General features: G+C 26.0%; 23 protein-coding genes and 1 pseudogene across 34 annotated transcripts in view; 17 read left to right on the top strand and 7 right to left on the bottom strand.

Moving 5' to 3' along the window:
• Nucleotides 1–1,348, top strand: part of LOC112601378 — a 41,657-nt gene extending 40,309 nt beyond the window's left edge. Inside the window, exon 4 of the mRNA XM_025348988.1 lies at nt 1,055–1,348. Within this exon, the coding sequence (XP_025204773.1) occupies nt 1,055–1,175 (121 nt within the window). The 3' untranslated portion in view covers nt 1,176–1,348. The remainder of the gene's footprint in view (nt 1–1,054) is intronic.
• A 143-nt stretch (nt 1,349–1,491) lies between these two features.
• On the bottom strand, nt 1,492–13,829 carry LOC112601386 (lysozyme 1-like). 2 transcript variants are annotated; one of them, XM_025349000.1, is made up of 5 exons: nt 13,772–13,829; nt 13,539–13,684; nt 12,077–12,330; nt 5,360–5,495; nt 1,492–1,595 (listed from the first exon to the last, which is right to left on the bottom strand). In XM_025349000.1, the coding sequence occupies exons 2-5, from the start codon at nt 13,633–13,635 to the stop codon at nt 1,582–1,584; spliced, it is 501 nt and encodes a 166-aa protein (XP_025204785.1). In that variant the 5' UTR covers nt 13,636–13,684; nt 13,772–13,829; the 3' UTR covers nt 1,492–1,581. The 2 variants fall into 2 exon arrangements, with proteins under 2 accessions (XP_025204785.1, XP_025204795.1); XM_025349010.1 differs by lacking the exon at nt 13,772–13,829 and having other exon boundaries at nt 13,539–13,729.
• An 8,467-nt stretch (nt 13,830–22,296) lies between these two features.
• On the top strand, nt 22,297–26,319 carry LOC112601402 (lysozyme 1-like). The gene is made up of 4 exons (XM_025349036.1): nt 22,297–22,465; nt 23,751–23,936; nt 25,766–25,839; nt 26,011–26,319. The coding sequence occupies exons 1-4, from the start codon at nt 22,396–22,398 to the stop codon at nt 26,140–26,142; spliced, it is 462 nt and encodes a 153-aa protein (XP_025204821.1). The 5' UTR covers nt 22,297–22,395; the 3' UTR covers nt 26,143–26,319.
• Nucleotides 26,320–28,553: 2,234 nt separating this feature from the next.
• LOC112601396 (lysozyme-like) lies at nt 28,554–35,419 on the top strand. Its single transcript, XM_025349023.1, has 4 exons — nt 28,554–28,703; nt 33,326–33,517; nt 33,626–33,699; nt 35,257–35,419. The coding sequence occupies exons 1-4, from the start codon at nt 28,631–28,633 to the stop codon at nt 35,386–35,388; spliced, it is 471 nt and encodes a 156-aa protein (XP_025204808.1). The 5' UTR covers nt 28,554–28,630; the 3' UTR covers nt 35,389–35,419.
• A 226-nt stretch (nt 35,420–35,645) lies between these two features.
• On the top strand, nt 35,646–37,870 carry LOC112601675 (testicular haploid expressed gene protein-like). The gene is made up of 7 exons (XM_025349412.1): nt 35,646–35,737; nt 35,822–35,951; nt 36,018–36,220; nt 36,296–36,410; nt 36,477–36,587; nt 36,651–36,789; nt 37,713–37,870. The coding sequence occupies exons 1-7, from the start codon at nt 35,646–35,648 to the stop codon at nt 37,868–37,870; spliced, it is 948 nt and encodes a 315-aa protein (XP_025205197.1).
• Nucleotides 37,871–42,752: 4,882 nt separating this feature from the next.
• Nucleotides 42,753–45,654, bottom strand: LOC112598186 (putative uncharacterized protein DDB_G0293878). Its single transcript, XM_025344583.1, has 4 exons — nt 44,798–45,654; nt 43,197–43,330; nt 43,055–43,138; nt 42,753–42,991 (listed from the first exon to the last, which is right to left on the bottom strand). The coding sequence occupies exons 1-4, from the start codon at nt 45,652–45,654 to the stop codon at nt 42,753–42,755; spliced, it is 1,314 nt and encodes a 437-aa protein (XP_025200368.1).
• Nucleotides 45,655–47,293: 1,639 nt separating this feature from the next.
• On the top strand, nt 47,294–49,906 carry LOC112593209 (cuticle protein 3-like). Its single transcript, XM_025337562.1, has 2 exons — nt 47,294–47,400; nt 49,130–49,906. The coding sequence occupies exons 1-2, from the start codon at nt 47,329–47,331 to the stop codon at nt 49,784–49,786; spliced, it is 729 nt and encodes a 242-aa protein (XP_025193347.1). The 5' UTR covers nt 47,294–47,328; the 3' UTR covers nt 49,787–49,906.
• Nucleotides 49,907–50,819: 913 nt separating this feature from the next.
• LOC112597741 lies at nt 50,820–55,413 on the top strand. Of its 2 annotated transcripts, none has more exons than XM_025343934.1 (3): nt 50,820–50,920; nt 51,813–51,940; nt 54,388–55,413. In XM_025343934.1, exons 1-3 carry the CDS (start codon nt 50,900–50,902, stop codon nt 55,304–55,306), a joined length of 1,068 nt encoding a protein of 355 aa, XP_025199719.1. In that variant the 5' UTR covers nt 50,820–50,899; the 3' UTR covers nt 55,307–55,413. The 2 variants fall into 2 exon arrangements, with proteins under 2 accessions (XP_025199719.1, XP_025199713.1); XM_025343928.1 differs by having other exon boundaries at nt 50,877–50,929.
• A 15,676-nt stretch (nt 55,414–71,089) lies between these two features.
• Nucleotides 71,090–76,851, top strand: LOC112594581 (putative mediator of RNA polymerase II transcription subunit 26). The gene is made up of 2 exons (XM_025339443.1): nt 71,090–71,339; nt 74,826–76,851. Exons 1-2 carry the CDS (start codon nt 71,316–71,318, stop codon nt 76,488–76,490), a joined length of 1,689 nt encoding a protein of 562 aa, XP_025195228.1. The 5' UTR covers nt 71,090–71,315; the 3' UTR covers nt 76,491–76,851.
• Nucleotides 76,852–94,256: 17,405 nt separating this feature from the next.
• On the top strand, nt 94,257–95,904 carry LOC112594212 (annotated as a pseudogene).
• Nucleotides 95,905–103,004: 7,100 nt separating this feature from the next.
• Nucleotides 103,005–115,590, top strand: LOC112597965 (platelet-activating factor acetylhydrolase-like). 2 transcript variants are annotated; one of them, XM_025344248.1, is made up of 10 exons: nt 103,005–103,219; nt 106,299–106,402; nt 108,073–108,190; nt 110,748–110,913; nt 111,500–111,632; nt 111,701–111,814; nt 111,916–112,007; nt 114,981–115,126; nt 115,184–115,294; nt 115,374–115,590. In XM_025344248.1, exons 1-10 carry the CDS (start codon nt 103,174–103,176, stop codon nt 115,493–115,495), a joined length of 1,152 nt encoding a protein of 383 aa, XP_025200033.1. In that variant the 5' UTR covers nt 103,005–103,173; the 3' UTR covers nt 115,496–115,590. The 2 variants fall into 2 exon arrangements, with proteins under 2 accessions (XP_025200033.1, XP_025200024.1); XM_025344239.1 differs by having other exon boundaries at nt 103,010–103,219; nt 114,981–115,294.
• Nucleotides 115,591–116,208: 618 nt separating this feature from the next.
• Nucleotides 116,209–132,067, top strand: LOC112598181. The gene is made up of 5 exons (XM_025344571.1): nt 116,209–116,252; nt 117,429–117,493; nt 120,825–120,928; nt 123,897–124,014; nt 131,958–132,067. The coding sequence occupies exons 1-5, from the start codon at nt 116,209–116,211 to the stop codon at nt 132,062–132,064; spliced, it is 438 nt and encodes a 145-aa protein (XP_025200356.1). The 3' UTR covers nt 132,065–132,067.
• LOC112598281 (KICSTOR complex protein C12orf66-like) lies at nt 125,534–130,207 on the bottom strand. The gene is made up of 9 exons (XM_025344682.1): nt 129,997–130,207; nt 129,574–129,719; nt 129,364–129,510; nt 129,023–129,291; nt 127,970–128,108; nt 126,585–126,772; nt 126,316–126,472; nt 126,165–126,254; nt 125,534–125,708 (listed from the first exon to the last, which is right to left on the bottom strand). The coding sequence occupies exons 2-9, from the start codon at nt 129,655–129,657 to the stop codon at nt 125,556–125,558; spliced, it is 1,227 nt and encodes a 408-aa protein (XP_025200467.1). The 5' UTR covers nt 129,658–129,719; nt 129,997–130,207; the 3' UTR covers nt 125,534–125,555.
• Nucleotides 132,068–132,939: 872 nt separating the features above from the next.
• On the top strand, nt 132,940–150,350 carry LOC112598268. 2 transcript variants are annotated; one of them, XM_025344673.1, is made up of 30 exons: nt 132,940–133,044; nt 135,434–135,719; nt 135,777–135,890; nt 136,104–136,187; nt 136,287–136,489; nt 136,580–136,748; nt 136,840–137,018; nt 138,726–138,966; nt 139,026–139,235; nt 139,592–139,777; nt 140,185–140,358; nt 140,428–140,563; nt 140,631–140,825; nt 140,896–141,139; nt 143,748–143,905; nt 143,979–144,088; nt 144,163–144,289; nt 145,303–145,505; nt 145,580–145,737; nt 145,822–145,915; nt 145,982–146,072; nt 146,141–146,273; nt 146,792–146,961; nt 147,028–147,222; nt 148,011–148,228; nt 148,314–148,518; nt 149,464–149,657; nt 149,719–149,853; nt 149,932–150,052; nt 150,118–150,350. In XM_025344673.1, the coding sequence occupies exons 1-30, from the start codon at nt 133,007–133,009 to the stop codon at nt 150,348–150,350; spliced, it is 5,004 nt and encodes a 1,667-aa protein (XP_025200458.1). In that variant the 5' UTR covers nt 132,940–133,006. The 2 variants fall into 2 exon arrangements, with proteins under 2 accessions (XP_025200458.1, XP_025200463.1); XM_025344678.1 differs by lacking the exon at nt 132,940–133,044 and adding an exon at nt 135,289–135,326.
• Nucleotides 141,966–143,287, top strand: LOC112598291 (probable enoyl-CoA hydratase, mitochondrial). The gene has a single exon (XM_025344691.1). The coding sequence runs from the start codon at nt 142,301–142,303 to the stop codon at nt 143,177–143,179; it is 879 nt and encodes a 292-aa protein (XP_025200476.1). The 5' UTR covers nt 141,966–142,300; the 3' UTR covers nt 143,180–143,287.
• A 3,226-nt stretch (nt 150,351–153,576) lies between the features above and the next one.
• LOC112596909 (facilitated trehalose transporter Tret1-2 homolog) lies at nt 153,577–162,831 on the top strand. Of its 2 annotated transcripts, XM_025342765.1 has the most exons (4): nt 153,577–153,816; nt 160,628–160,772; nt 161,212–161,326; nt 161,476–162,831. In XM_025342765.1, the coding sequence occupies exons 2-4, from the start codon at nt 160,671–160,673 to the stop codon at nt 162,699–162,701; spliced, it is 1,443 nt and encodes a 480-aa protein (XP_025198550.1). In that variant the 5' UTR covers nt 153,577–153,816; nt 160,628–160,670; the 3' UTR covers nt 162,702–162,831. The 2 variants fall into 2 exon arrangements, with proteins under 2 accessions (XP_025198550.1, XP_025198560.1); XM_025342775.1 differs by lacking the exon at nt 160,628–160,772.
• Nucleotides 162,832–167,392: 4,561 nt separating this feature from the next.
• Nucleotides 167,393–170,772, bottom strand: LOC112594831 (zinc transporter 9). The gene is made up of 3 exons (XM_025339850.1): nt 170,441–170,772; nt 169,792–169,882; nt 167,393–169,259 (listed from the first exon to the last, which is right to left on the bottom strand). Exon 3 carries the CDS (start codon nt 169,250–169,252, stop codon nt 167,612–167,614), a length of 1,641 nt encoding a protein of 546 aa, XP_025195635.1. The 5' UTR covers nt 169,253–169,259; nt 169,792–169,882; nt 170,441–170,772; the 3' UTR covers nt 167,393–167,611.
• A 126-nt stretch (nt 170,773–170,898) lies between these two features.
• On the top strand, nt 170,899–173,389 carry LOC112594841. The gene is made up of 3 exons (XM_025339856.1): nt 170,899–171,582; nt 172,437–172,630; nt 173,139–173,389. Exons 1-3 carry the CDS (start codon nt 171,280–171,282, stop codon nt 173,254–173,256), a joined length of 615 nt encoding a protein of 204 aa, XP_025195641.1. The 5' UTR covers nt 170,899–171,279; the 3' UTR covers nt 173,257–173,389.
• A 646-nt stretch (nt 173,390–174,035) lies between these two features.
• Nucleotides 174,036–183,141, bottom strand: LOC112595284 (alpha-tocopherol transfer protein-like). The gene is made up of 6 exons (XM_025340426.1): nt 182,826–183,141; nt 178,479–178,632; nt 175,608–175,860; nt 174,866–174,976; nt 174,413–174,515; nt 174,036–174,263 (listed from the first exon to the last, which is right to left on the bottom strand). The coding sequence occupies exons 1-6, from the start codon at nt 182,965–182,967 to the stop codon at nt 174,124–174,126; spliced, it is 903 nt and encodes a 300-aa protein (XP_025196211.1). The 5' UTR covers nt 182,968–183,141; the 3' UTR covers nt 174,036–174,123.
• A 4,186-nt stretch (nt 183,142–187,327) lies between these two features.
• Nucleotides 187,328–193,850, top strand: LOC112604442 (protein halfway). Of its 2 annotated transcripts, none has more exons than XM_025334409.1 (9): nt 187,328–187,417; nt 188,884–189,096; nt 189,544–189,870; nt 189,948–190,123; nt 190,249–190,419; nt 190,549–190,707; nt 191,557–191,664; nt 192,728–192,805; nt 193,440–193,850. In XM_025334409.1, exons 2-9 carry the CDS (start codon nt 188,886–188,888, stop codon nt 193,644–193,646), a joined length of 1,437 nt encoding a protein of 478 aa, XP_025190194.1. In that variant the 5' UTR covers nt 187,328–187,417; nt 188,884–188,885; the 3' UTR covers nt 193,647–193,850. The 2 variants fall into 2 exon arrangements, with proteins under 2 accessions (XP_025190194.1, XP_025190196.1); XM_025334411.1 differs by lacking the exon at nt 187,328–187,417 and adding an exon at nt 187,814–187,823.
• Nucleotides 193,851–194,641: 791 nt separating this feature from the next.
• Nucleotides 194,642–210,376, top strand: LOC112590842. 4 transcript variants are annotated; one of them, XM_025334429.1, is made up of 3 exons: nt 194,642–195,100; nt 203,003–203,255; nt 209,831–210,376. In XM_025334429.1, the coding sequence occupies exons 2-3, from the start codon at nt 203,013–203,015 to the stop codon at nt 210,215–210,217; spliced, it is 630 nt and encodes a 209-aa protein (XP_025190214.1). In that variant the 5' UTR covers nt 194,642–195,100; nt 203,003–203,012; the 3' UTR covers nt 210,218–210,376. The 4 variants fall into 4 exon arrangements, with proteins under 4 accessions (XP_025190214.1, XP_025190206.1, XP_025190228.1 ...); XM_025334421.1 differs by lacking the exon at nt 194,642–195,100 and adding an exon at nt 201,164–201,377; XM_025334443.1 differs by lacking the exon at nt 194,642–195,100 and adding an exon at nt 202,072–202,095.
• Nucleotides 210,377–225,834: 15,458 nt separating this feature from the next.
• On the bottom strand, nt 225,835–233,775 carry LOC112595912 (glucose dehydrogenase [FAD, quinone]-like). Of its 2 annotated transcripts, none has more exons than XM_025341309.1 (3): nt 232,021–233,775; nt 226,327–226,721; nt 225,835–226,151 (listed from the first exon to the last, which is right to left on the bottom strand). In XM_025341309.1, exons 1-2 carry the CDS (start codon nt 233,557–233,559, stop codon nt 226,374–226,376), a joined length of 1,887 nt encoding a protein of 628 aa, XP_025197094.1. In that variant the 5' UTR covers nt 233,560–233,775; the 3' UTR covers nt 225,835–226,151; nt 226,327–226,373. The 2 variants fall into 2 exon arrangements, with proteins under 2 accessions (XP_025197094.1, XP_025197102.1); XM_025341317.1 differs by having other exon boundaries at nt 225,835–226,096.
• A 12,362-nt stretch (nt 233,776–246,137) lies between these two features.
• Nucleotides 246,138–255,722, bottom strand: LOC112597732 (glucose dehydrogenase [FAD, quinone]-like). Its single transcript, XM_025343916.1, has 2 exons — nt 254,003–255,722; nt 246,138–246,994 (listed from the first exon to the last, which is right to left on the bottom strand). Exons 1-2 carry the CDS (start codon nt 255,515–255,517, stop codon nt 246,644–246,646), a joined length of 1,866 nt encoding a protein of 621 aa, XP_025199701.1. The 5' UTR covers nt 255,518–255,722; the 3' UTR covers nt 246,138–246,643.
• An 8,375-nt stretch (nt 255,723–264,097) lies between these two features.
• LOC112594895 overlaps nt 264,098–265,585 on the top strand; it is a 34,970-nt gene continuing 33,482 nt past the window's right edge. For both annotated transcript variants that reach the window (XM_025339925.1, XM_025339910.1), the window contains exon 1: nt 264,098–264,598. The gene's annotated coding sequence lies outside the window, so the exon portion shown is untranslated. The remainder of the gene's footprint in view (nt 264,599–265,585) is intronic.

Below are 265,585 nucleotides of genomic sequence, written 5' to 3'. Positions count from 1 at the left end.
GTTCCCAAAATAACATGCAGTATAATATATTATACCATGCATAATTGAGTGGGGTTTTTTATTTATACGGTGTCTCAGAATCGAGCATTGTTTTGTTTTTCGCACCTAAAATGCCGTGGGTTAATGTCGAAATCCGGTTGCCATCGGCCCCGGATTTGCGATTTATTTTATCCAATTTTTACGAAAATCCGTTATTTCAACTGAACGGCTTTGTTTCAAAAACCTTCGCCCGCTACAATACATGACATGTATAGATAGATCATAATATATAATTATAAATCGCGTGTGGTTTGACGGGTGTAGGTCCGCCCGCACACGACGTGAACCTACGCTTAGTCGGCCGCTGTTCAGATATTATTTCAATTCAACTTTGTAAAACGGTACATTTTTTGATTTTTCAGTTGATTTTATTGACCAATAGATACTATAGATTACCGTTAATTTAAAATATTTCAATTCAGTCGATGAGTGTTGGAAATTTATTTTTACAGTTATCACTAGTCAATGATCATTTCCACTTTAGGATCGGTACAAAAAAAAAAAAAAAAAAAAAAATAATGGAGAAATAAAATTTTGTCTACCACTTTGGTTACCTAACCTTTCCTATAATAAACCAAATTTTAATATAACAAAATACTAAGATTATTAATTAACAAGTCATAAGAATAAAAATTTTATATAATAATTATTTTTTATTATTTTAAGATAGAATGAAGTTGATATTATTTTTAAACGAATATATCCATTATCGGTGTTGTTTTTTCACTTTTATTTCTAACACGTTTCTATGTAATTACAACATTTATGAATAATCTGTGTAAAATAACTGTGACAAATATCAAATATAATAAAATAATACATCTATCTCAGATTATTAAAAATTAAATACCATAAAAAAATAAATTGTAAATAATAGTCGGTTGGTTTGAATTTTATTTTTCATATTCATAACACAATTTTTGGTAGCAATATTTTAAAATTTAAAAAAATATCCTTGTGTAAATCTAGCATAGTTATTATTCTCATATGTGTATTTTATTTTTGCACGGTGCAGCAAACTGGAATCAACAGCGGACCGGATGAGACACGGCAATCAATCGAAAAACGGTCTACAAAGGATACTTGGTAAATTCAAATTCTGGCGGTTTTTACGTTTTAAAAACAACAAACCGTAACGATCGTACACACGGTGATTTATATTATTATGTGGATAGGTATTATAGTTTTGACCACGTAGAGCGCACTGTGTTTACTATACATTAACGGGTGTTAACCGATGACTTATATTACACTATAAATATTTATCATGTACATAGATAATATTAATATAATAATATAATAAAATGATTGATTTTTAATAAATTCCATCATATTTATTCCACATCCGGAAATTAAAATGGTTAACGGTTAGCTCGTGAACAATTATTATCATCATAATGTAATAAATAATATCCGATTTCTTATTATTTTTTCCATAGAAATAATTTATTATACAATACATTTAATTTTAATATAAATAATAACGTGGTAATAGTAATTATTAATGAGTTCGTGTAGTTCGGCCTCTTGATAGGTACAACATCAGTTAAATTTTCCTGAAACAAACAGAACATAAATAAACACGGAGTGTGAATTAAATTATTTATTCAAATATTCATGACGCAGAAAAGCGCGGTATTCAACATAACACGAATATTAAAAATATTTCATTTAACCCATTAAATAATAGAATCCTTCAACACGGTTATATTTAAACTTTATTGCTATTATTATTATTATTATTATTGTCATAATGTAAGGAAAACAAAATTATATTTAATGTGTAACATTGTGTGTAGTGTATTTGTACTTAAGGCTTCCACTTTTGTAAACCTCATTTCTGTGATTTATATTTGTATATGTGTAACGTATATGTAGCATAATAGTATAGCAGATATTGTATCTAAACTATAGATTTAAGGATGTATTAATTATTAATTCACGAATTAAGTCTGATAATATTTGTTTTCTTTGTTAGTCAAACGACCAATTTTATAAAAATACAATAAAAATTAGATATAAAACTATTATAATAAAGCCTATTATATTATTTATAAAACTCATTTTATGTGTATTATAAAAAAATTTTCATTCAAATAAATTTCTTAGTGTTTTATATTTAGTATAAAATATTCTACTTCATTATGTCATATTGTGTTGTATTTTTTTCAAAAATTATATATCTACATAGCTTTTACTTTAACGGTTTACAATTTTATTCAATATCAACAATATTTTAACTACGACTATGCAAAACTTACGAATACCTGAGTCTATGTCAAAGAATGCGTACTCGATGTAATAAAAATATACAGAATTATACAAAAATAGTTAACAAATGTAGTAGTAACTTTTGTTTAATAATATTTTTTCACATGATATATATATATATATCTAAATTTATTAATTTATAAAAATAAAAGTTAACGATTTCTTATTATATACATATTTAGTAGTTATATATATAAATTATTTTTTGTTACATCCTGTCAACAATATAGGTACTATCACAAATTATTTGATAGTATCGTTCCTTACTCGATTTTTAATGGCTTTAACATTTAATTGAACCGCTATTAACAGTAACTAAACAGTTACACTAACTCACTCATAATATTATCACAATGATACACTATATTATTATGCACAGGATCCCATAAGATGAGTTGGTAAGCTATCGCCATTAAAATATAGGTATGTATTTACGTACGATTTAAGCTTTATCTCTACACTTGTCTTTTTTTCAAATAACGTAAATATCATTTGCTACATGTCATACATATATTGTTCATGCCGTGGGCTTAGATTCAAAAGAAGCTGACTAGATTATTTTTGAAGATCTGTTTTTTTTTTTTTTTTTTTTTTACTCATACTTAATATATTATAACATTTATTCACAATTTTATTTTATTTAAACTAATAAATAACCATAAGCAATATTTTTGAGCATGAATATGATTAGCAACCAAAATAATTTTGCCAATAAATTGTAATTTAGACTCATTATTTAAAGAGTTATCGAAAACCTTTTAAAGTTCTAAATCAACTAATCAACTCAGCTTATAAATATATTATTTAATATTTATTTAATTTAAACTTTAAGTCCTTGGTGATACCGTTAAAACCAATAGATTCCAATAAACATAACTAAATAAGTGTTGATCAAAAAGTATCATTTTATATTTATTGTGTTAATCATTTAATAATAAAATTATGGTACAATATTATTAGTTATTTTATACTTTCACTGACAAACTAAAAATTTTGTAAATAAATAAATAATTATACTATCATATTATTTTTATTAAAATATCAGTATAATATTTATCTCGTTTCGTCCTCTTTTTTTATTTTAAACAAATTAAGTTTCGTGGTAAACGTATTATGTACATTCAATTTTTCTTTTTATTAGTCTTTTTATTATTATTAAAAAGCGTAATTACAGTTTATACATTAATGTTTATACTATAAATATTTTTTATAATAGTTTAAAATAACGGGAAATTACAGAGTCTGAAGGTTCTCAGTAGTACCATCCAACAAATTTCCAACTTAAAATAAAAAAATAAATGTATAACCAAAAGGTTTTATCTGTATAAAACTTTTTAGTTTATATTCCTTACATTATCTTCTTTTTTACGTCAATATTTTCTTATAGGATATCTCCAAATTATGCAAGACTTAACCCATAGCAACTTTTCAAATTATTATTTGAATCTGGCAATCAATAAGAAAAAAATCATTAATCACTAAAGAAGATAAATCTTTTATATTATTTGAAGTTTAAATTACTCTTCTGAACAATATAATTTTATATTCCTAGACAGCGTCTTTTGGTTCCAAACCTGCGTTCACTATAATAACGATACCTACATGATATTATTATATATATATATATATATATGTGTGTGTGTGTTTATATATTCCATACATTTACATTTCTATGATATATATAGATAGTAGATATAATATTTAATATAAATTATGAATAGACGTAAATTAATCGGGACGCTGCGAATACATTTCTAACATCGTGCCAAATCTAAATAACGTGATCCTTGGAGCAAGCACGCATACATAATAATGTTATAATATAATGTTATTAAAATAACAATAAATTATTATAAATTTATAACAATGTGTATGTACACCGTTGAAAATTTTATACACGATTGTGACGAAGAAACTGAGGTGTCGTTGAACATACAAACCGCACTTATATGTACATTTACAGCTTACAGTATTACGAGTATATAATACGTGCATAGGTACATACATATATACGATATATACGTGTGTACAAATGCAGCTGCGGATCGAGAGCATCAAGTATTTTTTTTTTTTTTTTAATAAATGTTACTATATCATAATAATATATTAAAATCGCAGACTATTTTGGGCCATGGATCTGCGCTGCAGCAGTACGTGCTGTGCGGCTTTATCGACGTTTAACGCACCCCCTAGTGCTTACCCGATATATAATATTTATGTCAATATAAAATATGTAACTGTGTAAAAGTGTGTTTTTGGACTTATCTTCAATAAAATTTCATGTTGGCAAAACGACCAGAAAAAATAGGTTTGATTATTATGTGCAAGCCCAGATTAAGGGAGGGCAGGAGGGGCCAAGTTCCCGGGGCCCACGTGTGCTAAGGGCCCATAGTTTTCTCGGTTTAAAATTACATTAAGTGATAATTTGTACTTTTTATAGTACCTACATTAGTACCTACAAGAATATTTTTATTTTTTCTTGTTTGAGCTAACAGTCGACGAGGCCCGTCGACCGAGTTTACCAATAGTATGGTAAATGGGGACACAGCGTCATAGCCAGGTTTGTGTTTGTTGGGAATAGGCATACATTTTGACATTACTATATTTAAAAATAGAATTGGGAAAATTTGTTTATGTGACTGTCTCGGTCATGGATATTCATAATTCAGATACCTGCCGACTAAACCTGTTTACATAAACAAAACTTAATGTTATGTGTAAATATATATTTTAATGAAAATATAATATTTTCTTAATATTTTTATCCTCATCAATCGTTATCATATTTAAATAAAAATGTTTAAATTTGTTTTATTGTATAATTTTATAATTTTAAAGAATTGTTTTTATTGACGGGGGCCCACAAGTCACAACCATGTATTGGTCCCTGGGCCCCTGAAGCTCTTGATCCGGGCTTGAATTTATGTGTATCCGTGTCAAGACCTACCCCAGACCGACGACCCACTCGTTCGTGCAGTTACACAACCCTTTCGATAGAAATCTGTGATAGAATAAAATGCACAGAACACTGCGGATCCGGTTGACTCACCTCTGTTATTGACCGGCCGGCACGTTTCGTACCGCCTCCAGAAATTAGTGTTTTCGATAGCAGAACAGTCTTCACGGCCATTGAAATGAATTCTCGCGTAATCATCGCAATCCGTCACGCCGTCTTTGTTGCAGTCCTGTGATCAGAAAATAAAGAAAATTGATAAAAAAAAATAAACAACCACTTAAACCACCCACCAACGTCTATAAACAAAAAAATAATCAATAGTGACCTACCCTCAAGGTATAAAATAATATTATAATATGGTCTCAGATAAATCGAAAAATAGTCTATATTATTTTTCGTTATCTTCTAGCTGTAAGCACTTGTGATCAATACTGCCGTATATACTACCGAACTCAACGTTGTGGTGCATGACGTAAGCCACTCATTTTTACCTAATGTATCATTATCGTTTTGCAATAATTAAGGATCGGCAATTGTTGGAATTACAATAGATAATATATTATACACGATCAAAACATAAAGAATAAACATTAATTATACGAAATGATTTTTCAATATTTCAAGTAAAAATTATGAAAATGTATTAATTATTATTCATCATCATTGTTTTATTATTAGTGTACTACTATATTTAAAATTATTTTATTAAATAAACTAAAAATCAAAATAAAATTCCTGATATATAAAAAACTGCAAATTGCTGTTATTGGTATGTTAATTTATTATTGAACTACAAAAATATAATCGAAACCAAATAATATTAATAAAATTAATATATTTTCAATATTTCTAAAGTAATATACTAAAATACGATTATCATAAAAATACATAAATTTTTATTAAAAGTATTCACAAAAAAAAAAAAAAGAAAAAATATGTATTTTTTTCTAAAACTGGCAAAATATACAAAATATACATAATTATTTTTTTTTCACTGGTCATTGTATAGAATGAATTTATAGCTTAGTCTGCTTTAAATAGAAAACATAAACAAAAGAATATTATGAAACTCTTGCAACTTCCAAGTCCTAGTAATAATGTGTTAATACCGCAATAATAAATTCGTACGCAATGTATCAAGACATAGGTAGTTGCGCCTAAAACAAAATATATATTTTGAAATCAATCCACGCTCTTTATACTTTGAAGTCAGTGTAAACCATAATAGCATATAATTTTTAGTTTTGTATTATGATATGAAATTATGTTTTTGTTCAGTTTAATTCCACTATTATTCAATAATTATCATAATTTAATAGCTAATACATACTTTACATAAACTATGTACATATATTAAAATATTTTAAAACTAAAAATTTCTATAAGTCAATTGATTACTAAATAATTGGTAAAATACTTTTTTGTTTTTTTGAATTTAAATAGTTTATAACTGATATTTGAAGCCAACATTCACAAGTATATAATTTGAGTGATATCAACATACGAAATCAAAGTGTTTTATTTTCGCGAACTATTTATCGACCAATCGGTTGGCATTATACAGAAAAATACTTAATAATATAGGTAACAATGGTAACAAAATGATAATATTAATAAATTATTGTATAATACTTGCAGTTTTCATTTATTTGTGTTATATTTATGATACATAAATTTAAGTGTTGTACGTTTTTATAATTTATTTTAGTTAGGTAGGTAAATTAAAATATATTAAATAATATTTTAAATTTTAATGATCAATGGTAATAATTGCAATCGGTACATGGAAAATGTATGAGTTCATTTTAAACGCAAATGATACATTTCCATGCATTTATCGACCAATATTCCGAATATTATCCCAAAATATTTGACCATCTGAATCGACAGAGAAATCTTCAGTGTCGTGGTATTCGACCCAAATTTTGACCCTTGATACTAATAAACTCCAAGTCACGTTTTTTCTCAATAGGTATAAATGTATAATGAAAAATAATGATACTTATAGAGGTAGATGTACATCGAACATTGAATTCCAGCTATCTAGACGATATTTCTAGATTATTGGTTGTTTCGTACAGTGTATAATATAATTTATGATTATAATAATACTAATAATAATAATATAATCATTATTATTATCATCAAATGCATTTTATAACATGACTGATGTTATAATATTTGCCATGACCAAATATAATAACAGGGTACGTCGGCAAAGATGTTAAAATTGTTATTACGTTTCAGGTAACTCGATAAAAATAGATACCTACTACTTGTAAGTTGTAACTTGTAAGCCATAGGTATTTCCTATAAACTTCGTCCGTGGTCCGCGTGATATCAGTCGAACACTATCCGTGCGCATTGATCTACTTGTTAATAATATGTTAAAATATTGTAATTTAAAATTTATACTATTATAATATAAGCATTATACATAGTATATATACAGTGAAACCTAGAATAAAATTACTTATTTTGCGTCTATCTGTATGATCGATTAATTGTAAAATAAATATTATAAAAATAAATTTAATTTACTATAAAGTATATGAACTCTAAAATTGGTAAATTCGTTTGAATTTTACTCTCTTGTTTTCAAAAATTTGATTTAAAAGTTAAAAAACATAATTTATTTAAAAAAAAAAAAAAAACTAAAATTAAATTAAAATATATGGCTTTAATTCCATTCCACGAAAGTTAAAATCTGTTTTTATAATATTTATCATCTTTTTACATTTATTGTACTGATATTAAATGTTAAACGAGTACCTAGTTTGCACTGTTGTGTTGCACGTATAAAATACAAAAATAATAAACATTGGTAACCAATTCTCACGGTAAAGGATCTACAGTTTTGATTAAAACAATATTTTTCAAGTATACGATACGTTTAAAGACTAACGTTCATTTTTCGAAAAGTATTAAAGATTGTATATTATTTAATTTAAAATCATTACAAAACAATGTATTTAAAAAAATATATATTTCCATTATTTTTATTGTTGTTCTCTTTACATATTTTTACTTTTTAATAATAACATATAATTTTTTATTTTTTATTCCGAAACAGAGTATTTTTCTGAGAATTTCGATGTATTATAATGGAATTTTGAACGGTTTGTTAATTAATAATATATTATGTATGACCATTTTAAGTTTTGACAGCGATCAAACAATTTTCAGGATACTTGCTTGTTAACTTCATATATATTATTATTATTATTATACTATAGGTAAGTTGACGGTTTATCGATGAATTGTGTGACAGTATTTTTTTTACTGTTATTAATCGTGCTCGATTATGTTTTTACATAAAAATGTGTATTAACAAAATTTATTTTGAATTATTCACACGTTCAATGGTTTATTATATAGTGCGATATCACTAATGTCACACTGCACAATAGACTGGCGCGGACAAAAAAGCGTTTCGACTTGAATAATTTATCTTTGTATAAAATGTCATATTATTTTAAAGGACAAAAAAAATTCGTTTTATTTGTAGGCTTATCACACATTTTTGTAATTCTTTATAATGCACTCATCAGTCTGCATTCGACATGTACACTGTACACATAATGTATAATATATTATAACGACCAGTAGATATATATTATAATAAGTACTGCAGTAATATCATATTAATTGTCCAAGCAAGTATTAATATATATATATAATTTATTATTATGATACGATATGTAAAAACAAACTAGTCAGAATCGTCCCCGTTATCGTAATATTAACGATAAGTGTATTATCAACGTATGTATTATTAATATAATAATATCCTCAATATCGTTTATTATTGTACATTATTTCATTGATATTTTAGTACGGAAATGCATAATGCTAAATTGTCGAGTTACATTAAAATAAAATAATATTACCAAGGCGTTTTAAAACACATATTATTCATCAATATTATAATATGCATACTGTTTTCAAGATATATCAAAATAAAAATAAAAATAGAAATTTTAACAATTGCACAATACTTAATTATTTTTATATGATTCAGAATTTCGGACAACAAACATTTTTTCAAAGTTACCGGATAAATTGATGTGTAGGTATGTGTATAACATAGATCATTGTGTAAACACGTTTATTTTGCATTGAACAGGCGATGGTGGCAACCAACAAAACCATTTTAGTCGGATATTCACAAAAAAAAATGTATACCAAATGACTCCCAAATCCCAATAATAATAATAATAATCTTACAGATCAGGTATAATAAATGTTGTATCTAATAATGCACGTGAATAATTTACGCATTTCGTTTAAAACACATTACAGTGATACTAATGTACTATAATGCATTTACACGTACATACATCAATAATAATAATTTAATATTGAGTCTTAATATCGCAATTTAATGACTAATGGTTGGTTGTCTATATTATTATTATATTATGGTTGGCGTGCGGTGTACAGTAAGACCTGCAACACATCAAGGACACCGATCCCCGCTCATCGATCGTCTATTGTATATCTAGACTTAAATGTAGTGTTGTAAAAAAAAAAAAAAATACTTTTAAAATGTATTTACAATTCGATTTGAATATAAAAGCACTTAACATTTTATTTTTTACATAAAATACACCAAATTATATCGGAGTGATATTAATATTATATTATATCGAAACAGAACATCGTCAACTCTAAAATATTTTACGAAGGAACTTTTAAATTCTTTCAACTACTTTAACAACATACATACGTAGGTAGGTAGGCAAGCAATAAGTGTAGGTAGATCTATAATTTACTCTATCGCAAATCGTGTTAGCTATAAACAATGAAAAATATATTTGTGTAACGTATAATAACTTTTTGTCCATTGGTGCCTCGTAGCCTATGATGTATAAAATTATTTACAATGAACCCCAGAATACAATATACTCTATGACCAATAGTTAACATTAAAGTGCGTATTTTTATGCACTAAAAACTATCACAATATAGCATACAATAGGCAGTAAAAATAGTGAAAATAACTAACAGCAATTTTAAACAATAGGTTAAAGTAAAAATAATATAAATAGTAATTTAGATAATTATTAATTTATGTGATTCAAAAATAAATTAAAATACATTTAATAACTTGATTAAGAAACGTATTCAAAACAAATCAATTTTAAATCATTTTTAGTAAAATCGTTGTATAAGATTATGAATAAGGAAGTTCACTTCCTATAAATGATAAAATTGTTATTAGTTCATCAAAAAATGATAGGTCCGTAGTTGACAAAACGTATTATTAAAAATGTTTACTCTATAAAATATTATTTTACATATGTATTATATTTTTAAAACAATGTATAATTTAACTTCATTTTAAAATTTTTTAGAAATATACAATAATCATCAACATGTAATAAAATTGCTGTCTGCAGTAGCGCTATTAAAATCCGAAAACATTTCTGATAAAAATCTAAAATACACGAAAATCTATCCTTAAGTTATAATATATTGCTCTGTATTATCTGTACTGAGCGACTTCTAGAGGGTTAATCAAAAACAATAGAAGCCTGACAAATATTAAAAAAAAAAAAACCTCTTTAATCATTCAATATCAAAACATTGTACTGTTAGTACCTTTATTTAATATCTGCACTAATCAGATATTCGTTATAATAATGAAGTCGTGGCAATAATATTATTATAATATCGCGTCCCCGAGAGACAGTTAAATCACTGATGCCGTGCGTAGTATTATTGTTGTTATTGGAATATTCGCGTTGTATAATATGCGTGACGGCCGGCAACGAGTGTGTTTCGTGTGACGCTTATTATGTGTTTATGAATCTATGTAGGTAAGTACGACGCGAAGCGTGTTTAAACGTTTTCGATCAATTCTAACCTGGCGAAAGGACAGCATAGTATGAATATTTTATTGTATATCCATCATCACAATTCACAACATATACTGCAGCCATAAATAACATAATACCTAATAATAATAATATATAATCCTTATCATGGTAATTAACCTGCCAACGACCGGATGGTGCGCTTCCTAAGGACGTCGCCGGCGGAACTTAAAAACTCGTCCCTCACCCCCCAAAACAACGAAATCGGTGATTTCATTCCCGCGTAACTTGCCTTGTGCTAAATAATTGTTATACATCGGTCAATGATGTAATAACGGCTAAAACGACGATGCTTCCTTCCGGTCCACCACCGCATAAATACCCAAATAATATTATTATTCAGCAATGAAATAGCCAGGATTTCTTTTCTTTTTTTGGAAGGGAGGATGGAGAAGGGGGATTTGCTGATAACTTGTTATATACCTATAAAAAAGCTTTACTAAGGGATTCCTTATAAGTTTGGTATATTATGCAAATTCCAGTGTAAGTATATGACATTTTACTTTTACAGTAGCCTCCATATATATCACAGTTTATTAATAGCATACTGAAGACGTTATCAAAATCTTCCTGAAACTTCGGGAAGGGCCTTCTCATTGATCACGCTATATTAATGTTAAGTGCATGTTATTATAATATAATCCATCGTTGGAAATATAGACATTGTAATATAATATGAACGTCTCATTCCTCACCTCACTCAGTAATAGGATGCATATGATGGGATCTAAAATGTATTTCTTATACCAATAAGTTTGTTATTAAACTAATTTCTCTTTCTTGCCATTAATTTGCATAGACGAATCAAATTTTAAGCCATATATTCTTTACCAATCCCTACCCCCTCCCCAAATCACACTTTCTTTCTTACATACACTAACTCTGCTATCAGCCCATTTCTTTGTAGTTATAGTATATAATCGCCACTCACCCTTCCCCATTTAACCATGTAGTTTTCGACGACTTTTTGCGCGCATTCCACGTTCAAAGCACAGTCCACGAACGCCTGGTCTCGGTCCGGGTCGTCGTCGGGCAACACCAACTGGCCCGCTTCTCTCCAGTAATCGCGGTATAAGTAGTACGGACCGCAGTAACCACGCAAGCACCCGACTGTCATGTTACATAGGGTGGACGCGTAACACAAGCACCGAATGCAGTTTCCGTTTAGGTTGGACACGTACCGACCTGCATAAACAACAACAGCAACAACGACAACGTCAATTACAAAATAATAATTCGTTCAATTAACCTACTACAACTGTGGGTGATGGTAAAATTTTTGATATATATATAGATGTGTAGAAACGTACCTAATATATTAATGTACTAAAACTACAGTGAAACTAGACGAATAATCATCGATCCAACCACCGCGTACTATAATATAGAATTAATATACGCTACTGTGACGTGTGATGATAACTCACCTCCAGCATCTTGAAATCCAATCACGAAAAACGTAGCACCATCGTGTCCTATATGTATATCCTTTAATATACTGTGTCTATATAATATAGCCTGTGTTCGGACTTCGAAATATTACAACATCAGTACAATATTACTATCGCATGCACCGGGGCTCAACGACAGGACGTTGTACACCGTAGTGAAAAAAAAATATCAACTCGTTTTCAAGGATTTTTGAAAAATTAAACGACTTATACCCGTATTGACTGTCGCGATGATTTAACTGAATATGTTTAATTACTATATTATGAAATATGATGTATACGCTCTTTGTATCATTTAGTGACTGCGAGTAATTTCGATTAAACGTTTTAGTATAAATCACATATTATGGTAATCAGATATAAAACTATAAAAACAGTACATTTTAAATTTAAACTTCCTTATCATAAAAAAAACATAGTAGGTTATTTATATAATGAATACATTTAAAATATTATACACTATACTCTAGTAGTGGTTCATTCACATTGTAGTGGAAAACATGAAGTATTAATGTACAACTCTGCATTAATATAAATATTGTAAAATAATAATATTAAACAGTATTTTTTTCGAAAATGAGTATGGTGTCATGTACCTATTCAGCTCTATTATTAAGTATGGCACCATGAAAAAAAGTAAATAAAAAAAGTACCCCCGGTCACAATACCTATCTATACATCTAACGTTAATTACGTAACGGTTTTTAGAGACGTAGGTATCGGAAGAAAGATTCCGTTAGAATGTCTATACCTAGGTTATGAATTTTCTGTGCAAGCGATAAAAACCTAGTCATGAAGTTCAATTTTTATTTATTTATTTATTTTTTTTTTTTTGAATCGAAAACTATAATATTACTGTAAAACTGTATAGTGTATAGTATAACATCATTACATCTAACCCATGGGAAATAATATATTTATTCTACGTTTAGATGAACTTACCGGCTGTCGTGGTCGTGGACGACCACGACGCGATCAGCAGCAGTACAGCTGCGGCGGCGCACGTCAGGAAACGCTGTCCGGACGGGTCACGCATCATTGTCGTACTATTTGTTTACGTGGATTGTGCACTGCCACTGCGTATCAGACTATCAGAAAATAACGATATTACAGTAATAATAATATTATTATTAAAATGATGGTTCACGCGTGTGGTATTGGTAGTATAGCCTTACCGTCGAACCGGTCAACGCCACAACATTCTCTTTTATCAGCGAGCACGATAACGATGTATAAGCATGGTAGTTGAGGCGATAACTGTATAATATATTACAAAAACACATTTTTGTGCTGCAGTTCTCCGCTAACCGGAATACGGATAATAAATACTGCAGTGTTACCTTCGAAGTCTATTACTATAATTCATAATTTTTTGCCGTCTGATGTGATTTTACATTTTATAGACTGCACACAAATATAATACAAGACAATTCACCGAGTATGCTCTCACCTCCCACCCCCCATTTATTTCTTGGTTAAAAAATTATTATTTTTCGATTTTTCAAGAATACCTATACCTAAGTACCACATTTTTAAATACTTAGATTTTTATAGCAATTAAGAAGTGTCTGACATTTTTCAAAGTCAAATCATCCTTACTTTTGTAAATTATTAAGACAATAACTTTTTTGAAAATTTTTATGTTGGTATTAAAATACAAATTCTAACGAGTAGCTTTTTTTTTTTTTAATTAACTTCGTGTACTTGGTATAGGTTCATAATAATATGAAGACTACAATAAATAAATTGAAGATGATAATAACGAATACCTGCTGAAATTAAACTATTGACATTTTCTAATATTAATTGTAAACACTGTTTTAGTATAATAAGCAAGAACTGTTTAAAATTAAACAAGTATTAAATTTAAATATATTACATTTATTTTACATTTTTGCTAAATAATTTTTAAGACTATTATACTATTAGTACATACATTCTATTAACTCATAAATTATACTCGTTTAAAATTTAGTTCAGTTGCATCAATAATATTAAAATACAATTACCCGCCTAATAATTGGTTAAGTAAATAAATTGATTTTTTTTTTTTTTTTTTTTTAAAGAAGGAAAAGTTTGTATCGCTACATGTAGACACTCTTTAAATTGTATAAAATCTATGTATTTGAAAATATGACAATTATATATCATAATATACTTAAAAGTTTAAAAATAAAAAAAATTGAATGCATTTATTATTCATGGAAAAATTGTATTAAATAATCTTGTTGAATCACTCTGTATATATTACACAATTTGTGTAATCAATTCAATAGTGTTCAAACTTCAGGGGTCTATCCGATTGTATAATTTTCAATTGCTTGAATAGATAAACGAGTCCGTGAGGGTAAGTTATAAGTCTTGTTGAGATATTATTCCAAAGTTCGATTGAATAACATAATTTATTAAAATGCACATATTTGATATAATTATCAAGGATTAAGAATTTATATTTTATACGTTACGTGCACGTACATTGAGTTTAGTTAACTGAAAAACATAAGTAATTGGTACGCGTAACTGAACAATAACTTATTGTGATTACATGTCTTACTATATAACTGAAGGTAGATACCATAATAATATATAGATAGGCGTTAGTTTATTTTAAGATTTAATAATGAGCGATTTATTAAGCATTTTAATTATATTGACTCATGATGACAATTTCAAAATAAATTTATTCAAAAAATTTGTACGTAAATGTTATTATCTATCTAAATATGTCAAGAACAAATATGATTAACAAACTATGTATTTATAACCGATAACGGTAACTACCAAAACCGCACAGTTTTTGTATTTTGTGTTTATTTTGGATTTGCAGATTTAGATTTTTTTTCCGTATATTTTTGCATGCTACAATAAATTATTAATACGTTTGCGCGTCACTATTTTATACTACATACCTTTTAAAATATATACTGACCACTCACATGTTTTCGTGTACACGGTACAGATTGAATTTCTATATTATACGACCCCTCTAATCCTACCGAAATTCGAAATCCACCGCAATTCTCAAGGGTATGTCGGACCTTAAAGTTGCTAAAAAATTCTATAAATTATTATACATAATATGCATCAGTTTACGTGGTGCGCCGTAGTCTATACTATTATATTATATAAATAAAATATAGAATAGCCATTCAATTTCGTTCTTTCGTGCCGATCGAGCTGAGTGTCCAACTGAATTGTTTACGAGACGTTCGTTACGGCGTCTATGATAAGATTCGTAAGTTGTGACACACACACGCGCGTATATGTGTGTAAATGTGTATGCAAGTGTGAGCTTAGAGACTGCCATACACGGTTGTGGACATGTTATTCTCAACAAGTCTCGACTCAGATGATGACGTAGTCGTCCGCCGTCTTCGATGTCTCCGGTATAACACTATTATTACTATTATTATGGCGGACGGAAGGTTGTCGGACCTACGTTTGGTGTTACATCGGAATCCGGGTCCGCCTCTGGATATTATGATGATAGTACTCGAGGTTGTTTACCGAGGAACATAATACACACACGTGGATGTATTATTACAGTCGTCGTATTATCTTCTTGTGAAATGATAAAAAAAAATCAAAATACTGCATTCAATAATTAATTATTAATTAACGATGACGACGATACTGCTTAATACAATACGATATATTATTGTATTATACAGTGTTGTTTTTTGATCACGTTGACCTATTATATTGTATGAGACGAAAGGAACATTGAATAACGAAGGACGTAAACATGTAGACACGAGTAAGAAAAATATTTTTTTTTCAAATAATAAAGGTATTGTAATGTACGAGCTAGTCGTACGATTTAATATAGTTATCAGCATAATAATACCTATGGCAGCAACAATTTTCCACGAAATTTTCGTAAAACTCTTCAACAATTTTTCAGTGCCTTATCCCTTACTATTTTGTTTAATAAAACGCGTTTTTCTTTTTAAATACAAATTACTTAGATTTAATTTTACTCATACGTCATAGATATTTGTAAACTTTAAATGGAATATCATTAATATTGAATTATTGACAATGGCGTGTTGTACAAAAAAATTAACACAATTTTGATAACGTTTCACAAAATTGTGAGAAAATATTCATAAAAAAAAATTAACTTATTAAGCTTTTCGTTTCTTTTCTGTTTATTTTTCGTTCTTCAAATTGTAATTTATGTAATGGTTTAAGTGTATGGAGGTAGGTAGTAAGTATCAGATATATAATAATATAAATTAAGTAAACTGTATTTTGCTCAATCTAGTTAAAATGTTAAACTTTTTGTCAATAGTTAGCTAATAAAAATTTGTAGTACTCGTCAGAAAATTTTTGTTCGTGGGCTATTTTACTAGAGTGCGTTTATTTGTAATGTTATTATCTTACGAATATTACCAACATATAATTTTCGAAAATATGGTTTTGAATTTTTTTTTTAACAAAAATAAAATTAAAATGCCTACAATTCTTCAGTGATGGCATTTATTTATTGGGTGATATAGATTTCTTTAGTTTTTTTTTAGCTTATACGGCATTCTTATAATATATAAGAAAAATTATTTGTTATTTATTTCATCACACTTAGTTCATTAAAAAATTCACATGATTTATGACACATTGACACAGTCTGTACAATAATTTGTTTTTTATTTATTTTGTTGGAATTCTTTACTTAATCTATAGATGAAAACCAAATGAAAAATATCGATTACAATATTATTTGAAGAAAATTAAAAATAAGGATTACTATTTCAGGTTAATATAATGTATATAAGTGGTTAAAATAATTGAATTGGCTATCTCGTTCGTATGAAGGATATAATAATTTTCGTGGTTAATATATTTTGTTTGGTATGAATGCCTAGGTCAAAAACCAAATTTTACAGGGAACTAATTTTGTTATACTCGTTAATGCACACCTGTCACTTAGTAAAAAAATTGAGTTTCCTAGAAATGCATTTCCAAACATGGGCGCCCATAGGTAATATTTTAGGGGGGGGGGGGGTCAAAATAAAAAAATTTTCGAATGTAAGATAATAAAGATTTAATGTTATTTTTCACATATAAATGTATACACTATACATGCATGTTATATTGTTATTTGTATATATAGTGTATTAATATAATAATTGCCATACGAATAAATAAATAAATATATAATAATTGTCATATGAATAAATAAATAAATAAATAATAATTTTAATAAGTATATAAAAAAATAGAAATTAAATAATATAATTAAGTATATTATTCGGTATCAGTAAATAAGAACTGTAAATTTCTTTGTTTTATTCCAAACATATTAATGACATCCTGAATGAAAGTATCCTTGTTTGCGTTAGGTTAAAATATTTGTAGTACCTATATTGTGATCTTTATAGATTTACCACAAATTATCTGCGATAAATTATTTTACGTATAGGTTATACAGACTACAGAATACGACCTATCTATGATGTTAATATACAATAACAATGAGTATATTTTTATATTTATTTCATATCTTAAAAGTCAAATAATTTGCCTCGGTAATAAGATAATATTGTGGTAATATTTTTTCCAGGGGGGGGGGGGCAAGTGCCCTGTCTTGCCCCCCCCCCCGGGCGCCCATGTTTCCAAATTAAATTCCCCCCTACCCGTTAGGTTAAAAATTCTACTGAAAATGTCGTATGATCCTACTAATAATTCGAGTATTGTATACTAGCAATTGACCTATCGAAAATTTATCTATAGATATTAAATCCATAGAGGGTACTAAAGCTTACCCGCCATAAACTATAACAATACAATATAAGAACTGTTTACATTTTGTTCAATCTGTTTGGTATAGCCAATATTAAAATTTATCCAAGCTTAATGTGTTTTTGCCTTACGTATATGTATTTAAAGAAAATTCAGAAATAACATATTAAATAAAAATCGAAAAATCGAAAAAAATCACATAAAGCTTGTCATTTATAGTTGAAATGTTTCGAATGTACCTCGCATCGAGTGGTGAATAAATAAAAAAAATAGTGGTTAATCATTGCAAACATTTTATAAGTTAGTGTGTATAAAAAACTGAAAAATGATTCTTACAACGTGAAACAGATAGGTCAACATCTATCCTAGGCCACTTTAAAGACAATTTACTAATATTAATAAAATATTATACATTTCATATCATTTTATTTCATATTATTGAATTTAACCAATTTTTTTCTTTTAAATGCATTGCATATACGAACTATAAATCAATATCGATGTAAATAGTTCATAAAGTAAGTATGAATATTAGGTATGTTTGTGGTAAAATAGTTTGTTTAAGCCCACTTAATTTACCATAGTTTAAATTTTAAACAATAGCTGTGTTCCTGCACATCGTATTGTGTAGTTTAACCGATATTTGTTACCAACATATTAAATATACAAAACACTAAATAGGATATGACTTCGGGGTGAAGTAAAAACACTTTAGGAACATTCGGATTTAGTATAAATGGTTTAAAAATAATAATATAATAAGTAATAACAGAATTTTTGAGTGTTTACAGTTAATATTTTTTAAGCTAAAAATAACTAAAGTAGTGAAAATTATGGTAAAACTACAAAAATAAAAACAACGAAAATTATAAATATATTGTAAAAAAGTCATGATACTCAACTCATAAATATGATATTGTCGATAATTATAATAATTAAAAAAATTATAGAATTAAAAATATATTCAATTACATTTTACAAGGATAAATGTATAGGTACTTGATAATACCTCGTAAATGCTTCAATTTTTTTTTTTTTTTTTTATCATAAACGTCAATGATGTATTAAATTTGTTCAGCATTCTTTCTTTTTATACTAGATTTAATACCACCATTTATAATATATAACATATCATTTAGGACATTTAAGAAATGGTGAAATATAATTTGAATATAATAGTCATATTTAGAAAATGCTTATATAAGTACTTAGTAAAAAATTCTTAAATTTTTGTTGTTATTCTTTTTTGAATTACAACAAAATTAATTTTTTCCAAAAATGAATTTATTTGAACATTTCTGTTTTCACACGGTTTTCACCTAGATTTGATTTTTTAACAGAAACCCACTCAAATCAACTCAATGCAAATTGAAGTAATTTCTATACTCTAAAATACAATGGCAGATACAATATAATTAAATAAAAACATAATTTTAATATTATAAAATCAATAAATTGTTTGTTTCCGTTGAGAATTTAAAAATATGAAAGTCGAATAAATAAAATGATTTGATAATTTAATCATCAAAACTAAGGAATCTTATTGGATTGAAATTTCTAGTTACTATTATTATATTAATATAACTATAAAATGATTATAACATAAGTAATCGTATTATAACATTTATAATGGACATTTTTTTTGTCCTTCGTTAATATATTATTTTCAAATTTGTTTTCTTTGCCCGTTATTTTTCGGTGAAGTCAATGATTTTTTTTTTTTTTTGTTCAACATAGATTATTATTTTAATTTTTTGCTTTTACACTTTAAAAATATTCAACCCTTGGAGCTATAATTTCAGGAAAAGGGTCCTATTACAGTTTAAAATTAATACATCGTGAAATATTTTATTTTTTTTTTTAACTTTTATTTTTAATACATACAATCTAGAAATAAATTTTACAGTAAGTATGTTTGAGGATTTACATTATTGGCATGATTGACATGACGAAGTAATCACCCAGTGGTAACAATTACTGACTAGAGAGTTAGAGTTATTTAATTTCAGGTTGCGGCTCCAATTTCGCTTTAACCTTCTAAGTGGGTTTCCAGGAATGGATTAATCGTAAAATATGTATCAAAAACTTGCACTAACTTACAATTTTTTAATGATGGAGTTTATATAAGCATAGTTAATAATGTTATGAAATATAAAATATACATTATAGTAGGATTTTGTTGAAAAAATAATAGCTATTTAAATAAATAGCGATAAAAAGTCGACCAAAAAACACGACATATAAGATACATTTTTAATTAACTACAGAACACGTGTGTGAATTATTACAGGAAATAGGACTTATTATTGTAATAAAAAAAAGTGAAAATTATTTAGCAATATTTTTGCATTATAGAAAATGTTAATATAAAATCATGATTTTACAAGATAGATCATTTTTATTGATAAAAAAAAAAAAAATAGTTCATTAATAAACTAAAAAATTTTAGATTTCAATTCTATGCATTTCAAAGCTAGTTTTTAGCGTTTTCTATTATTTTGTCTTATTAAAATATATAGAAATGGTATGTACTATTTAGTATTAACTTATATATAGGTGTTATATAAAAAAGTTGTATATTAAATATTTTATATATTTTACGTAATTATTTTGATTTATTAATTATATATTAGTTAAGATGTACTTTCAACAACTTATAAGTTATAATTAACACTTATAATGTAGGTGAATTTATAGTATTTTAAAGATAAAGTTACAAATTAAATATATATGTAGTCACATTTTATTACAGCATGTTATTTAATTTGAAATGGTTGATGAATAAAATTGATTAAAATATCATAAACCTACTTGATAGCAAATTTAGATTATATGTATATTTAACATTGTTGACTATAATTTACTATTAAATTTAAAATGTACAAATTAACAGTTCCAAATAAACACATTTAGAAAATTACATTACAATATAATTAATATAATATGCTTGTCCTTCATTTTATAAATATAATAGGTAATAGAAAACTATAATATTATTTTATATCATATTGACAACAAATTTATTCTTATATAAGTTTTTTATAACTTTTAAGAGTAAAAAATAATGAAAATGCTATTAACATGTTTTTAATAAGATTTAATGTTAAATAATAAAATAATTTTTATCATTATAATCATAAATACTTATCTTCAATTAATACTATTTTAACGTTTAACAATAATTATAAAACTAAATGTAAAACAATTATAATGACTATTATTAATCAAAAATGTATGTTAAACAACTATAAAAATATTATCTAGTTTTTTTTTATTTAATAAGTAAAATGTTTGATATCAAATCAAATTCTGCCAATTTTAATAAAATATATAACAAAATATGAATAAAATTAAACATCAAATATAAAAATATGTACTGAAAATAATATTTCAGTCTGTACTTGTTCAACACAGTAGGGTATTTTATTATTTTCAAAAATAATAATAAAATGTTGTTAGTGTAGTATAAAAATAGCTAGAACACAGAAACATAATACATAGATTAGATCTATACTATTCTGTGGTAATAATATTTTATTTATGAGTTTGGTGTTTAATGATTTTAGTATACGGTTTTTTTTTTTTAAATAGTCGACCTCCGTGTTCATTGAACTAGTGCAATCCAAAACGGCATTTCGTAAAACAATATCGTAATATTATATCATATTATGTTGTTAGATTCCTGGAGTAGGTATGATGGTTTTTTTTAAATATTTAAAAAAAAAATAAAAACACATGACAATATTCATATTATTACGACACATGAAAAATAACATCATTGACATTAGATAGACGGTTGACATTATAATATAAATAGTATAATAACTAATTATATCATTATGATATATAGTAAATGGTCGGAATTTATCGTCTGTACCATAAACCTTATACATATTATCTTTTAGATGGAGGTTATAAAATAATGTTTTAGGCTACAATCATTTAAATACATCCATTGTCTCTAAATTAGCTGTTATTCGTCTGCACACGTCGATCAAGTCGTGTTTAACGATTCAACTGCATCACGTACCCAAGGAAATTCATACTTCATCACAAGATGGCTAGTCACATTATTTTTATTACTACAGTTTTGTGTCTCATAGCACTGTCTATTTCTGTTACTGCCAGTAAGTGCATAATATCATAATGTATATTCAAATATTGTTACCGATATTCATCACAAAAATTTTAATTAGTTTATAATATTAACTTCGTTACAAAAATATTTACGACGTATATAAATAATATCATTTTAAATCATTGTAATAATTATGGTTCTTCTGCATTTAAATTTACGAATATACGTTTAGCTGGGTGTTATCAATGGATAACTTCCCACCCTTATTATTCGCCATCAATTTTTATATTCTCTTCTATTTTATCAAATATAATTATTGTACAAATAAATTATATAGATTTTAGATGTATTTTCTAAAAATAAAAAAAATTATATATGTTTTGGTGCGATACAATAAATTAATACTATAGTTTTATTCTAATCATTTATAATTATTATTCGAATTTCAAGACTTTAGCTGAAGTCTACAAAAATTCATTTGTTTTACGATTTTAACAATGTAAGATATTTTTTTACCCGATATACATAGTAAGGCAGTTAAATATTTATTTTTTTTAATTTTTGTTAATGTAATAAATTAAGTTATAGAAATTTTCGTAATATTTCGAATTTAACAATTAACGCTAATAAGAGTACTTTTTATTTGTTTTCAAATTGTAATATAATTAAAGTTTTAACTTCATCCTAATTAAACATATTCAATATAAATTATAATCTAAATGTAATAGATCAATTATTTAAAATTATAAATTGTCCAATCTAAAAAACATATGTGGGAGTCTGTACTTAAGTGTGGAAAATAGAAAGTTCAAAAAATTATTCTGAATAATTATTATAGAAAAACTAACACCACGTGTTACAAATATTCATATAGGTATAGTTTTTTTCTCAAATTTTCAATATTTTTATTTTTTTGAAAACCAATAGGAATAGTATTGCGGTTGTGCGTGCAACTTTTAAACCTTCTTCTTTTTTTTACTACCAATAAAGTATAAAGAAACACATATCATTGTTAAATCAATAAGTCCTTTGTTTCAATCTAAGTCAAACAGGATTTAATAATTCTATAAAAAAAAATTTGAACAACGCATAAAATGATACCAGATTGGTTCTTTTTCTTATTCATTTATGCAATTTGGAGAACGAGTAGGTACTGGCACAATTATTTATGTCATCAATACTATTGAAAATTCATTTTACGCTATAGTAGATAAAAGTTCAAGATATAAACTCAAATATTGATAAATATATGTTATATGATTTTTATTTTGTATTGTATTAAATTGTTTTTAATACGAACATAATAATAATATTTATCATTAATTATTTTGCAGTTCCTCACATACACAGAGTACCGATAGATAATGAATGTTTAAAATGCATTTGCGAAGGTGTTGGTTTTTGTAATCCCAAAATGGCGTGCCAGGGAAAGGTATGCGGTATGTTCGGTTTAACGCGGGAGTATTGGATAGATGCAGGAAGACCAATTACATCGGGAACTAAAACAGGCGATAAAGATGGTAATATGTCTAATAATATGAGTCCTAAATATCTATAATTATCTATTAATGATCTATTATGTGCACATAGATCACAATATTTGACATCCATGAAATGATAATATTAGATGTATTTTCTCAAATTAACAGAAAACAAAAAAAAAAAAAAATAAAAATAAAATAAAATAATGAATTGTGTAAAATAAACAGAAAATATTTTAATATATTATAGTAGATGATGGTCGTTAATTTCAGTAATTACACGATGACAGAACATAAATAGGTTTTTTGCGCATCAACGTATCTACATATTTACATGGGTGGTTTTAGACAATTTATAAAATTACGACAGATATTGATATATTGTATTAAAAATTGACTTAAAAAATGTGCGGTGTGTATGAATTATGTCCATCAAAAGTACAGAAACTAGGGACATTTATAAGGCATAAGCAAAATATTAGTTGGGTCCAGATTTTTTTTAGGTAGGTACCTACTAAAATATGTAACGAATAATGATAATATGCATGTTATATTTTCATCGCATGGCATTAAGATTTAAGAAAAATAAATTAAACTTAATAATTAAATATAAGCATTTGAATAATTATTTTATTTAAATCAGTACTTAGTATAATGCAATTATATGCATTAATTTATAACGTAACATTTATATTTAGAAGGCTAAAATTTATCTTAAATTCTTAGCTATTAAATATAAATAACAAAACAATCATTATAGATAAATTATCATATGATGAAAATATTAATAAAAATACGACATCACCAGCCCAATAATCATCGATAGTAACATCTAGGTATAAATCACACAATATACAATGCTCGACCAATCATATTCTGTCATGCTTTTTAAACATATATCGAATAATATATTTAGTACATATTCAAATACTTTTAAAATATTTTAGTTGTTTATTAATATATTTTTTTTTTTTTTTTTAATGATTGAAAATTAACGTTTATAGTTTATACATCAGCATATTTAATGAAGTAAAAATAATATTGAAACTAAAAAGAAAACAAATCTATTTAAAATACATAGATCGTTCACTTTTTAACTGTATGATTAACTGTCAAAATATGACAAAGAAACGATTATTATAATGTATTAATATTATTTTATAAAAAGATTAATATTGTTTTTTTACTTATTTATAACTATAAAAATAATTGTATGCAAACTGCATTATCAAGTGTTAAAAACTCTTAATAGTTTAAAGTAAAATGTTATCCTTATAATTATAATAACACGATTACATAATATTCTAGTAATGACTTCCATGGTATTTTAAAATGTTTAGGCATTTAAAATATAGTTTCTAAGTTAACATTTATACTAAATATAAAATATAAAGAATAGTCATTATATATTTGAAAATTACTCGATAACATTTTCGAAAATAGTATGATTCGGCAGTTTATCATTTTTTGCGTGATGTTTAAAAGTACACAGCACTTTGTATTATATTTCAAAAACAACCGTATTAAACGAACAAAAGTAAATTCTGGAAGTGTCACGCACAGGATGTTATAGTATTATGTGTCCAATGTGGTTGAATAATATTTTTGCTAAAATTTGTTAGATAAATTATCTTTTACATTCTTTCATATCCCCTGATGTGAATCTTTTCTGTTGCATATAATATCATTATGTATAAGAAAAAAAATTATGTACTTTTAGTCGAAAATTATTAAGAATATATAATTATAGTTATGTAAACTATGTAATAAAAGTAGCCTAATGTGTTATAATATTTTATACTTGCAACAACGTTATTTTTGTTTAATAATATATAATATATGTATATTTTTTTTTCATTTATTTTCAGCATACGAGAAATGTGCCCAAAACCCTTATTGTGCCAAACAGTCAGTAATAAATTACATGAAAAAATTCTATGAGGTAAACCGTTTGATTAACTATTATAATTAGTTGTTGTATACGTCGTAGGGATAATCAAATTTTCCATATTTTTTGATCAACTGCTTATTTTTTTTATATATATAGATATATAATATATACATTTATATATTTGTTTTTTAATATTTAATTTTACTCCTATTTTAATTACAGGATTGTAACGGAGACGGTATCGTTGATTGTTATGATTACGGAGCCATTCACATGCTTGGAGGCTATAGATGCAAAGGCAGGCTGACCGAAGATTTTAAAGAACGGTTCTTGGCTTGCTATAGTAAAAGTTAAACCTATAAGAATAAACTGGCATCATGATTTTAGACACAATTAGGATTTCCTAACGACAGTTCAGACCTTATCATATGCTCAATGATGATAACCTGAATATTGATGGGATAAAATTTCACTTACGTTTAGTTTGAAATATTCTACATATCTTTAATTTTCTTATGAAATATATTTCTTATTTACTATTAAATAGTTAAATTGTATATTCTTAAGAATAATAAAAAATTAATTTAATTATTATTGGTTTTTATATTTTTAAAACTTTAATATTGTAAAATAAATAATTTATCAATACAAAAACAAATAACGGATACTTGAAGATTCATTTCTTAGGATACTCTGTGACAACTCATTTGGTAACTATGTATAATATTTTAATTCGTGGTTAGCATGCAAAACAGTAACTTAATCTTTAAAAAAAAAAAAAAAAAGTCTCTCACGGTCACTACAGGTTTTTTTTTTATTCAAACAATTCTTATGTATGTAATTGGAAGGAATAATAAAAAGGATATTTTATTATTTTCTATAATAATTAACTATATTATAACTTATGATATTTTATATTTTAGAAAATTTTTATAAATATTATTATTATTTGGCACTGAATATAATATGTACTAGGCTTATATTTACCTTTTGTTCATTATTATTTATTACACAATTCACAATTTTATTCATGAATCTCGCTAGTTAAATAAAAAAATTAACATACTTTATAAACCAATATCGTAATAATGCATAATAAAGACAGAGACTTTAAAAGCTTGAATAAATCCTTGATAACGTTTATTCTAATAACTAATTAGAAAATTATTTGTGTGAGCATATTATCTTTAAAGCCTACGTCACACTTTTTTTATTTTATTTATAACTGAACGAATACAATTAAACACAGGCTACAAAATATTGATAATATTAAAACTCAAACTGATAAAATACATCTTAAAAATTATGAATATTTAGTTTATAGTTTTAGGACCAGGTAATCTCAATTAAGATAAATAAATAACATTACACAAATATAATAATCATAATAGTTTAAAATATTCAAAAATTGTAATTTCATTACTAAATCGATGTTTGAAAAACGTTAATTGCATAAAATTTAATGATTACACTTATTTTTTTTTAAATATCCTTTCAATTAGTAATATTGGGACTATTATTCATATATTTTATAAGATCATACATGTAATAAATCAATGTTAGACGTTTTTAATGATGAGTTATATTTTTTTTGAGTAACTGAACATTTTTAAAAGTCCTATAAACTCTATTTAGTAAACCACGAGCTCAGCTCAGAACCGTTTTTCGAATATGCGATTATTTATCATTGCGTTCACATTAACGACAATATATATATATATATATATATATATATATTTAAACAATACATTGCGCAAACCTTAGTAAAAGGAAAAGACTAGAGGATACGAGTACCATACCCCATCTCTGTATTCTTTTCAGCTTTTATTTCGTTTCATTATCCATCAAGAGTATAATATTTTGTCAGTATGATGAAAAACTATATCAAACATTTTCTATAACAGATATCACAGTGGTCACTGCAACTATACTATTTTTAAAGATGTATGCACATACAATATCACAGTGTTTTTGAACATTATGTTATTGGATATTTTTTTAGAGGATGCTTTTAAGCTGATTACTACTTTTTTCTCAGAATTTTTAATGTAAAATATTACAAACACAAACCATATTAATTTTAATAAATATATAATATTATTTAATTATAAATATTTATCTACATGTATTTAAAAATAAAAATTACTATTAAAATTATTCGATATTTGATCAAAATAACCATATTACGTAAAATTGTAATAATTATCAATTTATCATTATTTTTGTTGGTCATTTATGTTAATTTTCTTAGCGTAATTTTATAAAAAGCTACGTTTATTATAATTTGGTGGCCGAGGCTAGTTATAAATAAGACCAAATTTTAAAATTCATAATATTACGAACATTTTCTCCGTATATTTTATAAGACTAACTCTGAATCAACAATCGAAATACCAGATATAAATGTATACAATTCAATCAAACTTTTAAGATACAAATAAATGGACTTTATAAAAATATAAATCCATGCCAATAACTCATCATATACTTAATATTATATGTGTTACATGTAAAAAAACAAGATATTTAAATATTGACACGTGTAAGCATTATAGTCTTATTGCCTACTATAAAAACGTGATAACATATGCAGTATTAAATGTATAAGGAAGCAGATGAATCAGATAACAATTATTATTAGTAAGGTTTTTATGTTTAAAATAAAAAACTACAGGTGGCCCTAGAAATGATTCCAAGTAACGTACAAGTGGGGATATTTTGAGAACACCTAGGCCAAGCTACTTTAGTATCAACTGGTGAACACTAGCCACGAGGTATCTTCTACCCCGTGTGATCTATACGACACTCATTGTGCAAAAATCCGTCGAAGCAGTTAGATGTCATGGGCGCGCTACTACAATTCCTGTTACCGATAATTTTCTTCACGTTGGTTTTTTCTCAAAACGATTTACAAGGTAACTGTAATATTTTGTTTTCCATACAAATTAATTTTATTTTTATTTTAATATAACCTGAGAACAATTATACCAAAATATTATAAAGATTAGTAACAACATTTTGTTAAGAACCAAAATATTCTTTATGAAATTAATTTTTTATAAATGTAGATACTCGCCTATATTTTAGGTATATACCTATCACACAAATAATATTGTTTAAAATTAATTTAATGTATACCCTATTTCTTTTACATAATTTATTTTATATTTTAGTTTAAAAGATATAAAATGTATTTAGTTTTGTGTGAATTAATTTTGCAATAATTATTATCTTAACTTTAAAAATATAACATTATAAATAAATAATATTGAGTAAAACAAATTTTCCATAAATAGTAAATGATTTATGAAATATCAATTTAAAGTTTAAGATTCACGAGTATGTGTACCTGATGTATGTCTTGTTGTTAAACCATATAATTTACTATTTGGTGAACAAATACGATTCAAACGTAAGCAGCTACAAAATTTTGTACAATTTATATATTTACTAAGACAAATATTTATTTAAAAACACGTAACACGAAAATATAATGATGAATAATAATAATATACTGTTGACCAAAATTAGTAACATTGTATATGCACTAATTTCCAGTTTAACCCACACATATATTTTATAACATTCATTACTAATAGGTAATAAATAACACGAAAATAAGAAAAACAAATATTTTATCATTTTTATAAATGTTCATAACTGTAATAAATACTTTCTTATTTGATTAAATAAATATCTCGAATATTACACACGTGCATACATTTTTTCGATTCATTACTTATCAATAATATAGGTATTTGATTTATGTCTGAGATTATAAACATTTATTATATGTGCATATTACTTGTATGCTATATTGCTATATACTATTCTATTATTATAATTTTGAGTCACCACTATAAAATAAATTGCATAACTTTGGTGTATCATTGAAAATATTTAGTTGTGACGAAGTCATTAATAGTTACAAAAGTTGCGCTATAATAATATAAATACGAAATAAATTATATGATATAGTCTATAACTTTCAAAGTATATTCATTATTTTAATTACATTAAGTTTATATTATTCAATTTAAAAAATGTAAATAATTTATTTGTTTTTTCGTTCTAAATTTATATTTCAAGAATAATAAATGGGTAATTAATAGTATTAAACACTATAAGATATAATTAAAGAATTATATTTCAATATAACCTAACAATTTGACATTAGATTTTCATCATTATTTTAAAGACAATACTTATAATATAAAAATTTTTAAAAATGTTTCCATACAAGTAGGTATGTAACTTAATTTTAAAATACTTTTAAAACAATATTTAAATATATATTTTGTCCCAACTCTCTGGAAGTTATTAAAAGTTATTTAAAAACTACTTGTAAACTATTTCATAATGGTATTTTAAGGTCTAATTTTGTTTTTTATTAACTATTCGTACTTAATTGAATATAATATGTATTACCTATCTCATTAAAAATGTCTTTATACGGGCTTTAATAGTCACTTCGTTACACATACCGATATACACCCATAATACAATACCGTGTAATACAATATATAATACTGGCACCGGCATTCGATTAAATTAATATCTCGTCGTGGGACACTTTCATTTAGAAAACGGTATTTAAACTTGAGTCCCCACATTTTGTAAAAAAAAAAAACAACATAAAATTGCATACATACCGCAGAAATTAATATGTCTTTAACAAAGGTAGGTGTACCTAACTAATTATTTATAATTTTTATATCATGCTGATAGTGTTAATCAAAACGGTATTAAATCCTATATTGACGCGTGTAGCGAATAAAGAAAATATCAGTAAGTAATATTGTTTTACTCCACAAATGTGTGTACCTATACCTACGCTCACACTGATTTTGTATTCAATTTCTGTGCCAATTCTGAGAGCTGTATAATGCGCATAATATAATACAGTTGGCAATAGTAATTTGTCAACTTCGTCCATTTGTTGTATCCTGTTAACATGGTGGGTATTTCCGTCCAGTTAAAAGCATTACCAAAACGCGTAGGTAGGTTTGCCACCCAATACCTTTTTAGTCCAGTTATAATGATTCGATGGCCTCGATTTTCAGGTAATACACTGCAGTTTGCAATACAGTGTCCAGATAACTTAATTTTCAGTAGTTGTGTGTATAATTATTTTTATAAAATTTAAATATCAATGCACAAATTATTTATCTTCAAAGTTACCAATTGTGTTACTAACATAAAAAGCTACAACTTCAATAAACAGCTCAGACTGCACTAAATTGCAATAATAAACTCAATTTAAATGACACTAAAATGAGATAGCTGGTAAATATTTTTGTGTTTTACAGTTTTTGTATTATTTGTTTACGTTCTTAAGACATTGATTGGTATAGATATCACATTCTATTACTTATAGCTATTTAAAAATGATATTATTCATGGTATGCTCATTTTTATTTGAAATTTAATAATAAATAATAACGATAAAAAACTAAAAATAACTTTTTCCTCTTAGATTCAAGCACTCATTACGCTTAACAAAAATAAACATCATAAATAATAATTGCAGAAACCGTGTAATATATTATATTTGAAATATAAATTATGCATTAAATGTTTTTAATGAACATAACTATGGCCAGGTATAAAAACAAACTTTATCGGATTTATGTTTTAACAACAACTCATCATATTCCATTAATATATATAAATTATTTTAAAACTAAAATCATTATAAAACCACATGCAGTTTGTCATACCTACGTAATATTATTATAATTCACATTTACTTACGCAGTAGTATCTAAAAAAAAAAGAAAAAAAGTGTGATAAAAACAAAACAGAAATGTTTTAAGCAAAACTGTAGACTATAAACAAAGTACTATAAAAAAATATAAAAGAATTTATGTTGAAATTGTATCTTGAATTAATAATTTTATCGTATTTGTATAAAGTTTTTAAATTTATTATATCGCGAACACGACTAAGCGTTGTTTTTAAAATTCAAATTGATAAGAAATATTAGGAAATAATAAATAGTAATACATAAATCCACTCACCAATCACCATTACCTTTATTATCGACATAAACAAATAATATAAGTTTCACCTCTTAAAACTTCTTAAAGGATATCAATAACATGTTGAAGGAATAATTTATTCACTTAAATATTAAACATTAATTAAATATGTTAATAAATAGTTCTAAGTTTTTAAAAACCAATTGGTACAAACCTACTAATTTTCTTTATTTTAAAATTCCATGCAAATCAACATATATTTAGAATAATTTTAACACGACTATTAAGAATGCTTATTTCGTGAATTACCTTATCAGATTTAATATTATGTTAATAGATGTTATCATGCAAAGAACTGATTGCCTTTTATAAATTAACGGTATTTAGTTCATTAAAGACATGTAAAGCGTTAGTATAATTGCCTAAATGCCGTTAAAAATTAATTTAAATGATAAAATATATGAAAAAAATAAAGTCAAATGATTACTAGTATAGGTGTAGTCTTTAAGTTTGACAGCAATGGTACATACGTCCACTTGTTTACGATTTTTCCAATGTTTATTGATTTTGTTAAATTATAATAAAATTTATTTAAAAAAATATGTACGTATAATGCTGCAGTTATAAGAAAATTAAAAATATTACCTTTCTAAACTCTATAATGTATCATTTGTATTTAAAGGAATGACTATAGAAATATAATTATTTACAACCGTTATAATTTTGTAATTGTAAAACAAAAATCTTAAAAAAAAATTTTAAAATCTTAAATTCTTTATACGTATATTTTTATTGTAAATATGATCTAAATATAAATAATATAATTTTAAACAGATTAATGATGATTGATAAGTAATATAATACAAATTATGGGATTATTTATGAATTTTAAAAATCATGAAATTATGAAAAAGAAGTTACATTATTTGATAATCTAAATGTATTATTTAATTTTACACAAATACGATTTTATGATAACTTTTAAAATTTTAATGTTATTTATCAGTTTTATTATTTTTTTCTTTACTTTCTTCATTTAAAATTTTTATTTTATACTGAAGTTAAAAATGAAGTTTTTTTTATCAATTATAGATTAACTTATGCACTTCAGAAATTCAATGCAAGCAACTTCCGGACTCAAATTTATAGTATACCATTAATTTAATGACATTATACAACCCGGTTTCATTTTATTTGTATTTTATTGATTGGTCCAAACTTACCCAAAAGGTAGCAGTTTCTTTTCTTCATATGAAAATATTCAAGTAGTTTTCATATTATTACACTTGAAAAAAAAGTGCAATTTAGCCATTATGGGTTTTCAATCCTAATATATTTTAAATTTTGAATTATTATGCTATAACAACCTGATAAAATACAATTCGGTTAGTATAAAAAAAAGAATTCAATAAATTATCCAAATTTTAATATTAACAACTCACAAATGTCAACTTCAGAATTTCTAATATAACTATCGTAATAATATCATCAAGAACTACTTATTGGTTTCGTGTGTACATGACTGAAACATTTGAAAAATGTATTGTCTTTTACAGAAGAATTTCCACCTGGGTGGACAGAAAAATGCATTGGGTGTATGTGTGAAGCGTCTTCTGGGTGCAATCAAACACTCGAATGCATTGAACAAAACGAAGTTAAATACTGCGGTGTATTTTTGTTAAGTGATGTTTATTGGCAAGACGCTGGTACGCCTGTACTTCAAGGAGATGACCCTACACGAATTGGAGGTATTACGTTGTATACTTAATATCTTAAAAATAATATTTTATAATCATTTATATTGTAGTTAAATATAATTTTTATTTCGTTCAAATTTGGAAAACTTTTTGTTTTAGCGTTTGAAAGATGCGTCAGGGACCCGTATTGCGCAGCTAGAGCTGTAAATCAGTACATACAGAGATATGCAAAGGTATTGGATATTAAAAGATAAGAAAAATAAATATTCATAAAATAATAGAGAAGTATAATTTTTTAATATTTTTCGTCTAAATCGATTTAATTACAATACGATTTTTAAAATTTTTAACATACGTGTAGTATCGACAAATAAACCTCAACCCACATGTGATCTAATGCATTTAAAATTTTTAAAACAATTATTCCTAATATACTATATTAGCGTTTTAATCATAGATACTTACATTATTTACTATTGTTTAAACAACACACTATTTAGCAAATGAATTTTTTTGAAGTGTATTTTGAAACGCTCAATTATAAACACATTATCAATTTCTACCTTAATTATGCAAGTAACTAATATGTATTTTTGTATAGTGCTCTTGGGTAAATGTGTAATACTGTTTTTCCTATAAATATAAAATTTGTATAAAATATTTAACAAAAATCATTTTACTGAATGTTGTTTCTTGATTTGTTTAATTAACAAGATATACACGCATTGGAAGTTTGTGTAGATATTTATAAAAGCTATTTTCTAAATTGTCAATTTTATAAAAGTTTAAATCTTCTTTTATAGAAATCTGTTGTTCACAGGTAGGTATCTGTTATTATAACCCTACAATAATAAATCTTAAAATATAATTTCACTAAAAATAACTAACTAATTTTCGTATTAAATATGAAACTATTCAAAAATATAAATTTTATTGATTGTATAATTTGTAGTATAGTTAATAGTTTAAAGTAAGAACGTGCAACATTCAAATTATCTAAATTGTTACTAAAATATTATTTGTATATTGCCACATACTTATTTTGATAGTGGGTGTACTTACAATATCGACAATATTTTATAACAACCAAAATCACACTTTTATCCATTGGTTATGTTTATTGCCTCAGTCCACAAGTTGTGGACAACATAACCATATTAATGTGGTATTTTTCATGTTCTTCTTTACTTATGATTCTAATTTTAATAATTTTATATATTATTATTATTCATAATTAATATAACTGTGTATAGATTAATACAAATATATTTTAAACGTTATTACTTTTAAAACAGTCATAAAAAACACGAGTATATACTATATAATATATATATACATCGAAGCTTTAATTAGAAATTCTTATTAACTAACTTAATTAAAAAATTTTAATTTAACGTAATGCTGTTTGCGTTTTGTCAAAAAAAAATAATAAATATATTTACATGGCTATGTAAGTGCTTAATGTGAACTTATTTGATAAACATCATGATACATTTTTCATTTAAACTACACATACGTTAATTCCCATTATTTTTTGATAACAGCTCTTTGATAATTTACTTTTTAATTTAATGATCTTGTTTCAGTTGTAGAATCTCATAACTTTTAATTCATAAAAATGAAAGTAATATGTTGCTCATTACTACACAGTTTAATGTATAAAAATAAATACAAGTACTTAACATGAGCGGTTTAAACAAGCAATAATAATTATATTCTGTTCACTTATAGAAATTAATGTTTAATAATGCGCCAGTTTGATGTATCTGCCTAATGTTGAATATTTTCAGGATTGCAATAAAGATCGCGTACTGTCGTGTGATGATTATGTTCGATTACATTATTTTGGAGAAGCTAATTGTGAAAGACCAATCACATCACTTCCATACTACAAAGTTTTTAGAAATTGTATTTCATCTTAATTTAAAAGTTGTTTTATTTTATATAGAATATTTTATAAAAAATATATAGAAATAAGAATATAATATATAGTATATTATCGTTATAATTAATATATTTATACAGTTAATTACCAATGTACCTTTGTTTAAATATTTTATTTAATTATCACCTAGAAACAATTTTACAAAATATCAATAAAAATGAATATGGTGTGATTGACTAATAAACCCAAATTGTATAGTTATTAACCATTATTTAAATTTTTTATAAAAGAAACATGACAAACCACTATGACGAAAACGAAATCCTTAGAGCCTTAGGAGTATCTTCCAACAATCTGGTAAATAATGTATTAAAGACAATGATATGGTATTTGTTTAAGTACCTATATATAAGTTACAACTATACAATAGATTTTATTTTTTTATTTTGATAGCTAGAAAAATCTATAAGTTCAGTTCAAAGACATGATAAAAGATCAAAACGTATGGGTTTTAATAATATTTATCGGATAGTTCGTAGAGAAATGTTAAGTAGACCAATGTGTAGAAAATTGCGACCATGGCCAGATCCAAGACTAGAGGTCAATTATGATTATTGATTGATAAATAAAAAATTTAAATATCTTTATAGGTAATGTCATGTGTAGGGACCTTTTGTGATTTCTCCTGCGGCTCTCAAAGCCAAACTTACAGATAGATTGGAATATTTAGCATTGCCAAAAAAAGAAAACGTTTATTGGGAAAGCTATTACTCTTCAACTGTAAAACCAGAAAAATATAAAAACAAAAACAAAATAATAAGTGGCAGGTTAATTGAACTGTCTCAGCCAAAACCATTCATAGATGATATGTAATATACATAAAACATAAATAACTAATAGAAATAAATTTAATATGTATATTTTATATTTTTAATGATCAAAAGAGATAAAAAAATTGTACGAACACATTTTAAAAGCAAAACTGAATGGCTTGCTTATTTGGAAAAACTTAAAATATTTGGTGCAGCCAGACGACCACCGCCAAGTCCGCTAGAACCAGTATTATATGGACTGTTTGATATGGTATTAAACTATAATCTATAATTCATCTTTTAATTTGTTTAGAAAAGAATCAAAAAACCATTAAAATCAATAGTGACGTATTTGGAATTGTTATCCCAACCTGTCAATCGTCCCCAGAACACCAATGAAAAGACAATTGAAGAATTAAACACTGTAACAAATACAGTTGTCTAAAGTGTGCCTATTTATTTTTATTTAGCTATAACATTTTTTTAGATTAAAAGTTCGGCTCTAAAATATAACGCCAGTGATAGAATTAAAAAATTAGCTGTTGCCAAGCAATTAAATGAACAGACTTTAATGGATTTAAATTACGATCCACGAGATAAACTTATTAATGCGAAAAAATACATTGGTAACTTATTTCATTATAATATGAAAATCTCAAAAGTTATATTTATTTAAAAAAAATAATTAATATGGTAAATAGATATTTATATTTAAATATTTTACTTTGTACTAAGTTATACAAGTTTTTTTATACAGTTTTTTATTAACAAAATTATAAATTTGCAAATAATTGAGATCTGTATTTAAAACATTATAAACTAGTGCGTGGTCTTTTGATATTTTAATATTATAAATAATATATTATTCATATTATTATGTATATACAAACCTGTATATAATTATTGCAAATCAAAATCAAATATGTAATAATAAATAATGATTATAGTAGGTAGTTAATTTATTTAAATTATGTCAGCCTTGAATTAGATCATATAAATACTAAGTACTAATAGTTGATAGCATTTTAAATATATCTTCCTTTATACTTATTCCAATTAATAATATTTCCTTGAAAATTTTTTTATTTTCAAATATTGAGATATTTATTTATTCCCTTGTGTCATTTTATTCTCGCATCAGTAATATTTTTACTTAAAAGATAATTTTAGTTGTTTAAGATAAACTTTTTTACACATTAAAGTTCTATATTATTACTGAAAAAACTATCACTAAACGTATATTTTTTGTAATTTAGTTTAATTTATTTAATATACATAATGTGTCTTACATGGTTTTCTACACATACTGCACATGTGTATAATATGTTGTGTAACGTAGTATACAAAACAAATGTTTTTTCTCAGTCTTCAAACACCAATATTGATTAAAATATATATATATATATAATATTAAAACTTATATTTGGTATTGATTTAAAGTTTAAAATTATTATTTTAAAGCTCAACAAAGTCTTTAAAACGAATTTTTAAAGAATTGGCAATACATTTTATGAAAATATATTTATTTTTGTCCTATGTATATTCGCAGCTACAGATAGGATCAAAGAACTGTCAATACCAAAAGTTAGAGAAACGCCAAAAAAAATTGAAGTTAAAACAGATGCATTTTCAGTCAATCCAAATGCTTTAAAAGCTTGGTGTTCACCGAGAATAAAGCGATTGGCTAAACCTATCATAAGAGATTAAAATACCATACAACTATAAAACGACTAATATTTTTCTACAATAACAAATTATACAGACATTCAATCTATTTTATAAATACAATTACTAATATTGTTTTGCAAACAATTTGATTAACGTTTAATAACTTTAAACCTATGTACAGATTGTGGCAGAAATAGCTGATAACTGTAATTAATTAATTATGTGCTCAATAACTTTAATCTTATAATTTATATGTTTTACTTGTTAAGATTATACTTAAACTTAAAATAATAATAATGGTAAAAATAAAGTTATTAAATATCTAGTTATTTAATAACATTTGTTATCTATTTTTATTATATTTTGTATAGTAACTAACAACAGGTGTTAAAAATTTAAGAATAGACTAGTATTACTTTTTACTAATAATCGATACTTTGTAATAAATCATTATGTTTATATACAATTTATTATCAAAACATTTAAAAACAACATTTTAGTCAAATACCATAGCCAATATACAATTTTACAATGAATAACTAATAATAATTAATAACAAATAGTTAATAAACTAATAACTTAGTTCCTATTAAATAGTTTTTAAAAAAGGAGAAAATAAGTAAAATAGTAAAACCTACTAAATACAATTTAAAATTAAAAATAATGTAAAAGATCAGTTTCTAGACATTTAGAGAAAAACGTTCAAACCATTGGCATGATTATATAATAAATTAATAACTATATATACCTACAATTGTATCTATTTGATTTACCAAAACATATAATTGCTGTTAGAAAATATTATAGTAATTAAATGATAAATATTGGCTAGAATAACATTTATTTAATTTAATATTTATGAAGTATAAACAAATAACAATCGCATTCGAAATATTTTTTTTAGTTGATTATCATGCTATTTTTCCATTACCTATTTATATGGTTTTTATTTTTACAATATCAATTTAATTATCAGTTTTGGAATAAAAAATGTATCAGTTCTATATCAGCTCGTCCATAGTTAAAATGGTACATCGTCATGATACAATAGATGAATCGCAAATCATAGACCATGTTTTTGAGTTTTTGAAAAGCAATGAGAAAGAAAAATGTGTTTTTAGCGTTTAGATAAAATGTCTCGTGCATATCTTTTTGATTGTCCACCATCGTCGATTCTAATAATATATCATGTTATGATGATTGTTAAGAGTCAACATATTCCTTAGAGTACTTGTCATATTTAACCGACCGATAAATACGAGTATACTAAAGAAGTTGTCACACTTGACCTAAATCTGGATATTTCTCTGGACCTCTCTGGCATCCAATTCACATAAATCTGATTGTATCCCAAGTGGCATAATATCAGTAATACAATATTGCCCTCAAATACAGATAAGTTTAAGAGACTATATAGCTACTGTATAAACGCTATATATAAATAATTTGTAATATTGTTTAATGTTAACATGATAGTATAAGCCAATACAAAATTATTGTGCCAATTAATAGTTTGAACCATTATAATACCTACAATATAAGTTTTTCAGCTCAAATTATATTTATTTAAATCTACTGTAAAATAAAATCTGAAACCAGCCGATTTCCGTCTGTCTTAATTGAAATTGATGGTCGTATTCTTAGTAAAATTATGCACTCAATTAATAAATAATAATAATATATTATGTATTAAACTAACCTCACCTTTTTAGTAAATTTTAATATACATATTCAATATAATATTTTTTTTACACCAAAAATCATTTTTGAAAGTTACATTTGTTTTAAAAATTTATCATGTGAAGTACAAATATACATTATTTATTTAAAAATGTTTAAGTAGTTTGTTGATTAGACAAAACCAATTGAGCTCTAATAAATTAGAAAACTCAAACGAAATTTGTTTCTAGAGACAATATTTCATTAAAAAAAATGTATAACTGTTATATAGAGTTGGAAAACTTTTAAAATATAATTAAAATTTAAAATGTTCAATATTAATTTACGTTAACATTTCTTTTTTATTGTTCTAATAAGTTTAAGAGTTTAAATATACATTTCAAAATGTATCAGTTCTCAGTAAAGAATTAAATAATTATTCGTTCGGCTAAACTGGTTTTAATTAAATTTATTCTGTGGTTTGGAGGGTCCTTAGATAGTTTAGATTTACAATTTGGTCAGGAAAGTGGTACTTCAATTTGATTATAGGAAGTTTTGAAATAGATTTGTCTTGAATAATATATGTATGAATCTTAGATGCTAATGATTTTGGAAACCACGCATTCGAACGTCGTGCGGTTTTAGCACTTAATGGAGCAAATTTTAAGCATAGTTTAATAATCTAACACTAACCGAAATAAAATATAAGTATTTCAATAGCACCATTTGTCCAAAAAAATTGAATTTAAATTTATTGCGAAAAATGGTAAAACACTGTATCCTAAATGAAGTCAAACTTAATGCAGCCAAAATAATTTTCAATATTATATAAACTTAAATTTTTAAAATAATGATTATAAAAATCTGTTAAAAATATTAACGATTTGATAGTGAAATTGATAAAGAACCGAAATACAAAGATATATACATTTTTAAATGAATTGGCATATATGCATATATAGGTATAAAATAGGTACCATGTCGTTTGTGAATGACGAGTATAAATAACAGATTTAACTAAGTTTAAACCACATAAAAGGCGTAATTTTAATGAGCAACGAAGTGTACGAGAATAACCTCTATGTTGCTTGCTCCCGTGTAAATTCAGAAAATAGTTTATACATCCATGACCCTGATCGTAAAATTGAATAATTAAATTACTTTTAAAAAGAAAAGTCTAATAATACGATACCGCCCCTTCTTGCAAAAAATAATTTTTGAAAGATGCTACTTTTAAATGGTCAAAAAAAAAAAATTACTCGAACAACGCTGAGCGGGACAGCTATATACTATTTGATATGTTAAAAATATCATCTATGCATAAAATCAGTAAACCAAAATTATTATTTATCTACACGCATTAAACTATAATATGTAAACATAAGTAATCAAATCAACCAAATTTAACATAAATACATTTTATACAAACACCAAAGTGCACGGGAACAACTAGCTTATTATAATTAGTTATTTTTAAATTAAATATAATATTACATTTTACAATAATACGAGTATGTTCTTTCAAATTTTAAAAAAAATGACCGACGATTGGAACGAACAATAGATTTATATCGACTACAGTTCTCTGTTTGAAACCACTAATATTAATTAGTATAAATGTGTGTATCTACGTAATATCTATACGACAACTCACGTCATAATAATGAAAAGCAAAAAAATAAAATATGTAAGTAATCCTAATGGTCTTCTGACCAAGATAAGTATAAATAGTATATTTATACTAATAAAAAAAAAAAAAAAATAGTACAATTTGACAAATAACTCAATAGTTATAGACGTTATTTAAATAAATACCATTTAAAATGTATAAGATTCTCAAAAATCTAAATATTCGAAAAATATTTTTTTTATTTAATTAAGAATAAGCCTGACAACCAATAAATTTTAATTAAAATAAAAAAAATATGTAAATACATAAAAATCTTAACCATGGTTGTTATAAATAAGTAATGGAAAATTTTTGCTTTTAACCCTCTAAAGTACCAATAAGATCTTATTTACTATCAGAAAACATCTTTATAGTTGAAAAATGAAAATTAAAGCGTTTTTATTACACCAAAAGGTGATGATAGGCACAAAAAAAAATTTAATAAAAACACACATCATTGTTAAATTAATATATTCATTGATTCGTTAAAAATCTAAAAGAAGGTACATGTCGTTTTTAATAACATTTTATAAATTGATTTATCCATGTGTTTCAATATATCAATGATGATATTAATATTAAGTGTTAAATAATAATTATTTAACACTTATTTTTAAAATATAATTTAATTTAACATAAAACTTAAATTTCAATATTTAAATAAGAAAACGTAGGTATACACAATTATTTTAATATTTACAAAAAAAAAAAAATGTAATTTAATTGAAATTATCAAAAATTAAGCTTGATAATCGACCTTTAGATACAATATATTTAATGTATATCATTGTTAAAATAACCAATTAAGTAACCAAATCGTATTAACTCTAAAAATTAAAATGTTGAAAAACTATGTATGAATTATCGCAATTACCAGATATTACAGAGTTTTTAATTACCTAGCATTATAATTTATTGTAGTATAATGATATCATAATATTAATTTTGCATATCATAAAATACCATACCATGACCAATAATTTATATTGAACCGGGCCATATTCAATTTACCTTCTTATTATAATTAATTTCATATTTTTTTTTTTTTTGTACAAAATATACAATTTGGTATAATGAGCATGAGTGAATTTACAGATTTAAATTATAAAGTCGTGGGTGAATTTTACTAAAAAATGCATATATTATATACAAGTTTAATAATTATAACTACAGAAAACAAAGATCTAATTTTAAAAATATCTGTTTTAATACAATTTTTAATAATATAGTTTAAATAAATAAATAAAAATATTGTGTCTTATGACATCCGATGACAAAACATTTAAGCATTAAAACAACTTTGTTGTATATATACGTACTTACACTTTTATTAGTATTCAAGTTACTTGTTAAAACATAGTATTCTTAATTCATACATATTTTTAAACATTATGGTTCATATTTGGTTTATGCTTTCAAATTATAATGTAAGCCATATTTAAAAACCGTTTATATTGCTTAAGTATAATATTATAGTATGGACAATTATTGGACATATTATATTTATTCTTTTTATTAAAAAATTATGACAGTCTGCCATTAGAGTTTAATTATAGAACTTTTTTCATAACCTTAAGTTTTATGTTAATTGTTTCATTTTTCGAAACTCAACACAGACTCTTCTTCAGTTTTATTCTCATCTCTAATATCAGCTTGAATCAACAACCATTTGCCTAAACATTTAAATGAATCTTGACGATGTCTTTTTGACACGAAGTACAAACCCTCAATTAAAAGTTGTCCCAGTGATACTTTAGTTTCTTCTAATATCAGTTCCATGGCTTCTTTATATGCTGACTCATTACTCATTTGCTTTTCAGTCATGTAGTTACCTAGATAAATCACGACTACAATAAACATTTGTTAATACTATTAATATGAGAGTGTAAATGTACGTGATTTGTTTTGACGAATTATTCGAGTCATGGCATCAGTGTTTAATGACCCCGTGGGCGACGAATCAACTATTTCAGAACCATCTAAAACATAATATTAGATTCATAAACTACACAAATACTGAAATTTTATGATGATTACAGCTATCACTAAAGTCATCAAAATTAAAATTCTGCATAAAAGCAACATCGTTCCATACTTCTTTGGCTGACAAGTTGGAAGTGGACACCACGGAATTAATATTTAGTGAAACTTCTTGTTCTTCAAAATATTCTCTATACCCAAATCAAAATAAATAATTATTTTTACAAGAAACATTATATGCAAGACTAGAATTCCCTAGTAAAATGATTTTAATACCTGATAAACATTAAATATTTATTAATTAAATTAAATAGAATAATCTTATGAATTATCCATCCCAGTGAGTTAATTTTAAATCTAATGAAAATAAATATATCTAAAAATTTAATTAATTACTAAAAAAAAAAAAAAATAGTTGAATAATTACCACTTTACTATATATTAAGAATTAAAATACTATTATAGGTGCATTAAATTTAAATTCAAATGTATATCATTATATATGAAATAAAAAATTTTGAACGGAAACAGTCTGTCAGCCTATATTACTTAGTATCTGCTTTTTTTTTATTATGATTATGTATAGCTATTAAAGTCATTTATTTTACTTTTGGTATTATAATTAATAGTGTGTTCATAACATTTTTTTCCAAAAATATTGCATTTAATAATTATGTTATTGTTATTTAATTATCATAACACATTATATAACTTAAGATTGCATAATATTTTTTTGTAAATACCGTAAATCGGAAAAAAATAGAAAATTATACCTTTAAAGAAATCAAAAATGTCATTGCGTATAGTAAAATACTAAAATGTATAATAATATAACAAATGTGAAGGTCTTGAGTTTTACAAATAATGTTTATAAATTATAATAAAATAATTAACATCATTATTTATAATTTAAATAAGTGATTACGTCCAAATTTTAACTTAAAATGTCTATAAAAATAACTGCCTTTATGTATTACATTTTATGATTTTAGTTTAATGTTTATATTAAATTTTTAAAACTTGGATATAAAAAAAAGTTTTTTTTATGAATTTTTAACTATAAAATAATTTGAAATTTTTTGTGATTTGACAAATTCTATTAAAATTCTAACTTCAAGTGCATTTAAAAAAAAAAATGTACCTATTTATTTTTAATACTTAAATACTGATAAAAAAAAAATATGTGGAATCTTGTATTCAATTTTCAAGTATTTTTAATCAGCGAATAATTGTCGATCGATATTTCTACAAAAACTTAAAGAAATGAAAAATGTTCATGTCTATAAATAGCTCAAAAATACAAGTAATTAAAATATTTTGAAAATTTTATCATAAAAAAATATATATATGATGATACAAACATTCGATGAAAATTTCTAATATCTAAAATAATTCATTTTCGAGATACATAAAAAAAAACAAAATCAATTTTACCGGAAATTGGATTTACGTAAATATCCCCGTTTTCCTTATTTTTATTTTTTGTTTTTCTTAATAATTATAAAATGTACTTTTAAGAATTTTTTGCTTTTTACCCCCTTAAAGTATTAACAAGATCAAACTTGCTACCAGAAACCACCCATATTTTTAAAAATCACTCAGAATTTAAAACAATATGGTATTTAATATTGTGTAATATAATATTGAAGCATTTATACTTATAAGAACAGCATTCGAATTCATGCTCATTGCCACTTTGGTTTTCATTTACATTTTCTTTATTATAAGTAAAATTGTCGATATCAACTTTTAATGATTTGTTCAATTCATCAACATTAGAGATTGTACGTGATAGTCGAGATCCAAAATCGTTAGCTATATCGTTATTTGTTTCAAAAGACATGTTAAGTTCGTGTTGAGTTTTACTATTAAAACTGGACACCTCGAACGATTCTCTACCAATTTGATTCTCTACCATACTTTCAGTTATATTTTCCTGATGGTTTTCTAATTCTTTTTCTTCTTCTTCGAATATCTGGACACTATTAAACGATTCATTAGGAAGGTATCGTTTTTCTTCGACATAATCGGTTTCTTCAGTATCTTGATCGGTAATTTCTTGTATATTATCTAGATATTCTATTACTTCTGCTTCGTTTTTATAAGTTTTATCTAATATATTTTCTGATTCCGTGTTTAACGGAATATTATCATCGTTAACCATTGAATTTACTATGGATTTAGTAAATGTATAAAATGATTTTTTCGACCATTCTGGTGATGTAAATATTTTTAATATTTCTAAATCCTGCTGTGTAAATTTTCTAATTTTTTTATTATTCATGAATTCTTTTTTATTCGTTATTTCTTTTGAATATTGTAGTAACATTTCAGCAGATATTATCTTTTTGTGATTTTTAGTATTTAATTCATTGCGACCGTTTAGTTCTCTCTTTAAACTTGATGTCGAATTGTATACGCTTTGGTGACTGGAACGATTCTGTTCGACATTTTTATCTGGATTTGATGATGAAGATTTATATAATAGCTGGTTTTGTATTGTGTTTTGAGCCATTGTTTATTTAAACCACAAATCTTATTAACAAAATCAAAAAAAAAAAAAAAAACTCAAAATGCGTATGTTAAATATAAATAGTTTCCTAGCAATAAATGTTGCTTATTAATTTTAGTATTACGTATAATTTTAATCAATATAATATTTATCATGTTTCTTCTCTAACATGAGCAAATACTTTCTGACTGATTATCATTCATTGGACGTCTATAAAACCAACATAATAATATGAGGTTTGCATTCGATATTATTTTAATGCATTTCTTTCATCAAAAAGTGAAAGTTATACAAGTGTATACTGTATACACATTTTGGATATAAATGTATTGTACGTAGCTGCGTAAATCCTACAATAAACTCACATATTATGACGTATACATTATTGTATCTTAAGCTTGTGACATATTACGCCATTTAAAGGTGAAAAAATCTTAAAATCATAATATATTATATGAGTATAAGTCACTAAAATTCAATATCGTTTCGATTAAATACAAACAAATATGATATAGATATACACCAGCTATTAATGAAATATATATGTTTATTAATATTTTATACTGTATTGTTAATAGTTTAAATATGATAAATTAAAAACGAGGCTCTTCCTGTATGCGTTATTCAATTTTTTAAATCAATTATTTTAGATCTAAGATACAATTTATCACATAAAGACAATTGTATGTAATATTTTATAAAGTTTATAAAGCAAATATAAAAATATAGTCAAATTCATCATTGATATACTTAAAAAACGTACGTACTCAGGCAAACATCTTTACAGAGATTTTGTATAAAATATAAAATATTGCAGTTTAAAAAGAAAAATCAGTTTAAAAGTTTAGGTGTTAGAATAAAACTCGACTACATTATTCTTTTTATAATAAAAAATATTTTAACGTTTTAATTGAATTTATTTATTGAAGATCGGTATACAAAAAAATTATTACCTAATCATCATAATTTGGTTAAATTAAAATACTTTTTATATTCATGCTAATGAATTCAAGAAAATGAATTTTATTTTATTTTTTAGATAATTAAGTTTTAAATCTACAATTACCAATTTTAAATAAACATATTTAAATCTATTTATTTAAGTTGAATGAATATTTTTATTCCGGAACTTTTTCAAATGCATATTAAATTTCAAAGATTTCTGACGGAGAAGTCGTTTTTAATATTTATTTATTTCATGAATACAATTCAAACCATAGCACATTAAATTAAATATATGTTTGATAGTATAATCATTAAAGTAAATGTATTGAGGAAGCGTTCGAAACCGTTTGTGCCCGCCTATCCATTTGGTATTTCGATTAGTCATTATTTATTTTATTCATTTTGTATAATATTATTTTAAACAAAATCGTTGTACTCGTATACCTATAATAAATAGTGCAAGTAATGTGGAGTGATACAAATAGTAAATTACTAATTATATAACACACACATTCTTGGTATACATTTGTTTTTAATTCCCTCAAGGCTAACATAAACCCGAATAGATTAATGAAATACCTCCCTCGTGTGTACCTATGCTACATCATGAACAAAAAAAAAACGAGTTGATGTTCGATCGGTAGAGGTCGTATCATATTTTTTGCGATGGACAATGGGTGGAGAAAACGTACGATGGCTATTTAACCACGAATCAATTCCGTTCCATTGCCGATGAAGACGTTCAACTTGATCGTACGCACATCAAATAGAGACATCATAATGAACCACTTCAAAGTATTCACTGTGAGTATATTATTATTTAAGATAATACCAATTTATCTCAATCTCCGATTAATAAAACGAATTTATCGATTTAATATTCGACGTGATTTAATAAAAAAATTGTTTTAATTCTGTCTCATTTTAATTTATTTAACGTACATTTTTTTTTTCATATACACCTTATTTCAAGGCTTTTGAACTTTTCTCGTTTCGAAGGTTACTTATATTCCATGAATTTTTAATGGTTTATATTATTATGTATTATTATAAATATCTGAGATATTTATTGTTCTCAGATGTTTTTAATATAATATATTATATTTTGATATGAATAAAACAATAAATTAATAAATAATCGTTATATTTGTAATTATACCTTTCAGTATTATAATAGTCAACGTTTTTATATAACGTAGGTACATATTTTTATTCGATTTCTATAGATAACAAAAATGTCAGCACAACAGTTAAGTACCTATAATATTTATTTAAGTACGAGTATACTTATAAATTACATAATATACACTGTATGAGAATATTATAAAAAAATATATCGATGATATTATTTCAATGACTACAAATATCAGTTTATTATTTTGTTTTCAATTTCTATAAAAAAAAAAAAAACGAGTTCTAGACTCTAGATATCGTTAATTCCCAGCCAAATGTCACCAATGGGTGATTTCTTAATTCAAAATATTCATGTTATTATTGTAATATCACATATACTTATTGTGCTGTGTTGTACAGATTGTGTATATTAAATTGTAAAATAAAAATAAAAAAAGTTTTATATTCATTTTTCGAGTATTAAATATACAGTCGGAGTAATACAATTAACACAGATGATACCCCAATCTTCATACGCCTATTTTTATATAATATCTATACCTATTATACGAGACATATTTTTTTTTGTCATTTTTCGTATTATATACGTACGTGTTTCAGTTTAGAACACGTGTGGACTTCGTCTTTTTTATTCACGAACAAAAATGATCATTCAATATCTAGGCATTACATGTTTAAAAAAAATCCTGAACTTGCATTGTGACTCAGATAATGTTTTAATTATAATGTCATAACTCATGGTGCAGATTAGATCGCTTTAGATATTTTACACAATTAAGATATTTATACTTAATATAATGATAATAATATAAATCTTACAATAAAACGAAGAGGGATATGTTCTCATTTAAATACCGTTTTGATTCTGATTAAAATGTTCGTACTTGCTACCCCTATAATAAATTTCATATTAAACACATACCAAAATAAGCCCAATAACACGCGCATGAAGTTAAGGTTATGACGTTATTACGTACTTATATGATACCTGTTTTTTTTTTTTTTATATGAACGGTATATGGGTGAACTAATGGTGGACATTCCATGAAATTTATTTTGCTCCCCAAATAAAAAATTAATTGTTTAGATTAAATTTTTTTTATTTATTTTTTTTTTTATGTTAAGGTTTTCATTATAGTCTTAATTTTGCCTTTAATTTATATAGATAGACATAAATATTAATTTAGCTCCCAAAGTAAACTTCAAATGTGCCCCACTAAAAATATTAATTGATGTTGCCTAACATACGGTGCATAGTTTTATCAACATTATATTACATTTTTTTTTACCTACCTAACAATACCGAGCGACGTAAATCATTCACCCTACGCGTTGACACATCTGTACACTCCGTGGACACCCATTTCACGTGTTGTTTTTTGTTTGTTTCGAATCGCAGGCGCTAGCGGCTTTCTGTGCGTGCGGCGCACTTGCCACGCCGGCCGGTCACCACACGGTCATACCAATCCTGAAACAGGTGAACCGGCAGAACGAAGATGGTTCGTATAGCTATGGTTACGAAAACGCGGACGGCACGTACAAGATCGAGACCAAATATCCGTCAGGTGAAGTGTATGGCAAGTACGGTTACGTGGACGAGACGGGCAAACTTCGGACCGTCGAGTATGGCGCGTCCGCTCGCGGCTTTGAGCCAGTCGGCACCGACATCACCGTACCGCCACCCGTTTTAGGCGTCGACTCCAATGACCTGCACAAGGACCCATCTTCGTCGCAGGACGATTACGACGACGGACAGTACCGTGAGGACCCGAGCGTGTACTACAAAACGTCGTCGGACAATCAACAGCTCAGTCACCACCAGCAACAGCAACAACACCACCAGCAGCAACTGCAACACCACCAACAGCAACAGCAGCAGCAACTGCGATCCCTGCAGCAAGCCGCACCCGTAGCACCCAGGCAACAACAGCAGTGGTTCTCTGGCAGTGCACAGCAGAAAGTCAGGCCTGACTTCAATCAGTTCCAGACTCATCCGTCCGTGCACAACTTTGATCCCGCATCCGGATCGTTCTCCATCTCGTACACGGGAAAGTGATCGTGGACGAGTGGTCAAAGGCGATCGTCGCGATAACATCGAATAAAGTGTAATATTGTACTTATCATTATTAGTTTTGTGTACGGTTTTTTTTTCACTATTTTTATATTATATTCTAAGTATTTTATAAGTTTTTTTTTATATATAAAAATCAATAAAAATAATCTTTGTTGCCTTAATTACACGTTATAATATTTGCTACAGCGTTCGGTTTATCGTTCGCTTGTAATATAATTATGGTAACCCAATTACCCGACCCACGGTATACCCAACTATACCATGTACTATTATACGACGTCGACGTCAGTCCGTACAGAATATAATAATAATTAATTATTATAAAGCAGGGTGTACACTATTGTACCATGCCGTGTCGAGTATGATGTATTTAACACGTAGGTGTAAACAAAGTGTTGGTAACACGAATTACCAACAATTCGAATAATTATATTGTATTTAACTCTATACGTCACGGTGATGTGGACTTAATACACTTACACGCGCACAATCCTCAAATTACAATAACGTGCTCGCTCGTAGACCAGGAACTGACGCACGCGTTAAAGGCGTTGTCAGTTTTTGAACCGTTTTGTCGTTTGCCTTGATAAGCTTTGTTCGGTGAATCGAAAATAACAAAATATGCAAAAAAAAAATTATCTTTAACTAGTCTAAACGCTTTTTCCCCAGGGCGTTTCGGCATTGAAACGAAAGCGCGGACAACACCCATCCTTGACATTCATCTCGAATGTTCCAAAACTCTATAGTACATTAATACTTATAATATATAATATATTATCATCATCATTGCATTAAAAATAGAACACATAAATATTTATACAGATGGATTTTAAGCGGCAATCATTATAGTGTGTTGTTATTACTGTTTTTTTTTTGCATTAAATTTAGCTATTCTTTGAGGAGACAAAAACAACTCGTTTGATTGCAGAGGGTTTATGGTGAAAGGCAAAGAACAAAAAATCACTACATACGACGGTATCCGACCGGCCTTGGCGTCACCCTTACGTGTCTTTTGGAGGGGTTACTTGTTTAAGACCTTTTAAGTGTAGATATTATATTTATTCGCCAGTTTATTGTAAGAGAACAACCAGAACCATGATGCTAGTCAGATCAGTGGTAAGTACGGTATGCAAATATTATTTCATTGTGTTCAGTTATACCACGTAATATTATACTTATATTATATAACTACTCAGGATATTGATTTTATTTTTTACAGTATTAAACGACTTGGTTATTTAAATATAGGGTACATAATATTAAATAAATATGTACCAGCAAATCGTCGCAGGGACTTATTTTTTTTTTTTATTATTAACAGTTCATAATGAATAAACAACTAATTTTTGTATGGATTTTGTTTAAAATGTTGATATTCATAATATGATGTATTTTATAGGTATGAAATTTTTTTTATTTTTCATTACGCTCCAATATGTTAGTGCACAAAACAGTTTCACTAATATTCTTGTTTACGTTCAATGTACAATATATACTTATAATCTTGCATATATCATATAAATTAAAATCGGGGAAAAAACCACCACCTGACAAGACGTGTTTAAATACGAAATAGCGAGATAAATATATTATACTAAAAGTTTTACTGAAACTTTGGAGGAGTCATTCACTATATATTTAACGATTTGTATGTTACATTATTTTTCTAACACGCGTTTTGTGATCGCATTTGACAAAAGCGTCCTAAGGCTCGTTGTGGGTTATCCACCTCGATCGTCATTCTTTTGAAAATCTCAGCGGTGTATGACCTCGCCATCAACCGATTCTCACGATCAGACAATTGTGAAATTAATCAACAGGTGTGCACGCGCACGGGAGGTCTGACCTGGCGCCTGTGCACCATCATCGGCAGCACGTATCGGCAGCCGTATATTATAATAATATATATATATATATATTAGCCATCCTTTTGTATTGAAAATAATGAACGCACTGACTAAAGTTTTGTTTTTTTTTTTTAACATTTTTTTTTTTTTTCAATTTGCAGATAATTGTGCTGTTGGGCTTATGTACATGCTACGGTCAAAATGCCGAAGACTACAATGAGGGTAACGACCAATCTGTAGTATCGGTGCAAAAAAGTAAAGATGTATCTATACTTAAACAGATCCACAGGTAATGTGCTCCACATACTATAATATTATCAAAATATAAATTAACGTTAACATACATTGTTTTTAAAAATTAATTCAAAATTACCTAAACGGGACGTATTATACAATTTTTATAGTGTATGTTATATTGCATGTTAGTAAGAATAATATTTTAAATTACAAGTGCACACTATAGGTAGGTATATAATATACATATACTTAAGATCATTTTCCATATAGCTTATATATTTTATTCTGTATGAAAAAAGACGAATTAAAATTTAATGTTTTTAACAATTTCTTCCCTTTCAACAATCACATTTTATTTATAACATATATGATGCTTATTCAAAAAAAAAAAAAAAATTACATAATACTAATAATTTTTGCAGTCTAAATGAGCCTAGTTGCCGTTTTAGTTGTTAAAAACTGTGTATTTAAAAAAAATATTAACTCAATGTTAAATAGAAAGTAAAATTTTATCCTCTTTACTATAATAAAATAATTTTCTATTTATTTAAAAATGTTTATGCAGTACTTGGTTTACATATGAAACTAGCTTTATTTAACTATAATATTATATTATTAGAAAATAAATGTGGAATAAATTTGTGTTATTTTTCGTAGTAAATTTTACAAAAATGATAAATAATTCATTATTTATAAAGTAAAAGATTTAAAAATCTTTAAAACTATTTATAAATTACATAAATTGATATAATTTTTAACCTTGTATTTAATTTAATTATGTAGTACAACTTTTATAATTCTACTAGTTGATAACTTATTACTACCTACTACTTACATACCTATTATTTATTTCAATTTAAACAGACTAATCACTATTTAAAATATATAGGACGTAAATTATACATAGCAATTGACTTACTAAATAAGTCTTATTCGTTACATAATAATTAGTTTAATTTACTAAATTTTCTAAACGAAGCGGAAATCGTGAGTTTAAGTTTACGTAATGATTCAAAACTAATTTAGTTTTAGATGAATAACCAAGATGACAATATTGTCACTTACTTAAGTGCACTCTTATCAAGAAATAGATATTTTTTTTTCAAATATCACAAATTATACTAAGAAAACAGAAAAAAAGCTTAACTAACTTATTTTTGATTGTTAAGATCGGGATCTTACACATAGTATTGACGAAGTTATCATCATAAAATGAATATAGCTTCAAATAGCGATACACTGAAGTATTGTGTGAGAATATTATAATTGAGATTAGATTATCTGTTCCTTATTATGATGCTTTTTATTTAAAAATTTAATTACATTTCGATATTATACGATATTATGGATATCTACTTTGTGTTTAATCAACTGATACAGTACAAATTACAAGCTATTCAAAGAAGAATTAATGGAATAGTTCGTTAAGATTCAAAGTCTAGACAGTTTGGAAGGTCAAATTTAGATTACACAACAATAAAAATAAACAAATAAAATCACTGAAAACCAAATATTTTTGCTCGTTATCATTATAACAACTTCCATAATTTCTCGTCGTTTATACCCTCGGTTACATGTGTCACGATAGTAGTCTGTTTATTCATCGTAAATGTTATATCGTAAAGATAATATTATTGCATAAATAAATTCTTCTTGAAATTTATGATGATAATATAAAGTAAAATGACCTGCTTAAACGATAACATTGTAAATAATAATTTTATTTTATTAGTTCGTTAATATTAAAAAGTATATTTATCAGAAATCGTAAGCTACTAATTTTTAAATTGTAATTTAAATTTAATTTTCCGTGAATATTAAAATTCAAAACATAACACTTCATAACATATGCATTTGATACTCGTGAAATGACGCAACGTTTACAAATCTCACTTGCACGTACACAAAATTATCTAATACATATATGTTTCCTGTAAGGAAATTATAACCCTGGGAATTCCAAAACAATGTGATTTTTATGTAAAATTTCTGGGACGAGCGGCGGTTGCCGTGTACAAAGTTTCACCGTGTATAAACTATGCACGAAAATCTGAGAACACGCAATAAAAATAATAATTTTACGATAAACATAACAATTAATAATTATTATTTCGTGTGATCTTTTTTTCATCCAATTTTACAACTACTGCAAGATTTACTCACAAGAGTAAATTATTATGACGTATTATAGTATGTACGAATACATATTATTATACGTACACCGGAAATATTTTAGCATCAAGGTATATTTTTCATGCTTTTAGTATAGGTACAAAATCATAAACTAAGTTGAGGGAGTTATGTGGATCCAATTCTTACTTCAATTTTGCAACACGATAATACTATATTAGAAAGAACCGCGTATGATGTCCTACTCTTACCTTGACGCGTTAAACAAAACACAAAAAGACAAAACAAAATAGCTAAAAATATTAATTTGGCGCGTAATTCCTTGGGATCAGTAACTTAAATAGTTTTATTTTTTTATATACTTTATAGACACAACGAAGATGGATCATACACTTACGGGTACGAGGGTTCGGACGGATCGTTCAAGATCGAAACCAAGACGGTGACTGGTGAAGTGACGGGCAAATACGGTTATGTGGACGACTCGGGCAAGTTGCGCGTCGTCGAGTACGGAGCCAACAAGTACGGTTTCCAGCCGTCGGGTGAAGGCATAACTGTGCCATCACCCACGCTAGTGGAGTTGCGACCAGACCAAGACGAACGGGACGAAGAACCACCGGTACCAGCCAAGAGACCGTCGTCCACCAAACCTACTACGAAACCGCTGTTCCGGAACAACAACAACAGGCCCGAATCGGATGTCGGGTTGTACGGATCACAACAAAAACAACAACAACCATTACAGTCTCAGTCGATATCGGTCGCTTCCGATTTTGATGATGGTGAATGGACAGCACCGCCCGCACCCCGACAACAGCAGACAGCACCGTCTCGCCGTCCGTCGGCCACGGCAACACGTCCAAACAAGTCGGTTCCTCCGGTGTCTGGTTCGTTCATGGCCGTGCCAGTAGAGCAGTCATCGGAATTGGGTCCGTCCGCATCGTACCAGTCAGTCCAGGACTTTGGTGATAGGCGACTGACAACCGGAAACGGACGTTCGGCTCACACCTCCACCGTCGATCACTCGTATCAGACGTTCGAGGAACACCAAGAACCGCTAACGGAACCGCCAACGTTAAACCAGGCGGTCGCCAAACCCACGGCTAGGCGCACTGGAACTGCGTCATCAGCGTCCAAGCCCGTGGCGTCAAAGCTGTCCAACAGCTACCGAACGGCGCCCAGGCAAATGCGCACAAGTGGCGTTCTTGACCAACTAGCCGAACAGTACGCGCTGCCCGAGTCCCGATCGCCTGTGTCCCACGACTTTTCGTTCGGATCGGACTCATGAGTATATCAGACATCCATTTCGTTAAGCGCTTGTGTAAATATTCATGTATATTTAATATGACATTTTTATAAAATTGAAAATAAACAACGATTTTATGTGTAATATTATTGGTTGCGAAGTATGAATTTCAGGACTGGGAAAATGTTTTAAGTCCTTATCATATTTGTACACTTATTGTCCTTCCATCCCAAAGAATATTATATTACATTTTAATAATTAATTAAAATATTAAAACCAATACAACTGCATGAGTGCATAAGTTTTTCAAGCAATAATGTACAATTGTACGTTACTTTATTGCATTTTAATTATAGATTAAATTCAGTATGTAAAATAAAATATTAGCATATAATATATTATAATTGTATTAAAATATAATATTTAAAGATGACTATAGAATTATAGTGGTATTATCTTTAAAATAATTGAAACTCAAAAACTGACTGTTGTCCCAATCCAAACCGTGGAAAACAGAAAACTAGACCGTTGTCAGACAAAATATCTCAAGTAGATTATGTTATAAAGATTTGATAAAGATTGTATTTTGTCTGGACTTCATTTATTTATTATTTTAATCTTTTGGACTTCAATAAAAATTACTTTTTAACTCCTGTCTGAAATGGTTAACTCGTTAATGCACTAAAATCTCATTAATTTTTAGTAATTAATACCAAGCAAAAAAGTGTCACTTTCTTCAGAAGTGTAACTTCTTTTTATTTGGCAACGTGTGCTAATGTGCTATATATTTACAATTCACTCACACGCTTATTGTAAAAAAAAAAAATCATTAACAAATTGTATAATTTAAAAAAAAAATGGAATTATTATCTTTAAAATTTTTTTAATATTCACTGTAATCAATAGTTGCTATAGCTGCGCATTATTTAATCTACTATATGCTTATTAAATCGTTAGTATATATATATATATATATATATATATGTATAATTTTTAATTAGAAAATAATAAATTAAGGTAGGTATTGTTAATATTGTCATATTATATCATAACACAAATTCATTGTTTTAATTTTGTTTTTGACTTTATCCTTATTTATAACTTAATTTGCAAAAAAAAAAAAAATTATTACAGAGATCTTTTATAATACGTTGTTCGTTGGATAATGAGCTCATTCAATTAATATCACTCGTTTTATTTTTATCAATCTAATAGCGATGACTAGTTACATAAAAATTATATAAAAAAATTCTACTATTACAATATTAAATTTTATTGTTAAGTTATACTACAAACAACATAATTTAAAATAAATTATGGTAGAAACAATGACTTGCTATAATTGAAAAAAGAACATAGACTGTGAGATGAAAATTATAATTATTGTTGATAACAACTGTTATGACAAATTAGGTATAATAATTAAAATTACATAGATAAATAATATCTGGTAATTTTTTTGTCAATTGAAATATGATTATGAATAAATTTAATTACAATATGAAAAATTTTATTTCATTTAAAAAACTTGTTTTAATTTTGCACGCTTCTACTTTTATATTTGTATCTATTGCTATTATTATGATGGATATAACCATTAGTAAGTCGTAAATAGTAAATACACATAATTAAATACATCATACGGTAAATAATACAATGAATAATATATGACTTAATCATAAGATCATAGTTGTTAAATATGTATCTTTATTCTGCTATATAATATACCTACTTATCCGCATACATAATTTTCACAATATTAATAACTATCATATTAACCTTAACCATAATTGCATGATAAACCTTTGTCCAATAAAAGAATAGATAGTAAATAAATTATATGATAATATTTTAGAATGAAAAAATCAAATTTAATATTATATTATATATTTCATGTATTCTATGCAATTATTTAATGTTTTAACATATTCAAATCGGGATCATGATAAATTTTGATAGAATATTTCCATTTACAAAATAATATCGTATGATAAAGTATGCTAACAATACAATTTAATTAGAGGTCTCAAATTTTAACATGAATTAAGATACACGTGATCAAGTGTTTATGTTCACGTGTATTTAAAATATAAAAATCCAGTAACTTAATTCACATGTATTTAAAATATAAAATAATATTTAAAAAAATAACATGTCAATAATTTCCGTAAAAAACTAAAAACTGAAAATATTTATACCAATTATTCTAAAAATAAATGTTTTATAAACAGTATTATTATAAGAAGACGGAATGGATGGAACAACGTTTATACTATACACACAATAACAATGTGAACATTTTCTACAAACAATACGAAACGATCAGCCTATCAGCTACGACTTGATTAGTTTATTTTTGTCTCTCTTTTTTTTTTTTTTTTTAAACTGCTGTTATTTATGGAAGTCTCAATAATCGATAAGACTATCTTAGTATATGCGTAGTGTGTACTGTCGACATTAAAAGATACATTTTCTTTCTAACGAATTGCGGTGTCTAAGATTAAAAGTTGGGTTTGAAATTACGCTAAACGTGTAGGAAATAAACCTTACTGCGATTTATGCAATGAAAATTCTAATAACGAATTATCATATGTTAATATAACAACTGAAATAGTATTTCGTAATTTAAATATCAACATGAAAGTAATAAAACCAAAGGTACGTATTAAATAATATATTATGATTAGAGAATGGATTTCTAACGGAATATCAAATAATTAATATTTGTATATGTAATTTTAAATATAGCATTAAAATTATTCATAAATATTTTCCATTGGAATAATTCGTTACTCAATAACGTCTCTATGTTCACATACAAATAATAACATTTAAATTTGTTGGAATAAATTATTATTTTTAAATGATTTGTTGATAAAAGCATATTTTCTAAATAAATATAAAGACTTATTGTTTATTATATGAAATTTTAAGCAATTTAATTTTAAATAATAAATTAAAAATTAGACATATTTTTACTTTACTAGGTATCTATTTTAAAATGTATTTATTTTATTTACAATATTATAATTATTTTATTTTTTTTATAACAGAGGAAACAATGAATTTATTAATAAACAATTAAATAGCGACAATTTAGAACTATGTAACACTCAAACTAACACTTCTGTAAGCATTAAAGAAAGCATAACTAAATATTATCTTCCACAGTTTCATCTCAAAAACGATGTCGTTATAATAATTAAATAAGTGAAAGAAATAATAATTCGCCACAGTCTTAAAAAAACTGAAATTATTCATCAAGTCGTGGCTAAAATGGTGGTTTTAAATTAAATGCCTATATTATTATGTTCCAGTGATGAATTTAATTATTTTATGTCTATCATAGAATCAAATTACAAGAAAATTAAGGAGGAGGCATTAAAAAAAAGACTTAATGCACTAAAAATAGACATAAAAAAAGTATAAAAAAAATTGGGTTCAAGTCAATGTGTATCGTGTACTTCTGATTGTTAGTCAATATTGACATTGACACAACAATCATATAGCTATAAGTTCAAATATTATTGGTACACAATTATGACCAGTATCATTTGCACCAAGAACAATGAGATTATATCAAAAATCCAATCATTTAATATTGTAAAATATGGTTGAATTCGGTTTATACGATGTCGGATCGTCTTTTTATAAATAGATGTATAATATTATCTATGTGAACTGATAGAAGTAGATGAAAATACATCAAAAATATCTAGAAAATTATAGATCAAAGAAAATAAATGGTGCTTAGTAAAAATGTTGATATTTTGAAACATTAATAACATGAAACGGTTAATGTAAAAGAAGAAATTCGTTCTCACGTTAAATATTTATTAAATAACATTGTTGTTCATTAGCGACAACCACAACAATATAAATCGATGAATAATAATGAACTTAATGTTTTAAATTGTATCTATTGAAAATCTTGACGAGAATGACATAACTAGTCAGTTTTAGGATTTATTTAATTACAACATAGAATATATAATACATGTATCGTAATAAATTAATTTTCACGATTATATTAATCTATTAAATCATGCATAATATGCTAAAATTATGCTTTTTGTCCAAAATTAATAAATAACTAAAATTAAAAATCATCTTTTTAATTTTATCTATTTTTATATTAATATTATAAAATTGTTGAAGCGAAATTTATAAAATTGTGTTTTAGTTATTAATTTTGAATATGTGTTTTAAATTATATTAGATGTGTTTAAAATTTGATTAGATTTCACTATAGGTTACTGTCGAAAAAAATTGTATTCTAAAATATCAATTTTCTGTGAAGGTTCTGGTACAAAATAAATAATTAATTACCGATCACTGCCGTGTAGAAACAAGAAAACCATTTGAAGATACTAAATCTATTAAAAATCAAATTCTATATATAATAATAAACATGTGATTTAATTACAAAATTCACTGATTCACGTGATTACATACTTAGATTTTAATTTCACGTGCATCCATGAATTAAACTACACGTTAAATAGAGACATCTAAATTTTACATTATGTATTTTACTATAATTATGATTTATTTATCTTTCACTAATTGTAAACGATCTTAATCTTATAATTTAATTTACTTAATTAAAAACAGGTTTTTCAATTACCTACCAGCTTAACGAGAAATTTTAAATTATTAAATTAAAAATGTCCTATTAAATAATTGCTATAACTATAAAATTACGGTGATAATGAATTGAGTCCATGCTACTTTTATGTGTTTGAATCGATTCTAGCTTATTATCTTAATATCTTTGATTTAAGTCAGTATAGATAAAATAACACAACTTCATATATAGCCGGTGACACACAATTAGTTCATACTTAATTATTAAATTATTTCGACTGAAAAATGAAGTGTATGTTTTGATATTTACCCGTAAAATAATTATTTCTCCACAAACAATTTTTAATATTTTGATTTCCAAAAATAATAAGATAAATATGTACTTGAAATTTCCAAATTATTATTTTTAATACCTATATTATGACAACTTTTAATTTTTTTTTATTTAGTATTTTTTTATAACTGTTGATAAAAAATTAATCTCTAGGTAAAAAGTATGTTTATTTATTATTATTTTTAATATTTTTAACTTATTGACTTCTTATGATTATTATTACAATTAAAGAAAGGGACTCAACTTGAATAATCTAAGAATATTGATCAGACATAACTCCGATAACCTAAAAGTATTTTCAGGACACAATTAAATGTTATCTTAAAATTATCATATTATAAAAAAACACACACAATTTGTAATATACAGTAGACGCCGCTTATAAGACTCACTTTGGGACCAGCACAAAGTGAGTCTTTTTTTTTTTATATTTTTTATTACAACAATATATTTACAATCTGTATAAATTTGATACAATAAGTAAATTTTTTAACATTATTTACAAGGCATGTGGACGTAATAGAAGGGGGCATCCAATGACACTACTTCAATAATAAATTTTGATTTGTGATTTGATTTAAGTTACATTTTTTTTTGTGCTGATTATAAAAGTAAATCATGCGACCAAAAGTGAGTCTTATAACCGAATGAATCTTATAGGCGAAGTGGAAAAAAAAAATTAATTACGTATTTATAAATTTTATTTTACTACATATTTTGCTTTGATTTTAATACATTAACACATATTACATATTACATACTTTATTATTGAATAAATTTAATAATCCCGATAAAAAAAACTAAAATTATAATCGTTATAATTATCGTTGCGATAAATGTGAACTTTTATCTGCAATAAAAATTATTATACATTATAAGGTACCAACAGAAACTAGAAATAATCAACACGAATATTATTTCATTTTTCAAAACTAATTTATTTCTAAATTATAACCAAAAAAGTTTATTTTCTACTATTTATTTTACGAAATTTGAGTCTTATAACCGAAGTGTTGAGTCTTAAAACCGATTTTTTTTTAATGTATTTGGATATGTCCGGACCGTTCCATACAATTTTGAGTCTAATAAGCAACTGAACCTTATATCCGTGAGTCTTATAAGCGGCGTCTACTGTATATTGTATTTAAAAAGAAATGTTCAGCTTATAAATAATTTTAGTGATCATAAAAGTAAATGTATGTGGATTGGTAAAAAATAATTTAAAAATAATCTTTATAAATATTACATGTATAATAATAATAAAATTATAATATTGATAAATGAAACTATTCATCTTAAAATGTATATAATATCTATATAATATTATGTGAACTAGATACACTTAAATATTTTTTCTAAATTATCTATACATATTATTTGTAACCATTTTGTTCAAAGTAGAATATCAAACACTGAATTAATACTATATTATAATCCATCGATGAAAAAAAACTGAAAATAATGTTTTATAATTATTAATTATTAACGTTAAAATTAAAATCTTGAATCACTATTTTTTTCTTCTTAGTATTACATATATACCTAAAACATTATATTTACTAATATTACAAACATTTATAAGTAAAACATATACCTCCTACTAATAATTATTATAGATTATTAAAAACAACAACAATAAAATTAGAAACACTGATTCATCCTTGAAGTGAATAACTGCAGATAACTCATATTATACATTTATCTTTAAAGCTAGCTTTTCTATTTCCTATTTTTGTAAAAATGTTATGATTCATGATATAACACAGTATATAATTTTTGTTAATATGTCACTTCATACATTTTATTCATAAAATATATAATAACGATTTTTGTTCAATTAATTAATTGCAATTAACGAAATATGCTTTACTAGGTAGCTATTAATTAAATTATACATTTTCAGGTTATATCTATGGCCACGTTTCCACGTTTGTTGTTTGCAACAATGAAATATATTCACCAATGAACGTAGGTATTCATCTAGTAATTTATAATTTATATTATTTAACACATATATTATGTGTACGAAATCATCTATATAATAAAAATATACATATAGTGCGTGTCACAACAATTATTATTATATTAATCAAAACGAATAAACGATGCAATAACGTAAAAATAATAATGTAAATTAAATACTTTATAAACGTTGTATTATAATGGCTTGAAGTATTGTACATAAACAATAGAATATTTTCATGGTGACTAAAATATTGTTTCCATAATAATATTAATAGGTAATAAATCGTTGGCCGTACATGTGAATCAGATTGAATGCCTGAGCAGATGAAATACCGCAACCAACTAGACTCGCAGTCTATACGAACGGCGCACTAACATAATAAAAATATGATGATTTTTATTATCGGGAATAATATTTTTTTTGCGATCCCTGACCTCTCTAGTTTACATAATAATAATATTTATATCATAGATACCATGTATAGTATGCGATTCGAAAAATTGACAGTTTTTAATGATGGCGTTACTTGATTTCCCGTAAATCGTAATAATATTTTAATACATTTTTCTTCGGGACTCATCATTTTCATCATTTTTGAAATCGCTACTTTATTTGATACGTATTTTATATTCAAGATTTTGTCACCAGTTAACAATCGGCTAACTACAGTATTACCGTTGATTGTAACATAAGTTTGAAATCAAATCAGTTTATCAGTAATAAGTTTGTCTGCCACAATTTGCCAATCAAACAGTCCATGCCATCATTGTTTTCTAAACATTGTGTATCCTACTCACGTTAAAATACCCAAATATTATGAAATACTTTTAGTTATCAAATTTTTCGAGTTACTGCAATTTAGCTGTTTAATGTACAGTGATAAATTCAGGTATTCTACAGAGGAGGGAGCAACTTTGGAATTGTATTCCTCTCTCCTATCTTACAAGTACAACTATCAATAAAATGTACAATATCTACTCATCAATTAGTTCTATGCATACCAATTTACACTGATGTGATTACACTGAATGTTAACCTAAATTTTATTCAGTATAATTAATCGAATTATGTTAAAACTTCGAAATAGGATGGGACAAGACATATTGAAATATTAATATTGTATGAAAATTTGAATCGAAAGCGAAGATGACCCGCTTCAAGAGTTCATCAAAAACGCAATCTATTAGTATGCAAGAAAAAATATTTATTGCGTTAAATTATTTAATAAAAATAATAATACGTTCCTAATTTGTTTATTATAAGTAATATGTTATGTATAAAAATCAAAAGTATTGAGTTTTTTATTATTATTTTTAAATAACTATGTAACCATTTATAGCCAGTGAAAAAAAAAAAGACCAAGAAATGAGACCTCCAGAAAAATGGCTAGATTCAACATTGAACGTGTATATTGTTAAGCTAATATAGTATCCTGCAGATTTGGACAGTCTAACGTTTGGTCGTAACTCCGATGTTGTTGCTGTTATGAAATATTATTACCAACGATGACTTGACTACGTATTTCCATCCTAGTAATGTGCGTGTTCCATGTGAGATGGTATATGAATGAAACATTTTAATATTATTATTATCGCGTATATCATGGTGCAACAGTTCGAAAACAGCGCGCGATCGGTGAAAACCGAAACAATGCGAACATTAACCATTCCGGCCCCGCTGCATTCGTGATGTCTTAACTGCCTGATGAAATCGCGACCGCAGCCGACCGTTTCCAAAGTTATCAGTATTCCTATTTGGTATATATTATTATTATTATATTACGATTAGCGCGACGTCCAAAATCTTCGCGTGTTTGCTTGAGAAAACTGTAGTGAAGTTCAAGGCCGCCAATTGGCACCGATAACAGACGTTGTAAAATGTTCACCGGATGTTGGCTTCACATTTTTTTTTCTTTTAGAAATCGGTTTTAATTTCTTGAATACGTTTTGCCTAAGTGATTCTTACGCACGAGATGTCAGTCAAACAACCATCGAGCCGAACCCAATATTATGGAGAATAACGATTTTATAGTTGTAACAAACCTAGGTTTTTGTTGAAAGCTTTTTTGATTTTATTCATCTACAATCTACGTATTCCAAAATAATTGTATAGTTGACACACATATTATATTATTTCAATTATTTTTTATTGAAATTTCATGTAAATATATTTATTGTGTTTGAGTAAAGTTTAAAAATATATATCTTCAATAATTCACGACTATAAGTACAATATTAATAAACAATTTGTATTCCGATTATATAAATTTTACTAATAAACTACTAACTTACTATAATAATAATTGTATTATTAAAACATTAAATTAAAACAAGTTTACTCGTATATTGAAAAATTTAATTTTCTAATATTTTTAGTTTTAAATGAATATTGTTATATATTATAATGTTAATAATTTATCTAATATTTAAAATGTTATAAATTTCCTCAAATTATACCTTACCTGTGTAGAAATAATATCGCGTATACCTTTATCAGAATTTCATAATATTTTTAAACACAAAAATCGACATTGTAATTTTCAATTCAAAATAATATAATGCTAATAGTGTAAAATATATAATTTATTTCTCACGCCCGAACAGTGCGAGATTTAAAAATAAATTATTACGAAATACGAATTACAGTTGACAGATTTTCGAAGTTAACTGAAGACAAATTTTCAGGATTATGTAATGCAATTGGGTCAACAAATCTCGTTGAATCAACCAAGGCCAAAAGTAACCCGTTTAACCTTTTTATAATGTACTGAGATTCTGACTATCAAAGACTGAAAAGGAACAGAAAGGTGTAGAGTAAAATATCTAGTCATCTAGTAGAAGTTTATTTATACGCTAAAAGTACTGTACGCATAATATAACAGGTAAAATGTGTAACAGAACAATTCAAACGAAATGGTGTTGGCATACATGAGAAAAAAAAGTGTTTTCTTAAATTAAAATTAAATATGTTCACATTATAAGAAACATTAACAACATACAGTTTTCTTAAGCGTAAAAGATTATTGTTATTTATAAAGTCTACAATGAATGTATTACGTAAAATCTGGAGAACTGCTGCTATATTTTCTCAGCGTACTATACCAACATCATTAATATTGTTCAAATATGCGTTTGTTTAATTTTTTAATTTTAATTAGTTATTTAAAAAATATTTTTCTTTTTAACGATTATTAAATTATAATTTATTAAGTACCTACTTTTGATTATTAGAATGATAAACATAAATCATATTGTATATTGCATATTACTTTTTGTAGGCGTAGATTTAAATTAAGTACAGTTGACATAGTTTAATAACGATTGTTTAGTAGGTAGATATCAATATAATAAAATTGATGTCTATTATAACAATAACAAAATATTAATTTTTTATGCTATAAAAATAGGTAGGTAAATCAAACGTTTAATCTAATCATTAAGTTATATAATAAATATCGTAATATGTAATAATATAATATACTGTATAGGTTGTAAATCTTTATCTTTTATTATGTTTAAGTTTCTAATAAAAGTACTAAACTAACGATAGGTATATGTATATCTTAACTCTATGTAAAAATGTTAATTATTATTTAATTTCTCAATGATTCTTATAAGTGTAAATTTATAAGATTTTAATCTCGCCCGTAAGATAGTTCAAATAAAAATATATAAGTAATACTAACATATTTAAAGCTGCTCAACGAAAAATTTTAGAATTAACAATTTATAAATATGTACAGATGTCTTTGTTAATACCTGAATTATAACTTATAAGTAATAATGGATGTCTTGAAATTATTACTATCAATGACTGTTCTATTAAAAGGGTATCTAAATAACAAGTTAATACCATACTATATATATCTTGAATAATCTATGATCTGCACTAATCGCTATTCTTTTATTGAGTTGCAAAACACTCATGAACAATGACTAAATGGTTATTCGAGTAATGAATATTCGAAAAATTAGTCACCGTTTTTACACTAAAATTTGACTGACAGGTCAGTGTAACGTTATTAGACAACAATTATATTAATTATTTATTTAACTTAAACATAAAGGTTAGTCTTGTTGCACGATTTGTAACTAATAATAATAATAAAATGCATTTATGTACAATTTACTTTCATTAATGGTTAAACAGTGTACTTCGATCAATTTAAAAGTGAAAATGATAAAATTGTTTTGCCTATATTTATGTTGTCATTAAAAATCCATTGAAAAAGAATATGTAATTACATATTAACTATAATGTCAACAAAATCGACGTTATTTTTGAATAATAAAATTGCACAACATTCAATTGTAAATAAAATTAATATTTGAAAACTTACAAGTAACTTAATAAGTATAATATTTATATTGTTACAAAAATTATTTAATACATTCAACTAATAATAATGTCATACACATAGCTTATAAAATATATTACTGTCTAATTTTTAATTTTAAAATAGTTTTCCTGTGATTATATACGTATAACTGTGTGATTTTCCATGAAAATACGAAACATTAATACAGGGACATCGTAGAGGTGAGTCATTTTAAAATCAGATTACGGCGTATGTAATATGTATATATATATATATGACATAGAATCAAACGAATATCTATAACAGTGTATTTCAGATATAATACCTACCTATACTTAGTATAAATAATTTTTGATAATACGTAATATTGCATAACAGCAATATTATTATGTAGATCGCCGTCAAGATGAAGTAGGTAGATATTTGCTATATTCGCTATAGTCGTGAAAAGACCCGCAGGGTAGTATCGCAACTATAACGTAAACGCAATAGTAATTATTGGCCTATGCGTCATAATTCAATTTAGCTTTTTCCTGTATTATTTTCTGTCGAATGGTACATAAAATCAACGTAAGACCTTTATATTTTTTGCACAACGGTTTTACTATAAAATACTATTACCTACATGGTAACTAAAAAACTGTAACTATCTGGTACGGCATATTAGTGGATGATTAACACATAACGGGGGGATACGAGAAAACGTTGATATTTTTGATTATACAAGACATTTGTTTTACCGAGTACAATCCAACGTTAATTGAAATGAAACATATTTAACTTTACCGATGACCTGCAGGTAGCAATATACGAAGCGAGCGATGAAACGAGATTACTTCGATACACGTATGTAGCAAACCAAAAGATTATTATTAAAATAATCAAAAATAGTTATATTTTGGTACTCCGTAATATGTTAGAATGTAAGATAAAACATGCGTTTGATATATATTATATATTCTAAATTATGTTAAAATGATTGTTTCTTCATTTTGTTGTTCTCTATTTAAACTTAAAAACTATTAGACCGTTTTCAATAAAAGTTATATCAAAAGATTCCATGAGACTCAAAAGGATTTGTAATTTTGCATTCAACCCATATAAGTTGCTATAGGATAGTTTATACCTGTACTTAATTTTTGTTTTGGTTCATGAAAATCAAACACATTTTTTTAAAATTTAGAGTGATAAATGTATTTATTTTACAATGACATGTGTTTATTTTTCAGTCATCACTTTTTGTCTTTTGAGACAGTAAAAATGCTTTAATTTTCAAAAATGGGGAAAGTTCCAGTTAGAAAATTGGATCTAATTGATACTTTAGAAAGTGGAAAATAAAAATTTCAAAAATTAAATTTTATAATTGGGAAAAATAAGAAATAAATTAAGAAAAGACATGAATTCTTATGAAAATCCAACATTTGTGTTTTTGGTGTAACTTAAAACCAAAAAACCGTAGATAATAATATTTTCTATTTACGATAAAAATTTTCAAAATATTAAAACTTTTTTGAATTATTTATAGGTATGGGAAATTTTTAATTTTTTCAGTTTATTATTTTTATAAATATCGATTCATAATTATTCACAGGGTAAAAATGCTTGAACATTAAACACAAATCTTTATATAAGTTTTTAATTTTTGAACTAAGGAATATTGATAATTTATATTCACTATTAATATTCGTTTTAGTCGTTTTAAGTTAAAATTTTGTCTAAATTCATAAAAAATTAACAAATTATTTTGCAGTTATAGAAATTTACAAAAATGTTTATTTTTATTCCTAAAATTTTAAAATTTAACAAAAGATTTTTGATAATTTTTTCTACTTAAATATAAAAAAATCTAGCGGAAAGCCAAATTAATTTTTTATGAGCATTTCAAGTTCAAATTTTACCACACTCAATATTCATCCGTAAAATAATTATTTTTCCTCAAACAAGTTTTGATATTTTTTGTATGTATAAAAAGAAAATAACAGTAAAACTAAAAATTTTTATTAAATTTCTTAATTATTATTTTCATTATATAATACAATTTTCAGAATTTTTTAAGCTTATATAGGTATTAAGACATGACAATTTTTTAATTTTTAGGAAAATTTCGTTCAATATCGAATTAAACATACTCGTGATAATAAATATATTTTGCATTTAATTGTATACCACTTGTGAGATACTATTTTAACACTGGTAACTCGATTGTTGAAGTCTTGTCCACTATTTTAAGCATTTGGTTAGTATTTATTTTGTAATTTGTTTCTAAAAAATTATCAGTCATTGGAGGTTTCCGCTCTTTAAATATGACCATTAGTAGAGGTTTCACTGTTTATTACGTATATTATTATATTCTATAAAATACATGATCATAAATGCGTGATTGTCTAAGAAAACTCAACTTTTACCGTGAGAAATCGTATGTAGCTAATAATAAACTTTTTTTTTTACTTACTGTACATGCCAACAATACCTATATTACATATTACGTATTATGTATACATTATACAAGTTTTATGTTATTATAATTTATAGATAGTGCTAAATCGTCAGTTGAAAACTAAACACATAAGGTGGATTTGTAAAGTACTGCGACCCCAGAGAACCTCTGAATCATCAGTCAATCGCGATGTTTTAATTTATGCCGCGGACGTCATCGAAACAAATTATATTTCTATAGTAACATTATTGTCGTCTGTAGACAAGTTCAAACACAGTGAATATCTCTGCTGTAGAGACTAGATCCGACGACCGACGTGTACAAAATATTATTATTGTGGTACCGTATGTGCCGTTGAACAATGTGTTTGAGGTGCTACCTATATATGATATAAAAACGAAAAATTAATATAACGTAACGACGCTTGAAATATGTGAACAAAGAACTGAGTGCGTATACAACAATGAAACGATGTTAAATGAACTTTACAGCACGGTGTGCAAACCCGTTACAAGTCTAAACGCCATCCCGGGGCAATCGATATCATACATCTATAATATATACTGCCCGTACGGTATTATTATATGGTTATAAATGCTATTGTGTGCCACACAGTGTTACAAAAATCATAATCAAAGGTGTGGTAAATAAACGATAATACGTTTACGCCGGTTACATTATGTTATTAATCATTATTATAATATTATTGTGTTTTCTGTAATTAAGTTTATATAGCTCTTGGAGATCTTGGACAATATTAATTGGTCAAGACAAATATAATAAAACGTATTTTATTTAATAATTATGAATATTTATGATATTTGATGTAACATTTATTATTGAATATAAGAAATTATAAGTAACATATTACAGTCACTACTAGAATATGATAATATTACTTTTATTATTAGTGGAAATATTATTATACCATTAATGTAACCTCTTCGACTTACTCCAACAGCCTGCTATTCACTTGTACTTGGTTTTATTTGTAAGAATATCTAGTTTTAATATTAAATTTTAACGTAAAATATAGTTCAATAACTACAGTAATACGTAATAACTATTTATTTTGTATAAATATATTTTGTCTTAATATAAAAAAATATACATAATATCAAAACTATTAAGGAAACTAACAAAAAATATTATTTTGAGGGGCTTAGGTAATATAAGCCTCATATATCTACATATGGTGTTAAGTAAAGCATGAAATTTTCCACCAAAAATAAAAAAGATACGATTTTGTTTCTGCTAATTATTATTTGAGAACTGAATACAAACGTATATCAGCCACGTATTCACATAAGTACCTACACTAAAATCAGAAAATTGTTAGCCATTATATTGCACGACATATATCTATTACATTTAAATATTTCAAAATATCATAGCAAATATAATACAAGTCTTAAAGATTCCAAAGTCATATAATGCAATAAATTAAGTTAAGTATTTTAAAAAGTTACATAAATCGTATTATATACAATATAATTCCGGTGATTTGGACTATAGGTACTGTAAAAGTTTAATTGTTATATCTCATCTAATATTATTTTTTTATACCTTTTACTAATTACTTATAATAACTGCGATGTACTACGTCAGAAAATTAAAATGATATATTAGCAGAAACGTCCTATGATGGAAACAGAAATCGTACTATTTTCATTTTTGAAAAAAAGGGCTGTGGTCAATATCATTTTGGCGAAAACAAGTCACACCCTGTTAGGTATGACGACAACTACTGCGCGGTGTTCTGAAAGTTACATGTTTTTCGTGGAGATATCAACACAATGATCTAATGGATACATATAACATGATACTGATCTACCGGTTTCGATAGGACATTATACCTAATCCATACGAGTTCACATTGCTAACGTTAAACATTTATATAGGTACCTATACGTATCTAATGTCCGTGTTGCGTAAACAACTTTGGACGTGTCGCGTGATGGTTACGCGATCGCGGAGGAGGTGCAAGCTGGATGCAGCGCGTTAGAGATTCGCTCGATCTGCTGGAGATTTGGCAGGAGTAATACCCGTAAACGATAAACGATGTATCTACGATGGCAATGACGATATTACGGTTGCTGCGTCGATGGTGTGTGCGAGAACGGTGGTTTTGGCCCCGCGACTACGCGACGGCGGGGGAAAGTTATAAAACCCACTTGACGCCCGTTCGTCCGGTCAGTGTATGCCACTGAATAAGACGATTGTTTAAGGACCATTCGCGGACCTCTCGCCGCAGTGCTGTAACGCGCGTATTATTTGCAGCAGAATTACTTATTAATATTATTTTTGATTTTTCTACACAGTTTAAAGACAAAAATATTTTAGAAAAGCGCGTTTTCACTCGAAGCACATAGGTATCATTTTCACGAATAGCACGGTACCGCTGACACGATGAAGTATACAACATACCTCTTGGTGAGTAAATCCATCATAATATTATAATGTACAAGAGTTTTAACGTCGGCTGTAAAACGATTTTCTTAGTTGCGTTTTGATATCGTATAAACTAATAATATAATATTATGATTTATAACCACTAAGTTATTATTCGAGTTGCGCCGCTGCGCTGAGTATGTAACTGGTATTTTAATATACCTATGATTAATTATTATTTTAATTTTAAATCGGTCAATCTTTAAATTAATAATATTAAAGCGTATGTCTTTTGAAGCATAAACATTTTTCCGAAAGAAACCAAAATTTCTATATTGAACATTAGTTATTTTTAGAAACGTATTTTAATATCATTAAATTACTTATTACTTATAACTTATTAGGTACTTAACCTAACCCGCAAAGTGATCACAGATGTATTGTGTACTATCTGTTTACGACTTTTTTCAGGTGATTTAATATTCTGTATACATCATGCTTTCAGTTTAATGTATTCTCTTTTTTTTTACTTCATTCTCATGCAATGTTATCGTATCCAGTACAAATATTATACATTATATTATACTTTAACTTGTCACTCGGTATATGTGTTGTTGTCGTGTGGATGATAAGAACTTGCTCGGTCGACTGAAAGAGACATAGTACAATAATAATGTATAATACCGCGCCGGAGATTAGAAACGACGACATGAGAATGAAAACAAATGGTTTTGTTTTCGATTCGACTCAAAAAATCGATAGGTACTACTTGCATTAGCTATACTTCCTCAGATGTCATATCTTATACGGACATGTAAGGCCTTGATATATCATCCACGTGTATCGCATTGTATGGATTCAGATTACTCCGCGAGGTTGTCAATTAGGTACATATTATCTGACCAGATAGTTACTCAGCATGTTCCTTTCATATCGTTTATTCGAAGCAAAGAATAATAATAATATCATCGTTACAAACCTTGAAATTAAAATGAAAATCTATTTATTTTTAATTTTTTTTCTCAACTGAGAGGAGACATTATATTATGAGTACGTGCTTTATTCTATACAAATCGTACGTTTATTATTACTATTATTTTTTTTCGAGTGCCCACCGGTCAACGGACCATTTTAAATTATTCGACCGTCATTGCGCAATAACGGGCCGACAACCGAAGGTACAATATTATAATATTATACGTTGTACGCGCGTGTAACTCAATATATGATATGATATACATTATATCGTATTAAAACATAGTATGTATTTAGAATTAATATTTTTTTGCAATAATATTATAACTTTCAACTTCTACTAATAATATTATTTTATATTATTATTATTTTTATTATTATAATCATCATTCTACTCTACTCGTACTGATTTCATAATAGTTGCGCACCTATACTTTGAATATGGGTAGTGGATACATATTGGAAAAATAATTGAATAATGTATAACACAATTTATTATTTTTTCGAAAACCGAATTAACGTAATATCGAACGTTTAATTGTCAACGGGCCGGAACACAATAATAAACACAATGTGCAAGTGAGCAACTTTCACTAATCGTTATCTAGGCTTATAATACTTTTTTTTTTTACGTTTACTATTATCTACGTGTGTCATCGCACACACACAACACACACATAGTTATACAACTACATAAATAATAATAGTAATAATAATAATAATAACGATAACGGTAATGATAATACGATAATAAAAATTATAATACATTACCAAACAACCATCCGTAACGATTCTGGTGCTATTCGGTCGAGCAGTCGACAGAATCGTCTTTTATGCGCTTATCCGTTTCTTACATACATTAGAGATGCATGATGTATTTTTACCGTTAAAATTGTAGATAAATAGTAAATGTTTCCGACTTTTTTTGTATTACTCAAAATAATATTAAGTGACTCCTTCAATTATTACTTTTATAGATTATTATTCGTATGATACTTTGACGATATTTTTAGTGGCTGTCATTGACACTAAAAATAAATTAGTTAACTGCTCGTCCTAAAACTGTTCAATGTTCAACCGTTACCTACTAACTTTATTAATGTATAATGCATCATTATTTTATTATGTTCAACAAAACTATATTAATTGTGATTCATGACTATATATTTCAAATATTCCGATGAAAGTTTTTTACTTTTTCTTACTGTTTTCATAATATATTGAGAGGTATCATTCACACCAATAGTTACAGCTATTTTATTACATTTTTAACAGTTTATCGAGATTTATTTTTACGCAAATTCTCCTCGTCTAATATTACAATAATGTACAAGGGATTTTCATAAAAACGATTTCGTCATGTAATACGGTCCGTTTTCTGATCGTTTGACCCGTGGCCCTCGGCGTATTTCTCAAAATTCACAAGTCTGACGCCTATATAGGTACATTATAATAGATCGTGACATCAATACTATATATATATACGGTGTCCTTGACGTTTCGCGTACGCGGGTCACACGCGGTTCACCGTGGGAATAATGTTCTCGTAGTTTGAACCGGCGTGGGTTTCCCGACACATATAATATTATATATAGTACAAAATTCTGTTATTACACGTGTAATATATAGGTGCTGTGATTTATAGCCTGCGAGTGTTATTATTATTATTACTATTGCGAGTAGGTTTTTTTTTCATCCTCTTGAGACATTGCGACACGTCTATAATAATAATAATAATAAAAATATCACTATTACGAGTTACGACGATCTATCGTAGTCCACTCTTGGGATAGCCACGTACATGAAAAGTCTTATGAGCCGCCGCACTAGCGTGCAGTGATAAGTTAGGACGAAATAAAAGGAATAAATGAAAACTCGCATCATAAAAATGAGATACATTATTGTCCGATTGTCGTACCGACAACTATGTATGGAAAAAAATCAAGTTAATGATAATAGGCAAATTTAATAAGTGATTATTATATAGGATTCTATAACTAATTAAGTATGGTTGGATTTCTATATAACCGATGAAATTATTGAAATTTAAAAAAATTATGTTATTCAATCCGTGTTGATGATTTTATTTTTTGACGGACACACGTTGTAAATACTTTCAGGAATAATAATATTATTCCTTATAATACGATTATTCTTTTATAATACCTACTATTTTATTCCTTATAAATATTTTGTAAATATGATTTCGTCTTCTCGCTCTTTAGAAATCACCTCATTTTACACAAAATTCTAATAATTCCTGCACTATAAACAATTACATCACTCTATCTATAAAAAAAAGCACAAGCTTACAACGTAGGTAAATGAACGCGCAGAGACGTTCTCGTAGTGAATATAATAAACCAATTCTTTCTAGAGAAATAAATAACTACCCTCTCCCCCCGGCCCGTCCCGTCTTATATCTTATATGGTTACAATAATATATTGTGTTAAGTACTAGTATTATCGTATTGATTTTAAACCAATTGAAAAAAATCAATTTATAAAAATTAACACTTTCGTATCAATAATTGTTGTCTACGGTTTTCACAGAGCGCGTTACTATTGGTAACGTTGTCATCGACGGATGTGGACAGTAAACGAGTGAACGTGAGACCGGCGGCGGACGACGGCGAACAAGACGACGCGCAACAGGCCATCGCCGACGGAGAAGTGCAACAGCAACAGTTCAAGCCGGTGTTGGTCGCACGCAGGCCGCTGCAGCACAGGCCACAGGTGGACGTCGAAACCGAACGACAACCGGTGGTGGTGGTCCGACAATCGCCCAGGGTGCTGCAACAACGGCCCCGTGAACAGCCAGAGGTCGCCGATGACGAAGACGCCGAACAGCCGCAAGTGATCATCAGACAGCCGACGAAAGCGGGTCTGAGGGCCCAGCCACCGCAAGCGCAGCAGCTCGTGCAACAGCGGCTCAAGCAACAGGAACAACCGCCGCAACAGAAAGAACCGACCGCACAGACCATCAGGAATTTCAATAAGCTCAACGATGACGGTTCTTTCACGTTCGGCTACGAAGCGGACGACGGCAGCTTCAAAGAGGAGACCAGGGGCACGGACTGCGTGGTCAGGGGCAAGTACGGTTACGTGGACCCGGACGGCAACAAACGTGAATTCACGTACGTGCAGGGCAACCCGTGCGACCCGAACGCGACCACTGCTGAGGACGAAGAAGAACAGCCGGGCAAACCGGGAGAGGAGGAGAACGTTCCGGCCAACATTCCGGTGAACGCGGGCAGGCCCAAACCCAAGAACAGCAGGCCGACCACTACGTTGTTCCAGCAGACGTTTGGCGATTTCGAATCGCAGCCACAGCCACAACCGTCCGCCACGCCGCGCCAACCGAGTAGACAGCAGCTGGAGCAACCGGCATTCCAAGAAACTCCCAGGAGACCACCCCCACAGATATCGCCGGTACAGCTTCAGGCCGACCGACCGTCGTCCACGGCCGCGCCGCCACAGTTCCTGCCCGCCGCCGGAAACCTGGAGTCGGCCATTCGGAACCTGCCACAACCGGCGCTGACGTCCGGCAAGATCCAGTCCCCCGCCGGGCCTAATTCGCCTCTGTACACCACCGAACTGGTTTTCGACCCGGCCACCGGTCAGTACAACACGGTCATATTCCAGCAAGTGCCCAAACAGCAGGCCGGCATCAACATCAATCAACGTTTGCCCCTGCAGGGAGCTGATCCGGCTAGACAACAGCAGCCTCTGCCTGTGCAGCAGTTCCGACCGCAAGCCCCGCCGCAGTTCCAACAACCACAACCGCAGTTCCGGCCCGCCGTCCCATCGTTTCAGCCGCAGTTCCAGTCACAGAGACCGATCGAGTTCGACTTCCAGCGACCTGCCGCCGGATTCGCTGCAGCTCCGGGCCCGCAACAACAGTTGGTCCAGCAGCAACAGGCCATGGCGTTCCAACAGTCGCAAAACCTGTTCAGACAACAGCAACAGAAACAACAACTGCAGCAGCAGCAACAACAATCGTTCCAACCGCAGTCGTCGCAGTTCTTCCCGCCGCCGTCGCAGCGTTTCGAACCGGCGTCACAGTTCGCGTCCAAGCAGCCACAGAGGTTCGAACAGCAACCGGAAGCGCATCAACAACAGTTCGTTTTAGTCCAGCCCGGCCGAACGCCCGGACAACAGAGCTTGGCCGCTGGCCAGATCGACGCGTTTCTAAGAGGCCACAACGTGCAATTCTAAACAGAATAATTTAATTATATTTTCATTTGTAAATAAAACAATATAATATAATGACAGAGACGCCAAGTACAGCGACCTGTGCTATAAATTGACGCTATACTAAATAGGTATTATAATATTAATAATAAAATAATATTATTTAGGTTTAAGCTTAATTAATAATGTGTAACGCGTTACATAGGCATCATATATATATATATATTATTAATTTTGTACGTAGGAACGATAAGGATATTCACACCCGTTTAGCTAAGCGGTTTCACCTGACGGAGGTGAAAGCCATAATTTACTGTATATTTAGCACTTTGCTAAATGCTATTATTATTTTTTTTTTTTTTTGTAACATTAAATCCTCGTAAAATATAATAATATTATATTTAGTGTTCCAAAAACAAAATGTGCTCAAATACTCCCAATATTTGTAAATAAAAAAACTTTTATACATTATGTATTACTATTATTATTATTATATATTATGTATAATTTTTTTTTTTTTAATAACGAATATAAGTTATGTGAGAAAAAACGACAGTTGTTTTCACTTTCTGTTTAGATATTACATACATATACAAAAATATGTATCACTTTCATGTATAATATGTATCATTTCCGCACCAAATCCAGTTTGCTCTATATGATGTAACCGGGTTTCTTGGAGCTTTAATTATTGATATTTGACCCAAATCTCATTCCATAACCGATGTTCGGGTATAACAGGCGCGGTGACCATAAGTTGTTGTTATTCGTTAGTTATTACGTTGCCCAACGGGCATGGGCAATAAATAATAACATTATTATGACACAATCTTCACATAGAAGCACTCAACGAGTTTGATGTTTACTTTTTTTTTTTTACCGATCATAACCTATCATACACCAAAACAGAACAAAGATGTCACTACCATAAGATAAATAATAATATGATGGCTCGGTGAAGGTTAAAAAAAAATATCTAACATTATGAATATAGCTATCAATTTATTGAATATAATAATAATATTATATAACATATATACGTATTACGTTCGAGTGTTGTTGAACGGAGTTACTCAGTCGGAGCAACAAAATAACAATGAAAGCAAAAGCTATTAGAATAAGAATACTGACACGATTTACCTCTTGGATATTATAATAAAATTACCGTCACCGTAAGTATAGCAAACATGGGTAATACGCAATATTAAACATAAAAATAAATCGATTATTGGAGATACTTCAATTTATTTATTTTATTACACGTAATTAAGAAATTTACGATTTTAAATTAATAATTTAAACTTTTGCACAATATTAATTATAATATGTATTTCCAATGCCAATTATCAAATAATTATTTTAATACTATTTTCGTACAATATTTCTACTTTATATTCTACATACATTTTTTTTTCGTTATTGAAACACGTATATTTTATTTTAAACGTGAATCAATGTGAAAATCACAATTTATACTTACTGATGAGTATACTCTATAACAATAAAAATGTAAGGAAAAACATTTAAAAGGAATACAGTGACTGGATATTGATTTTAGAGAAATTATTATTTTAATAGCATATCTAAATCCAAACCTATAGTTAATATACTAACCATTTTAAACTTTATAAATCGATTTTGATTGGAAATTAAATTTACAGTATATTTTATATAATTTTCATGTGTTCATAAAAATAAAGTAGAGATTGAAATTGATTTTAATACAGTTGTACATTAATATAATATTTAATAACTATAAAAAATTAAATAGGTATATTTACATAAAAAATACAAATGCAAAACCATAATTTAAAATTAAAGTAATAATACATAATAAATATCCATCCAATTTTGAAAAGATGCAACCGTCCTATTTTATATCCTTGACAAGTGGTATTTTTAAATAAGTTTGCAATCTCACTCTCTATTTTGACGAACATAGAATAATAATACAGTTGTTGAAATGGCATTTTCTATTAAGCTATTTGGATGCAACATAATTTTACCATTTCTTCTATCCTAAAGCCATATACACAATATACAATGAAACGTTTTAAATTTAAACAACTAATAATAGAAACTTTTAGTAACTAAAAATATTAAATAATAGAGGTTAGGTTTTTTCAACTAAAAATTTTATTCAATTAATTATTATGATATCAATAAAAAAATGTTTTGTTTTATTTATTTGAGTCAAAAAATAAAATAAAATTATTTTTATTTAAACAGTAAATGTTTTTTTTTTTTTTTTCTATAACTTGAGCAATTTTTTTGTTCTCTGAAATCATACTATATTTTCAAATATAATTATCATGTACGCTTAAAAATTAAAATTAAAAATATATTTCAGAATATCCAGAAATCCATTTTGATTATATTTTATTTAATTTACACAATGTTATTCTATTATTTAATAACAAATTTTCAATCAAAATATTAATGTAAACTTTCTAAACCATTAATGGGGTTTTTGAAACATCAAAAAATTATATTTAATACTATTTAAAGTCACCGTATAGTAAATTGTCTTACTCAAATAAATTACTTAACAGCAATTATTGTAACACTGTATACGTTTGTTAATTTTTAATATCAAAAATATATTATATTATTTTTAAAAGCTCCCAAAATTATTTAAATTTTTTTTTTTTTTTGAAAATATAGTTAATTATACAGTAATTTATAAGCCTATAATTTTTATTAAAAACAAAATAATTTTCTATGAATTTTGATGTATGGAATATTTTATTAGAAGAGAGTAGCACTCCAAATTAAATAAGAACAATACAATACACTTACAAAAAAATATTCAAAATAATGAGAGTTTTATGTTCATTATAAAAAAATTATTCTATATTATTACACTATTTATATTATATTATTATATTTATGTATATAATTTTTCATATTTATTTAACTTTTTAACTCAATCTACTACACAAACACTACAATCAAACTTTTTAACTCAAAACTGAGATTGATTAGAGTGATAGTGAGTGAGTGATTGCGACAACCCAACAACGTAATTCGATTTCCTTGTTAACATAATAATTATTATTTTCTGTAATTAAAAAGCAAAATTCTTCGCTTTAATCATTATTATAAATAGTGTTATACAAAATAAATTCTGAAATGAAAAAACTTGTGTATTGCAGATCGACTAAATATTTTTTGAAATTACCAATCCTTCGATTTTAGACACCAGCTATTTATAAGTATATATGATAAATTTATACTACTTTAAGTCAACTCATCTTATTTTATGCAATCAATTATAGTTCATTGATAGACAACTGAGACAACAGTACCTAAATAAGTGTATTAAGTAAACAAAAATATTATTAATTAAACAAATATTACAAATTAAATTCTTGGTATGTACTGATGGTAATATTGTATTCTCGTAAGTATTTTTTTTATTTTTTATTAAAACCGTATTTTACTATTACTTTTTCTCCAACTAGTGGATTTACTAAATAACATTTTATAATATTAACATATATAGAAAAACCTTCGTTTCATTGTTTATACAAAATAACGATGATGTCATTAGTAAGCGGATATATATATATATGTAATTACTGAAATTAATTTACGATAGAAATTATACCCATGATAGTAATTTTGACGTATAAGTATAATATACATATAGTTTTTAAAAATCTAAATTTCAAAGGTAAACATTAACTTCAAGAATGCACGATTAATGATTGTGTAAATACATACAAATTAACACTAAAAATAGATATTATATGAGTTTTTACGAATCAATTATAATTTTCTAAAAAACATACAGATATTTAATATACCTCTTGTATAAACCATAAGAGTTTGTTAATTTTTTCTTTTTTTTTGAAATAACACTAAATTTGTGTTTTCAAACAAATTTTTGTGATATTAACGATACAAATGAATGCAGCCAATGATTGAAATTTATTATAACTGATATAATATAAACTAGTATTTTGATTATTAAGCTATTATTATATACTAAACTGATTTAATATTTATTTATCACATTTGATATTTATACGTAGATTATTCCCATTGATAGCCTGAATATAAACTTCTGTTTATTCAGTTTGCCGGTGTACCGTAAAAGTTACGTAAAAAATTGTATATATAGGTATATAGTATAATAATTGAACCAGTTTTCAATAAGTAAGCAGGACACACCCATTTGTATATGGAATGAGGATATTCGATAACCGTTCATCTGGGTTATCTCAGCTTTCTCCGCCTCATGCTTCGGAAGTTGACAGAATGCGACCAAATAATAAAAATCTAGTATGGTCACTCCGATAATATAATTATTATAGTATAGACGAGATCGATGCGGCGTGTGCTGATTATATCAAACAAAAATATAGATCAAAATTCGGGCTATATGCCATAATATACTAATCGTTAACTTATGCCATATAGGTATAGCCGGTTTGATATGAAAGACTATAAATTTTGTTATATATTATTTTGTGCTAAAAACATATAAAACAACTTAAAAAATGTATATTCTACCCTATTTATTATGTTTTGTATGTTTCATACACTTATTTTAGTACACACCATTTGACGAAATCTTTTGCGACAATTTAAACTACTTCGTCACGATTTTATTAGTAATATACTAAAATATTGCTTATTTAAAATTAACTATCAAAAATATTATACTAAATTGACAAATTTAACAAAAAAAGACACTTCTGCAATCCTTATGAAAACTTTCAGTAACCCTTTTTTTTAATTATCACTGATTTTTTTTCAGAAAAGCTACTCTAGAATATAGATCCAATAAAACTATAGTAATAAAACAAAATTAATTTCAATAGTAAACGTTTATACACAAATTTAAGAAACTATTTTAGTATTTTATAAATAAAAAATTATATCACTAGTTTCAAAGCATTAATAATTTATTATCATAAAATAATTTATCATTATTTCGTAAACATATGATATACACTATGATGTAATTATTAAAATACTTAATGTATAAATAAAATATAAAATATTTGTATGTGAAAAACGTAATCTTCATAAAAAAATAAATAGGTACCAAGGTTTTATCACTATACTAATAACTAATTGTCTAAACAATTTTGTCATATTGAGTGCTGCGTTCCAAATTTAAAACAGTTAAGTCCTTGATAAGCTAATGATGTATTCAATATAGATCTTTACTTAATGTATCCCGAATTCGATTACTTCAGCATTTTATATTTTAATTATACTTAGATAGGTATTATAGGTACCTTATTCCGTTTGATACATATACTCGAGGTTTTATTTTAACAATATCTTCTCTGCAACAAGGAGGCTAGGTTATTAGATCATTAATTTTTTCTTATTTAGAACATTGTTATTTTTTTTAATCTATTGTTTTTTGTGTTTTTTTCTCAAGAGATTATTTGAACTCATTGTACTTTTCGAGTACAATTACAAGGATGACAGTAAACTTTTGAAAACGCTAGTTTTGATTAATGAATCATTTTAAAAATCTAGTACACAGATATAAAATGTATAAAATTAACTACATAATTCAACAAGCTAACACATAATTTAAACTAAATCAAAGAATTTATATAATCTTTAATATCAATACTGGATATTAATTATTTAATAATGACTATAACCACTGAATAACTAGGTATTAATATTTATTGCAAACAATTCATAATTTTAACAATCATTAAAATTTAAAATACAGATTAAATAAAAAAAACCAATGTAATATTATAAGAAAATAATATTTGGATAACTATGGATGTTTAAAAAAATAATATAATCGTTACAATATCAAATATTTTTTAAACGTTCTATTATGACTTTCTATTGTGCGTAATATTGTTTCGAAACCTAATACCTAATTTTCTCAAACGCCCTTCGTTATCAAATTGTATTATTTCATACTTAAATTAAATAAGTGTTTGTTTGATTACCAAAATACTAATAATATACCACGACGAATAAAATTTATAAATTTATCTATAAGTAAATAACACAATAAAAATATACTTTGTAATAAAACACGAATGTTTGAATAGAATATTTATTTATTTAACGATGTATCAACGAGAGAAAAAACTACATATTATTTTTTTTTTTTTACAAACGTCACGTTAGACAAAGTGAGTATAAAATTTAAAACCAGACATAAAACATACAGATACTAGAATTCGAGTACTCTTGTCTCCCTTCGCTTATTTTAGAACAAGATGGTATAGTAATAATTATGTATATACATGCCAACATCTCAAGCTTAAAATCCATGATAATATTAGTAATATTATTCATCGTATAGTCAATGTTATACTTAAAGTTTAAAAAAAAAAAAATGTATTGATATACTAATAATACTAATATACTTACACATTCTAGGCAGTATTCCCCTTTTTTAATATATTTAACAGCAATACCTATGATTTAATATCAAAGTATTCATTTTTATAACTGAATAAAAATAATATTATTCTCAGTAAAAATAAAATTTAACAAGAATAAGTTTTTATAAAATAAATTATTCATTTTCATCAATTTATTTTACATTTATCAACAATAAAACATAAGTATATATACATGAATAAACATATTTTAAAAATAATTTCCTTAACAATACAATAATTTGCTTTTATATTTTATCGAATAAATATTAAAAATAGTTAAATTATTTAAACTATTTAAAGCTTTTTATTTTAATAATAATTATAATTTTTACGACTATTTAATTTTTTATATTTAAATAAAAACTATTTATACTTAAAATATTATTTTAGTTCAAATCACAACTATCTTATTTATTAATATAATACATTTTTATGACATTTAGTTGAAAAAAGTAAGATAGGTATAATATGTATCTAATTAATTATTATTAAACATAATAATATATTTATAATATTTAAAATATAATTTTGCATACTTTATTTTTTTTTTTTTTATGTATCAAATTAATATTTACAAAACTACGATTATGACTAAGACCTAGAATTCAAATATTTTTTAGTCATAAAATGCATATAACCTTAGAAGTTAAAATATTATTAATAACAATTACATCATTACATTTTATCAGTCATCAAGTTTCATTTAAAATATTTTAAAAACATATCATGATACATAAACTAAATTTGCTAGAATTTAAGTACATCGATTATAATGATTAAATAATGAATGATTAATCAATATAATATTCATATACATCAATTAAATCTGAAAAATTCTTTATTATTTATGAATGGGTCATTTTTCATCATAAATTACAAAAAATCTTTATTTAATAAATATAATTTTATTCAAATATATTATGTTCCAATTTTTATTTTATAAAATAATTAAATACCAATGCATTAAAACAGATTAAAAAAAAAAATTAATCCAAGATATATGATTAAATATTAAAGATATTCATAACTTCAGAAAAATATTTAAAGTATCTATACAGTGGAGTTCAATAAAATAACTGAAGTATGTAAAAATGCAATATTGTAATAACTTCGAATAAAAATCAAACATTACCTGTATGTATATACGAAAACAGTGAAAACTGTATATAGAGCATCTTTAGCGCTATTTCCTGTAATTATTTAAGTGCAATTTAAAGTGAAATCTACGGGTTATATAATAATCATTAATATTCATAACATCTTGTTTTTACCGCAATTGAAATATACAAAAATTATATTTTTTTCTGTGAATGTTGGATATAATAATTCGGCGCATGTTATATGCAATAACAAAACATGCGTGCTTAATACATATCGAGTATCGTTGACGTACGGCAATTCTTACTTTTATTTTTTTTTTTAATAAAATATTATCATTATTTATATTGTCATTATACTAACTTGATAAAAATTTACAAGCCAATTTCATATTTAAATCGATATTTTTGAAATTTTATTTTGTGAATATTTAGCACGTCGTTTGTATAAATTTTGAGATTTACTCGACATTCTTTCCCTGCAAAACTCAAAATCAAAAATGTACAGTGAACACTAGTAATATAAAAAACCTAAAATTTTTAACATTTTAATGTAATCAAATAAAATTATAGTAAATCTGAAATTACGAATATAAAATTCGAGTCTTTTTGGATTACGAACTAACCAAAGCCTTTACAATAATAATATGTTTTTTTTATGTTTATGTAATTATATGTCATCATATTGTTATTTTGAGCCAAAAGAGAAAAAAATGTGTTAGTTTTTTAATTATTGGTATGATTAAAAATTATAAAATTTATATTTCTAAGTCAAAATGATGATAACTGAGATGGAAAATAATATAACTAATACAAAAGGACCTTCTTATACATTTTTCCTATGGCAATTTAAAAATATTGAAAATATTAAACACAATTTTTTCATATTTATATATTCAAACTATTTAAATCTAATATAAAATAATGATTTTTCTTCGGTTATATTTAATTAATTTATATTATTTTGTAATAAAAAATAAAAAATGTTAACCATAAAAGTTTCACTATTAGTTACTTAAATTATCATTTCCGTGTATAATAATATATTTTCGTATGTGTTTGTTATAGTTGCACCGTTAACTTTATGATGGTGTATAGATGGAGTTTAAGTTATACTTTGATACCACAATCATATTCAAATTCTATAGTATTTCGGTATTGGTGTTTAAGTTAATAATAATGATGAAATGATTTAATATTATACCATTCAATAATATAATAAATGTTTTTGACAAAAACTAGTATTTTATAAGTATTAAATTTACATAAATTAAAAAAATAAAATATATCTTTAAAAATAAATGAAACTGTTATACCATTTCTGCTCAAAATGAATTAATTATTTAATATTTTGATACAATATTGTATCACATTGATTACAATGGTCATTGACTTAATGGTTCTTGACAACGAATATAAATTATATACATTCATCTGTATGTAATAACGACATAAGAATATTGTTTTATTTTATTAATTCAACCTTTAGATTCCACTGATTCCAGTGATAATAACTTAATAGCAGGGCTCGGAATTGTAGGAGCTAAAAACGGCAAAATATGCACAAAAAAATAACAAAATATGCATTAAAATTATGTTAAATTATTCTGAATTTAAAAAATACATCAGATTTTTTTAATAAATTAATAAAATAATAATATATATAAAAACTGTTTATAATTGAAAAAAATGTTTAACTGGTTGGAATTTTGACATCTTATTAAGTTAATCATAAATTACATAGTTAAAAATATTTTTTATACTTGTTAAGTTATTGCATTTAATTATCAATTATTAGGTTAAAGTTCGATGTTATTAATTTAATTGGTGATTGTGACGATGACAATAAATACCTTCGTTGAAAATTTTGAATTTTATATTCGATATTATACAGATAATATAAAGGTTAAAAAAGAAAAAAAATCAATTTTTTAGAAAAATATGCAATATGCATAATATTCGAATAAAATTGACAAAATATGCAAAATATACATTTTAATTTTTTAACTCTCGATTGTACAGTTCAAATTTTTAACTTAGTCTGTTATAAACTTAGAGCATACAGAATAAAATGCAATTCCTACAACTTCCGAGCCCTATTTATTAGTCAAATCAGTTATTACAATCTAACATCTTAACTACTAATTGACGTATTATTATTAATGATAATAATAAAATAATCAATAATTATACAACTAAAAACTAAAAAGTTTAAAATATATTAAAATTTAATAGGGCACGCGATTTTATATGGGATCCAGACCAAACTTGTACATTCCGATAAATACTATACCTATAATAAACTAGGTTAATATCATAATTTTTTTTTCTTTTGTAAACATATTTAATTGTTACAATGCATTATGTTATTTAAAAGCATTAAACGGTTAAAATATTTTTTTAATTTTTGTATTCTATTTCATTGATTAATTATTACAAGCTATATGTACAATATACAATAGTAGGAAATTCATATACTAGCTATGTAGCTAGTACCTGTATTATTGTAAGAAGTACTTACTAGTCTATTACTTTTGTACTTCATAAATAGAATTATGATATATCATAATAAATTTATTTAACTTGTATAATTAATTAACAATATTTCATGGTAAATTATAATCTATAGCAAATAGTTAAATACTTGCATTTAAAAAATTATTTTCAGATAATAAAATAATAATAAAAATAAATACTTATTTTTGTAATTTAAAATTGTATACATTATGACTCTGGTTGCTTTCCCTTAAATAAATTCTATACACTAATAATTTTCTCGAAGAAAAATAATTTTCTTTCTCTTTCAAACAATACAATTCTGAATAATAATGTAATAATGCCGTGATTTTTTTCACATAACATCCACAACATTTACAACACTTGTTGTATTAAATAATATAACTATATGTTAACATATATATTTGACAAATAATAATATACGTGATTTCATCACAATTGTATCTACAACCATTAATTTCACTAATATATTATACAATTATAATTTAAAATAATTATTTATTATTTAATAAAAATAAGTGTTATAAAATATATTTAACTATTTAAAATAAAATAATTAAAAATATTAATTGAATTTTTTGTACAATACACTATATAGTATATGCTATACTTGTCCATTTAACATATATAAGACACAAATAATTTGAAATGTTTACAAAATAATATTCTTCTAAAAAAGAATATAATATATTTTTATAATTATTTATCGTAATCATTTATTGAAGTACTTGCTCTTTTTTTCAATTATGTCATGCATTTTCAATTCGTTATTTCAAGGTTGAATATTTCTTAAAGTTTTTCAATGGGACATAAAAATTTAATTTTGAACAAGTTGTTTATGAGCTATATAGCTCGTATAATATATAAACTTAAATGTTAAATTTTAGATGAGCTGAGTGGAGTATCTCATAAAATTTTGGTCCACTTTTCCGCTCGTCTATACTTTTAATACTTAATATAACTAATAATTCACTTGTCCAAAATTTGATTTGTATGTATGGAACTATTATGAATAATATTTTGCTTTGAATAATAAATTAAAAATAAATTTTATAGTTTAAAAAAAAAAAAATAATAAATAATTTAAAAAATAATAACGATAAAATATAGTAGAGAATGTTGTTTTGTAACGACTTAAAGTTATGGTAACGAAATATTTCTAAGATTATATGGTTTTCTGAAAAAATAAGTGTCTTACATTAAATAGATCACCCATATTAATAATTAATATATATAAATATACAAGGAGACTTTTTAAAGGTCAACTGATGATAAGTTTTAATATATTTTTAGAAATATTTTATTTAGAAAATTTATAATAAAAAGTAGAACTTTATTTTCATCATTACTATTCTTTGATAATTTTTTGTTATTTAAAGATAAGTGGAGGACGGAGTGAATTGATATAAGGTTAGATATATTCATCTGCAAAATGTTGATCCACTCATTTAAACTTTAAATACTTTTACAGGCTATTTCTAATTAATGACTCATTCAAAATTTGATATTTATAAATCAAAACCTATTAACAAATGTTTCTGTTTTGGAATATGAAACAAAAATGTATTCAATGAAGTAATAATTTAATATATGATAATAATAAAAATAATAAAAATAATTAAATATTTCCAAAAACATTGAAATTTTTTGAGAAAATAAATTTTTATTTTAAAACAAAAACCACATTATACATTTATAATAATTAAGCCAAGCACTTTATTTTCTATATTGAAACAATCAACTTTTATGGAACAAATAACAATATGTTATCATGTTCATTGTTTTTATATACATAGTGGCTAGTTTAAATATATTGTATACAATGAAAACCAGACATGCACTTTCACTTTTTCTCCCTAAATTATACATTTGTTCTTACGTTTTGTTTACATACTTGTAAACATAAATTCAAGTGCAGGGTTAATGAGTATGAATAATCCAAACATATAAGTTATGTAGTAATGCTTTACCAGATAATATGTACTTGCATATTCGACAATAAAAATAAATGCAAATATTACTGTGTAAAAATAGATTCAATTTCACTTATATTATAGTTTATAATACTTATACTTCATTTAAAACTTTATTAACTATATACAATTTCATTCAAATAGACCTTATTGTTTTTGTATATGGTGAATTATTTGCAAAAATATAAACAATATATATATTAAATTACACTTCCAATTATATTTGCTGACAATTAAAATTATGGTAACGTAATATTTTCATCAAAATATTAATAAGAATATAATTATTCAGAAAAAAAAAGTATTTTTTATTTAAAATTTTATTTTATATTTTTCTAAACAATGTTTTAATTAGTAAATTGTATCAGATTCTATATAATATTCACTATATCTACATAATTTAATAAAAAATATAATGATATTTTAATGACTTCAAAAAGCCAAAAAGAATATACAATAAAATCGATTACAAAACCACACGAATCTGTTATCTTTTGCTATTTTCTTAAAATACTGGGCCATATAGATATACCACAATTGATATTTTAATCGTAGGTATTGTGCTTATGAAAATAAATCACAGTGATCCGCGTCAATGGAGTAAGTGCTCCAATAAGAAGTTCGGCAATTTTCTAAAACGAATAGTGGCCTGTGAAAAATATAATATTGTATAACCGAACGCATATATATTATATTTATTCGAAAAATAAACATAAATCGTCATCGTTTACCAAAATGTTTGTTACTATTAAGCAACCGGATGACCGTTTAATGGAACCGAAATAATTTTCCCACTGTGATTCGTATAATATATACCTATGTATAATATTATATTACAATAAAATTATAAAAACAATATCGCAGTTAACATGCGCAAAGAACGGGGTCACAAAGCTGCCATTCTCACTGTTGTGGCACAACTGTTGGTTATAATATTCTACATTTACGTTCACTATTCGTAAATATTCGTCTGAGTTCATAATATTATTGTATTATTTAGTAGATAGAATATTATTTTATTTTATTTTTCAGCATAATAATTACACACACATACGCGACATTAAGTGTGACAGGTCATTGCTCGAGCATATAACTGGTACAGCCGCTATGGTGCAGGTGGTTGTTAACTATTGTATTTGTATTTTTTAAACAGACTACTTATACACCGCATTACCGCATTGCGAATATTTAAAAACAGTTATACTATCGAACACGGCGCGACCTGTGCGTCCGTCGAGTGCACAATATATTATTGTTGTTATCAAAATGTGCTATGTATTAGAATAATATTTGTATTTATATAGAGATCACGTGTTGTAACCGGATATCGGGATATTAATATATATGTTATAAACTGCAACGCACACAGTCGTTCAGAATATTGTCATAAACCTTGACGATTATCCGGAACGTGTTAACGCCACACACGTAATAAATACTATACCGCATATATAGGTACTTATATACTGGCCGCACAGACGAGGTTCTATGAGATTCTACTTTGTTGAATGTCCATAATATTACTATACTTATTATGGCGGATCTACAGAGTAATAAATACATAGTAGATTATCGTCGTATTAAGTGCTAATTATTGATTTATATACGATTCAATAATATGTTTATTTATAAACCATAAACAGTATAATATGGTACATCTATATTGAGTGATTCTTTTATTGAACATTCATTATTTCAAAATCAAATCTATCAATGTTTTTGAAAATATTTTTTTTTTACTTAATTTCCAATCAACATAATACAACAGTTATAATTTATTCTATTTATTTACTTTTTTGAACAACAACTTTTTTTTTAATTTAATATTCAAGAGCAGAATATTTTTTATAGAAATTTTATATATAACAATCAAAATTCGGACAAGGTTTTATGAGTAGTTATAAATATATAAAGTTTAGTAGTAGACCAATATTTTCCTGGATATCCCCGTACCACTCCGCTTCGCTCACCGAAACTTTTATAATTATAATTTATAAAATATAACTCATAAACTACTCGCCTGAATTTCGATTTTTGTATATCAAAACACTTTGAAAAATGTTTTATTTTAAAATATGTAATTAAAAATGTATTTATTCGTTTAAAAAAATAAAAACTTAAAAAAAATATAACTAAGGGCGGAGTGGCCCACCGAACAACCGCGACAATGTCGATGACCTTGCTTGCTTATATAATAAATTCCCTGGTCAGAAAAAAATTCATGGTATAAACCATGAATTAAAATATTTCAGTTCGTGATCTGAACAACAAATAATAAATAAACGATAACTCGATTTCTCACGTAATTATATCGTTTCATTATAACATTATAATAATAAGCCAGTAAACCACACAATTTATAAATAGTTATTCATACGAGTTTTATTATTATATTGCGATTAACATAATACTTAAACAAAATAACAAAATATAATACGACTATGATTGTTAATAACGTCATAAACTTGCATTTTTATTTAATAATACCAAATACCACAGATTAAGTATAATCTGTTATAATGTGGAAAAAATCCAAAAAAATTGTTTTTGTAAAATATTCATTATATTTCCTAAAACAAGAAATTTAAGTGTTTACAAAATATTTATAAATTGCTATAGTGATATATAATTTGTGTAAAGGAGTTTTTTGGTTTACATATTTTATATAATTGTTAAACATTTTTATAATTTAAGCTATTTTATAAAAGAAGTTTAAAAAAATGTAAAAATGTATGATAATAAATTGGTTGGGTTAAGTTTTAATGGATCGAAAAACGGTTGGTACACATCTAAAAATAAAACAAAAAATGGTAAGAAATTAAATTTTAAAAAAGTGGTTTGAAAATACCTGTTTGTTCAATAAGAATTTTTAAACCACTCCTCCACTGAATAAGACAGTAAAACAATGTTGTTTTATTTCGATTAAAAATGTTGTAAAAAAATATTTTTAAAAACATTAATAATTTTTTAAAAATGAGTGCTGTTTGGTAAAAGAATTACCAGTATATATATATTATATACCTATAGGCTATATTAAAAATCAAACACATAATATTTATATAATATTACATAGTATAAGCAAGTTAAATTGCAGTACAGTAAATGTATTTAAAATATTATAAGCGAATAATGATATCCATTATAAAATACACATTTTATCAATACTAATCTATTTTTATCAATAATTTATAAGTGTTTAAAAAATGTTAACACTGTATTAAACAATACATTATGTTCATACCTAAAACTAAAAATTAGAGTGATTATTGTAACGTAATTTTAATAGTTACATTTTATCAAACAATATATCTGCTATTCTTAAATAACAATCTTGTAAAAGATACTTTTTAAGGGTATTTTAAGTATGATAAGTAATAAAATATACTTATTTTAAAAATAATATTTATTTAAATACTTGATAAAAAGAATTTGAATATAAATACAGATACTTTCAAAACGTTTAAATAACATTTTTTTGTAAGTTATAAATAAACAAAAAATTTTTTACAGTATTTTCATTCTTGCATTGATTTTTTAGATCATTTTATAAATAAAAAAAACTTATGGGAAATTTATAATGTTTTACATTTTTATATGAAAAATAGATTATATTTTCAGTCTCAAATGACACATCCATTTTTATTTACTTTTTTTAATACAAGTAAATCGGGAATACATAAAATATGAACTAAAAAGAAACGGTTAAACAAATAATATGTGTTATGTATATAATATTATAATTTATATAGATGTGAATTATTTAATTTTTTATCAAATACCTTAACTTTTTTTTATCCACAAAACGTAATACTTTATTATAAAGCAATTAGCAGGGGTGACCAACGAGAAGACTTGCGAGCCATCAAATATATCAATAAAAATGGAAGAGCTGAAATGAAAAAAAGGTCAATTTGTGTATAATATATATTATTTGTATAAATATAATTATAATAAATTAAATTAAATGTGTAAAATGCGAACAATATAATAATGTCAAATTAAATTTTATCTTAATTTTTTCTTCATAAATAATATCAAAAATATACATAGATCAACAATTGATCATTGATTAGACTATCATTTAACAGAATTGTTGAGGATTGCTCTAATAATGTATAATCCTAATTTCAAAAAACTTACAAAAAAAAAATTAACACTCATCAAATAAGATATTAATTAATAGTTAAAAATAAAAAAATATATATATTTTAATATTATATCAAAAATACTAAATTTTTTCTATAAATCGTAATTTTATAAAATATTATACCTCTTCAAATATATAATTTCATATTAAAAAAATTTTGTTTTCGTAAAAATGTTTTGTACCTTACGATAAGATGCGAGCCACAGTTTGGTTACCCCTGTTATATGGTTTAATAAAATGTATAAATTAACTTTTTGTAAAAACGAATTGTTATGCAATGAAAACTGTATAGTACATTGAATTTTGTTTATAATTTATTTATCTTTATTATAATTTAAGCTTCTACATAATAGTCATAAGTTAAACTTTAAAATTAAATTCCATTTTTTTTTTTTTTAATTTTGTCAAACATATTGATTTGTTTTATTCTATTTAACATTTTGATGTTTTTTGGGATCTGATTCCCAATTGTGTTTCATCTTGGTGATTGGTAATATCCTATGTTAAGTTAAAAGCAGATGATATTATAAATTTTGACATTCAGTTAAAATGTATTGCATTATTAATATTATTATTTATTACTTTATTAGATATTAAGTCAACAACTAAGGATTCACGCTCATAATCTTTTTCTTTATCTATAAGAATTCAATTTAATACTTTATTAGATATTTATGATTTATTACTTATTAGTAATAATAAGTTATTACTAATAAATTCTTAAAAAAATGTATTCATGAAATAAAATAAAATAACATGATAGAAAATTGTCATAACCATTCCTATATTTCATTGTTTATTTTAATTGACAAAAAAATACGTAATTGAATAAAATCTATTTTTTATTTATTTATTTAAGTACGAATACATACAAAAGAGCATCATCTATTGGCTATTTATGTATGTAGTATTTCTTCACAAAAATATTACCAGATTATGTAGGTTATTAAAATACAGTATATGTATATATATATATTATAAATTTATAACCTTGGTATTTTTTGTTATTAAATGTATATTTAAATGCACATTATACATCCGTAAATGTAAACAACTAAGCGCTAAATTCCAAAGTAATACAAGATATAACAGATAAAAAGTTCATGAATATTAAATATTAATAAATAAATATGATATCTTAATCGAATCAAAACACTCCTCATCTACACCTTTCGTCAAAAAATGTATTCATTTTAATTCGTTAACAACATATATTTTGGTAAGCAAATATATTCCGGTTCACGGAGGTCATTTGAATCGACCGTAAGCAAACTTTAGGAAACACAGCAAGCCGTGCTGTTTGGCATTAATACGCTTATATCTCAATGGAATCTACCTATACACGTTAATAATAACACCTATTATCACGACTATATAATATGCGCCACAGACCAGTGTTGTATTGTTAAAATGACAAAATGCAAGAGTAAAAAAAGAAAGTCAACCTTCTTCGACCTTGGTCGTTTTGACTTCACAGCGTCGAGGTCTATTTGACTTACCGGGGCTTCAATTGACAGAAAAATCTGTCGAAACTTGTAACGCGATTCTCACACGCGGTTACTTCACACACCGTGCGAATTTTCCCCGACGCTTTCGCACGCGGTCTTACCGCCCAGCCGAAGTCTATTTAGGCGACCCGCGCCGGTGTGACCATTGTCAATACACCCGGAGCAATGGTCTCGTCCACAACCGTCTTGCAGGTATACCTATCTATTGACCCGTCTTTCAGTCTTTCTGTCTTTCTGTCTGAATCTGTTCATCACTGTAGCGTTACGTGTTCTCAGGTGCTATTTTTGGCGTACGTCGTGGCGTCCGACGAGTCGCCCAGCGCAAAGACCGCCGTCGTCGACAAACGACCCGAGCCAGTGTCGGTGGTCGCCGAAGACTCCGGTCAGAGCGCAGCCGCGTCCACGACGCCGGCCGCACAGCCCAAAGACGTGTCCATCCTCAAGCAGATCAACAAGGTGAACGACGACGGTTCTTACACGTTCGGGTACGAAGCATCGGATGGCAGCTTCAAAGTAGAAACCCGCGACGTGGCGGGCAACGTGAAGGGCATGTTCGGGTTCGTGGACGACGAGGGACGGCTGAAGCGCGTAAAGTACTCGGCCAGCAACTCGTCCGGTTTCCAGTCGGCCGGCAGCGAGTCTCCGCGGCCGTCGACGGACCCGACGGCCGCGTCCACGGCGCAGACGGTCGCCGGTCGGAGGAATAAAAAGGACGACGGCAGCGGCGATGGCGGCGGTAGAGGTGGCGACGACGGGTCAGACGGCGGCAAGTCGACCGGAGTGAAAAAGGTGTTGGTGTCCAAGAGACCGGTCGCGGTAACCGTGGCGCCGGATTTGATGACAGACGCAGACGCGATGGACCCGCGGCGGCGCGGTGGTAACGACCTGCGCAGGCAACTGCCCAAGAACGAAGACGGAGACGCGCCCGACGTGTACGGCGTGCACGGCCGGTCCAGCCTCCAGGAGTCGGGACCCGTTTCGCCCGTCGTGTCGGCGCTCATGTCCGAACTGATGCCGATCAGCTCGTACGGCCGTCCGACGCGGCCGCCGCCGCCGCCGGTCGAACGACACGCCGTCAGCAGCAGACGGCGGCGGACGAAGACGAAGACGACGGCCAACGGTATGGCGGCCCGGCGACGGTTCAATACCGTCAGAGGCAACAGCCCGTCCGCTGTACCAGCCTCGGCCCGTACCCCGGTGACCGCGGCGGCCGCGTACCCGGTGTCCGCGGCGGCCGCGTACCAACAACAGCGGCCGGTCGCGTACGTCGCGCCGCCGCCGCAGCGCGGTCCGAGTCTGGTGGCTCTTCGGGACGAACTCATGGAGCTCATACTGTCGTTCGTGCAGGCCCGCGTCTCGCAACTCGTGTCCGTCGCCCCTTACCCGGCGCCCGTCCCGTACCCGATGCCCTATCAGCAGCCCAACTACTACGTGCCCAGTTACTATCAAGGGCCCCGGATCCCGGGTTCGACAACCGCGTTGCAGGGGCAAGAGTCGTCGCCGATAGTCACGCAAACGCTCAAGGACGGACTGATCCGGATGCTGCTGTCCACCAGCCCGCGATACGATCCGGACAGAGAACGTTCGACGCCCAGGCTGGCGTACCGCAGTACGACAACGCAGCAAACGCCCATCAGGAGCGTGCAGATCATCAGTGGCGGCGACGACGAAGACGACGGCCGCGTAGCGGACAGCAGACCCGTGACAACCGAAACTCCGGACTAGCGTTGCTGTTACTGCTACTTCATTATCAAAGTTGACAGTTGAAGTGTAAAAAGTACCGTTAATTATTTCATTATTGTTGTTATCATTATTATCATTATTATTATTATTATTACTTCTGTTATACATTTTTTTTTTTTTATATAAAATCGCTTTGAAAATAATATTATTTGTAGTCCACCAATCGCTTAGGTATGATATCAGTACAAAATAATTGTTCTATTATGATATCACTATAAGTTATAAGTTATAACTATTGTTTTAATAGCCATGCGCACATGTAAATCTTTCGGTCTGCTACTGTTACCGATATAACGATATATATTACCATTTAACATCTGTGATTATTCTTTGTTCTCGACAGACTACGATAATAAATTACCTATTAAAATGAGTAAAATACATAAACGTAACGAATAAATTTTTTTACTAAACGAGCAATTTACGTTTTCGTGTTTGATAGGCAACAAAAATAATACGAACATTGTTTTGTCGAAACAAAGATTTGTATGTTTATTATACAACGAATTTATTATTTTTGAATAATTCATTAATTTTAGCTTATTCTCTACATCGATAACGGCCTAATATTATTACGACATTTTATAAGCAATTTTTTTAAATATTTTTACTATATATTTTACATTATGTGGTATGATTTAAGTTATGTTATTTTATTTTGTAGAAAATATTTTTTCTATTTCCATTGTTTCTGATTTGCATCGTTCAAATATTTAATCTATGATTCGATGTATAGGTATTCTGTTGTGTTTTAACGATAACAGTTTTGAGTAATCATAAAATTACACTTTAAAGTTAGAGAAATTAAAAAATAACATTATAAACAAATTTGAATTATAATAAAACAATTTAGAAAAAATAACCTTTTTGTAAAATTTATCGATTACCTGAAATATCAGTAGTAGTAGCAGATTTATTATACTTAAATAAGTTGATTCATCAAGCATGCTTATCCTCATTGTATCCTTTAATAATGTATTTATTCAATTTCTGGTCTTTAGAATCTTTAAGTAAGCATAAGGACAACATTTATCAGTTCTCATTTAAAAATGTTAATGTACACCATTATAAGATACTCTTTAATTTTATTAATGATAAAAAAAAAAATAATTATTTAAAAATATATGGTTTTATAGTATTTTTTTTGAAATTCTAAAAATCATATTTTGAGGAGTACGTTAAATATAAATCGTATGAGTTTATTTTACGTATCATTCCTTACATATTATATCCAGATTATGGTTTTCTTCAAATGTCTTCAAAATTAGTTTTCATCACAATTTTTACTACATTAATTGTATTTTAATATGAATCAATCTATTACGTGGCCTCCGATCATATTGTTTTTTGTTCAGCATTATATTGAAACCATTTTTATTAATTTTAAAACCAGATTCATCAAAATCAAATTTTATCATGTTATTTATCATTTATAATTGTATCTTGTTAAATTTATGATAAATTGTACGTCTAATTTTCTTTTATTCTTTACATTATCAAATACTTGAAATTGGTTATTGGTCAAAACATTTTTACAAGGATACTTCTTTCAAAAACAAATAGTATTTTATTTTCTCTTTAACATATCATAGACTATATTTCATACAGATCTATCATTAATATTATTTATTATTATTAATTTTTCTTTATTTCTTATAACATCATAACTCGAATTTGAACATTTTTCTTGCCTTTTATATATTCAGTATTTTGTGTCCCTAGTACCTACTACTTGTTATAATAATGTATAAGTTTAACAATGAAGCATAAAATAAATATATGAGCATTCTTTCTGAAACTTTACAACCGGACACCTTAAAATAAATGATAACCTTTATTATCAAGTGTAAGTTAATTAATGAATTGTATTTGTATATACTCAATGTAATTTAAGGTAAAATATTAACATAATATATAATTGAATTCTGCCAATGGTCATCTAATTTCCGAGGCTTATCTAATAAAAAAAATCAATAAATATATGACGTCCGATGATGGTTATACCATATGTCCAATGTCCATATAATACACAAGTATTTTTATTTTTTAAATATTCTATCAATTTTAAACACAAAAATATTTTTATGAAACATAATCCGAAATATAGTTTTTTCTTATTTAATTATTAATTATTCATTTACCCCATGTATTTATATATAAAGCATTAAGTAAAACTATTAGATCTTTAAATTTCCCTAGCAATTGAAACAATTAAAACAAAATTATTATAAAAAATTATGATGAATTTGTTATTAACAATGCATTTTGCATTAGGTAACTTTATATTTTTGCAAGACCCTTACCATTTGACTTCAGTATAATAGGAAACATGATAAATTGTTAACACAAAAAAAAAATGAGCAGAAATATAATTAATGTATATAGACTAAACAGTGATAGAAAACAATTTATTTTTTTTTAATTTAATAATTATCAGTGCAATATATAATTTTAATTTAATAGGTCACTAAAATTTATTTTTTTATTTATTAATAGAATTAAAAAGGTTGTATCATTAATGAAATTTGTAATATTAACTCCTAACGAATTTATTAAATTTTGATTAAAATTATCATTTTATTAAGTAATGACTAAAAAACTTCAAAAATGAAATAAGCAGTTAATGTACAGTAAATATTAAATAAAAATATTTTAACTTATTAATTGACGCTAAATTAATTAAGTAGCGAAAAGTAATACTAATTTAAATGTTGATATTATTTTTTTCTTTGATTTATAAATTTACAAATGTATTAACTTGAAAAAAAATCCTTGGCATCGTGCACTACTTGAGAATTTGAGATGAGTTTTTGGGAACCACTGTATTAGATAGAGCATTTAATTTCGTAATTGTCATTGTTTAATAATTTCCTGTATGTGTAATTCATAATAATTATACTTCCTTCATTAAAAATATCGCTAAAAAAAATATTGAACGTATTATTAACCATAATTTAAGTATATGAGTTAAGATTTATTTAGCACATAAATATTAAATGTTCTAATAACATATGAAGTCAATAGTATAGGTACGTTTTCTAAATAATAATGTTTGACATAAAATCGATGTTTTCTGTCTATTATGTTATAGCAGCATACAAAATAAAAACTTTTGTAATTACTATAATTTACATTATTTAATTTAAAAATTAAATTACTTTAATATACAAGATGGCAAGGTAAATATTAATTAATAAATAAATAATGAAGATTATTCTATCTTTCATATATATATATATAATTTATACTAACCTATCATTATAGATATGACAGATATCATGATGTGTGAAAGTCTTGAAATAGTAATGAATACATATAGACATTATTAATACCTTATTATTAATAAGTTATTAATAACAGTAAGTTATATATAAATAAGTTATTTACAAAAATAAGTAGTTAAAAATTATATAATATATAGCCTATAGAAAATCAATAAATTAATAATATCGTTCAGAATCTAAAAAACAATAAATAATTATTAAAATATAAAAACAAAAAGCAATAGTATCTACTTATACTACTTTTTTTATTACTATTATTAAAAAAATGTATATAAATGCATAAATGATAATAAAAAACATTATTTCACAGTGAAATTTTGAAATTTGTGATATAATAAAAATAATATTACGTATTGAGATCAGAAGTGGTTTTAAAAACCATATTTAGTAATACATGACACCTAAGACCCATACACTAACTCCTCTCTCCCTTAAAATATATTAATACTTGGGTTGCACACAAAATTGTATACTCGTGTAGTCCCTGATTAAAAATTGAGATGTCGGTAATCTAAAATATTATTCCATAACGAAGATTCATTAGATAAACAATATAAATAATAGTGATTCAAAGTAACTAATGAGTATATTATAGAAAAATAGTTTCCTCTCTGTGGGTATAGTAATCTATATTGGCTCATTCAACACAATAAATAACTAACAGATGAGAAAAATGTGGTTAGTTATTAAACTTATAAATTATATACTACTCATATTCAGATATAACCTTGAGAATAATTTAATTGGGCATCGTTATAGGTACTTATTTTATGTTCAAAAATAAATAAAGGTACTTAAGTATAATAAAGCAATCCAAAAAATATTAAATATACTTACCACTTAGTTTCCGGAAAAAAACACAGCTTCATAATACTTGATTAACGATTAGTTATATTAAATCATAATATATAGGTAATTCATATGAAACTTTTAGCCATTTTCTCTAAAAAAGCTCACTTCTGTTAAGCCAATAGCTAATTAGTTGCAAAGTAAATATATACATTATAATGCTATGACCTATATAAATCATGTTATTACATTTATATGATGTTTGTATTATGTTTATAATTATAGTTGTCAGCTACAATGTAAATTATTTTTAGTATCAGAATATCCGGTATTCCATTCATTTTATTCGCGATCATTCGTACAATACCAGGTATTGTTTAAGTTAGGTTATTTTTTAGACATTTAATTGTTCACATCATACATTACAAGTTACAAAATTACTACTTACTGCAAAACAGTTTTGATTTACTTAATTTTTACGTTTAATTAACATGATAATTAATTAGTCAAACACAATTATATAGTTGCCGAAGTCTTGTTTAGTCTCTACGCCATATATAAATAGTATTTAATGATAATAATGGATAATGGATATTTCATTAAATACTTTTATTTTCCTGTAATTGTCATAGGCTTTAACTAATTATAATAAATTATCATAATTATAACTACAACTTATAGTCGAAACTATTATTGTTGATATAATTTACAGATCTCAAACTTCAGTTTATATAAAATTGAAGATGAACAAATAACTAAATATAAAAAAAAGTAAATATTTTATTGTAAAAAACTCGTAAGACATATAAAATACTAAGATATAATATTATATAGCTAAAATAATATTAGCTAATTATTATTATAATAATAAAAACTAACCTACTATGTTATACGTACCGACAAAAAATATTATATAGTAGGTATTTACTATCTGTTTTTCATGTGAACTGTTCAGAGTTAAAAGTGAAAATAGTCAATTTTTTTTTCAATCATCATTAAAAATATTTATCAATATAAGTTTAATTAGAAGATTAGTACTTAAAAAATGTTGACTCATGGTAATAAAATAATTGATAGAACCCAGAACTTAGTGAACTTAGATTTACTTTTCTTCGTATGTCCAATTTTGAACAAGCTAGTAGATAGTAGTAATTATAATATTTAATCATTTTAAAATAATTATAACTTGTGCTTTGTATATCTTTTACAAAATTTATGATATATTTTGTATTTATTTAGACTTTTAATGCTCAATAAATACATTATGAATTACATAATATATTAAAATCAAAAGTTACCATATGTCATCCATTAATGGTAAAATTTCTTTGAAAATTGTAAAATTTAAAATTTATTAACTTATTTATAAAATCAATCTTTTTTTAATTTTCAATTTGGTTATTGATATGGTTTCTTTCAATTTTTTATTGTCGATTCCAATCTTCAAATTATAAAGGAAGTACCTATAAGCTATAACAGAAATTCGTTTTTTATAGTTTGATGATATTTTGATAAAATAATTATTACTTCCTACTATTTTACAATATTTATTATTCTCTCGATTAGGCAAACACGCATATATATATGTGTGTGTGTGTGTGTGTGTGTGTGTGTTAAGAATAATTGTAGCATAGCGTTATAACCAAGGCTGTGAATTTAATGCGTTTACATGTTTTTTTTGCTACGTTGTATACTAAAACAGATTCGACCAAAATTTGTTTGGACTTATTTATAGTTAAAATAACAAATATTATTTTACATATTTTTGCATTTTTCATGGGTTAGAGCATATAAATATATTATATAAAATATATATTATTTAAAATATACATTTTAATAATTTTTTCATGTAAATGCTTTTTTTGAACTATTTTATTTTTGGCCGGGTACTAAAGTATATTATTGACTATTGTATTCTTGAAATCGATATAAAATTGATTTATTGATATCACCTTGTACATAACGGATGACAAAAATCGTTTGACAATCGTTTTTAATTTAGACATTTGGTGCGATCCATTGACAAAACGTGCGACTTTCCCTGTGTTCGAGTATTATTCTTGTTCGCATTGATTTTTTTGTTTAATTGTTTTATTACACGTGTTCAGTACTTTATACTTCATATTTTTAAAATAATATCGTGAAATAAAAATACCAAAAGAAAAATCATCTGTTACTACCCTTTTAAAAAAACTACGTTTTGATATTTGGAAACACATTTACAACGGTCAATAAAATTCTATTTTGTACAGTATACAATATAAAAATAGCTAGTGGGCAGTGATAAACGTTTTTCTGTAATACAATATATTGCAACTGAAAAACATCGAAGAAGAGTCAATCGTGTAGAAAACAAAAAAAATTTTAGCAGCTTATTTCACAAGATTCGTCCTCAAAATCTTCATTTAACAATGAGTTATATAAAGCCACGCTCAATGCTAACATTCCACTTAATAAATTCAGCTATACACATTTCGAACAATTATGAGACATGGAAATAATTTTGAAAATATAAACACCAATAAATAATAATAAATCAACTGATTTTATAAATCTATAAGATTATAAAATAAACATCAAAGTTCAAAATACGTTTATGATTTTTAAGATAAAAATATTTTGGTACTGATTATATTTTAGGACTTAAATAGTTAAAAGAATAAAAACACTTAAAATTAAATTTCCTGATTATTATTTCAAACGTATAACAATAAGTAAATTATATTTATAATCTAAACATAAATTTAAATTTATTTAATGAAAATATACTAATAGATACATACTCGTATATTATATTTGACCTTCACAGATTTAAAATAACAAGTCATGATAAAAATAATGTTTATCTTATTTTTATCAATATATGATAATAATTTAAAATTAGGTTAAAAGTGTTTACAGCTTTTACCAACTAAATATTATAAATTATTTACTTGCATTATAATTTATGATAACATTTTAAGTTTTAAAAAGAGTAGTTATAAATTGGTATTAGTTTAAAAAGCCTTAACATTCAAATGTAGATATTTACCAGATACTAAGTATTTAAATATACCACTATATTTACAATATTCTAACTAATCGCAATGCAAATCCCCACTAAAATAGTCCATTGAATAATGTTTTGTGGAACGTACAGGAAAACCACTTAGTCGCCGATTTTGTTTACGTTCAACTGCAGACGTGAAACTACGCGCTAATCCTACAGTTACACAGTGATTTTTAAAAATAAATCATCGTTTTTAAAATCAGGTGGATTGTTAGCGATGAATAAGGAACAATCAAAAAAGCTTCATATACCTTTTCCGACAGGTACAAATTTTTAACTTGAATTTATGTTTTGTTTATAATTGTAATATAACCATATATTAGATAATTATTTCAGATAAGCTAATGTCTATTGCCAATCTATAAAGCTTAATTGTTATTACACTTATTTTGTTAATTTATATTAATTATTTAGCTTATTCCAAAAGTAGCTATAGGTACATATTATCATAATTTTGTGTACTTATACAGTCATAATATAATAGTTTTTTTCATCAAATTGTAATAAAACGATCATTTTAATTTCCATACACAATGTCAGACATTAATTCCTAATTAAGGTTAATTAATTTAGCGATAACCAGTATCTATAATTCACATGTTCTGATGTAAAAATTTTAAATAATATTAATGCGTTAATTTAATTTAATTTTTATTTTTTATTTATAATTTTACATTACCTAATATGCATAGGATACCATAGTATTACAAAAATATATCATATTTTAGATGAACTTAATGCTTAAATACTAATTCAATGTATATATTTATCATTAATAATTTTAATGATACTAATATTAAAATATATTAGTTGAAAATAAAGCAAAACATATTCTTACCTATCTATTTTTTTAGGGAGTTGTTATTGAAAATTTTTTCCTAAAACTTTTACTTACATTTTTACCTACTTATTTATAATACATAAAACCATTATATTTTTTTTAGTTTATTTATCAACTTTCCCCTCTCCGTTGGTATTTTTTAAACCTAAGAATCTAATGTATTAATACATAAAACACTCGTGATATTTTTATTATTTTTAATTCGCACTTATCATTCTTTCTAAAAATGACCTCGCCTACCTCACTAAATTCAATATTTAGTTTATCATGATTTTAAACCTCAATTTATTTTATGGTAATGTAACTTGTTGTGAAACCGGTATTTTAGAGTCTTTTTTTTATTTCCGTGCCTGTATTTTCTGCTCTGTTAAACATATTATATTAAACATGTACAGTATTGCAATAAGTAGAAATACATTTTATAACACATTGTGTTATATTATACTTCCATATTTTATATTTAATATACCATTTTTTCACTGGAACATGAAAAAATTTAATCCTTTTTTTTTAATGTAGATGCAATTAATACATTGTTATCCCACTTATCTACCTATACACAAGGAGTAAACTAGTTTTGGTTGAGCATTCAAAATTTCTGATTATCACAAATATTATTTTAACACGAATACATATTTTTAATTAATATTTTTATAATTATTAAGTGCTTAAAATAATACTCTTATATTTTCCCAATTGTGTTTATTTATTATACATTTCCTGTTTAATATATACATTAGTTTATTATACTCATACATTTTAACATATTAAATTTATTAAATACACGATGTGTATAAGTCTTTGTATTACTAAACTAAGATCTCAATACCTAAATAATTTAAATTTAATTACATTTTTAAGTAAAAAATATTTATATATATATATTTGGGGGGGGGAGTATAGTAAATTTGCTTTATTGGCTTATTTTATAATCTACTCAAATGATCTAGTCTCAAAGTTAATTCAATAAGCTACAAATAGTGTATAAACAAAACTCATTTATTATGATCTGATCAATGTCTATACATAAAAATAAACTAACGTCTAAGTCTAACTGTATGCTAAACCAACTGAACCACAGAGTTTAAAACAGTATACTTTCTAGTTTCTATAATACAAAGGTGACCAACTTGTGGCTTTCATCTTATTTTATAAAACCAAAATTTACTTATTATTACAATTAATTTAATTTTTTTCGATACACATTAATAAAAAGTGTCAAATTATATAAAATGTATTTATAAACATTTTGACTTTTGGTAGGTACCATTGTATTATATTAATATATGTATCTTGCTAACATATTCATGCTGACCACTACTATTGTAATGTACATACACACAGGCCTGTCGTTAGGGAGGAGGAAAAGTAGGATTCCTCCCGGCCCCCGGGCCCGAACGTTTTAAAGGGCCCGAAAAAGATAACTAATAATATGTAATGTATAAATACATATAAAAGATATAAAATTATTTAAAAAGCAATTTAATTAAAAAACTAATATTGTTTACAAATATGTGCTTTTACTTTGTTACTTGAAATAGAAAAAGTATAAATATTTGAAATTTATTTGGTCTTGTGAGAAATTGCGGGAAGGAGGGTGACCGTGGCTCCTGAAACCACCACTAATAGGGGCCCTTAAGCATTTTCCTCCCGGACCTGAACTTTTCTCTCTACGGCCCTGCATACACAACTACAGGTATCATAAATTCACCATTATTATTATTTTTTTTTTTTTTTTATTGATTTTTTAGCTAGGCAACTAAGGCCATTAGCTTTAAAAAACGTACAGTAGGTTTTTTGTGTAGGGTTTTATTTTTAAGGTGTTATGTATGTGTGTGCACCATGGATTCGCCACTAAGAAATTGGATGGTCACCAATCCGAAAGCTAGTGACGCCGGTCAATGCTTGACCTCAGAACTCAGAACACAAAAGTGACTGAGGTCAACTATTCATCATTATTTTTTATTAATATAATATAATGAATATAATTAACAATTATATAGTTTTTTTTTATGCATAAGGCTAATTTAAGGTTCATATACTTCTAAAAATATTAATTTAAAATAAAATAATACTTTCATTTTTTTATTTGAAAACTAGACCATTTTGTTGTCTTTATGACTAGTTTTTTGTGAAATCCTTATTAATATAAACCCGTGCTTATATTACTATTCCATGATGAGTTAGAGTTACAAAAAGTTTAATAAATATTAAATACAAATTATTTTTGTTGGCACTTTGCGACTATGCATAAAAGCGATATATACTATAATTTAGGGAGTTCATCGATCCTCGAAGTAAGGTGTTCACTGTATTGATATGCATAGTAGCTATATAATAAATATTCATTGTATACCTATATATTTTAAATAATTTCTTAATTGTACATTTATACCTTACTATACATAGTTTTACATATATTTATTTTATTAAAAAATGTTTAAGTATAATTACAAATTTAATTGTCATGTTTCATTAACTTTGACATTACTTACTTCTAGGTCCACACGCAACAGGATGTATGGAATTGATGACAGAATATTCTGAAGAAGGGTGTTTTACGAGAGTATTTTATCCAACTAACATTCCATCTGACCAATTGGATGTAAGTATAACAGAATACCATAATATGATATAATAATCTCAATATACGTATAGCAATACAACTTCATAAAATTAAAATACCTAATTTATTTATTTAGTTTAATTTATTAAAAGTGCTAGCAACATTTTTCACTTCTATTGGAAAATTAATTTCTCTATCAAAGGCAAAATAGACCGACCAATAATCGTGATGCTCATTATAAGGGGTATTTTTAGTCTTAAAAAATTGTTTCTAACAATATTAAACATTGTGTTCAAAGATCTAACGCTTATCTTTAGATATTATGCTGTAATGAATATGTCAAACAGTAAGGTATTATAAAAAGGTCATTTCTCATTGCATACAATAAATTATAATTGATCAAGTTTTGGATTAGACTATTTATTTGTTTTATAGACTACCGATTGCTGAATTTCTGTTTAAGATATTAAAGCGCATGAATTATATTTATTTTTAAAACATTATAGATTTTAAACTGTTATTTTAAATCAAGAAAATTAGACAACCAATATTTTTAATAGCTCACTATTTAGTCTATTTGATTGGTATTAATAACTAAAATATGTTCAATTGAACTATTAAATTAGGTACTAAACTTAATTATTATTATTATTAATTCATAGATATTAGGGAGGTTTTCCATTATACTACGTATTATTAGTTATTCAAATATATCACCTTTATGTTTTTATTTATTAAGATAATTTTTTTATGAATATAAAATATTTTTTAGACGTATTAATTACAGTTTTAACAACATTAACTAACTTAAAACCTACTAAAACTTTTTGAATAAAAATTACTATTTCTATAATTGTTAAATTTCTTTGTTTTTGACGTTTCGATACTTGAAGTAAAATATAAGACAGATTTAACGGTTCTAAAATGTTTTGTTTATATAAATTACTGTGACTTTTATTAAATGTGTAAGGCTTATATATAAAGGTACATAAGTCTAAAGAGAACGTGACAAAATGAGTATATTATTTCTATATCAATTGCACAATGAAACCAAATTCATTACGTTATGTCTAATCAAAACTTGTGGTCTGTGTCCTGTGGATTCTAGACTATTGCATAATTAATATTTGATGACTTATTATCAAACTAAGTAATTATAGCATACTATAAACCTAAGAAAACTATTTGTTTGATATCTGTATTTCACAACAATGTGAAAACATTTCAATAAGTTGAGAGTTGGTTGGGGTATTAAAGAGAAGAAATATGAATATATAAAGTTAAGAATATTATTTGTGTATTTACTATTGAATTTTATTATTATTATTATTGAAAGTTTTAAACATTTTTTTCTTTAGCATCTTACATACTTAATACTTATTGGTCATTATATACCTAATATATATTTAAAACTTACTTTAAAATTAAAATATAAAAAAACAATGAGAGAACACAAATAACATTCTTACCCTTTAATTTAATAATTGGTAAATTTTATTTAATTATAATAATAATATCAGTAAAATTGAGTCTTCTGAACATAAAATTTTCTGTGTTATATTTTAAGACTAAGTCAATATATTATCATAATATCATAATATCATTTTAACTAAAATAACATATTTTTCAATTTTAAGTTAATTGCATTAATCAAAATTTAAAGTGTTTATATTATCTATTATTTATGAATACTATTGCGTTGATTACAGAAATACTCGGATAAATGGGTTCCATGGATTCCAAATGAAATGTATTTGAAAGCATTTGCCAATGCTCTTCGTTTACCTTATTTCATATTCAAGTATGTTCCACCACTCATTGGTCAAGGTAATGATTAATTTTTAATAGTTTCATATTGAATTTAATTAATGAGTGATGACATTAAAGATTACTAATGTCGATCAGTGATCTATAATTATAATACCTATATAGAAATTTCAAACATAATAATATCTTTTTTTATCTATATTGATAATTAAGTTTTTACACTCTATCCTGTTTATGCAATAACTAAATTTAATATCTTATTATCAAAATTTAAAAAAAAAATCAAATGCTAAGTAAGTCATTAGACTATGTACGATTTAAGTATTGGCTTATAGGTTATCCGGTAGAGTAAGTAACAACTTTGGTAAATCTATATCCTAAAAAATAATAATTTATTTATCATATTATAATATGTACCCATCTATTATACTTTTATTAATAATTATAGATTTTAATATATTATATTATCATAAAAATAAATCTAAGAAAGACTTATGTGTAATATGATATGTAAAATCTAAAACTATAAACAGTTAACAATATAAATTAGTTATAACTTTTACCAGAAGATATAGTATCATACTATATTCATGTGCCTACTATTTAAAAGCTACTGGTATTTTTAAAAGTGCACTGCTAATTTATTTTTATTTTCTGCTACATACATGCTAAGGATAATTTGACTTACGAGTTAAAAATTACTATTTAATATGATTTTAATTATATACCTATGCACGTTACTTAAGCGTATGGTTTAATTGTCAAAGTAGGTATCTAACTACCTAAGTATCATCGTACTTATTAAGCAACGACTACGGATTAATGATAGGTATAATACAGAATATCTTCAAGAGAATTTTTCAATGCAGTTAAATTATTGAGAAAGGCTCTAAGACAGAAGTGATCATCCCGATTGATCTCTTTTTTTTACATATATGACCATGCTATTAAGTATTCCGTCTCCATACGGTTGGCTAATTGGTTATTTTTTTGAATTTTTTTTTAATTGTGTTTTTTCTTAAATTACGAGTATAATTCTTTTACAGTAATAAACAATTTTATGTTTAAGCACTTATGAAAGTGATTACGTATTTTTGTGTTATCTAACTATAAGCAGTTATTTAACAATAACTGAGATATTATTTTGATTTTCGAGCATAAATTGAACATAATTAAAATTTCTTCAAAAACAGATTATTCGTAAATATTAGATTTCAACGTAAAATTAATATATTTATCTATTGTATAATGAAAAAAAACTTACAAAACAAATTTTTTAAAAAAAAAATACACTAACCAAACCTGTAGAAAAAATAAATAATGTTTCCATTTAAAAATAAATAAGTTGTAGTGCGCACGCGTGGATCAATTGGGTTAAAATTTTATAATAAGGAACCTGCAGAGAATAATAAAAGTTATACTAACTTCTGTGCGTCTAACCATGGCGCCCTAGCCTTAGCAAATAGGTAACTCATTTCATCGGGATGATAAGTGGTAATGATGATGCACACAAACACACATAATAACAAATTTCGTTCCTCTCAAATTTTGTCGCACTGCAAATCCACACACTATTAATAAAGACACATTTGCATAACGATGAGAAAAGAGTTTGATCAAAATCGAACAGCAAAATGAAAACGAAGAAAGAGGCTAAACAATTGAAAATGACCGTGTTTTTCTAAAACTTACTGAATAAAAATTAGGTTACTCGCTCCTGGATGCACCATCATAAACATAGACCAGGGTGATCCAACCCACGGCCCTCTAAACCATTACCCCCTAAAAGACATGTATTAAAAATAAAAGAAATCAAGTCACAATAACATAATTACAAAATTGTTGTATGGTATACAATGATGAGATCTATTCTAAATATAAGTAACCTAATCATCATACTTATTAAATATTAATCTGTGATGTAATAATTTGTACATCATATAATATTTTTGCAATAAAATAAAATAAATATTATATCCCGTTGTTAAATCCAAGAAAAACAATTAACGTCTAATTTTTAATTTCCCGAAGGCGTTCAATAAAATCTTTTTTCTCATTATCGCTCCCCAGAGATAAATTATTATAGAATAAATACCGAAATTTCTAATAGGTACCGTGAATTTTATTATCTATGTAAATTTACATGTTATTGGCACTACAGGTTGTAATAGTGCAGAAACTGTGTACATTGTATATTTCCTGCAATAAAGTAATCTTAATTGTAATTTTTTTTAGTAGGTTTATAGTAGATTTTTAGAGGAATTTTTACTACCAAAAGCTTAAAAATAAAACTATTTATAATGTAAATATATAAGTGTAGGTATATACTTTTATAATAGTGCATCTAAGTTATTATAATTTATATAACGCAGACAAAAATGAAACTAAGATTTTTTAGAATTTTTTATAATAAATCGTGTTTATTTTTCATATTGACTTTATTTTTTCTATCATATAACGTATAAAAATGAAATTTTCAATTTTAAAAATTTTTATTATAAAAATGGGTGAGGAATAGTAAAATAAAATTAGTACTGATGTATGAAAATTCTGAATAACAGAGGCGACTATATCAAAAAATTATATTAAAACAATATTATTGCTTTTGATTTTACAGCACCTTACTACATACCAACCATTAGTGATGCACCGATATCGGACAAAGAACAATCGTATCCCTTTATCATATTTTCACATGGTTATGCTGCGACGAGATTCGTTTGCTCTGATTTTTGTAACACTTTGGCGTCATATGGATTTATAGTTGCTGCAATTGAACATAGGTCAGTAATATCAGTTATAGTAATTAATAATATTAAAATTTTGAAAACTCTTGAACTGTTGGATTTATGATTAAAACAAATAAAAAATAAATAAATAAATAGCAAATAAGACCCAACAAACACTTAGTAGCGCTCTCAAAAGTTAATAACGCTATTCTAAGTAAAACCTCTGAAGTTCTTTTTTAATTAAATGATCTATTTAACCATAAACACTTATTACAAAGTAAAATGTTTTTAAATATAAAAATTCTAGTACATCATCATTAAATATGTTAGTGTAATATACATGCTATTCAATTAAAGTTCAACAATAAATCATTATACATGGTTATAAATAGAGACGGTATATCTGTATTTACTAACAATTAAAATTCGAACGCTTAAAAAATTAATATTATTATATTGAAAATTATAAATTTTTATAAATTACAATAATATATTTGTATATTAGTACATCAAATTTAGATAAATTTGTCTTTACTATCAAGTTCAGTATAAATATTATCTTATTTATATTAGTTATTTGTTCCTAATTTTCTTATTAAAATAAACTATTATTAACAACATGAATTTTATTCTGAATTAGAGACAAATCATCGCCTATTACGTTTTATTATGATTCTCCAGAAAGCGCAGAGCAGAACATTCCCACGTGGATCAATCATCGACATTTCCATAAAACATACAACTCGGATAATTATATTTTGAAAAATAACCAAGTAATATTATATTTAAAGTAATTTTGCATTTCTAATGTAAAACATAATTCATTGGTTTATTCATTTAGTTAAAAGTTCGGCATAGAGAATGCACCAAACTTCTGAATACATTTTTGGATATCAATGCTGGCGTTTCCGTGAAAAATGTACTCAAATCGTCATTTGATCTAAAACAATTGAAAGTAAATACTATTTTACTGTTAATACTGTTTATAGAAGATAGATATTAGTGCAATAGTATGTATTATATATTTTTACATATTTGTCATTTATATGCAATTAGAGCAAGATTGATGTTAACAAAATAATAACATCTGGATATTCATTTGGTGGCGCAACTGCGATGTATAATGCATGTCATGACTGTCGTTATAAGTAAGTGTATTACTAGTTTATTTTAATAAATAATATTGTATAGAATAAAGATATAAATTATTACACAATGTAGATTTTTAGACAATTGTGTTTATTTATCTACATTATTATGATAATAATTTATATTTATTATCTTAATCTTTAACTATTAAATTTAAGACGTAAATATTACTGTGGTTTAAAAAAAATATTATAAATCTAAAAACATGTACTTTGTAAGTACTATTATAAAATAAAATTTGAAAAAAAAAACATTATATTTTGGTACTAAAATATATTAATTTATAAATTAAGTTTTAAAACATTTTTACATTTTATTATAAATTACAGTATAAACTATAGTAATTCAAATAAATAACGATATAGAAATATTTCTAATAATAAAAATGCTTTATTTTTTAAAACTATAATAACATTAAACATTTTAAAATCTTAAATATTAAACGAAACTATTCAACGCATGATGGATTTGCCCATAATCAAAAATACTGTTAAAGATCAGGTTTTAAGAATAATTGCAGAAAATATTCCAAATAACAGATTTAAAATTTTGTAATTTACTCTCTATTTACCTTGACGATAACACAGACATTCTTAGTTCAACTCGATTGTCTATATTTATTAAATGTTTTGTTAGTAATTAAATTAAGGAAAAATAGGTTAAATTAGTATATTGCGAGAAACAACAAAAGAAGATTTGCAATGCAGTTGTAGATACTCCTTTTGAGACAGATGAAAATTTTTCAAAGACCGTTTCTGTTTCTACTAATAGTGCACCTAGTATGACTGGCAAAGAATCAAAGTTTATAAATGAATTTACAAAACATATAAGACCTCCACTACTAGGTTTTCACTGTATTATAATCCAAGAAGCTTAATGAGCAAAAAATACTTTTCAATAATTTGAAGCAATAAAAAAACTCGTGACTAAAATAGTTAATTTCATTACTTCAGGTGGCTTAAATATAAATTTGAATATCTTTTAAAAGAATTAAATTCAATGTACAGAGGTTTAGTTATGTATAACAGTGTTCGTTTGCTTAGTCGAAACAAAGTTCTACAACGGTTTATTGAATGCTTCAATGAAATTAAAATATTATTGGACGAGCAAAATCAAACATTGGTACAAAAAGTTATCTGACTTGCAATAGATGACCAGATTGATGATGTTCTTTGCAGATTTTACGTAGCATTTAAATTAATTGAATATTAAACACTATAAAATAATTTAAAATAATCATTGGCACGTTCGATATAATCCAAACTTTTCAGGTAAAATTAAAAATATTTAATCGTAATTTATGAAACACTACAATCCGTAGTGATTATTGTCCTGTGACATAAAAAGGCGTAATCCTATGTTATCACGTCTTGTTGTATTACTTTGAAGTAAATCCATTTCGTATGCACGGTGGTCGGGACAGCGAGCGTCGCTGGTGCGTCGGCCGGACTAATTAAGTGATCCGACGCGGACGAGAGGCTCGATCGCGATTGACGCAATTATCAGTCCTATCATACAGTATAAGGATTTTAATCGTTGGGTTAGTACAGGCTGTGTGGACGGAGTCGACTACCGGCAGCGCGTGACTATACAGCGGCTACGGCTCGACGAGCCGGACTCGGTGCGACGGTACTTCACAATTGGCCGTAGGGGGGAAACGACGGAACGAAGCCCCGTGGGGGGGGGGGAAACGACGGGACGTGGCGCGTCGACGCTTAAGCACGCGGACTGTCTGCGTCCGGGGTCACGGTTGATTTCGTACCACTGGTACTTCCTCGGCGTGTGCGGGTCTCGTCGGCCCTTCGTTCTCCGCGGATCGAGCGGGCACCGTTGATGTGTGCTAGGTGTCTCGGGCCTCGCGGTTCGCCGTCTGCTCGTTCTTCGGGTCGGTCTTCCCGGTACACTGAATATCAGCGCTGGTGCCAGTGTTGCTTGCTCAGAGTCGTCGATCGGATAGGTAGCTGGTCTCGTTGGTCGGCAGGTCTTCGATTCTTCTGTTCTTCAATGTTGTATTGAAGTGTTGAAGATAGAAAAAAGACTGAATAATTATTGAATGACAAAAAAGGCCGGTATAAATACTGTAATCCGTACCGCCTATAGTAAAATAGTAAACAACGAGTACGCCACCGTACGTGCTTGTGCTTACTGTCAGTGCGGATTTTGTTACTGTGGTGTCACTTTTGTACTTATGGCTATGGGGAGGGTGTTGCTATCTTCGCTCTGACCTTCCCTATCCATAGCCGTACTTTACTAGTATGTGTAATGGTCGGATGAACTTAAAACTCGCTTATACACCCTTAAAATTGTCGTTTTCTAATGTCCCGTGTTGTGATAGGTGATTTGTTCCGTGACATTTAATAAACAAAATTTTCAAGTATTTTCAACGCTTTAGTAAATATATTATAAAAATAGACATTTTTTAAAAACCTGATATTAATCAACTTGCTCAAGAATTTTCAATTATTATAGATACAACTAATCATAAGTTCTCTACACGCTTTACTCAGTTTAAAGAATTTGAACTAAAATAGAACATGAAATAAATTATTTTTCCAGACACCTTGTCATTAAAAAAATCTTATATATTTTTATAATTTAATGAAAAGAAAGAAACAAAAAACAAAAATCGTGCAATTTCTGGCACGTCATGCGTTAGACGTATAACGCTTAATAATTAGTAATAATTAGCAGAAGAGAAATGTAATGTTTGAGTTATAAATGAATGTTAATTAATAAAGTTAGTAGTTATCTACCTACAATATTACAACTCTCGTAACATTTACTATTTAGTAAGAAGTATTCGTTTAATTTAGATAATTTTACAAATTAAAATTAATGTTATAATTTAAATTAAACTATTAATAGTTGTTAAGCTAAACCCATAACTAAGTATGTACTTAAACAAATTCGTTTATTAATCGTGATTCTAGTATTTAAAATACAAATATAAATTTTTTTTTTTTTTTAAATAGAGTTGCTATAATTCTCGATGGTTGGATGTTTCCGTTAAAATCAGAACCACTTTTGAACATTCAACAACCAATATTATTTGTCAACACACACACATTCCACTTTCCAGCCAATATAAGATTTATTCGCCAGTATTTCCATACCAAAGGTATTCGAAAACTATACACAATGAAAAAAACTACTCACGAAAGTCCTTCTGATACAGCTTTCATACATGGCCACTGGTTAGACTTGCAAATGCTGAAGAAGTTAGATGCTAAAACGGCATTAAATTTGCAGAGTAGTCTGGCGATACAATTTTTAAACAACACAATCGGTGCGTATCCCATACTCAAAGTTATTTAAAAATAGGTATTGTTTTTTTAATTTAATTAGCTTACATTTGTTTTTTACAGGTTACCCGATAAATTCTGACAAAGCTCAAATATTTATAAAAGAAAATTCTGATAACTTAGTAGAAGACCTAATTAGTTACACAAAAAAACCTAAACAAAATATCGGTATTTACCCTTGGTAAACACAGCAAATATGTAGAAAAAACTTGAAAAATAACTACATACCTAGTTTCTTTTTTAGCACATTTTTAACTAATTTTTGAAATGTAATGAATAATGTATTTATTTTTTATTGTATATAATTTAAATTTGATTTTGAGATAATATTTAAATAATATACTACTTAAATTTAAATTGTTTAAAAACTTTTAAATTAATATCTTAATATTGTAAATATTAGCTAATAATTTTTGAAAATTTCATATATGTATGTAAAATAGTTAATACTGTGGATAATACATCATTACAGCGTATGTATTGTATAGCATTTAATAAATTTTTAAATAAATCAATACTAATTTTTTAATTACGTCTATTATCACTATTATATACTATTTTAGCTAATATCTTAGTTTTATTTATAGCATAGAACAAACTACAGAGTATAAATCAATGTATTATCTTTTGTTAACATTTTTTTTAACATGTAATACTCCCAAGTATATATCCTGATTGTTTAAATTTGAAAAAAAAATTTAAAACATAAAAAATGGCAAAAAAATAATAATTGAAATTTATGAATTTTAATAGTTTAACTAAGGGGCTTCTTTCATTTTCGACAAATTTTTCAAATTTACTAAAATTACAATCAACTAAATTATAGTCACTTCAAAATAATTCTTCATCAAAACAGTTTTTATTTAAAAACAAAATAATATTAATGAAGTTGCTAATAATGCTAGTTTGTGTATTTCACATCTATAGGCAAAAAGAGGAAAAGTATTTACTGATAATAACTATTTTACTCATTTATTTTCTCGCCATAAATATAATAAAGGATCTTTAACTCAATTTAAAATTAAATACACAAAAAAAAAATTATTTCTGAACTTAAAATCCAATTTTAATGTATATTTTGAAGAAATAAATATTTTTTTCAAAATCTGATTAGATGTAATATTGAGAATTTGCTATCTAACTTTCAAATAAAAGCGATTGACTTGCAATGTAGTGATGCACTGAAATACTTAATTTGAATTATATAAATTTCTTTTTGATACACAATATTCAAATTAAAAAAAAAAAATTCAATTGAAGATATATTCATATATATATAATATATATATATCTGTGTATGTTACAACTCATTTATGCAAACAAACTTTTTCTAAAATAAAAATATATCAAATTAAAACATAAATTAGCTATGTCCAACAAATATTTAGAGTCAATTTTGAAAATTAGAACGAATAACATACAACCTTAATTCAATAAAATATTACCAAAACAACATGAATTTAATATTTCTCATTAATAAAAATTTTACAATTTATAAATTATTATTAAAATTAATACTAAATAATTTAAGTATATTCGAAAAATTATTTAATTAAGTATATTTTTTTATAAAATTAATTATTATAATAGGTATGTGTTTATACACTTTTGGCTTGCAAACATTATGAATGATCACGTCTTATAAATTATAGTACACACACTTCACGATATGCATTATTACTTTAAGAATATTGTCTATATTTAACTCCTAAAAAATGGTTAATATCAAATCCTTTTAAAATCATAATTGAATGCAAATCGTAAATAATTTTTACTAACTTTGATTGCATTATATTGACTTACTATCGTATTGTAATGTACAATAAAAATACAAAACTTACTTTTAACTATTATTAATTTCAAAAAATGATTTATTATTAGAAAATACACCGTAAGGTGTAAGTACTTATTACTTCAATTATTATTTAACCTAACCTAACCTATTTGATAAATTACAATGCATCATATCCCCACTAAAAACTATCCGTGAAGTTAAATTTTATGTAACGTGTACCTACCAAAACCTGTTCATCTGCCAGTTTCGGTAATATTAAACTTCATACATGCAAGAATAGGCTAACTCTACAGTAATTTAAAAATTAATCATCATTCTTATAGCCACATAAATACATTAGCGATAGACAAAGAACAATCAAAAAAGCTTCACATACCTTTTCCAACAGGTACGAATTTTTTATTGAAGATAATTTATATTTTGCTTATAATATTGATAACCATTTGTTGAAAATAATTCAAAAAAAGTATTACCAATATATAGACTTTATACTAGATAAAAAATAATTTTATTATCATAGTTATCATACCTATTACTTATTATGTTATTTTAACTACATTGATAGGATATGATATAAATTGTTATAGATTCATTTAATATATATTAAGTTGTAATATTATAGTTAACCTTAACATAAAACGCTATCAGTTGAATGTCGCAATCGTGGATATTATTCGTTACGTTTTCTGCTATTAATTAAATCCTCGATATTGCTTTATTGCTTTACGTTTTTGTTTATTTTAAATGTCACTTTTAAACTACACGGCTTTTCTTACCCACTTTGCAAAATAAAATGTTTTGTTAAAATGTGATATTTGTTCAGAAGCCATTTACGATAAATGTTCGAGACTTAAAGCCATGGAAATTAAATGTCTTACGATGAAAAATAAATCGTTAAGATATTTTTGTTCGGCAAATGATTAAGGTTTAACGGGATTTCCTGACTATAAATTAATAATTAAGAAATAACCTGTAGAATTTAAGAGGCTCAAAAATTACCATTTTAACGTACTAACGTACTAGCTGTAACGAATTTATAATAATAAAATGAATGGCCATAATGAACGTGCAGACCTATGATTTATGTAACCAAGAGTAATTTTAACCAATCCGATATTCGTAATACTCATGCTCCCGACCGCAATCAGGTAAATATAAATATCATTCGGTATCTAATAAGTAATAAAGCGATAATAGTATAAATCAAGGTTTTTCGTATCTATAGGTCGTTAACAAAAAAAAAAAAACCCCAAGGCTCTTAATAATTACATTATTTCCTGTATCAGAGATATTAAATATAAAAAACAACAAGAAACTCTCATCTCAATACCCATCAATTCCTCTAAACTCAGATCGTACTTAATGTCAAAGAAACCATAAAATTAAGAAACTTCGAAAGGAATTGACATCGAATGGTAAAATTAATTTGGCTATACAATTTTTTTAAGGAGAGTACAAATAATTATGCAAAAATATAGTAGTACCTATAATGTATATAATGTTAAAGCTATTTTAAATGAATACGTTTTTTTATCAAAATGTAAAGGGTTTGATTAGTTTGAAGACCCGTGATTCAGTTATTTCTTTCGATTATAATTTATTATTTTTATCTATAACTAAAATAATAATTTTAGTGATGAAAAATTAGGGCTTATAAATTATAATATTTTTTAAAAGCTAATCGGTGTTTTTTGTAATTATCAAGTTGGCTTATTATGCACAAGATACAGATTGTAAATATTCTATTTTGAGATAAAAGAGCTGATCTAGTATCTAGTATGAATCATGATCCAGGGGTAGTGGAGTTTTATAATTTTTAAATCTTAAATACAGTTGCATTAAAATACCCTGAATACGTATAGAAAATATTATTGATATAGATTATGTTTTTATCTTATTAAATTTTTATATGGTAGCATTTATTTACTTTTAAATACTCATTAAGCTATTTACACTGCATATTATGAATTAATTGAAAATATTATGTCCTCTCTTTCTATTTTAAATATTTGAACCATAAATTTCAATTCATCCAGTTTTATATAATCAATTTATAAACCTTTATCTAATATTACTGATAATTTGGTTACTATAATAGTTTCATTAATTAGCCTGACTCAAGACAATGGAACATCATACATTTTTACCATTTTCAATTTAATATTCTCTGGTAGTCTAATTGTTAATATTCATAAAAATTTGTCACACCTACTTATGAAGTCTACTATAATTCTTTAGTATTCACCTTCGCTTTAACCTCTACTCCAGTTACTCATTAACTACTATCAAGTGCAATTTTAATTAATGTAATTTTGATGATATTTATATAATTATATTGAGACTTGATTTTATCTATAATTTTAAAAATATGAGTTTAGAAGCTATCGTTTCAAAATTCATAATATTTTATGTTAACGTTCCAAATTAAATTAAATTCTTATCACAATAAATTAAAATATTAAGTAGATAACTCCTGTTCTCTGAAATTTTATAAATTCAAAATAACACATTCAAAAAAAAAAAGTTAAATGAGTAATTCTCAAAAAATTATTTCACTTTTTCGGTACTTCATAAAAATTGTGAAGCATTGTCTCTTTAGGTCCATGCTAACTATAACATGTGCGTTACGTCCATTTAGAAATATTAATACTTTTTTTATGCCAGTATTAAACACGTAATTAACATGAATTCGTACGACTAATTTTAAAATTTGTATTATTTTTATTTATCCAAAAATGAAAAATTCGTTGTGCGCAGCTGGTGAAACACGCCGTAATTAATTATTTTGTTCAATTCAATCATTTTCAAAATCTGAGTTACCACAAAATCATTTAAACAAATTTTACGCTTGAAATTTGAACTGTCATGAATTAAATATTGATAAATGCAAAATTATTTCATTTGCCTGTTTTAAAAAACAAATTACATTCGATTATAAATTTAATAATAACAAATTAATAATAATATGGTAATATACCTATCAATAATTAAACGTTTAGGAATACATTTTGAATTTGGTCTATAGTATTCAAGTTTCACCATAAAACAATTTTGAATAAGTCTAAAAAATATTAAGTTTTATTAATACTCAAGATTTTAACATACCTCAATCTTAAAAACTTTATAGTGCTTAACTTTTGCGATCATCCTTGTATTTAGGATGAATAATTTGGTTTCAAAACTTATCTACGTATTTAAATTACTTTTAGTTAATACAGTATACATTTTCAAAAAGGATTGCTTATGTTAAAAATACACCTTTATCTAGTAATTTCTTTAAATATATCCATTAATTAATAGATTTCTTAAAAATACAACCTTCTGATATTTTATTTATATAAATATAAATATAATATAATCTGTATGTATTAAATGATTAAATTGAACTTGTTTTAATATAAATCCAAGTTCTCTCATACTTTCCCAGATCCAATGATCTTTTTATATCTGTAATACATTTAAGTTTAATTTTATATTAATATAAAGAAGATCATTAATGTATGAATAATACATATATTAATATATTAAGTTTAAATTACTCTTATATTTAAAATATTCTAAATCTAAGTTTCAGTATTTATACTTTGTTAATTAATCTATAATCTTTGTTGAGTTTACTCTAATCTTGGTAGTTACTCTCAATTGTATTTATAATAATATGTTCAAAGAACTTCCGCCAATTGAATTTATTAGTTAATAAACAATTTACGATATTCTAGGTCCACACGCAACAGGCAATATGGAATTTATAACAAAATATTCCGAAGAAGGATGTTTTGCAAGAGTATTTTACTCGACTAGTATTGCATCTGATCAGTTGGACGTAAGTATAAAAGTTTCGTTGATTATAAATACTATATTATCATATCATTCATATCATACATCCAATATATAGTGCAACCTTTACAACTGCATTAGATATTTACTAAATATAACAATATATTTAGGTATAATTTTTTTTTTTTTTTTTAATTTATTTTTACTGCAAATGAATCACACAAATTAAAATTAGAATAACCAATAATCGATGTCTGTTTATTTGTGGAACGGAAAATGAAGTATAAGTTTTAATTTCTTACGTTCAACACTTTTATTATATTTATAATGATATATTAAATCATTTTTATTTTTTATTTATATTACAAAAGTTTTTATATTGTGTTTGAAATAAGTATAAATAATAATAGAAAAAAATATTATAAACATAAAGCACACTTAATTTTTGTATAAACTAAAATAACACATTTGATTAAGTATGCTTACCTATTATAAATCATTTAAGAGTATAAAATTTGGTATCGTAAATCGTTAATTCGATACTGACTGTTATTTATCGTGGTCTAAAATACCCGTAACGACAAACATCGATTTTATCATATATTAATATCTTTATCACCTTATTGGTAAACCAAAAAATGTATATTATAAGGGCTATCTTTAATTCTATTAAATCGTCTATAACAATAAGGAAAACAACGTCAAATCTCAAAAACATATCGATTTTTTTTTAATATATTGTAGTGAATATATCAAATAGTAAGTGATTTAAATAAATAAAACTAGATAAATCTAAATTAAGTACAATTATTTTTTAATATAATATTGTTATTGTAAACTATTATTTAATAACAACAAAATGTACCAATCTAATTTAGTCATAAAAATTAAACCAACTCATATTTTTAATACCTACCTCTATATTATTATATTGAACAAAACATGGGCAAAGATTAGAGAAACAATGAATAAAGCCGCAGAAAACTTACAAGTCTTGTGATCGAAGAAAATTAATAAGTGATTCAATACATTTCATGAAACAGTCAGGAAGCATAACTTATTCAGAATTAACGTATTACAAAACACCAAACAAGAGAACATACAAGCATATCAAAAATCAAGATCTCAAGCAAGTAAAATATTAAGACAGAATAAAAAATTAGCGTAAAATAAATTTACCGAGGATATTGAAATATTCAAAAGAAATCCTAGATTATTCTTTAAAACGTGCAAGTCTAAAGAAAGGCTGCCAAACAACAGCATCAATAATGAAGGACGACCAAAGAAACTTTATAATAAATACCAAGAAAGTTGTCATACACTTCGTGGAATTTTTTAAGAAAACTTTGAACAATATGTAAAATAATAACACATCCTACGAAAAAAAATAACCTAACATATGGCAGAGCCAGAAATCACAAAACCTCTATTAGATGAAATTAAAACAATAATTATTATCCTAAAAAATAATAAAACACTTGGAGAGAACAACATAAATTTGGAGTTAATAATACTAGCTGGCAAACAGTTAACAACGAAATACACTAGTATTTCGAACAGGTTAAAGATTTTAAGTATCGGGGGGGGGGGGGTTAATATCAACCATAAAAATTATATGCATAATGAGATCAAACTAAGAATAAATGCGCGAATCGAGCATTTTCTCATTGAACGAGTTGTTAAGTTCAAGAATTTTATCATGAGTGATAAAGAAAAAAATGTACGTAACCTAATAGTAACATATACCTGTGAAACATAATCGATGACTCAAAGGGATGAGGAGAAACTTCTTATTTTCGAAAAGAAAGTATTGAGAAAAATTTACGAACCTGTCAAAAACGAATTGACTGAGAACTATGAAAGCATAAAAAATACCAACTTGGAATTTATTTACTACAAACCAAATATCAAATGTTTTTTGAAAGCCAAGCGTTTAGAATAGGTGGGTCATGTACGACATGAGGAAGAAAACATAATTCGGAAGATACTGATTAATAATCCAACTGGCAAGTCCCCTCTCCAAGGGAAGACCTCGACAACGATAACAAGATAAGGTCAATACAGATATAAGAATTAGATGTAGACTGAACAGCAAACATCAAGTCCGCTACTGATCATGACGTGTAGAGGGGATGAATAAAAACTGCAAAAAGCCTTAATATCCCATAAAGCAAAAAAAAAAATTTATAAAAGTTCACTTAAAGTTTATTAGATAAGTACCTACACTATTAATGTGTTCATTGAAAAACATAATTATAATAATTATTCTTAATTAATAGGTAGGTATAATAGGTTATTACTGCGTATCTTATTAGTTATTCGAGTGTATAAAATTTACTTATCTATTTATAACAGTAGTTCTCAACCGGGGTGACATGGACCTAGCTTAGAGGTGACGCAGAATTTTGATAAGAAAAGAAAAAAAATTTAAAAAATTAATTTTTTCGAAAACAATCATATTATTTCTTATAATAAATATATTATACACCTATACCACCACTGTCGTGTACATAACATACCTCAAAGTTCGTATCTTTATAATATTTTGTATTATTTATATTTAATCTTTTGATCCGAAAAACACGTGTACTTAGTGATTTGTCGTGCGATAACGCTGCGATACACAGCTAAAATTGTTTATTATTTTGATGTTAGGGTGACGCAGCGTTTGATTCTAGTGACTAAAGGTAACATGAATTAAAAAAGGTTGAGAACTACAGATTTATAATGAGGTAATTTTCATTTATATACAATAAATTATGTATAATTTTGGCTAATTTTCTCTAACACTAATAATAATAGTATGCAATACAAATGAGTACTTATTCTAAATATAAATTACTCGTAATTTGCTATATTGTTATGCATAATACTATGAAGTCAACGCATAAAGGTACTAGGTCATCATAACTGAAATTACATATTTTAAATTTTAAGTTAATCACAAATCAAAATTTAATGTGAGTATAATATTATAACACCTATTTTATGCATATATATGATTATTATTACAGAAATACTCAGATAAATGGATTCCGTGGATTCCAAATGAAATGTATTTGAAAAAATTTTCCAATGCTCTTCATGTACCTTATTTCATATTCAAATATTTTCCACCACTCATGGGTCAAGGTAAGGTTTAAAATTTATGATATTATTCGCGTGTTAAATTATAATTTATTAATGATCAATTACTTTTTTTTTTATGTAATTCAAAGAGCATTAACAATAGAAACATTAAGAAATACTTCATATTTAAGATTTATTTCTAATAGATGATAAAATGTATCTTATTATTAATGCTTTCAAAACAAAACAAAAAATCCCAGTAGGTAGGTACTTTTTTAAATAATTTAGATACACAACTAACAACACTAGTATAACATCGTTGTTGAAAGTGATTAATTTTATATTCGAGTTCGATTAATCGTCAAATTTAAGGCGTAAACGAGATTGAATTAGGCATACTATTCATGAACTTTATTTTTAACTGAGACACATTTTACAAACTTAACGATATTTTTATCAATGAAACACGATATCGTACATGTGAGTATCTAAGTACCTAACTGGCACTTTCTATTCCCTCGATACGCAGCGACACGGTCAATAAAATTACTAATCACGTTTTCACAGACTGGCCCATACAGTTCATTTATAAACAAGTAATTTGATTAAGCTCCAAAAGAAGGTTATAAAGAAAAAATGCAATTTTTTTCTATTCGCAATTTTCATAGATACAAATATTTTTATATTTTATAATTTGTACTAAATATTTATTAATAACGAGAAATTAGGGTCAACTAGGGATTTGAAAAACACAATACAATAAATAATATCTAGCAAAAACCTTCAAAATATTTATTTTTTATTGTCAAATTTTCAAACATATCATTAATCACTGGATATGCTTCAAAAATGATAAAATTAAAAAATAAGCTCTTAAAGAAACAAAATCACTAAATATGCAAAAATGTGCACTATAAATTTTTAATATTTTTATCTTTTTTCGTAGTATCCTGAAATTAATTTTAAACTTACTTAGCAATAAATCTAATAGGTAGCCAAAAAAAATATAATATGTAAATACAATAACATCTGAGCCCTAATAATGAATAATATATTAATTATATACTATTTAATTTGAATTAGATTTTGAGATCATATTCAAATAAAATACTATTTAAATTAAAAATTCTTGAAAACTTTTAGTATTAAATCTTAATATTGTGAATAGGTATCAGTTACTAGTTAAAAATAACTTATACATGTATATATAATTTTGAGTAATGTATGTAATACAATATTGTAATGTATTTAGTATGAGGCGGTTAATAGTTTTTTAATCTTCTTATAGGTACTAATTAAATCTTTTAATATTTTTATATGAGTATATTTTAAGTTAATATCTTTAATTTTACTCATGACATAGTTTGGTTAAATTATATCATAAATCAATATATCATCTTGAAAAAAATTTATACTTCCAAGTATACAAATATGTGACTTTTAAATAATTAAAGTAAAATATGAAAAATGGCAAAATTTAATCATTGTATTCATATTACACTTTAATAGTTTAGTCATTTAATGAATAAACATCATACTTTAATTAATGAATTAAAAATTATTGATAAAATAAAAGCAAAAATAATCTTTACAAACATTTGTATTTATCTATTAACAGAAGTAAAATATTTATGACATCGAAGCATTGAAACAAATTCTAATGTGCTTGCTTTCTCCCTTTCTTCATTTTTAGGCTTTCCATTAAAACACAAAATAAAAATTATTTTCAAGTCCACTCTCATTATCATATAAGTAATCTGTAAAAAAAAAGAAAAGAAAAATTACCCTGTTTCAATAAATTATTATTATTTTAGTTTAATTTAATTTATGTTATTAAGTGTAAAATATAGTATAAATAAAAAAAAAAATTCTTATTTTATAAGTTTATTTTTATAATTTAAAAATTGTTTTTTAAATTTTCAGAAAAGTAGGAAACTATTAGTATTGTAATTTTATTTTTATATTTTTTGGTTTAAATTACTCATATTGTAAATTAAATTTAAATTATATTTTGGACACATCCCTTAAATTTTAAAGCAAAATGATTTATAATCATTTAAAATAATAATACAACATTTAATTTATTCTTTTGACCAGGTGATGACACATTCTCCCATCTATCCTATGATTTAGAGTTACATTGAACATTATATTTTATTTGTTAAATAATTATTTATGCATTAATAAAATTATTAATGAACTCAACAACTTACATTTTCATCTGTAATTATTTCAATTTTATTTACTGAGTGTTCTCCTTCATTAATTTTCATCTTTTCTACTACATCAAATTTAACTGGAACCTAAAATTAATACTTAATAACTAATAATTCAATAAGCGAATAAACATATCAATTTTAATACCTTTGGATAACTTATTATAATTTTATACTTAATATATGGATCCATTTTAATAATAGATTGACTTCCATTTGAAGAATCATCATCAGTAGCATATTCAGGTGATTCAAACACTAACATTGCAGATAAAGCCTCTGCCTTCTGCTTTAATTGTTGCATCCTTTAAGTATAAAAACAATCAATAATTCTACATATTTTTTCTTTACCATTATTTAAACTATAGTTTAATTATGAATAATAAAAATAAATAATTTTAAATTGTAGGTACCTACTTTGTGAAAAAATGTAAATTTTTGGTTTCACTTGTATTTTTTACTTCACGCAATGATGATTGTCGTACAAGTATTCCGTAAAAATATAACATAAATTTAGAAATTGTCATGTGTTTGAATCTTTTAAACCATAAAAGCAATGGAGGTAAAATACTTTTGCTCATAAACAACGAGCCAAATCTCCAAGACTAAAATCAAAATGAAAAGTCAAGGCACATAAACTATGAATTCTGCTATATATTTAATTATGAGAATATGTTAAATTCTTTAATAACAAAATAAATATACATAAAAATTTCAATTTTTTAAGTTCAAACTTATGATGTATACTATAAATCAGTGGACAATGGTCAGTAATTAATTAGTAGACTACAGAATACTTTTTATAATTAAGAGGACACCTAACTCTAAGATAACTCTTAAAACTCAACCTAACTTGAATATAGGCATGCACACAAACTTCACAGAGTATACCAAAATAAACCTAAAGGTCCTTCTATCTAAATAATGATAAAAAGTGTAATAATAAAAACACAATTTATATTTTATTGTCATTGGTGTATCATTTGTATGAATATTTTTTATGATAAAATATTAATTGACTATTAAATTTAAGTTAACGTTTTATCAGCATGAAATATTAAAACCAATTTAATTCATAAATTGAACTTGTTCAATATCTATTTACAAGAATATTTTTTGAAAACAAAATTTTGATTTTATAAATATTGAAAAATCTACACAATTAGTCAACTTAACATATTTGAAGAAAATTGAAAATGTATTTTTGTTATACACAACCATGTCCAAAAAAATACATATTAAATACTTTTTATTTGTCAAAAATTACTATATAATATAGATAGATATATTTTAAATTGTACTTATCTATACTAAGTTCACAATACTTTTTGGTAAGTGGCAAAGCTATATATCCTTATCGGATACATCTTGTTTATACATCCCCAATGAAATTAATTTAGTCAGTCTGATTTTAACTTTCACACCCCAAATTGTCAACCACCATATCAATATTTAACTAAAATATTTTTTATAATTTACTCATCCATCCTATTTTGACTTTTAAATACTATTGTTAATTTGAAATAACTCTGCATAGCATTTAAACTTTGCTATTTCAAAACACTAAGAATACTAAAATTATATTTTTCACAAGTGAATGTCATGATAATTGTCTATTTCTATACTTTCTAATAAGGCATTATGCTACCATTTTGTTACATTAAGATTTCATTATAGGTAGTGTATCCTACCTTGGTAATATTTAATTTTCCTTCAAAGATATATAAATGAGTCTTCCCTGCATACCCTTAAGTACACATATACAACATTTATATTATTTTTGATTACTATAAAATTATTACCTCTTTGTTTTGATAACATTTTTCCCACAAGATAAATGCATCACTACTTTCCTTTAAGCTAATCAACGAATCAAAATATGACCATTCGCCTAAATGTTCATGACACTTGAATAAACATTGAATACAATCCAGTTCATAACTGTAAAAATATATTTTGTTTATAGATTAAGTAGGTATTCAAAAAATATTAAAACAATATTTGTAATTAATATTTCTAACGTAGTTTATAAAATATAATATATTTATATTATAGGTAACTGTTATTCATATTTTAGACTTTAGACAATAGAGATAAGTTGTTACTATTACCATATTATAAATATAATAAATGTCAAATTCTCTGTACATGTTAAGCAAGCTTAAAAATAAAACTATATGAAATAAAAATGCAAAAGTTATTTTATCATCAATAATACATTACTATTTTAAAAAAATCACATGATGACAAAAATGTCATCTATTTATGTTATACTTATTTATGTTTACTGTTTATAATAATTTTACTGTAATTTCTACTGATAGAGCATGCAATAACTTTGTGTGTAAGCTATACCAATAACGCTTGTTATTGCTTGAAATACTGGCTATTCCAAAAACCTGCTTCAACAGCAGCTATGTTACTAACCACTCAGAGCACGCTCATTCAGTTGTACTTCTTCATTAATTAATTTTTATTATTTATATTGAAATATAATATGACAATGTTTTTTTATATTTTAGTTTATTTTGCTATTTTTAATACTATTTAGTACCATAAATACATTATTTCATATAATAGAAAATTTAATTTATTTATAAACAAAAAAAATGTTGAGATAATTTATTTTGACTAAAATAGAAAATACTATAGAACATTATGATAAATGAGCATGCTCATACTTCTAAGTTAACATTCACCACCAAATAAAATACTTCAAAAATATAAAATGCTTATTAAGCTGATTTTTAAAATTTATAAAATTTATATTATATGAAAACCAAACATATTGATTTACTATCTGCTTATCATTATTTATTTATATTTATAAATTTAACATTAAAATGTTTATTTACCGTACAATTCTTAGTACTTGATCAACAGGTGAAAAATTATTAAGATCATTCTGAATATTTTTAACAGTTTCAGATAGCTCACTAAAATTAATCCAACTGTTCGATGATCCAATTTCATATAATTTATCATATAGTTCAAGAAGTTGGAGTCTAACAGATATAAACTGTAAAAGTGTAGTCATAAATTTTATAACATAGTTATCATCAACCTCAGTCTGGAGTTTTTCAAGGTCTTGATACAAAGTCTTGTACACAAAGTCCAGGTAGTTCTACAATGAAAATAAATAAAAGATTCAATAAGCACAATCATTTTTATAAATTATTATTATTAAAATAGATACCTCATCTTCTTTTCGCTCAAGCATTTTATTTTTTGATGGCTCAAAATTAGTGTCATAATAATTCTTTTCAGCTAAAGCAAAATCACATAGAATATCAAACATTGCTTTGGGCCAAGCATTGTTTAAGAATACTAAACGTTGTCTTTCCTGAAAATAAATTATTGAATAGTTCCTATAATTTACCTAGTGGCTAATATTATATTAAATTACCATAAACTCTTTTGCTTCATCGTAGTTAGATTTTGATAAATAGTTAAAAAATATACGAACAATTTCTTCTTGAGATTTTGGCATGTTTATGTCATTATTATAATATTATAGTAAAGTTTATTACTTCTTACTAGTATAATTTATAGCTATTGAATGAAAAAAAGTTTATAACGTATTACTATTATTAACAAAATACTTAATCAATGTTAATCATAAACGTTGTTTAATACCTAATCAATAATACATAAATATTAAAGAACAATATCATCAATACTTACATTATGATTTATGATAATTATTAGTATTAAGGATCATTAGATTTATTTAATTATTATTTATTTCACATTTAAGTAGGTATCAGTGAATCACAATGTTTTTAAAAATGATTAATGATAATAATATTATTACTATTATAATCTGTACCTATTTCGATGCGTCTGGTAATCATAGAACCGATGTGAAATGTGTATTAATACTGGCGCTACTGCATTAACGAATTCCTACTCTCACTAAAATCATTTATAATTTTATAGCCACTACAGCAAGCAGTAGAAGCTATAGAGAACAATATTTATACAAATCACAATTTATTGAAATTAATAATTAATAACACTTCATGATCGTAGTAACTATATAATATACATATATATTATGTATAGATTAAGATTCCAAACTATAAGAAACTAAAATTTGAGAAAGAATGAAAAAAAAATGTAATGATATCAGATAAGATTTTTTGGCGGTATAAAAATTATATTATGAAATTTTGGTATGATGTAACTAAACAGTTCAAACTTTATTTTTGAAAACGATTTTTAAATTTATTAAATTATTTTGTTAATTTATGAATGTAAACAACAATGACTATTTTTTTGCGTATAAAAATCGATGTACCTATGTGTAATAACTTATTAGATACCTACCTACCTTTAATAACTAATTACATGTATCGTGTTCATATATTATATGTATTAATATAAATTATTATTATAAATAAAAATTATATGTTTATGTGGCAAATTGACCTTTTATATATTATACAAATAATTAAATATCTACCTAATTATTAACTAAATAATATTAAACTTAAAAATATTTTATTTTTTTTCAGAACTAGGTCGAAATAATTAATCACTTTAGTCTACCTCAAAATAAATAAGTATGCAATTATTACTATAAGTATAGGGAAAAAATATTCATAAAAAAAAAATAGTACCTATTAATATAATATTAAAATTGTAATTAACTTTATATAATCCTAATTATAATTATTTAAAAAATCAAAATGAACAAAAAAGTGGCTATAATAACTTAAAATAACCAATGTAAATCATCAAAAAATCGATATATATATAAATCGTATATTTTTTTTAAATTTCAAGTACAGATGGCAAGTATTTATATCTATATAATGTATTACTCACTAACGTAGTGACCTTTGCAAGCACGGATTTAGTAGATATTTAATTAATATTATTTATGCACTAATTTCGTATCTAATTACTTTTTCTTAAAGGCTAAAATTCTAGAAACACGAAATAATTTCTTGAGTTGTTTTATTATGCAATATTTGGTTAGAATGTTCCAAAAACGTTCGTATGCATGGGTACCTATAACGGAATCTAGGTAAAAAAGCCAATGAAAAAAAGCTACGGAAAAAAAAAGACAAATTGTTAAAGTAATGGTAATTAAATATTACAAATTGTGTTGTTCTCATATAATAAATAGGTGATAAACAGGGTTCGAGACTTATTGTCGAATTTACCGACTTATTTAACATTTTGAGAGGTATATCTTAATACTAAAATAATTTAATACAGTTTTTTAAGGTTAACTGGTTAAGTCTAGGTATTTGAATAAAGGTAATAAAAAATATAATTATTAATAAATATTATGAGTAGGGACTGGATTTATATGCAAATGCATATAAATATATGTATTGGAATAAGGTTTTTGAAATCTGATAAGAATTGTTCCCGATTTAGATCATTCTTATTAAAATAACACCAATTATATTTTTCATATTTTGCATACATATTAAATGCATATTAGTAATTTTATATTCTAGTAAATTTTTAATCATTTAATTATATTTAATACTTAATTATTTATCGAATGACGTAACTTGGATATGATAAAAAGAATTAAAAATACTTAATTAGGTACTATTATTTTAACAATTAATAAATAAATAAATAACGATTTGTCTTTTTTTTTCTATTACCCCTATAACGTCGCTATAACTTATATACTTATATAGTATATATATAACTTATATAGTTAATAGCCGTAAATAGATAACACCAGTCTCCGTGCTAGCAAATTACCATGAAAAATAATATTTAAAAATCACCATACTTTAAATTTTCTTTAATTTCCTACAGGCTACAATAGTACCTATGTATATAAAAGTGAAAGAGAAATGTATGCACTCGTTTTATTGAAGATAAAATTATTTTTACATATTCATTGGAAACTTAATTCCTTTTAATTATTTATCACATTTAAATACGAGTTTAAAATCAGAAAAACATACGATCACAATATTATAATATATAATTAATTATTACCAAATTTACGAATGTATAACAAAATGATAACGGTAACATTAGAGCGAAAAACCGTGGGCGACCCTATACGACGGCTGTTCTCATTCTTCGGGTGTTGAGTTGCCGGATGACGCGTTTAAAGCGCTTACAGACTGTCTCCGGTCTCGTCAGAAGTTGACAAGTGAACGTTGGACGGAATATTGCGTTGAACTGCAGATGCGCTGATCGTTCGACGGACTTGTAGGCAGCCGCAAACCCGAAGCGTAAGTGAAGAAGTTCGCAGTCCGCATGCTGAAGAAGACGTGATGCGTGTCATGTGACCTTATATAAGACTAGAGACCAGGGATCCCACGCAAAACTTACACCAGTCACGTTTTTTTCGGCATACGTACTACGGGCTTTTTCGCCTGCGCCTCGGGTTTCCGGCCACCGTGCATCCGATCGAACATACGGTGCGGATCCTGATCCTCGTCGACGATCAACGTGTCGTCCAACAGCATGGCCACCAACGTCCGTCGATCCACTGCCGACGAGGCGGTCAGCAAGCCTTCCAGATATCGTTGCATGTCGTCCGGCAACGATCCGTCGACCTTCGTCGCGAGCACGTCCGCCCTCGCTGGCAGCTGGTCCGAGATTCCCAGATCGTATGGTCGGGCGACCGCTAACACAGATCTCACGAATACTTCGATTTCTTCAAGTTCTTCGACCGACATCCCGGCAGAACACTGGACCGCACACCAAGAAATGCAACAGGTCAACGTCACGATGACCAACGGAAACGACGACGGTTTAAGGCAGTTCATCATAATATAATATTATATAGTATGCTTGTTATGTCTTAGTTCCGGAGCGTACCTACCCAACACACAGGCGATGAGCTGAAAATGTGTCTGTGCCGTTTATTGTACAAGATCAATACTAGGTAAGTATGTGATAAAAAAGTCTCGGAACTATAATTTATTTGCGTAGGTCGTACGTCAAATAACGAACTAGGCGACCCGTTGTTTAGGAGGTATATTTTGATATGTAAAAATAAACATTAGAAAAACTCTAAAAACACAATATCTGTACGTGCGTATCGCACAGCAACAAAATATATTATCCGACGAAACGTATAGTATGACTTAACACAGTCTGTGTAGATTAAATACAAGTAAAAACACTAATTCGTGTTTTCGGCGCTAAGGTTAAAACGATTTAAACATAACATAATTTGACGAATATATATAACATCGCGAACTAATCTCAGTCTGTCGAACACAACAATGTTATTATTATATGATATTTCATTGCTGTTCATTTTTTATTCTCACGAAAACATCGCGTAATTCGCCAGCATGCTAACAAGTTGTATAAATTATTATATTACCTATTAAAATATACTATATCCACTACCTACCAAACTCGTGCGAGGACGGCCGAGGAGGGAAACAAAAATGATGTTCCTATTATCAAATTTGAAATTTCTTGATCCGGAATTAAACGGTTTATTACATAATACGAGTTCGAACTATTTAAAACACAAGCCCACATTATATTATTAATGTTATTATATTTTATGTGTTTACGAATCGAGATTTTCTGTGGAATATGCAACGCACACACAATACACATACCATTATACCGATTATCGACACACGATTTACAATCGTCAATCAGTCTGCACTCAGCACGTTTGCAGTTTGCATTCATACCATGAATTAATATATTAATAATTGTGATTGTGGTATATTTCTCGTTTGAATCACAAAAACAATAACTATGTTCAAATGTACAATTCACAACTAACTGCATTTAGCGGACTTCTTTCACAAACATGAATTACCACATGTCCACATGGCACATCAAATTATATAGGTAGCATTTATACAATTATACCTAAGTCCTACTGCTCTAGATTATCTAAATAACCTACTGGGATCCATAATATGACCTGTGATTATTTAACTATTAACTACCTAATATTGTGCTATGATGATACCAAATTTATAGGTTTCTAGCCTGTGATATAAGTCATAACCTTTTAAATATTAACTTCCTATTCTATTATAGAAATATAGAATATAATATGTTATCAAATGTATAGATTTAATCTATTAACCTCTAGGTGACTAGAACAATAATATAATATTAGGAATTTAGGACTCTGGTTTCAAGTTTGTTAGCTGTTAGTTTTTTTTAATTTTGTATGATAAGTTTTGTTTTCGCATAAAAAAACTTGAAAGTTTAGAATTATGTTCCTCATAAGTTTTTCATATCTTAATTTATTAAAAATATGAAAACGTACTCGCAATATTTATCCATAAAGTTTAAAGATACAATTTTTACGAATTATTATTTAATATTTATTGGAATAAATGGTTAATTGGAAAATTTTATTTTTGGAACAAATCCTTATTCTAAAATTGTTACTTCTATATATTTTGTTTCAATAATTTTTTTTTTAACAGACTGTTCTGATACATATTGTTAAGATCCGATGAAAATGTATAGATTATAAATTAAAAAACTTTGTTCCCATGTAGTATGTATTACTGTTCGAATTACATTTGTTGAATTTGTTCTAAAAACTATTTGTAATAAAGATTTTTTGGAACAAATGTTTATTGGAATAAATAATTGTGGAACATGAAATACAACTCCATTTTATACCATAAGTTATACCACAGACGTCTAGTGTGCGTTCTCAACGCACCCGGGCCGAACCCGTGAGGTGTGACCAACGTCTAACAGTGCCGGCACAACAGGGCAGAATATGTGACGCTATGCCGTCACAGGTATATGATGTGAACAAATCCGTTAAAATTGAAATCGAAGAATAGATATTAGATACATTTAATAATTTATCCAAAAAAGTGAATAAGTATAGTGATTAGTGAATAGTGATAACTACTAAAGAACAGGTTGTTTTTATTAAAATCTAGTTTATATTAAAACTTTAAAGTTCTTTTAAACATTTTTTAATCTTTGAATATAAAATAATATCCATATTATGATGTACTGATGACTAGTTAATTTTAATTGAAGTACTTAAATGTAATTTTTAATTTAATTCACAACTTGTTAGTGTATATAAATATAAACATGTATAAGTATTTATTTTATTGTACATTATAGTGATAATTATGTTTCATATTTTGTAAATTAATAAGAAATTGAAAAATATTGAGTTTTTTAATTTTCTATAAGCTTCAAAATGTCAGCGTAAGAATATTTAATTATATTAATTTAATATCTACATTGCAATATATCCATTGTATCCTACAAATTATATTTTATTTGTATCGGAGTAAAATTGTGTTTATTATTAGAGAGGAGTGGTCCAGTAATGGTGGTTTAATAGTTGGTACAGAAGATTATAAAGATAAATCTAGTAATTTTGATGAATACTCAGATTTTTCTTATGATCACTCAAATGGCATGGATTGGCATTTTCCTGTAATTGTTGATTTGTATCAAGATAGCCAATGGTTATTGTTTGAAAACAATTTTTCTTTAAATGAATTATCTGTTTCGGAGATTTGTTATTTGTTTAAAAACAAAGTTTTATGTGAATTTCAAACAGAAATATTTTTACAGCATCCATCTATTATTCAGGTAACTTATATTTAAGTTTATTTATTTCTCAGCATTAATTTAAAATCAAAATTTTAGAAATTAATTAAATGGCTGAATGAAAACAAAGAAAAAGACTTGATTCTGGAATGTCTAAATTATTTGGTAGAAAAATTAATAAGAAGACACCATGAATGTACAATTGGTTTGTTTGTAAGTTTGTTTTTCAATAAGTTAAAACAGTTTTTGTGCACAAACAAATATAAATTTATTAAATACAATTTAACTATATGAAATAACTTATAAATGTTATTAATTATGTTTGTAGATCTTAATAGGTCTTATGTGCATAAATATTTGGTTCTAATAACAACTTAAATTATTTGAATACCTATATTCTTTTAAAAAATTTATTTTATTTTTTAGGAAAATAATGAAAGTAATAATTATAACTACGGTTCTATTTCTCAAATATCCACGAGAGAAATTTATAGTGAATCTTCAACTGATGTTAGTATTTTTTCATTTTTAATTACATTATAATTGTATGATTGTTATGGGCTTTTTTTTTTCTTATAATATTTTCTTGATCATGCCACATTTTTTTAGGAAAAAATTTCAAGCTGGGGTATTGGAAAATTTTGTGTCACATTGATGCCTGTCCTTTTGAAACATATTAGTTTTAATAGTGATGGAGCTTTCTCTTTGTTTATGTCCAACATGCATCTTTTATCATGTATACCTGACAATTGTAACATTAATTTTTACATAGAATTAGTGTTTTCTGATTATACAATCAAAAATATAGTCTTGTAAGTATTAATAATATTAAAATATGTATCAACAAATTAAAAAAAAAAAAGAATTATATTTAATTTTATATTTACTACACTTATTTTTAGGAATGAACCTCTGGCTTCATGTAAGTTTTTAATTATTACCAAGGAAATACTAAAATATGGTTCATTTAATAATCAATTTAAAGTACTAATTTGTAACATACTTAAACAACCATATTGGATTCATCTTTATCCCGAATTGTACTACCAACTGTATGAAAAAGTTATAGATGTAAGTTATTATTATAACACTTAACAGATTATTTTTTAATAAAATCTAACCATATTTATTATGTATATTAAATTTATACTTTTTATTTTAGGAAGAATTATTAGAACAAAAAATTATGAAAAGGGTTAATGACGCTTATATTCTATCATCCACAAGCAACTTGAATATTAAACAATATGCACAATTATTTAGAAGTTCATTACCAGTTATATGTTTCCATAAACAATTCACTATAATTGATAAATTTATTACAAATACGTGTAAATATGGGTAAGTGTTATTATACTAAATATATATTTTAAATGATTGGTAATCATGGAAATTTAGAGATGTCTAGGTGATAGATTAATAGCCAATCAAATTAAGTTTAACTAGTATAAAGTATTTTACTATTTACAACAACGGGTAGTTAAAAATATGACACCAAATGACGTATTTTTGGGTGAATGGAATGTTAGAGAATATTTCATGATAATAATTTAATAGAAGAATATTTTTATATTGAGAAATCATTATTTTACAATGACTTTGTATTCAATGCTTTTAAAATTTGAACTTTAATTGCTTGTAAAAAAAAGTCCTATGTTTATGTTATTTTTTTTTAATTTTAAACAAAAAATTGTATAAATAATAAATTTAATTTTTAAGTCTTAGATGTTAGGGATACAAAAGTTCAATTACAATTACATACAATTTTATATTCTTGTAATTTTGATGAATTTCTGAACATTGTTAAAAATATTTGATAAAAATTATGAATTAAAAAAATATAGGTTTTGTATGAAAAATTCCTGTTTTTTCAATTATTTTGAATCTCCAAATTACCTACTAGATACATTTTGCTATTAAAAACCTCCCTGAATTAAAACTTGAAGCATTTAAACTGCTCAAAAAGACAGACCAAACTAAAATAAAAAATACACATAATAAAACTAATGTATACATAGCATACTAAAGACTCTAAAATTAGCAAAACTTTATCTATTCTATGTATTTTTACTTAATTTTGGAACTAAAATCAATTCATTTGTATACAGAATATTTTATTGTTTGTTTGTTTGTTTGTTTTTTTTTTTTTTTTTGAGGATGTTGTATAGCAAATATTAATATTTTTTCCAATACAATTGTTATTTACTTATTCTCTAACAGATTTATCAATGTTTAGATCAATAAATTATTTAAATTACCTTTTTATTGAAAACTAAACTTTTTTCAACAACAAAATAAAATATATTTACTACAAATATTATTTACCTGTTTAAGATAAATCTATAAACTAAGATTCTGAAAATATATTTACAGTTAAAATAAACTTGTATGAAACTATTAACTAATAAAACTAATTCTTAAGTAATTTTTCGAATAATTTTCTAATTTTAAAATATTATTTTGTATACTATGATATAGTACATATATGCTTATTTGTCATATTACTCTATGTATTTATCAATATTATGTATAGCTTTACATTTTTTGTTTGTGTCTCTAAAAAATGTTATTATATAATTAATAGTAAATTCAGATGATATTGCCCGGAGAACTTAAAAAAATAAAATTTAGTCTCTAGGGCAATAAAATAATGTATCAAATAACAGTTTTTACTTTTAAAACTTTCGTAAATTCAAAAAATACAAATATTTAAGTAATTTTTTTTTCTGTAATAAATCGAGTAGAAGTACATTACATTCTTTATAATTAAATGTGATAGATAATATTTTATTGGTTTTACTATGAAATTTTCTAATTATTTGTTTTGGGGACACTTTAAATGGGCTGAGAAAGTTTATTGAAATAATAAAATGATTACTGGTATCATTTAATAAATTATAACATATTTTATTTAGAAATAATAATCTTAAAGTTTAGATTAAGTTGATTGTTTAAGAATAGCATTACTTTACAACAAAAATTTAAAAATATCTATTCATAGCCAAGACTTAACAGTTTTTCTAATATTATTTTTATTATTCTTTTTAGGAAGTTGACAGAAACTACTAATGATGAAAAAGAATACAGCCACATTTTATTGAGTTTACTTTCTTTTGAATCTGATGATATTGTATTATACACATATTTAGCACTTAATAACAAAATGAAGAAAATATTTAATCATTTAATCCTTGATTCCAAAAAAATTGACCGGCTTATAAACAATTTACTGTGTACTAATGTGTTGAATGAAATAATATGTTTTGGCTGTAATAATTCAAATGAACAGGTATTTTAGTTTTATATTTAAGCTATTGTTAATTAGAATAAAGTTATTTTTATTTATAGATATGTCAATCAGCATCAGAAATTATAGAACAAATAATAAAATGCAAGGACATAATAAATAATAATCAATGGAAATATCTTTTAAATAATTTAACTCCAATCTTCCCAGTATTGTGTTGTTATGCTAGCCAAATATCTACTCTAGGCCAAATGATTTTGGATTTGTTTGATCCTGATCAAGCTGAGAAATTAAATATTTCAAAGTTAGCGGTACGTTATAATATTAATGTTTTGATACATTAATAAAGTTAGGTTTATAAATGGTTATTATGTATTATCTCTATTGGAGGTTTGACCTTTTGAGATGTAGTTCTGTAAAAAGTGAATTTCTGGCATTAAATATTTTAATTTTTTTAAATTATTGTTTTCTATAGCTTATATATTATTATGGTAGTATGTTTTCATAGTGTCTTCTTATTATAATGCTTTAATTCATGTCAGATGTTTCTATGTAGTTTTATAATATTTGACTTTATAATTTTTATTTATAAAAAATGCTAATAAATCATAGTAAAACCTATCACATTTACATTATAATATATTTAAATAATAAATTTAACTTTTAGCTACTTCATTCAACAATTGTAATGTTATTCAACAAAGATAATAAATCTCGAATTGAAGCAAATAATAGAATTACTTGGATTTTTAAAACATCTTTAAATAAAAACATTAAACTGCCAAATGATATTTTTGTAATGGAAATTGATGAAGTAAATGAACAAGTAGACAAGCCCATTGGTGAATATAATGTAAATAGATACTTTCTTATTTTATGTTTATAATTATACAGTGATGGCTTGTTTTGTAAGGAACAACAATTTTTAATCACAGTATATACTATAAATTTATCAGTATAATAATATCTGTTACTTACCAACTAATTAGAAATATTTTGTAAATTTATACCAGCTGTCCATATTGCACATACCTGACTCAATATTATTAACCGTATAATGTTTGATTGCTTGGAAAAATTCTAACTTAATATCTTTTTTTAGATATTTGTTTTTTTTTTAACAATATTATGTTGGTTAACTGATATATTATTTTTAATTTTACTTAAATAATTTTCCTGAGTTCAGTATTTTGAATGAGACATGAGCTGTCACTGTTATTGTTTATAAGATCATGAGTTTATAATTGTTAATATTTTTAGAAAAAAGATTTAGATGATATGATAGATTTGATTTCTAATGAATCTTCAAGTCATCAAACTATTAAATGTGCTTTATACAAACTATCAGTAATACTCGATCATCATCATCTTCAACAACATTTTATTCATAATGGAGGGATGGATATTATATTAAATTTACTTAAATCATCAAAAGTATTTATTACTATTTAATCTTTATAACTTATTTTGAGTTATCTATTAATATTATTATATATTTTTTAGATGTTTGTTAATGAACGTGGATTGTTAATTGCATTATTAAAATTAACTTTATGTTTTACAAAGAAAAAAGAATTAATTATTAATGATCACAATTCATTAGCAAATAATATTGAAATACAACAACAGTTAATCTTGAGTACATCAATTATAATACTATAATTTATTGTATATGTTTATATTTAAAACATTTTTGTGTATTACAGTTTTGTCTGATTTTTATGAGGTTCCACTTGTAAAACAATATGTGTTTCAAATATTTTTTTATTGTATTTTCAAACAATATTTAACTTACTTTGGTGAAATACCAGAAGTAGTTGAGAATAAAATAAATACTCCTATTAAAATCAATAAATATAAGTTTACAATTAACAATTCTGATGACAAGATGCTATTTTCAAGTAAGATTAATAACCAAATATTTTATCAGTTTTATTTGAATTAATGTACTTTGTTTATTTTGTATTTTAGAAATTAAAGAGAATCAAAATTGTATGGAAGTTTTAATACTAACATGGCATTTGAATCATTATGATAGTATTGATGTATTTTTGGAAGATGGGCTTACTGCAAATACACAAAACGACAAATTTAACAATATTTTTCAAAATTTTAGAAAAGCTAGTATTAAATGGTCAGTTAAAAAATATTTGGTTGATTTAATTGCTGCCAAGTCACATCAAGTAGCATTAGCCATTCTTAGTGATTTGAGGAGGTAATAAATTCTTTTATTTTGCATGGCTTTTAAATATATACTCAACAATGACCATAATAATAGTTGATATATAAATTACATTTAAGAATAATAGAAACTGTAGCTTATACATAATAATACAATAATTATAATCATATAAAGTTCCAATTATGTATTTATGTCCAGTTAGTATTTATTTATTTTATTATGTTTAATTTTTATTGTTTTTAATCTTGACAATGGCACATGTATTAATATTTTGGAAAGATAATAATTCTTATACTATTTAATGAGAGCGCGAAAAAACCTTTTATGAATGTGTTATAAATTATTAGCACAATAATACTAAGAAAAACCTCTATTTTTCAATGTAATATAGGAAATAGAATTAAGGTTGTTTATGGCTTTGAGAATTTTTAATCTCATAGTGTCCAATTTTCATATTTAAAACTGATGTTAAATAACTGATACATTTATAATCATATCAATAAACGTCACACAACCTATAAACATTCAAAATTCAGAAGTTACTACATACTACTTAGAAATTAGAAATCGAAATCGGAAATATCGAAAGATCTAACCAAATATTATGTTTTTTAAAATGTGAACCGATGAATCTTTATCATAATTCATAATACACTTGGTTCAGATTCAAATTTATTCAGTATTTAGTTTCATCACGACATTTATTGTGTTTCACGAAACATTTCTGACTACCTACACTGTAATTGACTGCCGCGTCATTATACTACCCCACGGTTACAGCTCTATGGTTTATATAATTCGTTATCAGCAATTTAGTTTTTTATTTAATTTTATTATATCACTCTACTGTCAATAAACTATAGTCTATAGTGTCTATACTCTATAAGACGTATATTTGTCTATGATCAAACCGGTAACATATTATATACCGGACTGCATGCCTGCCTGCATAGTACATTTTATTATATAAGTATCAACTATCAGTGTCCAGTCTAAAGTACGAAGTACGCGGTCGCCAGCTCATAGTTTTACGTTTGACTTTGAAAGATAATAAATCATTGATTGTAGTCTACTTATAGATTAATTTCATTTTTTTACGTTCAGTTCGTAAGAAGTGATTTTTCTTGTAGTTTTTTTAGTTTTTCGAATTATTAAACGTTTTAATACCTACATTTTTATATATTATTCTTCAAAATGGCAATTTTTATAAGATCGTCAATGTCTAAATCAAAAATGATTTTTTCTCTGTCGAAAATTATTACACCTGTGACTTCAATGAAACTATCCACATGTAACTTAGAGTATATTATTACTGAAAAAGTTGGCGAGAAAAAAAATGTTGGTCTTGTCAAACTCAATAGACCTAAAGCTTTGAATGCTTTATGTGATGGTTTGGTCACAGAATTGACTGAAGCTGTGTCTGCTTATGATGCCGACGATTCAGTTGGAGCTATTGTGGTTACCGGTAGTGAACGTGCATTTGCAGCTGGTGCTGATATTAAAGAAATGCTTGACAAGACTTATTCAACTAATCTAAAAATTGGTTTACTCAAACAATGGGACAATCTGAGTAAATGCAAGAAACCAGTTATTGCTGCTGTAAATGGTTTTGCTCTGGGTGGTGGATGTGAATTAGCAATGATGTGCGATATAATCTATGCTGGAGAAAAAGCTAAATTTGGCCAACCTGAGATTGTGATTGGAACCATTCCTGGAGCTGGTGGTACTCAGCGTATGATACGTTCTTGTGGTAAAAGCTTTGCAATGGAAGTATGTTTATCTGGAAACCAGATTTCTGCTCAGGAAGCATTATCTAGAGGATTAGTTAGTAAGGTGTTCCCACCAGAAAAGTTAGTTGACGAAGCTATTAAATTAGCTGAGAAAATTAGTGAACATTCACCTCTAATTGTTGCGTTGTGTAAAGAATCTGTAAATTACGCATATGAATCAAGTTTAAGTCAAGGTTTACAATTTGAGAAGAAGTCATTCTATGGAACTTTTGCAACAGATGACCGAAAGGAAGGAATGACTGCATTCGTTGAAAAAAGAAAACCAAACTTTTCTAATAATTAATAATAAATGTAATTCCATTGTATAGTTTTGTGTACAATTGTTGTTTACATTTAAATTTTAATATATTGTTAATTTTTTATACAAAATATATTTACTATCTTTGTTCAATTTTTATTTCTAACTATCACTACTAAACTTGAAAAAAAAAATACCACTGTAGATGTGGTTTGTCAAGGACATTTAGTTTATTTATAAAGTTTAAAATATTTATAACAGAACAATTAAATATTTTAATTTTTTCAGTTGTTGTGCCCTGCCAATAAAGGTTAAATTGTTTTGAATTTCTAAATCATGAGACCAATGAAAGTGTAATATAGTATCGCATAATAATTTAAATTAATAACATTTAATATTAATAGAAAGATATCTGATATTTTTTTATTTTATACAACTCTAAATTCACAAGTATTATAAAAAATTTTATTCTTTAGAATTTTATGTTATAGAGAATTAATAAATAAAATTAAAATAAACTGTATTTATACTTAACATGCATGTTATCCTATAAATATTCAACATATTCTAAATATTTTAGTTTAATAAATGTAAAATACTGTTATTTCCCCAGATATTTAGAAATAAGTATATACATCGAGCAATTTGAAGTAGACGAAGAATTATTAGAAAATGCATTAAAAAAATTTTTAATATTGCCTCCAATTTTTTTAACTGATTTACAAACATTAATCGTTGTTTTAAAACTGTTAAATTTTGCATTGACAAAAAGTATGTATATTTTTAATATTATAAAATAATTTAACCCTAATAATTATACAATTTTCCAAAATAATATTTCTAGGAGTTTTAATAAGTAAATTAAATTGGGTTGCTGAAGTATTGATGAAATCTGAACGTATGCATCATTATATGGCGGATGATTTTAAAAATGATGATAAATCAAAACAATTGGTTTGTAATTAAAATGTATATAATATGTATTGTTTTTCTTAAAATAAAGTTAATTTTAATATTTTTGTTTCCAGTGTAATCAATTTTTTATTGAACTTTATGAAGTATATTGGCTTTGCTTAAAAAACTATAGTCATTTTTCAACATTAAATTTAACAAAACTGTTATTTGATCGATTAGAATCTACAAAACATGAAATTGGTATAAACATATTTATATACATATATTTATTAATAACAATATAAATCTATTTAACTTAAATATACATTATAATTAATTGAATAAACTCATCAAGATTTTAAGTATTAGAGACAATACTTTTAGATTTTACATTATTTAATGAATGTCTTGCTAAGATGAACCCTTCTTTTTATTATAAAGAAAATTAGATACAATAATATTTAGTCTACTATCTAGTACACATTGCATTCAAATCAGTTTTGATAAATTAATAATTGTAATTACTATGATTTGAAAATTATTATAGCCTTAAACTTTTTCTAAGGCTATTTTATTCTTGATACATAAAGTTTAGTGATGCAACCAGAAATTTTTCATGGGAGGAGGATTTGACAAAATAAACCACTTTTATCTTAATTATAGCAAATGAATCATTACTAATAAATATTGTAATTTATACTGCCAAGGGGGAGGGGGTTCAGATCCAGAGTCTACCCCTTTCAATTGCGCCACTGATAAAGTTTAATAACTTATTTGCTTAACAATTAATATAAACATAATTGTTTCTTAACTCCCTTAAAAGATATCAAAATCTAAATATTTTTGCAATTATAATCTATAAGTGCCCATTCTAAAAAATCCTAAAAATCAATAATTAGAATTTGAATAAATGTATACTTAAAGAAAAAATATAAATGAACATGCTGGTGAATCACTCAATATATATTTAAATTTATATTGATTTATTAATAATATAGAATACTGCAATTTAATTGATTTTTACTATATTCTTTTACATTTTTTACTTAAAGATGAAATATTAACTATAAAATATTATTTTTAAAACAATATGTAATATTTTATATTTTTTATAACTAAAATTGTTAATTATTTAATAAAAATAAAAATAAAGAATTTATTGATGTTTATAAATGTTATAAACATAAATAATTAAAGTGTATCTAACATTTAAATAGTTCTCAACAATTATTATTTGTTTGCATAGTTTTAATAGTATACAACTTATTTTTCAGTTTTATTACAAGGTAATATGAAGTGTCTTGCTTTATTAACGGAAAATACAAAACAAATAGATAAAGAACTTGTAAAAATGTATTTATCTCAATTTACTTCATTACAAACAATAGTGATGAATAGTTCAAATGAAAAATATTTGCAGCGAAGTTATTTAGCTGTCTTGAACCACATCCTCCACCATACAATTTTTATACCAAACGTAAAATTAACATTTAATTTATTACTTTATTCCTAAGTTTAAAACATGCTATAACAATTTAACTTTACTAATAGATTTCTGAAGTATGGTGTATGTACGACTGGGAAACATGGACATGGTCAATGATACACAATACTGATTCATTAGTACAGGCTCTAGTGTTTCAATTTTCAGCTGGCTTGGCTGTTATTGATGTTCCAGTATCACTTAATTTAATTCACCTTGCATTCAAGTACTTATTTTAGTTTTACTACATTTTATACAATTATATGTACTTGCATATTCAGTTTAAATAACAATTCAAATTTATTTTTAGTTATTTTTCTGAATCAAATTACTTGGAAAATTGTGTTATTGCTGAGCAAGTGACTCTATTTTGTTCAAATCTATTTTGTTCTCCTAAGTTTAAAGTAATATTTATTATTTGATCAAAAACAATATATTTATTTAAAATAATATTATTAAATTTTTTCTAGAGCTTATGCCACCAATACATATCTAAATTGGATTTTAATGCTTTTATTCAAATTATTAATTTGTGTTCATATTATGAGTATACCAAACCTGGTGGGTAAAATAATTAAGTGTTAATATAAATTAGTCTAAAGATTAATGTAAATAATATTTTTGTACAGAAAAAAATTACTTTTTGACATCTCCTAAACTTGTGTCTAATGTATGTTGTATGCTTTTCAATGTGTTTACATTGACAGAAGTAAATTTATACGAACTTGATCAACATAATCAATTTGTACAAGCACTGTTTCTGTATGTATTTTGTATATTATTAAGCTGCTAAATATTTAATATTTGCTTAACTCTTATGATTAATTAAGAAATTATTTACAATAATATATTTGAATTTCTTAACTTTTTTTTTTTTTAAGTAACTATTATGTTCAATAATTTTTATTATTTAGCTATTATATTAAAGTGACAGATATTTTTAAAATTTCCACAGATCTTCATAGTTTATATTTTTTATATTTTATATAATTAGAAGTTTTAATACATTTTTAATTAAATTGAACGACTTTATCAATTCGTATGCATTTATTAGAACTATAATCAGGCAGATTATCCTTTCTCAATAATCTACATATTTTATTTTATGTTATAATTCTATAATCATCTTTATTATTAAATTAATTTTTACAATAATTTAATACAACTCACTATATAAAACATTTTTCTTTAATATCATATGTTTTTGAACTATAAAAATAAATGTATAGTTTTTACTATAAATTTTAATTTAATAATCATATACTTATTTACTTATACAGGTGCTTAAAAAAATATCTGACTCCTATGATTTTTGAAAACCCAGATATTATGGAGATGTGTGGTCGAATATGTTCCATTCTTACGCTATTTATACCTGTTAGCAGTTATAATTTTGAAAATTTGTTAAATTCTTTGAATATTATTTATGAAAGAATCGATATTAATTTAGGTAAATATAACATATTTACAACAATTTATCTAGTTTAAAAATTATAACATTCTTATGGTGTTTTAGATCATTGTACAATTATGGTATGGAAATCATTATTTAAACTGACAACAATAGTTATACAGTGTAAAAATTATGAAACATTTATTATAACAAATGATTTTATAACTGCATTATTAACTAGTATAACTTCCAAAAATAAAGATTTATGTATTGAAGCATTAAATGTAATTTCTTTAATATTTCCAAATCTATCTGAATGTAAGTAAATAATTCATAATATGCTTATCTTTTACCTTGAATTTACTTGGGCATTTTAAGTTTTAAAAGAATTTAATTGCCTATTATATTCATTTTAAAATTAATTATTGCTGTATTTTTTTTAATAAATTATAATAAAACTTAAAATGTTCTAGCCTAATATATAATATTATAAATAAAAAAGTGATTTAATTTGAAAACTTTGAAACACTTTTTCTTAGTCATGTTCCAAAAAAAAAAAAAAAATATATCACCACTTTGTAAAACACTAGCTTCTGCTAGTAATATTAAACTACATATTTTAGTATTAATTTGTTGTAAATTAGTATGATTTGTAAATGTCCTTGACTACTGATCTAAAACATTTAAATTATATTAATTACTTTTAGGTCCTGCATTGCAGAATGAATTATAAACATTTGACACAACAGTAATTCAATAATTGTTTATCAACAATTATAAACATTAAGTCAAGAATTATATTGTTAAAATATACTTAGTAATTTAAATTTTTGAAATTAAATAACTGAACATTTAACTAATCAAACTCTTAATTTTTTTGTAATATAAAATTTTTAATATTTTTATGATATAAATGAAAATACAAAATATTTATAAAGTTTGACTTTAATAAATATATTTTACCCATTTTTTTTCGTATACTCTAGTATAATGTAATTATAACAATGAATTTTACACTTGTCTTATATTTAAAACTATATTCAACATTTATAAATTAAATTTAAAAAGATGCCTATTAAATATTCATTTTATTTAATTTTATCTAGCATTTGTTCATCATATATGCAACATTTTAATTCATACATTATTCTTGGAATGGCATCATAAATTAATACGAAAAATGTTATTAATTGCATTATCAAACTTATTTCTTGAACACCCATCAGCATATGAAATAGCAAGGCAAGATAATGTATTATCGTTCATCATTTCTAAATTGAAAGTTATGCAGTTACAAGTTACTAAACAATCAAACCGAAAATCAGTACGTATATTGTTTATATTATTACATTTTCATCAATAATCATATTAGCATTGAATAAATAAAATATAAAAAATAAATATTTTAGAAAATATTACAAAATGAATATTTAGAAGTTATGAAATTTTGTTGTAATTTATTCCATGGATGCGATGATGCTAGAGAAGATGCTTCTACTGAATTACCAGATTTAATTCATAAACTTTGGCCTATTGTTGTTGCTAACCCTAAATCTGATATCTTGATTTGTACACTACAAATGCTAGTATCACTTACATCTTCATGCCCTTCTGGTAAATATTATGTTACTATTCATATTTAATTTTTTCTTGTAAATTATTTATCAATTACTTTTTTAAAGTTCACTAGAACATTATTAAGTAATAAAATTAATTAAATAATATAGTGATTCTTTTTATCAAATACACACTATTTCAAAATAAATTGTGTTTTTTGGAAATATTTTTTTACTTTTTTAAATGGCATTGTACATTTTTAATTTCATATTCTAAAGCAGAATTTTTTTCAGGGTATTTTTATGTTTAAAAATTGAAATTAAAATAAGTAATCTATAAGACATAAGTTATAAATATTTAAAGATTGGAGAGCTGAGTAGTATACCAACATTTTGTGGGTGTTCTTTTACCACTCCACTTTGTTCACCTAATTTTATATACTTAATTATCTATTTATTTATTATTGTCATTTTTTTTTTTTATTTCTCTCTCTCTCATTGTTATTCCTGTCACTTATAGGGTGTTACCACTGGGTATCTTCCCTAATCTAATTATTCATATTATTCTTACTTTTCACCTATCAAACCTACTTATTATACTAAGAAAATGTATAGATTGTTGATTACTTCAAATAAATAAAAAAAAAAAAAACTTTATATACTTATAACTCATAAGCTATTTGCCTTAGTTTCAATTTTTATATATCGAAATACTTCTGATAATATTCTGCTTCAGAATATGAAATTAAAAACGAATGTTATCATTTATCGTTCAAAAAAAAAAAAAATATATATATATATATATACACATAACAATAAAATATTTATAAATAATTTAATGAAAATATGAAACAATTATTTAGTGTTTGCATTGCATTTTTGACAATTAGATTCTAATTTAAATTTCAGAAATGTAATATAGTTCTTTTTCTTAAAAATATGCATATGAAAATATATACTATAATTTATAACTTATAATTGAATGTATACATTTATGATATAGCATGCAGTGCAATGACAAAGACTAGTAGTACATTAGGAGTAGATCCAAAAACAAAATGTACTTCATATTCATTGTTTCATGAAATAATTTCACTATCCACTAATTTTCATTTGAATGAAGATGTTTTGAATATAACGCTGATGTTAATATTAAACTGTTGTCAAGCTCAAGAATGCCGTGTAACAATTACAAAAGTATAAAATTAATTTATAATAATATATTATTTATTATAAATCTTTTATATTTTTTTTCCAGAGTAAACTATTGTCAAGCATTGTGTTGGCTCTTAATTTAAAAGACAAAAAACGTCCGATTAAAATTGAACAACAATGTTTAAAGTTTTTACTAGTTTTAACTAGTTACAATGAAGGACAAATACATCTTTTAAAGGTGAAAAACAAATGATTTTTCAATGTAATATTTAAAAATAATATGTTTTTTTTTAATTTTACATAAATATTTTTATAGGTGGATTATGCTTTGGATACTTTAGTAGATCTCTTAAAATCGAATTATGTAAATGATTCTTTAACCATATTGAGAAACTTGTGTTTTAATGGACAAAACCGTGTAGTTATTTTGTCATCAGGTAAACAAAAAAAAAATTTATAATATGAAATCAATTGATCTAAATTTTTTTATTGTCTTACCTAGATGTGTTTTTAAATGGAATAAAAACCTTGTTAGAAAATGAAAACCTCACAGACCAAAATTATAAAGATATTAGCTTAGCCATATGGTCAATTGCGTGCAACAATCAAAAAGCTCGTCTTCAACTACGTCATTGGGGTATAGATAAATGTTTTGAGAAATTTTCAAAATTATGTCTACTCAATACTGAAATAAAAAATATTGTCAACCATACCTATCAAATTTTAAAAAGCTAAACTAAATGTGAAACATTTTTTATGAAAATAATGGCATGTAAAACAATAAGTTCTAAATGTTTGCCAATCAGTAAATTTAAATGATAATATATATATTCACACTTATATTTAATATAAATTTAACTTACTATTAGGTTATTTTTTTAATTATTTAAATGTATTTTTTTTTTAATCATAAATAAAATTTAAAAAATGTATTTTATTACATTAATGTAATAATGTTCTTCATTTTGGTATCAAATAGTTGAGGCATGCTTCTTACTTACATATATACTCTTTTCTTACTTATTTCCTTTTTGATAAATAGAAAAGTACGAAACTACTATTGATAGTTAAATTATTAAAGGTATATAAAATACAAAAAAAAAATTTAATGATTATGTGTCATTTTACTGAAACTGAACGCATCAAAATATTTGTACACTAAAATTTTTCAAAGGTGTTAGCAATTTATAAAAATTATGAACGAAAAGTACAATAGATAATAAAGTTTTAATGTTGAATTATTGGAAATTACTTTAGATGAATATGTACCAATTGAAAATCAGCCAATAGTTTAAATATAGTGTATTTAAATTTTGAACTACCGATTAATTCATATTTTGTTACTTAAAATGTTGAAGTGGGTCCTCGGATCTAAGGTTAATCAAAGTAAATAATAGTAATAATTTTAAAAAGTAATTTTTTTCTTCAAATTCAAGTGTAACTTATAATTGAGAGGATCACTGTAATCAGTAATGATTTGAACAAGAATTTTTATTATTTATGAACTAAAAAATATGCACTGTTGCATCAAAAAATTAAAAATATGCAGTTAATTATACCATAATTTGCTTGTGTCACTTGTTATAATGTGCATAACTGATAAATTATTCTCCATCTTACATAACATAGTCTCTACTTTTTTTCAATTAAATATATTTTTATTGCAACTGAAACTCATTACTCACTAGCTAAGCAAAACGTTAAAACTGCATAGACCTAGATAAAGTATAAGCGGTTTTCTACACTAATATGAATTAAAAAAATAATAATCGTGTATCACCGATCAAAATTATAAATAAACAATTGTCAAATAAAATATACAAGTTCAATCAGATAATCACGACATTGGCGAAACACTGAAGGCGAATAGAGCTATGTAAAATCTCCAAAACAAGTCCGTCATAAACGCTCGTACTCTTTAAGCCTAAATATTTCACCTAAAATTAAATCAGTAAAAACTAGATAATTATCGGTTCGTAACTGAAATCGTTTCACTCATGACCATCTAGACAAAATAGAAATAATCACCACAGACAAAATCATTGAAAAAACCCAAATATCCTCATCAATTTAATTAAAAATATCAAAAATTTCAACATATTCATTGAAAATATAAAATCAATTGTCAAACAAAATTCAAAATATTCGTGTGAAAATACTGCTAATAACCTAAAAATAAACGCATACCTACGATAAACTCCTACAGAACCTTTTAAAAAATATCGATTTTCTCACTCTTATCAACTTGAGGTGGACAAATCTTATAGGGTAGTTTTAGCGGGTCGGTTAGTAATGTATGCGTTATTTTATAAAACATAGTTAGCGCGTTCAAGTAATATGGGCTACTGAGTGGTTTTATTGTAAAAACACCTATGAACAAAATTGTAGATTTTTATCTGCTTCAGCAAGAAACCCGATTATTGATATCTTTAAAATTTTATTAAATATAACATGATTAGTGAAAAACGTTTATTTATACTTTTTTAAACAGTTATTTTTAGGATTTATATAAAATTATAATTTCAAAAATCGGACATTTTACGGAACCAAATATACCTATTTCTCCTTTACCTACAATTTTGTTTATAGGTATTTTTACGATAAAACCATTCAGTAACCCATGTTATTTGAACGTGCAAACATGTTTTTAAAGGAATTTTTAAGGTGATTTTTTTCCGTGACACGTCCTCTCAAAAAAAAATTAGTAAATACATGAAAATTCTTGCCCTAATAATGATAATTAGTCATCTATCGACAACCTATATATTAATATTAAATTCAATAATTGCATACAAAATATTATTTTGAAGATATTTTATGATTTATGATTATATATTTCTATTAGTGATTTATTTTTTTATTTGTAGTATTATAAGTTTAACTAACTTTTACCAAAGCACCGTATATATTTTATAATACTATTATTAATTGCCATTAACTTATTAGTTAAATAATAAAAATAAAAAATCTCATTTCATAAAATTTTATTGGGTACCTATAGAAAAAAATATTTGGTAGGTATTTTGTACTTTAATGGAGCGGAATTTCAACTTTCTTTTATTCCTGCGGGCCAAGATTACTATTATTATGATTTGAATTAAGACTTACCTACTTAGATTATTTTAATTTTTGCACAGACATCTATAAAATAACAATCAAGTTCAATGTACGGTGTTTTCAAGGTAATATACGATTCACAATAATAGTTAAAGGTATATAAAAAAAACGAAATAATCAAAATTTTCATTTAAAATTAAAATGTTATTCTGCCTTTATTTTAGTGTGGAGACACGCGTAGTATTATAAAAAATCTGAAATTATTTTAATTTTTTATTCATAACTTTTAAGTACTACATTACAACCGTAAAGCCGTACAGGTGATAATTATAACTGTATGAAAATATGAAACACGCATCGTTTATTATAATTTATATTAGTCGTTACGGTGTCTCTGTTGATAAAGAATAAATAAATCATTTTAAAAAATTTAAAAAGCGTGTATAAAATCAAAGTATCTAACGTATAAGTGTATAACTGATTTTTATTATAATGAATTCAATTACAGCGATATTATAATCTTCAAGAAATTTATTTGTGCACTTCCTTATAAATGTTATCATTTTTATTTATTTTTATTTTTTTGATTACCTACTCAGTTTACACGTGATCTATATATTATTATCTATAATGTAATAATTAAGTAAGCCGTTTCTTTAAATATATACTTTAAACATAGTATGTAAAATTGTAATTATTTTATTTTATTTATTACATAGGTAGGTACATAATACTGTTTACCGCCATTTCAGTATAACATAATTAATGTTTTATCAGTATCTACAATTTTGTACTTATACTTTTATTTCTCCATTCTCAGATATTCCCCCACTCGTTTATAAATAATTTATACAAAATAAAAACCGTGTAATATGTAAATTATGTTGTCTGCTTAGATGCCATCGCCACGTGCTATTATACAACGCATTAGGTACCAGCGTGTGGTCCACACTAAGTGGAACAGTTATCACTCCGCATTCACTACTCATCAGTGACTGGTCAGTAGTGTCCACACTACTTTGTGGTAGACACTCGTTGTGAATATTAGTGCTAGTTATTTATAGTTGTAATTTATTTTATGTAAATGTTAAATAAAACGGTTGTGGCTTTCATTTAGTAATGGTAATGACAATTATTTTTCAAGGTAACTATTCACTGAAATTTTAACTTTATAAATATTAATATACTAAATAGATACTCAAAATATATGTTTTAAAATACTTTGTCAACGTATTTTTTATTTTATTTTTTAAGATTAAATGATTTAGAATCAGGCACGTAGCTAAGGGGGGGCCAGGGTGTGCCTGGCCCACCCTATTATGTGTCCGGCCGTAGGCCGGCCCACCCAAAGTATTCAGAGGGGCCCATTATTATACAGGGGCTTTTAATTTTAATGAAATTTCAAATTTTTAAATTTTTAATATTGTCTAAATATTACACAAATAAAACCAAATATATCGGGTTTTAATTAGAATCTAAAATAAGTTACGTAACTAAATTCAATCCATGTCCATTTCTGGAATATCTAAGAAGATTAAAAAATTATATGCGAAATTGTATGTCAAATGACCGACTCGTCAGTTTGTCAAGTATTTGTATAGAAAAAAAAATTGCCAAAAGTTTGGACCTAGATGATTTTGTTAATAGATTCTCTATTAAACATAAAAATAGAAAAATACTGTTATATTAGAACATAAATTATATTAATTGTATTTAATTTAAAGATTATGTCTATATATTGAATACCTATTTGAATTTTATTATTATTAATTATTATAATTATTAAAAGTATTATTTGTATTTGATTTTTATTTATGTATTTTATCAATTTTTTTTTTTTTATTACACTTATTATTGGCATAATGATAAACTATGGTATTTTTAGGTTATATACTTATATATTTATAGTAATTATATTCTGATAACTACCTTTTTATAATATAAAAAGGTAGTTAGGTAGAGGGCCCACCCTTACAAGGTACAAGGTAATATATTTAGGTAGGGGGCCCATCTAACATTGGCCCACCTAGTGAATATTTTCTGACTACGTGCCTGTTTAGAATGTATTGTTAACACAACATATAATATGCTAATATAAATATTATAATACATATTGTATAATCGCCAGCCGGTATAGGTATATGCGAAGAGTTATATAGGTACGATGTTAATAAAGTTGGTAACCGAGTCATAATATTTATTGATATATATAGCTACAAATATCTAAATATTATTTTAACGCTTATTCTAAAACTTAACTGTAATAAAATTATCGAATCTGTTATATTATTGGTAAAAATAAATAAATAGGATCTTGTGTGGTTATAATTTATAATTTGGACTCTTATGTTATGAGATAAAAAAAAAAAAAATGTAAAAATTATGGAAATAAATTATTATTAATTTATAATAATCAATGTATTAGATATATTATTTTTTATTAAAATTAAATAAATTTACAAAAATATTAACTGCGCGCACTCGTGCACATACACCACCGACAGGCTTAAGTTTATTATATAAATGTCCTAACTCTGCATTGGCAAATAAAGTTTAGATTACATTATTTATTCATAATAATATACTGTATTTGTAACCCTTATAAGTAAATATAAATAAACCCTTAAACATCAACTAGGTTAAAGAGAATAAAAGACAGTAAATTTACGTCTCAAGACGTATTATGTGCCTGTGTCTTTAATCTATATAGTACCTATAGGTATGTCCAAAAATGTCAAGCTGCCGAATCGTGACTGTTATTGTAATTTGTAATTGAATCTTTCTGTTTTATTATTATTATTTTTTTGAATTACTATCAACACGTTTTGTTATCATGTTACATATTATACGTGTCACGTGAATGAAAATTCAGTGATAACATTTTATTTATTTTTTTATTATAATTATATTATTGCAAGGCTATTTTCCTAATTAAACAATAAAATGTATTATGTAACAAATCGTACTTGAACATTGAAACTCCATTGCTAAGAGATCAGCATAATATTATAATCAATGTTTTATTAGTAATTACTACCTAATTTTTGCAGGTACCTACACATTTTAAATGTTTAGCCATTTAAGTTAACACTACCTAAACCCAAGTAAAATATATTTATGATAAATTAGAGTTTTCGTTAGAAGTTTAAAGTAAACTTTCTATTTAAATATGAAAATTGTTTTAAGGAGATTCGCGTCCTTATTATAATAGGTGTTTAGAGCCTATTATACCTATACTTAGTACTTACCTTGTTATCTATAGATAATATAAACAAAAATTACCATTATTAATATCAACCATTAAAAGCAGAATTTTTTTTTAATCAAAGAAATTGATTCTAACGAAAAATTACATAACACTATAACCTATGCTCCTTGTTCATTGTGGACTATATGTACAGAGTGTTTCTAGGTTTTCCATATAAACATAAATAATCTCATATTATTAAAAAACAAGTATATCAAAAACCTATTTTATGATTTTTAAGAAGATTTATAAAAATTATAATATTAATAAATCATTAAAAATATTAATAATTTAAAGTAAGAAACCAGCTTTTGTTATAATGGATATAAATAATAAATTTACAGGATAAAAGTGATAGGACCAACTAGACTAAGAATTTAATTGTAGATTATGATCTGAGGGATCGGATAATTCGCATATAGTAATGAACTTTTATACTACTAATTACTAACTAGTAACTAGTGATATTATTAATTATTGCATATTTTTTTTAAATTTATTTAAAAAATAATATAAGTAACTAAACTTTAAATATATTACCTATGTATAAATAAGAAATTTGTGCATAAATTATATACATATTACCTATTGTAACTTATTGTTTTTATTATTATTATTGTTTACTTTTGTTTTTGCATGTTTAATAACTTTATATCATACCTATAGGCTATACTATAATACTAATTAATTTATCACAAATATAAGAAGGTAAATGTAAATCCCGAATATCTAAATAAAAATTAAAATGTACTGGTGGAATTTACATGAAAAACAGTTTAAAAAGATCGTAATTGGGGGAATTTACATGCACCTCTACATAGCCGGTGATGAATTTTTAATATTTTGTTATACTTCCAAAAATAATAAGACAAGTACTTGAAGTTTCCAAATTATTATTTTCAATACCTATATTATGACAAATTTTCAATTTTTTTTTGGTATTTTTCTATAACTGTTGATAAAAAATTATTCTCTAGGTAAAAAGTACCTTTATTTATTATTATTTTAATATTTTTTAATTAATTGACTCTTTATACTTATCAGTTTCGATAACTTCTCTGCTATGAAATATTAGCAAAATAATTAATTATTTGATTGTTATCTTAATTAATTTTAATAAATTATATAGAAAAATTAACTTTATATTTCATAAATATAAAAAATAATAATTTAAGTTAATTGTTTACTTTATGAACAATAGATACTTGATAATTGTAAGAGATATTATAGATTTATAAATATATAGTCATATACATTATTAATTGTATAGAATAGTTATGAACTATGTACCTTGTAACTAGTTCATACATTATTACTTATATTAAAAAATTATTACATTTTAATTATCATAATCTGAATTTATATTATCGTTATATACGTATACATTTTCATAAGATAAGGCAGACATAATGAAATGACTGAATTTTATTATGTATAAATTACAATAATAATATTTTATTTTATTTTTATTTATATTACCTATCCTTAAAATTATAAATTTTTAATTTTCTTTGAAAATATAGGTGATTATATTATAGGTATATTATACCCACATCCAAATTGCATGACAAAAAATAAGCATAAATTGGAAGTCCGAATTGCATATCCTGTATAATTTTACTAAATAAAATAATTCAACTTACTTTTTCACTAAAAGAAAGAACTTTTGTTACATTAAAATAAAATATATAAATAATATCAGAGAAAGCGACACTATGAATATTAATAATTAAATAAAACGATTAGTGTAAGGTAATTAAGTGAATGTATTTTACATTTTTACATGGTAGGTATTTTAAATAAATAAGAATATTTTAAAATTTGATAGAGTTTTTTTTTAAATTTTGGACATAGAATATCACTATTTCAATACACAATAGGTATATCATGGGTGTAGGTAGAAAATACTTTCGGAGGGAGTTTTGGTTTAGGTCTTTATTAATATTAAGAAATATAAAAATTAAAAATGAATTATTTATTCAGTTTTATCTTTAATTTTGGGGGTGTTGGAACACTCAACTCCTTCCTCTTACCTACACTCATACAACATATTATAATATATAATAATAATAATAATAGATATGGTCATTGGTCAATATTATATTATCATATTTAACGGGATACACTAGAAATTCCGAAAAGTATTATTTTACTTATTTTATTGTTGGCAATGTTGGTATACAAAATCTTTTGCTTATAGAATTTTAATTTTTATAAATTATTTAGTTATTAAGTCATTTATAAATAAGTGCATACCTAATAATTAAATTTGTGGGTACCATAAGAGATGGTATAAAATTTTGTTTTTTTTTTTTGCATGCAATTTTATTGCAGCCCAGGTATTCACGTATCAAACTCGTAGCTCCATAAAGACAATAGGACTTATCTTTATTAAAAAAATTTACTAATTTATTAGGCTGATCAAAACGTAATTATTTATAACAGTTTTATCTGGAATCAATCAATACCCGTTGATCATTTATTCATTAAGTACTGATATTTGACTCTAAAATCTGGAAATATTCAATCTAGATTATAGATAAACACAGATATTCATACATAGGTAATATGAATATTATGATTCTGTACCTACTTCTGTGTGTATCTATAGTGTATATTAGTATATACTAATTTTCATATAGATATATAAAACAATAATAATTGTTAACATATTACTACCTTAAAATATTACCTATAATAAAATTACTAATTTAGTATCGTATAGTGTATACTATACAATCACAAAAAAAATATTTACTAAATTACATATCTATCAGTCAATGCAAAGTTAATTTGTTGCGACGTAGCGTAAAAGAATAAGTATGATTTCAGTAATCAGCAATGATAATATTCATATACGAGTATACAATGTAATGTATTATAATATATAATATATTATACTGATATCTACCTATATTTAATAATTTGTACCTATTTAATATTAAACATATTAAGCTCATTTTGAACATTCGTACAATTATTATCAGTTACTTCATTTGTATTGAGTTACTATTTTTCTTTAATATTTTTGCTCTAAAAATTTTCGCAGTATTGACCAATGGTATCGGGAATATATGAAAATAGCCCATTAAATAAATCATAATTTGTAATATATTTAATTAATTATTTTTTTTTTTATTACAAATACATTGATTTTACATTGCCGTATTTTTATGTGTGTCATTGACGGGGTGAGGGATTATAAGTAGGGTTTATTTACTAGCGTTTTGATGTAAAACAGATTTTAACATTTGGTTTTAATAACTGTAGATACTTAGAATATTCACTAAATGTATATATTAACATTTTTTAATCATGATATTATTTCCTAAATATTTTGATATTTTTTTATAACATTGATAATATTTGTGAAGAATGAAACTTTCATAGTTATATTTTATACATTTACACTAAGACACCTAGTGCAAGACAAATGCAATATTTTCTGCAAAAATATATTGTAACTATTGTAACTACTATATTACTATAATGAGTATAATATCACTGTACAATATAAACACCTACTAGGAAAAAAATACAGAAGAAGTCAATTTAACATATTCACTGTGTGTACACAATTAAATGAATCCGGTATTTCAAGTACGGCCTGAATTATTATTCAGTATTAAATTTTAATATGCAATACAGATCAGATTGATACTTATTAGTTATTTGATATTATCATAATTTGTAAATTCTCTATTTTTGTACGAATTATCTATTACATTATATAAGAATTGCCAATTGGCATTAATACATTTTAGTATTTAAAAATTAATAATTGTCATATATTAACTTTACTGTTTACCCTTTACTTATCTTTTACTATTCCTACTTGCGTTATTTGTTAAGTAATCATAGATATATTCATGAAATATTTTTTGTTACACTTTTAAAAACGAAGTTATTTTTCTAGTTAAAAAAGTAAAATAATTTTATTGGTAATTTACCAGTTAGCCAACAACTAGTTTGTAAATAATCAGTATTCACCTCGTTTTAATAAAAATAACAGAATAATTTATTTATATACAAATGCATAAAATAAAGATACCATTTTATATATCTTTCAATAATAATATAAAAGTTATAAGCGGATACAGTATTGTATAATACTATAGTGTATCAACATACTCAATTAGAATAATTTCATTTTATTTAAACTTGAAAAGTATACATATTTATATATATATTAAATATAAAAAATAAACTATTTTACATATATAGTTAACTTTCTTTAAAATGTATTAAGCGTTCTTCGAGCTTACAAATTTTTAAATTTTATTTTGGTTTTGGATTATCCCTAATTTTTTTTATATCGAACAACCGCCGGACCGCTACAATCATCCCCGCCTTAACACTACTAATTTTCCGCGTTTTCGGTCTATTTTATAAATATAAATTATTCATTACAACTAGGTCTTGATTATTTCTGACTTGGGCTTTTTATTAAAATCATTAAAAAATGGTATTTGGTCAAAAAACATAGTGTCAGAAAATTTAAAGTCTGAAAACTGTAAACAAATCATTTCATCCGAAAAAGTAACAAATAAAATAACTTCATTACTTTTTGAAAGCAACTTATCTAACATTAAAATTATTAGTATATTGTATATACTTTTATTATATATGTATTATGAATATGTTGTGTGTACTAACCCGCAGTAATATAGTTTGTAAAAATATTAATAAAAATATTTTAAATTTTCAGAAATTTCTCTAACTCTTTCAAATAAAATTTAACATCAAAATACATGGAGTCAAATGAAAAAGCCAATTTAATAACTAATCATGTTTATACAAATTATTCGAATAAACCACACCATTTTAAGTATAAAAGTACAATAAGCAGAGTGGTTAGTATATACTTATAAAAACAATTATAGATTATATAATTAAATTATTTTTGTAAAATAAAAATTAAATAAACATTATACGTATTATATTATATTATTTAATATAATTATTCATATTAAGTATAATTTTTATTATTGAAGGTATCAATTAGCCAATTAATCTTTAGGTATTGGTATTCTTAATGTTATTAGTGTTGTACCTATTAGTCCTTGCGATTTTTGTTTATCAAAACAAATTACAACATTTATCTGTGTTAACTGTTAAGTGCCTATTTGTTTTGAATTAAATTATAGTCTATTCAATTTTAAGATTATGTATGAGTATATAATTATATATGTATAATATCCCATTATAATATTTTCTTAAAATATTTACCTATTATTTAATTTCATAAAATATTCTTAATGATCACAAATTATTATTTATCGTTTGTCTCAGTTATGGCTGGCATTTGTAGTAACAATGCCATGTATGGCGCCGGGCATGAGTTTTGGATATTCTGCTATTGTGTTGGATCAATTGCCATTAACAGTTGATGAACAATCTTGGTTTGGTATTTATTTAAACAATTTTTTACATAATTTTACCGTAGGTACTTGCACGATGTAACAATGCACTCAAGAATATGCAATAGCAATCGCCTACAATAATTGGCGTTGTGCAGTATCTATATAACACGATTTTGTTTGATTTCCGGTGCAGCCAGTCTACCGTCCACGATGATGCCAATCGGTTGCCTGTTGAGCGGGCCGCTGATCGACAAGCTCGGCCGGAAGACGGCGCTGATGGTGATCAACCTGCCGTCCTTTGTGGGCTGGCTGCTGTTGTCCAGTAAACCGGCCGGCCTGTACGTGCTGTACGCGGGCCAGTTGCTGGTGGGCCTGTCGGTGGGCCTGTCCACGACCCCGGCCACGGTGTACGCGGCCGAGTGCATCACGGTCAACTACACCGGGCTGCGCGGATGCTTCACGATAATGACGTCCATCATGCTCAACTTCGGCATGTTCCTCACGTATCTGCTGGGCACGCTGATGCCCGCTTACGTGGTCGCTTACGTGGCGGCGTTCGTGTCGTTCGCCGCGTTCATATTCATCGGCATGCTCATACCCGAGAGCCCGCCGTGGCTGTTCGTCCAGGGCCGACGCGTGGACGCCGAGTTCTCGCAGCGGGTGTTGCGCATCGCCCAGCCCATACTGCAAACGTCCAGGGCCAAGTCGCTGGACGGCGACTCGGCGGCCGCGGTGCGCGTGCGGTCCCGGATCGTGGACAGGCTGGCCGAGCCGGACGTCTACAAGCCGATGGTGATCATGACGATGTTCCTGTTCTTCCAGCAGGCTTGCGGTTCGTTCGTGCTCACCTCGTATATGATTCAGCTGCTCGACGGCCTCAGCGTCACCGTCAACGGTTACCTGATCACCCTGCTGGCCGGGTTCACCAACCTGGCGGCCATGATCGTGCTGTCCATGTTGCTCATCCAGTACGGTTTCAAGCAGCTGTCCTGCGTGTCGTGCGCCGGCTACGCCGCGTCCATGCTACTGCTGGCCGTGTTCCTGCAGTGCTACAGCGGCGGCGACGAGCTGGTCACCAACGCGGTGGTCATCGGTTGCGTGCTGTTGAACATGGCCATGAACGGGCTGGGGCTGCGGCCCATACCGTACGCCATGCTCGGCGAGGTGTTCCCCACCGACGTGGCCGGCGTGGCCGGATCGATCGTCGCGTGCTTGTCGTCCGTGTTCAACTTTGTCGCAATCAAGTCGTACCCGTACTTGCGCATATGGCTGGGCCCGGGCGTGTTCGTTCTGTACGGGGTGCTGGCGCTGCTCACGTTCGTGTTCGTCGCGGTAATCGTGCCGGACACCCGGGGCAAGACCATCAAGCAGATCGGCGACGATTTCCTGGGGATTAGGCCGGACGGTGGTGTCGATTAGGTACCACCGCGACAGGAACTGTTCGCCGGACGAAGTCTTTTGAACGGTGCACGATGGATTTTATACCTTATATAACATTTGGATTTTCTAGGATCTCATTTTTCATTATATGGTTACAGATATAATATTATGTGAATTCTTCTTGTTTTTTTTTAACGTTCGTGACGATTATTATTGAGTACCTAATATAAATTATAATAATATGTGTTTGTATTCGTTTATATAGTGAAACGCATGTCGAAAAATAATTACAATTCTGTAATGGTTCCAGTGGCGTATTCAGCTCATCTTCCAAGGGAAGAAGGTGAAATTTAAATTCGAATCATACTTTTAAATGTACATGTTTATTGTCTATAAAATTTTTACAGAATTAAATATAATATAATAACAAAAATACAAATTATAATATTTTAAACAACAAAATCCAATTATTTGTTAGCCTTTGAAAATCTCTATTTTATTTTAATAGTATCAATTGATTATTTCTATGAATATTCATTATAAAGCCAAAAATATAAATCTCTTCTGGGACATAAAATTTCTCAGCTATGATTTAATCCGATGTAATACGTTGAGGCGTATACAAAGAGGGTGTAAAGCGATCGCCCCTTGAACATTGTTGAATTTGTTTCATATAGGTACCTATACTTAATTATTTTATTATAATTAATATTTGTAATCAATGATTAAAAAATTTAAAAAATACTGTTAATTTTTCTTGGACAAAAATGATTACTAAAATCAATAAATCATCGAAATTAAAAAAAAAATCGAATAAGAATCAGCACTATTGTTACGGTTGTGACTTGTGGATTGACAGTCGTGGTTTTTGTATGTTTTGACGTGTATGGCGTATTGACGTGCTACAATTTAAAGTAGGATATATTTTAATTTCCCCGGTTTACAGTAATTATTTGTTTAACACTAACCGAAAAATGTAATTTTCTTTCTTTATTTAATTATTGAATTATTTTTAAAAATTTGTCTATATTTTTGCTTTTCACTGAATATAACTATTTTGGCTGTTGCCCATTTTCTTATTGCTTTCCTAAATATGCTTAATAGCTGGTTCAAATTTAGTACCCTTTCTTTTTTTTATATACCTAATTATTTATTGCAAATTGTTATTACAATTTCTGTTAGCTCTGCTACTTGCAAGCGAAGTTCAGTGAATAAAAAACTGGTTAAGATCAAGTATACTTAATCAAATGTTTACCAATCTATCTTAACTAAACGTTGAAAAAGATTTATTAAATCAGCTAAACACCGAAATTGTTTTAACTAAATATTAAATGAAACCCAGAAAAATTATGTTGATTTAAATGTGTAGTGTTTTATTAGCCATTAGGTACCTATCTATTTAATATGATTATGAAATTAAAAAGTTACTCAATTTAAAAAAAAAAAGAGAGAGTTGTAATTTTGTTTTTATTATTAATATAATAATATGAAGTGTGCTAGTAGAATGAAATAGCCGATTCAATAACCTAGTCCTACTTCTTGCGGTGGCAGTGACAGGGATTAGGGAATAAGGAATAGAGAGTAAGACTAGGTTTTTGAATCGGCTATTTCATCCTGCTTGTGCTAATATGTGTTTATTAATTTTGATGTATTAATAAATTTATATTAAATTATAACAGTTCTGTGAGGCATTAACAGTTATAGCACCCTACATTTTAGAGGTGTAGTTGTGCCTATGGTATACGTATATCTACTATACATATTACTTGTCTTATTATAAATATCTTATTTAAAAATATGATAGGAATATGATAGGTAGGTACATCTGTAATAGATACATGTATTATAATAATCTTACTCAGTAGGTGGTATCCACTGATGATTATGAGTAGAGTTACTAATTAATTTTTTAATATTGTAAAATAATCTATTGTTATCTAAATTATATATTATTTAAATTAATTAGGTAGGTAGGTATCTAAAACCTACAGGCTATAACCTTATACTTACTTATAGTAGTACCTAATTTTTTAAGTGTTTTTCCTGTACCCGGATTTTATTTAGACAATCTAACCAAATATGGAATACCTACCATAGGTACTAGGTAGGTGTTATAGCGATAATTCTAGGAAAAACAAGAACTCTTCAACAGAACTTTTTAGTAAGTAACTCATTTATGAGCTATTTTTTTTTTAATCTTTTGCTCTATATTAACTTTTCAAAAATGTTGACTTAACAGAATTAATTTTATCAACATAAATCGAAAAAAAAAAGTCAAATGTCTTCATTTAAATATTTAGCTCAAGTAGAAAAAAAACAATGTAAGTATTACCTATTATGTTTAGAAAATTCTTACATAAATATTTGATGAAAATTTCAAGAATCTACTGTTATATCAATATTCTAAACTTCAGTTTAATTAGATACAACAACAATATTCTGATCGTGTAAAATAATTTACTTGCCTAGACTCAGTAGACTCTACCACTCTCACAATCATAACGATAAAATAAGTTCTTTTTATTAGTGACCACTGATTATTCTTCAAAATCTATTTTATCGTATTGCATTGTTTTTAATGTTTAACTTAATGTAGTAATGTATGATATTATTTGCCATTTTGCAGTAAATACGTTAAGTCTATGGTAGGTAACAAATAATAACAAATGTTAAAAATAAAAGAAGCAACGAAAAATTGTTACTGCTTTTAAGAGGTAATTAAAATAGATACAGGCAAAATATAAGGCCTTAATAAATTATGTAACAACAAACTTCAATGGTTAGGAAGATTTATGCTGGATCGCATGAAAAATCATTAAACATTTAATGAATCAATGGTAGGTACTAAACTTAATGATTCTTCAAACGTGATTTGGTGGCTCATAATTTTGATCCATTACATTTTATTGAACCATTTAATTAATCAATTTTTCTTGTTAGCATTAATATTTTTACAAAACAAAAAATAAAATATTGATTATAACTCACAGGACTATCTTTTAAAAATGTTAAAAAGGGTGTTACAAAAAAATGGGAAAACATGAAATAACTTTCGTCTTTCAAAAGAAGTTTTAAAATATATTAATAACATTTTTCTATTTACAACAGAAATTACATATTAGATACCACTCACTAAAAATTAAAATTATTATATCTTAAAATAAATCAAATACCTACTTAAATTAGTAAAATTGTGTGTAACTTTTGTATAATCTCTCTGGAGATTGCAAAATCTTATTTTTGAATATGAATTTTTAACCCGTTAATTGTTGTAAGATATGAGTGGTGTACAGTCTGTTTTTGAGATACAAAAGATGAAATTGTATACCTTATAGTAAGGTGATCTTGAGTACCTTCAGGCCCGGACCTGGAGGATACTAGCCCACTATTTTCTGTAAGCAGGCGGTCCATAGGCTCATAGATTCAACATAAAAAAATGCCTTTTTCTTTTTCTAATTAATTGTTTAAAAAAACTCAAGTATCTTATTACAAAATTGAGGCGTGCGTCTCACTGTGCTACAGTTCTATAGCACAGTGGCTCAGTCTAGGCCTGAGTACCTACCAATGAATATCACCAAACAACGAAATATTACGATAGGTACCTTGAATAAATACTATCTTACGGACATTAATTTCAAGACATGAGATTTTATTAACCTTTAGACTTTTTAGAGGACACCATACCTGCAGTAACAATTTTGTGTAATGTATGGATTGACCTATTATTAAATTTAAAAGTAAGAACATCTGTGATTTTACATGGGGTTTTTACAATATTTTAATTTTTGAGTAAGTTATGAAAATTTTTAGATTTGAATATTTTTCTTTATTATAATTTTATTAAAAATTAAGGAAACTACTATGGTATATAATTAAATTTATGTTTTTAACATAAAAATGTTGAGATAAAACATTTTTTACACTTTGTATTTTCAAGTTATAAGTATAAAAAGTATTACGATTGAAAATAATCATAGCTTACTTTAAAATTAAAATATCCTAAAAAATATCAGAGAAAATTATACAATAATATGGATATTTTATGATATCTAATAAATATGTAAACCACTTTAATATTTAAACTAAAAAACCGTAATGTTTACTGTTTATGAACATAAATTTCTTTATGGTAATATTTTTCTGAATAAAATTAATATTTGACATGGAGTAATACATTTTTATTCAATAGTATAAGACAAAACTAATTTAATCTACTATTAAGTATTTTATTTTTTGTAACATTATTTAGTATAAACTAAGTCTAATATTAGAATAAATAAAGTTAATATAGGTAAATAAAATAGGCAAAAACACGTTGTGTATAATAATTTTTTTTTTACATCATAATATTATATAATAGGTTTTAATTAAAATAAAACTTCTTAGTTTAAAGATAACATTTATAATATTAAAACTATGCAAGCAATCACAGATTAGCTGCAGAATGATACAAAATAAGACCTAATTGGTCTTGGATAAAAATTGAACCTAAATAAGTACAATATATACGATCATATTATAGAAGCTGTTGAATACTAAAAATATTAATTTAAAGAAATAGTTTTTTTTGTAAAATTATTTTTCTTTTGAAACTGACTTGATTTCTTCAAATTTATTCCATAAATTTCCAACATCATTCTTTTAATTATCAATTTTTATCATTTTCAATTTAATAAATTCTTTTCAGTTCTCATACTTAATGATTAAGTATGTAATAAACATTACCTTATACAAAAATATATGCATACATTTATATAGAATATAAGCTAAAAAAATTGCATTGCATACATTTAAAATTATTATAACAACAAATAATAAGTTCAAAATGAACATGTAGAATAAGGTCAAATTTTACCATGTTATGCAAAAACCTATTTGATCTAAGCTTCAGCAGTTAAAAGTTGATATTATGAACTTGATGTATTATTTAAACAAGACAAAGAAAATGTCTAAAGTATTTCTAGGTCACAGTGTCTTATTTCGGGGAATTTCGATCTTAGCTGCCATTCTATTCTATCAATTTCTCCTCCTAACATATCGATTATATTTTCACTGTGTTTCAATAAGAATGCTTCAGCACAATCTGCATTTTCAATACCCTTTACTTCTGCCATCAATGCTTCAGGATCAAGTCTATCAAGGTATTGTTTAGCTAATTCCCTTCCATCGAAATCCAACTCAGCTTTATATCTAATCAAACTGTTTCCCATATCAATGCCTTTGACATCATGAATAGCCCTTATCATAACATCAGATTCCAATTCAGCATTGATTTTATTTAAATATGTTAGACTAATAGAGCGGCCGACTATAGCTGATGTGTTTGTATAAATAATGAAGGAAGCAACTGTGCCCAAAATACCACCAACTAGTAATGATCCAATAGCATCTGGTATAGGAGTATTTAAATATGAAGTTAATGACATACATACAGCAGCAACTCCAATAGATAATACAGCAGCACAATCTTCTAATAATACAACATTGACAGTAGGATCATGACCTCGTAACACATATTGTAAAAAAGAAATATTTGATTCTTTGGAACATTTTTTAATATTATTTATAGCAACTGCTAGTGTTGCTCCTTCAGATATAAATGAGCCTCCAAGTACAAAATATGCCCAAAATAGAGAATCTAATGGTTCAGCATGAATAAGACCTGTTACACCATGGTAAATAGAAAGTCCAGAACCGATACAGAAGATTCCTACCCCAGATATTAAAGAAGCAACATATTTCATGTTTGAATACCCATATGGATGATACGAATCTGCTATTTGTACCGATTTATAAATACCAAATGCAAGAATGACTTGATTAATTGTATCAGCCATTGAATGTATACATTCTGAAAACATGCTGTGACTTCCAGTATAAAACCAAGCCAAACCTTTAAAAACTGTATTCATACCGTTTATGAAAACAGCTGTCAAGACAACACGACCAGAGTCACCAAATAGTCCTGATGACTTTTGTGTTTTGAGATCATTTTTATTCAGAGTCTGTCGACGGTTATTTCTCCTATGAGCTTTAATTGTGAACATTGTTTGTTGTTTTTTTTTTCTCTCTATTTCTCTTTTGATAAGTTGAGTTATCAAGCCTTCCTGAGACCCCCAAACTTCAGATGCTTTGGCTACAACATCTTTTCGCCAATAAACGTTTATTGGGGGCTCATCATCAAAAGGAGATCGTCGTTTGATAGTTTTAAGGCCTTCTAGATCAGTTGATTTCAACATGAACTCAGTCATTGCACGACGAGCAGTAATATAATTTCTATCAACAGATTTTTCTGGTCTTTGGACTTTATCAACAGTTTTTTCAAAGCTAACTTTATCTAACACAGTTTTAACTGGAACACTTTTCAACAATGGGTCTTTTTCTTCTGGTTTTGCTTTTGTATTATCGCTGTCATCATTAATCGAAGAAAAACATCGAATTGGCCATAATTTGTTTTTTGCAATAATAATCTCATGAGTTTGATATTGAGTAACATACCGTGATAATTTTCGGATTAATATATCATCATTTTTCATAGATGATATGATGCATTTACATGGCATCCCAAGATTTTTGTAGAACAGCGTCATTTTATTCCTACAATAAAAGATAAAATTAAAATCAATTCCCTACATTAACCAAAATAGTGTATTTTTTCTTATCACTCTTATAAATAAGTAGATATTAATGTATTTTATAAATATTCTATTTTAGTAAATAATTAAAGTGGGACATAGTATTTTTCATTTTCTTGATGAAGAACTTTCTTAAATAAATATTGGACAACTAAAAAAATACTCCTGACTACTCTATTTGCGTAACACATTGAAATTAGCTTTAATAATTGAAATATTAGGCAAGATATTAAGGAACATTTATGATTTCACTTAACATAATTGTTGTAAGTTAATTTAAATTTCTCTTCTATAATGTTCAAATTTATTTTTAGTAAATAAATATGTAACAAAAATTATAATCTAAAAAATATTCAATAAGTATTAAAGTATACATCATATTATAATTATTTTGTTAATTTGAAAACTTGAACAAACCTTAGGATTATTTATTTCTTTACAGATATTGTATAATATATTTAGTAATAGTAATTTAATAAAATTATTTTATTTACCTAATTTATACTTTTTTTTAACAAGATATAGTTTTTGATAGACGTTGTTCTTGATTTCCAATGCAGATCGATGTTCCTCCAAGGAGATTATCTACAACAAAATGAAGTATTATATTATGTAATAATATTTAAAGAAGTAGGAACATTCTTAATGTAGATACAAAAAGTATAATATAATAGTTATTGGTATTCTTATTGGAATAATAGTTATTAACCATGTAGGAATGACAAGATTAATATTTAAGTTACAATTAAATAATAAAAATTGTTTAAAAAAGTCACAGCAGTGTAAAGTAAGTATTTTTGTACAGTTATCTTCATAAATAAAATAATATGTACTTCAAAATAAACAAATAAATAAAATTGCTGCTGTTTTGGTAGAATACTAGAGTCATAACGTGTAAGATACTAATAATATGGAATGTGTTTTTAGAAATACCAACTATGCTACAAATAGCATTCGATAATTAAGTAACTCAAAAATTCTAAAACTTATTTTATTCATCAATCATTTTTTCTAGGTAGTCATAAAGACTATATGAAGTAGATAATTGATACAATTACAGTATGATCACTATGATCACAAAAACATTGAAAATAAACAAAAATAATATACGTTATGTAACATATAATATGATGATTTACTTACCAATATGTATGATAAGCTAAGTTATCATAGTCTCAAGATTCTCTCGTCTTGTTTGTCTACTAAATATACCAAATGTGTCGTTTTGAGGTACAAATATTATCGACCTTCGCTCTAGTAAACATAATGACGGCCAATAATTGGTATTTGGCCGATAGCCGTGTTATTGTATTATAAAAATTTCGAAACGAAACGATTAAAATCGAACTACAATTAGCGTACCTATTGGGCAAATTTCTTACATTTCACTTTTCTTGCTCTACAGTCACTGAATTACGTCTTTTACTCTTCAAACACTTCAATATAATAAATAATAATACCTATCCAATATTCATTGCTCTGCGGTGATAAAAATTAAAAACATTACTGTTATCAAACGACGATAAGAATGTTTTCGTTTCGTCCGTAAAGTGATAAGGAGCCGGTAACCATAAAAACACGATCATAGTTATTCATTGTTCCACACGCCCACGACGTCGCATTGGATTGTTTTGAATTTTAACGGTTTACGGCCATCGCACAACTCGCTATTCATACTGGAGCGCTGTGCCTATATCTGTTTACTGAGGGCGTTTACAGTGTATTGTGTACAAGAACCACTTTAACATTAACAACCAAGTACCGATCACGAACAACTGACAAATTACATTTAACGCAGTCCGACACTGCCACACTGGTTTGCCGTGACCTATTGTGCTGACTGCTGTTGTAGGTACTCTGGTTTGTTTCTTGTCGCGTCCGTTTACGAATCTCGGTGATTCCGATTAATTTTTATTCTTTTCAACGCGAGTGTTTTTCGAAGAAGGTTTTTGCGAAATCAACTGATACATATTTTTGTCGTCATGATGCGCCGGCGGTTGAGTTTCATCGGCAGTGGCGAGTGTTGTGAACCGGGCGCGCTCACCGAGTGCATCGTCGAGTCCGACATCCAGAGGCAAATACGCGACAGGTTCGACGAAGAGTGCCCGTACTCGTTGACTAGGAAGTCGGTACGGAACAGCCCTCGGTCGCGGAACTGCAATTCGCAAGTATGGCAGGTGGCCGTCAATACAGTGACCAAAAAGCGCGACACGTTAAGGCGTAGCGTCAGCTCGGTCTTCAGGTCGATGAACAAACTCAGAACCGGATTCAAAGTGGCCGCACAGGTATGTTGTGGGTAGTGATACAATGGTGATGTTTTAAATGTCATTCCTAGGGTTGGCGGTATTAAATATGGTTCACAAAAAAATAATTGTTAATAAAATAAAAATAGTTTAGGTACGTCTAGTAATACAAAGTGATTCAGCAATTGAAATTTATGCAATTTTTGTACAATCATTTACAATTTACATAGGTACTTAAATAATTTACATTATAAAATATAAATATAAGAAATTATTTAGCTTAATTAAATTTAAGTAGGTATTTCTTGTAGTTTGTGTTTTAAGTTAAAAACCAAACATATTTTTTGTTATATTTAATAAACAAAAAAATCTTTTTTCTAATCCTAGTTGTCAATGACTGGCCTTAAACATAGAAAAATTAATCGCTTTGTACAGAAATGCAAAATAAATTTTTGAGCCTTACTATTATTATATTATGATAAAATTTCATCTTAAACACAAAAAAAAAAAGTTGTGATATTTTGTGGATAATATTAAAATTATAGACCATTATATATACCGCTAATGTCAGTTCAATTGGTTTTGCATTTTGTGGAGCTTTCTAAGTCAGTTATTATTTATTTGATATCAGAGTCTAAACGTCTCCATACCAATTATCATAATAATTTTATGCTTTATATTTGAATGACATTATTATTGGAACTTATAATATTTCATTAACATTTATTTAAAATAATGTAGTTTTTTATACCAATTAGGTCTTTGATCTTTATTTATTATTATTAATTGATTGAGTACCAGAGACTCGCATGGTGTGCATGCTGCTCTGGTTATCTTATATGAACCTTAATATTAATATTACTGGTTGATCAAACTAACAAATTTTATTGTTTTAGAAATTACGACCGTCAACTAGACGTCGTTTCAAATTGGATGAGTCACCGCTGACTCCCAACACACCTAGAACACGGTCCAAATGTTTGTTGGGCAGAACACCTACTAAGATGTATAGTCCTTTTGCCATTGATACGCCACCATCGTTGCGTAGGCGATTTGCTTATAGAAGAAATAAAAATATTGAAACGGAAAGGTAATTTATCAAACAAATAAATTGATAAAAAATGATTAATTGATCAAAGTGTATCCCTAATATTTGGTCTTATGTTATGTTTTATATTTGTTCAGCATGTCAATAATTGTATATAATATATAAATTTAACATGGCTTGTTCAAGTATCATTTCTAAATGTTATAATAGTGTTAATTAAAATGCCACTTGATTATCTATTTAAAACTTCTTATTCTAAAACAGATTTTATCCAAATTTTAGTGGTTAATTTTTAGTTTTATTTTAATAATAAAAGTTTCAGGTTTCTCATTTTTATGTTTTAATTTGAGTGCAGTCCTGTTTAATGTTTTACTATATTTTACATGAAATGTACCTTTCAAAATGTAAGATTATTTAAGTATTACAATTTAATTATTTATATAGAAACATGGATAATATTTTTTATTTGCTGCTTTATTGAATATGTTAAAAAACAATTTTTACTCCATATTTTTCAACTGCACTAATTCAAATATTTATTTGTTTACAGTAATAAATCATTGAATGGAAAAAGTGAATCAAACAGTTATGAAACAACAAATAATGAAAATAAGCAACCAAAAATTAATTCAAATAAAAAAGATGAAAATTATGGAAGCTTAATTTAAGTATACATTTCTGAAGAATGCTGCACACTATTGTATTTTTTGCTGAAAACTTATTAAAAGTATACTAATTGTATATTTGCCATGTTGTTTTTGCATAACACATTTTACGTATTATTTTTGTACTATATATTTTAATATTTAAATATTTAAATGTATGTTCCTTTCCATTATAATAAGAAAACATGGCAATTGTATTTCCTTTTTTTTTTATAAACATATAATTTATTTGTTGCAAATATTTACTTTTATAGTTGTTTTCTTTTTTGATAACTAATAAATATTTTGACAAATTATTTGTCAAATAAAAATTAATATTGTTGTGTTCACTTTTAATATTTATTAATAGACTAAACATTTTATTTAAATCTGCCATGTAACAATTTAATAACATAAGTGTTTAACTCAATGTCAACCATTATTTAATCTTATTTCATAATACTCATGAATCTAATAAATAATAATAGCATACAAAATACAGAACAATTCTAGACCCATTCTATCTTATTTTGCAATAGAATTAATATTATTCTTATCAGTTTAGTAATTACCAAATTATTAAAGATGGACAATATCACATAATTTTACTTTTAAAATTACTATTTGTACCATAATTTGATTTAAGTATATTTTATGTTTTAAAAGACAATTTTTTTTTTTTTATGTAAGTATTAAATATTTATTTGAATACATTATTATACAATAGTTTTATATTTCACATGTTTCAAAATATTTTATTTTAAATATGATTTTTTGTTTATGTAAAATTAAAATTAATGACATCATTGTATAATTATTTATTATAAATTATGAATAATATTAATAATCCCTACAGATTTTTTCCAAATCAGTATATTTTAGAGTGGAAATTCAATCAATCTGTAATTTTTTGAATGTACCATTCATGTCCAATTCATCTGCTTTTGTATGTTCTGGTCGTCTTGACAAATCTGCCTTTGGTCGTGCTTCTAACCATTCTTTATTAGCCATCAAAAGTTCCAACATATCCTCTGTAAGGATAAAAATATGGATAAGAACTTCTATTACATGGATATACAATATAATATAGTTATATGATCTATAAACCTATATATTGCTAGATACATAGGAACACTACATTAAGTCATTTATGTACATATTCCAATTTGATATACTTCACCTTCATATTTTTCGAGATTTCCACCGGTACCACCGTATATGTCTGGCAATACGTCTTTTGGGATGTATTGATACAAATCTTCCAATGAATCGTGTACAAATATCTATATAACAAATAGACAATGATATGTATGAAATCATAAATTTAAGATCTTAATTTGATAATTATATCGTAGTTTAAGGTTAATTGACATTTCGATAAAAATATTTTAGTTTTTGACGTTTTTATGAAAAGTATATACCTATAATTAATGATAAGTTGGCATAAGCAAACTAAGTTCGCCAACTCGTCTGTTGACAGCGTAAGTCGTTTAACTGTAAACCTATAAGTACTAAGTACTCGTGGTGGGAATGGTTATATATTTAAATACACTAGGATGATTTTAGATGTTTTGGTAACATTTTTTATTCATTGATATTTCAATAATATACCGTGATAGTTGGCCAAACTTACTCTGTCTTTGATTTTATTCGACACAAATAGCTTGAAGAACGTGATGAGTCGGCTCATGAACTTGGGTGGGTTAATGTAGTGGACAGTTTTCACTCGTAGTGGAAATGAATCCTGTAAATAGGTAATAATTCTATTTATAAATAATATAAATAAATTATATATCTATACGTTATACGGTAATATTGTTACCCATAAAGATTATTTTATTACAAGATGATTGACGTTATTTTCACTCGGCATTACACTTCTACATGTATAATCTTAGAGAAAATCGGTTATACATATTATATAAATGCAGATAAATGTACCTAATTTAGCCATTTAAACACTAATCAAATCTACTTTATCAAACATTCTATTTTTCTTTAAAATAGGTATGTGTTTTTTTTATGCAGGATTAAAAAATATTTAATACAATTGCGCTTAGTGCTTATCGTTCAATAATGATGGCAATAAGAATTTGGTTAATAATTTTATTTAAATATTTTGGGCTGAATCACATGTTTGCTTGGACAGTTTAAATAGAAAATATTTTTAACTTTATATAATATTCTAAATTCCAAACCACTCAGGAATTAAGGTAGGTCACATTGTCAACTGTTATATTTTTTGAACAGTAATTTTTCGTAGGTGCATTAAAAAAAAAAAAATTCTGGTAAAAATCTATACCTATATTATTTGCGTAGGTAACTATATTGGCTATTATAATAATATCCAATGTAGTTACAGCAGATATACTTACGATGCAACATCTCAACAGGTTTTTTGTTAAGGTGGGCGTGAAGGCCATGAATTGAGCTAGTCGGATATGCTTCAGGTCGTACAGAATAATGTTACCGTACATGGGCTCTGACTTAAGCTGCAAATCCAAAATAGCAATGGATACTTGACAAAAGAGCATGACGTCATATTTTTCATCGTCCGACGATGGTCGGGTCGTGGTACAGAAAATTCGGTTTCCCTCCGGCGTTAGTTTCGGGAACAAACATACTAATCTGTAAAAATGTATAAGTTTGATAATTATTATCATTCATATATACGTACCTAGGTCCTAGGTATATATAGGATTAGTGCTAAATTCAGTCACGGCGTAAGTACTAATGAATTTCGTATGTATTTATAGGTAATTACTAACTAGTTTTTTAATAAAACAAATATTTGACGTACCTATTTACGTAGTACGAGTATAGTACGTTAAGTATATAATTTGTATAAATGTAAATGAGTAACAAAGTTTCAAATTTGAAGCGAAGGATGAGAGAAGGATAGAATATACGTAAAGTCAGTTACCTACCTCGTTTAATAATCATCAAAAACTCATTAAAAATAATTTTTTTTTAATAGCCATTAGGAATTGTCTAATCATTGGGTGTTCGTAGAATAATAATGAATAAAAATTAATAATTTGGATGTAATTTTTACATTACCTAAACATTATGTACCTACGATTTAAGAAATTGAGTCCAGGGACGTAATTTGGGGGGGATCAGGGTGTGCTGTTGCACCCTTTACTTTTAAAATAGTACTGAATACAGAAAGTACTATCTATATAATAATATAAAGTCGACATTTTTACAAATGCACGTTGGTCTTATTTAATAATAATACATCAAATAAAAATCAATCAAATAATAAAATAACATAACAAAACATATTTTATTTGTGTAAATCAATACCATTTTCAATAACTATATCCCAATATATTAAATAGGTAGATACTTGTTTTTTATTTTAACTTAAAATCGCAATCATAAGTTTGGATATTATAAATTATATTATTTTTTTGCGTAGCAAAACAAAATGGACAAATTGTTTCGTCCTTTTCCACAATGAACGGCGTTTTTTAAATTCGACCATTGTTATTGCGGGCTCTGTTCCAGCACTGCAACTAGTTATTGCAGGATCTAAAAAAGTGTGCACACAAGCCTGCAATGATGTTTCGTTTTCAATCTCAGCCAAAACTTGCAAAAGAATGCACTCAAATTCGGTTGCTTCCGTTACATCAAGCGCCATGTGAATGTTCGCCGTTCGGTATTGAACTCCATATTTTTTTCGACGGACCGTTATAGTCGCCCATTGCCACGTCCGGTTTGACCAGACCCGCACAAACCTGCCATATCGATGGCGAAGACGATGATCGGATCTCTAATACATCACCCATACTAGATGTTACTGCAATATTAGGCATTGATCTATATTGTCTTATGATTGACCCGGGAAAATTACTGCATTCTTTTTCGGACTGAACATTTGCAAGTGGTTTGGTTGAAATCAACAGAATCACCGAGCAGGCAGTAGCGGACGGTGATCAGATTTAGACGTTGGGCATACTATATTCTGTATGATCTTATAGTATTGTATATGTTAATATAGTTTTACGATAAATGTACACTTAATACGTCTTTTTGAACAGAATATATTATTTTACATAGGTACTAGGTAGTTTTTATTTATAATAAGTAATAACAAACTGTGTCACAGAAACGAATATTATGTATTTCAACACTATACAAATATACAATATATACATATAGTTTTTAATAGCAGCATATATATCAGTTTTATATCGGAAATATATTTTAATTCAAATAATAAAAACTAATAATGCAACATATTTTCAAAATAGTACTACCTAATTGGCTTGTGCCCTGCTCAGATAATGTTTAAAATTAAATCTTCTTAAATGATATTTTAATTTTAATTTTGACATTTATCAATATTGGTATACTATTAATTATTATGATTGTTAATTATTTATTATATTTTAGTTTTTAAATTGATTATTTCTATTTATATTGATACAATAATTCAGTACATGTGATATATGAAAATAATTGAAAGCAGGATTATGTAGGTACTTAATATTCATAATAATATATACGTATTTCGTGTTTCATATGACCTGGTGAAATTTCGAAATGGCCTGCTTGAAACCTCGCACACCAAAAAAAAACTTGAAATGACGCCCCTGATCTCTAATGGCGAATATGAAGTTTGGAAATTCAAAACTTATTCCTTTATTTAGATTTCGCAACAAGTGTGGTTTTCATAAAAAAAAAAACGGATTTTTGAGGCTTTTTTTGTAAATTATTCGAAAATCAAATAAATAATTACATTAAAAGGTAGAGTGACATTTCACTAAACTTGATACCTTGTTTAAAACAAATTTACAAACACCTTATACTCTAAAATAAAAGAATTATTAGGTTTTTTACAAAAATATCAACAGGTGATTGTGGCCCGAAAATGAAAAAACAAATTGTGAATTTGTATTATATTTTATGCTCATTATTTTCTGGCATCTCATTTATAACATTTGATTCAAGTATAAACATCAACCTATTGATAGTTTAAAAAAAGTTCTCCAATAGTTACAACATTTAAAACTCCTATTAGTTGAATTGGTAATAGTAGTAACTAATACCTATTAGTTTTATTTTAATGTATTGCATGTGTTCTTAAACTAAAAATTCTTCGTTTAGCATTTATATGTGCATAAACCAACATTCTAATTCTGAATTCTAATCAACAGATAAAATAACTTATGGTAAATTAATAATTTTAAATATTAAAATTTATTAAATAAATATTTAGACAATTAGTTAGTTGTTACCCTTGTTTAGAAGCTTCTTTTAGTTGTTCTTTAGTAAAAGAGCCAAAAAATTCTGGAAATTCTGCTCGTGCTACGAAATATGAATCAATAACTTGTTTTGATCTTTGTAAACTATACTTGCATCCTGTTATAAAATGTGCTAACCATTTTCTATCTGCAATTTAAATACATAGGTATGATTAGATATAGTTTTTTTTTTAAACAATGTTATACATTTGTTATAAAAATTATTATTATTAATATCATTATACTTTATATACAAATAGCTAATACACTTTTTTAATCTTATTTTTAAGATAGTTTCTATCTTCTGTTTAATTACATCGTTATTATAAATTATATTATGACTATTAGAATTAGAGCTAGTAAGTATAGGTACAAAAAATTATAGCAGTTTTAATTTATATAGTATTATTATTTAATGTAACGACTTACTAGTTAGGTATTATGTTAATATTGGTAGGTAGATGTTCAGAAACGTCTTCAAAATGGGGAGGGGAATGGACAATTCTATAACTTGAAGTTTTTTTTTGTGTTTTATTAGAGTAATAATAAAGCTGTTATAAAATTTAAAGGCAAGAGTATTATTTAGGGCCCTTTAGGTTTTTTAATTTTATAATTTTTAAACAAGTTATAAATATTTTTAGATTATAAGTTTATAATTATTATACTATAATTAATAGTAACACGAATATTATAAAAGAATATTATTTATAATTTAAAAATAAATACATTTTATAATATGCTAAGACCAAGTTTAAACTTTTAGTTTTAATTCTTTTCCTTATATTGTCTCTATAAAAATGGATCCAGGGACACCTTTATAAATATAGCTACCTAATACCTATACATATAGTATACATATTTCTTATAAGGTCATCTGTATGTATAAATAATAAATTAATAAATTAATATAAACATTGTATAACTATAATTAATTGAAATATATAGAATTATATATTTTTATTACTAAAGTAGTTAGTAGTTAGTTAAAAATGTAAAATAGTCACATCGCACATGTCAAAACTCAAATTTGCTGTCAATAATATAACGGCCTATAGTGATTTTGGATGTTTATGCGTATTGTTAAAAATTTAGGCTTAAAAATGATTCATTGATTTATAGTTCATACGTAATAATTAACCATAAATCATAATATAAACTAATTTACTCATTTAACATAGTATAACAATCAAGATACGTATAGACTATAGGTATTACAAGAATAATAAAACTATTTATGGTTTTAATTTGCTAACCGGATATTCTATTAAATTGTAGTAGATATATACATATGAATCCACAAGTCATCACTCAAGTCTCAAGGTATTCATATATAATATAAGATTCGTGAAAAAATTGTCGTTGTAATTTGTAAAGTAGGTAAGTACTATTCTATTACACAGGTATGGCAGTATAAACTACAAGTACTTATATATACATTATAAATATTGCCGTCGACCTTAGTTCTTGTTCAGTTCCGGAAATCACTTTTTTCCGTCAACTAATTTTGACAATAATTGGTTATTTCTTAGATGAGAAGTTGAAATATATCATTCAGGCAAAATATATTGTAATAGACAAAAACTCATGGCACAGGTAAAACACCCACTCAACACTCTAATAATATTTGAATATGTAAGATAAACTGGATAATATGGTCTATTATCGTATGTCTAAACATAAATTTAATTCTGTATTCAAATAATACTAACATACAAACGTAAAATTTTATACCCTATAGGTATTATATACCCCATCACTGTACTACGATAAACAAATATATATTGTTAATTAATCAAACCATAATGATTTAATTAATACAATGTTTATTGTTTATTTTCACTTTAAGTTTAATTAAATAGTTATACAATTTTGTCATTTGTTATAATTTCCAAAACGATTTAAAACCCGTTTATAATTGTAAAATATATTATCTCAGTATATTTATATTTATGTATAAATAGTAATAATAATAATAATAATTTAATATATGTATACTTATGTTTATTGCACCGATGTGGAAATAAAGTAGCATCATGGTATACTTATTGTTATTATTGTCATTTTATCAAGATTATCTTTGTTTATATTAATTAGAAGAAATACTTTATGCAGAAAGCTATAGGCATAGATATATACATATATAGCTTAAAAGTATACCTAAGTACTTACTTTTTAAACAAGGAAATATAATCCTGTAAAACGTGTTTCATGTTTGTTACTGCAGTGACAATTAGTGTATATATAACTAGTTCAAAATCTAAAGAATACGATATTGTTGCAATAGTATATTATATGTATATTTTTTTTAATGTAGTGGTTATAATAAAAATAATACGTTATTAGTTATAGTTATTATAATAAGTAATGTAATGAATAATGATGTATTTTGAATTTTAATTATTGTAATTTAACTAGATAGCGGTACCTCCATAACTAAAAAAAAAAAAAAATTAGATTATGAAAATGCTATTATAGTAATATAATATTATTGCTTATAAGTTATAAGAAATCGAAATACAAAAACAGTTCTTTGATGCTATGATGATTTAACATCGCTGGTTGACGAAGTTTAATCGATAAAATTATCAGTAGCCAACTAGGTATAAAAAAAGTACAAATATACGTAATCAAAAAAAAAAAAAAAACAAAACTTATATCTAATTTCGTCTAACCACGAATACATAGTAGGCAAAATTATTGCGGTATTTAATCTAACGCCCTTGGAAAATGCAGACTTGAAATTTATATTTACAATTATTTCAAATCCAGTTGAGTTCGTTTTTATTTCTGCGAAACTATATATTACCCCGGAAACTGTCAAGTGTCTGGAGTTCAAGGTATCCCACTTCAGTGCTTCAATAACGTGGGCATTTCGTATTACATGTAAAGATACTAAAGATAGAATACATTATGATTTATGACTATATCTATTCAAATGATAAACAGGTCATACAGGTCACAGGTGGCATCTTATTGCATAGTCCCTTCTATAAGTCTATACTATATCTATGGTAATCTACATAATATTATATGATAATGAGATGATATACATAATCATCAAATACTGATGCATTTATTGATCGTTTGGTGCTTGTTTCTGAGCACGAGTTCTTTATAATTGTTTTTGTAATTTGTAATTACTTTGTTGTGATTTACTAAGTCACTTAAAATATTATTATTAATTTAAAATTGTTCAGCATAATTAATTGTAACATATTTTTTCTGGTTTGAACCGACAGCAGAGAAGGATCTGTTTGCACAATACTACTCCTAATTAATTAATTTTAACCTATTTTGATGATTTGAAAAAAATGATTAAATATGTAAATTATTTTAGTTATGCATAAAAAAAATAGTGAATAATAATATACAGTAGAATCTCGGTAATCCGGCTGTTCGATAATCATATACGTCCAATAATCCGGCTGTATTAACCTAATGTACCAATATGTATTTATATATAAATTTACTATCGTAAACGATAAACCGTTAGATAAAACTAAGTAATAACAGATCTAATCCTAATAAATGAAAAGAAAACTGCTCTTAACCTAAAAGATTTTTAAATCATTTTTTAATACGAGTAAAAATGTAAAATTCAATAAGAAAAAATGCATTTTTTTGTGAACTCCCCACTAATCCGGCGTTTTCGTTAATCCGGCAGTAGCGTGGTCTGATATGTGTCGGATTACCGAGATTCTACTGTAGTACAAATTTTATGCATGTTTAATGTATATTATTATGCGTTAGGTTAAGATATTCTTTACATTTTAAAGCCTAAGATATTGAAAAATGTATATCTTGATAATTGTTTTTCTTAGTTTTTTGTGAATACTGAATAGTGACTATAACCTAAGTGTATAAAAATTACAACATTTCCTTAAATTAAATGTTTAGAGTTATAGAGTTTCATTTTTTTGTTCCGCCTTTGTATATTTAACTGTAAGATTAATGCTGAAACGCGATGATTCAGTTCCTGTTAACAAAAACCGTAATGCACGTTTTTTTTTTTTTTTTGTTTAATAATGAAGCTTAATATGTGCAGAAATACTAAATTATAAATACATTTTAGAAAGTTTAAACGCCTTGATTTTATTTAAGCTTCATATTTGTATAGTCGTATAGGAACTTGACATTTGTATTTTTGTACTGCACACTAAAATAAGTGTTGCGATAATTCTTAGTTTTAGCATAAATATTATTTTCTTTATTCGTTAAGACAAATATAATGAATACTTTTTCATAGATAAACCATATTATTGTGTCTATTGTTTTGTAGCCTTCGGCCTATTTTAATAATATTAATTAATAAATAACTTAAACTAAGTTACATTAACTCACCAGTAATATTAGGTAAATGTGGTTGTTTGGTCAACCATTCCATGAGTTGAGTGACATCTTCTTCGAGTTTGTATAACGGTTGATAAAAATCTTCATTCTTTATGTATTCAAGTTGGGTCTCGTTTGGTGGTAAGAGATACATATTATATAAAAAATATTATACTATGGACAATTAATTTTTTTTCTAGTTATCAGAGTAGCGGATCAAACGGCGTCACGTTGATTAGTGGTTAGTAGACGGTATATAATGTATGGCTTGTATGTTTTGAAAACATTCACCTATATTACATGCCTATATAGTAGGTACATACATATAGTTATATAGACCTGCCAACCTTCTCGCCGACTTTGGTTTTATTTTCTACCACTAAAATAGTTAATAAAGTTACTTGTTATTGTCGATCTATTTATAAAACGCAAAGACCTGTCACCACCGGAGAGGGGCGCATGTATTTATTGTTCGTACTTTTTGTATTATGTTCGAATTGATAAAAAAAATAGCCAAGTAACTTGAGTTATAGACACCTTTGTCTATGTATTAAAGCTCTATTTAGTTCTGAATTGAGAAAAAATAGAATCTATATACCCAGTATAAAAATAAATAAGTTAAAATCATAAAGAAGTTTTTTGAACGTTCGATGACCACATCAGTACATCATTAGTGATGCAGTATTCTATAATATATAACTAGGGATCAAAATGCCGGAAAAAAATCGGAAAAACCGTTTTTTCACCAGAGCTTCTGAAAATATGGGAAAATTAAAGAATATTAAAATAATACATTTCCGAAAAAACCAAAGTTTTCGGAAAATTAGAAAAATAATCAGAGTTATAGGAAAATTAAAAAATTATAAATGAAATAAAATAAAATAAAATAATTAAATTATATTCTTTAACTAATTAACTTTTATTTTTAACTATTTTTTTATTTATTTTTTGATTAAGTTGATCTATTTTTCAATTAATAGAAATATATTTGGATGGATAAAATAAAATTCTGTATTATAATTTTTTCATCAAATTAATTGAAATTTTATGTAGTTTGTTCAATAAGTAGATGAAATTATGCCCACATATTTGCAGGTGAAAAATGACAATTATCAGATATTCATTATATTACCTATTTATATATAAGGGAATCAATTAATTTGTATAATGATAATTAGTAATTTTTATTGATAAATTATTATTTTGTTCCGAGAACCAATTTCGTATTTTCCAATAATGCTTAAAAGTCAGTATTTGTGCATAGTTACAAATTTGTATCCACTGTCTCCAAATTTAACAAGATACAACATTTTGAACTTCTAAACAGAAATATAGTATACCTACCTATAGATACTGACTAAATAAGCTATAAATTAAAATAAAATGTAATATTGTATCACAAATAAAATTGTGTTTACTCTTTACTGTTTATAATATTATGAATGATAAAAGCCAACTAATCAAATCATAAAGAAGAAATAATAATAAAAAAAAAAAAAAAAACATTTGGCATAATTAATTATTTCAATAGAATAAATAAATAAAAATTGTGTTTAATTACAACCATATATTAATATTTAATATAATAGTTTATACTCCATTGTATAGGTATTGTAATATATTATTAGTAGATATTATTATGAAAATCAGATAAAAAAATAAATTTCCTCTTGTAAAAATTTGTTTCTTGTTTTTTCCCTTTTTCTTATATGATAATTCAATTATCATATTCAAAAATTTAATTACCTATATTGTCTGTTGTATCATTGTTTTATTCCATAAGATTATCAATGTATTAGTTTTTTTCTCTCTTTATCTTTTTATATTATATTTAAATTTCTGTTATATCAACTGCTAGGTATATATTTTGTTTAGACTTTAAGATTTGGATTTTAAGTCCATTATTATGAATAAAATAAATTACGAAAAAAAGATTAATGTTGACTGTGCATGCTTGGAGAAAAGAGGACTTTTTTATTAAAACAGTTATTAGAGAAAACCCGATTGGGAAGACCGTTAGGCAGACAGTGTTTACGATTGGAGGATCGTATCAAAAACGATGTTAAAGCATGTTAAAATCAAATATAAAACTAGTAAAATGGAGAGAAGTTGCAGATAATAGAGAAAGATGGCCGCAAAATTGTTTGCAGGTATGAAAGCTGAAATAAAAAAAAATAAAAAAATAAATAATACTTATAAAGTACATAGGTACTCGTCAATTATAAATTATAATACATAAAAATATACATATTACACACAATTGAGCGCAAGTGTGTAATCATAACTTTTTAAATTTCATTATCTTAGATTAGATAAGTACAATAGTAGGTATCTTAGATTATTGTTATCGATATTGTATGTAAGATTCAATCTATCAATAAAAAAATCAGTTGTACTGTTGTATTTATATATATTAATTATTAAATATTATTATTCACATACATTTCGTACATTTAAAATGAGTTATTTAAGTAAAAAAAAATATATTTATGTATATTTAATTAAATTTCTACTTAACGATTTTTTATCAAAGAGCCTTCAAGTTCGTTAAATAAAGATTCCACTTTAATTTAAAATTGAAGTATTATCAAAATTCATAAAAAAATCGAATCTGTATACAAATATTTTAGAAAATCCGATGTAAGGTATATTCAAAATATTGCTGATAGTCGATACTTCTATAAATTATAATTATACGTATAAATATAAATCATATTTTCAATTGAAGTGTATAATTGTATTAACATAGTCTGTAACTTAAAAAAAATAAATCAGTATGTATTTATCTAAATATTAAGATTGAGAGTATTTTTATGAAACAAGAAAGTGGTTAATAGTTTAGATACCTAGTCATAATGTTTATTGTGCTATTATGTTATATTCCATATCTTAGACCTTAAGTAATTTTTAATTAATTCATACCTACTTATAACTATCTTATCGTAAACGGATTTTATAACCATAGGGCATATAAAACACTCTACAAGGTTATTATTCTTAAAAATATACTTATTCAGATATAAATATACGTATAATTATATTAGTTATTACATACTTAAGCGGTAGTGTCGTAAAAAGTATTTATTTTTTTATAATAAAATAGGTACTTAAAAAAGTATTTTAAAAAAATTGCAAATACCTACTTTTATCAAATAATTATTTCCTAATTTTAAATATAAGTAAAGCTTAATATGTGGATCTTGACTAGGTATTAAATCTAAATAATTATTTACGAAGAAGTAGTTACTTAAAAATGATCATTAATTGTAGTACTAATTTGTTGTAAATATTGTTATACCTTATTTTTTATTAATAAGCAATACAATCTATTAAAATATTTATTAATCAATTATTTATGTATATTAAAATTTAAAATAATCATCAATATAAATACATTTTACTGATGAAAGTTTTGTTATTTATTTAAGATAAATTTAAATTATTATGTACGTATCAATGTAGGTATAAATTATTGTATCATAGGTATAGGTTAATGTTTATTACATTTCAAAAACATTGTTCGGAAAAAAAAATTATTTGAAGGAAAGTTTATCCTAACCTGATCTAACTTATTTAAAATGTATTCAAATAAATAATCGTTCATTGATAGTTATTAGTAGGTATTTGATACTTAAAAAACTATATTTGAATAGGTAGGTACTTGTATACCAATATTCTCGAGCGTATGGATAATGTATAAGCACCTATTGTACCAATAACTATTAGTTTGCAAAAATTATTATCTACTGATAAACAATAATGAACAAACAATATTTTAACGATGCGTTTTTATGACAGATCATACATAGTTAAATATTAATATGCAAAATTGGCGAACACCAACATTAGCTCCGATGTGAGCAAAGTGTGACTGGCTATAGTGCCGTTATAGTGGCTACCACTAGTCTGGGTACCATTTTAATTTTGCCCTTCCCTTAGGACTTAGAAACATTAATTGAATAATTGAAACTTATTACCATTTACCTAGATTTAAGGTATAGCCGTATAGATATTAATCATCAAGTACTCATCTTACATTTTTAAATCGTGCATTTTATTTAATATTAAATAGTTACTAGTTGGTATTTAGTATTTACTACTTATTAATTCTTAGGCAATTAGTAGGCGGTATCTAATAATTATTATCATTACTACACAATAATATATTAATATATTATTTAAAAAAAGATTTATTATGTAAGTATTATATTTTATGAAATGTTATTTTTTATGTCTACACTGTTCGAATGTTTATTACAGTTATTGATAAAACAAACCGTGAACAATTAATGATAAGTGATAACCATATGTGGGTTCTGGCCACTCGACTGGGTACCCCGTACCTAATATTATTTATTATTTAATAGTACCTATATTGTTGTTTAAATATTTATTTTGTTTTTATTTATTGTTTATTGTTGTTATTACATTTTGTTGTATTTTTCTATTAGTGTTAATTATATTTTTAAAGTGCATTATTATAATTTATTTATATATTACTTACTGTAATATATTATTTTTTACTTGCCAATGACTGAATTAATATAAGAAATATGTTGGTGTTTAATTTGAATTAAGATAATTCCGCCCAACTTGCTGTTTAGGTAAGAAATATAATTATGTTTTGATTAGTCATTGCTTTTGTTATTATATTTTGTCAATATGGTAGTTGAAGGTTATTTTTTACTGATATATTTACCAATTATAAATCATAAATGTGATATGAACTATTTTAATTAGTTTCACTAACTAATCAATGTTAAATAAGAAAAACACGCTAATTGATCATTTGTAACCATAAATATTTTCTAAACCATATTAGTATAAATTTGTGTGTAGTGTGAAAAGTGTGGCTCATAATATGGTTGATTTCTTATAAATAACAGACTTTATAATGCTAATTAAATGTACCATTATTTAAATGATGTTTATTTAATATTTTCATTAATTTTTTGTTTTTATCTACAACTTTATAACAATTTAGTGGGTTGGAAAAATATTTAATTCTAAGTTTGTATATTTAATATTAAATTCATCTAGATAATTAGGTTTGGTTGTAGATTGAGTAGGTATCTATTATAATAGGTATACCTTTTTATTTATTGTATTCATTATTTATCTATTTATTTATATTGCATTTTATGAATATTTAATATTAGATACTGACTGTCATATTTTATAACTTCAATTAGAAACATAAATAATTTAAAGAAATTTTTTAAATTTTGAATTTTAAGCAACAGTTAATAGTTTCTTGTACTATAGTTATACTGAAATATACATTAAAAACAGTAGGTATTTATATTAATAAAATAACAATTGACTTATTTTATTATTTACCTATTATAAATTACTTTAATGGATTAAAGAGCATTCTTTATAATTACATCATGGTAAATCATAAAATTACTCAAGTTTTATTTTATTTTGGTTATATTATTTTAAACAAGATTAGGTAAGAGAAATGTTGATTTTACTGAAGATAATTGGTAGGGAGGTTTCTAATAGAAATTATTATTTATTAACTAAAGATCTTAGTATATATTTGTTTAAAAAATAAAAATACTTTTTTAGAACTTACCTCAATTTGTAGATAAAAAAAAATGGTAGTAAATTATATCAATGTGATTTGAATGTAAGTATTTTGATTTTATATGTTGCCCATCAAAATTTTGTTTAGGATATTTTGGTAACATTCCTTAAGAGCATTAACTTATATGTGAACATTTTTGCTCTATCTATATATTTTCTAGTATTATATAATTTTTTAAAGTATAATTATTGTATTAACATGGTTAATTTATCTCGATACCTATATAATAGTATTGCTATCAAAAGAATAAGTAAAGAATAAACTAATAAATAACTTGGTAGGTACTGTGGATAAAGTATTCTTGTTTTTTAAATGCTTGATTGAATGTCAATACAACAAGTAAACAACTATGAACTCATAAATAATTTTTTTTAATGAGACCCTAACAAAAAGGTTAAATAGACATTTTCCATGTATCTGGATATATTGATTTTTAGGTTTCGACAAACCACCAATTTACTAAAACAACTGTTTCAGATATGAGTAAAAGAAGTTTATTTTTAATAGTATTTATTTTCTACATTAATGTAAAAATAATTCAATGTGATGAATTACCACCATGTTATAACCAGCCCGCGGAATCTTGTCCATTACAAAATAAATGTAAATGTGTGAAAACTGGTGATTTTGCATTATTCTGCTGCCAAGTTCAGTCAAATGAAGATTTGATAAAAAGCTTTGAGTGTTCAGGTATACATAAAACAAATTATTTGCTGAATATATAATTTTTAATGCACTTTGGTTCAAAATTAATTTGCTTTTTAATAAAATAACACTATTCATATGGGTAGTTTTTGTGTAAACTCTTTATGCTTATAAAGGCAAAAACTAAATATTCAGATTTAAGAATTCTATCTATTAAGTTAAAACATAAGAGTTTTAAAATTTGAACTTAATATAAAATGTGTGATATACCTCACATATTCTTTGAATGATTGCATATTTATATTTTTTTGTCAACAAAATTGCCGCTTTTCTTACTTATTAAATTTCTTCTATAAATATATAATGATTTTCTTGATGTAAGTCAATATTATAATATTTTACATGTGTACATAAAAAAAAAAATCACTGTAATAAGTTATATCTGTTTAGTATATTGTATAAATACTTATTTATTTGTTAATGTTTTTTTAGGTGCTAAGTTATCAACAATTACAGCTTTACATATTTACAACATGACAGCTGACAATTTTAATTTTGGAAAATTTTCACCAGAATTAAGCCGCTTGATCTCATTTTCAATTACAAATAGTTATATTAACCGATTACTTGGTCGTTTAGATTATATGCATTCAATCACTTGCTTAAATTTATCAAACAATGCTTTTGGTACAGAATGGCAAGATCCTCTAGCGTTGGAAAATCTTAAAATGTTATCTATGTTAGATTTCTCCAATGTAAATATATCAAGTTTACCTACAATAAAAAGTCAAGCGTCAATGTTTTGGCTGGATGTTTCAAGTAATTAAATATTGAATTTATATGTTTACTAAAATCAAATCTGTTTAATAATAATAATTTTTTTTTTAATATTGTAGATAACATAAAGATTCATTGTTCAAGTCTTTTAGAGCTTATGGAAAGATCAAGAAATGCAAAGTACAAATTGTACTTTAAAAAATATAATGAAACATTTTGTATGTCATCACTATCATTTCATTGGTTTAACTCTACAGAAAAAGTTGCGTTAAATCAGGTAGAAATTATTAACAAGGTAATGTTATTTCTTAAACTATTATTTAATTTAAAACATTTTCAACAATGTTTATTATTTTTATGTTTACATTTGTAATCAATAGAAATAAAAAATTACTTTTTTATTTTCTATTAATAATTTAGCTATATGAAGATTGTCCATGGAATTGTAGTTGTAAATGGCATGGCATAGAAATGGTACAAGAAACAAAGACATTGCATACTGTAGAAGTAGATTGTTCAAATAGACAATTATCAAGTTTACCAGAAAACCTTCCAGAAAACACTGTGTTATTAAATGTCACCAATAATAATGTAAGGAAATATATTTATTTTTTTTAAATAAATTTTTAAAAACAAAAAATTGGTTATATTCTAAATTTAAATATTTAATTTTATATTTGAGTGTAATTATTTTATAGATAACTATATTTTTTTTTATAGATCACCAATATAGACTTATTGGTATTGGATCAAACTTACAAAACTTTGAGATTTTTTTATGCTGATGAAAATAAAATATCTAATCTTTTGTCATTAGAAGGTTCAAGTTTTATAGAAAACTATGCTGTTTTGAGTTTGAAACTAAATCAATTAAATACAGTAAGTAAATGTTCATTACAATAATTATTATTTATTAATAATTTACTGATTTTTGATTGTCAGTGATGGATTTATTAGTTTTACAATGTTATGTTTTTATTTTGTCTTATGCTACTTTTATGTTTAGAAGCAATAAAAATATTTTATTTTTTAATGTTGAGGAGTAGTTTATGGAAGCAAATTACATCCAGTATACTTTTATACTTTTTATTTTTTTTGTCAAAAATTTTTGAAGAGTTTTCTCAGTATTTCTTTTAGCAATCTAAATATATCTAAAAACACCTGCACAATTTTTTGGTGTAGACATTTTAAGTTAAAGATTTTAATCATATAAATAAATAAATTAAATAACAGTGTTTCTTATCTTATTGTAATTAAAAAAATATATAATTTAAGGTTTTAAGACTTCTTTATTGTTTATATTATTATTTTCTATATACAAAGACATTTTCAAATATTTAAACTATTTTTAAGTTATTTGCTATATTCTACTGTGCTTATACGACAGTATAAACTTATAAGATAACAGCATGATATTTAATGTAGTAATAGTAATATAATAATTATAGTCAAATATATATGTTATGTTTATGGCATAAACTAGTTCAAAATACCGTATTACTGAGAGTAATATAAATAAATTATAAAATATTCTTGGATGTAGGCTAGTATTGTTTTTATTAGTAATTGGTTTTTGTATGTAATAGTTATAATTGAATTAAAATTTAACAAATTTTACTATGATCTATTTAATGGCAGAATATACTTTAAACCTAATTTCATTGTTTTTTTTTTTTTGTTATCTAAGTATACATTATTATAGCATATACTTTTTATTTATTTTTTTAGTTGCCTATGTATATACTTCAAAATTCCTTTACTAGATTTGAGGGACATATTGTGAACTTGGGTGGAAATGAACTTCAATGTGACTGCAGTACTGCAAAATCATTAAAGGTTTGTTAAAATTTAAAAAAAAAGTGTTAAACTATAATTGGTTATGATGATTAATATTTAAATATTTTTTGTTTTTTAAACTAAAATTTAATATTTATTTTACATTTCATTATTAGTTTATTTTATCATTATTTAAAATATTTTATTACAATCATTTGTGTAGTTTTAAAAAATTTACGAGTACACATCTAAATTATTGATAGAAAATAATTTAGAAAACTTTGTTCCATTATCAACACTATTTTATTTATTTTTCAATGTATACAATATTATCTAATAAATAATGATTGATATTAAAATTTGTAATCCAAAACAACCAAAACTATATTAAAAACATAATTAAAATAAAAACTGAAACACTATAGAATTTAACACAAATATATAAATGAAACATTTTTATTTCTAACAAATTTTACTTAATTTGTAAATTATTATATTTTCTATAATTTGTATCTTGGGTCTTTAATTATTGTGTTTTTTTTTTTTATTTTACTTGAATTGTCTTAAGTGGTCAATCAACTTCCAACATAGTTTTTAGGAAAGGGGTAATGTTAATACGTTATGATCCATGTATCTATGTACCATGAGTTTTGTTTTGAGTACAGACATGAATAAAAAATTATAAGGTGGGTGATAATAATATTATATCAATTCTGCTGGCGGCAATTTATAATTTTTAAATTTAATAAGCAGCTAAATTTAATTTCCATCATATTTGTTGTATGGTTGTAAAGTTATTTAAATTGTATTCTTTATTAAAAATTAATATTTAGTTTATCTTATAAATAATAATTAACAGTATTTATTATTCAATTATAACAAAACTAATTTAATACATTTAAAAAACTAAATTTCTTTCTATAAATTCCTACTTAAAATTTTATTTATTTTTGACTTTCAGTGTTATTGAATAAGTACTGAGTAGTATAGGTACATCAATCATTATTTATTATTTATTAAATACTTTAAAATGTAAATATAATTATATTATCATTTATTATTTCATTTTTATTATGCATGTTGTGAAAGGATACCTTATTAATTTAAGTTTATGTAATTTCAGATATGGTTATTAACAAATCAAATTCATATTCCAGACTACAATGAAATTTTATGCAGTAATATGCAATATAAATTAAAAGTAAATCCAGTTTTCAAATTATAAATATCTTTAACGTTAAAATTAGTTATAATTATTTCATGTGAAAACTATTGTTTATTACTGGGTGTATAATTTATAAGCATGTCCAGATTTAGTTGATGGCTCGATGCATAGTAAAAATAGTAAAATATAAGTTTTTGTTTATCACAAAGAAAATTTTATGTGGTTTTATACTTTATGTATTAATAAATTAAAGTAAAAAAATCATAAATATATTTTAAATTAGTAAGGATTTTTTAAAATTGATTTGCTATAACAGTAGAGTATAAAAGTTGATTTTTACCAAAGATAATTAGAAGCTAGCAAATTTTTTTTTGAGAAAACAATCTAGAATACATACGATATTCATAATAATAATTTCATATAGAATCCATAGAAATTGATTTCTCAGATTGTTTTATTAGCCATGTATAGGTAGACATTTGGTTGAATGTTTTATGAGGCAAGATCAATTCAAGTAAAGCAATCTGCAGAATAAAATTTCTAATTAAGTATAAAGTTTAAGGGGTTATTGAAATATCTGTGTGGCTAAGCTCATTTGAACCTTTTTGTCCATGTAGCCATGGCAGAATACAGATTCAATAAATTGATAATTTTATTAAATAATTTATAGGTAATAGACTTGGATCAAAAATTAGTGTGCATTAAAAAAGCTGATTGGACACACTATATGTATTACGTGATTGCTGCAGAACTGTCAGTTCTTTTGCTGTTGATTGGAAAAGTATCATATGATTATTGGATATTCAAAACAGCTGGATATTTGCCATGGCCTGCGTCCAAAATGCCAAAGCTTCCTTGTGACTGGATATTCGAGTAATGGAGTATTGCTTCTCGTGCTTAAAAGAAATATTGTAATACACATTAGTAATCTTTAAGAAGACTGTTTTATTATGAGCTATTAATAACATATACAACCGCTATATATGCTAACAATAAGTTACCTTAGTGCCTAAATATTGTGCCTTAATATATTATTTATTATATAAGATTATTATATTTATATATTTTAATTACTGTTAGAGAAATTTTTTGAACAAAAAATATTTTAATTATTTTTATATCATTTACTAAGTTTTAATATGGTTGATCAAACAAAATGTTTAAGTAGACTTACCAAAGTTTTAAATGTTTTAAATTACTTAAAAAGTTCAGATCTTATTTTATATTTATGTACGGTGTACATAGTGGAATTAACGCTAAAGATATTAAATTGGCTGAAATCCTCTATTAATCATAACTTAAAAATCTCTAATAGGCTACCATGTGTTATTTATATTAATATGTTAAACATTTACATGTAATTTGATGTTTTTATTTACAGGCTGTGATTGCATTATTGGTTAATATTTTTTTGTTTGTTTTATATATTTTATTTTAATCATTTTTATCCGTAAAAGTCAAGTTGTAACTTAGTAGATACCTTTACAATATTATATTTTTATCATAGTTATTAATTAATTTAAGGTATTACCGATGTCTTATAGTTTTATGTTTAATGACATTTCGATACATGAAATAAAAATTAAAATATATGTTATGTCTTGAGTACTATTATACTGTTGTTAATTGTGTCATTAATAATTATTATTTTTATATGTTATGGCTTTTATCTGTTGTCCGACTTGCGTGTGTATCGGATTACTTAATAAGCAAGTAATGCAATTTAATAACGTAGAATAATTAAATGTGTAATAAATAATAATGTAAGTTATTTTGATAACCTAAATTTGTTCAGTGGTTTAAAACATGTACGGTATCTTAAGTAAACAAACGAGCACAATAATATGATGACTGATGAGTTAGGAACACACTTATTGTAGAACTCGACATGGGTACCTATTATTAATCCATATTATGATAAAATAGTGTATCTCACATCATGTTCAAGTATCTGATATTTCATCCGATTCGTCGGGAACCGGATTTACTGAAAGTGGTATTGGAATAGTTCGGAATTAAAATCGAGTAATATAAGTGTGTTTTAGATTATTTTTTAGTACTCATTTTTATTGTAATTTTAGCGTAATAATATTCAAATAATAATATTGTTGGTACCTAACGTTTTTAAGTTTTTTTTTTTTAATACTTCTATACGAACTATTCAATCTTATTCTATAAGTAGTTCATGCAATATTATTTTGAATGTCTATCTTTAAAATATTTTCTTACTATCGGTGATTTATTATTGTTAATAATAATATAAAATATTACATATATGAAAGAAAAAAAGATTAAGCTAGACGTCGGGTGGAAATCAGAGCAGCGTGTGTGGTAAGTATGCATGATATACCTACTGTTAAAAAGCGTGGTATTAATTTATAACTATTAAAAATCATTGGCAGTTTTTCGAAAAATACTTATTAAAATTAAAGGTATTTATCTAAAATTTAAATTAGTAATTTGAATAGTCATTTATAATAATAATAATTTTATTAAGCCACTTACTACCTAGTCTACAAATAATTATGGCAAGTGGATTTTCTTAAAATTAACTTTCACACCATTGTTATATTTTTCCTAACATCTGCAATAAATTATTTGGATTAATCTGATCATTTTTTTTTGTTAAATTGTCTTTTTATAGGTAGTTTAGGTGAATACCAGAATACAATAATACGGACACACGTAAAATTTTATCTAAATAATTTACATGAAATTTATTGTTTGAAAGTATGAAAGTGAGTAGGTTATTAGTAAGTGATCTTCGTAATTTTAGAGCATGTTACAATACCCAGTTACCCCACATGTATTGTTTTCGTTTTACAAACACTACTTAGTAAATTTTTGTTTATTAGAACCATTGCTTCTGATCTAATTTGTGTGTTCTTTGCTTTAACCTCAAAGTAAATTGATCTACCTATTATCAAAGTTGGTATCTATTTTTTATTTTTTAAGCTAGATATGAGCATCTTTAACTTGTAATATAGGTAGGTATATAATACTCATATCTTGTTTAAAAATTAAAAAATTTAAGAACGCCAACGTTTTAACATAAATAATATTCTTACCTTTAATTCAGGTAGGTATTTGATCAATTATTTACTCTATTATTAAAGTTAGGAACACACAACAATTAGTTCAAAATCAATGATTTTACTTACCCAACTTTGTTGTGATATTTGTTTGGAGTAAGACTGAGAGACAACACATGCGAGGATAGTGTCCTCTTATAAGCTCTCAAAGATGGGCTTATTTTATATATTGTGCAAAAATGTAAAACAGAATATTTTTATTTTAGGAAATAATTTAAACGTATTAAAACACATCACGACTAGCCTAGCTTAACCTAAAATATTGATATATATGTAGGTATATTATATTGTATATTATTATACTCACCCTGTCCATAGATATCTAAGTTTGTTGAATACTCCAAATGGCTTTGTATTTGCCAAAAATAGTATAGGCATGTTTTTTTATAAATAAATTATTCTAAAAAATGTTTTGTTCACGTTATTCAATGAGCTCCGATCTCAAATGGTTTAGATACTCGTATACGATCGGCAAGATCGGATGACGGAAGACTGAAATTGGATGGATGATAAAATGTCCTATTAGGTAACTCGGAACAGTAGAGAGGTTGGGTATCTACTATATAGATAGAGCAGGTCTCGTATGCGCAATCTAATCAAGTAGGTATTCAAATAGGTACCTATATGTACTTAATATGATACCTATGTGGAATCTTTTTTGGATAAGTTGTTTCATTAGTGGTAGATCAACCACATAGTGACTTCAATTCTTTTCATGTCGTTCAGCATAATAATTATCAAGTAATAGTGTAGGTATTATTAAATACTTTGGGACAAACCTGAAACCAAGATATAAATCTATAAACTTATGTATTTTTGTATTTATTTATGAGTATATGAGTATGTTAATTGGCCATTAGCTGGTATCCGTGTATCCACAATAACTAATATTATAAATATACTATTAATTTCAATTTTTGTCTATGTTTCTGATTTTTTGTATTAAAAAAGATATTAAATAATTATAAAAGGAATTATAATAAATAGCTTATAAGTATAGATAGTATTCGTATACCCTAGTTATTATCATAGACCTATTTTAACCATAAACTCATAACCACATTAGGGACTTATTTAGAGGAGGAAGTATGGTATATTTTTTAGAGATAAAAGTGTGGCAAAATTACCGCCTACAACTTAGTCATTTTTCAGTCAAGAAACATGACAAATATTTTATCTTACCGAAATTCCATGTAAAAATTAAAACTATTTAAAAGTATTATTCAGTTTTTATTATCATACTTAGTAAAATAATATTCATTTGGTGGCTCAAACAACATACAATTAACTACTATATGTAATCTATGATATGGTTAGTGTTAGTATGACCCTAACTCACCCAATTAAGCAACCAAGTTGCTTATTGGTAGTAAGAGTTCTTAACACAAGATACTGCTGCTGTATCGCTTGAAATCGAAATAAAATTATTTATTCAAATTTATGAAACTAATTTATTACAAATCAAAGTAGTATCCAACATTGTTATTTTATATGTATACACTGTCAGATTGATATATATCTTTTATTAGGTTTAGTTTTGAACTTTAGTTGATATAATATTAAAAAAAAAAAAAACAATAATACTAATAGTTTATGCTAAAATGATTGGCCAACTAAATTATATAATCTTATAGAAAATTATCCATAGAAATTATTTAGAAATGCACTTGTTATTTTTTAAGTTATAAATTTAGACATTTATTTCATGGCAAAGATATCTAAAGATTTGATATATATTAAATGGTAATTGTAACTTTTAGTAAACTTTTTGTAGTCAAATAACTGCTGGCGACTAATTTCACGAAGGAGGGAACAGAGTCGGCATTAAAGCTTTTCTTGTACCTACTCGTTATAAGTATACTTTAAGTAAAGATAAATATATTTATTTTAAAAGTATTTACGTACATGAAGATAGGGTAAAAAAGCATTTGAGTAAATATACATTTATATTTACCTTTAAACTGTTTTCATAACATTTTATTTTATCTTAAAAATTAACTCAGCCGAATTTTTTTAACATTTTTATGCTTAATATAAACTATATAGACTATTTTACACCGTATTATTTTGTGTAACTATACATTATTACTTTATTGTTGTCTGTACAAAATCATTTAATTTTTTTGAAAATTATATAATAGTCACTCAAAATGAACACCTATATTAATTATCATATATATTTTATAGCAGCATTACATTACACAGTGGTCTAGATATTCAATAATTTTTATAAAATTAAGCTATTTTAGTTGATTATAAAATAATATTTCTGGAATATTAGTGATACTTTAAACTTTATGTGGATTATATTTTCTGATTCAAATTTACGTATCCGTTTCTCAATTATATTTTTATGATTAAATATTTGAAACAATCGTAAATTTAAAATAGGCAAACTAAAAAGAAAACATATTTAATTTTAAATACAGTACTTTATAAAAAAGTATTAGAACATTTTGTCCGCGTATTTTTTTTTTAAATATTTAAAAGTATTTGAAAACTTTTACTAAAGTAGAAGCTATATAAGACTGTAGTCTCCACGGGTCTGATTAAGATTTTTTGATAGATAGTAGATATTTCTCGTAAAATGAGATACTTTACAATAGTTTTTTTTTAGTTCTGTGCCACTGTTGTATGCAGTTTAACTTATAAGTACCTACTCTTAAAAATGCATGAGTGTATAATCTGTACCTTGGTAATGAACTAGTGAATCATATTTAATAAGTATTGATCATTATGGCACAACAATAATTATTAGTAATTTCACACATTAAGTAACTATGGAGGCTTTAGTTAGTTTAGTTTATATTTTGTATTCAATTTATATTAAAATATATCGTTTATGTATCAGATAAATAAAATTTATCGTAAACGTTTTACATTTTTTTAACTTTTATAAGAATAAATTATTAAGGTTCTGATGTGAGTATTAGATTTTATTGGATTGATTGGTTTATTTTTATTTTACTAAAATAGATTTATGGAATTCGTTTATTGTATTAAAATGTTAACTTAAGATCTTAATTAATATAGATTTACATACTACAAAAAAAAATCAAATAGGACTAGTTATATATAAAGATTAAAGAATAATGTTACTCATTTCTGCAGCTCGTCTCTTCGAAAAATATTTGTTCGTTATGTTATTTAAAAATGATTCTGAGTGAAATTCAGTTAAAATACGGTCATTGACATTTCTTCAATAATTATTTATTCTCATGGTTATCGGACATTTTTTTAAACAGTTTTAAAAACTATCGAGAAAACCGTAAAATAATCTCTTAAAAATAGGTTGGTACTTATCTACCATAATTAGAAATTTAGAATTGATCAGCAAAGATATTGTATTATATTATATACACATAGCCGTTCTAAAAAATTTATTATGGTTAAAAATAGTAATTATAATTAAAAAATATATTCTTGCAGTGAATTCTATATGTTTCCTTATAAAAACTAAAATATTTTAATGATATCTGCAAATAAATAAACTAAATAAAAAACTATAAAATTTAACTTATGTCTTGTACAGTTAACTCATTAACTGTCACAATATAAAGTTATAATATAAATTTAACTAAATCGAATAAATACATAAAGGGTAAAATATAGTCATGTTACAGTATTTATGAGTATATTAGTATATATATATATTATCATGTCGAGGTTGATGAAAAACGTAATAAATAACTATCAAATTATTTAATTAAACTGGACAACTTGAAGTTTTTTGTTCGCTGCTTGAGTATTACTAGGCGAATAAGTAAATTTTGTTTTTTGTGTCTTAAGTCTTAACTGAGTGTTATCATATTTCATCATTAAAAAACTACTTAAAATATATTCTTACAAAATAAAATTTGGACATTTTTAATTTCAATAAATTACGTTTTAACGTATATTTTAATTTCATTAAAACTTTTACTATCACTTCATGATAGGCCTAGTGTTCTACTGAATTTTATATAATAATTAATAATAAATAATTCATTTAAGAATTTTTGATTGCCCAATATTAAATGTATACTATAAATTATTATAATAATACTTACCAAAATTAAAAGTATGAAGGACTTATGTGGTACATATATTTTATTTTAGATACATATATATTTATTATTAATATTGAACTAATTAAAACCCAAGTCTTTTATAACTTGGAATAATATTACTTAATTATACGTTATACCTGTTAAATTTGTTTTTGTTTTTGTTTGTAATTAGTAATTAAATTTTAAAACCATACCGAGTAACCCCACACCTATATATATATTTTACTATTTACTCTAAAATATTATTATATAATCATGTTTTTTAAGCAGTCAATTAAATATAGTTTTATACGAGTATTGTGTAATAGGGGTGTTACTGAGTAAAGATTGGACTTAGGCGTTAGTAATCGTTTCACAGTTGTTACAATATCTACGATGTGTATAATATTAAAATATATGTATATTATATTTTGTGCGACCGGATAGTTATCAAAACTCGTTTAACGAGGACTGTAAGCATTTTTTTTTCGAAAATCTTCTGAAGTCGATTTTATTTTATCTATAGGTACACACAATATTTGATTTTGTAGTTTGCATGGTTTAACGTAGTATCCATCAATAGGTACCTATCTAATCCGGCCGCGTTTTTATATTGAAACAACTGATATATATATATATATATATATATATATATATAATATATATATATATATAAATTGATTTTATGAGAAAAATACTTACTTCTCGATGTTATACATTTTGCACAGAGTGCCACGCGTGTCTCAACCGTAGCTGTCAATCGACATGATTGATCTAGATCTATACATCATTATATTAACACGCGTTATTCGACAACGGCGAACACCCTATACAGCGCTTGTGTAATGAGCTTAAAACAGTTTAATATATAGTTAATGTTACAATAATGATGACTATGATGACGATAATAATGATAATTTGCCGAGGTTGTTGTCTATTGTTATCTGGAGTACCTAACTTTACCGTCGCCATTTTACAAGAGCATTTGCCAAGTAAATAAAAAATACCTTTATCAACTGGTAAACAGTGGTAGTCGAGTGTTGTATGAATGTATGTATGTATTTATGTGTGCGTGTATGCATGTACGTGTACGTGTACGTGTACATGAATATATGTATTAAAGTACCTATGTGTGTGTATATTATAATAACAATATTATAAAAATAATAACGCGTGGCTTATTATTTGATTGCAAGATTGGTAAACGAGACTTAACGATGAACGATTAACGCGAACGTATTAAATTCGAATCCTCGTTAGTCATTATTATAATATCTATTTAAACATTATTTTAAACATATTATTGTAACACTACTAAATAAGAGTTATCATTTAATATATAACTTTATATAGGCACATATTATTACATACACATTACACTGACACTTGCGCGTTTGTGGGTTTCAATCCTGTACTCTTCTATATTGTTCCGTTCGCGAGCGCACGACGTACATATTTACGCGTTATTAATTTATTTCGGTTACAATGGTAAGTATATTTATATAATTTATGATTATTATTTTTCCCTACAGTTTATCACTCTTAGATTTCCAGAAAGTTCGTTTTGTAGGTAAATATTCCGTTTATACCTATATAGGAGCTTTTAAATATTTTTAATAATAATGATGTATATACAAGCGTATAATATATTTGATAATAATAATATTATTATATATTATGTACCTAACTACTTATAAATGGTCAGTGTACTGTAGTAAATATATTATTAAGCTAAATAGACGTAATAGACTATTGAGACTAAGGACTAGGTATAATTGTGCAGACATGTACGCGTACATAACTGTTTTAATTGATTTAAATGAATTATACTCAATAATGGAATCTGTAAAAATAACATTTTTATTTTATGAATCATTTTTTATACTGCTATATGCATGGCGAACGTACATAATAATGATTATATTATTAATTTCTATTACGATTATTCTAATAGTAATATAATATTATCAAATGTCTTAAAATATATATTGTTAAATGTATCTATACATATGATGATAATAATAATAATGATGCAATGACTATTGATACTGGTGTGAGACGACGTTTATTATAAAGAAAATTAAATGTTCCACTCTCTATAATAATATATTATATTATATTATCTGTTTATCTACAGACTACAGTGCAAATATTTACTGACGTTTGCGGTTCTATATTTTCATAGATTCTGAGTGAAGCAAAGAATGTTAGTTAGTGATGTTTTTTTTTTTTTATTCCTTGATATAGATTCCTATTGTATCTTTTCGTGAACACTTTTTTTGTATAGAAGAAGTGTTCATAAATTATTTCATGTACTTATAAAATATTTAAAGAAAATAATTCTTTTCTAAATGGTACATTATTAGAGTTGTAACTTTTAGATTTTACTTAAAAGTTAGGGAAAAAATTACAGATGATCGTCGAAAATGTTTGAAGAAATGTCACTTGTCAGTGACATTGATTGAACTGCTCAATTCGGGATCGTTTTTCGATTGCTATGATTAATAATCATCTTAGATTTTAAATTTTTTTATAACTCTACATCATCGAGACGAGCGAAGTAAAATAGGTATAACAGATCTCTGTATCGGTATTTAAAAATAAATAATAATGTAAGAAATAAATTTAACCTTATTTTTACTCAATACAGTAATATTTAAAAAAAATATAATATAATATAAGACAATATGAGTCGTATATGGGCGCGCCGTTTTCGATAACGTTCTTATAGCCAGTTGAATAATAATAATAATAATAATAATAATAAAAAGAAAGTAAACGCATTATAGTTATAATTAATGTGATGTTGTAAAAAATGATTTATATTTGATTGATTACATTTAGCAATTTTTCGTATAACCAGCACAATATTTTGTTTTGTAAAAAATTAAAATATTATATTTTATACATTTAATATTGTTATTAAAATACCTAAATAGGTACCAACAGTAAATGAAATACCGACATACGACGTGACAGTCAAATTATTTTTTTATTGAAACAAATTGTATCGATCCGTTTTATCCACCGTACCTGCAGTATAAAATAGAATATTATTGTACTTAAATATAATATAATATAATATTATGTATGCATTTTTTTGTCCATTATAGAACCGCTGCCATGGTTGACGCAGTTTATCGCGGTAACATCGACGAATTATTGTCTGTGATTAACCACCTGAAGAAATACATAATCGCATTCATAATCGTTCTGCTAGTTCTGTTATCGGTGTTTCACTTCTCCAAATTTTCAGTGCATGTCGTGCCGCTGATCATCGTCACGTTAGTGCTGTTGCCGGCCGTCTACTACACGACCGTTCTCGTTCTGAAATTCAGCACCAACGTAATAGCTTCGAATCAAGCCGTGAGTATGATTAAACACGGGTTATACGTGTTATAACGTTGTATTGTGTGTCAGCTCTGGCCGACACCGTACACAGTAAACTGGCTAAACTGTACGTAATATTATGCAAAATATTTCAAGGGTATTCATCATATACAACACATATTTTAATATATTGCGCCCATACGATAGGTCGTTGCTTGATTTCGTTTATCGCGGACTGTACACTGTATAATGTGCAGCACATACGATTAGACAATATCGTACGTTCTGTAACGTAGCTTATACGTCTGGATTTAATATTCACTCCAGTGTCGTAGCCTATGGTAAGTCATTATGTTCCGGAGGCTAGGGGATGGATCATTGTATATTTTATTTTTTTAGGAAAGTAAGAATTCGTCAGATATTTTTATTTTCCATTAGCTGATTCCAAATTGAATCCTGTCTTTTCGAATACTCAAAATTATGTCATGGCATCTTACAATTTGTTTTGAACTAAGTAAATAGTTAAATAAAGTTCGTCTTTTAGAAAAATGAGTTAATCATTGTAAAAAATATTTGAAAAAAAAAATAACTACTGTGGCACAATTAAAATTTTTAAAACATTACATTTACGAATTGCTGATTAGTTTACGCGTATACTAATTATTGTCTCTCATTCCGTTAAAAAAATCATTATCAATCATAGTATATTATTATACTTAAGCATAGTATCGTCTAATAAATTAAAAATTTAATCTAGAAATACATCTATATATCGAAGACCTATTCTCCTTCCCATATTCTATTTGAACATTATAAATTATAATAATACTCTATATCTGAATCTGGTATCATGTATGGCTGTAACAGTTAAATTAGATTCATCATTGCCGGATCTTACATTTTTTTAACCCGGGGCCAAATATAAATTTGCGCTCCTTTATGACTAGTATCCAGGGCACATGCCCCGGATTGCCCCCCCCCCCCTAGATCTGGTGCTGAGATTCATACAATTTATTTTGATATAAAAAGTATTATACTACGTTATAATTAGACATTATCGTGTAAAAGTTTTTCATTATAACTAGTTCAAGTATTTATGAGCCTATATAGATTTTACAAAAGTTAATTTTTAGAAGAGATTTCTGATTCACTTCAATAATCTTAACCACCAAAAAAGGTTTATGCGTTCGATATTAAATTTACGTCAATGAATTAGCTGTTGCCTAAACATTTTTCCTCGTATTTTTTAAAACAGATTTCTACTATACATAATTATTCGAGTTATGGTAAAAAAAAAAAAATGATGATGTTTCTTTGTAAACTTCCAAAATTGTATCGCATACATTTGTATAATATAATATGCTCATAATTATAGTGTATTTTGTAAATAATTATTATAAGTGAAAGTTATGTAAGTATTTAGGTAAATTATTTTACATGAAACCGAGAGAGATGATAAAAAAGCTATCGATACTTTATTACTATGATTATATTAATTTTATTAGACAGGATAAAATTATGTATCGCAAATATAGAATACGATTAATAATTGAAGAACGAACATAATAAGTTTGAAATTAAATATAGCAAGTTAGGCTGTCAAAATGTAAGTGTGGTTAAGTTTGTGTGATAATAAAAATATTTGATTAATCTGAACTATCGGGAAATCAAAGTTATAATGTCGTTGTTGGATTTATCTAATTATCTAGTAATTATTTAAACTTATTTTATTATTAAGTTTTTTAATTTTCCACAAATATAGTTAAAACGACGTAACATTACGATATTTTTAATACAAATAGGCTTGTAAATGTATAAGTATGTAGTTTTATATTATCAACTTTCAAAAGTAAATGATATTGATTGATTTGAATGATTGTATATTGATTGTACCGACTAATTGCAAACATATATTGTCGTAGGCTTCATCAGACTTATATAAAATATTATGTTGAATTATGATTCGATTAATTTCGTAAAAGTGATGCATAAGTTGGTAATACTGTCCGTGTAAAATGTTTTGGCAAATCTTTGTAGGAATCGTTGTTTTCTTAGAAATCTATTGCTTGTAAATTTTGTTTTTTACCATTTTAGCGTCTTCAATCGTGTACAGTCGAAACTACTGTAGAATACAGAAAGTTTACACAAATCGTGTTTGCAAAAGCATATTTGATCAATACAGCTGTTATTTTAATATTCAATTCGTATTAATTTTTTTTTTTACTTTAAAAAATCAAAACTATTGTAGCTTGTGGCTAAATGAATTTTATGATCATATATTGTTGACACTAAATTTAAATTTCTATGGACATTTGGGATATTTAGGAGGTTTAATACATATAACTAATAGCTATATTATAAAAATACAGTCATAACAAAATTTCATTACGATTTATTCCTATAATATTATTATAAATATAATTTTTATTAAAATACACTTATAATATTTTACTAATAAAATAAATGCATATTGTATAATAATAATAATAATGAGACTGCATGAGACCGTTATTTATAATAACACAACATTATATTATTATAATATAATACTCTTTATTAATTGTTTTCAGCTTTTCTATTTAATTTTAATGACATACAAGCATAAGTATATTATATTGAATCTAATTAATTATGTAATACACCCACTCACGTATAATAAATAACAATAGTCTTTAGAAATGTGATAACACATCATATTGTCACCGCACACTCATAAATAAGCGTATGTAGGAATTTTTCACAGGTATGCAAAATATAGAACGAGCCTATCTGTGTACACGAGTATGTTAAAAATTGTTAAAAAAAGTCATAAAATTTTTGTTTAACATAAAACGTTTATACAAAAAAAACTTACTCTACTATTAAATGTGAGAAATTAGACATTTCTTGTTCGTTAAAGGTAATGACTACTGTCTAGTGTGACCAGAGTTGTATGGTAGGTATGTTTTTAAATTAAATTCGATAATAAATTCCTATCAAAATTTAAGAGAGGATTGTTTCAGTATATTATATAATTTTAAAGATAAATTAATTGCCAAAATACAAGATTATTATTTTTTTTTTTTTTTAATTTAAAATTATTTTAATACGTGCTTATGTTGAATTCCAATTTCAAATACATTTTAAATACTTATTATTGTAAAACATTGTTAAATATTGAAAACATAGGTAATATTGTATATTAATATTTTATACTTATAAAGTGAAATAATATAATTTGGGGGTAAAAATAATGCCTTGGTAATGTTTAGGCATTATTATTGTTCATACAATATTACGCGGGTGATTCTTTTATCGAACAACACTCATTATTTCAAAATCTATTAACTGGCTTGTAATTTTTTTACATGATTTTCAGTTGACATAAAAAATAATATATTTTTTTAATATTTTTTATTGTATTTTTTTAAAGTTTTTAATTTTTTAAAAAGCAATATGCCAAAATACATTTTTAATTTCATATTCTGAAGCAGAATATTTTTCGAAGAATTTCCATATGTAAAAATCAAAATTTTAATAAGTAGTTTATGATTTATTATAATTATTTAAAGTTTAGGTAAGCGGAGTAGTACATTGGCATTTTACAAAGTATCCTCCTACCTCTCCACTCCAGTATTTAATACCAAGTCAAGGAATCGTAATAACTTACTTTATGAAACATATGTATAAATTCGTATAATTGAAATCTAAGGACTAAAGGAGTGGGATAGCCCAGTGGGAAGCTCCCACCAAGAAGTTTTTCTATTTATATTGTAAGAATTGCGAAGTCAACTTAAAATAATTTATTAAAAATGTTAAGTGGGGATTTTTAATATACTGATAACTAAGTTTGATAAAGATATAATTAGAGATAAAGGAAAAAAGATTAAAGAAATTATCTACAGCATTGTTACTTGATTTTAACTCAAAAGCTTTTTTATTCTAATTTTATTATAGACTATAGAACTCGTTAAATTAGGTTAGTATGTTATTACCGCGTGTTTAAGTTGGTATGTGAAAATAATCTTTATAACAAATTAATTGAATAGCCTTTAAATTAGTTTTTTAATTAAAATGTTTTTCAAACAATTATTTCTTTTTATAGCTGTCACATACAATAATTATGTGCATAATTATTCATGAATGTGATTTTAATTTCTCGTCATAGTCTTTTCATTTATAGTGATTTTTGTTATTGAATTTTTAATAAAATAGATTAATATGACAAAACTTACCTACACTTTTGAAACTTTTATTATTTTTATTATTGATATTAACTATTAAATTCGCGTTCGTTTTTTTTTTCATATAAATTGTTCTAGCATACAGTAATCATTTATTACGTATTTATATAATACGTAGTCATTTAAAAAAAATATAACTTGTTTTTTAAATATTAAAAATATTTTAAATTTTGTAAAAACTTGATAAATTTAAAATCACCAAGAAAACCAACTCATAAATTTTTTTAACATTAATTTTTTATTACACAAAATATAAACAAATATTTTTATAATTAATGTAAGAGTTTTAGGTATTTAGTGGCTTTAGTATATATTTAATGAAGAGACCTTTCAATGAACGCATTTCAGCAATCCATAGATTTACTGAAATTCGTTTTGAGTAAAACCAAAAAACAATATTGCTTTTATCAAAAATTCGATTTGCGTGAAAATTCCAGTTTTCCCATATTTTTATTTTTTATTTTTCCCGATTATAAAAATAAGTACTGGGAATTTTCTACTTTTGATTTTCAAGAGTATCATATAGATTTAATTTGCTACCAGAAACCATCTCCATTTATTGTGTTTAGATTGTTTATAGACATAGAAAAAAAAACATATATAATTATAAATTAAATATATTTCCTTGCACTTCGAGTTTAAAAAGGAGTGGTTCCTAGCAGAGCCGGCGCGAGCTATTTTGCCGCCCTGAGCTAAATTATAAATGTCGCCCTATTAAAACTAAATAAATAAAAAAATTAAATAATCATATGATACAAATTATGCAATAATATTGGTTTATCTAAAAACATTTATTTTCGTCATAAACATAAAATTAAAGTATAAAATATTTTTTACATAACACATAGCTATAATTATACTAATAATATTAATACAATTATAAAATTGCGAAAGTTTTAGCTAAAATGCCGCCCATGGGTATTTAGAGAAAAATTGCCGCCCTGGGCTATCGCCCAGGCCGCCCATGCTTTCCGCCGGCCCTGGTTCCTTGTGGGGTAAATAGAGACATGAAACCAAATCGAAGAGATCAAGATCGACAACTTTACTGCTAAGAAGGGAATAAATAAAAGAAGTATCTGCATAAAATTCGGTGAGAGACAAGGGTTTAGGAATATCTAGAGTAGAATGATAGTATATAGTAGTCTTGAGAGGATTGAAATAACTAATAACAAAGGCAGTATATGATAGAAAACTGTCTTGGACCTGCTTTCTACGTAACTAGTTGATAACGAGCTTAACATGCGTGGTATACGGTGGTATATTCACATAATATTTCAAAATGGAGAAGATGATAATGAATTAAAGCAGCTAAACGAGAATACTCGTAGTTTAGTATTGGGCTTAATTTTGCTCAAGACTTTCACGTTTTTTAGTAGGGGTAAATTAAATGGCGATCCTTGACGCAATATACATGTTCAAATAAAGAGTCATTAAGAAATAGTATACTCGTGTAAGTAGAAAAGACGTGAGTGGCTACTGCAAATTTGCATTACTTGAGATTTGGTTGGTAATATAAATATATTTTTTGGCTGGGTACAACATTTTTTTTTTCTAACTGATTTTGCGTTACAGTATAGGTTACTTAGGTTGCCTTAAAAACTGATACATATTATGTAATTACGATAAAATAGCAATGTCTCTTATAATTTGTTATTAACTATGTGTTTAAATTTAATTGTAATGTTAAATTTTATTTATTAAAATTTTGTTTGCGTTATAATGATTAAATTAGAAACTAATAAAATAAATTAAATTGTTTAAAATTATTTGTAACTATAACTTTGAATTCTGAACGTGTAAAAACATATCTAGGTATATTATTATTATGTTATAATATGATAATATAAAGTAATCTGCGATATGATTAACTCAATAGTAAATACTATCGATCGAAAATCGAAATTAGGTAGCTACATATTGATTTAGTTTTATGGATATTATAATCTATAGTTAATTATTATTTAGATATTTTGAAATATAATCATTTAATTTGTACTTTGTAGCTTTTGAAATAATTGTTTTGAACTTATGTTGATATAATCTGATAATCTTATAATACTATATGAACAATTGCATATAAAAAAGGTAAAAAAATAATAAAACTAAGAAGTGCAACTATAAAAAAATAGCTATAAAGGCAAATTATAATGATCACAAAACTAGAAGATTTGACATGCATGATCTAAATAGATAAGTGTCACATTTTTAAAGGGAGAAGAGTACGGGTGATATACTTTGTGCGTTAAATTTCTTAGTACGTCTTTGCTATTATAGTGACTTAATCAATGATGAGATACTCTCGAAACTTGCAATACAACAAAAGCGAGTTCTTCGAATACTTGAATTATTTAATTAGGTACTTATATTAATTATATTATTATTTTTCAGGGAGAAGTTTCGACTATGAATTCTAACAACAACCAACAAGTTTTAAAAACTCCCGACCTCCCGTACCCAAATAGCCCGACCCCGCCGCCGACGTACGAGGAAGCGACGCGAAATGACCATTACTATCAACCACAATCATGGTTGCCTTCAACTAGCAGCGGGTATACCAGCAGTAACCAGTCGACTGTACCCGCTGTGTTCAGTGTCGAGTACCAGTACAATGATACCATGTCAAATGTTCACAGTGGAAGACCGGCTACAAGCAAGGCCATAACAACACTCAATCAGACTCCAGACAATTACACGTCGTCGCACAAGACAACGATCCAAAACATTCCCAGTGTGACCATAACTTTAGACAGCGATCAACACCCAACTGAAATTTAATAAAATAATAACAGCCGTGAGTCCAACGCTGAGTATCCAGATTTGAATTTATTCGAAATTAAGGGGTTTTTGGATATTTATGATAACTAAAATAAATTGAACAATTTAGGTAATTTGAATTGTTAAGATAATCTAAAAAATATGGACAATTGGATTTTCTCAGTTCTTATAATTTTTAATTATTCAATTATTTAATTGCATTACCATGATTATTTTGAATATTATTGCTAATATGATTATCTAGGTACCGTTTTTAATGTCTGTCAAATAGTTTTTTGTAAAATCGTTATTGAAATATTTGTGGTTCTGCATATTCGACAATTTATGAAATCCAAATTATTTCAAAGTATGAAATGTAATTTAATTATTATCATCATATTATAATTTATAATATTTTTTATTTAATTTAGTTTAAATTATTATTATGATTTATGTACAATAATTTTTATTGTAAATACTTAGGGTTGTTTAAATTGGAATTTGGATGTTTTGAAGTTTGCTCTCAATTTTCAAATAATGTTGATGATTTTTTTTTGAAAGTTATAAGTAAATTTAATATAATTAAAATGTCTGAAATTAAGAAATTATGTAAATTTTAATTTTTTAATTATATTCAAATTTCAAATGATAAATCTATTGCAGCGATGAGTATGGTTTGTCTAATATATGTATGCAGTTATAAAAAAATATTAATAAACTCATTTTTATCTCTATAGTTTATTTATACGCTTATTATTTGATCATTGTAAAGTATTTATTTCATAATATTTTTTTTTAAATAACGTGATTAGTATATTTAGTAAGTTACTTAAAGTATTATTGAACTAATATTTAAAGAAGTGGAAATAATTTGGTTGAGAAATTTATTTAATTTCGGGATAGTTAATTAGTTCAGCGTTGATATAACGCGTTAGTAAATATAATTTTTGGAATGTTTAAAATACCGTATTTTAATGTTTTAATTTATAGTCTATATTAATCTTAATTATTATTTGATTGAGATGCAAATGAAGTATTTACTGTTATTTCTATTTGGGTGGTCATCTCTTTCAATACAATTTTGAGTTTTTCAGTATTTTTTATGAATTCCAATAAAAAAACGACCGCATAGTATTTATGCTATAAAATGTAGTATGAAGAACTCTTATAAGCTTTTCTATCTATTAAAAAATTAAAAAGTTTATCGGAAATTAACATTAATTTTTTTATGGTTGTTTGAAGTTCAAACTTTTATGACATTGAATATTCAACAATTAATAACTATTTCTTCTTAGACGATTTTGGCTTTTTGTTATAATTCAATAAAGATTAACCATAGATACTAGAAACTGTTACAACATGTTTATATGATTGCATTTTCTATATAAGTTACAATTTAAAACAATTTTTAAAATATTTTAACTCTTAATTATTTATAGGCAATTGAAATTTTTGATTTTTTTTAGTCTTATTTTTATACATAATAATAAAAATGGCTATTTTGGTAAAAATATTTTAAAATTTGATACAAGATCATTCATACGTTTTTCTCAAACATTTGTTAAAAAATTTTTGTCCCCAAAGATAGTTTAAAAATTTAAGATAACATATATTTTAAGGTTGGTACAGGTAGGTTGTTTTTACAATTGTTATGGTTGTTATGATTGATAGCAAACACGTGTGTGTATGTCAAGGTTTTTAACCACTACGAGTCCGGATGGTCACCCATCCGGGAATTAGTAGCTGTGGCCGTTACTTACCCCTAGTCGCAGCCAACGTGCCACACCAAGCCACTCATAATATTTTGTTTCTAAATATTAAACAAGAATCTCACGATTCTTAAGTTCAATATTTTTTTTATTTTTTAAATTTTTATCATGAATACTTTATATTTTATATTGCGTATTAATAATGTTTGCAACTAGAGCAGATTGTTTTATTTATTCAGTGGGTGTAAGAATTACTGAGTGAAATATGTTGTTTATTTATTTTATATTTGTTGTTTTTACATTAAACTCATAGCATGTCACATCACAAATAATTTTAACTAGAATTTTCTTAAAATTTTGAGAAAAATTAGTTCATATAAAAATAAATGTATCAAACAAATCAAAACCATCTCTAACATAAATATTCATTTTTTTTAGTCCATGAAAAATCATTCAGCTAATATGCTGGTCAATTATAACTGAAACAAATGTGTCTGTTTTAATTTTAAAAAGTCAAAAAAAAAAAAATAGAAAATATTAAAATTTTTATGCCAAGAAGTTTTTATAAGTTTATTTAAAGTGAAATTAATAGCTATAAACTCTAAATGTTTGTGAAATTAAATATTAATTAAACACACAAAATTTATTATTAAATAAGGGTATTGAGAAGTTAATTCTACTTATTTATTAAGTTCAACATCGACTTTATATAAACGGAATTCGATATTTTCAATGAAAACTGTACATCTATAAATTTGTATTTTGTCGTTATTTAAAAAAGTATTATATCATAGAAACATAAGATGCTTTGTAAGTTTTTTTTGTGTTATTATGTTGTAATTTAAAAATCAATATTTATCGAGACTTGAAATACATCCATTTCAGTAACCTACTCAAGGATTAAGACGTATACTTGACATTGTATGTACAGCAGAGCTGTTACTTGATTTTATTTTTATGTAGGTAGGTACATATTATAATATACTAAAATAATTAATAAGTTGTAGCAAAAATATAATAATTTATTCAATCCACCAATAAATTCTTTAAAAAAAAAATACTTATGAAAACGTTTTGAATCAACTGAAAAATAATAAATCGTGGATCATATTGCTTAATGGTTTATTGAAAATATATAAGATATAGGTATTTTTGAAACATTATCACAAAACCTAGGAAACCAAGATTAATAAAAAGATTTTGAGAGGGTTATATTATAAATCCATACTTTAAATGATAAGACATTAATTCAAATATATTTAAATCAGTTATCAAACATGCAGAAAAGAAGGCAAACCATTACAATTTTAAAAAATGTTTAATATATTGTAATATTTATTTGTTTCCACACCAATATTGTTATATTTATTAATAATTAAGAAGAATTATATATTAATATATATCAGTAATTAATATTTCATAGCATATCTGTGTTGAACCATTTGATCTTGAATATTTTTAAAAATATTAAATAATAATATTCATTTATATGGTTTTTCTTTCGGTTGTATTATTATTATTATTATTATTTTTTTTAAAAACAACTGTGTGATAGTTGTCATTTTGATTGTTCATAAAAGGTATTATGTTTAGCATTTGTGTGTATTTGAACAATACCAGAACTTTGAAATATTATAATATTAAAATATTCGTCTGGCATTTATTTTATTCCTTTAAGAATTGAACATAAATGTAAAAATTAATTTGCATGTTAAGTAAAGTATATTTATTTTTTATAATAACATGATATGCACTATTATACAGGCTGATGTTTTAATTAAAATATATTACTCTTCATGTAATATTATCAATCATGATTTAAATCCAGGGTGGTCAACCTATATGATCTTGCGGGCCACTTTAAAAATACATTACAATTCCATAGGCCAGATATTTTTTTTGTTTTTTATTAAAATTGGTTAGGTAATTGTATTGACATTTCAGCGAGCCACATAGAAAATTATATTAGTGTTAATACAAAAAAATATAAAATTTACTGACATAGATAATATAAAATAGTTTTAATTAATTAATTTCACTATTTAATGAAATATTTGTAAATGTTTGATAAATTTCACGGGCTATAAAACTTTCCAAGGTGGGCCGTGAGTTGGCCATCTCTGATTTAGATAGTGATTTTGTGAATTATAATAATATATATACATTTTAAATGGCTTAAAATAATAATTATTGATTTCTAGTGTGAAAAATGTCATGGAAAAATAATATGTCATAGGAATTTGTATAACCAACAGGTTTCTAATTCATACAATTTTCCTTATTTAATAGCACATTAACACTAGATTAATAATTAATTATTGTGGTTATCGATTATTATATTTTGTTTTTAAAATAAATAATATTATTTTGAATATTATAATTTTTGTATCAATTCAAATTCAAGTTATTTTATTTCCAGTTTTTAGTATTATTAATACATTTTATCTCTATAACTAATAAATTATGAAACAGATACTAGTTTATGTTATTGCATCATATTATATTGATGTTCACATTAAATTTATTTTTTAAAAAATTAACTTATGCTTCTAAATAGAAATAAAAACCAAATATACTTAAAGACTTAAGTCTATGAGTGGTTTATATATATTTTAAGGTTATATTTTAGTTGAACCTTTGCTAAATCGATAAGATCATAATACATTCCTGATATAATTAATATATTTTTTAATTCACGTTATCCGTTCATAATACTGCATATTTTATTAATTTCATTCGTCTTTAAAATTGATTTCTTCATTTAAAATATCAAGATTATTATTATATTTTATTTTTCGTTTTCATGATAAGTGGGTTATAAATTATAATATTATTTCCATACAGTAAAATAGGATTAAAAAAAATATTAAATTATACTTCAATTTTGAATGTTAGAGATAGGAATAGGAACATGAATTGTTTTAATATAGGTAATAATAATAATAATAATATGATAAATATTGCATGATAATGGTTATTATATTTTTATTGTTGAGTTAGTTGTTATTTTTATAATTAAATTACATGACATGAATATTGTTGTGTCGAATTAACTTATATATTACACACTACTTGATTTTTGACGATGTTCAACTACTTCAATATCTGTAAACATATTGCATGAAACATAAAATTAAATTTTTTAATACATGGTGTATCATTTAAATATATTACTTTATTAAACCTAAATATTATTTTGTAAATATTAATTTTGGTGTTGTGATATTTAATTTAGTTTTGACTTTGAGTAAAATAGTTGAAAAAATTGTAATTGTAAATAAAATAGTTATGAGGCATTTTAATTTTAATATGATTTATAGAAGAATTTAGAGCACAATGTATATTATGATGCGTAATTTAATGGTTTAATTATTTATTATATTGAATTTGCGAATTCTATAGTAATAACGAATAAAAGTTATAATGAAATGCGTAATAATTGTGTTTTTTAATTTTTTCATTAGTGATTTTAGTTCTAAATATAAAAACAGTAATATGCGCTGTTGTAATAATACTGTTGTATAATTAAATATATTAAAAAATGAATGATATAATTAATGTCTAAAGTTATTTACTTAATAAATTTGTATCATCTATTTATAATTATTGACCAGTAAAATATCTTAAACTGAATCTATTATTTGGAATAAATAATTATAGAATAATGTTAACTGTAATATCCATAACAAATGGAGATAAAAACTTCTACAATTATGCTACACCATGAAAATCAAAATTAAATATTCATTAAGTTAATTTTGCGTAGTATAAATGAACTTGCTTACCAATGAACAATTTGTTGACCATATTCACCGACGAATGAGCATCTGAAAATTAAAAATTAGGGTTTAACATAGTATTAGGACTTAGGACGTGTAAAATAGATTAATAGATTTTTTATACATAGATTTATACCAATTGATGTTTTTGTAAATTTAATTTATTGGTATTCATTATACAAGTAAAATATTTGAAATTATTATTTAAAACCTATCGATAGAATTCACATTATTGATGAAACACAATATGTAATGTTTGATTGACATTGCTTAACTTATTTTATAGAAACTTTTGTAACCAGTTATAAAACCTATTTTTGTCGCATTGTGAGTAAGTAGTGTATTGGGTGTGTGATGTGTGATCTACTACGCCAACCAGATTAACCGGTATTGAAATGGAGTTATCTTGTCCAACTGTTCCAGTGACCCAACTTGGGTATATCGATCGTAAGACTGGTCAAAATACCCAAACAGCATAGTTATAGTATAATGATTTAATTTATACTAAGATAGTGTTAATTATTTTTCAAAAGGCATAAATGAAAAATCCTGTCTCTTAAATTACTTTTAGAAAAAACCGAATTGTAACTCCAGACTATTTTATTTTTAAAATTATGTATCAATACTGACAATACTTACTTAATATATTCATAGCATGCGACGAAGACACAAATAGTATTGCAATTACGGAAAAAACGTAAAGCCACATTTTCTTAAATACAATCATTATTGCGATTATTGGCTTCTGTAAAACAAATAAAAAATAATTTTTTTATGAATTAATATAACCCATTATTACTAAAAGGCTTTTGATAATTTACAAGTAAATTAGTGACAAATTAACCAAATAGTTCAAATAAAATAGTTAATATTAAATCAATTATTATTGAAAATACAGACGATAATAAATCATAACAGTTTCATAAAATGTATTTAAGTAATCAACCTATACTACGTATAGATTTTTAAATTTTTTAGTTAAATAATAATATAAATATTTAAATATATGTAATATTTTCAATTTAATTACTATCTATATATTATAGGAAAATCTGAATTATTAAAAGAAATATTAATCGTATAAACATTTATTTGTATACCTTGGGTATTTTTTTTTAATATAATGAATATTTATATATTTTTTTGATAACTAATTGAAAATACAAGAGTACAGACAAACTCAATCACTATTTTATACAATACCCATATTTACCATTCCTAATATTTTTTATACCATAATTTTTTATTTAATTTAATTTAAATTTTTATACTACACTAAAATCAGCGTAAATACAAATTGTTTATATTTACTGACTAAATGACTTCAGTTTGTACTTTGTATGTACATGTGTACATTTTATACTATGATATTGTAATGTAATACATTTAATAATCAATACAAACAAATGATTTGAAACATTTGTTGTTTATATTTTTGTATCAAATCGTTTTAAATTCAATATTCTGTATGAATGTATTAAAAGAAATCTCAAGTCAGATATTCTAAAAAATAAATATGCGTTAATAAGTGTCTTAAATCCAACCATTTTAATCATAATTTTATATAATTAACAAACGTCGAATACAAATCTAAAATATTGTCGTTAAATTAATCGAGTAAAAATATGTCAATTTTGAATTTTTTAAGATATGTACGAGTATATATGATTATAAATTGAACACATTATTAATAATAAATAGATAATAATAATTACAATATTTATAATTACGATATTAAAAAGAAAACGAAAAAAACAAAAATATAAAATATAATAGGGATAATAATAATATTAATTGTAATGAGATGTTGGTTATTCAGTATAGTTACGAGAAATGTATGGTGATTTTATTTATAAGAACAGTGAGTGGAGAAATTAGAGAGCTTAATAAAGTTTTTATTTTAATCAGGAAAATGGATATTGGATCAGAAATATTGATTGTTAGTTGAACTGTTGTTATGTTAGTATATTATGATAGACCCACAGTGAATTTTATGACGTGACGACAAGTGCGATATTCTTGTGTTAGAGATTCTGCTTTGTTTGGGCTTTTTTGTTGATTTTATCAATTTATATATTTTAGATACCCTTTTTATTTTTTTTAGTCACCAATAACCATAGAACAATATGATACCATAGGAAAATATTACATCTTAAAAAATAAATGGAAAAATCTGATAATAGTATTTTATATAACAACCTACTATAGTTATAATAATACTTCTATAATAAATTGGAATAATCGATTTTGAATATTTATTTAAAAAAAAGTAGTAAACAACAAATCGTTTATGTTTTAATATTATTTTTTCGATATCATTCTTTTAGATTGACGTATACACAATTTCTTTGAAAATAATTATATTGGATTTTCTTAATTCTCCTGAAAAATATCGAATACACGTATATTATTTTATGTGAATTTTAGTTTTTTAAGTAAAATTTTTCGTTTAAAATATAGTGAGTGTTGTTTATTATTTGAAAACAGTGTTCACGCACTTATTGATAACATATTTTTATACAATAAAGCCAGTTAAAAATGCATTAAATTATATTTAGTTTGATTTTTAATGTTAATATATAATATTATGTGGTATATATAGGTATATATATATATATATATATATATATATATTTATTTTTTAATAAAATAATTGTACGATAAATATTGTTTGGTAATTATTATTCATGTTTGTTCAATTAAATTTTAGAATGTTAATACATTGTTGAATTAATTTTTCTATTAAAGTCATTGATTTAATTTTTTTATAATAAACTGGATATTGCCAAGTACCTATAAACATAGGTATAATATATAAATTTTAAATAAATCCCTTATAACGACATATTGTATTATTTAAATAGAAAATACTTTATTTGACTTAATTATTTTGCGAATATTTATATGGATGATGAATCTAGTAAAGTTAGTTCATATGTGAATTGTATAATCTGTTGAAAATCTAAAAAATAATGTAATTTTAAACATAACATAAAAAGATGTACAAGTGAGCACTGCTTTGTTATACCTACAGAACGTATTGAACAAATCACTGTGAAATACATTTCAATTCAATGATATATCATATACGAAAAACGGTTCTAAGTATATTTAATAATAAATTGTTCAATATTGCTATTAAAGTAATTTATTTTACTTTATTTTTCATTAATTTATTTTGTTTTAAAAAACAGCAGACCAATGTGTTATAGCCAATGACCTGACAGCCCGATTTCTTAGAAGACATTAACATAGATTTCAAAACTAAGTCTCATTGGAAAAAAAACTAGTAAGTAAGCAAAATAAATATATCACAAAAGAATTAAAGATCGAAATATAGATTATAAAAACAATGTTTAATCTAGGAGCTTTGAAGATACGTGATCAAGAGCAATTCTTTATTTTAGAAGTTCTGACACTCAGGAGAGTTTTTTTATAATTTAATTTAAATTGGTTTAAAATAATTTTTTGGTTCAAGATATTTGAAATTATTTTATCGTTAGACTCATAATTATTGTCAATACCAAATGTTAATTAAGATCATTTTTTATCATTTTTCATTACTAAAACTAGAATAAGAACATTTAATCAAAAATTAACGAACACAATATAATATCAAACATAATAATGTTTAGTAGCTTTTGTAGTTTGTTTGGAATGTAAAAGGTACTTGATTTAATATATATGATAGGTTACAGACAATTTATAAGTTGAATTTAAATTATATAATATTTGTTTCTAATTCCACACAAAGACTAGACTATTATATTAAAAATAAAATTATATATGTTTATAATGAGCTTATTTAATCACTATTTACTATGCGCAATGCGCATATCTTACATGAAGAATATTCCATAATTTAGGGTATGTAATGAAAAACTTATAACTGATCTTATAAAAGTTATCTCAAAGTAAAAGCTCTCAATATTGTGATTATTATTTGTTTTTCTTGGAACACCATTAATTAATCAAATATTGACTCTAGTAAATTTTACCCAATAACTCAAAATAAAATAAAAAGATATTGTAAGGTAAATATATCTAAATTGTTTTTTTTTTTTGTATAGTTTTAAATTATCTTTAACAACACTCAAATTTTATAATCTTCATATTATTATAAAACACAATTCCGTAATAAATTTTAAAATATGTCTGCATTTTATGGTCTTTAAAATAGTATAAATAGTATAAAAATATAGGTTACATAATTATTATACTACAAGGTTTATAATTTTGTTTATCGTGTAAAAACAGCATGCTTAAAAATTATTATTAAAAAAATTTCAGCTTTAAAAAGCTAGATTTTTAAAAAGCTAATTAATGTAATTGCTGGTAAATAATAATACAAATTACAAAACTTAAAAAATCAAAAAATAGAAACCAAAATTCTCAAAAATGAATTAAATTTCTTAAAATTAATGTCAGTTATTTGTCGTGTATTTTATGTGTGTAATATAGCTAAATATATGGGTGGTTATTTTATAATAAAAAAATATATCATTATAAATATATTAAAAAAATAAATATTATTATTTCAAAAACAATTAAAATTTTTAAAAATATTTCTTTTACACGACTTTAAGCAATAAAAAAAACAAATGTTCTAAAATAATTATGTATTTTTTAATTGTTTATATCTGTTTATTTTTTATATTTTTATCTTAACACTTCGAAACAAAGTTATTTGGAGTATTTCGATATGTATAAATCAAATTGCCAACTAGCAGTTTATGAGTTTATATGTATTTAAAGTTTTGATGAGCGGAATGGAGTTGCACAAGGACCCTACTTACTACTCCGCTCATATATATTATATTGATGTAGGTAAATCTGATTTGATCCAAAACGTTTAATATTCAGTTATAAATTAAAAAAAAAACCAAATCCACAAATTAGGTGATTGGTTTTGTCACTGACGAAAAAAAAACGTAGATTATAGAAAAATAAAATAAAAATAACTTATTTATTATATATTTTATGGCTATATTTAGTCAAATAACTAATTAATAATATTAAATTTTAATTTATGTATTAAATAAAGGAACAAGTACATAATGATTTGTAATTTTTATAATATTTTGTTAAAATTAAATGCACAATTTTTGTTTAATAAGAACTAATGCTACACAGAGCTTTTGTTATACAAGTATTTGCACAGCAACAGACGTTCTGTGCGTTTATTGAATATTTAGAATAAACATTTTTTTTTTTTTTTTTGATTCAATAATACGTGTTACATAGAACGATGTTTAAGTTCAAAACTATATTTTTATGTATTAGAGTTTATTAGTTGATATAAAGTTTTTAATTGTTGTAGTGCACTTCAGGTAAATGCTATAATTAGTATATTTTGTATTATGATATATCAAATTAATACTATAGATTAGTAATTTTTTGCTTATATTATGTTTGTTACTTGTATGATTTTGAAAAAAATGCTCAATTTTTTAAATTAATTAAGAGTTAAATATTTACACCATTGCAATATTTAAAAAATAGTCATAATTAATTTTTAAATATTTGACAAGTATTAAATGTGTTACCACCATTTTTAATTTCATATTCTGAAAATGTTAACATAATGTTGTTCTATAAATGTATGGAATTTTGAACCAAAATTCAAAACTGTATTAGCATTGAAAGTTTAGATAACGGTGTAATGCGGTATTTAATACTCCATTGAAACTAATAACTCAAAATATTCTTCTCATGAAGAAAAAAAATTACAATTAATAACTGTGTAGTGTAGTTGTTAGAAAATCTTTTGGAAACGAAATAATTTTTACATCTTTTAAGTATTTTTAATAAATCCTGATTACATTTTTTTTCAAGTTTTCTTCTGTCGTTAATACTTGAGAATAAGTCATTATTTTTTGACATATATTGCAATGTTATTAGCTAATAAATTAACAATTACTTACTATTCTTCTATAAAGTTATTTTAATTTAAAATTTACTATATTTTCTTAGTTTTATATTGAAATTCTTTATAAGTACCTACCATACATATGTAGTAAAATTTAATTTTAAATTTGAATAATATACTGACAACAAATGTTGGTAATCTTTTCACTTCAGTGAACTAGATAATAATATAGTATATCTCATATTTACTATTATTGGGAATGGGAAAACTATTTTTTAGATTATGAGTGGAGCAATAAATGTACTGATCTTACATTTATTGTTTTTTATTATCATCAATTTTCGGGGCAATAAAAATACTATGATTTTTAACTTTTAAGGTCAAAAATGTAAAAAATTTTCAATATTTTTTACGTTAAACCTGTTTTCGATAAAATTAATTTCTTTACTTGGTTATAATTTAAGATTGAATAACCATAGAAACTTGATATAATTTTTAAATCAAATTATTTTGACTTTTTTTGAGCTATTTATGACTATGAAAAAATTTTTGTTTCTATAAATGTCAATATAAAATTATTTGCTAGGTAAAAATTCTTGAATATATCTAACAATATTTCACATAACTTATTATTTTATTTATGTAAAAATATTAAAAATACATAGGCGCAATACTTTATTTTTTATTTCAAATTTCTATAAAATTTGTCAAAACCACGAAAGTTTACAAATTATAAGTATTTTGTAGGTATTAATGTATTGAATCATTAATTATTACAGCTAAGATTTTAAAATGTAAAACAATATTCCTCATAAAAAGTTCACAATGAAGTAAAAAATGTTGAAACATAATTAATAATTATTTTTTTATTCATATTAACGTTCAAATTTGGACGAACTGACATATTTAAGCGATGTTCATTATATTATTATAATACAAAAAAATAATTCACGAAACCTAAAGTTTAAATTAATAATTTTAGTTTTATGTTTTATTACATAAAATATTACATCCAAAAATTAATAAATAATAATATATTTAATGTATATAAATACTGTTAATATTATTATATCATTTGTAATGAATAATGACGGAACTTCTTACTTTTATAGATATATAAAATTTCAATAATGTTTGAGTTAAAAAAAATATTTTTTGTTGTACTTCTTGTTATTATGCTTGCTTTTTGGTCTGATGCCGCAAGTATATTTGGTAAGTAAAACATCAGTACTATTTATTTATTATTTACAATAAATTAAATTAATATAATAATAAAATATTATTATTATTATAAAAAACAATCATGTCTATATTATTCTATATTTATATTTCAAATTTAATTTTTAGTTTCATATAATTTAAGAATTTAAATTTAACATCACAAAATAAGACAAGATAACATAGTTAACAACTTTTGGCATTATTTTAATTTCAGGAAGTTCAGTAGATAGTAAAATATTTAACGTAAACTATATGAACAACAAATTTTTTGGTGGTAAGCATTGATGTTGTTTTATTTTATTTATTAACATTGATATTTGTCTAGAATGTGAGGAAATGGAAACTTACTGTTTTTTTTTTTAAATATTAAAAGTTTTATTTTCTATACTTTCTATGAATTTCAATGAATAATTAGTAAAGTTTAACATTGTTAATCGAATTATTGTAATTTTAGGTATTTTTCAAATTTTGTTTCGATCTTTTAAAGATACTAGTCAACAAGTTTGTTCGGCTTGTGTATGAATACTTAAATGCTGGAAAGATTATATTACACAAATATAAGCTGTGTAACCAATTTATGTCTAAAATGTATGCATTTAATAAAATTATTTTATTTTTTTAAGTTTCAAGTTTTAATTACATTTAAAGTGGTAAAATGGTTATTGTAATAATATAATTGTGCATTATAATTATTTTTATTTTGTATTTCACATTTGTTTCTTGTTAATATTTAGTATTTAGAGTCCAGAAAAACTATCCCACTTATCATCTGTCTTAAATGAATTATTTATAGATTAGAGTTGCTTTTTATATTGTTAACTATAAATATAATATTATAATATATATGTATTAAATATTAAGGAAATGTTTTGAAAATGTAACGATGTGGCTAAATGTCAATACATTTTTAATGAATGTTATAAAATATACAAATATAAGCATGAAAATTCACGCCGTAGAATAAGATACAAATCAGAAGTTTTTTTAATCCAAATATTTTAGATGATGAATTCTGTATCTATAAATTATAAACAACAATGAATAAATATATTTACATTTTTAAACATGATTAGTAAGTTTGAATAATTTTATCACTAAATATAATAAAAATAATTTTTATTAATAATATTTCATAATTAATTCCATAAATTTAATAATTATTAATAAAATAAAATAATTTATTTACATATTTTATAGCTATATAAAATATATAGTTTTGTTTATATAAAATAAATGAATATTGTTAACAGTATTAATTATTTATCTCAAGGTATAATGTATTTATATATATATATTATATATATCTAATCGGAATTTTTAAAATATTTTTATATGTTCATGATATTGTAAACGATTGAAATTATTATATATTAGAACAGAGAACTTATTTAAAGTTACAAGATATCATTTAATTCTTATATTTGCATTTATGTTTAAATTTAAAATTATTTCTGTTATTATGATTCATATCAGATCGACAAACATTTTTAAAAGGGTTAAAATTGTTTCTATTAAAATAATATTGTCACACATCGTAATCGGATGAGATCTCTATCTCCTCATTACTAGCCTACTACATTACCATCTCTAGATATAAATTTTTCTGTTATCCCATAAATTGTAAGTCAATATACATTAATACTTTAAAAATTACGACTAACGTTTGATATTAAGTATAGTAGTCTGTTCTGGAGTTTTTCTCTTAGTGAATATCACACGAAAATTTTAATCAAGTTTTTCTACCTTATGAGTAAACAAATTAACGTACTTGTTATTTTGCATACGTACCGAGTTAAGTGTCATTTTTAACGATGACGTATATAACTGCAGTTTAAATACATCACGTGAAATCATTTTTAAACTTTCTCACTGTGACATAAACTTATAGTGATATACTTCTAGTGCCTTATCAAATAATTTTATGTTTATATTATTTTGTATTAGAACTGGTAGAATTAATCTGCGTAATTGACTGTTGGTTACTATAAGATCCTTTAACCTTGGAGTTGTTTAAAAAAACCAGGCTTTTAATAGTGATTTGCAACGATCCCACTATCTGAAAACTTCGAAGTAGAAATTAAAAATTATAAAAAAAAAAAATAAAAAAATATTTATGAAAAAATCTTTAAATTTTGGTTTAATTTCTTTTGATGTTAAGTAAACCTTTTTCATAGCATCAATAATAACGAGTCCTTGTCATATGTCGTTTAAATAGAGTACTCTGAGTAATTTAAACATAAATTGATAAGAGTTATGTTTTTAAAATGAAAAATGAATGAATTAATTTGTGGTAGCAAGGGTAATGTCCTATGAATATTTAAATACAAAACAATTTGTACATTTTTAAATTTTTATGAATTTTTTCAAAATTCTAAATTTAAATGCCAATAAAAAAAATATTTTAATATAAATGTAATGTGAATGAACAATTAATGCGAACCTCGTATTAAAATTTCAAGCATTTTTATCAGTAAAAATCAAAAATGTTATATTTTATAAATAGAAAAAAAAATGTTTAACTTAATAATAAAAAAAAAAAAAAATTAATCTCGTCAAAATTAAATTGAACATTACGTGTAATGTATTGTTTTGCTTGTTTATGGTGCTTCTTCAATACACGTTTAATTTGAATGTTTATATTAAAAAAAAAAATTTGTACGGAAACACTACTTAGTATAATTGGTACTTAACATTAATCAACAATAACTATACTATATCAAAGTATTGCCAAGTATATTTATTCATAAAATAAAAAAAGTTCATATAATTTTGCAACTGACAACTAATATAGTAAAATAAAAGGAATATTATTAAGAAAAACAGCTATAAAAACAATTAAATTATATATTATTTACACTAGATACTTTTTTTTTTAAAACCAAGATAATATGTACATTGTATTTTTTTAAATTTTCGATTTTAAGTTTAGTAAAATATATAAAAATATTATTTCATTCTAAGATATATATTATATTATAGGATTATAATATAAGTAATAATATTTTTATATAACACTCCTGATAGCAAATAAAAATAACTAAATGTAAAGTAGTAGCAGGTAATATACATAAAAACATAGAAGCAAAATTGCATATTTCTTTTTTTCTGACTAGATAATATAATTTTAATCTTCTTATTTACATGTATAGTTCAAAGCGTACACAATCTTGAACAATAGTGTTCATTGAATCAAATTGGTGCAATCGATGTATTATTTTGCACTAGTATTGATATGGATATTGATAGAGGTATCGACGATGATGAATCTGTTCCACAGAACGTTTACATTGTCCAATAACAACATACGTAGTATGATGTAAGACTTTAAAAAAAAAAAAAATAAATGATTGTTCAATCATCAAATTTATCACTCATACCTGAAACACAAATTATTTCACGTAAGATGATGATGGTGAAAACTACAGAAAACAGCGTATATGCCGTAACGTGTAACAATCGATGAAAAATATTTTTTTTTTTTTTAATATTATAATTATTTAGATATTTTTCGAAAAAATGACAACATATTACAATATTATGGTCGGAACATACCGTAGCATATATGATATGACATCCACAGTGTAACACAATCGGTTCAATCATTTGATCCAGTTTTCCTTAATCATGTCGGCCGCTTTCTCGCCGATCATGAATGTTATTGCGTTGGTGTGACCGCCTGGTATGAGTGGCATGATGGACGCATCCACTACCCTGAGTCCTTTAACACCGCGCACTCTCAACTTTGGATCGACCACGGCATCCAGGTCTGAGGCCGGTCCCATCTTGCACGTGCCTACCTGATGGTGAAGGTTGGTGGTCAACTGCCCAATGCAACAATCCCAGTACGCATCCGACCCGAACGGCTCGTGTTCGCAGCCCGGGAATGGCACTGACAACAGGGTGGATCCGTATTTTTGGAATGCTTGAGTTTTGCTCACAGCGATGGCCTGCAATATGATTACCGAAAGATGTGTAAAATATATACAATTATAAAATTTAAAAAATGATATGACATTTTTTACTATTATTGTACATTATTATAACCTATTAATCACATTAAGAATCTCAGTGGAATAAATTAGGATTGAAAAATAAATAATTTTTTTAGTGATATAAAACAAACATTTTATTTGTATAAAGCGTTATTTTTTGTTTAAAACTTTTTTTTAATGTTTTATATAATGAATAAAACAAATTTTTAATAACTCATAATAAAGTTTTGTTTCAAGTGCAATAACTATAAAGGTATATTATAAAGTATTATTATTCTTATATTATCTAAGAAATGGTTGTATATAATATATACCATTAGCTACAAAAAAAAGTATTTTCATAGAAAAAAATTTGATACAATTTTATGTTTTTTTAAACGTTTTGAACGTAATATATAAAAATAAATGTTTCTAAACAAAACCACTTAAAGCACATTCCAACCCTGCATAAAAGTCTAAAAATTATAAAAATGTATAAAAACACATTTTAACAAAGTTAATATATAATTATGGTTGTATGGTAAAAGCTAATGAATAAAAAGTGGATTTATTTACAAATATTGATAATTTAATGCGATAATATTGTTATATAATTATTTTATTGTGTAGGTATTTAATTTTGATTGAACATCTTATGTACCTCTATTGCCTATACGTCACGCCGCATAATAAATTGTGTTTATACAACCGATTGTATTTTAACTGAGATATCGTCTTGACATAAAAAATAGTGTATTGATGTAATAAATTACTTTCATCATTATATCTGAAAATTATTCTTGATTAATTATAAGTTTACTAAATCATAGATTTTCTAAAATACTTTAAAAATGTTTAATCATTTGAAAGAAAGTTAAGTCAGTGTTATCATGGGCTAAAATCTGGTTTGACCTCTAAAATTATTAATAAAAAAATTTAAATATCAATTATTATATTTTAAAGAAAATGTGCTTTGAAAATTATTGACTTATTTTGAACTAATATTATATAAATTTAAGAATAATGAATTTAAATAATATTCCTGCATTATAATATTTTTGAAAATTAAATTTAAACGAGTAAAATAAAATGTACCTTATCTCAATAATTATTTAATGCAATCTGAAAATATAAAAATATGTATGAGTAAATATAAAATAGTACCTATAATTTATTGATAATTCAAAAATTTAATATTTATGAATAAGAAGTAAAAGTGTGAATTTATTCTTCATTATGTTGCAACTAACTTGGAAGGTTATATCTACTAAGAAAATATTGTTGAACATCAGTTATATTAATTCACTCACAGCGTAATTACTGTTAGTATATTATATTGCTTATTCAATAATCATTTAAAATTACATTTACAATTGTGACAGTAAAATTTCAAGGTATTTTTTGTTTAGTGTTACACGGCCAATATTTTATATTAATTCGTTGTAAAAATTTAGGTATACGAGTATAAGTTACAAATCAATCTTCGAATAATTATTATAAATGCTACCTATAAATTAAACTAATAATAGTATTTATTTGTTAATTATTATAATAGCCACTCAACACGTATAATTATTATTTATTATATCATGAATATTATAAATTTGTGATAATTTATTGACTTAAGAATTTAAAAGTTTTTATAATAATATATTAATGCATATTTTATAAATGTACATAAAATAATATTGTGAACAAGATAGTTATGAGATTTTACACATTTTCTCTGAGCAGTTGATTGTTAGTTTTATATTTCTAAAATTTTTGTTATGTGATTAGAATGCACTGCGTTTATTTTAAATTCATATAATATAACATTTTAAATCTACAGAAACACAAACTGTATAAGTTATCAAAAAATTGATTGATGTATTTATATGTTTATACGTAATTTATATTTAATAATAATTTAAACCAAATGTTTTAAATTAATAACAATATATTATGGACAATAATTAAAAGTGTAATGAATATAAAAATGGGAAAAAAGTAATTTATTTTATATTTAATAATTTTTTATAAGCTATCATTATTATTTCTGAACATTGAAATATTTAATTTTAAATAATAATTAAAATTTAACAAAAAGTGAAAACAATTTCCAAAATAAATTCTTAGTTTTATTTATGAACAGTTTAATTGATATCTATTAAAGTATAAACATTTGGTTTTGTAACGTATTAATACATACGTGAAAATGTTTGGTTAAATGACAAAATAATAGTTTAAGAGTTGTTAATATTTAGTTATATAGAATTTCGTCAAACATAATTATTGAGGAATGAGCTTAATTAATTAATTATGACTTGAACCTATTCTATACACATATGGATAACTCATTAGTTGTTAATAGTACTTGGTTGAAACATTTATAAAGAAAATTGACAAGACGAATAAAAGGAAAATTAATAATTAACTTATAATATTATAATTAAAAATATAGTCATAAGAATTTCGATATGTATTAAGAAATATTTAAATTTTTGTAAATAACTTTGAAGAACAAATAAAATAATTTTAATCAATCTATTATATTCATTATCAAAATTATACATTATTATGCTAATGAAACAATCATTTAAACAATAAATATAAAAATATTATAAAATAATTTTAGTTTGTTGTCTGTGTGTACATATTTATTATTCTTTAATCTAAAGCCCTATAGTTTTCGAGAAACCAATTGTTGTTGTTTTTAAAAAACAAAAAACTGATTGACATTGATAATTGTTGTATTTATTGAAATTATCGAAGTCATTAATGACGACAGTGCTTATATACTGTTTATTAGAATTATTGAAAAAGATTATTATAATCATAATAATACATCGAAGTCATCAATAGACGTGATCGTTTGAATCGCGTGTTGGTTGCCGTTGCGAATACTGCAATCGTGATCGCCGGAAGAAACGATTGTGAAACAACTAAGTACTTATAATAATATTCCATATTACCACAATAAATATTACATAAATATATCATGCGTATAGACTAGTATTTGACCATCTCCTGTTTGATCTCACAAGTGAATTGCGCAGACAAAAAGACGCGGTTGTGTATCTGCTTGTCGTATAAGGACGCCAAACATGCTAATTCGCCGGATTTAAATTTTGAAGTATTTCAAAACATCGACATTATCATCTGTGTATGAAAATTTATAGAAAAAAAGATAATTTTAATTTGATAAAAAATTAAATTTATGTTGTCATAAAATACTCCTTAAATGGTATAAAAGTGTAAATATTTGAAAATATAATTTCAAGTATACTAAATAGTTAAAAATTCAAAAAAATTTAATTTTAATTCATTTATAAATAAATGAATAAATAAAAGTAAACATACTTAGTGAATAATCCTGTATAATGCATATTAGCCGACTAGACCGGTAGCCATGTGGGTGTGCAACAATCATGAGAGATTTCATAACGATATGGGCGAGTAAAAACCGCTTGACCGTAAGTAAAGCTCGTCGTCTGGTCAACGGGTTTTCATTCTTTCGCCATTTTGTGTACAACTCAGATGACATGTCGTACACACTATCATAATAATAATAATAATAATAATAATAATAATTTATTTATATCTATCGTCTATAAGTGTATAATTGTACGTAAATAACGATAAAACTGTAGCAGACGCGTCATCCTGCGGCATTGCCTCTGGGTTATCGAAATCGTCGTCAGCTGCCCATAAATTACTAATTTCAATAGCTAACAGAAGCAAGTATGTTATAATAATAATACGCGTGTATTATACATTGTATTTTATTGATCTATGCAAACATGTTAGTAGTATATTTGTGTGGATAAACTATTCAGTGATTTCAATGTCCTTCGTGGATAAACAAGTTGTATTATTTATAATATATTATTATTATTATTTGATAATATGCACAATATTAAATACATCTGCTGTAGTAGAAGTATGGAGTAATAATATCTGGTAAAAAAGTGTGTGGAAATATTGTGCTGCATAAGGTTTGAGCTTAAATGTATTTCGCTTTTTTTTTCTTCTACGCTTATACTAAAAAACTTATAGTAGACCTACTGGAGTAAAAGCTGATTTTTAGTTTTTTTAGTTATAGTAAGTACTTAATAACCAGTATTTTATTACATTAATAATTTGACAGAAACGACATAATAAAACATACGAGCGAGTGTTGTAAATATTTATGATTGTTCAAGAAAACAGTTTTTAGATAATATGTAAATATATTGTAAATATAAGATTAAAATAAATAATGTGGTATTAAGTATGTTATTTTAAGAAGTAATAACTAATTAGTAAACATTTGACGTGGAAAATAAGCATATTCAATTTAAAAAAAATACATACATGTATTTAATAATTTTCGAAATTTTAGCTAAAGAAACGATAAACTTTGATTTAAATTTTCCGACATTAGAAGATACAAATTTTTACTATATATCGCGCGTGTTGAACAATATAGTGAACATTTTAAGGAAATAAAAAATTGTTGTTACCCCTGCCTCTTACAAAAAAAGAAGAAAAATCCTCTATCGATATGTTGTATTTAAAAATTATAGTACGTTTTTTTTTTAAATAATACATTGTTGCATATTAATACAATTATATTCTTTTTAACAATAATTAAAACAATATTACACTATCTTTGTTATTCATGAATTTTAAGTTTTCGATGTTACGATATTTTCCTTCGTTTAAATATTTGATTAAACCATTAAATCTAGTATCATAAATTATAAATAGTATGAGACAATTTAGTCCGTAATAGATATGTTATACAACATGTTTCATTGTTTTATGCTTATTGCTAATTTTAATCGGCACTCGACCTTCGTTTAACGAAAACCATTATTTGTTATTCATATTTTTTGTTTAAAATTTTAAAAATAAAACTGTTTTATAATGATTTCACATACTGATTTTTTTTTTTTTTTTTAAGTAATAGTGTCATATTAAAGAAAAAAACGGGATTGAAACGGGACTATTTTTTAAAAACGAATAAAACGCATCCCGTTTGTAGTTTTTCGGGACAACGGGATTTGGTGATCAAAAAAGAGAAACGGAACGTATGATCAAACTAGTATAGAATCAATTAATCGGTAAACTATAAATGATTAAATTGTTAATAATTATGCCTCGCGTTCCACTGCGCACTACGTCATACGTACATCAAATGTATAAAAGTTTAAGGTTTAATTGCCTAACGTGATCGATTATATTATAAATCCTAATGATATTTAGATCAAAACATAATAGCTATACTACGTATAGCTACCCTTAAGAATACCTGTTTTATGCCTTCGACGAGCACGGCGCGGTCGTGGGTGTTGGACAGGTATCCGGGGAAAAACAAAGGCGCGTGAAACGGGTTGGCCGATCGCAACATGACTCTGCCACGGCTGCGGGGTCGTAGCAGTATGGGCACAAGGCCCCAAGCGTCTCGGCCGCGGAATCCACCGTACACCCGTTCGTAGAAGTCTTCGCGCATGCCGAACAAACGGTGCAATGAGCCTCCCGTGTCACCGGTCAGAGCTCCGGGCCCGAACACCAGTTCCATGTCAGGTACCACGGACCCGTTGGTCGCGTACCGCGTGGCGGTGAACGCAACCGCCTCGGCACCACCGGGCACGGTCAGCGGACCGTCACCGTCCAAGGTGTACTGGACCAGGTACTTGGGGTGCCGGTACCTGCTCTCGACGATGGTCACCGACTGGTTGACTAGGAATACTAATCCGGCCATGGATACGTGATCCTGCAAGTTGTATCCCACCCGGAGGTTACTGACGACGGGCACGCCGATTTCGGTCAGGTGTTCGGCCGGGCCCACGCCCGACAACATGAGCAGCTGCGGTGAGTTTAACGCCCCGGCGCACAGTATCACCTCTTTGCGGGCGTACACCGAGGAGGTCCGACGATTCCTGACAAACCGTACGCCGTACGCACGTTTCGTGCCGGGATCGATGAGCACCTTGGTGACTGTCGTTCGCTTGATCACGGTTAGGTTGGGCCGGTGCCGGATTGGTCGCAGGAACGCTTTGGACGCGCTGTACCGTGTGCCGTGGTCTGTCGTGGCCAGCACGTACGAAAAGCCAAGCGGCCGCGGCCCGTTATAGTCGATCGGAGTCTCGTAGCCTAGCTCACGGCCGGCGCGCAGGAACACCGGTCCAAGAGGCGTCTTCCACGATGGCTCCTGAACCTTGAGGTACCCACCGCGGCCGTGTATGTGCGCTGCCAACGGCGACGCGGCCACCCGGCCATCTCCCAGGTCCTCCGACTTCTTGAAATACGGCAGCACGTCGTCGTAACTCCAACCAACGTTGCCCAGCCTGGCCCAACGATCGTAGTCTTCTGGCACGCCCCGCGTGTACATCATGTAGTTGATGACGCTGGTGCCACCCATCACTTTCCCCCGCGGCCACCGGCATTTGCGATCCTCCATCGCACCGCACACGCCGTCCTGCTGTTCGGTTCGGTAGTCCCAGTCGAATCCTGTGCCAATCAGGTAGCTGACCAACAACGGCACGTCCGTCATGGCGTTCTCCTCGCCACCGGCTTCGATCAGCAGCACCGTCCAGCCGCCCACCTCGGTCAGCCGGTTGGCCACCACCGAGCCACCGGAACCGGCGCCTACCACCACGAAGTCGTACTGCCGGTCAATGTAAGGCGCGTCCGGCACCGCGTCCACCGGTTCCGGCGCTATCGTCCGGTAGTACTCGACCACTGCTTGAAAAACCGTGTACGCCATACCGTGACTGGGGCGGGCCGACATTAGCGCCACCGCGGCCAGCACTGCCGCCGCGTGCCGAAGCGCAACGGTCGGATTCATGTCACCCGCGGACAACAATATATTATATTATAATACTCGTATATTATTTATGTTATAGGGTACCTTATATGATAACCAGTACGCCTTTACAGACGACACTGTCGAAGTGTTATGGGCAAGAACGGACAAAAGCGTCGCGAGCGATAAGTGCGAGCGCGCCACCAAACCGCGGAGGTTCGTTAGCTACATCGGTGTGCGCAAACCGACGGACGAACGATCGGGTTCGCTCCCGAGCATACGCCGGCCGCTCCGCGTTTTCAAGGTCCTCCGCGTGGTATATTACTTCTACCGTATTGGTATTTTGCTATAGTTTATACTACCACTCCGTAAGTGGCGCCAGTCGTCAGAGCATTCCGTCCATGCCCCCTCCCCGCCCCCTCGACCGTTTACGTTCCCCTTGAAATGCTTTCGCCGCGATACTACGTATAGAGGGCTTAAACCGCGATATAATTATAACGCAATTATATGCCTATACGGCTATACCTAATGTTGTGTGCGCTTTAAACAATACGCTAATGCGACGATTTCTCTGTTTGTGGATCGTTAAATATATGTACAATGTTGTAGGTATGGATCGGTATATCTATGTGTGACATCGAACAATACTGATGACGAATAACGATATTATAATATATTCTCGACACATGTGAAGTGATGTACATGGAGAAATGTATTGAATCGTCGATTTGCGTGCGTGAAGATTGAGCTTTACAACGCAACGTGCGCACAAAAGTTATTTATCATAAACATCGATCCTATGTACGAGGTGTGATCAAAAAATACCGGGATTTTTTTTTTTTTTATTATTTAAATGTACAAATAATACTTCAAATATTAGTCTCTTTCAAAGTATTCACCGCCCGATGTTATACACTTGTCCCATCTTTCCTGCCACTTTTTGAAGCAGTGTTGGAAGTCTTCAACTTTAAGTTGTTTGAGTTGCTTCAATATCATTAAATAAACGGCGTATTACATAATTACGTTCGCAGTGCACTGCACTTGCATGGGTATGTATACTTACGCACAATCTGTAGGCCTTATCGTTATCGTCTCAATGCACCGCGGTTCGACGACAGTCGATCGTCGAAAAATATTTTATTTTTACTCAGTCAATAATTGTTCAACAGAAAAAAAAACATTCGCAGCCAGAAAGTTATTTTGAAAAAGATTTTTGTTACACGTTATTTATGATTTTTTTTTTTTATTATTTGTTAACACTCGTCACGACAATTTGTGTAAGAAATTTAATGCATTTTTACCACGACACAATAGCTTTGAAAATATACCTAAACAAACAACTATTTTCGAATTATGTCGAATATGTCTAATTATCTATCAGCAAAGTCGAGTTAACTTCAGATGAGCATAAAAAATATAATATTTCATAGTGGTTATGTATAGTGTATAATTATATTAACGATTCGTCCTCGCCCATTTGATTTACATACGTATGTTCATTTACTATAAAAATATTGTATGTTAACTAACACAAATTATTTCAAATTTATCTTAGATTCATATGAAACACACATATAATCACACATAAATCAATAAAACCCACCCATAATTAATATATATCTCCATAAACAATTTTTTAATTTAGGCGCTGAAATTTAGAACATTACATACAAAAACTACGTGTTGTCAAATAATATATGTTTCCTTCATTTTATATTATAAAACTCAAAATGTTTACATTAATCTATTTTGAACATCTTATTTTTTTACTCTCATCTTTCTTCATATTATTTAATTATAATCAAATAATATAGATTTGTAAATTTGTAACATGAAATAGTATGTTATGATATAAAATTAGTGACTAATTGCAGACAACAGATAAAAAAAGGACACAGTGCGATCGAATAACTGAAGATGTTATGTTACCAGTAGCGTTCTTAGACCTTAACTTTTTTTTTGGTAGGAATAGATTAAGCCTTAAAGTTGTATAAAAAGCCTCTGGGGATAAACTTACTTCATTTGATAAAAGAAATTCATTTCAGAAAAATGTGTACACAAATAATAATAATAATCACATGAGGCGGGTGTTTACATAATATAAATTATATTGTTATTGAAATACGAACAACAAAAGTAATTTTCGTAATTATTTATTATTTTAATTAGAGGTTACTTTTAGTATTATTAAACAGAAAAGTAAAATTTAAATCTTATTCTTATCCCTTAGTTAAAAAATATTTGTTGTTAAATTGCACAGCTGTTATCCATTTTATTTTAACATGACGTTTAATTATATAATAATAATAATAATTCGTGTATTTACACTACATATATTTAAGTAAAATCATTTTAATTCTAATACATTTAGTATTTAACTAATCAATCTAAAATAAAAATATGTTGTAATATAGGTACTACAATATATTATAGACAACTCTCATTATTAGAAATTAGACCATTACAATAGATTAGGTTATCTGTTTATTGTTTAGTTATTAATAGTTTAAAAACTAATAACAATTAGATTTTATCTGTAAATCAAAATAACATTGAAGTGTAGCATCTATGTAAACAATTTAATATTATGAAACATAGTAGAGATTAAATAATTTGGTTAAGGAATCGTACCTATTAAATTAATATGAGTTACCAGTTTAAATTAATATTTTACTTAATTAAATTATGTACGGGCTAATGAGGTCCACACCTCAGGCTAAAAAACAATTTAAATATGATATATATTATAAATTTAAAATTTTCAAGTATATACTTATTAGTTATTATACTTTAATTACTATTTTAATCATCAACTAATGTTTATAGTATATATTAATATCATTATGAACAATATAAAATGTTATAATTAAATAAAAATATCAAAAAAAAAATCATAAATAATTAAGAGAAAATTTCTCTGAAACACCTAGAAAATGTTTAATAAAATCTTGGATGGGAACAAGCGGCTTACATAAACATAATCACACATGTGTATATATATATATATATTATAATCTGCTTTCAAATGGCATTGAAACAATCTATATTACAGTATCTGTTCTTTGGGTCAAAAATATGTTGTAATTATTCCAAGTTTTCAAGGCTTGAAGATGGACCACTTCATAAGATTCAAAAATTGAATATGCAAATTATAAATTTTAAATTGGTTAGTTGGCGTTTATAAATTTAAATAACGAAATCAGTATCTTGTAATATGATAGTATTTAAGCAATTAAAAATTATTTAATATAAAAGTTCATATTTTTTGAATGAAAATAAAAGAAACAATAATATATTTCTTATTAAATATTACAGCCAAGTTTGACCTATATTTAAGCTTAAAATTAAATTATGGAAACTGGAAACAAAATATTGGGTTATTGTAAAATGTGTGACTATCGTTTCAATGGAAGTAGTCAAGTGAATGCTTTATGTTATCCGAGTAGAATTAATTATCTCACAATTGTCTGTTTACCTCGTACTGTAAATTGTACCAGAACAAATCAAGTAACATTGAGAATTATTCGTTAAATATTATTTAAAACTCTCTAACATAATGTATATTATACATATAATGTAATATATTGTATGTATTTTTTTTTCTTAAAAGATAAATTTAGGTGAATCTTAATTTAAGTGTTGACATTTAAATATACAATTTTTTCCCGTTAAACAAAAATTATCCACGATGAAAATTTAAAAATAAATAATGGTTACAATATAACGATGTGATGAATATTATGATAAAAATATATATAACTGGAACATTATATGATTTTATAATAATTGTATTGTAGTTATTTTAGGTGTACCTATCACCTATTGGTTATTACTATACCTATAAAACTATAACCATAAGGTTAAGAAATGCAGATGTCTTGAACAAAAGCGTCACGTAATTATGACCTTTAAGCAGAAATAATACCCGATTCATGCCTTTGTGAGAACTGTATAGCTAATACTTGACAGTTGACGATGCACAATGCTTTCTATAAAACCAAGCAAATCTAATTTTGATAAAATATTTTTTAAATCATCTGACCATTGTTCACGGTATCACTAGATTACAGCATAATTTATAATAAATATAATACACTATAATATTGCCAATATCCATTAATAACTGGCTAACGAAATTATATATTTAATCTAATTATTATTGAGTAACTATAGATATCTTATTTCTTTATTTAAACTTTGAATCGATGACAATGAAGAATCAGTTTAATCATTACTACTCTGTTTACCATAATATAAATACGCCTTTTAATATAAGACTTCATTAAGTAATAATAATACCATTGTAGTTATGACTTATGAGTTATGAAGGTTTATTGCGCAGTGAAATTGTCATATTTTTAATAGCGATTTGAACGCCCGTCAGTTTAGCTGATGTAATTTAAATTTGTTAAATGTTTTAAAGTCTTTAGAGCTTATTGTTAAAAATATAAAAACAAATCACACGAAGGTAAGTTACTCGAAAAAGATAAATTCATATTTTTTAACCGTCTTATTTATTTTTTTAAAATTTTTCTATTTGTTTAACTTTAAAAAATATTTAACTGGCCATCCACTGTTTATCATCAATTAAATATTTTTATGATTCAATGTTTCAGTCTTGCGGACTTACAATACAAGCCTTCACAGGTTTTTTTTATGTAAGTCAAAAATATAATTAAAAGTATAACGATCATTAAGCGTATTCTAACATTCATTGTTTATATGCTGTTGTATTGTATTTTCAACTGTTACACACAATTACAATTTAAGGCACTGGTTTGATGAACAATATATATGTATATATATATATACATAAAATAAAATTGATCTTCTTAGCCTAATTAAAATACATAATGTGTGGTATAATACGTACCATCTATCGGATTATAAAATAAAATATTTTTTTCATTAGAAAAATAGCTATAAAGTTTGCGTTTAAACTACATAATATGTATTATGTAATATATAATATTAATATTTACATAATACTGTCTTAATAATACTATATTTTTTTAAATTGTCAAAATATAACAAAAATATTTTTATCACGAAGTGAATAATTTTTGTAGTAGATAAAGTAACTGCTACAGAAGAGAGATAGAAAGCATAGTCTTTGAGTCAAATTTGGGGGAGGGGAAATTATCATGGATATGTTTCCAAAGTTATTTTGATGATAAACTATTTTATAATCGTACATAACAATGGATAATTATTCCTTACTTGTTATAGTAGCTGTGTTATATACGGTAGATAAATTATTGATCATGAGTCTTAAAAATATCCAATTTAAATATATTTTAATTTTTTCTAGTTTTATTTATATTTTATATATATATATATATATATATAATGTATTATAAATTCAATAATTATTATAAGTATTTTTAGTTATTTATGATAAAATAATAACAAAAACAGTAGTATTTGACTAATTAATTAATTAATTATTATGTAATTGTTAAATATATTACTTAAGTTATTTCAGTCCTGATATATACATAGATAAATCAAAATATGGATGAAACGTAGTTAAATTTATTTTCGTTGTTAATAAATCATAATTTATCAATTTAACTTTTAATTTCATCTATAAAAATGATCAACTATAATATTGAAATTATGATAATGTTATCCTATTCAATATATTAAAACTATTTTCTACTTTTTAGAATTTATTTTTGGTTTTATGACGTAAAAAAGATCACGCAATTCAAATTATATTTATCAAAATATTATTCAATGATTAAAAAAAATATGTTTTATAATTATTAATACTATTTTTTTAACAATTCACAGTGATATTGTTGTACATTAATCAATTATTATTTCAACAATATCACGGTTGGAAACAAAGTCATTGATAACCTATCAATATATTATTTTTCTTTTTTTTTTGAATGACACTAAACTACACAAAATTACGATCATTAGAAATTCCATTTAATATTAATAAAATTAAAGTTAGTTTCATAAAAACATTGAGTTTTAAATTTATTTATTTAATTTTATACATATAAATTATTTTTTCTCTTTTTTGATCTAATAAATATTATTAAAGAAATAAAAAATAATACCATTGTTATATTGATTGGTATGTATAGTATACTTATTAGTACATGATTTATGTAAAACGTTAATTTGTTTATTAAATACTTAATAATGCATAGGTATTATTTAAGTATTAACAGTTATACATATTACAGTGAAACCTCGGTATCTCGAAGTCGTAAGGGACCGAAAAAAAAATTCGACATATCAAAACTTCGAGTTAGCGAGGGAGTTTAAAACATAAATAAAATTTGAAATAAAAATGTTTAATTATTGGGAAAAATGTGTATTTATAATATAAAATGTATTTATACATTGCATACATATTATGTATTAATATTCGACATAAGGAAATTCGATATATCGAAATCACTTAATACGTAAGTCCAATACTGAATAATCGGGACTGAAAAAAAAATTCGACATACAGAAACTTCGAGATACCGGAGTTCGAGATACCGAGGTTTCACTGTATAAAGTATTCGCACTATCAAGTATTAGTTATGTTCTAAAAAACAATAATTTATCACTTTCGACCTAAATATTTACACTAAATAATTAATAGACATCAACATTTGTTAATAAATGTTGATTTTTTTTTTTTTGTATTTTTACGTTTTGCTATATTTCAACACGTCATTTAATAATGACCATGCCATTGAACTACTTAGTTACAACAACTTATTTCATCGATGATATTTTTCAAGTATATACTATTATATAATTGTTTGTGGTATACGTAGATTAAATTTCTTTTTATATTTACATACATAGCTGCAGTTATTTTTAGTTATAGACTTACAGCCTATTTTATTTTTTAAATTTTTTTTTAGATCTTATGTTTACATAAAAATTTTAAACTTAGAAAAATTCACAATTTGAATATTTACATTTAAGAATTTAAAGGGAAATTTTTTTAATTAACATCATTCATTATTTCAAAAACTATTAACATTTTAGTAACAGTTACAAAATAACATTTAATTTTTTGTTAGTTTTTATACTTTTTTGAACGACAACATACATTTTTATTTCAATATATTTATTTATTTGTATTTAATCTTCAAGAAAATAATAATTTGGCTACACTGAACATGTTCATGTATACCTATTGAAGCGAAACTTCATTTAGACTATTCAAATGTATACAATTTAAATACATTTTGAATGAGTAGTGAGATTTCTAAAAAATATATAAAATTTAGATGATCCGATAGTTGCAAGATTATATAAAAACAAGTAGAAAAAAAAATATTATCTATTCCAACGAATTGTACAAATTCTGATTTGTTACCAAACTCTGATTATTTAACAAAGTATAGATCGTTATAGACTATAATAATGTAATAACTTAAAAATAATAACCATATGGTATTGTACGAGTATACCAGTATAATATGTGGTATATGAAGTGATTTTTATTGATGACACATGAATAAGTATATTATTTACCATATTATGGTTAATTTTAAACAGTTATTGTTTTGATACAACAAAAACAATCAGAATATTAAAATATGTTATTCACGTTCAATGTTCAATTTTCTAAAATTGCACGTTATATTATATATATTAAGTTATGCATATAACGCATAGTTTTCTTTTTGGTCTGTTGTTTACAAAACAAGGAAAATAATTTATAATGAATAATAAATAATGATATTATTTCTCTGTGTCATTAAGTACGCGTGTAGTATTAGTATTTATGATTACAATATTATGTTTTTTATTTCGTTATCATGGTTTATTATAATATTCAATTATGATTATCTGTATAATATATGACGCTTTCTATGAAATATGAATGTGTTCATTTTATATTTATATACCCACTTATATTTGATATTTCCAATGTCTCTATTATAAACCATGTCTATTGTTTAAATCAATTCATCTAATAATCTTTTGAATTTTATATTTGATTTCTTATGAATCTTAGTACTATATAGCAATGAATTAAATAGTATTGTATATTTTAAAAGACACATGCTGAGAACATTCAATACGCACACGATTATTGTTATGTCACAGCCGTCTTACAAAATTTTGAACCTAAATAAATTGTAATCAGTAAATTTTACACAAAAATATCTACATGAATTATTTATCCAATATATGATTAAATAATTATTTGTCATTATTTATCGTCATAAATATTTTAAAAGATTTAGATGACTAAGATTCATAAAATTTGTAAATTTGCAGTACCTGTGCTATTGATCTATTTTATTAACTTTGGGTTTTAAAAAGACAATATAGCAATTAATATAGTTAAATTAAAACATATTTATTATTTACTACTTTTTAGAATATAACTTATACGTATAAATTAATATTTATTTTTATACATTTTTACTATTTTTTGTATAACGGTTATTAAATAAATAATAAGCCGCGATAGAAAATTAAAACATTGATTATTTTAATCATATCAATCAACGTAAATTTTTAAAAATAAACTATTATTTATATAATTTAATTAATATTCATTAAGCAACATATTTTATTGGGATATTATTATAAGATATTTGTATTATTTAAAAATAATTTTAATATTATTCTATGTATGGGCTATAGAATACATTTACTAGACGTAAACTTATTATTTAATTTTTACTTAAACTTCTAAATTGTTTCTTTTAATTATTAAAAAAAAAACTTTACTTATTAACGAAGTATTAAATATGTATTTTATATCATTTTAATAAAATAAAGTGTAACTAACAATATTTCAAATTAGATAAGTATATTTTTAAATTTTTAACTCTTTACATTTTAAGTTGTCTATCTATAGTGAATAAATAATTAATTTATCGTAGTTTTGTTATAGCTGTTATTATTTATTATTTATTTATTAATATTGAGAGAATATATTAATGCTTCAAAACATTTTACCATTATAATTTTATTGCTGAATTTAGTGCGTATAAAGATAAATTCTATTAATGTATTAACATTGTTTAAGTTTTATCTACCTAGTTGATAAATGAAAATCTAAAAACTAAATAAAACATGAATTGATATCGTACACTTAATCAACGCAAACATCATTAAAAACTTGATATTAATTCTTAGGTGTTTGCAAAGACTATGATATCATTACAATAAATTGTTATAAAAATTAAAAAAAAAAAATTGACAGATGATAAATTACGAATTATGATTTATTGTAATAATCAGTATTAGCGATAATATTATTTATCACAATAACTGTTATCGAGTGGCTTTTAACTTAAATTTAATTTCACTTCATAACTTAAATATCACACATCATTTATGGTAGAAATACAGCGATATTGACAAATTATATACGTACACTATGACTTGAAATCATGTATAGGACTTTACAAGGAATCAAGTTCTGATCTGACAGAATATTTCTGTGATTAATAACACAACATTCAATATATTCTATTGCATCTTACAAAATATTGGTATCGTTTGTCTTATGTGGTCTTAATATTGGTCAATGACTGAGGCTTCAGAAGTGCACAACGCCAATTATATAATAGCAATTCCATGTAAAGAGTGGCACCTAACCTAACCTACTTGTTTTCATCTATTTATTAATTTATTGATATAAAAAAAAATAATATAGATATATTTATTTGGAATACGCATAAAATGTGTGCCTTCATAAAATTTCAAGTGGGTCAGGAAAATATTATAATATTATATACTTGTGTTTTAAAATTTGGTTCGTATTTTGAGTATACATTTAAATATGATGAAACTCATTCATAGATTTTCATGGTTAAATCATTTTATTATTCGACATTTTTACCTACAAACATTTACTGAATAAACTTACTGTATAAGCATAAAAAACAATGAAGTATTAAATAATAAAGTAGATACCTATAGATTAAACACAAACAATTATTTTTAAAGTAAAATAAAGGTTAGTTTTTTTTTGAAAATTACATGTACCTAGGTAATCATTATTCTTATTTAAAAAAAAAAAAAATAAAGAAGAGACAGATAGACTGAATGAAAATGCTGGTGTAATTTGAGATGAGATTGGGAAACGCTATAGAGCTTTATGGTGGAACGACCGCAACTCTCGACTTTTTTAAATTAAAATAATGTTTTAACATTTATAAGTTTTTATAATTTTAATAGAACCAAGAAATAAATCACCAACATTTTTCCTTGATGTATGATTAACAATATAATCATATTGTTATATTTATTTAATATTATAATTGACTATATGGAAATTCATAAAATTTACTATTCAAGCTCTCCAACATATTTAGTATAGTCCCATAAAAGACTGATTTTGTTATAAGGAGGACACTATGCACTTCAATTTTATTTCTTATAATATTTATATAGTTGTTTAAAAATATATAGGTAATACACATTTTTTCGTAGTTCATATTTTATTTTTATAATTTTTGCTAAAGTTGTTAAAGCAAAATATTCTTCCATGATAAAATTGTTTGTAATTTTTATTTAAATATTTCTATTTTTTAAAAGCTAAAGAAAAAATATATTTGTACAGTGGCTTAAGTAATTTAATATTTTATGAAAGCTTTAGAACCTAGGTTAAGTTCTATAGCTTATATAAGCTATGGACTCATCAAAAATCTTATTCTTTAGGTCTTATATAATATTATATAATTCATTATGATATTATAAATCTAGATAGATAGCATGAATCTATTCTAGGAAAGTGTGCTGATGTAAGATGTTGGTTGGATTAGACAAACAATGCAATGTCGAGATAATATAAGCACTATTAATATCACTTAAAAACACCAATCATATAGTAATTTATTTTATTAAAAAAATATTATGTTAAATAAATGATCTAAATATTTATTGACTTAAGTTTTAATGATTTTTGGCAATAAGAATAATTTCCAAAGATATGATATTTATGCCTAATGATACTTATTATAAGCTATACTTTTATTTACTGTTCATTTTGTGTAATTTTTTTTCTTGTAAACTGTTAATGTAATCTGTTAATTGTATCTAAATTAATGAAATATTCAATATTAACTTTTATTATACTACAATTAATAGTTTTATAGACATATGAATTACATATATCAATAATTTTATAATGTAACTGTTAATTTGTGAAAATTTACTTTCCTGCGAGCTTAATAAGTGGCTTTGTAAAGCATATTTTGTTAGAAAGGCCTATGTAAAATTTCAGCCTAATAGGTTCTTAATCTGGCCTTACATACAATATAAATAATTTTAATGGTAACTTTTCATAGTCATTAACTTTCAAAATTTCATATAATAATATATTTTGATAATCGATAATAAGTAATTTTGTGATAAGGATGCCGCACGCTGTGATGTTAATTAATATGAATACTATCGAAAGGAAACGAAAATATTTATTGCCGCCTAACCGACAGAGCGCATGCGTAATTTGTTTAAATGATTTTATATGTGTGTGGGTATGTAATTTCGTGTGAACCACGGTAGGCGAGTGAATCAGTTGTCGCCCTAAGTATTTACACTATACGAAAAAACACGATAGTTTTATGTTATACATCATTGAGATTAATATAACTGGCCTTTGGGGGCGCATAATGTGACAGTCGTATGGAGAGCCATTTAAAATTTTTAGTTTTCAACAATGCATTCATATTTGTGCATAGAATATTATTTTTTTATTTAAAAATTTTCAAAAAAACTTAATGATATAAAAGAAATAAAGCATTTTTATAAAATAAATATATTTTTTTAATCAAATGTAAAAAAATTTTTTTTTTTCTTTTCAACTTTTCAAGGAAAATGATGTCTCCTTTGTTTCATTAAAAAACTGCCACTGTAAAAGAGAATAGAAAAATTAATAGTATGAACAAAGTTTACCATTAAGGCTGTAATGTGAATAATGTAGATGGTACCTACATATTATCGCCTCACAAGTTTTTTAAATACAAAATAGTTATTAATTTAATTGTGTTGAAGTTTAATGGGATGGGAAAAATCAATACTAGTTTTCTGTGTTTTCATCGTCGTTAAATTATATGAAATGAAAAATGTTATCAATATATTATGTATATTATATTATATACATAAATATGTGTAAATAATTTTAGAGAAATTTCAATCTAAAATAAGTAGCATACTCATATTAATATACAATATAATTTTCTTACTACTTTTAAAATCATGACTAAAGAAAGTGTAAATTATTATCACTGTTAACAAAACAATTACTCTATACTGTACTATAAATTATTATTTATTCACATATATATAAATAAATCATAAAACATTAATTTAAATTATAGTTATTATATTATTATTTATTTTATAATAACTTAATAGTTATAACTGTGAATACATCAACAGAAACAGTTTGATATTAAACACAATGCATTTTAATTTTGTACTAAAATTAAAATATTTTAATCTTAAATGATTAAATCAATAATTTAATTGACGTAGAATTGTATTAAAATAATATTTTACATCAACGTTATTAAAACAATTTTGATGAAATTATATTATATATATATATATGTATATATATTAATATCATATTTAAGTCTATTAAATAACATAATATGCACACAATTATTTAGAAACAATAACAATAAAAATATCAATAGAGTGAGATCATAATACATAGATTATATTAGGTAAATATATCAGATTGAAATGACTTTTTTTTAACCATCTGTCTAATCGTAATTTTTATGCCGTTAAACTTCAAAGGAATCCTATGTAATATACTTAGTATACATTTATAATATTATGTTCATTAAATCTGATAATATAATGCATACGTGACAGTCAAAATGATTTTAAAAATTAAAATGAATTGATTAGAACTATAAAATGCACGGTTGTGCAACTATGTACATAATATAGCGATTTAAAGTCGTTTCTACGTTAATTACAAATCGAAATCAGATTTAAGTAAATTTCTCTCATTCTCAACAACTTGTAATGACGAAGAGTTATCGCACACCAATAATGCGCTTAGGTATACTGGGTCCGGCTACTGAGTAATAATTGTTTTATAATATTATAATAAATATGAATGGTGCTTATAGACGTGTTGCAGTTATATTGTTATCATGCATCACAGTCGTTTCCGTTATAATTTGAGCCAGTTTTTCTTGATCATGTCGGATGCTTTCTCGCCGATCATGAAAGCCATCGCATTGGTGTGCCCGGCTGGTATGACGGGTATGATAGAAGTGTCAACCACTCGGAGACCTTTAATACCGCGCACCCTGAGTTTTGAGTCCACTACGGCATCCGGGTCCGTTTCCGGTCCCATCTTGCAAGTGCCTGACTGGTGATGCAGATTGGTAGACACTAGTCCGGTGGCGCACATCCAATACGCATCTGACATGAATAGCTCGTGTTCGCAGCCAGGGAATGGTATCGGCAATAACCTAGACCCATATTTTTGGAATGACGGAGTTCTGCTCACTGCGATAGCCTGTGAAAAGAATTACCACGTCAATTAAATAATTATTGGTGCTTTACGTTATAATGATGTATTATATCACAGAATATAAATAACACATGTTTAACGAGGTTAGGTACATATTTATACATAGATAGGACATATTGTATTGTATTCGAGTCTAACTGAAGAGTATACTATAGTTACTACAGTTGCTACGCATGCAATTATTAACAGAGTACCTAAGTAATAGTATCCACACCATCATCTGATACCTAATATTAGATAATAATAATAATAACAATAATTATGATAATTATTTGTTATTGCAATAATATTAAAATATTAATAAAGAAATTTCTAAAGTTAAAATTTCGGATGATAGGATTATTGGTGGAATTGTTATCATTAACCATATCCACAACCGCATATAACCATTGTCGTAACTAGTAAATTCTTTATCACAGTATAATTAACATGTTACATCTATATGTGCAACATTATTTATTTATTCATTGAGTCTGCAGCAAAGTTGAGTCGATTTACAACTCAAATGAGAGCCTCGCAAAGTTTTTTATTTTATTAAATGCAACATATTATCAGTATTATACATGCACTAATTATTAAATAAATAACAATTTTATTTTTTATTTAATGCTGGTCAAGTTTAATACAAAGTATATATTATTATTTTATCATACTTATAAAGTGATTTTTAGTGATTTCGCATTTTTATCATCCGAGAAATGCAATCAAACAAAAACTATATTTAAATTAGAATTACCAACACTTTAACCCTGAAAGTGCTTAAATGCCAATCAATATTAGTTTAGAACTAGTTGATTTTTTTGGATTATTATTAACTCTAAAAAGTAGACTCATTATATGATTACAAATTTATGTTGACTACGTATTTACAATGGATATTATTTACTATGGATAGTAAACATGGATGGGCAACTGGCGGCCTGCGAGACATTTTTGTCTGGCTCGTGGTACATTTTCAAATTACATTATACAATTTTAAAGTTAAAAATGCACAGTATAAATAAAATAAATGCTAATTAAAATGCATATTTTGAATAACTTTTTGCCTTCTATGCTCTGGCCTGCTAGAATTTTAATTTTCTAAAAATTGGCTCTATAGTAATTTTAGCTGTTCATCCCTGACCTATATCATTTAAAATTTAATAATTTATTAAGATTTTGGTATTAAAAATAAATAGAAAATATAATTACCGCCTAAAAAATATTTGTAAATTGATTAAATCAAAAATAGTATATAGGTCAAGTTTGAGCTATCATTTCAAAAAAAATGTAAATGTCTTACCTTTGGAGGTAAGCTATTAATATATTATTTTTATTTTGGCCACATTCAAATATTTAATACATAGGTATGTATATGGAACAAGGTTAAAATGTATATTATGATTGTATTATTGTATTGAACTATCAAATAAAAAAAAATTTATCATTTAATCATAATGTAGGTACTAACAAATGTAATAGAAAATAAACATGAAAAAGATTTCCTCTGATACTATATTAGAATCAAAAATATATATAATTATAAACTTATGATGTTATAAAAAAAGATTCATGTTTTTAATTTTTAATTTGTAGGCACCTATGTGTTATTAACGCTTACTTACTATCTTGTATACATAAATGTTGTTCAAGCATGTCATTATATAATAAAATAACTTCCTTCTAGTTCTATAATTACGAGCATTAAATGTATTAACTGTTTAGCTACGGTAAATTATGGTTATGATGTACTACTGAGTAGTATTATTGGACACACGCCATAACGGAAGTATTACACTGAAATAAAGTAAAAGCGTTGCAATGCGGAAAAATTGAAATCGTAATCCAAAAAAATATTTGTTTAATAAAATAAATAAATACACACTTTTCGTGGTTCGTAAATATTGGTAAAGAAAAGCATCTTAGAAATTACAGATGTCCATCAATAATGTATTCATATAAATAAAATATATTATATCTTTAATATAATATATTACTTAATATTATATGGAAGTATTGAACCTAATATAACAACGATCAATAGACTAAACGAAGAATTTTTAATGTACATATAATATAATTATAAAATACCGCGTTTTGATTGTTTAATTAACAGAATTAACAGTTTTGTTGAAACAACTCATTATAAACAGAACTTTCATCGTGTTATAATAGTGCTATATCATAGTAAGTAAATTATAAACAAAATATAATTACTAAAATTATTAAATCATTTTTAACAATTAACACTGACACTGTTTAATCCTCATTTGTCGATTATTAATGATATATTATTATGATTATAGATCCATAGCAATATTACATTGTGTTTCACGACATCAACTCGCCGCGTAATATAGTACTATGAAATTATATTTAAATTTTGTGAAACATTTCGGCGATCGATACATTTATAATAGTAATAATATTTTCTCCTGACACACGCGTAATTTTCTCGTGAGTGGGCGACTACGAATCTAATAATAGTATAGGTACCTACGTCATATCGATTGTTATTGATCTCGAAACTATTTGGCTCGTACGTTTTCAGTTTATGTCAGCAAAAATATTTTATGATATGTCAAAATATAATGTATATAATATGATATATATATATTTTAACAGTAAGAGTCTTAGACATATCAAAATAAACTATATTTTTCGAAACAATATATACATATTATTATTATTATAAAATATGCAATTGTATTTTATCTATTTTTCGTCCTTGCGCTCAAATGGTTCATTTATCTAGATTCTTCTAGAAATCGTTGATTTTCGAAAAGTGATCAATATTATATTGTTTTCGATTTCATTACCCAAAACAACATTTTACTGAGTTAATACTTTCCTAAAATTGTTTGCGCATCAAAAAAAATGTTATTTTTATAATACGTCGGCGGCATAAAACTGAACGGTTTTTATTATTATTATTTTTTTTTATTAATAATATTATATTTCAAAGTTCACAGGATGTCAGTCGAGTATGTCCTGAAAATATCGCTCGGTATCTGAAGTGACCCCACCCCAACACACACGCATACACAAACACAAGCCTACACAATATATTTCTATGGATGATTGATGATGACCATTGTGACGAATACAATTTGATCGCAATCGCGCCTTTAGTGTTACGTATAAATGACAGTAAACGGGTGTGGGGGGGGGAACTCTGATTTCGGGAATCGTCGACGTCTGTCACCGAGAAAGCCGGAGGGTCACCCTTCCGAGGGCATACGTATCCGACTCGCGCGTGCCTACGAACTGTATTACTCGGGCAAATGTCAGAAATCTCGCACCGCGTACGAACGGTCGAAAAGCGCGGACGGCATAAACCGCGTCGCCGTCCCGAGACTCGCCCGGCCCGATCGACGTTTTTGCGGCGAGAAGTAATTATTCTCCTACGCCGACGAAGATCGCTTCGCGCTGACCAGATGAGCGCGCGAAACCGGTACAAGGCCGTCGGGTCGCGTCGCGAATTTAGCGCGCGCGTTCTCCTGCGCGTCAAGGTCCTCTGACCCGCCGCGTGACCGGCGGCGCAGGAGACGGGATACGATAAAAATAAGACACAGTACCGCCGCGCCATAGTCACCGATACTCAGATCTCAGACGGATGAAACATAATGCCAACGCGCCGCCGCGGCGACAGACGGCCGGTTAATAATAATAATAATAATAATAATAATGGCGATATACACGAAAACCGGTTACCGCGGCGCGAAAACATTACGTAACGACACGCGGAGTAAACAGCATATTATTATTATTATTTTTATTACTATTATCATTATTGTTATTACCACTGAGAACGGCTTATTGTTGCACATACGTATATGTATGTGTTATTGTTGTTATCGTCGTTGTCGTTGTTGCCGCGCACCGGCGCGGAGTTCGGTCGATTCCGATTGTAGGCCGCCAGACGACTTGACGAGCGCACGCGCGTTTTTTTTTTTTTTTTCTAAAAAAATAGAGAAAACGGACCGGCAAACGCGCGTAACACACAGAATCATGCATAATAATATTATTACGCTGTTAATAACATTGCGCGTCGCGCACGCGACTCACGCAGCGAGTCGAATAAAAAATAAGACTTATCACCGTACATCGTGTATTATATTGCACACGTCTCGTTCGGTACTTTCGCGAACCCGCGTCGGCGTGATGTACTCGCTTCGCACACCCGTGTACGTCGTACATTAATACTATTATGACGGATGTCGCAGCACAGTGCCCGCGAAATAATATTTGGCCGAGTCTCTGCCGTCACCAAGTCCGTTATCGATCGCTGACCGCGTGTACAATTTAGTCGTCCGACAAGCGACGCGGAAACGTACATCGGAACTCTCGGAGTAGTGGGTACGCCCGTTTACTCTGGCGATTACGACGTACCTATCGTCGTATTTCGCTAAATTGAGAAGAAAAAAAACCGATCACGCGTTCGAAGGGGGAAGAAAACTGTATCGACCCGAGTAAAGTCGTGTATTGAACAACGAGAACGCTATTTTGTCACCCGTTCGGTGACGCGGATACCATAGCTCGTATAGTCTTGTATGCGTGGATACGTGCAGTGGCGTGTCATACACGTGTGCGATGTGTGCAACTGCCACGGGCCCTCGGCTTGGGAGGGGGGGGGCATATTGCTCAACGTTCCAAAAAAGAAAAAATTAAATAAATACAGTTATTTACGAAAAAATAAAAAAAATTATTTTCGATTTCAAATGGTTCTCGTTTTCTCTATCTCATATCAGCATAATATCATCTTTGTTATAAAATATAGATATTATATTCCTGTGATGTACTGTAAGTTAGGTTAGGTACTTCTGTGACGGCGACTAAACGTTATTTACAGCAATCTGTTTCCCGTGGTTTTTTGTTATCGTCTTGTCGCTTACAAGCCGTCATATTATAGATAATTTTATCGTTCAGATCTTGTTTTAAAAAAGAAATTACAAAACGAACATCTGTAAAAGCAATTACCGAATTACTTGTTATAAAGAACCCCACACTAGCAATAACATTTTCTGAAATATGTACAGCGTGCGTGTTATTTTTGACACTTTCTGTAACAGTTGCTACAACGGAACGATCATTTTCAAAATTAAAACTGATCAAAAATTATTTACGGAGCACAATGTGTGAAGAAAGGTTCAGGGGACTTGGAATTTTATCTATTGAAAACGACCGAGCTCGTCAGTTAAATTTAAAAGAAATAATTAATAATTTTGCAGAAAAAAAAGCATGCATACGAAATTTCCATTCAATTATTATATTATTATTAGGTACTATATTCTTATCATTATTAATAGATATATTATGTTATTTTATTTGTTTGACGTAATATCATCTTATTTTTTAAGTAATTGAAATTTTAATAAAAATGGAAAGTACCTTGTGAATTTATATAAGAACTTTAGAATAATAATTTTTACTTTAAATTTGAATTTATATATCTATATCTACATTTAGAATTTTAAAAAAATGAGGGAGGCCTTTTTTAAGGTTTGCACTCAACTCCATTTTTGGGATAAACCGCCACTGGATACGTGCAATAGCCAATGAGTATCAAATATCGATAATAAAACAAGTATCAGTATTTTAAGATAACGCACCTAGACACTCGCGATGTTTAACGAGCTTATCGATGACTTTGATGTTGCCAAAATTATTTTATAGCATACTCATCTAACCTACATACACTCGAATAGCGGAGAGCATAAACAACTCGAATTATTCGATATAGAACGACTGTGTGCAAGTATTATACAATAATAAACACACGACAAAAACGAGAGTAAATAATGTATTATAATATTCAGTATACTAGAAATATGAGTACAGGGCAATATATTTTTTTTAATATGCAAGTGGAATGTTGTATACGCATAATTGTTACGACAGAGTTTTATTTTTTTAAATATAGGCTTGCCGTAGGGCCTTAGGTTATTTGAGGTTAAAACACACACAATATTATGATACAAATAACCTTCATTGACTTGTACAAAATTTTGTATATTTATATTCGTAATAAACTCATGCCAAATAAACAAAATTAACTACCTGTCAGCTATTGCTTTCATAATCGCATCTCCTGGCATGTTCAAGGTAAACAGTTTACAAAAAGTAACGGTTTTAATCAGTTGATAGTTTCGTTTAAAAACACTATTATCACCATATTTTCAGGGACGTCTTAAGATTTCTTTAGAAGCTTAAAACAACATTTTATTATAGGAACTATTTTAGTGTGCGATACAAAAATAAAAATATCTACAATACGAATTTAAAAAGCGTATGGTATATATTAATGTGTTAATATTTTCAGAAAACTGTTTACAAATTGTTCACCCTCTCCCGCAAAATATGATTAATTAAAAAATAAATAAATAAATACGCAATAATATGAATTTTTATACATCATTTCTTGCAGTTTTAATATGTTTTAATGTCGGAAATTGAAAGGGAAACCATCAAACCGATTATCAAATTGTCGTCAGACTTATTACTTAAAAATGATCGATTTGGGTAAAAAGTAATTGTTCCAGATTAGGTATAGTTAATTTTTGTCGATATTAAAATAAATACAATTTTATTTACGATAGCTCTTTTCACCATATGTGCCTGTTCAACAATTCACCGTATGCGGTAATTTAAATTTAAAGGTACCTATTACGTTATAGTTTATAGTAGTCATGTCAGATTATAACATAGCGCTGTTTATCACTGTCTTTAGATTTTAAATGATGTATATTATTGCGTGGAGACAGATTATTAAAAACAAGTCAGTTTTATTACTATGTATAAGCAATGTATCAGCTACTCTGTTGTTGGATATCATCACAATTCATTATTACGTATAAACCTCAATTACATGACGTATGGTTCTTTTAGATTTTCATTAAGCACATATTACTTTTGCCCATTGTCTGTTGTGTTTGAATCATATAAGTTGTATATTTTAATTGACATAATAACTTTACTCCTCACAATAGTATTTAGAATAATAAAAATAATTACCTGTTTTATTCCTTCGACAAGAGTTAGTCTATCCCGTTTGTCCGTCAGATAACCGGCGTAGAAAAGTGGCGCGTGTAACGGATTGGCCGATCTCAGCTTAATGCGTCCACGACTCTTGGGCCGGAGCAGGATCGGCACTAGACCCCAAGCGTCGTGTTCCCGGAACTTGCCGTAAACCTTATCGTAGAAAGTATCGTTCATGCCTAACAACCGGCGCAACGATCCACCCGTGTCACCGGTCAGCGCCCCGGGACCGAACACTAGTTCCATGTCGGGTGTCACGAACTCGTTGGTCGCATACCGCGTGGATGTGAACGCCACAGCTTCCGCGCCACCGGGTATAGTGAACGGGCCCTCGCCATTGATGGCATACTGGAGCAGGTACTTGGGATTTCGGTATCGGCTCTCGATGATGGTGACCGATTGGTTGACCAGGAACACTAGCCCGGCCATGGACACGTGGTCCTGCAGGTTGTAGCCCACCTTGAGGTTCTTGACTAAGGGCACGCCGACCTCAGCCAAATGGTCGGCCGGCCCTATGCCGGACAACATCAGTATCTGCGGTGTATTGAGCGCGCCGGCACTCAGTATTACTTCCTTACGCGCGTGCACCACAATGGTCTGACCGTTTTTAATGAACCTGACGCCGGTGGCGCGTTTGGTGTGCGGGTCAACGAGCACCTTGGTGACTAGCGACCGTTTGGTGACGGACAGGTTCGGTCTGTTTCGGATCGGCCGCAAAAATGCTTTGGACGCGCTACAGCGGGTGCCGCGATCCATCGTGGCCAGTACGTACGAGAAGCCCATCGGCCGTGGTCCATTGTGGTCAACTGGCGCGTTGTAGCCTAGCTCGCGGCCAGCGCGTAAGAATGCTGGGCCCAGTTGGGTCTTCCACGTGGGCTCCTCTACCTTGAGATACCCACCGCGGCCGTGGTACGGCGATTCGGTCATCGGACTCTGTCTGACGTCCTCCGATTTCTTGAAGTACGGCAGCACGTCGGCGTAACTCCATCCGTCGTTGCCCAACCTGGCCCAGTTATCGTAATCGTCCGGCATGCCACGCGTGTACACCATATAGTTGATAACGCTGGTGCCACCCATCACTTTTCCCCGTGGCCATCGGCATTTGCGATCTTCCATCGCCCCACATATGCCGTTCTGCGGTTCGGTCTGATAGCCCCAGTCGAATCCGCTGCGGATCAGGTAGCTGACCAATAGCGGTATGTCCGTCATGAGGTTCTCCTCGCCGCCGGCTTCAATCAGTAGCACCGTCCAACCGGCCACCTCGGTCAACCGGTTGGCCACCACCGAGCCACCGGAACCGGCGCCCACCACCACGAAGTCGTAATACCGCTTCACGTAATCCGTGTCCGGCACCACGTCCAATGGTTCCGGTCCCAGCTTCCGGTAATATTCAACCACTGCCTGGAACACGGTGTACGCCATGCCGTGACCAGACCCGGCTAACGACAGAGTAACCACGACCACCGTGAATACCACACTCGCGGCGTTCATTGTGGAATGTAAATACACGAAAAAACAAAACAAAAATATGATGCTGCGAGCTAAACCGCCGAGATCCACAGTCCTCGAGTTATTGATCGATGGCAGTGCCGTTGTCGATCGCTTTGGGTGCGAACGCACGGCAGCGCGTCCGTTTATTTTTCCCTCTAAATCTTTTGCAGCAATAATATAAATACCACTACCATTGCTAATGCCGTTATCGTATATTTAACTGTTATTGAATCTCTACTTAAATGTGTTATATAGAATTTCTCTTCCGCCCCTCCGCTAAACGAACGAATTATAGACGCCTTTCGCCAACTTCACCTTCTCTAACACATAGTGGTTAACGCTAAGATAATAATAAATTGTTGGTAATATGTTTGCTCGGTCAACCAGACGCCGTGTTGTTTTATGAATGATATAATATCATTTAATTCGAGTTTTATACATTGACGCATGTTGTTACCAAGGTCAGTAAAAAAAAAAGTGAGCCAAATAATTTTATTTTTTTTTCAGAAAAACGTATATTTTAGGGTTTTTAATTGAACAGAATTTTGTTCAACGCTAGAATTATTAAAATTCGTTATTTTTCTATTTGATAATATTTTAACATTTTATTATATTGAAACACATTTATTTTAATTTGACTTAAATAACATCTGTTAATATGTATACATATTGTTAAATACAGAAAATTCCGCTTCATTGGAATACATTGATCACGAGTTTTTTTGTCACAAAATTTAAAATTTAAATGTAAAAATCTTTTATTATTATTTATTATAATAAAATGAATTATGACTGTTTTGATTTAAAATTCCAGTAATATAATATACATATTATTCTTATTATCTATGTGTTTTATTTAAAGTTACGAAATACAAATACGCAGCACTTGGATTTAAAGACTTTAATAAACATTTCACACATAATCTTGTTCGAGTCCGTTCTAAGATTGTTTTGGTCTTTAACGATATTTTATGGGACTTTGTTAATATATAAGACTGTCGTTAGTATATTAGTATTTACCTATTTTAATACACATCATGTAGGTACATATAATACATTTGTAATAATTTTTCTTCTTATGATTTATCGTGATTGAATTTAATAAAGAAAAATTAATTACTATAATTTATAGCATATAGCAAAGAAGCAGAAAATACATAAAACAACAAGCATAGACAATTAAAAAAGACAATTAAAAAAGAACCGTATAGTTCCGTGATTTTTAGAAAAAAGGAAATTAAAGTTGTAATTATGTTGTACTAATATCGATGATAAGCAAAAGTTTTATACGGAAAAATAGAAAATAAAATAAAGATGAAAGAAACTCGTATCATATTTTCCCAAGTGTCATTAGTAGACAGTACCCAATAGGAAACGAACTGGTATAAAAATGTATATTTTTATTGAAACAAGATATTTAAAATTTGATAAGAAATGATCACTATTTAAATAAATTTTATTAAAATAACGTCAATTTTATTTTACATATTTTTAAATATTTCACTAATTTGTAAATATTATCACATATTATATAATTTCATCATTCATACGTTTTCAAGTCATGTTACAGTGAACGAAGCTCTATGTTCTCATAGTTATTGTAAAATAAATCTTTTTGAAAGCATTGAGTCGTACCACAATTTTTAAAGAAATGTACCTTGATCTTGCTCTACCACCTGAGCCAGTATTTACTAAGTAGGGCACATTGTTGGTAACTGTTCAATATTATTTTGAGAACTTTTTGAAATAACAAGAAGTTATTTCAAAATTAAATATAGAAACTTGGTTAACTGGCTATTAGAAAAAATCAAAATTTTATGCAAAATAAAACATTGAAAAAAATAATTTAATTTTCAACACAGTTTTTTTTTCACATAAAATTATAAAATTAGAAACGAAAATTATGTCCTTAAATAATGATATGCAAATTATCAAATCAGAAATAGAAAAAATTAAAACTCGTAAGTGAAAAAATAGCTGGAGATGTAAAAAAGAAAATTCTTGCTGTTACAGATAAAAATCCAGACTATATTGATTTTAAATCAATCAATGAAATAATGACTAACAGACACCTTTCTGAAAATTTGGAATTATTGCCTTCAAATATTATAAGCTTCAAATATGCTCCAATTACATTGGTTGATGATGAAACGATATGGGACATTTTAAAAATATTTTGAGATCTAATCGGTGACATTTAACATTCAATAATTTAAAAAAAATTCTAATTATTCAATGCAACACATAATTTTTATACTTTTATAGTTATATTCAAAGTATTTTTTGCATAAATGTATTGTACTTATATAATAATAAAAATATTAATTTTTTTCCACATACTTTAATATTTTAGCACACATATTTTATAAATTATACTTCCATATTTATGTACATATTTTTGTATTTTCATTACATATAAACCCATTCCCTAATTATTATTAATACATTGATTTGTTTTGAAATTTTATTATTGATTTATGTATAATTTGGTATATCATATATTTGTTCTATATTTTTTTGTCAATAGATCCTTCGTATTTTTTACTACAATGATAGGTTTATGGCATATTTTAAATCTCACTGTAAAATTTGTAACAGCGTCTGGTTTATATAATTCATAATGGGTCCATAATTTAAAATGTTATTATTGTTCTCAATACATCAATTATTATTGTATACATTATTATATATTTTGTTCAAAACAATTAAAAAGTAACAAACACTTGTACTGCATTATAAAATATAAGACATATTAACAGTAATAGGTTACATATGTTTGTAAATTCACGTGTTGTACATTTATACATTTACATAATATGTACAACATACCAAACTAAATCTTAAACACATGTTTTAAAAAAATGTTTGAAAACTATATCAATAAGCTAATATATTGATTTTTGTTTCATTATATCTTAAAGATAAAAGTATTACAACATATTTAATTACTATTATTGTCATATACTCATGTTACTATTCAAATTATTATTACACTATTAAAATATTATTTTTTGGAGATGTTATTACTGTAATTAGATATAAAAGAGCCGCAATTATTAATCAATAATCTTTTTAGTTCATAGTATTTTATTGCTTTAGATTTATAATCGTAATACATATCTTACACTTTTCTGTATTTATATGAGTGAATCAAGATTTCTTTTATACGGCGTAACTGATAGGTGATATAGGTACATTACTGTGTTGAAAAATATCATTTTAAAACACTACTGGGAGTAACGTATTATCTTACTATAAATAAAAATATAGTAATGCGAATCTATAGAATGCATGATATTTTTAACCCATTATCTAGATTTCAGAGTGTTGTATATGGCTCATTCAAATAGCTCCTATATTTATAGTTATTAAAATTTTAGTATTCTTTATAAAAAATTACATTTATAAATGTTTATATTTTAGTAAAATATTATTTCATAATTTTTTAGAGCATTGAATGTAGTTAATTTTAATGAATTTCCTTTTTATATATTAAGCTATTATACCACAATATAGATAAAAAATTTATGTAAATACCCATATTTTATTTAGTTTATATAATTTGAATTAATACAATAATCTAAATGTTATAAGGTAGTTACTACGTGTTAGAACACCTTGGATTCATAAGATGTATAGTATAATTAGTAGATATTATCTAAATTATTTAATTATTCATAACTAATAAGTGTAAAGTAATTAAAAAATATACTACACCATTGATGGTACCAATAAATATTATTAAGAATATTTAATTTCATTTTGTATTTTATATTAATTTCTTAAATAAGAAGAGAACTGAATGTTTGGCAAAAAATTTTAATACTGTTTAACTCGTATTACTTTAAATTTACTAAAAATGGTAATTGTATCAGACTTGACAAAATCAACATTTATTTAATTTGATATCATTGTTGCACTTTCATCTTATATAATTAAAATCATTTGATTAAGCTACACCAAAATATTAAATTTTATAATTAACAGAAAAATAAAAATGTCTTCTATTAATTATTAACATTATTTCAAACATGCTTATGAACTTTAATAGTATTATTATTATTTTTATATTAATTTTTAGACTCATAAAATTTTATAATATCAGTCTTGAATATAAAATTAATATTTTTAAATTTTAATGTTAAGGAGTATAAATATTTGCAATACTTGGTTAAGGATCAAAGAGTCACAAACTAGCTGGATGAAGGGATACCACCGTACTTGGTACATATATGCTGCGGAGAGTTATCAAAACTTTTTAACTAGTGAAACATGTTGATAATTGTCCATATAATGTTAAATATATGCTTTTAGGCTTTAATAAATATTCCATTCCATAATTTTATATCCTAGTATACGCCTGATCTTGGTGCTGTAATATAAATACATGAAGACATAATGATTTGCCACCAGAAATAGCTGGGCGTACTTTTTATATTTACGATATTAACTCATATACCAAGTTGATTTTTACAGTTATATTTTAAAATCAACTTCTATTCGCCTTAAATATAAATCTAAAGTTAAATACTTTTTATAACTATTGAAATAACAACAAAGCATCGTTTTTTAAAATTTAATGATGCTAAATATTAAACAGCGATATTCATTCAAATTTTAACCGAAAATAATATATTTGAATAGTTTTGAATTCTTATATATCAAAATACAGGTCAATAATAAAATAAAATATAAGCTATTCAATTTTAAGATAATAAATATTAAACATAATCTAATTTGAAAATTCACTTCTCATAAATATTAAAATATTTTTGTTTTTATTGTTCATGATCTTGAGGAAAATTTAAAAATTAATTTCCAGTAAGGATTCAATCTTTTTTTATTCATATTAGCTTATATTAACGTCGAAAACCCATATCAGCAATCGAAATATGTATGTATAATATATATTGTATATTTTTATACGATTAAATTAAAAATTAAACAAAATAAAAAGTAACAAAAAAAATATTTTACTGTAGGTAAATATTAAATGTGGTACGTATCTATACTGCTTATATCTTTTTAGAATTTTTGCAACAATGATTCGCTATTATTAAAATCTACTTACCGACAATCGTATCAAATTTATAAATGTCTATGGTACATTTTAAAATAAACTTTGTATTAAAATTGGGTTTGTTATGAATTTACATTATTTTAATTATGACCATTAACAGTCTTTATAAAAATTAATATTTCTACTATTATTACAATAAAAAAATCTAATCAAGTTTGTGGATAAAGTAGACAAGGTTTTACACCGAGTGTTGACAATAATACTTGATAATACCTATAAGTCAATTTAAAAGTATAAGATCGATCTACGAGGTCAGTTATCGTGATGAGCAAGGACAAAATTACATTTATTTTATTTTCCTCAATTTGATATAAACATATATATATATATATATATATATATTTATTTTTTGATGCATAAAATAATAATACAGCTATAGATATTAAAAGCCAATGATATATAATAATTATATAATGACTAATGAAGTCATTATATAAAATTTTAAATATATTAATTTTATTTTAAATTTAAAATCATAATTAATTATTATAATGTAATTCCTAATATGAGTGGATTTAAGTATATTTTAGGTTAAAATTTATAAAATAATATGTAACTTTTTGTCTTAATATTGTGGCATTATGTCCTTAAAAATAATTTTTACTCTAATTAAATGTAACCTATTTATTTATTTTTTTTGACTTTAAATAAGTATTAAAGTAGTATTTACAAATATGTATAGAACAACTGAACAGGTATATATGATAATTAGGGATGGAAAAAAAATAAATGGAAATGATATAACGTTTATCTTCTGATAAATTAAGTAAGAAAAAATATTACATTAAATCAAAAAATCTCAACACGACTTTTTTCTATGTATAGTACTTATTATCAATTACCATGCATATTACTCACAGCCTTAAGCATTTTTTGGTGTACCTTAATTGAAAATATAAATATAAACTGTATTGATTTCGTATTTTTTAAGAATCTAAAAATTACCAAGTTTAAGTAAAATTATTATTCAAGTTGAATAATAGATTTATTTTAACTAAGAATTCAAACATTTTTTGTAATTGTACAGACAGAGAACGAAAATATTTAACATACTATATATTATATGATAATGATGTATAAAATATATATAATTAGTGGCTTTGGCGGGCATACAAGTAAATAATAAAAATGCTTCTTACACTTAAATTATTAGTATTTAAAACAAATTTTATAACAGGTTTAATTGTTAACATAACCAGTCATACGTTTTGTGAAATAAACTAATAATTTAGCTAGAAAATCGAATAGAACGTGACGTTATATATATATATATATATATATAATAAAACAACATTTATGTTTTACAAATACTCATTGTGTATGTAACATTAGCCGTATTTATAAAAATAATACTTATAAGACATTAGATGCCAGTTTTCAACTATATAAAAACAACGACTGTTATGCACTTATGGCTATATAATATTAATGCTATATAATAATACTGGACCGCTGGCATAATACCTATAATTGATAATGATTTAATAATATGTCAATTAAGTATTAATACAATAATATATTTACCTTTATATAATATATATATGATGTATCGAGAGTTATAGATACACAATATAAGTTATAACTATATGTGTTTATTACATACACACATATATATATATATCAACTGAATATTTCAAATGCACAAACGAGTATTTTTTCGTCCAAAATAGGAAAAACGCCTGAATCGTGTATTGAACATGCAAGTTTAATTGTATAAATTACCATTTTAATTATGTAATAATGTGATAACAACAAACGTGTTTAAACACTAAATAGCATTACGAATAAAATCTACATATAACTGACAGAGTAAAACAACAATTATTGTACGGGCAATATAAACATTAATTATCTAAGTATATTTAAGCTTAAGTATGAAAGTGGTTACTAAAAACTATGAAATGTTTTTAGTTGAAGTACAAAATCCAAATCATATAAATTTTGATACGTTTTTGTAAAAGTAGCAGCAGAAGAAGCCTAGAAAATATATTATACAGATGACTATAGATATAAATGATTTGTTGATCTGTAAGTACAAAATTATTATGTATATTATAAACGATTTTATTGCATTTATGATTTCTTGGAAATTACGGTTATACCAACTAGTAATTCACTATTTTTAATGATTCGTACCTTACACCAACCATTAATTAACTTTGAAAGGTAGTTAAGGGCCGCCGAGAATATGACCGTCTGTACCGCCATAGTAATTTTTGTATCATCACTTGTTACACAGACCACGAATGTAATATTACTCGTGTCAGCGAAAAGTTATACTCGGAAAAATGACGTCATATTTTTAGGGGAAGGGAGATAATAACTCAAGCAATTGTCCCAGTCTAGTGTCTACTGAACCTCGAGACGAGAATGCTAATAAAAATTCAGAAAATTAAAAATTACCGATAACCAGCAGGTCAAGTTTAAGGACGCTCGCATTTAGACAGATTGTTATATAATATACGTAAAACGTAGATTATAGTGTGAGCATGCGATTTTATTGTCATTTTGTGGAATATGATGATTTTAATAACATGTTAATTATAAATCGCTATTAAAAAGTATTTTATAAAAAATGTATTTGTACATTATTTATTTATACAATAATTATTGCTTAATTCCATATGCGCAAAAAAATTCTACAAAATAAAGTGTATTTTATAAGTTAGATATAAGTTTATACTTTATACTGTATTAATATAATGTAGAATTATCTTAAATGGTTGTCAACTTTCGTCGTAATATTGTCGTTACAATTAATATGATACGATAATACTTAACTTCAACTGAACTCAATTATTGTTGATGTATTTTTAAATTGTAAAAATACTATATATTTAATTAAAATAAATAATTTAATTTTCATAATAATTAATAGTTTTAAAATGAAACTTATAGTGTGACGAATAAAATATTTATTTTTGCGCTTTTATTTCACTACCAAGGTACAAAAGCGCAAATTCGTTTTGCGCTTTTGAGTTTCACCAATTTTATTTTATTTCTAAATCTTTTGCAAAAATTATCGATATTTAGCACTTATTAATTGGTTGGGTAACATTCTCTGAATACCTGTACTAATTATTAATGTATCGAATAACTTATAAATAGTTTTTTTTAAGAGATCTTCTATGTTAGTAGTTTATACCCTGGCTTGCCAAGTCTTAGATTCTGCACTGACTATATCTACGGTCTACTTCGTAACCATCTCAACAAACGGTAGCCGGGTATACCATGTTATGAGTAAATTATACACAGTACGAAAAAAACAATGATACGTATAATAACGCCGTCGTCAATAGATTTTATAATCATGTCTATATATTATTGTCGTGACGAGTCGACGCCGCGATCTACGATTATACCGTACCTAAATACTATACCATTACCGCGTTATCGCGCCGTCGTCAACCACGGCAGCTCCAGCGGCGGTGGCAGGTGATAGCGGGGCGGCTGCGTCGCACTAATACCACGCTTTACCACGCTGGTAGTCCGGCGTCAAACTCACCGGTGTTAGGTTCTTATTACAGTGACAGGCAGACCGACGTCGGTCTTGCGAACGTGTGAAATTATATTTTTTCATGAGAATAGTATAATTTACAACAACGCGTTAAATTTGTGTTTTTTGTTTTTCATATATCGTTTTATTAAACCTATTTTGACGAATTTTTCACGATATTTTCCATGCCATAGCTAGATCTAGAAAATAGTGACGACAATAATATATGTATATATACTACGTCGAATATAACTATCGACTGGATTACCGAATTTCCAATCTCGAATAACTCTGAAAACATTTATAAGTAAAAATAAATCATATGTTGTTTATGCGTAGTTCGTCTTCTAGTATTTAGCCGGATGTCCGTTAGGATTATGAAAACGTCACCGAGACTACATGCGAAACTGCTTCGATTTTCCAAAATAACGAGATTCGCCATCGTCTTTAAATAAATAGACGACTACACACACACACCTGTCACACGAGTTCAAGTTTAGCCGAGGTAAGGGTTTTATTGCTGTATGATATTTCTTTGTGACATTACATATACGTACAATCGTTTTATGACGTATATCTTCCGGAAGTGTCGCATAATTGTGTAACTACGGTATTTGATATTGTTTCTCCGAAACCTCATCAATCTATATAATAGTGTACACCTGTCACTATTATTATTAAATATTTTAATTTGTTTTCACTATATTTATTAAATCAGGTGTTGTTATTAACAAAAAAAAAAAAAAAAAAAAAAAAAAAATAGCATAATATAGTTTAATCATTGAAGAAAATGTAGTTAAATTATTTTAGAAAAGTATAATTTATGCATACATATATTTTTTTAAAGTTAACTTTTTAATAAACAAAGATATGATATACATTACATCTCCCCTTCGTCTCCTTTATCTTCAAAGGACTTTGCTTATAATATGTATTATCTTCAAATATAATATATATGTTACCTACTGGCTACTACTATACAATCATGTCGTACTATACAATATTTACATAGACGTACCAATAAACATTTATCCTTAAATTAATTTTTGAACATATATATGACGTGCCTATTCTGATTACTCTACGTACAGCGTATAATATGATGTAATAACTAAAATGGAAAACAATTTAAACATATTATAAAAACAATTAATTGTTTGTAAATACAAATTCAATGTACAAACATTGCTTTATTGCTATAATATATAAATTATGGTACAAGTAATATTTGTAAATATTATATGCAATGTATGATCCAAAATATAGAAAATAATAATAAGTTTGTAGACACTTAGATTGAATTATGATGTTTGTTTTTATTTAAATTATTATTTGTTTCAGTACTTAAGTATTATTATTATATTCCATATAGATAATGTTACATTTTATATACAAATTCACGTCATACTGTATATAACTTTACACTGTATACTCAACGATAGTACTGACAATGAATTATATAATAGTATATACAATATACAAGTTGGTAGTT

Source organism: Melanaphis sacchari, unplaced genomic scaffold (genome assembly GCF_002803265.2).
Source record: "Melanaphis sacchari strain LSU unplaced genomic scaffold, SCAv2.0 Contig0_pilon_pilon, whole genome shotgun sequence".
Lineage (NCBI taxonomy): Eukaryota > Metazoa > Arthropoda > Insecta > Hemiptera > Aphididae > Melanaphis > Melanaphis sacchari.
This window is presented reverse-complemented; position numbering and strand designations above follow the sequence as displayed.

Bases quoted from the DNA above. Each gene is read 5' to 3' on its own strand.
- LOC112601386 (XM_025349000.1), bottom strand. From the start codon at position 13,635: ATGATGCGTGACCCGTCCGGACAGCGTTTCCTGACGTGCGCCGCCGCA. The intron at 12,331-13,538 runs GTAAGTTCATCT...TTGTTTATGCAG, and splicing joins GTCCACGACCACGACAGCCG to GTCGGTACGTGTCCAACCTA. The intron at 5,496-12,076 runs GTGAGTGGCGAT...TTCTGATCACAG, and splicing joins ACATGGTTAAATGGGGAAGG to GACTGCAACAAAGACGGCGT.
- LOC112601402 (XM_025349036.1), top strand. From the start codon at position 22,396: ATGGCTAGTCACATTATTTTTATTACTACAGTTTTGTGTCTCATAGCA. The intron at 22,466-23,750 runs GTAAGTGCATAA...ATTATTTTGCAG, and splicing joins GTCTATTTCTGTTACTGCCA to TTCCTCACATACACAGAGTA. The intron at 23,937-25,765 runs GTAATATGTCTA...ATTTATTTTCAG, and splicing joins TAAAACAGGCGATAAAGATG to CATACGAGAAATGTGCCCAA.
- LOC112601396 (XM_025349023.1), top strand. From the start codon at position 28,631: ATGGGCGCGCTACTACAATTCCTGTTACCGATAATTTTCTTCACGTTG. The intron at 28,704-33,325 runs GTAACTGTAATA...TGTCTTTTACAG, and splicing joins TTCTCAAAACGATTTACAAG to AAGAATTTCCACCTGGGTGG. The intron at 33,518-33,625 runs GTATTACGTTGT...TTTTTGTTTTAG, and splicing joins TGACCCTACACGAATTGGAG to CGTTTGAAAGATGCGTCAGG.
- LOC112601675 (XM_025349412.1), top strand. From the start codon at position 35,646: ATGACAAACCACTATGACGAAAACGAAATCCTTAGAGCCTTAGGAGTA. The intron at 36,411-36,476 runs GTATTATATGGA...TAATTTGTTTAG, and splicing joins CGCCAAGTCCGCTAGAACCA to AAAAGAATCAAAAAACCATT. The intron at 36,790-37,712 runs GTAACTTATTTC...GTATATTCGCAG, and splicing joins TAATGCGAAAAAATACATTG to CTACAGATAGGATCAAAGAA.
- LOC112598186 (XM_025344583.1), bottom strand. From the start codon at position 45,654: ATGGCTCAAAACACAATACAAAACCAGCTATTATATAAATCTTCATCA. The intron at 43,139-43,196 runs GTAATCATCATA...ATTATGTTTTAG, and splicing joins TGATGACTTTAGTGATAGCT to ATGGTTCTGAAATAGTTGAT. The intron at 42,992-43,054 runs GTACATTTACAC...TGATTTATCTAG, and splicing joins AATTCGTCAAAACAAATCAC to GTAACTACATGACTGAAAAG.
- LOC112593209 (XM_025337562.1), top strand. From the start codon at position 47,329: ATGAAGACGTTCAACTTGATCGTACGCACATCAAATAGAGACATCATA. The intron at 47,401-49,129 runs GTGAGTATATTA...TTCGAATCGCAG, and splicing joins ACCACTTCAAAGTATTCACT to GCGCTAGCGGCTTTCTGTGC.
- LOC112597741 (XM_025343928.1), top strand. From the start codon at position 50,900: ATGATGCTAGTCAGATCAGTGGTAAGTACG. The intron at 50,930-51,812 runs GTATGCAAATAT...TTCAATTTGCAG, and splicing joins TCAGATCAGTGGTAAGTACG to ATAATTGTGCTGTTGGGCTT. The intron at 51,941-54,387 runs GTAATGTGCTCC...TATACTTTATAG, and splicing joins ATACTTAAACAGATCCACAG to ACACAACGAAGATGGATCAT.
- LOC112594581 (XM_025339443.1), top strand. From the start codon at position 71,316: ATGAAGTATACAACATACCTCTTG. The intron at 71,340-74,825 runs GTGAGTAAATCC...CGGTTTTCACAG, and splicing joins AGTATACAACATACCTCTTG to AGCGCGTTACTATTGGTAAC.
- LOC112597965 (XM_025344239.1), top strand. From the start codon at position 103,174: ATGAATAAGGAACAATCAAAAAAGCTTCATATACCTTTTCCGACAG. The intron at 111,815-111,915 runs GTAAATACTATT...ATATGCAATTAG, and splicing joins TTGATCTAAAACAATTGAAA to AGCAAGATTGATGTTAACAA. The intron at 115,295-115,373 runs GTGCGTATCCCA...TGTTTTTTACAG, and splicing joins ATTTTTAAACAACACAATCG to GTTACCCGATAAATTCTGAC.
- LOC112598181 (XM_025344571.1), top strand. From the start codon at position 116,209: ATGCTAGTTTGTGTATTTCACATCTATAGGCAAAAAGAGGAAAA. The intron at 117,494-120,824 runs GTACGAATTTTT...ACGATATTCTAG, and splicing joins TCACATACCTTTTCCAACAG to GTCCACACGCAACAGGCAAT. The intron at 120,929-123,896 runs GTAAGTATAAAA...TTATTATTACAG, and splicing joins TTGCATCTGATCAGTTGGAC to AAATACTCAGATAAATGGAT.
- LOC112598281 (XM_025344682.1), bottom strand. From the start codon at position 129,657: ATGCCAAAATCTCAAGAAGAAATTGTTCGTATATTTTTTAACTATTTA. The intron at 126,773-127,969 runs GTAATAATTTTA...TTTTGATTTTAG, and splicing joins AATGTTATCAAAACAAAGAG to TCTTGGAGATTTGGCTCGTT. The intron at 126,255-126,315 runs GTATTAAAATTG...TATTAATTTTAG, and splicing joins TTATAATAAGTTATCCAAAG to GTTCCAGTTAAATTTGATGT.
- LOC112598268 (XM_025344673.1), top strand. From the start codon at position 133,007: ATGTGTCTGTGCCGTTTATTGTACAAGATCAATACTAG. The intron at 145,738-145,821 runs GTACTTATTTTA...ATTTATTTTTAG, and splicing joins TTAATTCACCTTGCATTCAA to TTATTTTTCTGAATCAAATT. The intron at 146,274-146,791 runs GTATGTATTTTG...TTACTTATACAG, and splicing joins TTTGTACAAGCACTGTTTCT to GTGCTTAAAAAAATATCTGA.
- LOC112598291 (XM_025344691.1), top strand. From the start codon at position 142,301: ATGGCAATTTTTATAAGATCGTCAATGTCTAAATCAAAAATGATTTTT.
- LOC112596909 (XM_025342765.1), top strand. From the start codon at position 160,671: ATGGAGTCAAATGAAAAAGCCAATTTAATAACTAATCATGTTTATACA. The intron at 160,773-161,211 runs GTTAGTATATAC...CGTTTGTCTCAG, and splicing joins AAAGTACAATAAGCAGAGTG to TTATGGCTGGCATTTGTAGT. The intron at 161,327-161,475 runs GTATTTATTTAA...TTTCCGGTGCAG, and splicing joins TGATGAACAATCTTGGTTTG to CCAGTCTACCGTCCACGATG.
- LOC112594831 (XM_025339850.1), bottom strand. From the start codon at position 169,252: ATGACGCTGTTCTACAAAAATCTTGGGATGCCATGTAAATGCATCATA.
- LOC112594841 (XM_025339856.1), top strand. From the start codon at position 171,280: ATGATGCGCCGGCGGTTGAGTTTCATCGGCAGTGGCGAGTGTTGTGAA. The intron at 171,583-172,436 runs GTATGTTGTGGG...TTATTGTTTTAG, and splicing joins GATTCAAAGTGGCCGCACAG to AAATTACGACCGTCAACTAG. The intron at 172,631-173,138 runs GTAATTTATCAA...ATTTGTTTACAG, and splicing joins AAAAATATTGAAACGGAAAG to TAATAAATCATTGAATGGAA.
- LOC112595284 (XM_025340426.1), bottom strand. From the start codon at position 182,967: ATGTATCTCTTACCACCAAACGAGACCCAACTTGAATACATAAAGAAT. The intron at 175,861-178,478 runs GTAACAACTAAC...ACATTTTTACAG, and splicing joins AAAGAAGCTTCTAAACAAGG to ATTAGTATGTTTGTTCCCGA. The intron at 174,264-174,412 runs GTGAAGTATATC...TTATCCTTACAG, and splicing joins AAATCTCGAAAAATATGAAG to AGGATATGTTGGAACTTTTG.
- LOC112604442 (XM_025334409.1), top strand. From the start codon at position 188,886: ATGAGTAAAAGAAGTTTATTTTTAATAGTATTTATTTTCTACATTAAT. The intron at 190,124-190,248 runs GTAATGTTATTT...TTAATAATTTAG, and splicing joins AGGTAGAAATTATTAACAAG to CTATATGAAGATTGTCCATG. The intron at 190,420-190,548 runs GTAAGGAAATAT...TTTTTTTTATAG, and splicing joins TAAATGTCACCAATAATAAT to ATCACCAATATAGACTTATT.
- LOC112590842 (XM_025334429.1), top strand. From the start codon at position 203,013: ATGGTTGACGCAGTTTATCGCGGTAACATCGACGAATTATTGTCTGTG. The intron at 203,256-209,830 runs GTGAGTATGATT...ATTATTTTTCAG, and splicing joins TAATAGCTTCGAATCAAGCC to GGAGAAGTTTCGACTATGAA.
- LOC112595912 (XM_025341309.1), bottom strand. From the start codon at position 233,559: ATGAATCCGACCGTTGCGCTTCGGCACGCGGCGGCAGTGCTGGCCGCG. The intron at 226,722-232,020 runs GTATTCTTAAGG...ATCATATTGCAG, and splicing joins TCGTCGAAGGCATAAAACAG to GCCATCGCTGTGAGCAAAAC.
- LOC112597732 (XM_025343916.1), bottom strand. From the start codon at position 255,517: ATGAACGCCGCGAGTGTGGTATTCACGGTGGTCGTGGTTACTCTGTCG. The intron at 246,995-254,002 runs GTAATTATTTTT...TTCTTTTCACAG, and splicing joins TTGTCGAAGGAATAAAACAG to GCTATCGCAGTGAGCAGAAC.